This window comes from Candoia aspera, chromosome 15, assembly GCF_035149785.1.
Source record: "Candoia aspera isolate rCanAsp1 chromosome 15, rCanAsp1.hap2, whole genome shotgun sequence".
In the NCBI taxonomy this organism is placed as follows: Eukaryota; Metazoa; Chordata; class Lepidosauria; order Squamata; family Boidae; genus Candoia; species Candoia aspera.
The window spans coordinates 14224652-14452478 of record NC_086167.1 but is presented as its reverse complement, the minus strand read 5'-3'; the positions used below and the strand labels follow the sequence as shown (position 1 = coordinate 14452478).

At 47.6% G+C, this 227827-nt stretch overlaps 2 protein-coding genes across 3 annotated transcripts; one reads left to right on the top strand and one right to left on the bottom strand.

Moving 5' to 3' along the window:
- Positions 1-33578: 33578 nt before the first annotated feature.
- On the top strand, positions 33579-50096 carry RFLNA (refilin A). 2 transcript variants are annotated; one of them, XM_063315667.1, is made up of 4 exons: positions 33579-33662; positions 35264-35634; positions 44712-44821; positions 46093-50096. In XM_063315667.1, the coding sequence occupies exons 2-4, from the start codon at positions 35431-35433 to the stop codon at positions 46418-46420; spliced, it is 642 nt and encodes a 213-aa protein (XP_063171737.1). In that variant the 5' UTR covers positions 33579-33662; positions 35264-35430; the 3' UTR covers positions 46421-50096. The 2 variants fall into 2 exon arrangements, with proteins under 2 accessions (XP_063171737.1, XP_063171735.1); XM_063315665.1 differs by lacking the exon at positions 33579-33662 and adding an exon at positions 34166-34362 and having other exon boundaries at positions 35273-35634.
- An 18516-nt stretch (positions 50097-68612) lies between these two features.
- On the bottom strand, positions 68613-226561 carry NCOR2 (nuclear receptor corepressor 2). The gene is made up of 47 exons (XM_063315670.1): positions 226434-226561; positions 192122-192346; positions 181654-181781; positions 180353-180524; positions 175274-175453; positions 173175-173288; positions 166005-166061; positions 161477-161529; positions 158063-158129; positions 153810-153982; positions 153000-153093; positions 151620-151798; positions 151183-151237; positions 149750-149848; positions 141193-141305; positions 139088-139260; positions 135165-135227; positions 126773-126915; positions 119070-119229; positions 113153-113669; positions 108352-108472; positions 107306-107540; positions 103282-103446; positions 102768-102904; positions 102525-102624; positions 102221-102325; positions 101650-101744; positions 96770-96920; positions 90960-91109; positions 89167-89253; positions 88708-88988; positions 86619-86979; positions 85259-85486; positions 84621-84866; positions 83896-84048; positions 82942-83082; positions 82684-82840; positions 80260-80864; positions 78364-78471; positions 78132-78280; positions 77296-77495; positions 76714-76851; positions 76195-76340; positions 75332-75385; positions 73285-73515; positions 71900-72076; positions 68613-69979 (listed from the first exon to the last, which is right to left on the bottom strand). Exons 2-47 carry the CDS (start codon positions 192224-192226, stop codon positions 69798-69800), a joined length of 7548 nt encoding a protein of 2515 aa, XP_063171740.1. The 5' UTR covers positions 192227-192346; positions 226434-226561; the 3' UTR covers positions 68613-69797.
- Positions 226562-227827: the final 1266 nt, after the last annotated feature.

Genomic DNA, 227827 nt, shown 5'->3' with positions numbered 1-227827 from the left:
GGCACACTAGTTACCATATTTGAGTTGCATAGATCTGTATGACCGCTAGATGGCAGCAAATAGACTTTTCTGTACCTCTTCGCTGCCACCTAGTGGACGTTGTAATGTTTGCAGCCCAGATATGACAGGCCCACTCTAGACCCCTGTATTTTTCCACTAGCTTTTCCCAGCCCCACAACTTCAAAATAGGTTGACCTGCAGCTCCCAGAATGAGCAGCTGGCAGACTCACTGTCGTCAAGCAGATGTGGAGGGCCCCACATTAGCAAAGCCTGCCTCAAGTTACGTACTGCAATTAAAGGTTTCCGCAATCAATTGTGTTCTGTGGTTGAATTAATTGCATGGACGTTTGCCCGTGCAATTTGACTAAAGCCAGATACAGCTTTGTTGATCTGAAAGGTTGTGTGCTAAAAGCTGATTAACTCTGATCTCTGGTCATCTGTCGCTCAGTTTCCAGGGCCAGCAGTCGCACTGATTCATTCACCTGTCTATTCTGAAGCAAGCCTTTTTCGGAATATTGGAAAAGTATTTTTTGGAATAATAGTGCAGGTGAGATAGCTGCCTTAATCTTGGAGAAAGGAACGAGAGTTATTCCCAGATTAAAAAAAAATGGGAAAGAGGTTCCAAAATAGAGAAATGGACATGAATGAACACCTTAATTACATTTTTTAAAGACAGAGTGACAGCCTTGTCACTCTTGGTTTCCAGCAAGCCTGTCTCTTTGACCGTCTTCCATGGGATTAAGAATCCAGGGAGCCACAGAAATCTGAAATCTCCCCCGGTTCCTTTTATTAAGGGGAAATCTGTATCATCATGATCCTCTTTAACCAGCACAGCATTTCAGTTCTCCACTCCACTGCATGTCAACATTTATGCATTATTTATCCCCAGCATTTCGAAGCTGCTCTGCTCCCAAACAGCTCCCCGCTTTTTGTTTAAATCCCTCTCAATTCTTCTACTTCTGAATTCTTTGCATGTTCCCCGGCGAGCACAACATCTAGCTTTTCTATAACATGCTTCGCTAACCCCTCCTTCTCTTAATGCGCTTGTACATCTTTTGCCCAAAACTCGTCAGGCCAAAGGCAGTGGCCTTGAGCACGCCTTCTCGTCATCCGTGATCCTCCCAACCAAACGAGTCCTGGTCCCGAGGCCCAAATCAGCAGGAGATGCTGAGCAGAGTTGGATCTGGTAGGGCTCGGATGGGAGACCACAAGGAGATCCAGAGCCACCACCCGCAAGTCTTGGAAGAAGATTGTGGCTAACCACTTCTCTGCTGTTGCCAAGAGAACCGTCTGTGTGCGCCCATGTCCCCATTAGGGGTCAATCTTGTTTCCAGGGAAACTTTTCCAAAAACCACCCAAAGGTGCTGACAGTGATGTCCGTAGAGAGAGCAAATCATGCCTTCGTTACAAGAGAAAAGAGATCTGGATGGGACATGTGCCGCCGTGCCATTCTGCCTTTCCCCCAATGCCCCCCATATGTTTACCACCAGCTGTTCGCTCAGTTCCCACCAGGCCCTGGGTGTGATTTGGGGCCGTTTCCCCCTCCCTGGAAGAAGAGCAAGTGAAAAGCCGCCGCAGGAGATCCCCGTGTCCAGGGGCCTCGGGTGCCGATAGGAAGCCTGTGGCCTGTGGCCGAGGCCGGCTCCCCTGAAAATGATGGAGCTCTCTGCACAGCAGAGCTGGGAGCCATCTTCCAAGACCCAGCAAATATTTTTCTGTTTGTCAGGCTTCAACTTGAGCGTGCAGCTCCAGAACGCCGGGGCTGCCGTGTTTAGAAAAGAGGCTGTTCAAAAAGGAAACCTGGTCTGCCGCAGGAGACTGCTCTTAATGGTCTGAAAATAAGCCTAATATTTGTCTTGGCCGCCCATTACCTTTCAATGCATGTTTCAGACTGAGCCCAACCAGCCAACCCCGGCTTTTCCCTGGAACTCAGTGGATGCTCTAGTTTGGGGTTGGCTCCCATGTGGCACCTTCTTTTTTCTTCTCCTCCTCCTCCTTGTAGTAAAATAATATTGCTGAGCTGAATCTAGTCACACTTTTAATTTCCACTCCCTGGATGGTGTTCCTTAGTGCTGCTAATAAGGTTCGCCACAGCGTTTCTCATTTTTCTCAATTGTTTTCATCCAGGGATACCAATTGGCTTGTATGTCACCAACCTGTTGAGCACAGCCAGTCTGTATGGGGCAATCTGTAACCACAGTCTGTAATGAGGAAAAATAGGGACTAGAAACTTGGATTTTTAGGAGGGAGGGAGGGAAAAAAGGAGAAAGGGAGAGAGGAAGGAAGGAAGGAAGGAAGGAAGGAAGGAAGGAAGGAAGGAAGGAAGGAAGGAAGGAAGGTAGTTTTCGTTCTCCCTGTTTTCTCAAACATCTGCAGCACCCACCCAGATTTGGTTGATCTAGGGCAATGTTTCTCAACCTTGGCAACTTTCAAACGTGTGGGCTTCAACTCCCAGAATTCCCCAGCCAGACTTCTGGGAGTTGAAGTCCGCACATCTCAAAGTTGTCACGGTTGAGAAACTCTGACCTAGGGAGCTAAGCCCTGGATGCAGGATTACCTGGACATCTCATGGAAGTTGGAAACCTCTTAGAAGCAGCAGAACATCTCAGGAAGCCACTTCCACATCGTTGGCAAGAAAGCTACCGAGATGTGACCAGGAGTTGAGCTTGACTTGACAGAGACTTGACTTCTCCTAGTGTCCCTAAGTACTTTCTACTAAAAACGAATTTGTCTTCTCAACAGACATTTTCCTTCAATTAAAAAAAAAACACCCAACCCTAAAATAGTAGGAATCAGAAGCCTATGGCTGTTTTTGCGTGGAATAATTCAATGACTTTTCTGGGATTCACCATAAGCGGTTGCTCTCCTGCCCCACAGAATCTGCTTCCCGAGGTGGTCACCTCGCCATTTGGTACAGTTTTCATTGTCCACTTTTGGCAGCTAGAAAACTCCCGAGCAACCAAAACTCCCCAGCAAGACTTTCCTTTCTGCAACTGAACAGGGCCACCAAGTTGCAAGTCCCTTTTTTGCAACTTGTCCCTTTTCTCATCTGGTTCTTTCTGAGTTCATCGCAGTGGCCGTGACCGAACGAACGACCTTCAAAATGGGATCAACCTTGGCACCAATTTGATCCTGCACATTTGTGTTTTGGAATGCCTTGCTTTTCAGATGCAAATGAATATTACCCCTTTCTGCTTGCACACCTTCTGTGCCCTCTGATGATAATGCTGGCACGCTTCCCTTGTGCAAACGGGCGTCTCATTCCTGGGAATGAAGGAAATAGGTGTGGGAAAAGGATTGCTGTTTGCTTGGAGAGAGAAGCTTGTTTGAGCCCAGCTGCTTGAGTGGAGAAGGGTTTCTTCCATAAAGAGGTTCTGTAGGATGGGAAGAGCGTTAAAACTGATTTCAGACTTGACGGGACAGCTCCTTTGCTGGAGCTAACGTAGATCCATCTTTCAGCTGAAGCAGCCAATGCACTTTGTCTATCGGTAGGGCCAGTCCTGGAGATGGTCAGCTCCTTCAGACCAAGGATGGAGCTTATTCCAACAACAATTAAACCCAAATGGCTTCGCAACACTGAAATCCCACCCACATCCAGCAGGCCCCAGGATCAGAAGGCCTGCTCCGGACCGCCGCGATAAATTTGATTACTTGCTACATCTGCAATCACTCACTCCATGCATTTACCTTGCCTTTTATTTCCCGCTGCGTTTATGTTTTCTCCTGTTCTGTTCCCGTTCTCAGTTCCTTCTGACTGAAAATCTGGGAGCCGTTCCAAAGAATTTCAAGGGCCTACAGATTAAATCAAGGTGCACTGGGACTTTGGGCCAAATACCCGTCGATCAAGGCATTTCAGCATTCAGATGCTGTGCCAAAATGTTCCCAGGGCACCCCAAATATAGATCGGCTTAGTGGAATGCAGAAATACAACCTCATCCGCAGACACAATATTCGGGTTTCTTGGTACATGCAGAGTTCCAACCTCGTTCTTCTTCAACAATTTTTGTTGGGTGATTTTGATGCCTGGTAGGCCACCCTGGGGGAAAGTGGTAGGAAGGGCGGTGTGCTCATTCTCCAAATAAATACACTAATTAACTAGCTAGCTAATTAACTAGCGGGGTTCTCTGGCCAGAAAGGCAGGAGAGAGAGAGAGGTAGATAGGTAGAGATATGCATTTATCCCACATGATTGCACCAGCTTGCCTAGTTCACACAAACATCAGTGGTGTTTCTTAGCTGGCTTGTCACAGAAAGTGACACTGTTCAGGGGCTGAGACTATCCCAACTCACCCAGACAACTTTCCTGTGTAAGGGACGACTAGAACCGGGATTTCCCTCCTCTTACTTCAGCACCTTAACCACTACACCACCTAGCTTTCTCATGTCATCATGAGAAAAACAGGTAGTCCTCACTTAAGGACTACGATTGGGACTGGAATTTCAGTTGCTAAGTGAAGCAATCATGAAGTGAATCCGACCCGATTTTACAACCTTTTTTGTGGCGGTTGTTAAGCGAACCACATGGTCATCAAACGAATCACATGGTTCCCCACTGATTTTGCTTGCTGGACGCCAGCTGGGAAGGTTGAAAATGGCAGTCATGACTGTGGGATGCTGCGACGGTTGTAAATGCAGATCGGTTGCCAAGTGCCTGAATTGTGATCACATGCCTGGGGGGACGCTGCGACAGCTGTAGGCATGAGGACCAGTCGCAAATGGATTTTTTCAGCGCCGTCGTAAGTCTGAACTGTCACTAAATGAATGGTCATTAAGCAAGGACTACCTTTCTTAAGACCATCTGAATGGAAATGAAAAATGCAGCTGCCATTGTGACAGGTGAGAAGATCCTCTTTGTGTTTATAAAACACCAGAACTGCCATCTGGCGAAGTCAGAGTAGACGTCCCTTGAGCGGAACTCAACTCTTGACGGCTTACGTGCACATGTACTCTTTGCAATGATACGAAAGTGGTTGGTCACTCCTGGCTGCTTTCAGGATACTTCTTCAACTGTTCAGTCTAGCCTACAGCCCTAGATCTTCCTGGCGGTCCCTCATTCAAAGATTCACCAGATCCCACGCCGCTGAGCTTCTGGAAATCAGCCATGGTGGGTCAGGGGAAATCAAGGGCAGCCTATCAATAGCCAGATGTGGTCAGGCTTGCTCCCTCATTTGAAAGCCTGCGAACCTCTCAGGTCTATTCTTTGGCACAGGAGATGGTGAGGAGAAGAAAAATGGCTTGGGGGCCCATCAAGTTTTAAGATCTCCTGCACTTTGCCCCATTACCCACTATGAAAGCGTAATTCTGGAGAATAAGCTAATTGTCATCCAGCCAGGGACCGTTTTCTGAAACCCTGCGCACATTAAAAAGGTTCATTTATGGCATCGTTAATTTTAGGAGGGGAAAAAGCTTGGCACACTCCTTTATCTTGCATTCCTCAGTGCCATCAGCTCTCCAGAAAGCGAGTTCGTTTTATAGCCGATACGCATTACACGCTCTTCCTCAGCCAACCATACGTTGGCCTGTCACCGCTCACGTTGAAGTGCCAAGGGAGGGTTCTGCCACATTTTTTAAAACTGTCCCGCTGCAATAGGAAAGACACACACAAGCACAAAGACACACCCATGCATGCAAAAAATTACTTGGTTGTCTGCAAGTTGCGTGAGAAAGCTCACTTTTGGAAAAAGATTAAATGTGTGCATTGGCCACTGATACAATGCAGCAGGTTGAATGCCTGTCACTCCACACAATCTTCTCCCACCCTCACACACACATACACACACACACACAATTAAAAACTTAACCCTCCAGTGCTTGGGGTTCAAGAATCTCGGTCTTAATGTGAACCAAACAAGATCTGTAGCATCTCGAAACTAAACTTCGTATCCCCTCCCTGTCTCTGTGCAGGAATCCAAACTGAAACCAGTGGTTTGGCCAAGACTCTGCCTTGCTCCTGTGAAGCTCCAGGTATTCTCCAGTTGAACAAGACAAGGAAAGGTGCAAAGGGTTTACTGGCATATTAGTAAGTGGATTCCAGCTTGGATATGGATTCCTGAAGTTCAACACGTCCCTGTCCAAATTCGCACCACACTCAATTCTCTTTGGAAGGAAAACGGTAAATATAAAGGCCCCTGCTCGACTCCTGATGGCGTTAAAGACACCCCCGTGTCCTTTCCTTGGCGGTGACACCGAAGTGGTTTGCCTTTGCGAAGGAAGAGCGGGCAAACAGAATTAAGGGCTGTCCTTTTGCCAAATGACCCCTCTCTGTTTTCGAAATGTCTGTGTTTATTTAATCGGGGTTCCCAGCGCATAGAACTCTTTGTATTTACTCTGGGGTTTCAGCCACCCGTCCCATCAGCTGTTGCTTTAACCATCTGTCCAGATGTGCAGCGGTCACGCACCATCGGCAGCCGCTGAATCGATGCCATTGAGAAGCGAAAAGTTGAGAGGGATGTTCAGCTCCCCAGGCCTGACCACGGTGAGGCCAAACGGCTCTGCATTTCAAGTCACATTTATTTTTCTTCCTTCCAAGGGAGCACCGGGCTCGCCACAGTTCTGGGAAATGGTGGGAATCGCTGGGTGGCCGGGAGGACGCCCACAAACTCTGTGGCTGTTGAAAGAGGACTGGCAAGCTCAGATAAGTTGCTCAAGTCTGCAGACAGGGTGGATGTGCCGGGCGGCATAATGTTGGGGCGCTCCTTAATTGCAACATGTTTGTTTTGTAACTCTAATCCAGTGACAGGTGTGATCTCTCTCTCTCTTTATTTATCTATCTACCTCTCTCTCTCTAATATGTTTATTATAATTTTGCAATGCAATAGGAGTAAAACAATGTAAATATTTAAAAAGATAGGAAATCAGAAAAAAGAAAAGAAGTGGAAAAAAAGAAAGGAAACATAGAAATTTGCCTTCTGCCCTTCCTTCTATCAAGTAATTATCATCTTATTCTTTTCCCCACCCTCTCTGGCCCTTTTAAACCCCCAAATCCATAAATCATCTGTTCAGTCTTTTCTTCTTTCAGCAGAAAGTCCCTATAAGGCTTCCAGTCTTTTAAAACCAGAGACAGGTTATGTGATGACTTCTGGGCATGGCAGATCTACAAATATCTTCCTTGATGCCATGTGCAATTTCATCTTCTTCCCGACAATTGATTGAACTGGGGGGAGGAAAGATCAAAATGGGACGCTGGCTTTTTAGAAAGCCCCAGACACCCACCTACCGTGCATCTTTGCAAAAAGATCTCCTGTTTCCAAAAGGCATTCTTAGAAAATAAAAATGGATGCAACCTGGATTGTTTGGAAGTGCTTCTGCCTGTCAAAAACAGGCAGGAAATGCATAGCCGTTTGAAGCTGGGGTACTAACAGTAATATACATATATATTCAGAAATAAGTTCTCTCTCATTCCATAGGTCTTGCTTCTGGATGAGCGATACAAGGTTGCAGACATAGCGGAACTCACCGAAAATCCTTTTTTAAGAGAGATAAATTTTCATGTTGGAAGTTGAGCCAAAGGCTTCCTCATAATAGGAGCTCTTATTAAGTCACCCAATAATTTATCAACAGGTCTACTTCATAGAAGGGGGCACCATCCACATAGGAAAGTGCCACCATTCCTAAAGTGCAAGAAAGCAAAGATGGTTTAAATATTCCTCAACGTATAATGTTGCAGGTTTTCAACAAGGCACCCCAGGAATTTTTTTTTTAAGTCAACGGGGTTTTTAAAAAGATTTGGAACTCTAGAAGCTGAAGTTTCATTTACAAAAAGGAAGAGAAGGAACAGCAGGAATCCTTTACAGAAAATCCGTTCTCCCATCTGACCTGAACTTCACATCGGAGCCCTTCCACGTGTTATTCTTTTGCCCTCCTCAACACTCAAGGAAACCAGATCTTCAAAACATCCACCGTGATCCCCCCCACCCCAAAATCAGAAACAGATGAGAGATGCTATCTTTAAAGGATAAAACAATTTCCCTGGATCTATATCAATATATATTGTTGATAAGAGAGGATGCATCGGCTCATTCAGTTTCCATGTCAGCTGGCCAGTGTTTCAAACTTCTTTTCCCTGGGATGGGGAAAGAAGCTGGAATAAATCTTGAGGAATGTGTGGGGATGGGAGCAGGATCTGCATGGAACAGGGCAGAGGAGCTATCCTGAATGTTAACGATCATCAAATGGGGCAGGAGTGAAATGCTTTGCCCAACTAGGAAACATTTACTGCACAACAGACAGACCACTCAATTATATGCATGCAAACAACACATAGGGAGAGAAAACTTATTTTAATCTGCTGGCAGGCAGGGAGATATATGCCACCTGCTTTCTTTTAGATTCCAAATCCAGCTTGTTGGTGTCCCCAGAAACGGTGGTGTGGGTTACCCACGTGTCTGCTAAACAGGTGTCAAAGCCATTTCCCACCCAGACCATTTCTGTGTTGGATTTGGACTTGAGATCTTCTTGCCCTTTGCCCTCAACAGCCAAATGGCTCAAGCCTGCTGTTGTTTCCCTCATGGACACCCAGAAATGGCCATCTCTCATCCCAAAGGGAGCAGGTTCCCTGATGCATCGTAGGGAGGTGAGAAATCATAGAATTGTGCAATTGAAAGGGGATGTAGACTAGGTCATGTCGGTTAATCCCCTGCTCAGTACAGGATGTTGGGTGCTAAGAGACCCCAGATGTGCTGGTATTTGAGATTTGGCCATTGGCCATCTTCAGAGATGGGGCAACAGCTGACCCAACCCTAGACCCAAAGTCCAAATTCGCATGACGTGCTTTGGGTGGTTACTGAATTAGCATCTCTTCTGGATTTGAAAATATATTGAGCCCTAAATTAACTCAACAGGCCAGGTTCTCTAGGTCACCCCAAATTAACCCGACTTTAAAACTAACCAAGATTAGCAGGTTGTACAAAGACAAATGGATCCGGTTAAGTTTGTTGCACCAACCCAACCGTAGATTCATGAAGTCTCCCTTGCCAAATATGCCACCTCCTTTTGCAGATAAACACAAGTCATTTCGAAGGGTTTGTGTTAACACAATAGAGAAACTCAGGGTGACCTTCCCAGCCCATCATTTGGGTGTGTTGAGCAATTTGCAGGAGAAGTAAAAACAAAGTAAATTCACTGTACCCAAGAAATCTGGTCTTGGTTATTTCCAGACTGAAGGATGTCAAGAATCTTTGCACGTGGTCTCTGTGTGTGTGTGTGTGTGTGTGTGTGTGTGTGTGTGTGTGTGTGCATGTGCTCTGGCTGACACTTATTGGACATATATAGTTGGAAGGTCCATCTCTGAGCAGCGAAGCTTCTAAAAATCTAAAATGGGAATTCTCACATTAGTTAGTTTATGACAGGTAGAGCAGATCCTCCCCACAGGAAAGAAGATAAATCTCCCCTAATATAGATGTTCTTGGCCCTGAGAACTGCAGTTAGGACGGCTTGTCCAGTTAAGATCCCTCAAGTGTGGCTTTTTAGATGGAGCCAGATGGGTTAAGCTTCAACTATAGCTGATATCTCACAGAATCCATTATCAAATTAATGTTGAAAAGCAGTCCCATTTCCAAAAAAAGGAGGAAGAGGCTTCTTATCTAGGGACCCCAATGGTCCTGCTACCCTACTTTTATCTGTACATAAAAAAATCACAATATGGTGGCAAGTTTAGGTATCTGCTCCCAAGGCTTTGGAGAAGATACAAATTGTGCATCCTTGCTCTAGACTATGCTTTGACAATCCAGTTTTGCATTCTCATCTCTCCAGTCAGGACGTATTCTCCAGAACCATTACAAAGCTCTGGGTGTCCCCCCGAAACTGGTTGAGCTGTGGTTCAGATCCTCCTTGCTGAAGGTGTCAACACAAAAACGGTGGCAGATCTTTGAAGCATCTGAGACTTCAAGAATAGACCTTGGATGGGAACTCCAAGAGGTATGGGTGAAAACTGCTCACAATTAGAGTCAGGAAGCATCCAAAGTTTATTTCAAGTTTCAAAGCTGAATTAACTGAGAAAACCAAGTATTGTGGCTTCCCAGTAAAATGTTAGATGAAGGCCCCTTTCTCCTAAGATGCAATATTTTAATTCCTTTCTGATATGGTCATTTAATTCCGATGAAGTGGTTTGTGATGGGCATTGAAACCTCGAAGTCTACATAACAGATTCAAATGTTAATAAATAATAGCAGAGTAAGGAGTAAATCTTAAACGCAGCTATGAGAAAACACCGTCTCTCATTTTATCAGCATGTAATAATAGATAACTTTTAACGGTAACAATCGATGGATCTCAAGTGAGACTGAGAGATATATAAAATCCAAGAATATTTTCAGTCGTCTCCCACTCTTGCATGGTAAAATTGAATAATATTGATCAGTTATTGTTATTTGTTTCCAGTGGCTTCTTGGTGACCCCCAAGATTTGAAGCAAACTAGGGAAAAGGGGAACAATTAAGCAGTTGTTGTAGGTGGGCAGAAATAGACAAAATGTCTGAATTAAATTCTAGTATTTAGTAAAAAAAATTCTTGATCTGCTTGGAGGGATATGTGACCTTGGACCTAAAACTTGCTGGCAAGCTCACAGCTATAAAGATGTTGGTGGCTGTACCAGCAATCCATCTGGAGCAGTTCTGAGGCCATATCGAATGATGTTTTTAAACTTGTGCTGCTGCTTTTTTTTTTAAACGAGCACAATCTGAGTTTCATTACATAAAGCCCCTTTAAGACAAAAGAGCTTTTAAACTCCCATTCCATAAAATATCTGAGCATGTTCTGGTTTTGTTGAGGTAGACATTCCCACTAGGATGCCGATACAAAAGAGACAGTATTTTTGCTTTCTTAAGCATTTTGCAGCTTGAAAAGTCTGTGGGCTGATCCTGCCTTGGACCTTATTAAAAAGAAACATTGCAACCTCACATTCGTAGACCTTAATGCTCCCCCCGCCAATAAAATAGAGTGCCCCAGATGCCACTCAGGAGAATCTTAATATTGGAGGAACATCTGGTAGAAATTGGTGGTAGCTGAATCAAAGGCAGCTTGACAAGGAAATTAAAGGCAGGTTATGTCGTCCATATTTTATGGTCTGAAGATTGCAAGTTTTACTTTCTTAAATCAGGCCTCTCCTCTTTGAAGACCCATTTCTCTCTTATTTCTGAGCAGGATTGCCTAACCTGATCATATAGCTGGCATCATGTAGGTACAAGCTACAATCAGACACATACAGACTAACCAGGAAGGAGATGCCAATGCCCACCTTTCCAGAGCACCAGTAATACTTTTACGGTGCCTTTCCACAGATTGGATTTTGAGTATCTTATTCCCCCATCCTCCAGAAGAAGACATCAGTGTTCAAAGACCTTTGAAATTGATGGCTTTCAGAAACAGGAGACAGGTTGCCCTATTTCCTGCAAGAGGTATTTGCTTCTGCTTCTCTTTACTTCCTTAGATCTGGAGACCACAGGATTAGCTAGAACGCAAGGCCTGGGACCTCCAACATAATGTCTAGCCCTTCCTGAGAATTTCCAAGGCTTCCTTAGCCCACCTGATGTTCCATCAGCCCTCCAAGGTAGACCAGACATGGAAACCAAAGATACACAAGCTAATACTCCTTTTATTATAAGACTATAGTAACAATCTTGAAACTCTGGATGTGCTTCCCTCCTCCCTCCCTTTATCTTCAAGAGAACTAGGGAGGGTCATGTCTGAGACCCTTACTCAGGTTACAGTTCTGCCCTGGACTCAGATGTCTTTTACCTGACCCTTGTCTTGGGTATTCCTTCTGCCCATTACATGTTCAACATCCTCAACTGCAAGACTGGTGTGATGCAAAGTAGCTAATTTCCAAGAAGTGGCAATGCTTATTATGTCCAGTTCAAACGTGGTTTTGCAGCAGGCTTTTGGCCCAGCTGGAAATGAGAAAGAGGATGCTTCAGCCAGCTGGAAACAAAGCAACATACCAACCTTCCCTGCTGGTTGATTGGTGCTTCTGACAACTCCTTGGGCTTCTGGGCCCTAGCTCTGTTTACAGCACAGCTTGGACAAACTTTTAATCTCCCCACTCCGTCATCAGCTGCAAAAAACTGTCAACCCTTAGACAAGGGCACTGAGTTTCTATAGAATAATGACAGCAACGCTTTGAGTTTCCTGCTGATTTCGTGACAATTTGGGAATCCGGGCATGCAACAGTTAGAATAGTGGTGGTGAAGGGATGGATGCATCTCTGAATGCGTTTCTTGCAAACTGCTGGAGCCACGACTAACTGGGGTCTCTAAACAACTGGGCCATGTTGTTTTCCTGCCATTTGGAGTGCGGAAACCATAAAAATACTAATGTACGTTCTAAAAAAGATTGGGCATAATTTTAAAAACAACCCCTCCCTTTCACTGGCTTTCCTTGTTTCATTTAAAAGCCCAGTTCCTGCAAGCAGGTTTCCTAATCCCCATTAGAGAAGCAGGACAGTTCCATTGTCAGCTTGTTCTCTCACCCGTAACCAACTAGCCATTTTGAAAAAACCAACCAACCAACCAACCACCATCCTTTTGTTCTTGTGTGCTGTCTCTTTTAGGCGGTCCCCGAAGCTGGGGGAGAGACCCTGTTTTAGTGCTGGTCTTGTCTCACTTCCCTGGAAGCGTTTCAACTGAGCAAAACACCGAAAGAAAGAAATAATTTGGAAGAGAAACACTGACTTGGTCATCACTTGAACTTCTAGAGGCTGAGTTTTCGGAGCAGGCTCAGAACACTTTCCACAGCTTATCGTGTCATGCTTAACCCAAAAGGAAAAAAATGGGGGAAATACTTCCCGACACCCTCTGAATGTAAACGACCAGAAAATATATACCTGGGACAAATGCCAGATAATCAGGACTGATGAAAAATGTATGTATCATGGGCAAACCCACATGGTGCGAATGGAGCAAAGGCATGCCAGGGGAAAAAAATCCCGTTTAGCCACAGTTTATTGCAACCCTGTGTAACAGCATCAAACCAGATTAAGAGCTGCAGGCGGTACCTCTGGGGAGTGTCGAGATAAGTTAGCCCTTAAATCCTCTGGTATTGTTCTGTAGCACGAAAATGGGAAGAGGCAGACAGGAAAGATGATAGCTCTCGATCTTACCTGGAGCTAATGATCGATGCTGACACTTTGAGCAGAGTTGTGGTTTTGTATATTTCCACTGTTTTCTGCTCCACCGGAGAAGTGCAACCAGGATTAATCCATGCTGTCCAATGAATATAACCAGGATGCGTCTTCCATCTTGCACTGGCATGCCTGAATATTATTGGACCCCGTGTTTTGAGTCATTAAGAGCCCTAACTTAGATTGTTTCTAACCCTCAAAACTCATGAACAGGCTACATTTTCTAAGAAGGAAGCTTCCTTCTGGACATTTTCTAAGTTTGATTTTCTTTTTTCTTGCCTACTTCATCCAATACAAGGATTTCAGTTTGATGGCTCTTTTTGATGGTTCTGCTTCCTTAGGTGCCTGGTGTCCCTAAACCACAAAGCACTGTGAGTTTTGGAAGTTGTCAAAAGGTCCAACCTCTGCTGCTGTGAAAAGCAGCACCTGTCTTTAGATGGTGGGTGGTTGCTACCACCGCATTGTGGGAAGGCTACATCTTGGTCTGTTGAGGTTGAATATCTCAGACAAGGTGGACAAGCTGGGTCTTGGGTGGTGTGTGAAGTCCTCAGGATGCTTCTGCACATCCTTTGTCCAAATTTCAACCATCCTGTGTGAGAAATCAGATCTCTCAGACAAGAGGACAGCCCTCAGAGAAGAACATTTTGAGCGTAAAGGTGTTCTAGCAGGACTCCCCAATTCCTTTAAATGTAATCTTAAGAAATAATCCTAAATGGTTCATGCATAACTTCTCACCCACCTGTTGTCAGCGATGAACATCTAAAGAAGATTTGGTTGCCGAATAGCTGACACCGACACTCAATTTAAGAGACATAATATGAGCATTCAGTGGGGGAAATGCCCTGTACACACCGTCAGAGATATTCCACTATTTATTACAAACATTATACATTTGGGGCATGAATCACGAAATCTCTTCATATCTTTTGTGTATTAAAAGCAATAACGCTACAAGCTGATTAATTGAAACATCATCGAGTTAAACTTTAATTCTTTGCCAACCTATCTAGAAGGCTAAATATTCTTTAAACATACTTTGTGAAAGGCTGTGCTGTAAAATAAACTCAGTAACACACTGCAGGGATTACTCAAGCTTGACATTAATTTCCGATGAAATCTGTACCCGCGTTTTTATCCCACCCTACATCTCAACGATAACGTTTTCCTACTCCAGATGAATGATAAAGCAGGAGACTGGAATGGCATGGGGGGAAAAAATCACAACATTTCCAAATGTCAGCACAATATTCGAACTGCTGAAATATCTCAAATTATGAATGAAATAACATGTTTCTTCATGCCATGTACAGGCAAACTAGTCTGGGCCAAAGAAAGGGAATTATGGAGTCACACCATCAGTGACCACAAGGTGGTGCTGTGCTTTATGAATATTTTGCATCCGTAAAATCAGTGAAATTGGTGATGTTGTTGACGCTAGGATGGGTATTTTTAAGGGTTCACTTTCCGTGTAAAAACTTATTCCTTATTTCAGATGATTGATTTGCAGTCTTGTGGAATGATCAAGAGATGCTAGGGTGCATCTCTTTTGGGAACACCTTTCTGGTGACCATTTTATTTCCCTCCTGCGGTCCTCCTAAAATTCAAAGCTGGAGTATCACTTTCAAGGCATTGAATTGTAAATTTTAATTTTAAACAATACGATTGCTCTGGAAAGCATAGATTCCTTGGCACTGGGAAATACGAGCTGGGTGATACCTATCTACCCATCTAGTTACAAAACCTCCTTCCCTACTGTCACTCAACATTTACTCTTTATTTTATAAAACCCTACTATCTCCCTTTTTTTCCTAAACATAAAAGCCTTAACAGCCTTCAGTTTCTGTTCCTCCAAGGAATTGAATGACTGGATTTGGCCTTTTCTGCATGGGAAGATTTTGTGATGGTTGTTTTAAGGGGAAGTTGGGGTTTTCTTCCTCCTACCTTGTTATGCGTGTAGCTGAAGTTCTGCTGTCATTGGCTCTTTGCTAAAGGAGGCAAGAAGAAGAGAAGCACTTGGGAAATTAAGGGGAAAAAAGAGGAATATGTAGCTGTAGAGGGAATGCCCAGCATCAATTTGTAATGCATCCAATATAACACCTTTGTGGGGTGGGATTATCATGCTGGCAAACCAAAAGTGTTTGGACTCCTTGTTTAATTTTTTAAAGAGATGCCTGAAGAGGAAAAATTGAGTTATGTTTCACTGTCCTTCTGTAATCTGGAGGGGCAAAGAAATTAATTGTCTAGAGGGGTACTGGGGAGAGGGATAGGCAGGACCCCAAAGTATGCTGAGGCAGAAAGCTAAGCTGCTTGGATGTCTTTCTAAGGAGGGAAAAGGAAATAGGGGGGGATAAAATGATAACAAAAGCAGTTTTTGGTACTTATCCTGGCCAGATAACTCTTCAAGAAGAGAGACACAGGAATACAGGCCTGGCATAGCCCCTGCTCCAACTGGGGGATATTCTTCCAATCCCTGGTATTCTTTTGGGCATAGCAAAACTCCATTGCCACCTCCTGTTCCTCCTCTTCCTCTTCCTGTGGGTAAGATTATTCTGCCTCTGAAAGAGACGGGCCCTGGAAATAGGGGTTGAAGTGTAAAACAAGCACAATCTCTTTTATCCTTGCACGCGCACCCCTTCGCATTGCAGACGGACGAAGGAGTGCTTGCAACCACTAACCAGGGTTAGTGTCCAAGGTTAGGACCTTGCATGGGACCACACCCTAAAAGGGGCTTGCTGTTCATTTCTGGAGCCTTTCTCTGGCAGATCGCAGATTGGCTGGTTCCAAGCCTGCAAAGCACGAGGGAGTCTATCTGTTTGGATCCCTCTGCAGTCTGAGCTTGGAGGAAGAAGGCTGGCAAATGGAGAACTTTGCAGGAGTGTTGGAAGGAAACAGTCCACAGCAGGCACCTTGCTTCAGCCTCCCCTCCACCCAGAACTGAACCCAAGCAACTAAATCTGGAAACAGCCAAGTTCGAAATACTTCTGGCTTAGAAGCTGCTGCACTTTCTACCCTCCAGCACATCCCCGCCACCATTTTTGGCCTGCCCAAACAAGGCTAATTTGTTGTTTGTTTAAAACAGGCAGCATTTCGACAAAACTTCTACACAGACCTGGACACGCCTCAAAATCCTCACGACCCCAAAACGGAACGTCTGCGTCTGCACTGGACGCCGTGCCAGGCTCACTTGCTTCCTTTCAAACGGGCTGAGGGTTTCTGCAAGAAATATTCACCCTATTCAGGGCTAGGTTTTATTTTTTTAAAAACAAAGTGGGACAGATTGGCTTACTTAAAAAAAAAAAGGAGGAGGGGAAAAGAAAAAAAGGGGGGGAAAGGGCTAATAATTAACTTTGCGCAGGAGTGGAGCCAGCTGCAAAAGCAGACAGCAAATTAAGGCAAACAACTTCGTTTCTGAAAGAAGTGTGTTCTGCAGCTGGATGAAATGTTCTTTTGTTTTTCACAGCCAGATGCCCAGTGTTCTTCCAGCCAAGCCGGACCGAGCGGGAACAACCCATTCCAGCCGAATGGAATGTCCATAAATCTTCACAATCACACCTTCTGCAATAGGTGTGAACCCAGTTTTCTTTCACAGTCATCAAGGCAAATTTGCCTCCTGGGATCACCATATATAAATTGAATGAATAAAATAAATAAAATAAAATAAATTGCCGTGTCTCTATATAAAATCTCTCGGTACTCGTTCAGACGACCAAAATGTGCTGGCCCAGCGCCCGATGCCTCCCCTTGGCAGTTTCTCTGTTTTAATTTTTGACAGCAAGCAAGATTTGGAAAAGAAACCTTTTTCCCGCAGGGGTGGCTTCCCCGGTGGAGAACCGGGTGGAGAGTGCAGGGTAGGCATTGAGACAGCGGGATTGGTTTTTTTAATTTTTTTTTTTTTTGGCTAACTCCGCAACGAGAGCTTCCGCACCAACTTCGGTGGAATTTCACAGGCTGCTTATTCATCATTTCCTCATTAGAATAGGGTGTTTTTTTAATACTGTAAATAAAGCTCTGTCTCATAAAGACAATAATGAGCCAAAATTAAGGCCTTGGATAGGGGGAGTCCAAACATGTCCGGTTATTTTAGGAGAAATAAGTTTCCAGTTATGGCACTTTCCAGAGATCTTGGACAGCAAGAATTCCCATGATCCCCAGCCAAAATGCTCTTGTAAATCCTTCCAACAGAAGAGAATCTCTGTAGCTCAGGGTTGAATGTGGAGTCCTTGGTGCTCTCTGAGCTCAGTGGCTGGCTTGCAGAGGTTTCGTTGCCCGACTAGGGAACATCATCAGCGCAAGTCACACCATCAGTATGCAATGCAGAGGGTGCAGGGCGCTGGACCAGCACATTTTGGTCGTCTGAATGTGCACTGAGGGATTGGGAAGCTGTTTTATATAGAGACATGGCAATCCCAGAAGATGAATTTGCTTTGATGATCCTGCCTAATGACTGTGAAAGAACACTGGGTTTGTTCCTATTGAAGAAGATGTGAATTTATGGAATTCCATTCCATTCGGCTGGATGGGCTGCTCCCGCTCAGTGCACATCAGGACTTCTTCATTGAAAATGAAGGATCTTCCAAGAGCCTTCAGGCACTGAAAGGGACTACAGGTAGTCCTCGACTTACGACCACAATTGGGACCAGAACTTCTGTCACTAAGTGATGCAGCCATTAAGTGAGTCATGCCAGATTTTACAACCTTTTTTGCCAAGGTTGTTAAGTGAATTGCCACAGCCGTTACATGAATCTGGCTTCCCCCATTGACTTTGCTTGTCGGAAGCCCCCTGGGAGGGTCGCAAATGGCGATCACGTGACTGCGGGACTCTGCAACAGCCGTAAATACATGTGGGTTGCCAAGTGCCCAAATTTTTATCATGTGACTGTGGGGACACAGTGATGGTCGTAGGTGCATGGACTGGTTGCAAGTCACTTTTTTCAGCACCGTCGTCGCCTCGAATGGTCACTAAACGAATGGTTGTAGGACTACACGGGATGAAGTTGGGAAGACTGGCCAGGAGTTAGCCAAGGCCAGCCATGGAAATGGTCCTATCCTGAAGTTGAGGTTTACCAGATGTTTTGGTGGTGGCAGCCAAGGGAAAGGCAAACAGAAGCCAGGCAGTAATGAACAGCAGAAGGGGACATTTTGCAGGCAAAAATAGGGTGAGAGAGGGGCTTCCACCAGCCCAGTTCTCATTCTCGGAGTCCTAATAAAGGAAGTTTTTTTTTTTAGCAATCAGATTCCTTCCTTCAAGGAACATTGGGGTAGGATCTGGATGCCAGCCGGGCCTCCTGTCTGTAAGCCTCCCATGTCTTCCCCAAATTGCTTCCATGCCATTCTCCAAGCACCCCTGCTTCCCCATCCCCAAAAATGGTTAAGGGGAGAAAAGATAGAACAGCTGTGTATCGGCGATGGCTGGTGCTCGAACAGCAAGGGGAGAAAGTAACTAGCCCCCAGAGCTGCTAGCTGGTGGTAGAACTGTAAAAGAGAGAGAAAAGGGGAAGGGGGGAGAACATCCTGGCCTCACCTGCATGGCATGGCCACGCCCACTTGGTACCCCCCACCTGGGGTCCTCACCTTTGCAGCCACTGGAGCATCCTGGCCACACCCACCTGCATGGCATGGCCACACCCACTTGGTACCCCCCACCTGGGGTCCTCACCTTTGCAGCCACTGGAGCATCCTGGCCACACCCACCTGCATGGCATGGCCACGCCCACTTGCTATCCCTGCCCCCCCAACCTTTCCAACCATGGAAAGATTCCACTTTATCCGGAGCAGTTTATTCCATATAATTGAAGCCTTAACCGCTTTTTTTTAAAAGTGCCTCTTCATTTTATAAAACAGGACAGAGACCAGGACAAAACTATACAGGAGTGAAGACAAAGGGGGAAGAAATCAATAGAGCCACCATAAATATGATCCATCAGATTATATTAGGGCTTCTCCTATATGTAGATATGTATATAAAAATCTTTTTACGCAACAGCCCCAATCAAGGAGGGCCATATTTCACAGCAGCCTTCTTTCCGTGATCTACGACTGCAAACAACTTGTACTCAGAAGGAATAAATATCCACTGAGTAATGGGGGCCATGAATTTATCTTTTCAATGTCGAAGGACTTGTCTCTTCATAATAAAAAGGACATTTGTTTTTTGCAAAGCGGGGGGGGGGGGCGTGTTTCTGACTTGGCCCTGGCAGTCCAGCTAACACTCAGTGGCCGGTGACTTGCAACACTGAGAAATTAATTTCAGATTTTGGCGGGCTCGTATGAAACCCTCCACCGCCTTTCGACTCCCCAGCTGCGGTTACCAGGTTTTGTCTGTCTGCAAAAAAAACAAGATTCCTTTCAAAACGAAGACAGGGCGTAGGTCTGGGTTTTTAACATCTGCAAAACAGGGCAATTAAAAAGCCAGCTGACAGGCGGTGTTAATTAGACTTTTCCTTTTTTAGATTCATGGGATGATGACAGGCTACTTCTTTTGAATCCCTGTTTCCAACAGAAATGATTGTTGGGGCGTAGTCGGCATCGGGGCGCAGGAAACGTTTCCCTTCACCGTGTTTCGGAGGCCCAAACCAGTGGATATGGAACAGCTGCAAAAGCAGGTGAGACTCAGCTCCATTCCTGTGTTCAGACAACACGTGTGTGTGTCTGTGTATACACATGACTTGTATTCCACTCTGATTTTGTACAATTCAAGACTGGGTACATAATGCTGTCCCTTCTTTCTTTCCCACCACAATAACCCTGCGAGGTGGGCTGGGCTGAGTGACTGGCCCAAAGTCCCACAACATGTCCAGCTACAAACCATCCAGCCCCTATTTTAGCTGAGTGGTCTAGAACCCAGTCCCTGGGTGGGCTTTGGGCCAGGCATGGTGTCTCGGGGTTGGTGGGTTGTGATGGTGGGGAGAAAATGGGAGGAACGAAGGTCCCACCATCTTGAGCTCTTGGAGAAAAGGTAGGCTGGTCCTCTACCATAGCAGTGATGATGGTCTTGAAGTTGAAGATGATGGTGGTGAGATGGTCTGATCAAATGTTCAGGACCACTCTGTTCAGCCCAGGTTCTGGGGGAGACAGGAATAACGACAAGGGAAGATGTTTTGAGTTGACTTCACCACCAACCAGCACCACACCACCACCACACAACCCTGAACTTAACAAAATCTGGTGGAGTAGCTTAGTAGGAAGACATCTCCGCACCCATCTTTCAGTGACACACTTCGTTTTAAGATGAGACATCCACATTCCCAGATACCTGGGAACCTCTTTTTGAATCTATATTTGAGGTGTGTTCTCTCTCCAAAGTTCATCCTTCAAAGGGCGTTTGACTCAAGGGCACCCACTTTCCACCAGCTCATCGCTCCATTTGCTGGGCCGAGACCGGTGCTGCAGAATTCAGGAGGGTGGGAAATTCCAGCCGGATCCTGCACCCTGCTCTGCGTTTCAGATGCTGGAGCAGTGTTTCCCGGGCCACCGTGGTCTCCAAAAGCTTTGGGCTGGGAACAGAAGGCGAACACATCAGAAAACACCAGCACATCCTCCAAGTCCGTTCAGCTCCAAGTTGGAAGAACATTTCCCAGGACCCTCAAGTGTTTGATCATCAGACTGCGCAGAGTTCCCAGGCGAACCTCACCCAGCTGGAATCTACCCCACGGCCCTACCTCAAAAGAGTTGGGGAAGAGAATAGAAGCTGCGTTCTCTTCTTGCAGGATAGTTCGGCTGGGGCGATGGCTTCTAAGCACAAGAATTGGTTTACGGGGCTGGGGAGTGAGTGGCTTTGAGATCTGGAACTCTCGGCACTGCCAGCTGCGAATTAGGACTTAAAAGCATGCCGCCACTGGCATTCTTTCAAGCGTTTTGGCTCCGATGACAGCCTGAAAGAGAATGGAGCTCAGGCTTTGCATCTCGGAGCATGTGCTGAACGGTGAGCCACAAATGTATGGGAAGGACTTCCTTCTGGGGTTCTGCCTCAGCCCAGGCCCTGCTTAGGGACTGGGAGGAATGCACTGGCTTTGCATTTGGACGCAAATTCAAGTCCCATTTTGTGTTTCCCACCCAGCAAGGGACCCAAAATTTGATTATCCTTCAAAATTCACTCTTCTTGGTGTTTTGCAATGCAGTAGTCTGAGGAAGGAAGGAAGAGGGGAAGGGGAAGGGGAAGGAAGGGGAGGAGGAAGGAGGAAGGAAGGAAGGAAGGAAGGAAGGAAGGAAGGAAGGAAGGAAGGAAGGAAGGAAGGAAGGAAGGAAGGAAGGAAGGGAAAGGGAAAGGGAAAGGGAAAGGGAAAGGGAAAGGGAAAGGGGCAGGGAAGGGAAGGGAAGGGAAGGGAAGGGAAGGACTGTACTGGAAAAGAGTCTGCATAACAATAATGCAACATGATCTGAAAGGGAAGTACAGAGAGCATTAAAAAGGAATTCGAAAGTGCAATATGCTCAAGAGTGTTGTTGGCCAAAAGTGCGCCCATCAGGCAAAACTGCAATCAAATACGCCCCAGAGTGGAGAAATGTGCACAAAAATATATTCAGGGTCAGCAGCGACTGAAGGAACTCACCCTTTGGGGCTGCGTTGGGCCGTTCCCCTCAAGGTAGCCCTGCTGGCCCCTGCCCACTGCTGCTGGCTTTGCGCCGCGTCCACCAAGCCCCGGAGAAGAAGGGCCGCCGCGTTCTGGCCACAAAGGTGACCGTTCGAGGAGCCGTGGAAACAAGGCAACAACCCAGCAGCCAGGGCCGGTCAGCAGCGGCCCCGCTGCAGCTCAGGGGCCGTGGCATGCCTGGTAGGCAATGCCCAATGCCATCCCTGCAGGGAGTTTGGCGGGAGATCTTTTCCATCCCAACAGGCAGCCTGAAGATTTGCCCGCATCACCCTCAACACTTCACACTCTTCTACTGCCAAGGAACAAAGGGCTCTTCAACCAAAGACAGTGGTTGATTGATCCTAAAGGGCACCAGCTAAGAAAATACCAGCTTTTAAAAGCTGCCGAGCCCCTTTGCCCAAACCCGCTGAAGGGAGGGTCCAGAGTCTCTTGACTGGGCCCGGAGCAAAATCCATGTCCTGGGAAAGCTGGCCCTACTTCTTATGGACTTTTTGCCTAAGGAAGAAAATGATTTTGTGATTTATGCTTTTGATGAACAGGTTATAGAAAGAAGAACTATGAAGAAATCTTAGAGAGAGGGGTTTGACTAGAATTGTATGTATAACGGCCAAGAGGAAGATCAGAAGCCATATCTATCTATCTCATCTATCTATCCATCCTATATCTATCGATTTATCATATCCATCCATCCATCCATCCATCCATCCATCCATCCATCTATCTATCTATCTATCTATCTATCACCTTTTTCATGTTTTCTGTTCTTTTCTGTTCTTTTTCTTTTTTCCTATCTTCTTTTCTTCTTTTCTTTTTTTTTCTTTTTCATATTTACTTTACTATATTTTTTCCCTTTCTTTGAACATATTTCTTATTGTCTGTGCAAAATCTTTGGCCGTTCTACTGAATCTTCACTTTGGTGGCCTGGTTGCATCTCACAAAGTATGTCGCTAAAACATTAACCTCTCCTTCGACTTGGACTTGACTCTTGGTGATTCTGCTCACATCGTTTTCTTGGCAAGAATGAGAAGGGGTTTACCATGGCCTCCTTAAACCTGGGATCTGGGAAATCTAGCTTCCATGCTGAGATTCCCTGGTGCTCTCCCACCCAAAGACTAACCAAGATCCCACTGAGTTTCCAAGCTAGTCAATGTTGGCCAGATTCAATGCTAACAACACACCAATAATGGTCATGAACAGTCAAAAGGGAGAGGCCAAAACACTAGTAAGTGGAGAAAAATATTGAAAAGCGGTGGCAAGGTTGAGATAGATAGACAGATGGTCCTGCCTGCTATAAAGTAGTTTAACAAAGTTCTAGCCTGTTGCCAATTCCTAATGTTTGTTAATCCCTAATGTTTGTTAATCCTGAAATCAAATAATTCAAACAGTGTCAGGCTGAACACACATATTCCCTTCCTTTGATGTGGTTAACACATTCCCAGCTCTATCATTATCCAAGTACAGCGTGGGAGGAAAATAAATCCCCACTTGCCACAGATTTGGGTGCGTCAGTCTTGGGCATGGGTGCATACGCTGGGATCCTTCACTCCGGGATGGAACCGAATGACTTCTGGAGGTGTTCGTTTTGTCAAACCCGTCATTCATTTCACAGTTGCTTTGCCAGTTTACAAAATGGCTGCCTTTCTCCCAGATTTCTGCAAGTGACTGGGCTCAGCGAAACTTGCAAAATAAAACATAAAACAAGATGGGTAGGAGGAATTTGGTGGGAAAAGGAAAGCTCTACGCCTATGGGGCGTCCTTCTTCTCCTTTGCCTAGCTGGGCTATAAAAGACGTTGGAATAAATTTAAGAGCCTGTGGGGTATTTGATGAGGTTTCTTTGAATTGGGGGAATCTGGGTACTAAGCACAGAGGGAATATGGTTCTTGGTAGAATCTGCTGAACCAGGGAAGGACTCAAACAGAACATTTCATGCAATGTAGTGGCTTTCAAAATACATGGGGTTTATTTTAATCCAAACCATCTGGCTTCGAAAGGACCAGGGAGAAAGACACGGGCCTTGAAGAGGATGGCAGAATACAAAGTGATGGGTGGGTAGGATGCAGAAATGTCAAGAAGGGCTGCGGTTTGGCAGCCACAGATGTTTTGTGTGCCAACGGTCCGTGGTTCGGTCCACAGCAGGTAGAACTGGAAAGCATGGCTGCTGGAACACTTCAGCAAAACTTTTTCCTCCTTTCCCACCATCGCCAGCCACCGCTGCTCCGATGTTCCTCCGCTGCGGCAGCTCGAAAAGGATGCTAACAATTAACGGAGCTACAAAAATATAAATCCATCGGGTTTTTTTTTAAACAGAATCGGGAAGCAAGGAAATAATTAGAAATCAGGGGCTCAAAGACGTTAAGGCAAAGTGGGGGGAAAAAAGAAGGTTAGGAAGACAGATTGGAAAGGAGGGGGAACAGAGTCTATTGTTATGAGTTGGGAGGGTCTTCAAAGGTTTTGAGCATGGGCTTAGTGCTTTCGCTGATCTTGTACTCTTCTGTTTTTTATTTCAGTTGCTCTAGTCCAGTGTTTTTCAACCTTGGCGACTTTAAGATGGGTGGACTTCGACTTCCAGAATTCCCCAGTCAGCAAGCTGACTGGGGAATTCTGGGAGTCGAAGTCCACCCATCTTAAAGTCGCCAAGGTTGAAAAACACTGCTCTAGTCAGTTTGAATACCTGAGGTGGCTAACAATTGTCGGAGTGCCACATGGGTAAGAAGGACTTGGAAACCACAAAACAAGCTGTTGGCAAGATGGTGATTATAAACATAATCTAGAGATACGGGCAAACTCATCTGCAAAGTTTGGGTGTCTCTTCGTGAGATTTCCTATGCGGTTGCACAAAATCCCTCGGGCCGGGACCACATCGGTCTCTGGTGGGCCAGGAACTGGGCTCCGGAAGGAACTTGGCACCTGGATGAAATCTGCTTCCATCTCCACGTGATTAAACTTGAATATGGCCCAAATCATCACACTCAAGGCAGGTCCTTATTGTTTTATTATGTATTGTTTATTAGTGTTTTTCCCTTCTGTCACATTAAAAGTTGCAGTCGGGTAGACCTTTGGACCTCTCTGGAGCTTCAGGAACCATCCTAGTCCAGACTAGGCTTTTTTTAGCAGAGCGGGAGAAGCAATAGCATGGAAAGTGACTCCAGCGGACTGTGAAACCCCAAGAAGGCAACCAGATTGATCCTCCTCCTCCTCCTCCATCTCCCCCTCCTCCTCCCTCTCCCTCTCCTCTCCTCCCCTTCCCCCTCCCCTTCCCCCTCCTCCTCCTCCACATTTTCCCCGCAGGTACCGGGTCTGCTTTTTGGACCAACAAGCGCCATTTCACACAATTAAACTTGATTAAGCCAACCGGGGGCCCTGAAAGAGAAAGCGAAAAATGACTTGTGGTGGCATGGAATCGAGAACGATCCAAGGTTTGTATTCCAGATGTGAAGCAGCAGGGCAGCAGGGCTGAAACCAGAAGCCAAGCCCTGTTCCACTTTCCTCCAGCAGAAGGATGGAGCAGAAGAGGCCTGACCCTGCCCTCCGGCCTCTCAGGGAAGGGAGGGGGAGAAGGGCGAGCGCCACGATCCCGGGAAGAAATTGCTCCAGGCAGGCACTGAAGCCGGTTCAGCACAGTGATAACCTTGGCCAAGGATTCAGTTTTACCGACGAAGGCTCCACTTGAGGAACCAGCCAGAGGCTTGCTCTTTCTCTCTCTCTCTGGAAATGCCATGTTTTGGAAATAATTTTTTTAAAGGCTTCTAGCCACATGAGCATGAATAGAAATAAACAGTCCTGTTCTTGGGGAGGGCAGCAAACAGCCAGCAGGGTTGACAGCAGCTGACATGGGAAATGTTTCTGCTTGTGCCACCCTCCAGCTCTGACAGAGCAGCATTATTAAACTGAGGGCGTCTTAGAAAGATGCTTTTTGGAGACCCACGCCTTTCTCGATAGCCCATCTCCTCCCCGGTTCCTCTGCTCCACTTGTCCCACTTCCTTCTGGACCTGGTTGCCTGTTAGGAAAAACATCCTAGTGGTACAAACAATTTAGTAAGGGAACCAACAACTTGAGAATGGGTTCAAGCAAGACTAGGTGCCTATTTTTGTTGCGGATGCTTGATTTTGCAAGATTTCTGTGCTGAGCAGGGGGGTTGGGCTGATGCCCTCAATAGCCTCTTCCAATTCTAGGGTTTTGTGGTTAACTTGGGGCCTTCTAACTTGTGGGCTTTATAATTCAGCCTTAGCAGAAACCTCACAAAATCAAATGCAGAGATATGAGCTCCAGGTTTCAGCTCCAACACACCCGGGTCACTTCAGAGCCCATCCTGTTACTCCTGATGCGATTTTTAGTGTTTGTATCCTGGTTTGTTGGCCACTCGGTGGCTGGGTTCTCCGGGCAAGCTTAACCAACTTAGTTACAGGCTTAGCAGCTGTGTTCATGCCGCAGCCTAAGCTTGGTCAGCATTAACCTTGCTTTGGAATTTTACAGCGGAGCATTTCATGCGAACTCATCCTGTTCGGAGAGCTTAAGATTCAGGGCAGCAGAAAGGCCTGGAAAATGGGTTGATTCAGGAGTGAAGTGTGTGATGAATTACAAAGAAATCCAGCGAGGAATCAAAGATACTGCACAGTGAATTATTTATTTGTGGTTGGAAGGAGAATGCCTGCAACGTGGCACTCTGCCCTCTGGACTTTGCCTACAACAATTCCCCTTTGTTATTCTCTGGCAGCAGAATTTACTGGGAAGGGTGACCAAAAGCCAAGATTTGGATGCAAAACGGGGATTTGGAAAAAGGTAGAACAGAGATGACGGGGCAAGTTCACTTTCCGGGTGCAATCTTGGCCAACAATAACTATCTTAGCCATCCCGCAAAAGTTCCCAGCTTTCCTGCTCTCCTCCTTCCTTTCCTTAGCAAAAGGGACCGTGTTAAAACCGGCGCAAAAAGATCACCCTTGCAAGGACGGATTGAAAAGAAAACAACAGGGACTGTTCTCTTGTCCCTTTTCCAAACCCAGGGCCAGAAATGGAGCTTGAAGGAGGGCCCATTTTGATGCTCAGGCATTCTGGAAATTTGGCAGGATGTAGATGGGTGGTCAGCCCAGTTTTATGCCTCTTTCCTTGATTATAGAACTTGTTTTCTCTGTGCCTCGGCGCCCATATTTTTTCTTTATTTCTTTATTTATTCAATTTGTCCCTGCTCATCTCCTCCCATCAGGGGACTCAGATCATGACAGAAACGAACCCAAAGCATGTTACGTTTTTGGCATAATGTCGGATAAACGCAGGCAATGCACGCAACATGCTTGAGAAATTGCTAAAATGTACCCAAATTAAGAAAGAAAGGTAGGTATTCTCGAGGAGAAGTGATAGAATCTACTTAGAACTGTTAAAAGTTGCTCTAATCCAGTGTTTTTCAACCTTGGGAACTTTAAGATGGGTGGACTTCAACTCCCAGAATTCCCCAGCCAGGGCTGGCTGGGGAATTCTGGGAGTTGAAGTCCACCCATCTTAAAGTTCCCAAGGTTGAGAAACACTGCTCTAATCCTACCTTGTAGTGTGAACACATAACATCCTTCACTCTTAAGGCCACATTCCCACAACACACTTGCTTATTTATTTACTAATTCATCAGTGCAGATTTCAAAAACAACCAACTCAAGCCAATTCTGGCTGCTGCTTTGCACGATAAAAAGCCAGAACCTTAAAACCAAGTAACAGAGGATATGTGCCCTGAAAAACCATGCCTTAACCTGGGCTTGTACAAGATGCCAAATCACAAACTAGCCAAGCTGAGGCTAATCATGGTTAAAAGCAAGCTGAGTAGGCGGCACAAAGGCAGCTCAAGGTTTATAACTGAGCAAATTAATGTCATGAGAATCCAGTCGAAGGGGCTAAATCTCTGGTAGAAGAAACAGGTACATTAATCAACCACCACTAGATCTTGGGCATTGCAGACCCCAAATACTGTAGGAAAAGATTATAGAGCCATGGCTGGCGAAGCACAGAACATAAATTGGTTGTAAAGTAATGAGATTGATAAACTGCTTTGCATTTATTCTCTCACCTGCACACAGAAGTATTTCTGAGCAACGAAGCAATGTGAAATTCTTCTACATGCTTGGGAATGGGTTGGAAGTGGGGTGCATTCACAGAGACAGGGAAAGGCACTAGACCACAACTCTGTTTGTGAAGAAAACCACTTTCCAGGCCTGTGGGGATCTTGAAAGATGTGAACTCAGGGGTGTCTGCAGGGTAAAGTCAAAAAGTCAAGATGACAGCCCTGGTAGTGCCATTCAAACTCTGCCTGTTTTTGACATGCCTCAGATGTGGCTTTTTAAACCATGCCTTGCAGACAACCCTGGGTGCAGTCATGCTTATTAAAAAGAAGAAGTTGTCAAGGAGCAAGGACGAGGAATTATGGAAGTAGCCTACAGGGTTGTGTAAAGGGCCAATTGAAGTCATTTTTTTCTTTTTCATTGCAACACCCGAGAGCTATTATCAAATCTCTATATTCCTTTACCTGCCACACCTGGAGGTGTTGTTTGGCAACTAGTAAAAACTGGCTTGGAAAAATGAGATGTGTTCAGCACAGCTGTTGTGTCTTTTGATGCTCAGGGAAATTCACCCTCCAGGAAATTGGAGAGAAATTTAACAACGCAAAGGTAAATCAAATGCACCCAACTCATTTGTAATTATTGCAGATGGCTTTTTTCATAATGCAAAAAGCAGTTTGGCGTTTTAAAAACAAGACTCCTGGCTGTTTCGCTGACTCACAGCTCTAACATCTGGCTCACACCCAGCCCTTATTTTGTCCGTAGCAAAGTGGGGTGCAGAAGATGTGACAACTGATTCTTTCATCTGAGTAATGCAATTTTTTTTTTTTACCAGGGAGCAGTCAAACCCTCTCCAACAAGTATGAAACCTGGAGAAGAATCCTTGACTCACAAAGGAGATTCTGTATCTCAGATCCATTGGCTGACATGTCCCTACAAAGGGCATAGACACATCCTTGTGGGAAGGAGATAGCTGAGATTTGTGGAAAGAATGCCTCCCATTTGGGTTTCAAAACACCTCTCAGAGGGGACATTGTATAAAAAAAGGGCCACGTAAATTATTGCAGGGTTTGGGGTGCAGTGAGAACAGGGCTGCACGAAGAGAGGTTTTGTGATGTCCTAGGGATACCTTCTGGGAAAAAATAATTACATACATGAATTGACTTTGAAACAGTCCAGGTCCACATACTTTGAATGACGACTGATCACATGAAAACTGGTGGCGAATGGAAATTCTTATTGCTAAGAGACTGGTCCTTCAACATTTATTTTAATCCGTTCAGTCGTGTCTGATTCTCGGAGACTGCGTGGACCACTCCCTGCAGTTTTGTTGGCAAGGTTCTTCAGAAGTGGTTTGCCCTTGCCTCCTTCCTAGGGCTGAGAGAGAGTGACTGGCCCAGTCACCCAGCTGGCTTCATGCTTAAAGTGGGACTAGAACTCACGGTCTCCCAGTTTCTAGCCTGGTGCCTTATCCACTACACCAAATCAGCTCTGTCCTTCAGCATTGGGGCGATTCATTCATGGCTCCAGTTACTCTGGGGATGGAAGGAAGACTGATGTTCCTTACAACTGATGAACAAATTGCTTACGGATATGGATTATGATGGGCAATTACAGTAAACGTGGCCCTCATTTATTGGAACGGTTGTTAAACTTCTATCGAGGTATATAAAATGTGCACATGCACATTTACACGGAGGAGAAACCCTTGGGTGTGACCCTGAGCACTTGGTTGTTGATTTCCATTTCTCCTTTTTAATTTTTCCTTTCTTCTTTTTCCTTTCTTGTTTTCCCCCTTTAATTATATAAACACCCCCCCCTCCAAAGTTAATAATAAACAATAAACGCATCACCATGGACAAGCTGGGGTGCATACTTGGCTCAGTGGGGGGAAAATGCTGGACCTCAAGATTGGATTTCCATCCTGCTTCTCTCCCCATATATTGTGTATATTGCATGTGGGACACAAGTTATAGAAAAGGGTCAGCAGAGCGTCCTGGCCCCCTCGTTTTCCGCTGAGCAGCCAAAGCACAGAAGTTTCCTTCCCGCTGTGATATTTTCCCTCCGCTTGTAAAAAACTAAGCCAGCTACAAAAACAGGAGTCGGAAACACAGGCTGCGTGTGGGTTGATGAATCAGGCGGGGGTAAACAGCACAGAGAAGGCGCTGTTTCAGAGAGAGAGAGAGAGGGAGAAGGAGAGAGGGAGGGAGAGAAAGAAGCAACTGAGAATCTTGGATCGATCCAGGCTTATTCCCGACAACTGGCCGACTTTGGATGCGGTCCTTCTTGAGCAATACAATCAATAATAATACTTACGTAGAATTATTTTCCATTTAGAATGTGGACCCGGGGCCTGGCTGGGAGATACACCGAAGTACCAACACACTTAGCATCGTGATCCATTCAGCCCACGGTGGGTGTAATTGCAAATTCCCGCCCCCCCCACCCCCAAGTAAATCCATTTCTCTTTTTTTGACAGCCCAGCTCAACCTGCAGAAAGCGATGCAGTTGGGATTAATTCATCTCACTCTTCCTCTTGATCACAACTCCTTGGAAAGGGACAATGCCATTGCTCAAGACCCCCCAGAGCCATATAAGATGTAACCAAATTGATTTATTCCCTTTTTCATGGCAGCATCTGGACAGAGGCTGCTAAATTTGAAATTCCAGTTATTTGTGACAGCAGAGCTGTTTTCCTTGAGCAATTTGTTTTTTCAGGGGATTAATGGCATCCTTGAGACACCAAAAAGGATCATCTGCTGCATGAGGTCTCTGGCAGCTCAAAAAACCCAGAGCTTTGCCCAGTTGCAGTCAAAAGCAAACATGTACTTGAACCTGAATGGCTTTGCCACAGGCTCTGAACCCTCTCTTTGACTCCCACAAAATCTTATTTATTTACTTATCTATTTATTCAATTTGTATAGCTGCCGATCTCAAACAAGTGACTCTGGGTGGTGAACAATCATAAAATTGACGGGGGGGTGGGAGATGGGTGGTGGCAATTAATTTGACAAAACAAATAATTAAATAATTAAATAAAATCGATCAGACCAATTAAAAATGCAACACAGAAGAAAAACCAAATACATATAGCAGTCAAGAAATAGTATAATCTGTAGGTGTTATTTGCCCCGATTTCCTTAATCCTGGTTTATTGAATCAACCACGAAGGGCTGAGTTTACGCAAGATGCAGAACCACCAATCATGGTTCTGTGCCTGAATGGCTGGTTTCACATAGCCACAAACCAGCGAACTATGGAATGCCTGGGTGATGTGTGAATCCCAACCCTGGCATTATAAAAAAGCATTTATTTGAGAAGTTTTTTGTTTTAAAGGATCCACGGTTACATCTAAATCAGTGTTTCTCAATCTCAGCAACTTTAAGATGTGTGGACTTCAACTCCCAGAATTCCCCAGCCAGCAGGGAGTTGAAGTCCATACATCTTAAAGTTGCTGAGATTGAGAAACAATGATCTAGATGATCTGTTGGTTCCTCCTTCTCCTCTGCAACTGTCTTCTTTTTCTTCAAGAGTTCATGGCCATTTGGGACGAATCTCTGCATCCAGAAGGCTATCGTGTCTCAGAAGTTGCAACAGCATGGAGGAAAGCAATGAAATGCAGCCTGTGAAAACTGCAAACAGATCCGTTCCAAACGATGCTTGATTTGTAAGCATGAGCCCCATCAACTACCCAACCATGTCAACTCGGTGCAATGTAGACCAGCCTCCTCCTGGTGCACCCCGGGCAATGTGACTTGTCACGGCTAAATAGTCCACACATCTGGCTGCTGGACCTCACCAGGATTTCCCAGCAAGAAAAAAAAAAGCAGCATGAACACTGAACTGCTATGCCATACGATTAAAAAAAAAAAGTCAACCTAGCTTAGCTTGTTGTGTAAATCAGCCAATAATGGTAAGTTACATTTCCTTTTGTTCATGTGGCATTCCTGTTGCCTTCTGTGACAAGTGAAGACACATCAGCAGGCTTCCCCATTGCCCTGATTGGGGTCAGGAATGATAGTTCACTGAGGTTACTGTGTAGGCTGCCTGCTAGTTCCTTGACATTTATCCATCTTCCAAACCTTTCCAGCCCCATTCCCTGCAAACGAGCCTGCCAAGTTTATCTGTGAGAGGCACTTCTTTGTGACAGAGAGTGGAATGTGCCCCATGGCGCTCAGCTTTGACCCGATCATCCATAAATGTCAGGGGCAACCAATTGTTTTTATCAATGTATGAAATGCTCCCCCCACTCAGTGCCCTCGTGGGTGGCTTAGGGAAATCTGGGCCAGGCCACAAAACAATATGAAAAGGAAGAAAAACCAGGGAGCAGAAAAAGACCCAGGGTCAGGGATGGCTCCCAACCCAGCCCAGTGCAGATGCCATTTTTTCTGAGAAGGCTTTGCCCTTGAAAAAGGTATATATTGAAAATGTGTCAAGCCTGATAAATAACCATTCTTCTTCACTGGTACCTGGGTTGCTGTTCCCCCACTAAAGAATCTGACCTGGAATTTTTTACTCTCTCTCAGTTTTAGCAAAATGTACCTCTTTCTCTATGCCTCCTTATCTTCCCCTTACTTTTCCTCTTTGCATTGCAAACTTTCCAGACTGGGTTTTTTGTGAAGTCCCAGGCAATCCTGTCTCACAAGTCCATTCGTCCGAGTGTCTGCGCATCTAGATAGCCAATAAATGAATAGGAATCAGTAATTATCCTTTTGAAAAGTTTTCAAGTTATCTTTACGTGAGTGGCAACCCTTAGATACATCTGCATTTCTGAATTCATCCATTTTTCTGGGATCAGAGAATGCAAACAGGCTATGCCATGAAAAAGGCAACAAGATTAACTGTAATTAACCTCATGGAACAAGGATAGTCACTAACTCTTTACCTTGATTAAAGTGTGAATTGTTTGAACTGAGTCTACGCGTCAGTAGGACTTGTAAAAAGGAACTTTATTGTAATTTTCATACCCCAGTTTTTCTCAAATACCCTCCAGTTCCCCTAATACCAAGCCAGATTTATGGAAGGTGAAGTCCAAAACATCTGGAGGGCACCAAGTTGGGGAAGGCTTTACAAACGTACACATTACATGAGCTGCCCAGTTAATGTAACTGATCGGTCTGTTTGCAACAATCTATTTCGATACCGCATCACTGCAATTTACCATTTCACTCATTTTTAAATTTAGGAACTCCTTCTCAGCGTTGACATGCTACCCGTTTAGCATTCTGGCCAGTTGGAGGAATTAATACGTCCATGATCGACAATCAGCTCTTTTCTCTAAGGTTTTCGCCTTGCTCCGTTCAGTCTTATCTTTTAGCGATGTCAATGGAAAACTACCCCCATCCCAATTTATATCCAGCAGATTTCCAATATTACTTTCCAAATCACAGTCGATTGACCCCTCCGCCCGCCCCCCAACACTTAAGGAGGGGTTTACGTTAAGATCGCCCACCCTCCCGTCCTGAAGACAGCCGCCAAAGAGAAATCCCTCGCCCCCATCCAAGAAGCGCACGTGTGCACGCGCATCCGCGTTCCCACCCAGAGGGAGGGGGAGAAAGGGGGCATGGGCGCGTCCCCACGACCACCAAGTCCTCGCCTGGGGAGGGGGAGCGAGCGGGGCCTCCTCTGCTCCGAGCGAGGAGGAGGAGGCGGCGGAGGAGGCGGGGAGGGGAAGAGCAGCCAGGCTCGGGTGCGCAGAGAGGCGAGGCGAGGCGAGGCGAGGCGAGGCGGCGAACTCGCCGGAGGAGGAGCAGCGCGGAGGCTCCGCTCGGGGTCCGGGCCGGGCCGGAGCTGGAGCGCAGCCAGGCGGCGGCGGCGGCGGCAGCGGCGGCAGCGGCAGCACCCACCGCCGCGCCGCGTGAAGGTCCCCGCGCTGCGCTCCCCGCCCGCCCGGAGGGCTCGCCGGAGACGCGCCGCTCCCACGTACGGCCCGGGGCTGGCGGGGCGCTTCCCCGCTCGGCAGCGCGCCGCGGGGGGAAGGCGGGCGGGCGGGCTGGCCGGGGCAGCGCTAGCCGAGGGTCGGGAGGGAGCCGCAGCCGCAGCAGCAGCCGGGGAGCCCCGCCGCCCCGCGCCTGCTCCATCCCGCGCGCCGACGAAGCGGGGCGCAGCTTCCCCGCGCCGGGCCGGGGGCCGGGGGCCGCGGAGCCGGATGGCGCCTGGGAAGAGCGAGGAGGCACGGCGGAGCAGCCGAGCCCCGTCCCGGGAGGCCGCTCGCTCCTCCGGAGAGGCGGCGGCCAGCGGGAGGGCGGGCGGCGGCGGTTCGCCCCGGACGCCGTGCGCCCTGCCCCGGTGCCCAGATCCGGCGAGCGTGGCGCGCGGCTTCGGGCGCCGGCGGGCGCAGCGGGGCGCCGAAGTGGGGATGGGGGTGCGCGGGGTCTCCCCTCCCCCAGGCCTGGGCTGGGGGAAAACCGGCGCCGCTTCGGGCCGAAGGGGCTGTGAGTTCCCAGCGAGGGGTTGGCCGGCGTCCCGGGCCGCGCTGACCCGGGAGCCGGGCGAGGGCTCTCCCGCCCTGGCTGTGGACTAACCCTGGGGCGCTGGGGAGGCTCTGCCCCAGCCAGCTTTCCGGGAGATTCAGAAGTAAAGTGACTTGGGAATGAAGCTCAGAGAGATGAAGGCAGGTCAGGTCATTCCTTGGGGGCAGGGGGTGGAATGGAGCGGAAGAAGCGCGTTTAGTGGCGCTCTCAGGTTCCTGGAGGGGAAAAAAAATCGTAATTTCAGGTTGAGATTGTGGGAAGAGAGAGATTAATATTGCCTGCTCCCCCCAGATGCCCCTAACTCCTCCTTCAGGTGTTCAGACACCGGAGAGCCGAGTTCGTCTTTGGTAGGCAAAAATCAGAAGGCTCTGCCAGCGCCTTTTCCGACGAGCCCATTTTGTGAAAAGGCGTCCCATTTGGGGATCTGCAACTTACTGCCTCGGCTGCACGGAGTGGCTGGAGCAAGGCGGGGTTTAAATTCGAGGTTTTTCGAGACTTTGCATCCCAGCTTAAGACCGGCTTGCAAGGCAGAGCCTGACATTCTCACCTGCAGGAAAGCAAGAGAGGTTGAATTGCGGGGGATGAGACCACCCCTAGAAGCAGGGGCCCTCCCGAGGTTGCCAAACTCCAAATCTTGACTTGTGAGGCCTGCTGAAGATAGTCATTCTTTCCTTTTGCTATTGATGGTCTTCACTGTGAGAGCTTGGGATAGCTTCCAGGGGAAGAGCGTTCTGAATTTTCACCCCATAGGTTGAGCTGAGCATGGGAGAAGGCACCCCATGAGCCCTGGGGACTTGGCACAGGGTCCCCTGCCCCCTCTTCCCCGCTTAACCCTTTGCTGCATTGCTTCTGAACCATTGGGAAGGGAAGGCCGTAGGCTCTCTGTCCCAGAGAAGGCTGGAGAAATCGATAGCGTCCTTTTTATTTCTATGTCATATCCCTTCTTTCCTCCAAGGGGCTCCAGAGAAACCAGGCTTAGCCTCACAACAACCCTGAAAGGTAGGCTCAGCTGAAAAGGGTCCCAAGCGCAATCCACAATCTTTCCAACAGGGACCGCAGGCCTTCTGAGGACTGACTGGAGCCCAGCTGGCTGGCTGAGGACCCTTCTGCCCGAATCCTCTTCTCCCTCCCAGGGAGAAGAGGTGGATTTTCTGCAGCTCAGCGGCTTTCATCTTCATTACCCCCTTCTTCCTCCTGCCCCCCTGCCCCCCCCAGTCATGGTGGGTCACCTGCAGTTGCAAGGAATGGAAAACAGCACCAAGGAGAAGAACAAGGAAAGTCTGCTGGACAGTCCTGATTCGGGGCTGCCCCCTAGCCCGAGCCCCCCTTTCTACTCCTTGTCTCCAGGCACAGCTGAGAACAAAGCTGTGATTTCTGAGCAGGATCATGGGCCCACGAGAGATGCCCAGGAAGGGAAACTGGTAAGTTTGTCAAGTTCTCTCTCTCTCTCTCTCTCTCTCTCTGTCTGTGCAATTTGCTGGCCTTGTTCAGAGAAACCTGGATTTTAATTTGGGATTTCTGCGTTCTGTGCAAATACCTCCTTGCTGGTCTGTAGCCTTTCCTGTTACAGAATGTGCTGTAATCATCGAACGCATCTCCCATTTGAGGCCACCAATATTGGCCAAGAGTTGGGGCATTCCTAAAGTGTGATACCAACTCTCTTGACAGAAGTGGGTTTTTTAACTACAGTTATAAATGGATTCCCCCCCACACACAACTTGACTGGACAACTCCTGGCATAGGTGTCTGTGTCATCAATAACTTGACACATTCCTTTTACCTGGTCACCTTGCCCGGATTTTTAATCACCCCTAGCAACCCAGCAGATGATTATAAACTGACCTGAACTGAATGCCAGTTCCGACTGGCATGAAAAGACCTACTAGGGACTCTAGATGCTAAGATAAAATAGAACTTTGTTGTTGCTGTTCTAGGAACAATTGCAACGAGTTAATACCATTTGCTTTTCTGGAACGAATCTGCTTGGAGCTTGATGCTATCAGAAGGAGCGTTTTGCTGGTTGAACCACTAGGGAATAAAGCCGGCCATTTCTCACCCAAGCTGCAGGCATAGTAACGTTCCTAGTTTTTTTTTTTACTTTCCAGATGCCTAGTTGCTTGACCATTGGCTTGTCTTTAAGTTCTGAAATATTCTGTTAATTCTTCCAGAAGTTGGTACTTAAATGTTTAGCGTTAAGACCTTTAGCAGAAGATAATGTCCCCCAACAGCAGGATGCACAGTGCCCAGCAGCAAAGTGCAATTCAGCTCCCAAGGACCTGGATGGGCACCACAATCCTTGCCTTCGCTTGTGTGGACGAGGTGATCATGGCACACCAGGATGTGGTTTCATTAGCTGGGCACGGCGTGCAATGTGAACTCAGCCATGGGGTTGTATGAATTGAGGTTTTAGGCTTCTGCAGGCAGGCTGTTTAATCAGCAGATTGTACGTCCAGGGCATTTTATATATAGGAATCCAGTCTTGTTCTGTTCCCTTATTTGGAAGATGAACCCATTTCACATGACAAGAGTGGGGTGCTGGCCAAGATTCTGCAGGAAACAGGCAGGAGCTAGTATTGGCTGTGCAAGTTTGTGCACTGAGGGGGAAGCTTTCAAGTTTCTAGCCCTTATGGAGCAGAGAGACAGCTGAAAGCGCAAGGAAGCGTCTAGGCTAACAAGAAGCAGAATTGGGTTGTGAAGCGCTGAGGATGAAGGCAGAATGTGAAAGTCTCATCATCCAGTCCAGGTTCTTTTAGAATCTATTTATCTATCTATCTATCTATCTATCTATCTATCTATTTATTTTTCAAACTTTGTTACTGCCCATCTCCCCCAAAAGAGGGACTCTGGGCGGGGGAATATGTGAATATGTGGGGGTCCCAAAGTGGGCAGGAGAAGAAACCCCCTTTTTCTTAAATCCCTCATTTTTTTTCAAATGGATTCGTCTCCCCTTTCTCCTTCATTTTGCCCATCATCTGCTGCCCAAACATTATCACCGGAGATCCTCAATCTAGGACATCTGCATACAAAAGAGAGAATCCAGCTACAATTAGCAAGGAGTGAGGATTTTTTTCTGGAAAGCTAAAATCTTCCTTATTCTTCCATTTCCAGTTGGTTAGGGTGGGATGGCTGTGGATGCTTGTCTATTTGGAGCAGTGTTTCTCAACCTTGGCAACTTTAAGATAGGTGGATTTCAACTCCCAGAATTCCCCATGGCTGGCTGGGGAATTCTGGGAGTTGAAGTCCACCCATCTTCAAGTTGCTCGGGTTGAGAAACACTGGTTTGGAGTATAGCACGGGTAAATCTGCCTGATTATTTGGTGGGCATATTCCAGTTTTTCTGGGCATAAGCATGGATTTTCTCCCTGTGTAAATAGCAAGGCAGAGTAGACTTAACTAACTGTATTTACATAGTATGTTTAAAACCAGGGTGCTGAATTGACCATTTTCTAAGCTTGCACACTGTCTTGTATCCTAAACTAATTAACTAATTAAAGAGCCAACAGGGTGAACTCTAGTCAAGCTTATTACATTGAGCAAATGAATCTCTTAGCTCCTGACCACACCGGTTGCAAGTGTCCCATGAGTTTAGCCATGGGCAGGCCGAACGGTTGTGGGTGAGTGGAAGTTGTTGCATTGTTTTCACACTCCTTGGTCTGTGTGGGAACCAGTTGGCTTCCCTGGAATTAATCAGAGCCAAACAAGGGGAGGAGCTAAATTCAGTGGATTTCTAAATCCAGAAAAAAATCAGCGCTTTCCAAAAATCCACAGCGCAAGCCTTCCTTGTTGCAGCGGTAAGGTTAAAAAACCGAGAGGCCTTGTCGTTTCTTTAATTTGCCTTTATGGCAGGCTTTCCTTGGGAAAAATGAGGTCCTGGCTGTTTTTCATCCCTCTCTTGGCTGGCTGAAACTTGGGAATCTCTCAATCTCTAAACAAACAAAGTAGGAAAAAAACAGGATCTCAGCCTCACTCACTGCATGCACATTCACTTCCTGCCTTTCAAAGGAACCCGGGTTCTAGGTTTGCATCGTCAGCTAGCCCAATGGGCTTGATTTGTATAACCTAGAAGCCACCTGAAAAAGAGCTAGCCAAGATTCACGCTAACCAAGCCAAGAATCTGCTGGATTTTTACCTGACTGGCTTGACATCTTGGGTAAACATCCTCTGCATTTCTATAAAGGCGGGATAGAAAATAAATACATAAAAATAATCCAATAATACTTCTTGGAAACTTCTTAGGGAAGCGACAGACTTAGCAAAGGCCACGCGCACCTCTCTCTCTGCACTGGTTTCAGCTCCTACCATGTGCAGAAGAAAAGCTGCGATTGGGAGAGAGTCATCATCCCCTTCCAAGCGGCTGTCTTTGGGCCGGGGGCCAATAAAACCCGTGCAGGCTGACTCAGACCCGGAGAAAGAAAACCGTTCTGCTGTGCCTGCTTCTGGAGCGGCTGGAAATCAGTGGCCGTGGCCAAGATGCGCGCTTTTCTCAGCTGCCCCAGCTTGCTCTTCCCCAGCACCAGATGATGGCCAAAGACCGCTTAGATTTTTAAAAGCTCTGCGGGCAGTGAGCTGTTGCAAGAAACGGTGGACTTCCCTGGGGGAAGTCACCTCACCAGCACGCATCTTATCTATAAATAAATAACATATTTATTATTCGTTGTCTTGCTTTGATGCCCTTCTTCCCCTTGGAGGAAACCTCCTGCCCCATCAGGGACATGTAACCAAGCCTTGCAGTTACAGAATGTCCCTGTTTCAGATGCCAGCCACCAGCACATGCCCTTTCCTAGGCTGGTCCTAGAATCACAGGGTGGGAAGGAACCTTGAACTTCTTCTAGTCCAACCCTCGTTCTGTCCCTCCATACCTCCTTTGTCCTGTGCAGCAAATTGTGTTTGATGACCACCAGACCCAGCTGCTGGACACTGACGATGAGGTGAAGCCACAAGAAGAGGTCTTAGGACCCCCAGAAGACTGTCTTGAGGCCAGGGAATACCTTCTGAACTTTAAGGAGGAAGTCTCACTGATGGGACAGGTCATCTTTCAAATCTGGGAGATCCCAGTCCAAAGCCTGTTCAGCTCTTGTGTCTTTCATTCCTCAGAGCTTTTGTCTGTGTAAAAAAGAAGGAAGAAATATGGGAAAAGCAGAGGAGGATTCAGGAAGACCGCCCCATCCCACCCCAGTTAAATTTTGGCGAACAAGGCCAAGCGATTGCACCTTCCACCCCTGTCCATCATCTCTTGGGTCCTCAACTCAAGCAGTCCAGTCTCACTCTTCCTGGTTATGTTTGCATCAAGAACGCCGGAAGTAACGTTTTTGAGCCATTTTTCCCCCTCCCCGGTGTGAAGAACGGTTGAATATTAAGGAGGAGCGTTGACCCAACTCCCTCATAGTTGCCTGTGCTAATTGGAAGCTTTCTTGTCCTACTTGGATCGGTTGGCCAAACAGAATCATTGCTATGGAACAACAGCCAAGTAGCCTTGATAACCCAGGGACAGAGAGATTTATAACTGTAGGTGAGATTCCTGCCCCAAATTGGCAGGGCTTTCATTGTGGATATTACCCCCTTTCACCCGAAGCAACGTAAAGTGATTTTTCTCCCATTTTGTTATAACAGGGATACACCCCTTGGGTGCCCTATCCCACGGTGTGTCATAAAATCATCCTGGGGGGTAATACTTCAAGAGCTTCATATGATGCTCCTGAGGTGCAGTCCTGTGCAAAAGTTTTAGGCAGGTGTGAAAAAAGTGCTGTAAAGTACGAATGCTTTCAAAAATATATATTGTAATCGTTTGTTTATCAATGTACAAAATGCAAAGTGAGCGAACAGAAGAGAAATCCAAATCAAATCAGTATTTGGTGTGACCACCCTTTGCCTTCAAAACAGCACCAGTTTGTCTAGGTGCGCCTGCACACAGTTTTTGAAGGAACTTGGCAGGTAGGTTGTTCCAAACATCTTGGAGGACTAACCACAGATCTCCTGTGGATGTAGGCCTGGTCTCAGCATCACTGAGTCTGTCTGGGGTTACATGAAGAGACAGAAGGATTTGAGGCAGCCTACAAGAACTGATGCTGTTTTGAAGGCAAAGGGTGGTCACCCAAATATTGATTTGATTCGGATTTCTCTTCTGTTTGCTCACTTTGCATTTTGTAAATTGATAAACAATTACAATATATACTGTTGAAAGCATTCTTACTTTACAGCATTTTTTCACACCTGCCTGAAACTTTTGCACAGGATTGTATCCCTTGGTGGATGAGCACTTTTACACCCACAGGAGGTGCCAGTACCTCTGGCACGAGAGCAGGGTCACCTACTTGGTGTGTGCCCTGGGTATTAAACCTGCGCAAAGCAGGTGTGAACATGAATGGGGGAACCTGCGTTTGGTTGGCCAACAAATGCCTTCTTTCGGGCACAGTTCTCAGGGGTGAAGCGCAGCTGAGTCAGCTGCAGCTGGGCCTGCTCAAGCAACACTCCAGATGTTCCTTCCAGCATCTGTGTTCTGAGCATGATTAGAAGGCCAGAAGATGCTCCAATGTCCAGAAAAGGGGTTAGGATGTCGCTTGCTTTTTGTGTCTTTTTTTCAAAGGCTCTGCAGTGAACGGATATGGGAAGGGCCGGTTTGCTGAAAGACCAGGCTTTGGCGTTTTTACAGACAAGCCAGGAGTGGGTCAGGGCGGGGTTCCTGGGCCTCCCTCCTGTGTTTATGCTCCTCCGATGGCTCGTTGGACCTTGCCAAAAAAAAGAGTCAAATGCCAAACTTTGGGCGAAAAGGCATTCTGCATTGTCAGGAGCGTGGCGAAACTTCACTTGCCTTCCATAATTTATTTGCAGTACCACATTTCTGCTTCCTTGGCACCGAGCTTAGATTCCTTGGCCTAGGTTTGAGATCTCCCCCCCCACACACCATTTTTGGCCAGGGGTCCATATAGCTCTGGCACCGACGGCTGCTGCATTGCTAGGATTTCAAGCCCTCGTCTGGTTGTGGTTACTGAAATTGCCCGTGGCAGCTTGCTTCAGAAGTGTGTGGTGTGTCTCTGCGTTAACCCAGCTGGCTTAGCTAGATTCCCGTTGTGCAAACCAGAAACCCATGTTGCTTGGACCCCCGATTGGAGGGGATCCCTTCTTTCTTTCTTTCTTTCTTTCTTTCTTTCTTTCTTTCTTTCTTTCTTTCTTTCTTTCTTTCTTTCTTTCCTTCTGGCAGCTGGAAGAGCAGCTGAGAAAGATCCAGGACAGGATTAAAAGTCCTGCTTAACCATCAATTTAATATTTGAGAGGGACAGTTGTACCACTCTTCTGCTTTCCCCCATGAATCCATCTTCTCTCTCCTTGGAGCTGCTGCAGCCTCTTCACATCCTCCCTGAATTCTCTGTATCAGCAGGTACACGTAACAGGAGTGTATTCGAGAGAGAGAGCGAGCGAGAAAAGTGCTGGTGATAAAGAGAAAAGGAATATTAGGAAGAGGGGCTAATTACTAAATCCGTACAGCAAGTGGAACAGAATCCGGAAGACATTTACAGGTAGTCCTCACTTAAAGACCACAACTGGGACTGGAATTTTGATTGCAAAGCAAAGCGGTCATTAAGCAAATCCAACCTGATTTTATGATCTGTTTTGCTGTGGTCATTAAGCGAATCACAGGCGTTAAGCGAACCACGTGGTCGTTAAACAAATCACACAGCTCCCCATTGATTTGCTTGCCAGAAGCTGGCCGAAAATGGTGATCGTGTGACCACGGGATGCTGCGACGGTCATAAATGAGAACCAGTTGCCAAGCGCCCAAATCGTGATCATGTGACCACAGGGGATGCTGTGATGATTGTAAGTGTGAGGATCAGTCTTCAGTCCATTTTTTCAGCACTGTGGTAAGTCCGAACCATCACTAAATGAATGGTTGTTAAGCGAGGACTACCTGTATGTCAGCTTTCAGTGTCACCCAAGGTGCTAGTCCCTAAGAACTTTCCACATCCTGATACCCTCTGTTATTTCAGGGGTCAGCCCACAGGGGCACACACCTTCTAATTCAGTGCAGTGGTCTCTTACCTGCTTGCAGTGAATGGAAATATTTGCAATATTTTGTTTGTCCATACTTCAGGGTTTTATTTCCAGGGACGTATGAATATCTCTCTTGGTTGCCTTAACTCCACCTCTCCCTCTCTCTCCCTCTGTATTGTGCTGGGAAGATTTTTCTCCTCCGTGCAATTAAAGGGGAAAACACCTGCTGTTCTGTGTCCTTTCCTTCCATTTGCAGCAGGAAGATTTAGGATGATTGGCGCTCCTGATTGGAACGTTGAATCAACGCACGCTGCACAGATCCAAAATATGCATTGTTCTCTGTTTTATTTGGATGTTCCCTGGAGTATGTAAACAGTCTTATGCATCTCTGGATACTGATAAAGGCCGCTATCCAGAAAGTTACCATCTGCTACTCCATAAATCTCATAACAAAATATCATGTTGGGTTTTTTTTTTCATGCAGATTGCCCCCTGCAGCTGGGAATATGACAGCCCTTACGCGTAACTGATTAGAGGGCAGGCCTTCCAGATGTTTTAGAACAGTGTTTCTCAACCTCAGCAATTTTAAGATGTGTGGACTTCAACTCCCAGAATTCCCCATCCAACCATGCTGGCTGGAGAATTCTGGGAGTTGAAGTCCACACATTTTAACAGGGGAATTCTGGGAGTTGAAGTCCACACATCTTAACGGGGATTCTGGGAGTTGAAGTCCACACATCTTAAAGTTGCTGAAGTTGAGAAACACTGTTTTAGACTACAGTCCCCTTCAACCCAGCCAAGAGGGCCAGTGGTTAAGGATTATGGGAGTTACTATATACGCAAACAATCAAGAGGATGCTCAGCAAATAGAAGTGTTTTAGACATACTGTGCTGAAACAATAACTAAAGATTTATGCTTCGTCTCAGGAAGGAAGGCTGTAATTTTCTTTTTCGTTGCAGGAAGATGGTTGAAAAGCAAAGTAGCTTTTGAAGAATGAATGTTGGCCTTAAATTCTCAGCATGGTCTTTTAAAATCCTCTGCTATGCACCCCAGATAGCTGGCTGGGATTAAGTTACCAATTAAAGCGGGCAGATTTGTGAATCGCAACCCCAAAAGTATCTTCACTCCTTCTTGCCCGTGCAAGAAAGGGATTGGGTTAAAGGCAGTACCAGAGTTACATCAGAAATGCTGTGTGCCATTTCTGGTGCACACCCCAGCTGTTGTTGATTATGGCAGAGTAGAATACCCTAATTAAGAAGGAGCTGAATGTGCATTTTTGTTTGTTTGTTTCAAAGTTCCTGGGAAAAAAACAAGTGTGGCTAATGGGAAAATGGTGTGGTTCAATCTCGAACTCAGGGCTAGGATCCAGGGGTTCATAACTTTGGAGCAGGAGCTAAGAGTCAGGACTGGGCCCTTGGGTCAGACCTGTGGATGTCCAGCCACCCCCAAGTGGATAAACAGGAAATTTAAAAACATCATACAATTAGGTAAAAATGTTCAATATTTCAGTGATTACTTTTAAGTAACTGAATAAGTTCTCATCTCTCTCATTTATTTCTATCTCTATCATCTGTCATCTATCTATATCTATCTATCATCTATCCATCCATCTATCCATCTATCTACACACACACACACACACACACTATATTCGTAAAAACTACAAATCACTGTTAATATCCTAGTAATATATGAATAACAACAGTAATAGTTAGCCCAGTGAAATGAGATTAAGAAGTACCGTAATTTCTATCTGAACTATTAAAGGCTGTGCTTAAGAATCCACATTTTGGACATGCTGCAAACCCTTATACAGAGCTGCAGTCCAAACGGGGCTTCCAAGCTGAATTCAATCCTGTATCAAGTTTGCTTCTGATTTGGGACCTCGAGGCATGCTCCCAGAGTTTCATTAGCCGTTCTCCTGTGGAAGGAACTGTCCGTATTTTTTCAATAGAAAGCACGGAGCATCCCAGAAGCAGTTCGCATCTGCAAAGCTAATGGCAGTGGATTTGGTGGGAATGTAAGGTTTAATGCAGTGTTTCTCCACCTTAGCAACTTTAAGCTGTCTGGACTTCAGCTCCCAGAATTCCCCAGCCCCATCTACGCCGGTGACAGTCCTCCAGTGGGAGAGTCATGTTTAAAGGATTGACATGCTTAGAAGTTCACTCCATGTCAAATTCACACAAGGCTGGTAGGCTTGCCCGCGTATACATATATATTAGAAGCAGGGTGCAGCTCTGCCAGGTTTTTCAAACATCCAGTCAATATCTAGAACTGTTTCCCTGCTTTCTACTCCTGGCACTTATTTGGAAGGACTTTAATGAAGAACAGATGATCCAGCTGTGCCCTGTGAAATTGGGTGGCTTGATCAGCATCCGCCCTGCGACACAAAGAGTTTTCGGGAACAGTTGGAATTTAGGGTGATTCATCAGGACCAGAATGTTTACTTGAATTAAGTCAGGATCTGCTCCTGTTCTTCTGGTTTATTTTCCTTTTCCCCCCCTATAGATTCCTTATGTTCTTCTGAACGCCTCTGCTTTTGAAATCAGACCTCGAATGTGCCCCATATTTTTTGGGGAAAGCATAGAGGTCAACCCTGATCCGGTGCAGGAAATCAGGTAAAGGACAGCTTGCTCTTTGATGCTATTCCCTCTTGCTCCGTCTTCTGCAAAAATAAATAAATAAATAATCAGCAGCATTTATGAATGACTTAAGGGCTGGTTTAGTTGGGATGGCTGCGGGGGCAAGGCGGGGTGGAAAGTGACGGCTGGACGTAAAAGGTGGGAGAGGGAAGGGACTTACATCTTGCATTGAATTTATCTCTGATTCGAAGCAGAAAATTGGGGCTTGAATTCTGGGCATCTGGATGGGTAGGGAGGTAAATGGGCTTCCAGCTCCTTCCCAGTTTAGCCACATTATCTCCCAGCTGAAACATCCCCAAAAGGGGTCATTGCAAAAAGGTGAAAACATCCCAGCCACATTTCACAGGGCAATTTTGCTCCTCACCAGTTGGGAACTTATTTTAAAGAGAAATCGCCAAAGAGGCTGCCAGCTGCGGGCACATATTTTCCTTTTTTTTTTTTTTTTCCAGTTGCCTTCATTTAGGCTGGTGTTTTCCCCACCAAAGCCTTTGCAAGGCTCTGAACTGAACTGCAAAACTCATTAAGCAGATTGGGTTTCGCCTGCTGCGCCCTGGGCCAAGCCTCATCGTTGAGGGCGTTGGCAAAGGCTGTGCACCACGCCTGGCGTCTAATCTTTTTATACCAGACTCTCAGTTTCTTCAGCTGCTACTGGTTTCTCCCTGAGAGACACAGAAGCAGCAGATTGCAGAGGGCCAGTCCCCTGAAGACAGGGCAGCTTTTCTCAAATGGGAAAAGCTTGCTGCTCCAGGGGGTTCGCCAAAATCTGTCAAAAGAGCCCTTTGCCAATTCTAGAAGCGGAAGGGGTCCTTAAGGCCATCTAGTCCAACCTGCTGGCCTGTGCAGGAACCTCAATGAAAGCATCCCTGACAGAATCCAGATGTCCAGCAGAGCGGAGCCCCGCATCTCCATAGACCGGTGTTTCTCAACCTTGGCCACTTTAAGACATGTGGTGATTTCAACTCCCAGAATCCCCCAACCAGCCAAGCAGAAATCGTGGTCTTTCAGAAAAATAGAGAAGTTTAGTGTTGTGGCCTACCTCAGGGGCAGACACGCAACTGAAGAGATTCTCAGGGGTTGAATTTGGAGCGAACTTGGGGTTGGTGCAGCGGGCAAGGTTCAGCTTGCAACGTTCATTGCCCTAACCAGTGGCGTCCTAGCTCCAGTTTGTTGTGACGGATGCTGGCTTAGAGCCAACCAGGATTCCTCTCCTACTCCTCTTCTACCTCTTTCCTGTTTCCCTTGCACAGATGCAACTCGGAGATCAAGTACGGCTCAGAGAGGCATTACCGAGACGACGTCTTCTACCACCCCGTGCCCACCATCACGACGTACCGAGAGACTGTCGTGGTGGCCCCCAACTGCACTTGGCGCAGCTACAAATCTCAGCTCTTTTTCGAGCCTCGCCAGAAGCCCCTCAGGTTCCAGAGCACCACCATCATTTTCCCGAAACGTGCCAAAAACCTCTACCGGACCACGCTGAACTACAGGCTGGGGTCGGCCAAGAGGTGGTTCGCCTCCAGTGTGCAGCTAGCCTTGTGCGAAGAGAACTTTATGTACCCCGAGAACTTGCCATAGGCCTCCTGGGGGTCATCAACCTACAGTGCAGATCTGCCCTTTTCAGACTTCATCGCCATCTGGCGGAGGCACCTCTGAAACGGCAGCTGGGTTACGATTTTCCCCTGCCGACTTGATTGTGGGCCACTCAAGCGTTTTTCATGTCCCAAGGACCGGCTGGGAGAACCATTCTCATCTGAAGAGGTTAAAACGGCGGCTGGATACTGCTCCTCCCTGGATCCAGCCTGTTTATGTAGCACTTAAATGCAATTTCAATAGCGAGGCCTTGCTTAGTAGTTTGCTATTTAAAATGCCCCAAGCTATTCCTTTCTATTGGGGCTTGAATTCTGGGCGTCTGGATGGGTAGGGAGGTAAATGGGCTTCCAGCTCCTTCCCAGTTAGCCACATTATCTCCCAGCCGAAACATCCCCAAAAGGGGTCATTGCAAAAGGTGAAAACATCCCATCACCTTTCGGGAGATTTCTTTGTTGCTTATAGAATGCTGAGCATTGGAAAAGGGTATTATCCAAGAAGCTCATCGCCAGTTTGAGCAACTGAAGCATTCATCTCCTCCAGGGAATTTTACTAGAAAGCCCAAGATAGCAGTGATGGGGTCAGAGTCAGGATTTACACATAGATGCAACCACCAGAATGTGGAGGAATTTTTCGTAGGAATCATGTGGGCCAAAGAGTTGTAAGGTTAGCTTTTGAGCGGAAAAAACAACAACAGTTGTCTTGGACCAAATGTCTTTTTTTTCCCCAAAAAAAACATTCCCACTAAGGCTTTCTGAATGAAGAGTTTGCCTCTCTAAATGCCTGGGATGGATTTTCATCAAATGCATGGAAACAAGGAGATGCAGCTTAAAATTGCCAGCCATTGTGCAACTGGAGAATTGAAGAAAACTGCGTATGGAGCCACGCAACCGTCTCATTGCTACTGTATTTACTGCTTGGAAAGACTGGGGCTTTGAGCATATCTGGGCTGCAAAAATGCGGACCACCATTCGAAGCAGCACAGAGAGAGACCGACAATTCTAACGGATAGACTAGCACTGTGGGCAGCGCTGATTTGATCTTCGCTGTGCTGCTTTAAAAAACAAAAACAGCCTTTGAAAGGAGGACAAATCCAAATGAATCTTTTGGCACGATCAGAAAGTCAGAATTTTGGAGAAATTCTTACTGTGAATGATCTTAAAAGAGTGCCTTGGTGAAAAAAGCAGTGATAAACTTTTTTTTGTATTTAAGACTAGAGAAATTGAATCAAGGAGAAGAAAGTAGGCAACTTGCTGGAAGTGTTGTTTATGGATGGTAGACTTGTTTAGAAAGGGCTCAATTTTAGGGAAATGGTTAAGGAAGTAAATCATTCTTTAAATATATACATATATGACAGCTTTAATTGTCTATCCAATGTTGAGCGGCTTGCCTGCTTTCTCAAGTTGCACAGATCAACAGGACTACAGCTAGTCCTCACTTAACAACCATTTGTTTAGTGATGGTTCAGACTTACAACAGTGCTGAAAAAAACTGACTTACACTTAGGACCTCACACTTAGGACCATCACAGCATCGTCCCCCAGTCACGTGATCACAATTCAGGTGCTTGGCAACCAGTTTGCATTTATGACCATTGCAGTGTCCTGTGGTCATGTGATTGCCATTTTTGGCCTTCCCATCTGGCTTCTGGCAAGCAAAATCAATGGGGAACCATGTGATTCGCTTAACAACGGCCACAAAATGGTCACAAAATTGGGTCGGATTCACTTGGTGACCACTTCACTTAGCAACCAAAATTCTGGTCCCAGTTGTGGTCATTAAGCGAGGAGTACCTGTAAACCAGGGACGTCCACAGCGATAGTCACTGGCTTCAACGTGGTGGTGGAGACCGGATGATCAAAGGTGTCCCTTTGCTTAAGGTGCATTGTGCACATTGTATGTACACATAAAAGGGGTGGGGCTGGGACTGCCTGGTCCTCCCCTCCATTTTGAAGCCTGTGAGAGTCACTGTGGACTCCCCCAGACTAAATGACAGAATTATGCCTCCAGAAAGACTTAACAGTGTCCAAAACCAGCAAAAGGATTTAAACAAAGCCATGACTATTTGCATTCAAAATCTGCATTGTTTGGAGGGGGGTGGTAGAAAACATGTGAATCTGAATCAGAGGTCTCCCATTGTCGGATTGGAACTTTTTAAAAAATAAAATCATCCTTCAGCTGCAGTGGGTGGTTTTTTTAAAAAAACCAAGCTGACACATGGACAAGACTGGGAAGTCCACGGGTTGAACATCTACACGGCTGGTCGCCAAGGAGCTGAAGTTCTAGCGGACGGCTTGTGCGCCGTCGCATTCCTTCCCTTCCGTTTCCCACATGAAGCCAGCATGCTTAAGCTCTACACCCTTCTCCAGGTGGTTTAGATTAGGGCCCGCAAAAATATCCAGAAGGAAAAGATGCGAACGGCTGCATGGGTTGGGCGGCACAGGCGTTTGACAAAGGGACCTTTTTGGCCAACACAACTTAGCTGGGCTTCCCCCAGATCTCACAACTGAGGACCTCAGAAGGTTGGGTTGGTGTGTATTCAACTGAAGGGACAGTTGTAGCTCTAGGAAGTATGCATGGTTTAATGCTAGAGTCATGGGAGAAACCGCAGGATGTACTACTCAGAGGTAAATCAGGAGGAAGAAGAGAAAAGAAGTTACTACCCCTCTATATTCTTGTTTCAGTGAATGAGCTTTTCTTTCTCTGCTCAGTTAGCTTGGTGTTTAACAAAAGGCCGCACGTACACGGGTGTGCCCCTTTTCCCTCACGTGAATAGCCACACTGGTCATATGTGTACAGTGTCCTTCCTGATATCCATGTATGAAGCAAGGTCACAGCTTTGACGCAACGTGAATGTGTCACATTTAAGATTTTTGTAGGTATTTGAAGCTAAGCTCTTGCAGAGGAAGGATTAATAGCCGGACAGGTTTCAAATAGGGTTGTGTCTGATGCAACAGCCAATTATTGGTTAGACTCCGATCTACTCTAGATTAGACTGCAAACCACAGTTGTGTCTTTCAGGCATACAGCCGAACCGTAGTTGGTTCTTGTTCATCTTCCTTCGGATATTTATCTCAGATGCAGCAAATTACGCTTTGGACTTCCCTGTTGGCTGCAAAACCTTGTTGTTGTAGAAAAGGTGCGTTACGTCTGAATCCGTGATGGCTTTGAATACACTTTTAGGTTCATCGAGCATCATAATAGTGTTAGAAAGGTGAAGTTAAAATGCAAGTGTACGAATGTGGCGGCGGGAGATGATTCAGTGATGGGAAGTGGGGTTTTAGAGAATACCTAATGACTCTTGGGATCTTAGATCCATAATTACGTTTTCATAGCTCTGCTCTTTCTGAACGCTAATGGAAGTATTTTGCTGTTTTATATGTTACAGTAAGGCAGTGTTTTTCAAACTTGGCAGCTCGAAGAGGCCTGCCGGCCGGGGAATTCTGGGAGGTGAAGTCCACACCTTGCAAAGTTGCCAAGTTTGAAAAACACTGCAATAAGGTATTTTGCGGTGCCTTTTTATTTTTATCTCTCTATAAATGTATATATTCCTCCTGTTGCCTCTTCAATAATGCCTTCCTGTTCAACTAACAGAAATAATTTAAGGATTTCCAAAGGTGTTTAAAAACATATCTATCTTAATAAAATGAGGAAAAGATTCCAATTTTTGGTAGGTCTGTTGTGATTTAATGAACACACCCCTATTCATCATATCGAGAGCTGAACTTGGATTAGGGCTGTTGAGTTTCTCTGTTTTTTTTTTCCCATCATCTTATTTATTTATGGTATTTCTACACTGACAACTTCATCCAGACTCCCAGGGGTTTACAACCACATAAAATCATGCAACGGCCTCACATCCACCCTAGCAAACGAATACTGGCATCCATCTTCCATCCCATGTACTTTATTAGATCCTGTCTTTTATAACACAAGCTCAAGGCAGCTTATAGCCCCCTTTTCCTCTTTTTCACTGTAACAACAACCCTGTGAGGTAGGTTAGACTAGGAAGGACTGGCCCAAAATCACTTCTGTGGCTGAGGGGGGAATGGAGTTGGGACCCCCCCCAAGAAACTGGACCAGTACTGATTGCAAACCAGGTTTAATGACTTGGTAGTGTATCTAATCTCTTCTCTCTCCACAAGGTTTGGATGGTCCCCTTTTTGGGAGAGATGGGCGATGATAGAAATTTGAAAAATAAAAAAATAAAATAAATGGTCCTGACTTTGCTAGCCTGTCGTGGGAATGAGCCCATCCAGAAATGAAAGATCTTGGATACAGAATACACGATGGGGGCCCTTGGTTATTCTGTTCTGGGTGTTGGCTGGGTTTTTAAAATTTTGTTTTTCTGCTTCTGGCCAATTATAAGCTGCCCAGGCTTCCTGGGGAGGTGGGGGGCTGGAAAATCAGTAAGTGGATAAGCCAACAAAAAAATCATGCCAAGTGAGCCCATTGGGACTGATTCAAGAAGCTGTGGATCAATTCAGCCAAAGGGCAAGTCTGGTAGGATTATGAGGGTCTTGAATGGGGCGGAACTATCTTTCCCAGCATCCCTCAGCTCAGCCCCTCTGTCATCTGGGAGTTGTAGTTCAGCCAGTCTGTTGGGCTGGGGGCCACTGGGGGCAATAAGAAACATCTGGCCTGCCTCAGAGTTGGGCTCAAGGCAAGGCATCCAGGAAAGAGGGGCAGAAAAGGCAGTGGATGATGGGCAAAAGGAAGACAGGGGCTGTGACTGCAGATGGAAGAGGACTATGGGTAAATTATAAAAAATATTATCTGGGCTGGATTAGGAGCACCCAATAATCTGATCAACAAATGTAGTGCTACATTTGCATCATCTCCTAAGCCTCACTGAATTTCTAACTATTGGGGTATTTTTTCAAGTTTCAAACTGATGCACCCCCAACTTCCTCAATCAATCAAATTCCAAATTTATTAATTTTTCCACCCACTCCCCTGGCTTCCTTCAAATCGAGGTGGGTTGGCCCGGAGTGGGTGATTTAAAACACCAAAGCTGCCCTTTTTGCTAAAAAATTTAGCTTGTGGGCAACAAAGAGCGATTGGGGATTGCAAAGTGAACAAAGTAACAAGAAGCAACATTTTCTAAACAATTGAAATCGCTTTTTATTCCAAGCAAGAGATGTGATGTAACTACATGAAGCAAAATGATGCTTTTGATCTTTGCTTGACTTGTTTTGCTGAAAGTTGCAGCGGTAACTAAGACAGTAGTTTCACACACACACCGCTCCCAAACGTGGAAATAATTTGAGGCTGGAGCTGGGCGTACCTTGTGGTCAGTCCGAAATGGTGGTGGTGCCTTCAACAGCTCATGATGTGGACATTTAGGAAGCTACTACATTTATCTGTATATAATTAAAACCTTATTCTACTCTGTAGCGTGCCAGTCGGTTGCTGGCATAAAATCACCATGGGAGTTAAAATAGGCCGGCTGTTAACTTGGTAAGGACAGCCCTCAGATGTCCCACCGCATTCAGTTAGGGACAAAAGCACAGAGGTGGCATGATATTATCAATAAGGCAAAATAATGCAGTTTTGGGAATGTTTGTAGTGGAGGCTTACGTAAGACCAGTTTGAATCTACTTTTATGGATGCCCTGCTAAACAGCATTTTTTCCCCTGAATTGTATTTTTTATAACACGTATGTTATAAAACATATGGCTGCGAGAGCTGGACCATAAGGAAGGCTGAGCGAAGGAAGATCGATGCTTTTGAACTGTGGTGTTGGAGGAAAATTCTGAGAGTGCCTTGGATTGCAAGAAGATCAAACCGGTCCATCCTCCAGGAAATAAAGCCAGACTGCTCACTTGAGGGAACGATATTAAAGGCCAAACTGAAATCCTTTGGCCACATAATGAGAAGACAGGACACCCTGGAGAAGATGCTGATGCTAGGGAGAGTGGAAGGCAAAAGGAAGAGGGGCCGACCAAGGGCAAGATGGATGGATGATATTCTAGAGGTGACGGACTCGTCCCTGGGGGAGCTGGGGATGTTGACGACCGACAGGAAGCTCTGGCGTGGGCTGGTCCATGAAGTCACGAAGAGTCGGAAGCGACTAAACGAATAAACAACAACAAATGTATGTTTGGGTGAATCCCAAAGTTCTTATAAGGAGAGGCCACTTCTTTCTTTCCCACTTAATCCTGATAGATGATATAGATGATAGATAGATAGATAGATGATAGATAGATAGAGATCTATAATCTACCTATCTATCAATCATCTATCACCTATATCTATCTATCATGTATATCTATCATCTGTATCATCTATCTATCTATATATATATCAATCGATCGATCGATCGATCGATAGATGTATATGATGCCATTTTTCTCTGGAGTGAAGAGAGAATGAAAGTTTCACTTATTTTACTCACCCTCACAACCTTGTGAGGTAGGCTGAGCTGAAAGAGAGGGTTTGACCCCAAGTCACTCGCTGAGCTTCCAGTGCTGGACCTGAAGGATCACCTACAAAACATTCAGTCTTGTTAGATGGAATCCATAAATCGATGAATTAGAATTAGTACATAAAAGCAGCTTGGAGTGGTGTCTTGAGATTCATTCCAGGGAGTAATCCGTGAGCCTTGTAGACAGACCACATTTGACGTGGGTCTTTCCTCCCCCTCCCCAAAGCAATGAAGACGTGGGAGGGAAGAAAAACAGGAGCTTGGAAATGCACGGGGCATGGTTCTGAATCTGCCAAGCAGCATTTGTTGGTTTTGACGGAGGACTTCACAGACGCTCTTCTCCTCCAGATCCATCTTTCTTTCTTTCTTTCTTTGGAGTGAAACGATCCAGTTATCTGGAATCCACAAATCTCTCACTTCACTGTTTGTAAAATAAAACTCTGACAGCCACAGCAGTCAGCTAGAAATGTAATATGGAGACCTGCCCATTTGCCATTTAATAAATAAGCATCTGACCTATTTCTTGGGTCTGAATCTGTGGGATTTGGGTTACAAGGAAAACAAACCCTTGGTATCCTGCAGGAAGCGTAAAAGCAGATTTCCTTCACCCCCTTCTGGTCTGAGCAGCATCAATTTGGAAAGGAAAGCTGAGTTAATAATAGATTTGTCTCCAGAAATCCGTACTGGAAAAATTCAGAGTCATTCCCAACCCACGGCTATGCCTGAACTCTGTTCTGCTATTGCCCTGGATCCTACGGGATAAAATCTGTGCAAATATTTAGGGTGAGACCATTTAAATGTTTTACTGGAAGCTGGGCTAAAGCAGACTGAGTAATGCAAAACTACAGCATCTTTTATGCTGTATAAAGTGGAAAGGTTTTTGTTCAGGCGTTACATCCAGATAAGAACACTTCTGCCTACATGAAGACCTTGAAAATGCACATGTGAAGACATAAATTCATCTGCATCCAAGTGAGCAATGCTTTAAAAAACAATCAAGTCCTGGAAGTTCAATGACAATTTTGCCTCCCTTTCAAAGTTCTTCTGAAGATAAAAATGGGAGGGAGAAGAAAATATGGGCGGCCACCTAGAGCTTTTTGAAGGAAAAAGAAAAATACAGGAAATTTAATCTCAGGTGTTTAACAGTTGGACTTTGCTTTTATAGAATAGAAATGGTTTGGGCAATATTAAAAAAAAAAGCTTTTTTTTTTAAGAACAGTTCTTTTTAAAAAGTTCGGTCTTCTTTTGGGACGTTCAGCTGATCTACCTGGGGCGCTGATCTATCAAGTGGAAGAACTGTGAGCTGAAAAAGGACGACTCTTATGAGCTGCTTTTATTTAACAGGACTGATTAAGGGAGGTGACCTGGACCAAAATATTCAAGAACCATCACACGGGCAAAGAGGGATGAAACAATTTTTAAGTCCAGGGAAGCAAGAACACATTCAGAAGCGAGTCAGGTGGATACCTCCCTCATTCGCTGGACTAAAAGGAGGAGGAGGAGGAGGAACGGGAACAGCACCATCAGACTTTCAAGATTCTGATATTATAGCCCATCTCAATAAAGTGTGGTTCTGAGATTAATTCATGGTCTACCACCTGATGTTAACCGGCTTCCAACATGTCTTTTTTCTTTTTCAGCTTGTGTCAGCCTTCCCAGGCAGACCAGACAGGAGACATGACCAGATGAGCTAATTCTACTTTATTGTAAGGCTACATTGACAGAATCTTGCAAGTCTGAAAGGACAGTTCTCTCCCCACCCTGCCATCTCCTTTACAGCCCAAGAAACTAGGGAGGGTCCCTCCTGAGCCTCTTGCCCTTCCCACTATCCAGCTGCAGGCTAAGCTGTCTCTTATCTGACCATTCCCTAGGCAGTCTCTCTTGGCCCAGTCTACCAAGGTCTTTCCCACACACCATTACATCACCCTTCCCTTCAGATTCACCCCCCCATCTCCTTTACAGCCTGAGAAACTAGGGAGGGTCCCTCCTGAGCCTCTTTTCCCACCCATTATGCAGCTGTGGGCTAAGCTGCCTCTTCTCTGACCGTTCCCTAGGCAGCATCTTGGGGCCCAGTCTACCAAGGTCATTCCCACACACCATTACATCTTGTCAAGAAGTTGCAACTTCCAGGCATGTACTAACTTGTACTCAAAACCCTACTGTGGGCCAGCCAGAGGAGACCGATTGGCTGGTTACAATGCATGCGGCAGTGTTGTGTTTCACGCAATGGGCTAGACTGAGCTTCAGTGGATATTGGTAGTGTGTGGTACAGCAGGTTGTATGGACTCAGCCATGACCTTCATATGTTTTGGGAACCAGACCCTCATTAAGCCATAAGGGGTGAGGGTGTTGAGGGAACCCTTCTAAGTGAACTCCTTCCAAGATTTGTGGGCTGGTCATGTGTTCAGCTTAAAAACAAATGGTTACTGTCTGGCCCCGCGTCCTTATTCTCGGTGGGTTTGCAAAACGTGTGCTGACTGGTTCTTTCCAGAGAAGTAGCCTCCAAACAGCTACAGCAAAGGGTTCAATTTCAGCCTCCAGTGTGTAGGCAGAGGCTTCATTATAAGTAAAAAAAAGTAAAATAACAAAGAACTTTTAATTTTTGCATTGAGCACCTGCCTTATTTGAGAGATACAAAAGAGCCTTGACGCTTTCCACCTGTTCAACCCTTGCCATCACATCTATTGCCAGGGAAAAGTTTTGGCATTTATCCATTTGGGGCCAGATGTTCCAGTCTTGATAAAAATCACAACTCCAAAGCGTCAGGTTTCACCAAGCAACGAGATTTGGTTTGCTGCTGTGGAAGTACCCAAACCATTTGATACTCTGTTAGACGATGTGAGACGGAGGGAGATCAATGCTTCAGAGCAGAGTGTTTTGTTATTCAAGTTTACTGCATGCACCTTATCAACTGAACGTACCTTTCCACCTAGGTTTCAAAGCCATAACCAGAATTTGGCTGTAATTATGCCCCACACAAACGGTATGGCTCTGTTTTTTGGAAGCGTGCAATTGAGACAGACAGCCGCAGAAACAGCACAGCTACATTTGGGAGTCACTCCAGACTCGGGTACAAATCCAGTTCGGAACTAACTCCTCCCTTTGGGCTTCACGGCAAGATCTGAAACATTTTTCTTTAAACTTCATAAACGACACCACATGTTGCTGTATTAAATATCCTGATGGCTGTTCCCTCGTAGCTTGCTGCAGGTTGCGGGATTTTAACCTTGAAAAAGGAAAAGGCGGCCCTTGCGTTGAATTACGGCCTTGCGCTGCGTTGGGGGCTGGGTTGAGCTAAGGGAGCAACCTGCGTTCCAGATCAGAGGGAGATCAAATGAGAAATGACTTGGTGGTCTTCAGCTTGGAGGTTGCAGATGAACAGAATTTGATGTGTTTGCAATTAGAGGAGGAGGAGGGGGAGAGGGAGAGAGAGAAGGGGAAGGGCAGGGAGAAGGAGAAGGAGAAGGCGAAGATCATCTCATTTCAAAAGCAGCCTTAACCAAAAGGAGGAGAAGGAGGAGAAAACGAAAAAGAAAAAGAAAAAGGAAAAAAGGAAAAGGAAAAGGAAAAGGAAAAAAAGAAAAAGAAAAAAAGAAATAATCTCATTTCAAAAGCAGCCTTGTGGGGGACAGGGAGGATGGGCAGGACAGGAGGACAGGAGATGTTGGGAAGGATCAGCTATAGGAAAGAGCCTCTATTTAAAAAGAATCATTCATGCTTGTGGGTTTGTTACTTTGACATCTTTAATTTTTTTTTTAATTATTTTTTTTGCAACCTGGCATTCGCATAATTGAAAACCTTCCTCCCGCACTGCCTGTTGAGAAATTGGACTTTTCTCAGTTGAGGACAGCTCAGACTGTTAATTTTGTCTAAGTTGCTTGGAAGGGAAAAAAAATGCAGCTTTTATCCCCGGAGGTTGGGATGTGTTTTTGCCTTTCGGCCACAAAACTCTAAAAAGTATTTTCATGCAACGGCTGGTCTTTGGCCTCTGATCCCCGTTGACGATTGTGTGAGTCCTGCATAAGCATAAGAGCAGCACCTAGTGACTGAAAACAAGAGTTAGAACAACACACTTACTCAAAAGGAAAAAAAAATAAGATTTTTCCTATACTGGCAAAGATGCCTATGAATGGATCACGTAATCTCATTCTGTTAGAGCAGTATTTCTCAATCTCAGCAACTCTGAGAAGTGGAACTTCAACTCCCAAAATTTCCCAGCCAGTATGGCTGGCTGGGGAATTCTGGGAGTTGAAGTCCACCCATGATGGCTGGGGAATTCTGGGAGTTGAAGTCCACCCCTGCTGGCCAGGGAATTCTGGGAGTTGAAGCCCATACTTCTCAAAGTTGCTGAGGTTAAGAAACACTATGTTAGACTGATCCTGAACAATTGCTTAAAGAGGATACCCAGAAACTCTTCCTATTTAACTTGATAAGCCCCAGGACTTTCCCCATCTTTTCACCACCATTTTTCACCAGTCCCTGAAGAATTAAGGGCCTGCGCGACGTGCTGAAGGTGTTCAAAACATTGAATGCAGCGTCCTTTGCAGATGGTGGCGTTTCTTGATTAGCGTGTTCACTGTTCCTTTTCTCCATTTTTTTTCCCCTAACCAAAAATGAAACCCTTCCCAGCTCGATGTTGTGGTTGTCAGATCTCTTGCTGTGGAAGCAAGCAAGAAGCGATTGTGCTTTATAGGGGAAAGGGGCTGAAAAAACCCAAAATAGCCAAACCGCAAGATCAATCTTCTCTAGCAACAGTTAAGACTTTCCTTTTTTCTCCACACCCCCCTTTTGGGGGGGTAAAAGTACCATTAAATGTTTCTATCTTGGCTTCAAAGAAGAACCAAGAACCTCCAGATGGAGTTTGGCGTTATTAGGAAGACAAAAGGAACTTCATCAAATTACACATTTACATCAAGCAAGGGGTTTGATTGTTCCCAAAAGGCGGAATTTAAACTGGAGGCTCAGCTTCCCAGATCTGACTCGGTACAGAAAAGAAGTCAATCTTTTCAAGACTAAACTTCTGAAAGGCCCAAGGCCCGGCGGTGTTTCTCCATCTTGTGCAGTTCACACCTGCTGGGTGCTCTTTCCTAGGTAGGGGCCAAAGCTCGTCTCCTCCAGAGGTCACACATGGTCAGGGTACGGCCTCAAAGACCAGCTCTGTTTCCTGCCTGGGTTGTGGTGGCTTAAACCTGACGCACGGGGTTGGCTCGGCCAAATATATCCCAAAGGGACAGCGGCCGTGGGAGAAGTTCGGACGTCGGTTGGACAATGGACTCTTTGTGAGTCATGAGATGCAGCTTGGTTCTGCTCTGTGTTGGTACCTCTTGAAGGGGAGGTGACAATTTCAACACCCTGTTCTCTGTGGGTGGAGAGAGACAGTAATTTCCCCCCTTTATCCTTTGATACCTTCTGATCCCACGTCTGAACTATGAAAAGAAGAGCTGTAATCTTCATTTCTTACAGGTCTGATTAAGTCAGAGATTTCATAACGCCTCCCACTTTGGGAGCGGGGCCAAGGCTGCCATACCTTGCATCCCAAAGATGCTCTGAAACGTGGATTTCTGCAAGGGAACTTAACGGACCAAGGCGGCATCTCAACCAAGTTTGCTGGTCCAAACAGGCTTAGGTGGTCCTCTTTCAGGGATTTTGCAACGGATCTTGCACACAGCAGAGGTCATTTCTCCCTCTAGGATTCTAAGCTCAGGAATCCTGTAAGAAACAGCCAGCCAGAGGCACACGTCGCACCAAGCCAAAATAAGCTGGTTTGGTTTTGAGATTCTTCTGTGAGAATTGAAAACCCAAATGGCAAACGGGACCAGGGATTATGGATTTGCTACTGAAACAAATTATCAACACGGCTATCAGTGGAGAACCCGTGAAAGTGTGCACGCCAGTTGTGTGTTAATGCAGGCCTGTGATTCCGTTGTTGGCCTGGGGGGCTATCAAGAGAAGCTTTGGTTAACTATGGGGAGGTGATTTTGGGAATCTGGAAACTCCAGCATTGGGGTCTCTCTTAACATAACCCAGTAACTTTGGAGCACGCCCCTGTCAATCTGTGGAATATAATCTCCCACCGATTTCATTCCTCTAGCAGTTTCTCCCTCTCTGCCTCTGATTAAAACTGACATAAATTCTGGGCTTCTTGAAACCTGAACCATCCAACTTCCAGTCGGTGATTTATCTGTTGGCCAGAGTCCGGAAGGATATTCATTTCAGTCATGACAATAGCTCTCTTTGCCTTTAGAGCGAGAGGAATATATAAATTCAACACTCACATGGCCCAAAGAGGGGGAGAGCGCCATTTTCTTACTACCTCTGCTGTTTTGGGGGCACGGGGGCAGATTCCCACCCTCCAGCTGGGATGCCAAGCACCCCAAAGTCTTTGAATGTTCTGCTAGAACAATAGACGGCATTGCCCAGCTGCTAAAACGGTTCTTCTCCGTTTCTTGCCAACTGCCAAAAGCCTTTTTATGCCCTGCCAAAAACAGCTCTTTGGCCCGATGTATCGTTATTAAGGATCACAGCTAATGTCAGGACAAAGCCCCAGGAACTGCCGAAGGATTTTGTTTTGGATTGCAATTGTCCAGGGAGAAGGAAATACTTCCCGCGGTGAGGAATTTAAGCAATGCTACCTGCTCTTCTTGTGAGCCAAGGACCCAGCTGACAAAATCCAGCCCACCTTCAAAATGTTTCTGGTTCAAATTCCAAGGCTGAAGTGGGGCTTGCTGGAAGTGGTTTCGCAGGCATTCCCCTTGGCAACGTCTATTCCCTCTCTCTTGATACCTTCTGGGACCTGTTTGGAAACCCATCCAGTTCTCCTCCGCTGGATGTTTCACCGAAAAAAGATGAGGGAGCATCGCATGGAAATGCCTCCTCTCCCTTCCCCAATTCCAGATGTCCCCAGCATCCAGCTTGCCATCTGTCTGCAGCTGAAGGCAGATGGGAGATGATATATTTGGGCATATGCAGAAGGCTTGACTATCACCAGATGGAGGGAGGCAGGCAGGCAGGGATAGTGGGAAGATCTCCCCATCCAACAGGGCTTGGGGGGGGGGTTGCAGGATTTTCCCTTGAGAAATAATGCATGCAGAGCCCAGCTGGTGCACCATTCTGAGCTGAGTCCCCTCACTTCTTCAGATGCAACAGAGCAGCCATGAGCTTAAATAGGGCCTTATCCATTTACAAGTGTGTTTGAAACCCCCTTGTGCTGGCTGAGACCTTCTAAGACCTTCGGAGATAACCTGAAACATTTGGCGGCACCTGAGATCAGCTGTCTGTCCCTTCCTTGTGGTGATGAAGTTTCTTCCCCCCACAAAGAGGTCTGTGAAGGACTGTCCTAGAGAGTTGACATGCTCTGATATCCCTTGGTCCTTGTTTTGAGTCCTGATGTCCAACTTGCATCCGTCAATTCTTTTGCCTAAATTCGTCCTACGTAGAATCCAGAACGGCATCATTGGCAGATGATGGCATGCATCACCTCCGAGGAAGAGCATGTGAAGGCACTTCTGATCTTGGGTGTGTTACTTGTTGGGGCCTGTGATAATGCTGTTGGTGTAGACATAGGGGCAAAACAGACACCTGGGTTGGTTATAAGGTCTGGTGCCCATGCTGGCATCATGATCCCGTTGTTTCTCCTGGTGAGAATCTGCTTCAGGTGGATCCTGTATGCCACCCACTCCAGGAGAAAGTGGAGGGTCATTAGAGGTCTGGAAAAAAAAATTGGAGAATCTGCCCTGATGAAACTGTGCTTAGCAATGTCTGGGTCTCAAAAGCAGCCTGTTCTTTTAACTCTGAACCTAGTTCTGCACCTCAAGCAGGGGGAAGTGGGCAGGGTTGGTAAACATAACATGGTTGGACCACCCCAAGCTGGACCAACATAAATCTCAGGTGGCCTCAATGAAGTTTTTGTCTGCATTAGAGTTTCCACCCAGCAGACGTCCCATCACCATCCAGTCCACCTTTTCCCAAGATCAAAAGCAGCTTAGGAGAACTCAATAGCGAGATTTTGGGGAGACAAAGAGGGGTTGCAGTTCACCTTGCAAAGAGAAACCAGTGAAAATGTCTACTTGCACACCACGAAGGGCCCCATCCCATACGGTCTGTGGTCAAGTGTTTCCTGCTATTTGTTATCATTGCCAGTAAAAACTGAGGCTTGTTTTTTTCTTTTTAAAAAAACGAAATTGCGCTGGATGAAAAGGCAGGCTCGGATTTTGAAAAGCTGACATTTGGGGAAGATGTGTATCTCCGTGCCAACAGACCAAAATTAGCTGGAAAAGGTGGGATCTGGTTGCCTTGTCCATTTTTTGTTTCAAGCAAGGAGGAAAAAAAGCTTGCTGTTGGTGCTTTGGGGTGACAAACCGTGTCCTTTGCGTGCCACTTTGGTGACGACAGGAAATTATTAGACTTTTTCTCCCCGTCCCACACAGATGTGTTTGTTTTCTCAGCTTTTGAACTTTACCTGTCTTTACCTGAGGCAGCAGTTCACAGCCAGCTCCGTCATGATAGACCAACACAAGCTGGTTAATCATCTTTCAACATGGCTATGCCGACAGCCTTGACAGTAATGCGGGGTGCATTTTCTTGACACCAGACCACTATGTTCAACCTGGTCCAGATGTGCCTCCATCCAACTGTCAGGCTCAAGTGTTAGAGGCATTTCATTCATCCTTCTCTTGCATTTTAACCAGCCCTGCACCACTAAAAGGTTAAAAGGCATCTTGAACTGCTGGTTTTAACATTGTGGACACACTGAGGTGGGGATTTCAGCAGCAGCACGAAACTGCCGTGCCACTGACTTTTCCCAAGATATCTTTCTGATTTCTGAGATCTCCTTGTGGTCTTCCCTCCAAGTACAAACCAGGCCTGAAACGTCTGGCCCCTGAGGCGTACCACACCCTTTCCATTCTCTCAACACTGCACTGCAGGTGTGGCGTCCCTGCTGAGAATGTGAAAGCTGGCCCCATTTTGTGATCTTTTCCTTAGCCAGATGACAGTATGGCCTTGTTTGGGGAAGTTTTCTAAAGCCCAAAATATCATTATTTTTATTATTAGTTTATTGACAACCCTGGGCTGTATCAGCCCTTGCGAACAAGGTCCACCAGTGGAGGATGCTTGCAATGGGGGCATTTTATTGCCACACTGAAGGGATCCAAGAACAACCCAAGCCATTGAAAGAGCTATTTTGCACCTCCGTGCGATTCCAAAGTAAACCCCAGGCTGGTCTGAGGTGGCTTTAACAAGGTGGAGCTTGCTTACTCAGTCCACCTTTCCTGACTTGGCCGGTCTAAAAATCCTCACGGAGGTGTCCCATTTAAAAAGCCCCATTTATAAAAAGTTAGCCAAACACCTCCGTGTTTCCTCCTGTGTCTCAGGGAATTCAGGAACAGCACAGTCTCTGTCTTGTTCTGAAAACGTGTTTGAAATTGGTTCTCCTGGAAGAATCCCATTTTGTGTGCCTGGAAATGGGGGAATTCTGCCAGGGATCAAGTTGAAGGCCCCCAACTAGATCACAATCTTGGTATGTTGGGTTCTCAGGAGGGGAGGGCAGGCCGGTGGTGGTTCTTGACACATCTGGAAGTGAACATGTGGGGGATCTGTGCGTACCAAACCTGCTTGAAAGGGGCTGTGCAATCATAAATGATAAAGTTGAAACTTGGGTGGGGGTGTCTTGGATGGGTGAAAAGGCTCAAAATTTTGGGCATCAGGGAGAAGGAATTTGGGCAGTTTCTGGTTCTGTCATTGGCCGTTGCAATCTTCTGTCCCATTAAAAACAGGATGAGCTTAGCAACCGACAAGCTTTCCTTGTTTCATTCCCATCACCCACTCCTTGAAAAAAGGGTTTTTCTTGGATCCCCAAAGCCTCATGACTGCAAATGTGTTATCCACCTTTCCAGGAGTCTTTCTGTAATGCTGTTGCTTTAAGTCAAGGTAATTGTGCACGTGGAGAAACAGAACTGGGTCCTCTGGGACCCTCCTCATCATCCCCAAAGCAATCCACAGACCACAGCAGAGTTTCTCAACCATAACAGCTTGAAGATGTTCCCCAGCCATGGGGTATTCTGGGAGTTGAAGTCCACACCGCTCCAAGTTGCCACGGTTGAGAAGCACCGGACCAGAGGAATCTGCAATTTCCTAAAGCCGGTTTGCTTCGTCTTCAATTTGCACCTTTTTCTACCAGATATTTTAGAAGTCGCTTCTTCGGAGACCAGTGTCCAAGTCTGGGGCTAAATGGAGAATGTGGTTCTCGGTCCCCAGTAATAAAATTAACGGTATATTAATTAATGAAATGTACAGTGTCAACCAGCAGGGAAAAAAAAGACCACTCTTTTTGAAACAGAAGGCAAAATCTGGTCTTGTAGAATGCTGCCCCTCGCTGGCCAGACTGGGAACGGCACCAACTTTGCCATGCTTTAAATAAATGCTCACCTTTCCAGCAACTGGCTGTTTTTATGCGACTTTGCAGAAGAGCTTATGGAACACAACTCTGGCCAGAAGGCTGCATTGTGCCTTAAACAAGCCAAGGCAGTGGTGTTAACCAAGCGCAGCCCATCCAGCGCTTGGTGGGGAAAGAAATCTACACTTTTGAAAACTTCTTTGGGGCATACAGGTAGTCCTTGCTTAACAACCATTCTTTTAGTGACAGTTCAGACTTTATGACGATGCTGAAAAAACTGACCTATGACTGTTTCTCTCACCTACAACTGCTGCAGCGTCCCGCAGTCGTGTGACCACAATTTGGGTGCTTGGCAGCCATTCATATTTATGACCATCACAGCATCTTGTGATGGCACAGCAAAATAGCCATTTTTGACCTTCCTGTCCAGCTTCTGGCAATCAAAATCAATGGGGAACTACATGATTCGCTTAATGCCTGTGGTAATTCACTTAACAACTGCTGCAAAAAAGGTCGTAACATTGGGTCAGATTCACTTAATGACCACTTTGCTTAGCAACCAAAATCCTGGTTCCAATTGTGGTCGTTAAGCAAGGACTACCTGTAAACATTCATTTCTGCAGTCTATGGAAGGAAAACATTTAGGGAGGCAAGTTAGACACTGTGCTAGCAGGAACCACTTGGAGCATCTAATGGAGAAAAGGTTCCTCTGATCATCTACAAAGTACTTTTCCCAGTTCATCTCTAATCCTACAGATTACTCCCTCTAGGCCCAAGATTTTTAACAGGTTCAATTCCCCTGACCTGTCTTAAGCCATCAGCAATTTTACTCTGGGGGTGGGGTGGGGAGATACCTAAATCAATTGCAATGTCTGAAAATTAATGCAGAAGAGCAAATTCCTTTTCTGGAGGCCTTGGGAAGATTAAGAGGCAGGGCATGGCCTCGTCTTAGCAAAGAATTGGGTCACATTGAGTGCTGAAAGAAGAGGTGGGTCGATGATAAAGGGATACTAGACAACCCATAACCCGTTGGGTCATTGTTTCAGAGATATTTCCTTACCAGATTCCTCAATACCTTCAACAATGGCAGAGCTTCTAATGTCCTGCCTTCCCTGGAAAATTCTTAAAAATTTAGAGATATTCAGAGATATATCTGCTTAGAAAACAGCCCGTGTCATTCATGTTGAACTGTACAGCACAGTCAAACATCAGGAGCTGACCACAGGAAATGTTTTGTGACATTGTGAATTATGTCATAAAATGTTTTATAAAATTTGCCAAATTTCAGTCCCAAGGGAGTCATGGGTCCTGGACTTTGGACGTAGGCTGTAAGTTAGCCCATTGGAGGTACCTTGATTCAAAAACTGTCGCCCTACGATGCACCATTTTGCCCAGTTGAGGGTTACAGACAGACAGACAGACACAAAAGTTTTAGTAGCATATAGATTGGAAAGCAGAGAGGGTGTCAATAAAGTCAAGAGGGTGGTCACAACCATGCCATTGAATTCTGGCACACATAAAGGAAGGTGGGGCTTCAACAGTGTAGTTGTGGCCACCCTCTTGACATTCTTGACCCCTTCCCTGCAGATGCTCCTCCTGGACAGAGAAGAGTCTGCTGTATTGATTCTTTCAGTGCTTCTGTTGCGCAGGTCATCTCAAGGGATGGCCTATCCTTTCCCATCTTGCTCTCTTACAAAAAGAACGTTACCATCACAGAGAAGAATCTGGAGAACCGCATTGAACTGGAAAAAGCATTTCCCTCTTTTTTTTTTATTCGTTATTTAAACAGGAAGGCAGTGCTTTGCCACTGCAAATCCACAGCACTTGCTTTGTGGCCCCGTTTTGAGCAAAAAAAAAAAAAACCCAAACCCAAACCCAAACAACAATGAACAAAACTTCACTTTCAATAGAAAGGAAAAAAAAAACCTTTTAGAGCAAGCTGCATAAATATTTACAATTTGCAGTTTCTATGTACAGTCTGTTCTATCATACAACTCCCTATGCACAGTTTGGTGGTACAAAAGATAGATTTCTTCTCTCCCCCCACCCCCAACCCGCCCCCCCTTGTACAGTTCAAACAATAACATTGTCCTTTTTTTTTTTCCTTCTTTTTGGGTGTTTGTACAAATTGCAAAGCTGGTAACACTTCAAACTTTAATAGGTTAACATAGCTTCCTTTTTTTTTCCTGGATTGCACAATTAAAAAAAAAAAGTTATAGCAAACAGCACAGTTAAGATCTATATGTCACTGAAACAGACATAAATTATGCAGACAGTGTGCATGAACAATGGCTTTCCTTTGAAGCGAACACACAGTGCTTGGCGCTCACCTTACGTAGAGCTAACAGTCAGCAGAGATGGCGCCTCTGCGTTTGGTTGAACTGAATGACATTGGGTTTTACCAAGGTAGTTTTCGCACACGAGCATGCCCGTGGGTACTCTGCCAGGCCACTGATTCAGGCACTCAAAAAGGTGTGTCTATGTATCCGTATACATGCACACGCAAAAGGAATAGTATGTATATACAGAACTCACAACTGTGTGTTTTTGTGTAGATATGTGCATGCATGCGTACGTATGTACCCACACACACACAGAAATACAACTTTTGGTAATGCAGAAATAACCTTTTGAAAAGGAAGAGGGTGGGTAATAAAATCCCTTCCTGGAATGTACGCATCTCAATTTGCAAACTCGGGCAAGGGAGGTCAAGGGGCTGTGTTCCAACTGTGAGTGTGCACGGTCAAAGGCAGACGAGGGTGGAGCTGCGTGACTTCAGCACGGTTTAATCACCACCGAGTCACCTCCTGGGCTACGAGGCCATCCTGTCTAAGCTGAAGTTAGCTTTGGAGAAGGAGGTGGCGTCACGGATAGGAAATTTACGGAACTGTAGGGGGGTCTATCAGCGTAAAGCAGAACGGTGTGAAGTTTTGTGAAGGTGAGGCGGATGGAAGCAAAGGGCTTAGGGCATTTTCTACCCATCTGCCCCATGTGCTTCTCTGAACATCAAGTATGTTTGGAAATATCTGGGCCGCGGTATATTTGAGAAGTCTGTGTCTTCAGCAACAGCTGGACCTACCTGCGCATGGCCAAAAGCAAAGAATTGTGAGAGTTACACCCTTAGTGACTTGAAGGGCATCAGCTTGCCTGGAAACTGGAGTATTTATGTTGCCATGAGGGTCCAAAAAGCCATAATGCATATGAGCTTCCTGGATCTGTGACCTGGTTGCAAGGCCACTCCCTCTCTGGACACGGTCCTCCAATGAACAGCTTCGTGTTGGCCTAAACATAATAGCAGGCCATGTTTATGGCAGCGCTCAAGAAGGAAATTACAAAGGTGACTTCTTGGGTTGACCATACGGCTGCTCAAATCAACTTGAAAGATCAGGAGATGGATCAACGAAGCAAAAATCAAGGTTTGCTGCTCAAGGGAGACACATTCTACTATTTGAGAATGAGTTAAAGATCTGGCCTTGACTGATGGAAGGAGAGGGACAATTCTGCTGAAGAAAGGATGGGAACTGCAGGATTGCTAATTTGGGGTGAAAACCAAGCCAGCTTGCAGCTCTCCTCAAGATATTTTGACCTTGTCTTTGCCACAGCACAGAGAACAGGTAGCAGGGCAACAAGGTTTGGTTTGAAGATTGCATGGCTCCTAACTAGTTTTTCTGACACAGAACCGGGATTCGGAAGGCAAAAGCCAGATTGTATGCCCGGGTTGAGGGAGCCTCCATTGCCATTACTCTCCCCAACGTTTTCTAGGCACATGTGGCGAATTAGACTTTGATCTAAAACAGATTGAACCCCTCCCTTCCCAGCTACAACGCTCAAAAGCAAGATAGGTAATTGGAGGTTTTCAAAACAAGGCAGGTGCACCAGCAACAGCAGATGCACAAAGTTGCGACAGGGTGTGCAGGTGCTCCCTCTCTCCTACAATTACAGTTTTGTTTCCTTGCCTATGCCTAAGCAATGTGGGCACCCACCAGATACAACGAAGATAATCATCACCTCTCTTCTAAGGAAACATGTTGAGAGCAGCTGACTGGAGTTTGAATCTGTCTAAGGCAGATACATGATCTGTACTATGTAGAAAATTGGGTCTGTGGGATGTATGTGGGGCGTGCTTAATGCTTCCTGTCCAAGAGAGGATCTAGGATCTTCAAGGAAGGAAGTTGGACAGTTTTTAAGACACAGCACGGTGCCATGGCCCTTACAATCTAGAGTGGCTTTTACATGCCTGCCATTGTAAGCTTAATTTCCTTTGTTCCCTGTAACATTGAAATCCGGTCGTATTTACTATCGAAGTACTGAGCAAAATCTGGGCTTGTGGCAAGGGGATTTTTGAATTCCCTTGCTCTGAAGAAACCTCAGACCATTCCTTTTTCAAGAGAAGCTGCCCTGCCACCAGACCATCCTCCTACGTCTGTGCCAAGCATCTCTGTTGCAGGTCCTTCATCGCCAAGGCTCCATGGGTGGGGGGGCATTCCTACGAAACTGTAACACCACTTGGCCGAATCTCAGAAATTCAGAAGTCTTAACAGGATGGTTCCTCTGACTCTTTTCTCCCAGAGCGCTAAATCCCATTTTTTTAGCCCTTACACATGCAAGTTTTGGAAAAGTTTAATAATACGTGCCAGGGTTTAAAATACTGTCACAAGCAGCTGCGTCAGCAGGAGAAAACGAAGAGGATGGGAAGAAGATAGATGGCTGGGGAGGCAAATCTCACTGTAGAAACAAATTTAAACAACGTGGCAACGCCGACAATGGGATAGTGTCCTTTCTCAGCTACGTGAATGTGGCTGTTGTCTGCTCAAGTATACAGTAAGAAAAATATCTGACACTATCTTACAACCATCCTTCTAGGGCAGTGTTTCTCAACCGTGGCAGCTTGAAGGTGGGTGGACTTCAAGTCCCAGAATTCCCATGGCTGGCTGGGGAATTCTGGGACTTGAAGTCCACCCACCTTCAAGCTGCCAAGGTTGAGAAACACCGCTCTAGGGTACAATGGGGGAAAAGGGAAAAGAAACAAAGGGGAAAAATTGTAGCCGTGGTGGTTCGTGTCGGTTAAAAGGGACCTGCTCCCCATGCCTCCTCTCAAATGAAGCAACACGCTGCACGGGGGTCAGAAATCTACTTATTTAAACTTCCCGGCAGGGGTCTTAGTCTCATGATTCTTCTCAACAGAGACAAATTGTTGAGAAGTATCCATGTCTCCCTTGCTGGAGGGTTACTCTACCTGACCAAGATCCTACATGTCTATAAGTGTGTGTGTGTTTCTTTGTCTGTCTGTCTGTCTATATATATATATATATATATATATATATATATATAAAATATATATATATAGACAGACAAATATATATATATTCACATTTCTTCTTTAATAAAAGATCTAAGTTAAAACATTCTACTGAATTACAGAACCATTTTGCTGGAACTTGACATTTCCATACAATGGACAAACAGATCAAAAGTCTTGCACGCAACATAGAAATCCTCTTTGTACAAGAGTAGAGACCGAAAAAAAAAAAAAAGCAGCATATAACACTGTTTTAGAGTCCTTCTTTGCCTCCGAAACTGAGAAACAAAAACACCCCCCCGAAACACCTGGCATAATTTTCCCAACGTAACAAAAATATACCCTGTAGATGATACCAACGGCAGCGTTTTGAGAAAGCGGCACGCTCCAAACAGCTGCCTCCCCAGCTCTCCATCTAGAGTCAACCCCCTAACATACAGAGGAATTATTCCCCATGATTATCCCAACTCAGCTTCTCCTTCCCCCCGCCAAATGGCCTCTTCTGGTTTGGCTCCTCTCTTTGTCGTCAATCTCTGCGCCTGAAGTTCTATCTACCTGCTTCTAACACGTTCCAAGTTCAGCCGGCCAAAGCCCCACCCTTAAATTTCCACAGGGACACAGGACAAGGAGACCACCTGCTCTGAATGACCAAAATCCAGATCTACCTTCCAGTGGGTCGCCCGGGTTCATCTTCCCTAGATGAACAGCACCCAGCTCCACCCAGGAGGTACCCCGTAAAGCTAAAGCGAGGAGATACGGGAAGGGCGGTCGAACGATCTGTGTTTCAAGTACTAGATTAACAGCCCATCTCAAGAAGGTGCTTGGGCCAATCTGAGAAGCTCAAGCAGGGTTGGCCAAGCCAACCCGCTGCCTTCTCCCTCTTTCTCTGCTGAAGGACAAAATTGATGCAGAAGATGAAACCCCCTGAGTATTGGTAGCTGCGATTCAGCCATCTCAAAGGCCCTCCCTCCTGGCCATCAGCCCTCCCCTCAAGTGGGGGAGAAGATGGGGGTGGGTTCCATTTCCTTCTTGTTTTTAAGGCTTTAAACCAAGGAGCTTTTTTTGTTGATGTTTCCTATTTCCTCCTTCCAGATGTAACAAAAACATTAAACGAAAAACGAAAACAGCTGACGGGAACAGTGCTGCTCTGCGAGAGACGGGCTCCCAGAATCCCCCAGCCCTGACCCATTCCACAGCCGCCACATCCATCTGTCCATTGGTCTTCCCCGTCATGGCCTTCTCTCTTCTATTCGCTGTCCGAGAGGGTCTCATACTGTGACACAAGCAGTGGTTTGGCCTCCTCTTCCCAACCATGGTTCTGCCTGTGGGAGTTGCCCTGAAGGACGGTGGCAGGGGGTGGTGGTGGACCGGTCACTACTCCTGTGGAAAGCCTCACTGTCAAGGGGTTGTACGGAAACGGCGTTGAACCTGCAGCGGAACAGGACGACAAAAAGCAGAGGGGAGGAATGGCAGTGGAGTTCTGGTCCAGGAATCCTTCAGAGAGTAGCTTTTGTGCAAGTCACCCAACCCATCTCTTCCTTCACACTTCCTCACTCACAGAAGCTAGTTGGTAGCTCCCCCCTTCTGGGAAGAGCTTCTTGGTTGGGAGAACTAGGATTATCTCATCTGCTCCACAGAATTCAGTCTATGGAGAGGTTTACACCTCTTTGGGGAGAGGGGGGAGAAGAAAAGAACTTCTCATGCACCAAGTCTCTGGTTCCACCTGGAATGTTCTCAGGAGGGAGACATCCCCAATAAAACTAGAGAACAAGCCTGTGCATCCAAGACTGGGCAAGCCAGGTCAAGGGGCAGATTCTTATACACAAGCTCCTATGCCTGATGTTCATCAATCACAGTGTCCCACCTTGGAGGCATCTACCCCTAATGAGATGGCACTGTGCATAAATGGTGCAAGAAAAGTCCAGCGCTATCACATGGGGAAAACGTCATCAAGCTCACGGTACGGCTTGTTGGTCTATTTGATTTCTAGCCCACCTTTCCTCCAGGAGCAAAAGGCACTCCCTCCTCTTTTTCCACATAACAACCACCCTGAGATCTAGGCTGCACTGAGAGACTGGCCCAAAGTCACCTTGTGAACTTCCACAGCTGAGGAAGAAGGAAAATCTGGGTCTCCTTGGTGCCAGCCCAACATCTTCACCAACTCATCCCGAGGTCATTAGCCTTCCTGCTTATACCTATATAAGTATACCTATATAAGAGGTGCCTATATTGAAAGAGGTTTCCACATCACATCTTCCAAAGTCTGTAGGTTGAGTCTTGGCAACTGGATTTCTTTCTTTTTGGTAGAAACATTTCACTGCTTGTCCAAGTCTGGGCAAAGGTCGGTGAGGGGACCCCATATATGTCTTCCAGGTGGCTGCACTGTCCCTCCACCTGAATGGCTGTTAACTGGGCCGTGGAGGTGTGGATTGCCTTTGGGATGCCTTACTCCTAGATCCTTTGTTCGTCCCCCAGTGGATCGTTAAGAGTGGCCTTCCTGGTGGTCTCGATCTTCCTGGGGACCGATGAAAGAGCAGCACGAAAAATGGGGGACAGGTTGTATCTGGGGCCTCCGCCTCTATCGAGGGAAGGATTTTCCACTTTGGCATGAATGGATTCCTGAACCCCTCTCTCAGACCACCTATCTTCTCTGTCCAAAATGTGAACATTGTTGTCCTCAAATGAGCGTCCTTTTTCTTTTAGATGAAGGTAAACTGCTGATTCTGGTCCTGCGGTGTTGCTCCTCCTGTGCTGGGCCATCCTCTTGTGTAACGGCTGTTTGGTTTCCCCAGTGTAGTGCTCAGAACACCCCTCACTGCACAAAGACAATCCACACCTCCGTGGCACAATCAACAGCCATTCAGGTGCAGGGACAACGCAGCCACCCTGGAAGACATATATGGGGTCCCCTCACCAACCTTTGCCCAGACTGAAGAAGCTGCTTGGACAAGCAGCAAAGCGTTTCTGCCAAAAAGAAAGAAACCCAGCTGCCATGACTCAACCTACAGGCAATTCCACCTGGATGACTGAGAATCTTCATCGACATACATCTTCCAAAGCTTTCCCACAATAGCCCTGCGTAGGAGTTGGTTGGGCCATGATGGGCAACCCAAAGTCGCCTGGTGACTCCTGTGGCTATAGGGAATTGAACCTGGGTCTCCTCACTCCAGGTCCAACCCTTCAACCACTCCACCTCCATGGCTCTCGAAACTCTGGGCCACGCTCCGCTGGTTGCTCTTACAGATAATGCATTTCCCAGGTAAACTGCTGCCTGGCTGCATGCTCAGCACATCTATCAACCCCACCTCCTGGGAACTGCAAAGCTGGAGCAGGGAAACGTGCTAGTACCTGCGGATGATGGCCTGTCCTCCCAAACCCGGTTGGTGAGAGGCGTCCTCCTGTTACAGTCCCCCTCTGAGTGAACGGACGAAACGGATGGCGGTCTCTCGGTGGAGGACAGGCCTGGTGCTGGAGATCTGGCCTTACGACTGCTAGCTCGGGCGGCGGCCTTCGGCTTCCCCCCACCTGCGAAAAGAAGCATTTTTCAGGCCCCCAGTGGTGGACACATTATGTAAAACGGCACTGGCAGAAGGGAGCTGGGTGGCCCGCCAACGCGTCTCCCAAGGGACTTTATAACAACAGGAGAAGAAGGCTCAGCGGACAGCAGGAAAGAGAGAGGGCTGAGAAAAAAAGGTATACCTCCCCCACTCCACCCCAGCCCTTAGCCCCAAACTCTGCTATGAGCAAAAGGCTGTTGCTGTGGCAGGCCTGGGTTGCCCCCTTGCAAAACGTAAGGTGTGCCAGAGAGTAACTGTTCCCAAAAGGGGACCTGAAGGCCAAGCTCTCATGAAAATGGAGTTTTCTTCCCAAACCTCTACCCAGAGAAAATGTGCATGCGGGGCACTGCTATTTGGAAGAGGCGAGGGCAAAACGCACTGCCGTCTCTCTGCCTTGCTTCCAACGGGTCGGGTGCCCAGATGCCCACCCGATCCACGTGTCCGTAGACGCCCAGGGCACAATTGACCTATGCCAGCACAGAGCCCAAGTCCTGGATTTGCACATCCATCCGTGCTGCTTCTGACCTAGCCATGACTTTCACATAAGGGGCTCTGCTTCACTGGATGCGTAAGGAAAGGGGGTAAACAGCACAAAGGGGAAGATTCCTCTTCTTTTTCTTCAAGTGTGGGGCGTAACAAAGGAGCCAAATGGAAATCCTTCAAAGGCCGACCCTTGAAAGAAAGAATGCCCATATATCCCAGTGCCACCTAAATGTTCTGTACACCCTCTCCCTAAATGCAGAGTTTTCCCTTGGCTTCCACCACCATGCTCATGCTTTTATTTTGCACCATCCTGTCCCCCCAAGGGGCACCATTAGCTACCCCCAGGCCCAGGCCGCCCGGAGCGTGAATCCCGGATGCGTCTCCCCAACCTCCCAACGTTTTTAACTACCAAGTCTACCGTGGGGAGCGAACGATCAATTAAAAACGAGGATGACAGAAGGGACAGCCCGATCGTCAGTGGTTTACGGGAAGCCAGAGGAGGTTTGCAGCGTATTTGCTAAGGGCTTATATAGATAGATAGGTAAATAAATAAACAAAACCCAGAGATTAATTGGTATAATTAAGCACTCGCACACAAGGGCAGGCTCAAAGCTGAACGGGGGCGGGAAGAGAGGCGGAAAGACAGCAAGGATTAATAACGTCAACGCAACCAAGACAGGAAGAGCTGCCGACCTGGCATGGAAGGGTGAATGTCGTCAATCTGTCCATCAGCAGAGGTTACAGGCAGCGCAGCGGGCAAGCTTGGGCTGGCATTCAGAGGGTTAAAAGCATTGGCACTGAGAGGAGCGGGCTTGTCCCACCGATGGTCATATTTACCCATGAGAGCCTTCCTGATAATTGCCTCCAGCCCCATGTTGGAACTGGAGTTTTCCTGGACCGCCTGGCTCCTACAACTGATTAACCCTGGGGGTACGGAAGGAAGAAAGGGGAGGGGTGGGGGCAGAGAAATGGGGAGCCAAGTAAGGAATTGGGGAGGTGGGAGGGAGAGGCAACAAAGGAATGGGGAGGGGGGAAGAAACAAAACCGTCAGCACATCCTCGCGAAACGACAAAACGCTGTCGCGGCTGTTGCGTTCCCCCAAACCCACGCTGGGTGCGTGAGTCTACCACCCAGTTCCTTCCTCAAGGCTAAAGGCAAGGAGGTGGGAAGGATGCTGGTTTCTCTTCACCCCCAGCCTGGTTTCATCTTGGTGTTCAGTGGCTTGGTGAGGGTGCGCTGACCTTGAGGGTTCAGATATTAAAAATGCTTCTACTGTGGTGCCTCGGACAATGGGTGGCTTCCGACCGCAATTTATGTTGACTGGGGGGCAAGACAGCAAGGGGAAAGGTTCACCCAGATCCTCCCCACCAGGAAGCCACTCCATTGCAGCCATGTGTGGGTCATCATCATCAGACATGACTTGTTCTGAAGTCTTTCTGATGTCCTTGTTCCAGATAGAAGCCGTTGTATTTCAACAAAGCACGCTGTCGCCGAAAGAACGGCGGCATTAATTGTAATGCGTCTTCGTCGTCTTCTACGGAACAAGTGACAGGCACACTCTGGGAGGGAAGCGCAACCTATCTGCAGCAGCATGATTTCATGGCTCAGAACTTCCTGGGTGTGGCCCTGAATATGCCTGTTGGTAAAAAAATGGCCCCCTAGTGCCAGCGGTCGCGAGAGCACTCCAATGGGCTTGATGGGACCCCTCAATGTTCCTTGAGATATGTCAGTATTTATGGACAATACCGGTTGATACCTCGGCTGACTGAGTGTCTTCACCACAAATATGAGTTCGATATAACATGAAGACAGAAAGGAAATGCAAAAGAAGGAATATATGAGGGTTCCTTTCATGCGAGCGAAGTGTCTCCCGCTTCTAGTTTCTCACTTATTTTTTTAATAACTGCCCAGGCTGATGTTTTTAAACTCAAGCCCATCCTATTTCTCCAGCTTGACCTTATACAGCCTTGATGCAAACAGGAGTATGGCTGCCTCCCTTATGGAGAAGATTCAAAATGGAGGAACTCCCAATGCCTCATGGGACCAGCTGCCGCCATGAAGTCCGAGGGCAAGTTTTGGTGCACCCAAGGGAGTCGTTCCATCCACCAGCTGTGCAATTTTCCCCAAATCCTTCCCCAACTTCCCTCCAGCCTATTTCCCCATTTTAGGGTGGAGGCGAAGAGGACATCAGCTAAGCGAGTGGTACTTGGTGTGCATGTGTATATTGGGATAAATGTCGGGGCGGTGTCGTGATGGTGGTTGTATCGCAATTGTGAGTCATCAGAAGCCATGCAGTTAAGGTGCGGCAGTGCAAAAAGACCAAAGAAGGCACTCAGGGGCAGCTATTTGCCCAACGTTCCCAGGGAAAGAGGGAATGATAAAATATAATAAAATAAGGCTAAGAGATAGAGGTTGAGCAATAAGGAAGGGGTGATCTTTATAAAAAAAATCATGACAATCCAACCTATCTTCCTCCCCGTCCAACCCTTTCTGGACATCTGCCTTGTAGGGAAACTTGGCCCTTCCCAAATGTTATAATAAAGACTTTTCACTCTTCTGTTGTACTGTGTGCGTTGCAGGACAGCTGAACCGGAGGTGATGTTCAGCTTTATCAGCGGTCGATAAATCGTGGTGGCCTGCAAAAGTCATCCCCAACTTCATGAGCCATGTGGCCCCAGAAGATGGCAATATCCCAGGTTGGGAGAACCAAATGCAGGGCCTAAAAGATGGTAGCTGTTACCTGCTCCTGTCATCGCTGGCATGTAAAAAATCTCTGTTCCGGGTTGTCCAACATCTGGAAGGAAGAACGAAGAGAAGAACTTAGAGGAGGCCACGTCTTCACAAGAAGTCCTACCATAATTTCAGGACCTCCTTTTTGGAAAAAACCCTGGTGTCACCAGGGGAGAAAATTGAGATGAACTGTCTTCAAAGCCCACTACCTCATCCTTGAGCAAAAACACTGGAATTGGACTTCATGACCTTGAGATTACTGGGCATGGTCAATTTCTCATGTGGAAGAAAGAAGGAAAGCAAGTAGGTGCTGCTGGATTCAGCCCTTGAAAAAGGTGGTAACAATTAAAAACATCCTTTACAGGCAGTTTTGTCTGAACGCAACTGTTCTGAAGGCGTCCCAGACTGGATTAAGGGCAACTGCTGGAAGTGGATTCAGCTGGAAAGTGGAGCTGGATTTGTGATGTTCTTAGCAACCGTAACTAGGGATTTCATCCACTTAGATTTACATAAATCTCCACATAAGACATCTTCCAATCTTCCTTCCTTCCTTCTTCTCCTCTTCTTTTTAGCAAGTGCCCCTCCTTCCCTCCTTCCCATCCTTTCTTTGATGCAGGTGCTGTGCTAAAAGAGGCATTCCCTCTTGACTATTTCATACAAGAAGGAATGCCTCTTCTAACACAAGTGCTTGTCTGCAGCAGTTCTCGGGCGTATTTGAAAAAAATGCCATCATAAAATTAAGATACGCTGAAGAATAATCAGGGCCACCCTTTCAGTCAATTAACTGCAGCCCTCTTTGCTCACATCCCCCCTCTTCCCCACACACACACAAAAAAAAAACAACAGAAAAAAAGAGCCAAGTTAAATTCTCACTGTATTCTGCCTCGTTCCTGTTGCTCGTGCTGAGTTTCTTGATGATCTCTTGCTTCTTCGACTTCACCATGGCGGAATTGCTCTCCGTCAGTTTGCTGAAGAAAGCTGGCGGATGGACGCTGTTTCCAGGGGATCTGGACCCGGGTCTGCGTGATTGAGAAGTCGTCAAGTTGGCAGCACAGAGCCTTCTCTCTAACTCTCTCTGTTCGCAAGCTCTTATCCCGGGATTAATTTCCAAAATAATGCCCAGCCAAGCACAGGTCACTCGGGGATCAATGCTAAATGCGACGTGAGAGAGGGTCGCACTTTGAGGTTGCTAACTTACTGAATAAATTTCAGCATCTGCTTTCCTGACAAATGAAATGCTGATTTTCAGGACAGGTAAGTTAGAAGCAACAATGCCAGGTCACCCGGGGAAGATTTAAAAGGTGGGAGAACAGTGAAGTGCGGACGCACCAAGCAAGGTCATCACGCGCTCCTGATAACTCGGCGGGCTGCGTCGTCCAGCCCCCTCCTTACCTCAGCTCCAGCTGATCCCCTTCACGATACAGAACGGGGTAGGCATTCCGGATGCGTTCGGGCTCCCCGTTTCCCTCGGGCGGAGAGATCGGCTCTATGCAGTTGTCCGAAGCAGAAATCTTAATTTCCTCAGGCGACCTGCGGAAGTTAAGAGGGTGAACGTGAGGCTCGGGCGAGGACCAGCTCGTGCAACCAAGGGAGGACTGGTTGGGGGGCGCATCTTATGCCGAGCACTGTCACTTCTCCCTTGTTTGCAGGTGAGACGGAAAAAAGAGGGGACTTTTGACGGATGAAGATCCGTCAGGCCGAACGGCAGAGAACAAGAGCTTCAACGGGCTTTGGGCAGGAGAAGGTGAGAGAGTTAAAATATGTAGGCCAGGTATGGAAGGCCAGGTGTCACTTAAAGCGTCGGCTTTCAGACGCTTTGGCTTTGACGCTCTCTGACCCTTGAACGTGGCCTCCTGGGAGCTAATCTCCCATTGCAGGGGGTTCTCCCCTCCCACCGTGACTTGGGCCCCCCTTTCTGCTCCTCCACATTCAGGGACCCCTTTCACAGCCCGAGGGAAAGAAGATGGGCCTCACCTTTGGTTGGCTTCGCTTTCGGGAGAGATTCTAGAAGCAGGAACATGCTCCACTGGTTGGTGCTGGAGGTAAGATTCCGGAGGAGCTCGGCGGAGGTCCAGCACGGGACCGGCAGCCCCCGAGTAGGAGAACACGGGGGACTGGATATGGGGGTTGAGCTGCTGAGGATGATGGCGCGTGTAGTCCTGAGTGATGACTTCCTGTAAGAAGGAGATATCCCTCTGTTTTCCTTTGGGGTCAGGTCTCAAAAGAGTTCTCTGTCACTTTGGGGCACCACAGAAGCATTAATTCTGTTTACATTCTGATCCCACCACCATCCGGAGACAACCTCTGCACATCTTCCCCCATTCCTTCCCTCGGCAGAATTTCACAGAAGTAGCTTGTCTACACCAGGTGGTACTCAAAATCTCTTATTTGGAAAAGAACGGATTTTCTCCCTTGCGGCCAGCCTTTCCTTCACACTGCAGGAGAAATCCTGCCTGCGTGGCACAAAAGAATGCCCGGCTGCTCTGGACTGCCCTCACCCTGACCCTGCTGAACCCCCTCAGATGGACCGCAGACTACCCCAAGCCCACACTGTCACTTCAATGCTGCACACATCTTCATTAGCCGCAGCAAACAGACTGCCTTTCAGTGAAACCTGCCTCCTGTTATTATGAATCTCTCGTTAATGTCCGAAGAGATACACAATGGGCAATCTGAGAACTGCCAAAGTAGTGAGCATCTGGCAATACATTTCCACATCCTGACACAAGAATTTACTTCCCGTTTAGTGAGAGAAGCCAGCCTGATGATTCCTGTCCGAGGGGAGGGGAGGGGAGAGAAGCCCAACTTACATTGATGTGCTGAGCCAGGGTGACAACGCGCTGGTGGCCTTTGGCATTCGGGGGTCCCTGCAACGGCTGGCTCGGGGACTGACGGCCTTCACTGAGCTGGTGGAGCTGCCTCATGTGTGAGACTTCTGCCCCAGAAGGTTTGAGGGAACCTACGTAAGACAAGAGAACGGCCGTAATGAAAGACGCCATCACCCAAGGGAGGAGGGTTCCTGTTGTCGAAAGAGAATCTGACCTTTCTCCTTTTCTTGACTAAGCTTCATCCCTTTCTCATGGAGGACAGAGGGGGAGTTCACGGGGCTTATGGCCTCAATGCCATCAGGACTGTAGCTTCCATGGAACACTGAGGAGCACAAAGACAGTCTTAAGTGTTGGTGGTGGCCCTTCCTTCTAAGCACTGGGACAGCGGCTGGGAGAACAGGAAGCATGAGAGACACCCTCAAAGGCCACTTGTTGCACCTCTACATCCCTACAAGATGTAGAGAAGATGCCTGAGAACGTGGCCCTTTACAGCCAAGTCCAGTCCCTGCTGGGCTGCTCCGTGGGCCCTTGATGGGGGATGTCTTTGAGAGGCACGCAGTGGCTTCCAATGCGGCCTTTGGAATATAGCACCGTGGGAAATGGTATCGTCACCCACCCCAAGCTATCCAACAGCAAAGCTTCAAGAATGTAATTAGAACAGCTTCGGTTCTGGACAAGCAATGTCATGGTTAAAACACACCCATTGGCAGAGCCAAGTTGATCAGAGCTCCATGTCACTGAGAGTTTGGGGATTCCTCCGAGTGTCACTTCCATTCAAACAACAACAACACAACCCATGGTTCTAGTTTTGGAATGACCTTCCCCAGCCTGGCTGGCAATCCCAACCTATTCCCCCAGGGAATGGGGAAGGCACTGAGGAACAATTTAGCAACCTCATTCTCTCCCCCCATCGTTGGTCTCGCCCAACGCCAGATATACCACTCATGTTGCCATCCATGTATCTTGGTCAACTTTAGTAATTATATGAGATTTCTGGTCAAACCGTAACATCAGTGGTTGTTGCAGGTGTATTTCAGGTGGGAGATACAGCCCGCCTGGAATTGAAAGCAAGCACGGTGCCATAATTTGGGACCTTACTCATTCCTGTATATTTCATACATTTTGCAGATATCCACGGGGATGGGGGTGGGGGGGTGTCAAAAAAGTGAAGATGGCAGTCAGGATGTAATGGAATGTGGGAATGACCTTGGGAGATGAAGGGAAGAAACGCCACCTAGGGAACAGTCAGATAAGAGGGGGCATAGCCCACAGCCAGATAGTGGGTGGGGCAAGAGGCTCAGAAGGGACCTTGCCTAGTTTCTCGGGCTGTAAAGGAGACGGGGGAAGAATTGTACTTTCAGACTCGCAAGGTTTTGTTAATGTAGCTTCACAATAAAGTAGAATCAGCTCATATGGTCGTGTTTCCTGTCTGGTCCACCTGGGAAGGCTGACATCAATCTTGCAAGTCTGAAAGTACAATTCTTCCCCCATCTCCTTTACAGCCTGGGAAGTTAGGGAGGTTCCATTCTGAGTTTTTTTCTCTGCCCATTATGCAGCTGCGGGCTATGCTCCCTCTTATCTGACCATTCCCTAGGCAGCGTCTCTTTGCCCCATCTCCCAAGGTCATTCCCACGTATCATTACACGCGACCATGCCCCCCCGCCCCTTTGTCTGCCTGTTGACAACGCAGGCACAGCCCAGTGGGGGACTTCGACTGTGCAGCGGCAACCCCATCTTGACTTCTTTGACCCACGTCCCCAGCAAGCGGCCCCCGTTTCCATGCCTGCTCCTCGGCACTCATGCTTTGGCATCAGAACTACATGCTCAGAAGGAAATCAAAGGCATTGCGATGGAGAGGAAAAAAGCAAATGTTAAAAACCTAGGCCCAAGAAGAAAAAAAAGAAAAAAGGAAGCAGCATGAAGATGGGGGGACGTGAGCTTTTAGCAGACGATGCTGAAAACATAAACGGGCTGTCGCCACAAACGTGAAAATTAAAATGCTGGAAAAAAAATGATTCAGGGAGGGAGGGGTCTTTGGTAACGCCTCTGGGCGCGGGTGGCAAGGCCGCCAACTCGGAGCGCTTCCCCGCTGCCCCCTCCAATGTCTTACCATCGCCATTGGCGTCGTTATTTAACGAGCTTCTCTCTCGCTTCCCCTTATCGCAAGAAATTTGGCGCATGATAATGACATCTATGAAGCTGGCCGCTGTCATGGTGGTCTTACCGAGTACTCGCAGCTCCTGTTCCTGTACTGAAAAGGATTTACTCTTTTCTCTACTTGGCTGCTGCTCAGTGGCCGAAACGGCGTGCAGCGACGGGTCCAGGGGCGCCTGATGCGGAGGGTGGACCTTCCCCTGTCCTCTGCTAAACGGGTGGGCTGCGCCTGACCCAGAAGAGGGCACAGACTTGGGCTCCATGGCTTTTAGCGGTGAAGGTGTCTGTTCTGGGCCTGGCCCTGCGGGCAGCTTTGAGGCAAACAGGTGGTTGGTCTCAGGCTGAGCCCGCTCGCCTTTGACATCCTGGGTCCTGGAGGAGGAGGAGGAGGAGGAGGAGGAGGAGGCCTCCTTCTGCATGTGGGCCGACTCCACCACCGAGGCGTAGCTGTCCAGGCCACTTACGGAGCTGCGCAACGCCGATGCCGGACAGAAGCCGGAGGAGCAGGCCGGGGACGTGGTGGCAGTGGACGAGGAAGAGGAAGAGGAGGAAGAAGAGGATCTGCAAAGCAGAAAACCACGTTAAGGGATCGCCCGGGGGAAGAAGGAAACCGCTCCTATTTTGCAAGGGGTCTCAAGCAGAACGTTGTTATGGGATTTTCAAGCTGCTTTATTTCTGCAGTGGCGCGCTCAGGAGATCTTCCAAGTCGCAAGATGGTAGCTGAACTACAGATAGGCTGAACTATGGACAGTGACAGCTGGTCTATGGACTGTCACAACAGTTACAGGTAGTCCTTGACTTACGACCATTTCTTTAGTGACTGTTCCAAGTTACAACAGGGCTGAAAAAAGTGGCTTTCCACTGGTCCTCGCACTCACGACTGTCGCAGCCTCCTTGCAGTCAAGTGATCAAAACTCAGGCGTTTGGCACCTGACATGCATTTACAATGGTTGCAGCGTCCTGGGGTCACACGATTGCCATTTGCAACCTTCCCAACCGGCTTCCGACAAGCAAAGTCAATGGGGGAAGCTGGATCCGCTGAACAACCACATGATTCACTTAACAACCACGGCAAAAGGTCGTAAAATTGGGTGTGACTTGCTTAACGACCACCTTGCTTAGTGACGGAAGTCCCAGACCCAAGTGTGGTTGTAAGTTGAGGACTACTGTAGTCTAGACCTGCATATCCAACAGAGGAGGATCCTGCCAGACCAGACCATTGAACATCTAGTTCAATGTGGTGTGGCCCCCAAAACACCTCCAGAAACCTCCCAGCCAGATGGAGACCGGGATACCCTAATCTGCTTCTCCTTGGCAAATCATATTCAGAGGAAACTGAGTTTATGAACATTTAATTTAGCACAACTCTGAGAGGGATCCTCCACACATCTGTCTAGTCTCATAAGCAAAGGCAGAGGGGCAAGCAGCCAGCAGGAGAGCTGAATTTAAAGAACGGAAATGCATTAGGAAAAGAAGTGCGTGCTTCGGGCTGCGCCGATCTTCCTTCCCGAGCAGATTTTCCTGACTTGTTTCTATAACTAGCAAGGGAGGAGGGCTATGAAATGCATTTCCTTCAGGGGGCCTCTGAGTCAGCTGACAGCAACAATTAAAGTACAAAATCTGATATATATTGAGAAACGGAAGTATGGCACTCAAATAAAGCTTTCTCCACTCACACAGATGGAAGGGACAGGCAGCTAAACTGGGGGCTGCGACTGATAAAACGTCTATGGGAGAACGGGGAAAAACGGTCTTCGTTTCTTACAGATTCCCCTCCCCACAGAAACACAGGGTTTACATACAGGCAGTCCTCGCTTAACGACAATTGAGGCCGGAATTCTAGTTGCTTAGTGAAGTGGTCATTAAGCAAATCTGACCCGATTCTATGACTTTTTTTGTGGTGGTCAGTAAGTGAATCACTGCAGTCATTAAGTGCACCACATGGTCATTAAGCTAATCACGCAGTTCCCCACTGATATTGCTTGCCAGAAGCCAGCTGGGAAGGTCGAAAATGGCGATCACACGACCCCGGGATGCTGCAACGGTAATAAATGCGAATCAGTTGCGAACCGATTGCCAAGCACCCAAATCGTGATCACGTGATAGTGGGGATGCTGCGACGGTCCAAAGCGTGCGCACCGGTTGTCAGTCAGTTTTTTCAGCACCATAGTAAGTCTGAACCATCACTAAACAAGTGGTCATTAAGTGAGGACTACCCGTATTAAGCATCCCAAGATTTTGCTGGCAAGTTGGCTAACCATCTTCAACCTTTGCAGGAAAGGCAGGATGTAAAGCTATACAATTAATAACAATAATGAAACAACCAGCCCAGGATGCCGTGTGCGGAGTGACCCACTTCTGCCTTCCTGGAACGACATACCGCAAAACGGAGGAAGCGAGGCCTTCCGGGGGGATCATCTTCATGTTGGTGTTATGCAGCACACTGGGGCGCTGCTGAATGTTCTCCTGTCTGCGGGGGGAAACGGGGGAGTGCTTGTGAGCGTGTGCAGACAAACGGCCGCTGCTCTGCTCGGTGCCTGTTGTAAAAGACGGAGGGGAGGCAAAATGAGATGTTGCACGGTGGGCTGCTGGCCCCCCTTCCCTCCCGCCCAAGGCAGCAAATCTGGGCTCAGCTCACCTGGCCTCCAGATGGGCGCATGCTCCACCGGGGCTGTAGTGGTCACCACCAGTTTTTTGCGTTCCTTTTCACGCTCCCGTTCGCGGTCTTGCTCCCGTTCGGAAACCGAGGGTCCCGTCTTGGGTAAGTGCGTGGGGGCACCTGCAAAGCACAGGCTGGTTTTTTTCCCCACACTAATGCCTATGGATGAGGCACTCTGGACGTGCTCAGGCAGCAGGATTTGTCCTCCTTGAGGATGACACCGCTGCTCTGCTCTTTCATCCACCAGCCTCCCTCCGCCCCCCAAAGCATGAAACAACTTTGGCAAAACCCAGACCAGAGAACATTGGTAGGGCTCTCAAAAACCCTGAAGCCTTCAGGCCCAAATAAAGCTTTGGTAGTCTACCTCACGGTCCCCTGTCTGTTTTCCCTTGTTCTTTTATAGTGACCTATTTCTCTTTGTCTTCTCCTTCCTTCTTTCCTTCTCTAAATTCATTTTCAAAGCCAAGGAACGTTGCAACGCACAAGTTCCTAACATGATCTCCCAGGATTATGGGGTTCTTGAACATGAGAACGTGGAGTCAGACACAACCATCCTTAACTCTGGGCTGAACCAAAGCCTGTGGTTTTCTCCACTTGGGCCTTGGCAAGAGGGCCAGGGGGTGATTCTGCACATCTCAGGATCACAAAACTGGGTTGAGCAACCAACAAATCAGTGCTTCAATACTTGGTTTGGACCTCACAGCTTCCTCCTCTGTTTCGCTTCTCCAACCATGCTCCAGCTACTTCCTTGGGCTGATCTAGAACAGCCTCCTTCCCTCCAGCATATATTTCCTTGTTCTTGTTTTCCTCTGCTCTCTCTCTCTTGAACCTTTCACCTGTCTATGACGGGGACCTCCTTGCCAGGCTGTTCCCAAAGAAAGAAATTTGGAGGCATCTAACATACCTTAGGTTCTTTGATACCTCCCGACTCACCTGGAGACAGTGGCGAGCTACTGTGTCGGCTGCTGAAAGGCTGGGCGGTGCTGTGGATGTAGGTGATCCGGTCCATGGAGGCTGTGGAGGTGCCAGGGGTGGGGGGTACGAGCACAGGCAGGTGCGGCACTTGAGACAGGTCAATTATCCCTGCTGTGAAAAGCAGGAGATGCAGAAGGTGGTTAGGGGTGGAAGGGGAGGCCCCTGAACCAACTGGGCACTGCCCTCTTATGGTGGGCCATCGCACTCAAATTTGGGGTCCCCTGCTCTGAATTCTCTGGGTTTCTGTTTCCTTCAGGCAGCTTCTTCTCTTTAAGGGCCAAGTCATGCCATGGTGCCTCACTTCAAGGAGAATCCTTATGGCCAAACAAGCCAACAGCTTTGCTCAGAATGAACAACGGGCCAAGAAAGAAGGGTGTGCTTTTAAGATTACTCAAGACTTTTGTTTTAGGGAAAAGCTGGGACCATCAAGGTCCATCAAGCCAGCACTGTCCTCTGCAGCCGGCAGAAGTTCTCTGCCCGAAGTCTGCTCCATTCTCATGACCCAACAACCCCATCGCAAAGCAAAAACAATTCATGGACGTCACTCTCCTAAGCCATTTGGTCTCGTCTCTGACCCAACATGGCCCACCATCTCACCCATGTCCATGGGTGCTAGTGCAAACGAGTCTCCAGCCTTGCTTCCCCTCCCACCTGGGCCTGCCAGCACCCCATGGATTTCAGACCTGCTGCATAGTTGAGGGCCAGGGAGGGCTCTCGTGGAGACAGGCCCCGCAGGAGGTCTACCCTCTGGGCCATGGTGGTAGCAGTGGCGGCGTTGTGGTGCATCTGTTGGGAGGTGATGTAATCGTTGATGATGGTCTGTCTGTTCTCCATGGCAGCAGTGTCCGGATAACCACGGATGAGGTAGGGTGGGTAGAGATGGGGGTATGTAGGGCCAGGAGCAAGGTGCCTTGGCAGGTAGTAGGCAGCTGTTGAATCAAGCAGAGATGAAGAGGGGAGGGTGCATTTCCACATGTTCCAGATCTAGTATTAGAACAATTACAGCCAACCCTGCTAGATCCTAACTCCTATCTTCTACATCTCTCCATAAGCTCCTCCTAACCTGAATGCCGTCCTGCCTCTTTCACAGTGCCAACCCCTAGGTCTTGATGCAACCATACCACACTGGGGGACCCACTTTCAAAAGCTGCTGCTAACCTCTCCATCAGCCTTCAAGATCTGCTAACATTTTGGCCCAGTCCAAGTCCCATACAAAGGTCCATAGTCTTAAAAACTGGTCCAACCTGCACCGGGATTCAACTACACAATGCCCAGGTTCCAGCGATGGTTTGATGGACTTTTCATTCTCAGAGGTTCATACCTGCTTCCAAGGGAATCCCCCGGGGAATGGCAGCAGGGTCAAAGGTCAGTGGAATGTGGCCTCTATATAGGTCCATGCCGCTGGCTCCCCGGAACAGTTGCTCATATGGCGACATTGGATGATGGTGGTCTGCAAGTGGGGTATGAGGAGATTTGGAGCTGGCGAGTTCTCTGGAGGTTGGCGTGACCTTCCTATCTTGAGACACTGGTTTTCCAGCCGTGATGCTCCCTGTTAAAGGAGAGAACAACTTCGGCTCTGTGGCTAGCAAGCAGATCAGCCCAAGGGATTTTAATCTCTTGCAAAGAGAATACAGGAAAAAATCATCCCTAAAATGGCTATGGGAGGAAAGGAACTTTCTTGATCAATTGTACTCTGTATTCTTCTTCTTTTTAAATCCAGCTAGTTGTGTCTGGGACTGCAATAATCACTAACAATAACAATAACAAACTGCCAAATTTGCAATAACAGGTTTTCAACCATTTCTGCATCTTCTCACACATAGGCCCTGTTCCCGTAACATTCTTGAGCTGGGGAACTGAAGCATTCCTTTCATCCCTGGGACTTTATTTAATGTAGCCTGTTACGGACCCAGCGGTCTGCAGGTTAAACTAGTGGCAGCGAGTTGGGGAAAGGGCTAAACTCAGTGAATTAATTGGTTGGCCTGCTTAAAGCTGGGGAGAAAGAAAGGCTAAGCATCAGCCTGAGATAAACCAATCTCACCATCACAAAACCCATGCCAATCCCTAATCGTACTGCTAAATGACCCCTCTGGCCTGGAATTTAAACAATGTTTAAGAAGAGAAGGAGAAGGATCATCATCAACAACACCATCGTTATCATCACCATCATCATCTCTGGCCTTTTGTCTAGAATTTATCCTATTATCTCAGTCAAAGAATATTAGCTGCATGTGTACATCACTCAAATGCCAACCAAGCAAATCCTCTGCTCTTTGAAATGGAAGACATTGGCACATGTTGAGGCTCTTGGAATGGAGGAAAGCCTGTCAACCCATGGACACGAAGACCATGATGGTGGGAAGATCATGGGCAATTTTTTTCAAGCTGGATCAGTCCTGGCCTGAAAGATGAAGCAGGCATTTACTTCCTTGAAGAAACAGCCAACCCAACAGGGATTAGCAGCAAGGTTTCATAATTTCCTGCAAATTGCCATGCTGTGCCTCAAACATCACCAAGAATGGTGGCTGAAGGACATCAACGCCTCAGAATTTCTTCCTGTATAAAGTTGTGCTGAAATACCCTGAGTTCCAAAGCCAGCTAGCCCATCTCAAAGGTGTCAACAGAAAAAGCACAGAGCTGCCCCACAAGTCCCCAGGAACGAGCATGACATGATGGCTGACCTTCAAGCTGCCTGGGGGCTGACTCTCTTGTGGAGACGGGGGACCCTCGATGTAAGTGACTGCCGAAAGCTGCTCCATGGGCTGTCTGGTGGTCCTCGTATGCAAGGGGGCTGTGGCGAGGCTTCCCCGGCTCAGGAATAATCACAGGGGCTCCCCTTGTGATGGAGCCACCAGAGTTTGCCACTGGGCTGGGCCTGCTCTTCAAATTTTCCTCATAAGCTCTTTCCAGCGTCCTTGGGTCCTGCATGGCCTCCATTGGAAGCATGGGATGAAAATTTCTGCCTGGACTCCCAATAATAGACCGGACGTCGTGCTTTTTGGTATTTGTGGAAGTGTTTGTGTCATATTTCAGTGGGGTACCCTGGAGGTGAGAGACAGAAGGAAGGATCAATAAGTTGGCAGATAAAGGACAGGAGCATGCCACGTCAGGTGTAAAGCTGCATGGACTGTTTATTTTAATTCACACTCCCACAGTCTGCTAGGCTGGAACATCATCCAACAGGTACTTCCTTTGGGCATGATAGTCCAGTACAGTGTTTCTCAACCTCAGCAACTTCCAGATGTGTGGACTTCCAACTCCCAGAACTCTGAAAGTTGCTGAGGTTGAGAAACACTGGTCCAGTAGTTTTCGGCTTCTGAGAGGCTCTCCCTGCCAAGGAAACCCATCATGCAATATTCTGGAGCATCTTGCAAGTCCAATCCCAATGAAGAAAGCTCATCTTTGCTTTGGCCTAGGATTTAAATCCACAGACTGGGGTCTGGAATAAGTGGCCAGGGCAGACCCACAAACCAGGCCTTTAAAGATGCCTTCAAACCACTGCTGAGCGTTGTCGTCAGGTCCCACCCGTTGACAAACCACCGGAATCATTTGTTCTGCTCCCAGAACAAACTAAAGCCAACCTCACCAACCTCAACAAGCAACTAAAAAGCCTCAGGAATGCCAGCATTCAAACTCTAGCTTGGATTCTAAAGTAGGGTTTGTGCAAACCAGGGGTTGTAGTCTAGGAGTGAAAGGTGGACCCAGCCAGTTGAAGGGTGTGAATTTAACATAGAACCAATATTTATCATGTCGTTAGAGAGAAAACCAGAGGTGAAGAAGGATGCTGTCATCCAGCCTTGCCAACTTTTCTTTGCTTTTCTTTTGAGAAAACCCAGGTAAGCTTGGAGGAAAACTGCAAAAAAATTCCAAGGGGGAAAAAACTCACATTCTCTCTATAGATAATTCAGTTTAGATAAGCTGCAGTCTGTTAGAGAGATGCTCTTAAGAGGACATACTTCGTTTTGCCTAATACCGAATCCCAGTATGAAGGCCGAGGGTACCCAGGCTGCTCCATTAATTCAGCCATCTGTTACTGCAGGGCCTGGGAACACACGGTGTCCCTGTGACAGCCCCCCACCCCCCGTCCTGCTGCCATGGAAGCAACCCAAAACGTTTACCAGCCTATGAGAGAAGACATGGTCCAGGCACTGATTGATCGTTTTTGTGAACCCGCAACTACTAGGAGACCACTTGCTTGCAAACAGACGTAGAGATTCAAGGTGGAGGAAGCAGAGGAGAGGCCTGGATTCAAGTCCATCTAAGGCGATAGATCACATCTGGCAGTTCTGGAAGTGCCCTGGGTTGCATATAAGGCCAAGCCATAATTTAGCACCGTGTCAATGAACCATGGCAGGCCTCCAAGGAGAGGTCAGAAACAACTGTATGCTCGACACGAGTGCGGTTCATCATCAAATCTCATGTGGGTCAAGCTGGGGTTAATTTAAACGAAGGGCAGCCAACCCCAGGCCCACGGGAATGCACCATTTTGTAGCCCCTTCGATTGTGCTGGGGAACGGGGCACCAGATTGCCAAGGACCTTCCAACTCTTTTTTTAATTAATTAATTTTTAAAATTAATTTTTTTAAAAAGGGAGAACATTTATCAATACGTTTTTGTTTAGCTTAATGCACCGTGACACCCAATCGCATTTCCTCTCTTTCTGTCCGTGGGGCAATTCTTTTATCTCAAACAGGCCGGCCTGTGACCGTCATAAAGATCGGATTTGATTGATTTCAAGGGTTGTGCTTCGCAACAAGCCCCATGAGATACCTGGGTAATCGAGCCTTCCTTAACAGGCCGAGCCATCAGAGAAATATCAGGCGTGTGCCGCAGATCCTCCTTGGGAATTTCATGGATGGATCTCCCGGCTTCTTTCACGGTGGTGACCAGCCCTTCATGGACCGCTTTCAGCTTCAACGGGGTGAGGTTCTCATAGCTCCTGACCTTGTAAGCTTCTGGTAACTCCCTTGGAGGGGTGTTCTCCCTCTTAAGCTGCTTGGCCTCCCTCCGGGGGTAGTCCTCTGGAACTTCCACGTAGGATCTAGGAATTCCTAGAGGAAAAACACAGGGAGAGGGCCCCGTCAACACGTCTTCTCCTTCCCTCTAGAGAAAAAAAAATCAGACACCTTTCCATTTTATTTCTTCCTTGACTTAGCAGAATCGACCAAAGCTAAGCCTGGGCAGAAAATGGACACTGAGAAAGCTCCCCCAACTTCCTGGCATGATTACCTTGCGTGATGGAGCCCCGGATGTGATGTGGTTCCTTTAAGTTGAGCGGACTGTGTCTGTCCGGAGGGATGGCTCGGCCCATTAGACCTAAAATGAGCCCCCCCACCAAGGGAAAAGAAAAGCAATGAAATCTCCAGGCAGGTAGATCTTTATTTTCCACTCTGAAACGGAAGGATTTGAGGTTTTGAATACCCTGAAAAACAGATGGTGGAAAAGAATCCAAAGATCTGGTGTTTTTTTTTAAAACACTTTTGGTGCATCGAGATCTCCAAATTCTGTCGTCCCAAATAACTGCATATATACGAAACTTCTTAAAAAATCCCGGCAGCGCCCTAGCTTTCCTTTTATAAGGGTCACCACTCCCAATAGAAAGAAAACAGCTTTTGTGCCCGTTTTACATTTTTTAGTGAACTGAAGTACAGAAAGTACAGCCTTTTATTTTTAAATTGAATCACAAAATTGCTTTTCCAGTGATGCTTATAATTACATGTCATTCTTAGCACATGAAAGCACTGCGAACTGAGTCTGGAGGAGCTGCACGCAGGCACCTAATAGCTTGGCTGCTAAGAAGCTTGAGGTCCTTCTTCCACAAGAAGGGAGCATACATGCATACAAGGGAGCATGTGTGAGCATTGCAGCCATGTGAGCTGATTGTGTAAGCTTTAGACCTTCCAAAGGCATCTTTCCTTCTTGTGGCCTTAAGCTGGCAAGGACAGGGCACTGGGAAGGCCCCTTCTGGTTTGTTCTAGAAGAGGACTCTAAACAATGGTGGCATCTTCTTCCTGTCCAGGAAATGCAAGCATTCTGTGACCCACATTTTAATACTGACCCTATGCCTTCAGATTCCAGCACACTTTGTCTCTATTGCAAATATGTAGAAACGGAGGAGGATCTGGAAAGTTTTCAGCCAGCCAAAGGAAAAAATATACACAGCACAGATTGCCAACTTCCCAGCTTGGCCTCGTCCAAGCTGGAAAAGCTGCTAATAGCCCAACACTTACAACAATGTGGAGATCTAGAGTAATCTGCCACAAGTGAGGTCCTACTCACAGATATGAGTATCAGTTGAAAGGTGTCCAGTATATAAGAGATCCAGATATGGAGGGTATTATTTTTATCTGCTTTCCCAACACATATATAGAGGGACTGAGTCCTGGTAATTATCTTTTACCACCACCAGGAGACGGGGATTCAGATGCAGGGTCTTATTTGGTTGGGAAATTTAAATGGCAGCCAATCCTACAGAAATGACTGCGCACCTAACAGTACAACTATAATCCTGCTACAGTCCTTGACTATAGTTGAGATGAACTATAGATCCATCTTCCAGACACACTGGGACTTCAAATCCCAGAATTCTTAGCCAGCAAGAGGGATTCTGGGAACAGCAGCCCCAACACACCTCTCTTGGAAGGTCCATCATTGGGAAAAAAACCCTGAATAGTTTGGGGCTAACTGCAAACTTGGCTAGTTCACTCATTATCCCAAAGACAAGATCAGCCTCATAATCAGCCCCTCCAGATCTGGGCTGCAATAATCTGGATGACTTGTAGATGACACCAAAGTGTTACAGGACTTACCACCATCTGGTGGTTGTATGGATTCTTACCATCCAGACTTGGTAGTTTCCTTGTTAAAGACAGACATGAATTTCCTTCTAACCAGAAAGGAAATCTCTATGTTCTCCCTCTTTCTATGCACTAGAGGCAACCAACCAAAGGTCTAAGAAAGCCAAAGCAATTAAATATTTTTATCAATTTATGACTGCTTCCAAGATGTTTACCAAACCCCACCTTCTATATTAGCAGAGGAAAGTTCACGTCCAGGTAACACCCTAGAAGTCCTCCCTTCCATCATGTCGTATGTTCTCTTGGTGCCGGTCATCTCCTGTGTCCCTCCTGTGCTCCTACTGTTCTCTTTAGGGCCCTGGGTAGCAACACCACCTGGAAGAGGAGAAGGCAAGGAAAAAGAGGAAATGCATCAAAGTGAAATGGAAGTCCTACAAGGCTGTCAATCCCTTCTCAACACACTTCCTTAAGGTTGTAACCCACCCTAACTCATCAAGGAGAAGCCAAAATATGTTTTTTTCCCCAGCTGGCCATTTCTAATTTGATGGTCTCATGATTCAATCTCCTCCAACTTCTTCTACCACTCAATCATGATCAAGGAAGGCCTGGCAAAGGAGCCGCTTTCAAGGTCTCCTGACTTTGACCTGGTCTCCAGAACCTCCTGCCCTGAAATATAATGGCCTTCCTTGCTTTCCTGGGTTCTTTTAAGAATCAGGAATCAAACTGGTTGGTTGATGCAAGAAACATGCATTTCTCCTCTTATTTTGAATCAACAGATGGCTAAAAACATCCTCCAAGTTTGTAAAAGTGGAAAGATGAACTTAAGGAACAAAAAAACCAGAGAAAGCCTTTTCCTCTACAAAGTTAGGGGCCAGGAAAGGGACTAGGAATTGATTCCATTTCATCTCTGATTCTTTAATCAGCTGCATCTCCCGTCCCAACCCAAAGTGAATTTCCATCTTTTATCTCTGGGCAAGCTCTGAACTCTTTGCTTCCCGACCTTGAGGGTGGTTCATGCGACTGTTTTTGTTTACCGAGGCTGAGATTTGGCACAAAGTCGTCGTCTGTCTCTTTCGTAATCTGAAGAAATGAATGGCGGCAACCCAACCAAACCTTGAAAGGCATTTGGAAAATTCCTCCTGGGCCGTTTTTTTAAAGTGTTTGTTAGGAGGACTAGAATGCCCAGCAAGAACCTGCAAGCTTATTCTACGGTTCCCCAAAGCGGGAAAGATGCAAGAAGGCAGTGAAGATCTTGAATCTAGAAGATGGTTGGTCACATGAAACTTCCACATCTCTCCATCTTTATCTGCTGCTCTGTGCTCCATCATGGAACAACTCCCTTCAGGAGAGCCTACTCCTGGTGGTTTCCACCCTGCCTGTCCTTGAAGATTAGGAAGAAAAGGCCCCCTCCTGGTCCTTCCCTTACAGAAGTCATCTTCTGGGACCACTACGTAGGGCCATGTCAGTCACCGCCCCACATCCCTGGAACACAACCCCCCCCCCCGAGATTAAATTAGCCCCAAACTCCCAAGTGTTGGACAAGCTATAAAGACCTGGCCTTTTCAGCATGCTTTTGACATGCAATAGGTTGTTCTACGTTTGGACACATGAGGAGAAGACCCAGCTCTCTGGAGAAGGCCCTGATGCTGGGAAAGGTGGAGGGAAAGAGAAGAAGAGGACAACCAGCAGCAAGGGGGATGGACTTGGTTACAGTGGCGATGGGGGCACCATTGGAAGACTTGAAGGACCAGGTTGGGGACAGATCCTCCAGGAGAAAATCTATCTACATGGTTGCTGAGTCAACACTAACTTGATGGCACCTAATCACTCCATGCTGTTTTATGATTTGTCGTCAACCGTGCCTGGGGTGTTTTGGATGCCGCCTCTTTTTATATACCTGTTTTCTAATCCGATGACTGTTCTGAGTATGCATGCGGATCAGAGCTTATTATGACTGAAGGGGCAGGTACTCCCAAGTAGATAAAACCAATGAGAAATAAACTCTCCTGGGGCAGCCCGTCGGTCCCTCCCTTTCGTTTCGCTCCAGCCACCTTGAGAGCATCCCCGGGGACACAAAAGCTGTATTCCTCCTCCCTCGCCTGCCCCCATTTTCAAATCACCCAGCCCCTATTCAGAAAGGAGCCCAAAGTCTTGAGACGCAGGATGTATGTGCGTCTGTGCGCGCCAGAACGTTACCGCTGCATCCTGTCATCAAGGAACATCTGCTCCCAGTGCAAGAAGAGGCGATGCCCACCCCCCACCCCCTGCCAACTCCAGTTCAATCATGGCAAGGGGGTACAGAAGAAAGAAAATGCTTCTGTAAACATTTCCCTTCTTTGCAGACGAGTCATTAGCAGCAAGAATAACCAATCTTCTGCAATTCAGCTTTGAGACGCTGCAAAATTTTGCCTCATTAGAGACCTTTTATTGGAAAGCATCATCACAGCATCCATGCACCAGCAGGGTGGTGTCCCCCCACCCCTGTCCCCCCAAATCTCCTCCTTCCTGCCCATCTGAGCACACAGCCACAGATGCCTTTATAGTGGCTGATACTCCAAAGAGAACCTTAAATCCCTACCTCGTTTTTGAAAAACGTGACTCCTCTTCCTTGGCACAGCACTACTTCAGGTCAACAAAACCCCAGCCCTCCCTGTTTGTCTGGGTCCTTTTTTGTGATTTCCCCCGACGTCTGGGCTGACTCTGCCAAGGGTCTCCTGGAGATCCCTTGGCTGAACCTCCTCGTTCAACACTTGGCCTCTGGGACAAAAGTTACGCAGAAGCGCGAGAGAGGAAGATTTATCTGTCTTGTCTGATCCCTGAGGACTTTATTCAGAGAGAGCGAGCGCGCAGGACAGGCAGCTTCTGTTGTGTCTAAGGCACACTTGGAGATCTGGTTGAAAAACCCCAAGGGTAGCCTATGAATTTTCAGCTCTGTTCCATCTCCACAGCTCTTAAAAATTCAACCAGTGGCAGTCCAGCCGCAGGCAGTTCCTCACCAGTTCAGAAAACACGGGGGTGTGATCTCCCTGCCAGCACATCTCTTGATCAATGTATACCCCTCCAGCAATACTCCAGTTGTTTACATATCTCCCATCTTTCATTCAGGAACTCAAGGTGGCGTACATGCCTTCCTCTGCTTATATTTCTATCGCTCCTTGCGATAACCATCTTGGGATTCTTAGGTAGGTTGAGGTGAGGGACATGGACAGGTCCAAAGTCACACAGGAAGCTTCTACAGCTGAAGATGAACTAGAACCTGGTTTCTCTACTTCTAGTCCAACCCCTTCACCATTACACCACCCCAGCCAGCTCTCTGATTGCAGGGTTTCTCCACCAGGGTTCCGTGGCACCCTAAGGATTCCACAAGAGGCCTCTCGGGGTTCCCTGGGAGATCGCAATTTATTTAAAAAATCATTTCCAATTCAGGCAACTTCACATGAAAGAGGTAAGTTTCATTCGTTATTTTTAGTTTAAAGACACTGTCCATGCACACAGACAGGCCTGCACATGAAACGAATGTAATAATGTTGTAACTCCTGGCCTCTATTTGAGCCTGAATGTGCAGGCGTTCCCCAAGGCCTGAAAAATTATTTCAAGGGTTCCTCCAGGGTCAGAAGGTTGAGAAAGGTTGGTTTAGAAGCACCCTACCGATGGCACTCAGAACTGAGTGGAGCCAGAGAGGACCATGCGTCAACATTTCTTTTTCAGAGCACATGGGCTGAGACCTCTTGTGCCTGGTTTAAATGTTCAGGATACATAAACACAACAAGGTGGCTGCTTTGCTGGCGTGCCACACAAACATCTTTTGGAGTCCTCGAAGAGAACTGAGGAGACGCAGTGAAAAAAAAAGGAAACGAAGATGGAGCTTCATGGTCAGAGGTCTTTAGCAATCTTCTCATCTAGCTCAGCTTACATCTAAAAGCTGCCCTTTGTCTGAAAAACAGCCGTTACGGGACTGCCTTTCTAATGGCCTGGCTTTGGCCCCATGGCAAAGATAAGCTGCAAGGGATGGAAAAAATGCTAATCTGGGGAAACAGCGTCCTTCCAGAGGGACGCTCAACCCACAGCAGCAATGATTTGCAAGAGTGCAAAAGAGGGCACCACAGATTAAGATCTAGCCCTCGTTCACCCCTCCACTGTACTCAGAGCCCAAATGACGCAGTCTGATAAAACAGATACACACAAAATCAACTCTGCAAACTTGCAGCTAATCCTGATAGGTCACGGGGGCAGAGAAGACATCCACGCTAAACTTAAACTCTCATTTGCCTTGTCTGTAAACCAGCCTTCCTTTCTAGACTAGCAGCTGCAGGCCTCCAGTTCGTATCGGAGGGCCAGAAGTACAGAGGGAAATTTCTGGTAAGCCGAAGGGTGGGGGAGTCTCTGCATCTACGTCCCTTTGGGAAATCAGTCTACGCTGGCCAGGGTGATGGGAGTTGTGTTCCAAATATCTGAAGGGCTCCAGGTTGAAGAAGCCTGGATTAAACCACATTCTATTTTTAGGAAGTATTAAGAACCATGGCTTGATCTTGACTTGTTTAAATAAACCACGCGTTGTCCTAGACTGATGTAAAAATAAACCACAATGAATGTAAACCTAGATGCAGATGCTTCTCATGTCATCCTTTAGGGCAACTCCCAGAATTCAACTCCCAGAAAAGCTCTGCTGGCTAGGGAATTCTGGGAGTTGAAGTCCACACATCTTCAAGGCACCAAGGTTGAGAAATACTGATTTAGGGTGTGCTAGAAGACAAGGGTTGAGTTGAGAGGAGCTCGTAAATGCTGCTCAGAGTCCTAGACCGCCAAGCAATGGCTCAACGGGCATCTGAAGAAGTTCTCCATCACTCCACCATTTATGGTGGACTTGTAATAAAGCAAAGAAATATTGGGAACGAATATATATGATTATTCAAAAAAATCTGAAGGTAAATATACTAAAAAAACCAGAATTATTTTTATTAGGAATAACGGAGGAAGAACTAAGAAAAAAAATATGGAGATCTGTTGTCATATATGATTACTGCGGCAAGAATTTGATCTGCTCAACATTGGAAGAGAGATTATATACCAACAATAGAAGAAGGGATGATGAAATTGTTAGATGTAGCACCAACGGCAAAACTGACATTTCTGACGAAAGATAAAAATACTCTGAGATTTAAGGAATTATGGCCACCCCTTCTTGATTACCTGCTTATAACCGAACAAAATGCAGCTATGACTACGGGTTTTTTATATTAATGAAAGAGTTAGATAGAAATAATGGTAATACAAGGGTAAATAGAGAAAAGAGATTGCAAAAGGCGAATGTAAGTATATCTATAGCTATGATAGTCGGAAACTTTCCCCCTTTTCCTTTCCTTTTTTTTCCTTGATACTTTGTTCTGTTATTTTGTCCTTCTATATTTGTTGTACCGTGACTTTTTGTACACAGACTGTACTATAACTGTAAATGTATTTTAATAAATAAAGGATTTTTAAAAAAAAAATCTCCCTCACTCCTGAAACCTGGCATTGCCTCTCAACTGCTTTGTTTGTTTATATATTTAATTTTTATCCCGCCTTTACTATTTTTATAAATAACTCAAGGCGGCGAACATGCCTAAGACTCCTTCCTCCTCCTCTTTTCCCCACAACAACAACCCTGGGAGGTGGGTTGGGCTGAGAGAGAGGGACTGGCCCAAGGCCGCCCAGCCGGCTTTCGTGCCTGAGGTGGGACTAGAACTCTCATACCACGCCTGATTGGCTCTTGGGCTGAGAGGGAGGGACTGGCCAAGGTCACCCAGCCGGCCTTCATGCCTAAGGCGGGACTAGAACTCTCATACCACGCCTGATTGGCTCTTGGGCTGAGAGAGGGACCAGCCCAAGGCCGCCCAGCCGGCTTTCGTGCCTGAGGTGGGACTAGAACTCCCAGGCTCCTGGTTTCTAGCCTAGCACCTTACCCACTAGACCAAGGCATGGACCCACCAATGGGAGATTCCCCACCCATGGGGCACCAGGCAGCAGGGTTCCCATCCAAGCGAGCTTCAACTCACCATCGTAGGTCAGGATGTGTCCTTTCTTCCCCTCATAAATGACGTGTCCCTTGGGCAAGGCCTCCTCTCTTGCTTTCTCCACTCTGCTGGGGCTGTCTTCTCCAACGAGCTTGGTAATGGTTCCTTTGTACAGCACTTCAGCTGGCGTGCCCTTGGAAAGAGACCAACCAAGAGCCTTACTTGACAGTGTCACACGCAATTCAGGCAGAAACAGCAAAGCAGGACTGCACACATGCGCGTCGCAGGCCCAGGCAGACGAGTGCCGGGTGTCCAAGAAACAGGCTGAAGAATGGAGAGCAGCATCGAGCAGATACTAGCTTGGAACCCTGCTTCCTGTCACGCGCAACAGCCATAAAACTACAGCGTAATTATCGGAAGTACCAGGATGGTGAGTTCAGTTTTGGGGTGCAAGTTAGGTTTTGTTTAACATCAGGAGGCGACAGGAGGAGCAGAAGAGGCAAATACTGGATTCCGCAGAGCTAGGGGCTAGTCAAGGACCCAGAAGTGGAGACCTTCTGAGAAGTAGAGGGTGAAGCCGAAATGAAGGCAGGTGTGTTCACACACACACATACGAACACATCCTGCATCTTCCTTTCAACCCCCTCCAGGATCCCTGCTTATTCCTCTCTACAAATGTTCCAGCTTGCGCACGGTCTTTTCCTTTACTCTGGCCCTTGTGGAATGAAATTCCTGTGCTTTAAGACGGGCTTCTCCTTCGTTTGAAAAATCCGCTCGAGAGTACTTCTCAGAAGCCAAAACAAACACCCGGTCACAGGAAAGAGTGTATTTCCTTCTGACTTAGACCACTGCACTAGCCAAACCCACAGCCAAGCCTGGGTCACAAAATCCATCCCCCAAGAATCAGAGGGTATTTGCTGATGTTTGGATTTGCTGGGAATCAGATCTGGATCATTTTGCACACCAAGCACACGCCTTGCCACTGGGCAACATCTCGTTCCCCCAGAATGACTGGGTGGGGCCGGAAGGCTTTAGATTGCATCCATCTGCAGGACCAGACTTGACAAACACATGACAAGCCCTCTGTTTTCCTGGCACCCCTGCCAGAGATAAGGACTAATCTGCTTAAAGATAAAGATATCCAACATCTAAAGGTTCGTAAGCATGCTCGGTGCACTAAATACCCTGTCTTGAAGTTGACTCCCAAATCAGGGATATTGAAGAGGATGCTGTTTTTTGCGACCCTAACTCTCAGTGCACACTTTAGGATGAAACTACAGCTGTAATTGGGTAAAAAAGGAGGCGACGGCTTACTTCTTAAAGTGGGATGTGGCCATGCAACTATCCAAGAGGCTGAAACGAGTAAGAACTGAGCAATGCCTGCAGAAAAATCGGGGGTAAGATTAGCGGCCCTTTGTTGGCTTCTGGCAAGTGATGCCCTAGGTGAGCCGTGCCACCAATACACCTATCAGTCCAGAATTTAAATGTGTTCAAAGCAGGTTGGGATTATGTCTGTGGCCTCACCATGTCTACACACGTGTTCCGTAGCAGCAGCCGAGCTGCACAAGTTTCACCATCACATCCTGCTGTGGATCTCTCAAGGACGCTGGCTGAACTAGTACTGCTAATGGGACTGGGGCGCTAGACGGGTAATTGCTGGGATGCAATGCAAATGTTCTTACGAGGAACTGAGGTTCAGAGGGATGGCTGAACGAAGCCAATCCAGCCAGAGAGTAAGATACAGGCATTCCTCGTTTAACGACTGCCTCATTTAGCAACCATTCGCAGTTACGAGGGTGATGAAAAAAGTAACTTTGCAACCAATCCTCGCATTTATGACCTTTGCGGGTTTGTAAAGCAAAGGAAAGCTGAAATAGGATCATAAGCACAGTGGCGGTTTCCCTTGGCAACTGCTTCACTTAATGACCAAGTGGCCGGTCCCAACTGTGGTCACTAAACGAGGACTACCTGTACAAAGAGGTGAACAGTACTAAAATGCCAGAATCTTCGGATCCAACAGGCCAGCTCGGAGTTCTCCCCACAACATAAAACAGAGACACCACATTACAAACACGGCGCTTTGAGATTCCTCCATTTCAGTGTCTGGGCTGGGCAACAGACACAAAACAGAGAGGGCTGGCTTTGGATCGGCTTCAGTGAATGTGCTCACAGGAGAACTGGGAAGAGAATGCTCTAGGGAAGCATTCTTCTCGAACATCTGTCTTCTGCAGCCTGGGCTTGCAAGTGGGTACTGCCAGCCACGAACGGCCTTAAGGCAGCGTGGGGTGTGTGCTTTTTGCGAGAGAGACCTTTGGTGGTTGCAGTTCAAAAGCCCCGTGCCCTGGATGCAAATCACAGCTGGATCACCATGGGTGGTAACGGCACATGCATAGATTTCAGGCAAGTCTATACCCAGAAAGGAATGCAAGTAAAAGCTTGATTTAATGAACCGTTCCAAGGGAGGGGGCACGCATTCTTCCCAATTGCCCATGCCCCCTCCATAAATCCTTGGCCTTGATTTGACGCCCGGGCTTAAATGGATGCAAACGATGTAATTGGTGCCGGCGACATCACGATGCGAAACGTTGCAAATGGATACAAAGGTGGGAATCCGCACTATGATGCAAATGAAGCAGTTGAACGCCAACGATGCCTTCTGCACCCTGACACAAATGACGTAAGCCGCCGTGAATGAGATTAAAATCCCAGAGGGGAAGGGTTGACTTGTCAAAACGCCTCGCCTGGACTCTTCTGGATGCAACAGACCGGTTTGCTATTTTGCAGGGATGTCTACAGAGCTCAAGATAATTTCTGAATGCCGACTAAAGGCAGGAAACGAGCTATCCTATCTGATGCTACCTAAACTGGTAATTGGGGAAGTGATACTAAAGATTCTGGGACAGCATCTTTGATCCCTCCCACATTTTTTCAGCAACGGCAGAGGAAGGCCGCAGAGTTCTGCCCCTTCTGCCAGTTTAACACTTCAATCTCCGGGAGCTTACTTATTAAATTTATATAGCCGCCCGTCTCACGTAGTAGGTGACTCTGGGAGGCGCACACCATTCAAGCAAAGCAACGAAAACCAAACCATTAAAACTATTTAAAAAACAGAACACAGAAACGACCGCGCTTGGAAACAGGATCCTGAGAAACAGGGACATTTGTTTCCAAGTCAAATCTCTGGAACACGGTGCGAGGATAGATGTCTTCAAGAACCAGCAAACATGCATATTTAGGTGGTAGCAAAGTACCTTAACCACCATCCCTGGAGCTGACATCATTTTAAACTGTTTGAAAAAGCTAGCTGCATAGATGGAAACATAAAACTAACTTAACTAAGATGACTCTCCCAGTAACGCAGTGTAAGATCCCTCAGAAATGTCTCACGGCAGCTGAACCTGACATTTATCCTTCTGAGAAAAGTGGCTGAGAAATCCAGCGTTCTCATACGTATCTTTAAAGATCTGACTGTCAGCCAGGGGGAAAAACCCAAAGGGAAATGCGTTCTCTCTGCTCCGTTTCCAGAGAAAGCAATAATTCGACAGTAGAAAGCGTGATCACCCATTTGGCAGACCTTCTGTCTCCAGGGCTGATTGATGGGAACCATGAATTCTTTGCTCTGCGTGTGTGTGTGCGTGCGCCTGTGGATGTACACACCACAGGGAAGTGTCTTGAAAAAGCTCTTGGAGACTCAAAACACAGTTCACACTCCTTAAGGAAGAGAAACAGCTCGCCTTTCCACCCACTGGTAGTATCAGGCTGAAACAAGACCACGTTCAGAACATCAGTTGACGTCCTCCTGGGCCATTCCTTGACTAAGACAATATGGCTGGCTTCCTGAACAGCCCAAGATCTTTCTTAAGTATCAGCTTAATACTTCTTCACCTTTTTGTGCGCTCGCCAATCTCTGGCGACACCTCTTGGTACATCAGGAGGAACATCAGGGTCAAGCGACAAGCAAGTTCCCTGTTACTTGCACCGCTCAATTTGCATCACTTTAGAACGTGGATAAATCTCTGTCGAGATTTGGGGTCTGCCACTGCAACACAGGCCGAAAGGGGCTTTTGCCAGATTACTGTGTTGCCAATTAGATAAATCAAAATCTTGCCCTACCTAGGATGATCCATAACAGACGGGTCTACCATAACCTAGAGATAAAACACTATGTTCTAGAGGATTGGTAGGGAAAAATGCCTGAAAGGACAAAACCAAGGAAAGTCTCGCCCAACCAGAGGTGTTGACTTTGGCCATTGGTTATGAAAGTTGACCGCCATCCTGTTGGAAAGGCATCATGTTTGGAAGGCTGGTTGAGGACAGCAGGGTGACCAGAATGAGTTCAACTAGGAGAGAAATGTTTTTGCTACCATGTTTCATGGTAAGTCTATTCCAAAGCATTCTGGGATGTGTATGAAATGGACCATCCTCTGTCTTCTACTTCCCAGGAGACAACTGTTAGAGCAATGGCTTTCAAACTTCGTAATTCAAGGGTCTCTTCTCACACCTGAGTCCATCATGCTCAGCTTCCTTGGGCAACAAGCTTTCCATGTGCATTGAGAAGGCTTCCTCACCATAGGTTCTTCTCTTCACAAGACACCTCCAATCCATTCCTGGTGCACTCCTGGAAAAGCCTGTCAGCCTTCCCAGGTAGACCAGACAGGAAACACAACCAGATGAGCTAATTCTACTTTATGGTAAGGCTATCCTGACAGAATCTGGCAAGTTTGAAAGTACCAATCTCCTGCCATCTCCTTTACAGTCTGGGAAGCTAGGGAGGGTCCCTTCTGAGCCTCTTTCTCCACCCATTATGCAGCTGCGGGCTAGGCTGACTCTTATCTGACCATTCCCTTGGCAGCGTCTCTCTGCCCCGTCTCTCAAAGTCTTTCTCACGTACCATTCCAAAGCCCCACAAAGAGAAGACTTACATGTGTGATGGAACCCCGATATGTGATGGTGGATTCTGAGGGTGGCCTTGTGCTGGGAATGCCTTTAATGATGCTTCCTCCTGACAAGGAGGTACCTGCAGGATACAACAAACAAGAAGAGCTGATAGTTTCCAAAATCATTTAGTCATTGTGAACAACTTGCCTATTCCAAGGCACCTGGAGAGTAAAGGTAGCATTTCAGAAGCCAAACAGATTTATGGGCCAATGTAGCATTGCTTCTGTGGGCTGGAGAGCTGCTGCCAAGGACTTAAATAAAAGGACTCTCCCATCACCTGTGACCTTCCTAAAACGAGAGATTCATGCAAATTATGAGTTCCACCACTGAAGGTTCTTGCTCCTGACATCTTTTGATGTTTCGAGAGGTCTGGTGAGGCTTATAAACACCTGTACACCCAACTTCCCAGTACTTTTTGTTTGAAGAGGTTAAGGAGTGCAGAAAGTGACTTTGCACAGTGCCTTCAAAGATACCTGTACAGTGCTTAGCTAGAGGTTAAGTTAAAGGAGAACCTTCTAGAGGAAATTCTCAGCTTCTGCAGTTCAAGGGACTTACCTCGAAGAACAGAGCTCTCCTGCGAAGCCTGTGCCACCAAGCTTTCAGATTGACCAGCCTGGCTTCTAGGAGACAGCTGCTCCTGTTTCACTCCAGGAAATGGCACTGGAAAATAAGAGTGCACCACCTTTACTTTACTGTACCAGGAGCAGAGGAAATTACTTGCTTGATTAGGGTGGTTGGTTAGTTTCAGCGTGGCTGCTGTCCAGCTGGGTCCCTCCCCTTCTTTGGCCAGCTGTGGCTGTGAGGATAACATCTTCACGGCCATCCACCACGTCAGAACGAAGATTGGCTTCTCTCTTACCCAACTTCTTGGGATCCATAGTCAAAGGCACAGTGATGGAACCGATGGAGACTTTGGCGTGTTCTGAACTGAATGGACCATGGAGCTGTAGAGGCACCCCCTGAAAGTCCCACCAAAGAGCTTTTGTTATGGGGGAACACAACAACCACAGCATGGTTGCAACCATGCTCTTGAGTGTGTTCCCTTGTTCCCTTTGATCTGTTGGTAGCGGGCCAGACTCAGGAAGTTGGATTATACTTGTACCTGGGAGATACAGCCAGGCGTTCGTTCAAGGACAGAGGGGTGCTTGTTGGAGATCAGAGGAGGAGGATTGGAGATGGCTGACAGTCTCGGTGGGCCGGTCCGAGAATTTTCATGAGCGTTTAAGGAGATGGGGTGACCTGTTGTACAGAGAAAGAGAGAGAGATTCAAGGAATACAAGAGATACTTGAAATCAGTTCTTCTACAAAAGATCTGCCTACTTTATTATGAGAAACTTGGATTTGGATCTTAACAGCCCCAAATAACTCGTGACTGTCTGCATGACTTGGTGTCCCGCCGAGCCAAAATTCTGAACACCCACATGGGATTTCTCTTACAATCCTTCTGCTTCTGTCTCTGCTGTTCTCTGCTTCTGTCCTGGATTTGGAATTTGGCCACCCCATGGAGCAACCTCTCAACCCACCATCTCCAAGAACTACGATCTGCCCAAACCCACCGGCATTGTCAACACTGGACGTTTCAGACCACCAGCCTGGGAGCAAAGAGCTGGACTCACCGGAGGGGTTATACTGAAATGCGTGAGACTCGATGTGTGGAGACGTTCGGATCACATCCCTTGATGACCCTTGGTAGGGAAGGACTGGCGGCCAACAGGTTGTAATGGCAGATTCCCCACCCTGCTTCTGTCCATCTGGAAGCGGGGTGAAAAGCACCGGTTTTTCTACCAGGGGAAAGAAACAGCAGGACATCAGAATGGCCAGCTTAGGAAGACTGTATTTTTCATGAGTAAATCGTTGGATTTGGAGATATATAATGCGTCTGAGGCAGTCTTGACTCCTGGAGACCACATGGATGAGCCCATGCAGTTTTCTTGGCAACATTTTCAGAGCTAGCTGCCTATCACCGCCTTCTGAGGGCTGAGAGAGACGGACTCTCACCCAGCTGGCTTCGTGCCTAAGGGCAGGTCTGGAAGTCACCATCTCCTGGCTTCTCGTCCAGCGCTTTTCACCACTCCCCCAACCTGGAGGTGCGACATCCAGACTGAAATCCCAACGGGCTAATTCAACTGAATTGCCACCAGATCAACCTCCCGGAGTGAATGGGCCGCCACAGATCTAACAGGCCACCGTAGACAGAACTTTTCTGCTGAGCTTGAGATGTATCGCTTTACACCTGGACCTGCAAGGAGATCCCCGCTGAGTCATATTTTGAAATTGTAATTGCAACTGAGTCCACCCCATTCTGTTTTTCAGCCTGTTGTTGCTGTTGTTTTTTAAAGTGGGTTGCTGGAACACAATTTTCTAAAGAGCAGAACTTTTTCCAAAGTTACTGCAGTAAGTCCCATTACCCCTGTTTTTCAGCCTGTTGGTGTTCCTGTGTGTCTTATTTTGGAGTTGTCCTTCATCTGTTTCCACAGTCAGCTGCCCTAATAATATTTCATTCGTAAGGAAGGGTTAAAAGCCTTTCAGTCCTGAATTCAGTTTCTTCAGCTTGGAATCAGACAGCGAAGGGGGCAGTACGACATGCCTTCTATGACCTTCACCCAAGGAAGGAAGGTACACTGGTGCTGCTTTTATTCCTGCGAATGCAGGTTTACGGCGTGTCCCTAAGCTAAGAAAAGAAATCAAGTCCTCCCACTTGCAGCTAACAGCAAGTCACGAGGCATGGCTTCAAGCGCTTGGCTCACTTTGCCATGGCAGAAGATCAGCGTTCTGAGGACTTCAGTGTGCGGTGCTCCATCAAGGCAGGTCTCTGGAAGGACCCAGCAGCCCACGTTTCAGAGAGAGACAGGCAGTAGCTTTCCTGTTGTGCTTTCTGTGGGCAGAAAGTGGCTGGCTGGCCCTGGGACTCCCACTGCAGATGCGAGACAGTGATGATGGGAGAAGACGTCAAGAACATCTGCACCTTCCAGAGCAGCTCCTTGGGAAGGCTGCCTTGCGCTCTGGAGAGAGGACGACTCTAAATTACATCCATGCTCTTTAGCTTTCATGATTTACAGTCTGAACTGTGGTTTTTACGCTGCTTCCCAAGGACAGCAGGAGAGCAGACAGGGTGGTAAGCCGCATAGCGTGGAGGCGGACATCTGCAGGGGGGACGTGTCTCTTGCCGATACTCGTTTTTCTCGGTAAATCCCTGCCTGCCATGCCGCAGATGGGACAGGGGCCTCCCCGTCTCTTCCACGGAGACGGTTACGGCCAGGCCCAGGCCGGGATGTGGAAACTGTGGCCTTTCACAACCTTTTGGCAACGGAGAGCTCCTGAATCAGGGGAGCTGGCAGTCAAAGCCTTGATGAGACGGAGAAGGTTCGTTCACAAGGAAGTTCTTATTAAAAGTGAAGAGACTGACTTTCTGGCTTATTAGATGAAGGGGGAACATTTCTTTAGTGCGTCTCTCAAAGAAAAGGAACAAGCTGAACCAAACAAGGCACTGCTCTGCCTCCGTACAAAAATCTTGGAAGAGTTCTTTGGTACAGTAAAAGACTTTACGGCCTTCATATGCATCTGCAAAAGGCCAGGATAACAGAGAGCCTTTGGTGGTGCTCCAAGGCCAGAGTTGGTTTGCTTTGCATGCCACGTGACTGCAATACAGGTAGTCCTCGCTTAATGACCACAATTGGGGCAGGCATTTTGGTTGCTAAGTGAAGCGGCCACTAAGCGAATCCAACCCACTTTTACGACCTTTTTGCAGCTGTCATTAAGTGAATCACCACGGTCGTTAGGTGAACCATGTGGTTGTTCAGCAAATCACGCAGTTCCCCACTGCTTTTGCTTGGCAGAAGCTGGCTGGGAAGGTCGAAAATGGCGATCATGTGACCATGGGATGCTGCGATGGTCATAAACGTGAGGACCCTTCATAAGTCATTTTTTAGCACTGTCATAAACCTGAACCGTCCCTACGAATGGACATTAAGTGAGGACTAGCTGTAGCTAAGGTTCAGAACAATAGATCCTTGAGTGCTGTGAGCACCCAAAACCGCCATTTCGAAAAAGTCCAACCGTTGAGTCCAGCAGGCCCCGTCTTCTCCACTCTCACCACCTGAATTGCAGAACCGTAAGCTGGAAAGTCCCCAAGGGTCATCTAAACCGATCCTCTGCAGTGTGCCAGAGAACCAACTAAACCATCCATGGGAGCCCAGCTTCTTCTTAAAAGCCTCCAGAGATGGAAGACTCCCAGACGGAGAACACACGGTTAACCACAGACAAGTGGGTGGGTCGAGGAGCATTAAAGCCGGTGTGTTGGAAAGCCTGCACTGGCCCCACCACATGTGGTTTTATTGCTCTCACTGCTTGACCCAGCCGGGGTTATCTAATGGGAGACAAGAAAGATCTGGATCAGATCTAATTCGTGGCATGGGCACACCAGCTACTTCCACCGTGGTCTATCATCCTATCTACCGTCTGTGGTGGACCTCCAGGCCTCCCAGGTCAAGCAAGGGACGCTCTTCATGTATTTACAAGGCCCTTCCAGCCCCAACCAGGGAAGAAAACACTCTGACGTTTAAACCATGGCTGATTTTATCCTGGTTTTCCACTCCCCCCCCCTTACGATGTACATTAAAGACGAGTCATAACTCAAGCCCTCCTTGATAAAATAGCACTTATCCCCAGAAAGAAGGTTACTGCTGTCATTTATCAAGGCCCTGGAACTGCAGCAAGGGAGATGTCGTTTATACGATCTGTCATCCAAACGAATATTCTTGGCCGGGCAGCCGTCCTCAAAAGGCCAAGTGAAAAAGGGGTGGCTAAATCAATAGGAAACGCACAGCTTGCGCTGAGGCTGCGTGGCCTGAAAGGGAAGAAAGGCCAGCCCTCCCAAATCTGCCCGCTCCTCTTCCTGTCTACAATGCGGCTTTGCCGCTGTGCACAGAAAAGGAAGAGAAAAAAAGGCTGGTTGCAGAGGAGAAGGGAACGATCCACATGCTAATGGGTTCCCAAACCATCCAAAGCCTTTTGTGGAAGGGAAGGGAAGGTCTGCCTGAAATAGGCTTTGGCTGGAAGTCCAGTTCAGGAACAACATGGTTGGCAGATGGGTCTGTGCGTGGGTCTGTGCGTGCGTACGCTCAAGGTCACAGTTGCAATGCGGGCTTGTGTGACTCGCTTGCAAAGTCTTTCTAGCCCAGGGCTTCTCCACCAGGGTTCCATGGCACCCCCAGGTTCCACAAGAGGTCACGAGGGGTTCCCTGGGAGATCATGATTTATTTAAAAAATTATTTCACATTCGGGTCACTTCACATTCAAGAGGTAAGTTTCATTCTTGATTTTCAGTTTAAGAACACTGTTAACACATATATACAGGCCTACCCATGAAACGAATAATTTTGTAACTCCTGGTCTATATTTGAGCCTGGATGTGCAGGGGTTCCCCCAGGCCTGAAAAACATTTTAAGGGTTCCTCCAGGGTCAAAAGGTTGAGAAAGGCTGGTCCAGATTATCTGGGGTGCAAAAGAGCAAAACATGCTTTTTCTAACGCTGGAATTCCCATCTCCAGCAGCTCTGCTTTGTTCAAAAGGTGGAGACGGGGCAAAGAGGGCATTTAGGATCAGAAAGAGGCTGTTTGGGATCCCGAGGCACAGCGCTCACCATCTTTGTCGGCCTCGGCAGGGCTCCGGTGCTGAGCCCCCCGGGGGCTGCTGCTGAGCTGGGACTCCTTCTCCGGCGGGTGGGGCAGCTCAAGGGGCTGGCTCTGTGCAGCGTCCTCCTGGGCACCCTCATGGGCCATGGCAATCTGCTGCTGGTAGAGGGCCAGGGCATGAGGGGGCACCAGGGGTTTGGTGGCCCCGCTCTGCAACGCCCCCTCCAGCATGCCTTCCGAAATCTGCGGGGAAAGGAGGAAAGGAGAAGCTGGGGGGTGGAGGGTCACGTCCTTTGCAGGGTCCCCCCAGCCCCCAGGCCACTTCAGGACCTCTGCGGAGAAATTTCTAGCACCGCCCAATCTCTTCTCTCCTTTTTTCCATCCCAAGAGAGGCTGAAGGTGAACCACATGCAAAGCTTGAGTTTGCAGTGCTGTTCCTAGAGCACGCCTGGGGCCCTCCTTGCTTGGGACCCCCACCGAAACCTTCCCACCCCACCCAGTCTGTGCCCAATTCTTCAGAGAGCCAATGCTGGTCAGGCCTGTTTCTTCGAAACCACAGGCTGCCAGCACAGCCAGGGGCTGAGAGCGCCTCTTGAGCCTCCGGTCATAGCTCTGCCCTGTGGGACGCCATCACACCTGAAATGCGCCTGGCCCCCACCCCGGCCATGTTCGAAAGAGCCCCGAAAAGCTGGCTCTTTCCCCAGGCCCTGGGTCGGAACGGGCGGTGGATCCCACGTGTCTGATTGCCTTTTAAGGGCTGGTGCTTTCTGTGCGCGTGTGCGTGTGAATTGTATTGTATGATTGCTTTAACCATATACTGTCCAAAAGGAGAGAGAAGGAAGGAGGGAGGGAGGGAGGGAGGGAGGGAGGGACATAGGAAGGAAGGGGAAAGAGAGAAAGAGAAGGGAGGAAGGGGGAGTGATGAAGGGAAGGAGGGAGGGAGGGAGGGAGGGAGGAAAAAAGAAGGAAGGAAGGAAGGAAGGAAGGAAGGAAGGAAGGAAGGAAGGAAGGAGGGAAAAAAGAGAAGGGAGGGAGGGAGGGAAGGGTGACTCACAATGGGAGGGATGGCAGCTGCCCTCTGCTTCAGCTGCTTCAGGTCCAGAGGCTTCTGAGGTGAGGAGCTGAGCCGGGCATCGTTGGGGGCACCGAGGAGACTCAAGCGGGCAGCCGGCAACCTGCAAGGAGAGCCAAGAATCCAGCTTGAGAACCAGGTTCCAAACACCACTTTTGCCCAGAAATCCAGCCTGCTTTGGGATCAGGAAATCAGGGGACTTGTTCAAACCACACACCCAGAAGGCCTTGAAAGGGGAGCTCAAGGTAGGATTTTCTACCCCAACCCTAACAAGCCAGCCGGGAGAGGGAACAGTATCTGATGTTCAAGAAAGGGCATTTTTTAAATCCCTCCCTCCCTGCTCACAAAAACCCTGTGAGGTGGGCTAGGCAAGCAACAACACCGAGGAAAGCCACTGAGACGCAGGGCGAACGGAGGCCCTCTTCTTTACTCTTAGTTTACTCATAAAGCAATGTGAAGGAGGAAGGATGCATCGCTCAAGCGGACGAGATTTCTGATATCGCTTTTCTCTCTGCCAAGGAAGTGGGGGGCACTCTTGGTCACTCGCAGCCCTGATATAAGCACATGTACCATTAGGATCGCTCTGGCTCATCACCTCATCCATTCAGGCCTGAATCCCAAGCCCACGTCTCTGGTGAGAGAAGAATCCAGGCCACCCAAGCCTAAGTTGGCCAAAAAAAATCCAATCAAAGTAAAAAACGGTTTTCCAGGTCAGGTGCCCAGCACCACCAAAGTCAAACCCAGAACACACCTTGTTTGCAAACTTCGTTTGCTCTGGAAGCTATAAACGGGCTGAAGGAAATCTATTATTAGCCAACAAGACTGCAGTTTGTCTGTCTGCATGAACATAGCGTTGTTCCAGTGGATCGGTAAACCTCTTAACTGGGAAGCTCAACCCCAGTTTCCAGGGCATAGCCTGGTCTTTCTCCCCTGAACGTCAGTCACTGATCTGGCCGTTGCTACTTGGTTCCACCACAGAGCAGTAACTCTGACCTTGCTGGGAGTTAAACGCGAGGCCATCTCATCAAGTTCTTAGACAACTCTTTGGTCAGGCTCCACCAGGTTTCACTTTTGGCTAAAAGATGAGGAAATCCAGCTTCTTCTTGCCCATCAGGGACCCCATCAGATTTGGGGTCTTTCGGGCTGCTTCCACCAGGACACAAGCTTTTGGGACACGGCTAACAGCCTCACGCTCAGACCCATCCCCTCGATATGGCTGCCAGAGGAGAATGGCATGAACCCTAAGCTTTGGAGATTTATAGCAGAAGATGATGATCAACCATGTTGGAATGTCACGGTCATGTAACCGGCTGAAAGAGGAACAGATTCAACCATCCAAGTTATCCCAGGGGGCTTTAAACTACCAGGAAAATGGGATTAGATTTCTGCTTGGCATGCTCTCGCTCATTTTTACCCCCTGAACATCTTTGGCTCTGCTCTTAGCAATCAACTAACAACAGTTAATGCATGACTGTACAGGCCTTCTGCATTCATTTATATTTAGCATGACCGACGGTTGAACTTTCATTCCTAGCACTGCCGGCAGCCTTTATAAAATATATATGTAACGATAATTATCTTTGGAGACCTTTTACCTTGGATTTGGCTTGGGAGTAGCCAGGTAGAACCTACAAAACAGCTGACTGCTGTTAAAACCTTCCCGGGAAGGCCGTGAAGACAGGGCATTCCCACCAGGCATTGGGGCCCGGATGTTAATGGAACCTGGCGTGTCGTATGGGGTAAGTTGTTAAGGTGTTTTCTATCAATCTGTTAAATAAAATAAAACAATAAATATAAAACCTGCACAGCATTGACCGTGCGACCCAGATTGTGTAGGCAGGGCGAATCTCCTTCTTCTTGCTGAACGTCATGGTGGAATCTCCCACACTTAGCTCTGGACCACCTGATTTTGGAGCTGCAAACAAGGAAGGGCTTTCCCTGGCTTGCAACTCTGTTTCAAAACCTACATCCAGCCAGGGGGATCCAGGAGAGACTCCTGAGCCTTAAAAAGATTCTTATCTTTTGAGGAAAGCAATGCAAGATAGATTCCTTAGAGAATGCTCAGGAGAAAATGCAGACCAGGAAGTCTGTGGCCAACATGTGGGGAACCACCAGGTATCTCCTGGGGCAAAAACGATTTGGAAGCGGTTGGTGAGGTGCTCAAGCTAAGCTGGATGGTCTGAACAGGGATGAAATGATTTGATCTAGAAACAGCAGAGCAGAAGAAGCCTTTTCTAGAAGGGCTGGGTGTCCTTTCGTTCATCGAGAGGCACGTTCTGGAGGGAATCATCTGCTGGAGGCCATATTACATTCCAGTAGTAGGAGGAGCCAGTCAAAAGTGGGCGGAGCCTCCAGCATCTTCCCCACTAACATGTTTTTTCCTTCCTTCCATCTTGGCACCCTCTTTTCCTGCCCACAAGAAGAGCAAGCTTTTGGCAACGGTAGCAAGTATGTGTAACTCAGTTGCATTGCTGGGATGGTCCAACTTGGTTTTGGGGTTTTGTTACCATACCAGGCAATGGTGTTGAGTCACCCTCAGTGCAAGATTGGTTTTTGTTCTCTATTTTTATGGTTGTGTGGTTTTATTGTTGAGGTGAGCCACCCAGAATTGCGCTTCAAGATGGGCAGCCGTACAAATCTTTTAAATAAATAAAAATAAAGATGAGGTTACCAAGCAGGGCAACGAAACATCTGCATCCCCAAAACTGTGTTTGAAGAATGGCAACGATGCACCACGACAGCTTCTTGTCGAGGATTTCAGTAAACAGTGGGCAAGAGCTCTGGAAATGAGGCTGAGGGCCACAGCTTTTTAAGCTCCTTTCCGGACTGACCAAGAAACAACACTGGGTTTGTTAAAAAATAGACAAAAGCCCCCAATCCGGAGGGGCAAAGATCTCCTGAATGCTTGCAGAAGTCCAGGTTAAAAAAAAATGTACAGGTATCTCTCTTCCAAGTTGCTTTTGGCCTTCGCTCTTTCATTCGTTTCAGAAATTATCTGTAGCATTTCCCCTACATCGCTGGTTCCAAAAATTTGCCATCACGCTTCTTAATTTAAAGCCAAAGCATTCGAGTCAGAAATTGAGCAGATGCTTACCAGGGAGACAGCAGTTAATCTTCCCAGATGTTCAACAATATGGCTGTGTCTTTACTGTTTGGATTTTGGGGTGAGGTGTTGGGGGAGCATCTGGCCAGCTTCCACCAAAATGAAATAATTTGTACTCCCAAAGCTCTTGTTTTCCCTGCCCTGGTCGGTCAACGCTTGATGAATGTCTGCCTGAGAATATGGATCCAAGAGGCATTTAAGGAAATTGACTGAAGCTCGGCACTAAATCACCGGTCTGCCACGAGAGGCTGGCGGTTGGTCGTCCCCAGAGAGAACCGGCCAGCGGCATGGGAAGTCACCGTCTCGCGGCGCCTGACCTCCTTTAACCCCGGATGGTGGGCATCGATCCCAAACAGGACCGTAGAGCCGCCCTTTCAATTACCGTCACAAGGTGTCACAAATCATTAGCCGAGTGCAAAATTCTCGGAGACGATCGGGGTAATAAATCAGCCTTTCTGAAGTCGCCAGTCTCTGGACAGAGGCCCTGCTCAGGCAGCTTCCAGCTGTTCCCGGGAAATCAATGGCCCCTTCTTCTGATCCGGAGGAAGCCCTGGTTTTCCAGCGCAATGCAAAGCTTGCCCGCCCGCCCGGCGCATGGGAATCTGCAAGCAATGGCTCTCCCGGTGGTTGGAAAAGAACAAAACAATAGACTTTCCTATTTGCCTCTCCCCGCCTCTCATTTAGCCTCCCACCCAATTTATTTGGAAAAATGAATCATTCAAAATGAAGCACCAGAAACTCAACAGAAGCATGCATAATTGAGCTCTTTGGCTAAAAGCAGTCTTTCTCAACCTTGGCAACGTCCAGCTGTGTGGACTTCGAGGCCTGGCTGGGGAATTCTGGGAGTTGAAGTCCACACAGCTGGACGTTGCCCAGGTGGAGAAACACAGGGCTAAGGTGAGCTTTGGGAAGGGCACAAGTCCCTTCCATAATGACTTCCAGACTGTCACCCACAGAATCCCTCGCCTTCATGGGGCCCAGCAGACCTATCACTGATGAAAAAGCAGCTCGCTCTGGGATCTCTCCCACTGGTGGCCTCAGCTTCACCCCATCAGCCCCAGACCCAGGACTCAACCCGGGCCCTGCTGCCCAAAATCGGACAACTCATCCATGGAGAGGACTCGACTCACCCATGCAGGAAAAAGGAAGCTAGCGAACTTGCAGGCGCCAGCGTTAAACATTCAGGGGCACCAAACCGCCTGCACCCCGTTACGGGGCAGTAGCTTTTCAACGGAGGTACAGGTAGTCCTCGCTTAACAACCATTCGTTTAGTGATGGTTTGGACTTACAACGGTGCTGAAAAAGGAGCAGTCCTCACACTTATAACTGTTGCAGCGTCCCTGCGGTCATGTGATCACAATTTGGGCGCTTGGCAACCAGTTCCCATTTATGACTGTCGCAGAATCCCATGGTCATGTGATCGCCATTTTCAACCTTCCTGGCTGGCTTCTGGCAAGCAAAATCAATGGGGAAACTGGGTGATTCGCTTAATGACCACATGGTTTGCTTAACGCCCACAGTGATTCACTTAATGACTGACGCAAAAAGGGTCGTAAAATTGGGTCGGATTCACTAATGACCGCTTCACTTAGCAACTGAAATCCCAGTCCCAATTGTGGTCGTTAAGCAAGGACTACCTGTATCTGCACCTTTCCACGTGCCCTCCATCTTATTGCTTACTTGGCTTTGTCGGCCGGATCCTGTTCATCCATCTCGTCCGCACTACATGTCGCGCTCGAATCACTGTCAGGGTGCGCGCTCACGGCTTTGCTGGCTTTCTGGCACTCCTTCTTCTCCGACTTGGGGGCCTCCTCCAACCCCGTGCCATTACCGCTGTCACTCTTCTGGTTGTCGGCCTTGTTCCCTTCTTGCCTGTCGGCCCCCTCCTCCATTTTTATCTCAGCCTGGTCAGGCTCTGCATCCTTAGAGTCTTCTTCTGCATCTTCGGTTTTCACCGCATCAACCTTGGACTCCTCCTGCAGCTTTTCATTGCAAGCTGGACCAGGGTCGGTCCCCTCTGGGGTCTGGCCGGCAGAGTCTATGGCGTCCCCTTCTGGGGGCGTGGTGGCTTTCTCCGCGTCGACCGCCGTTTCTTCTTCGGCGTCCGGATTTGGTTTGGACCCGTTTTCCGGGGGCTTCTTGGCGTCAAGTCTCGGAGAAGGCAGGCTTTCCGTGTCTGAGCTGTTATTAACGGCAACTGGAATTAAACAGAAAGACACACTGTTCATTTGGATGCCCAGCTTCCATTTGCAACGCACAAGCAGCAATAAAGCAGGGAGGCCCCTCCCAGGGGAACCCTAAAAATATGTTTTATTGCTGAGAGCAAGTGAGCTGCAATGCATTATTTAACTCTGAATAGTTGCAGCCAGAGAAGGGGCCACGACTGTTGATTTCGGAGGGGAGAGGCTTCCTACAGTTTTTGCAAGCAGAATGAGAGATGGTGACCTCGCTACCTGGGTGCCAAGGAATCACATCGGATAGGTCCGGAGCAAAACACTGCTTAGACGACTGCTTTAAACTACCATTATGGGCTTGTCCACCAAAGACCATCTTCTTTTCTCTAGCCCCGTTTGTTATTATCACATTAACAGTTTTTAGGAGGGAAACCTTTTGCTGCAAATACATTTAAAGTCTATTGCAACGCCACCACCATCTGCGGGGGGTCTTAATTGCAGTTATTCTTCTTGATCGGCGAACAGATTTTTATCAGAACAAAACCTCACAGAGCCATTTACTAGATAAAAACAAGAGAGAAATTGCTAAAAGTGACCCTAAAACTCGACACATTCCAATCCATCGGAATCAAAACCCATCACAAGGACCCCCCAGGCCCGAGGTGTCTGATCAGCAATTGACCAGCAGCTGTTTCTAGATGCTCTGGCTTAGAATGTTAAACCAGGATTTTCTTTCTCAATCAAGCCATGGATTGTGATCATTCATGGCCTTACCCATCCATCTCCATTTACCCCCCTACCTGGGCTATGAAGATCCTTCCATCTTCAAAAACACCCACCGCCAACTTCCCAAATCCCCTTGAGCAATTCAGAATGGAGGTTAACGGTGGATACCACTAACACCAAGGGCACAGAAAATCAAAAAGGCGAGCCTGGAAATTAAGAATGAGTCTGCTAGGCATCCAATAAAGGTTCCAGAGAATCGCTTCCTCTTCTTTTAAATGTAATTCGGCCTGTTCTGAAGCATCTTGGTAGATGGCCTCTGCATCAAGGTCACTCTCTCCAACGTGGAAAGAGGAAAGCAACATAATTCTGCCTGCCCTTGTGAGGGGCTGCCAACCCACCCAACTAAAAAAAATTAACAGCCTCCCATCTGCCCATCTGCGAAGAAGTCCTACAGCCTTCCAATTTGATTTTATGTTTTTTACAGCTGCAACCCCAGTGAAGTGAAATGCAGGTCAAGGTCGGCCCGGAATGAATGGCCGCAGCCTTAAAACCCACTCCAGGAATCCTAGCAGAGCTTCAGGATCAAGTTAATAATTACAACATTGGAATGCTCCCCCAGCCCTTCTGTCCTCCAAGCAGGGCCATGTCTTTAATCATCCATGAAAACAGCGCAAGACGGAGATGGCAGAAATGTGGCCAAGGAACGACAGGCTTCATGCTTGTCTTGGTGTCTGCTTTGAGCTCAGTGTAGGAGTAAAACTGTGCACAATGCTCAGTGTGAACAAGGAAGGGCCATGAGTTGCTGCCAGGGTTGAGGTCCCCTTTTTTGGGTCATAAACAACAGGGATCACTTGCCACATTTGAACCAGCTCCATGTTGTCCTCAGGAGTCAAGCTTGACGCAAGGGGGACAGGGGGACATCACCCTAGATTTTGGGGGAAAGGATTCTTGATGAGAAGTTCCTGGGCGGGTCAAGTCAACACACCTTATCAAGTCAGCGCATTTGACTTGATAAGGAGGTGCACAACTATACAGCAAGCTCATCCTCATCCTTATTAAAAAGTTGCCTGGTTGCATCATGACAATTTCCCCAGGTTCATTGCACAATGCTCCACACACATGTGAAACCAACATTCATCTAGGTAGGAACCTTCCCCCAATTTAATTAAAACCGCCTTGCTTCTTTGGAGTGCAGAAATGAGTCTCGGCTTGGCGCGGAACCTGGAATTTCTGGCACGGCGGAAGAAAAGCTGTATCTTTATATACCCTTTTTGGCTCGCCCCAAAAGATTTTTAAATACTGGTGGAGCAAAGGGAACGGAGTTCCATACTCCGCCCCAGCTCCGGGATCAAATCCAAGGAAGGCACCACAAGGACGCAGAGAATTTACGTGTGCAAATGGCCTCTGCCGTCGTCACAACTGGAGGCCAAACGAAGGAAGGAAGGAAGCCAGACCCCTGGTCTTGGGAGCGGTGGTGGAGGGGGAGGAAAGGAAATTACCTCGTCACTTCCTGAAACTTATTTGGAAATTTTCAGGGGCTAAAAGATTCCCCAAAAGAACAAGGCGTGTGAGAGTCTGTTGGAACCTGGTTCAAAATAAATGGGTGGGAGAGAGACGAACATGTCTTAAAAAGGAGGGCTCCAATTGAGTCCGAGTGTTTCTCAAACTTGTGCACTTTAAGACATGTGGACTTCAACTCCCAGAATTTCCCAGCCAACATGGCTGGCTGGGGAATTCTGGGAGTTGAAGTCCACATGTCTTAAAGTGGACAAGTTTGAGAAACACTGGTTGGATCAACTCAAAAGAGAACGGTATCCACCCAGTCTGGGGAGGTCTCTGTCCGTTTGGCTTCTCCAACCAAATTCCAAGCGAATTCCAGGCATTGCTGATGTTTATTTCCTCATCAAGAGTAGCTGAAAAGCAGTCCCCCCCTTTCCTTCCCCAGAACAAATTGGGGAGGAAACTGTCTCAGGCTGCGAGAATTTTAGCCAACGATCTGTTAGAGAGAGAGAGAGAGAAAAAAAAAATGTTGCTCTCCCCATTTCAGTTGGGAAAGCTTGCAGGATCTTGAGTCTGCTCCAATTTTGCTGCTGCTGCTGCTGCTGCTGCTGCTGCTGCTGTTGTTGTTATTATTATTATTATTATTATTATTTTGCCCTTTTCAATCTGGGGAAATTCCAGGAAGGGCTGAGGGGGTTGCTGGGAAAAGCCTCCGGTATGTTGAATCAGCTGCAAGAGGCCGAACAATGCCAACGGGAACGCGGAATTTCAGAACCAGTGCGGCCCAGGGCAAGCAATGCTCGCCTGCGTGTTCTTGCAGGACTGACACACTGCCCAAACCGAAGCAGCTGTCACTCGGCAGGAAGCTTGCAAAACACACCACGCATGTGTCCTCCGAACCAGCCGTCGCATCCCCATCTGAAGGAGATCCCCCCCCCACGTCTCTGACTCATGCCTGCTTCTCTGACACGGAATATTTGCCTGAAAACGGCTTTGTAATGAGTTCCTTTAAGCACTGCCTGGAAGAGATTTCCGACTGCCTGTACGCACCACCGGTCCTTCTCTTCAGAACTTGGGGAGCGGGGTGCTGTTAAGTTATTCAATCACTCCCACGGAAGTTAAATGGGCTGACTGCAATAAATTACAAGCATTGTCTCCAAGTTGCTGGCTCCGTTCCCAAGGAAGAACAGTGACGGCCGACAGTTTCCATTTTGTGTTCTTATACCACTCTCCCCATCTCTCTTTCTGATGCCAACTAGCCAATGAAACTGGCTTGCCTGGAACCAACACTTTATACCACATACATAGACCACTGACATAGACCAGGGGCTAGCAAAGATTAAAGCAAGGAGCTATCCTAAGTAACAATCAGGAAGTTTAATCTCTGGCTCCTTCTCCAGAAAACCAGGTAGTCCTCGACTTATGACCACAACAGGGACCTGAACTTCTGTCGCTAAGTGAGGCAGTTGTTAAGTGAGTCACGACCGATTTTACCACCTTTTTGCTGTGGTCGTTAATTGAATCACTGGGGTTGTTAAGTGAATCAGGCTTCCCCCATTGACTTTGCTTGTTGGAAGTTGGCTGGGAAGGTGGCAAATGGCAAGCACATGACGCCGGGACACTGCAACCATTGTAAATACATGCTGGTCGTCAAGCCCCTGAATTTTGATCACATGACTGCAAGGATGCTGTGACAGTCTTCAGTGCAAGGACCAGTCATAAGTCAAGGACTACCTGTAGTACTTAATATATATCAGCATCTTGTGGCATTACCATGCTCTGGTTTTTTTCCCATGGCCGCCACATACTATTTACTGGAAGCCACTAAGAGCGGCGGAGAGAACCTGGGTGGGCTTCAAAGCATAAATGTCAACCCTTAGGGGCAGGCCAGCTGAGGAAACAGAAATATTAAGGATTACAGGAATGCTATATAGGGTGTAACAACAGAATCTTGGAAACCTGTCAGAGCTTTCCTTTGCCTCCTCTTGTACCAAACAGAATCAAGGTGGGGTTTCCGTGTATTTCTTTCTCACTCTTCCCCCTTCCCCAGGACCAAAACGACATTTTCTCTCTCCTAATGGCTCCTGCGTGCCTTCCTTAAGGTCATCCCCACATTCCTCTGCAATAGGAATGAAGTCCTAACAAGGTACTGGGGAGAGAGATAGGAAGTCTTGGGTATTTAACGCACAAGGCAACCAGGAAGGGAGAAAACTAACCATCAGAAAAGAGCGAGGCAATGTTTGCAATATGCCACTCAACCAGAGCAAGTCAGAAAACAAGCCAGGGAGCTCAACCATGGCACAACATCTGCTGAACAGCAAAATACATAAATAGGGGGTTGCCCTTGCGGTAAACAACAGCACATCTGCATTAAATAGGCAGTTTTCCCTTCAGATGCCCTGTTTCCTAAGAAAATACCCAGCGAGGTAGCTGAGTCCATGCACCAGTTTTCAACCACAAACGGCGCAGTCCGTTGCCAGAACAAGGCGGAACACGTCTCTCAGACTCAAAAGTCACAAGGATTTGAACCTAGATGCTGGTATAAACTGGACTCGCGTCTGATAGACAGGAGTCACCAGAATTCCTTCACAATGGCTTCACTGGCTCCCCTATAATAAATCTACTTCTCAGAGCTTCTGAGCTCTTGCCATTTTTCGTCTGGCCAAGCGAGAGACGTCTGACACAGAGAGTCAGCCTTCCCAGGTGGACCAGATAGGAAGCACGACCAGATGAGCTAATTCTACTTTACTGTGAGGCTGCATTAACAGAACCTTGCAAGTCTGAAAGTACAATTCTCCCTCCCCCATCTCCTTTACAGCCTGAGAAGCAAGGGAGGGTCCCTTCTGAGCCTCTTTCTCCTTCCATTATGCAGCTGCGGGCTATGCCCTCTCTTATCTGACCATGCCCTCGGCAGCATCTCTTCGCCCCATCTCCCAAGGTCTTTCTCATGTACTATGACACTGAAGCTTGTTCTCGGGAGGTCGTGCACAACCGAAGACCTCCGCTACTCTGCCACGCATCTCTGGCGTGGTGTCTCTCTGCCCCTTACTCATCTTGCAGGTGGTGACATTTCCCAGGTTATACAGGACGCTACCCAACCTCTTGCCTTCAACGCAAGAAAGATGCTGTATATTCACTTATTTATCTAAACAAAACTGGACCAAGAGATTCAACTTCATTCTGTGGAAACACCTTACCTTCTGCCTCGACCTCCTCAGCCATTTCCTCCTCGTTCCCACTGGTGCCCGACCCATCTTGCCCCATCTCCTCGTCCTCGGCCACCGGGGGGAAAGCTCTTTCCTCACTTTGGATCACAGGGGCCTTTTTCTTCTTTCTCCGAGCGTTCCTCTCTTTCTCCTGAGCGAGCAGACAGAAGCAAACGGAAAAGGAGGGTATGAATCTTAGTAGAACACCATCTTGTTGTCAATCACTGCACCGACAAAGAGGTTGCTCCGTTTAAGGATGGGGCAGTGGGGGGCCAAAACTGGGCAGAGAAAAGGGCCTTTTTCCTAAAAAAAAAAAAAATCCTGGAAGGTTGAAACACTCATCCTTGAAATTAGCAGGGGCTGAAATGAGTGTGAACTGCTTCCAGGGAATCTGGACTGCAGAAAATGTTGCGCACAAGCGCAGGTGTGTTAAGGGGGATCCTAAAGAAAGAAGAGGTTGTGAGAATTGGCTTAATTTGTACATGTTCAGAAGCGCTTTCTCTATGCTCGGTCTACTTCCCCACCATCTCTAGGTCTTATGGCATCAACTGCAGCGCAGTAGGAAGGAGAAGAGTTACACAACCACACACACTTAATGCACAACCACTGTTATTATTTTGGTCTACAGGTAGTCCTTGCTTAACAACCGTTTATTTAGTGACGGTTTGGACATACAAAGGTGCTGGGAAAAACCCGGCTTATGACCAGTCCTCACACTTATGACCGTCACAGCGTCCTCACAGCCACGTGATCACAATCTGGGCGCTTGGCGACCAGCTCGCATTTATGACCATTGCAGCATCCCGAGGTCATATAATTGCCATTTTCGACCTTCCCAGCCAGCTTCTGGCAAGCAAAATCAATGGGGGACCATGTGATTCACTTAACAACCACGTAGTCTGCTTAACACCCACAGTGATTCGTTTAACAGCCACCACAAAAAAGGTCATAAAATCAAGTCGGATTTGCTTAATGACCACTTCACTTAGCAACTGAAACTCCGGCCCCAATTGTGGTTGTTAAACTAAGGACTACCTATAGCTATATTGCATTAAGAACACCCTTGGACCTTTTTGTACAGAGAATGCTTTGAGATATCTACACCAGCTTTACAAAGACCTGGAGTTGAGTGGAAAGATTCTGGAAAGCAACAATCACCAAGGAGACAATACAGTGCTAAATAGGCCAAAAAGCCATTGTGTGTCACTTAACATTGTTATCTCTGGCGTTAGATATCAGAAGTCCTATATTATGAAAGAGAGACATGCGTGTTCCAACCTGTTCTAAAGCAATCTACCCATTTTACAGACAGGTACCCACAGTTTACCCAGGGACCTTCCCAAAGGTTATTTTGCAATGGGGAAATCAAGTCATTTTAAGAGGCATCTGTACAGAAAGCCGATTTCTTATTTCAGCAGAGAACGAAATTCCCAAAGCATCAAGCTCACCATGGTATTTTTCTGATTTCATCCTGGAAAGTTGCATGGCTGCTGATAAAATAGGAAGAGGTGCCCCTGAAATGCTTAAGGAGTCACCTGCTTTCATGGAACGTAAGAGATGAAGGGGTCTTAGAGATCATCCGGTCCAACCCCCATGGGAAAACAGAACGAATGGGTTGGAAAGGGTCGTATATGACCTGAACCCCTTCCCTCCCCGCGGCCAATTTAAGATCAGGTGCACTCCCACCACAGCAGGATTTTAGCAAGTACAAAGACCAAAAGAAAAAGCTAATCTTGTCCATAACTTTATTTCCCACTGTGGCCCAACTCCTGGGGTTTCTGTCCTTCGACAGACCCCTTTCCTCTTATTCTTCCCTGGCCCCTGACTGGCCAGGGAAAGAATTTCTTTGCTTGTTTACCTTGCTGATTTCTTTTTCTTTTTTAATAGTAATTTTACTAAAAATTACAGTAAAAAAATGCAAACTAAAAAAATAATAAAAAGAAAAAATAGAAAGTGCAGAAAAGGAAAAAAGAAAAGAAAGGAAAACAGAAAGAAAGAAATAATAAGAATATAAGAAAATAAAAAGAAAATAAATATATAACGAAATGACTTCCCCCTTCATCATTTACTTTGCTGACTTCTGATGGGTTATTTTTTGGGCCTCCAACTTTTTAAAAGGACAAATACAGAGATGAAATGATTCTTGTCGGGTCAGAAAACCTGCACCTCAATCCAGCAGGACTGTCTGCACAGGAGAGGTCGGGAAAACACGCCGCTTTGTAAGAAAACCAAGGCTGGGCTTCCTTCATGGCGTCACGCAGTGGAACATAGTTTTAAGGCTCTGTGTTTTGGACGGCCAACGGCCTCTGGAGAATGGTTTCCAAACCGGTGTTAAGGGAGGGGAAAAGCGATTTATTTGGCCTCTGTTCCCCAGCTGCACAAGGGCAATGCCTGCTGCCCCACTCTGCAGACTTGTGGCAGGGGGACACAAACTGACAACCAGCACAACCGGCAGCCGGGAAGTCTTTGGCACGTCGAACAGGCGGCTTCCCTTCGTGGAGGAGAGCCTTGGCTGGGTTTGAACGCCTGCCAGCAACACCGTTTGCATAAGTGCTCATTACAGGGGGGGGACAGCCTGCCCGTCACTGGGGCGCTCGATGATGTGAATACAAGCCGGCAACGCTCCTGTTACTATGGCGAAGTGGCGCTGGCCACGCCACCTCTTACTGGCGTCCTGGGTGACTCATGCAAACTGACGGAGCAAAAGAATAACCTGGGGTAGGCAGCTGGAAAACCAGCCTTTGGAAGTGCGCTGCCTCCCGCAGACAGATGTTCTCCCCAAGAGCCTTCCGTTTGGAGAATGGGATCAAGGCAAAAGAGGGGGAGAAACAGGAGCGCCCCGACATTAAACCTCACGGCACTACGGACGTGCCATGGGACCTCTGAATGCGTACCTCGAAGATTACGGAGGAGGCAGATCTTTGGCACCATCGGGGCGGGTGGGACACCATCTCACCAGCTAAGTGATCATCACCAGATGGCACGACCTCTGGAGACCAGGGAAATAATTGGCAAAATCTGGAGGACGAGGGCCGGCCCAACACAAGTTCACTGAAAGGAACGTTGGTAACCCTTGGCTGGTGGTTTCACCATTACACCAGACTGCTGGCCCTGGGGAAGTCAAGATCAAGTTGAGCTTGACTCCTGATGACCCCATCGATGGAGCAGGCAGCTGTTCCCAGCAGGAGCGTGGAAGTGCTTTGTAGCTGCCTCACTCTAGGATACCTTTTTGACTTTCTGGTCCTGCCTACGGGGTAGGGCAGTGTTTCTCAACCTTGGCGACTTCAAGGCGTGTGGACTTCAACCCATGGCTGGCTGGGGAATTCTGGGAGTTGCAGTCCACACGTCTTGAAGTCACCAAGGTTGAGAAACACTGGGGTAGAAGTGTTCTGTTGTGGTCTCCCATCCAGGTACCAACCAGGTCTGACTTGCCTTGGCTTTCAGAGATCAGCCAAGGTCAGCCAAAGGATGACAGCAGGAGATGTTTTCGTCAACTCCAGGCCAATGACACTTTCAAGGACAGAAGGACATTCCTGTCCTTCAGCATTAGCAACAACTGTCAAATCCAAAGAACAGATGTGGGCTCCCCCCAACATTTGAGAACATCAGCACAAGAGACCCGAGGCCATAAACTCACCTGGGATGATCTGTCAGCCGCTGCGGATGTTCTCACATCCTTGGTGGCATTTACAAAGGTTCTAAGCATCATTTTAGTGTTTTTCCCCCCCTCACTGGCCTTCAAGCTTCTTTTTTTAAATATTGGGGCTGTTTTTGGTGCTTTTTAATCAGTTTGGGCTATTTGGAGCTGTTAAATTTGCTTGGGGTTCTGTTTGTAAATAGCCCAGAGAGGCAGAGGACAGGCGACACAAAAATGCAACAAGGAGCAAATTTAGTCAATAAATAAGGTGACTTTCTGGGACTAAAAACTCTGAAAAGAATCCAGTTGGAGGATGGCTGAAACCGAGCAGATAGGTTTGCCTGTAGCCCTAAGCCATGATCTGTTAAATAGTTTGTTTGACAGTTGCGTTCGAGCATCGTAAATCAAAGCCAAGCACATCAAATTAAGGCTTTGTTTACTGCACAAACCGGGCCCAAATTTTATTTTTCTCTCGTTCCCTCCCAAGCTTGTCAGCCTCCTAACTTTCCCAACCACCTTCCTGATGAGCTTTGAAGAGCCCAACATCAAAATGTCTCTGAATTCTTCTATTCGACGCATCCCCGCCCCTCCCCACGACCCCACCATCCCGCCTGCTGTGTGCACGCAAAGTAGCAAATGTTTAGGAAAACGGGATGTTAGATTAACCGCAGCTTTTGTTCCCTCCTCTCTATATTCAGATTTATGACATCTGTTGTTGCTGGCAAACAATAGCGGGTGTTTTCTTTTTTTTAAGGAAAAGAAAAAAGAGAGAAGAATGGGAAAGCAAACCAGCTGAGTGTCCATTGTTCTTTTGCCAAAAAAATAAGAAAGTCCAAAAAACTGCTGCTCCAAAGAAAATTATGAAGTCAGGCTAATGACATCAACCAGGGAGACGCAGAGGCTAAAGAGGGATGATCAAGGAACGTAGATCCTGCATCGGAAAACAGAAAATGGGGGGAATGAATTGGCACTGGGAAAGGGGCTAGATGCCCAAGACTTTTGAAATGCCAAAAAGGCTGAAAAGGGGGCTAGCAAATGCACACCTAGCTAGTGCTTCCTGATGCTACTGCCAGGGAGAAAATAAAGGTGGAAGAGCATGCCTGTGTTGTAATTTGTGGAGTTTGTCGCCCTGGAAGGGGATTGGCTGAGCTGCCCTTACATCACAGAAAGGCAGAAGAGATGGCTGCGGGCTTCTCTCCGACGGACTTATTGAAATCACAGAGGAAGACCGGACTGAGGCTCAGGGGAGCAAAAGAGATCTGTATCTTTCTGTCTCTTACACACTCACACACACGCTTAACGTTGAAACACCGCCACCAATATTCAACTGATGTTCGATTGGTATTCAAGGCTCTCGTTTTTTTTTTAAAGTTTTGCCTGACGTGGCGCTTGGCTGCCGTCCTGACTGGTTTTCTCGCGCCATTTTCAATTCATCGGCGGATGGTGGGCTGCTCAGCAGTGATGAGGCAATCCATCCACCAACGAAGAGAAACGCGGGCGCGCGGGGCAACCGGGGTGACGGCTGGCGGAGGATTAAGGTGGAGGACGGGGTGCCCAGTTGGGCCCCGGGAAGGCAGGGCTGAGGAGGATTTGCTGCGATCCAGCAGGATCATTCTTAGGGAGAGAAAGCCGTCGAAAGGGAAAGAACCGAGGAATGGGAACGAGAGGCACAAGGTGCAGAGCTGAAACCCAACCACCGCCCTGTTTGTTAAAACTGGCCCATTCTGCCTGCTTCCATTCAACCCCCTTCCCAGGGGCACTAGCAGGCAAGCTGCTCATATCAGCACACCCACCGGCATGATCCCGGCATTCAGCGGTGCTTTGTGATGACTGCAGAGGCCCCCCTGGGCAAAGCCGAAGAATTCGATTAAGCGCAGGACCCGGGGATGCCCGCGAAGTTTTCCAAATGAAGGAATAATCACCGCGCCACTCAGTCGTTCCAAAGCAGCCTGCTGAGTCTGCCAAAGGACCGGTGGGAACATTAGCGAGCTTGGTAACATCTGCACAACCGAGGCCGCATCTTCCTCTGCGCGTGTGCGCGTCAGTTCTCCTCGGTGCAAAAGGGACAGAAGAGACGCTGGGACGACACGTCGCAACTGATGTGCCTGCAGGGCCCAAGACTGCCACATCGACGTTTCTTCCACTTTGCCGTTAAGTGAGGAGGTGGAGGACACCCACCCTCACCACGACTGCTGAAAACTGGTGGAAGGACGAGCTTTAAAATAAGTTTGGCTTAAGGATCAAAGAAGATCCTCCCCCGCAAATTCAGGAATAAAAAGGGAGGCACAACTGATACGTATGACGTATTTTACAGGCAGCCCTTACCTACCCACACCCTGACTGAGCGGAGAGCCGTCAGCGGCCAGAATGCTGGCTTTGGAATGGCCAAAGAGACTGAATCAAGACTGTGAGAAGGACCACCATCCAAGAAAGAAAAAGAAAAGGGGAACAGCAGAAGGCCAGGAGCCCCTTTCCCTTTTTTGCCCCAGTAGGTCCACCAAATTAGGAGTTGGCCTGGGCGACCAACGGTGAGACCTACCTCAGCATAGTTCAGTCTGCTTCACGCCAGTCTCTGCCATCTGCTGCCTCTTCCTCTGCTAATCTCTACGATTGCTACTTTTCTCTTTTTCTGTCTCTGCAAATTCCATCCTTATTGCTAAAGTTTCTCTTTTTATCCCGCTAAATTACTTTTCCTCTGCCTTGCCCTGTTTGATCCTTTCGATAAGATGAGGCCCAGGGGAGAAAAAAAAAAAGAACAGCAGCAGCTGCTGTTCTTCTCTGCTGTACAACTTTTTAAAACAATGGATAGGTGCATGCACATGCGCACACGCACAGAGAGGGCCTAGGCCATACCACTCATCTCCATGCCACAAAGAATTTTATTGGCGTAATTTCTGGGTTTTTGCAAAGGTTGCTCGAGATACCCAGGCAGGCCTGGAAAGGAGAGAAATTAAGAAAAAGTGGAAGGGAAGGAAAAGCACAAAAAAGCAGAAAAGAAAGAGGCATTTTTTTTGTGTGTGTGTGTATCAAACTCAGCTGGAGCAGGTCACGATATGGCTTAATGTCATGCGCTGTTTGGCTTAGCTGAGGTCAACCCCCCTGCCTCCCATCTATTCCAGCCTGACCCCCAGAGCCCCTGATCGGAGTGTCCTCACAGTGGGATTCAAGGTGGGGAGTGGGTTTTTTCCCCCAAGACTAGCCCCTACCCTCTTCTGGAATATTTCCCCGGCGCCTACTTCATTCTCTTTTGGGGGTTCAGTCCTCTTAAGCTTTTCCAACGTCTCCCACTTCTGCTTCTACCCTAATACTTTAAAGAACTTTCATCCCACAACGTCCAAGGCCTTCAGCCTCTGCTGCCTTGGGACTGAACACCGCTTTTATTTGCTTTTTTTTTTAACCAGTGGTTTTATTTGTGCTGTTTTAGACGTGATTTACATGGCTTCATGTTTTTATCGAACGCTGCCTTGCTGCAGCCCCTTAGCTGGAAGGCAAGAAATAAATCTTTGGGATAATAATTATGAAAAAGGGGAAGATTTGGCAGCAGCAAAGCAAGCGTGGCAGTGTGGCTTGAGCCGACATTCATCCGAAGAGCAGGGTGCCCTGAAACACCCGCATCAACAGGGCTTGGGGCACTTAAAAATAACCACATCTGTCATCACAAGCTCACTTTTCCATCTGAGCAAAACTAGGGCTAAGAATTCCAGCTTTCTAAATGGCAGTCCAAGATCGCGGTTCCCCCTCTGCTGCTTTCACACCACACACTTACACACTTAAACACTCACAGGTAGCAAGAAACACCTCCACTCGGGTCAGAAAAACTCACCTGCTGCATACCCGAATGTGCACATTGCCCGCAACGACCAGCTGCCCGCTTTGCAAATGCAAATATTTTTCTCTGGACTAAAAACATTTGGATACAAAGCTGGGCCCCCAAGGCTGTTACACACCCAGACACACCGTTTTAGCACTTTCGGCGAAAGGTAAGAACCACAGCTACGGAGGACAAGCTCACATCGGGGGACGTGGCAATGTTCTGAAGACAACCCGCCAGGCTTACCATTTTCAGTTTGTGCTGCTGCAGAATCTCATCCAAGTTTTGTCTTTTTTTGTAGTTGAAGTAGAAGTTTTTGCACTGTGAGATGCTCTTGGACCCCACCATCCGGGCAATTGCTGACCAGTTGCGTCCATGTTCAAGAAGACCTGTGGGTCGGATGGGGATAATGGAACCAGTCAGAAGGGTGAAAACAGTATCAATGATGATTTGGACAGGGCAGACTGGTTTGAAAAATAAGCAACTCTAAAATGTTCGTTTACATCAGTAAACCAACAGCTATCCAGACAACTGCAGTGGAGTGTAAGATCATAATATATTGTTTTATTCTTATTTTTAAACTATATCGTTCTTTGTACTGTGTTTGTCTTCTATAGCCTGGAGGCTCTGGAATAAGGTGGTTTATAGATCTTATAAATACATTATTTTTTTAAATAAGTCAGAAGAGTTAAAACCAGATAAGGTATCAGAACGCTTTTCTTTTTCTTTTCTTTTTTTAAAGCCTCTAGCCTTGATGGCCAGCTTTCATGGCTTCAAAAAGGTGTTTGCCAGCATGTTCTGAGCACTGAGGCTTAACATCTGGAGATAAAAACGGAAGACCTGTTTAAAAAGACAAGCTGAGTGGGCTCAAATTCCCCCCTGCCCTTTTCTGCTTAATAGAAAGTCAGCAAGAGCTACACAGTCACAGAATGGGGCCGTGCATCCTTTCTACACCTATCTCATTTAAAAAAAATTTAAAAACCCAAACCTTAAGTGTAACACGAGACAAATCACTGGGGAAAGAATAATAATAATAATAAAGTCACGGCTGGCCACCGATGTTGTCCTAAAGCAAGCTTTCTGAAATAGGGCCAAGCCAACTTCAATTCTCAACAGTCCAAGTTAGAAAGTGACAACCAGCTTCTGCTTCCTGCGTGCTTGAGGGAGTGAGCTCAGCAGGCCTTCCTTGGGAGGGATTTGATGGCAAATGATGAGGGATGCTGGCTGGGAATGGTGGTTCAGCATCTAAAGGACAACTTTGGAGCTGAACCCATCAACTGCTAAGAAATATAATACCCAGAACAATGACCGTGAGAACTCCAAGTCCGCCCCCGTAGATATCTGGCCAGCTCGCCAACCGGTGTGCCATTTGTGATAGCATTGTATTTATCCATTTGATTTGTGTTCTGCTTTCCTGCTCTAGCAAGCCATCTATCTTCCCCCAGACAGACAGAATCGGTTGATTTCAGGCCTCGCCTATTTAGAAGAGTCCCATTGATTTCCACGGGCTTAAAAATAAAGGCTGGATCCAGTCCATCGTTTTGACCGTTGCTCTTAGCTGGGAAGGTGTTTGCTGCCAGGACATCCTCCAAGATTTAGCCATCCGTTCTCCCCCACCCCAAAAGTGACCCCAAAAGTGTCAAAGCAACTAAGGCCAAAGCAACTAAGGTGTATCTAAAGACCTCCACCACGCTGAAGCCCCAACTGGACACGATAAAAGACGAAACACTAGCCAGCAAGGAAAGCAGCAAAAACAGCTGGAATCTCAGGGAGACCTCGCAGAGAACCTTTCCCCCCGTAAAACCCAAAACGCAGCCAAACCGAGTCGCTCGTGCGGTGATGCCGTTTAAATGGAACAACGCTAACTCTGCCAAAGGAGGAACAACTCTCTTTAGAGCCGTAAAAACGGTTAATCTTCTCCAGATTAAAAATAAAATAAAATAAAATAAAGGCGGGGGATAAAAATAGAAGTTATGAGGTTGGGAAAACTGCCTGAGAACTTTGCCTTCGACAGGCTCCGTTTGAGGATCGGGTGCAAACTGAATTGCTTCATCTGTTTGTCATCTGACTTGGGGATAGGGAAGGTAATTCTTTGCGACACTGTTTTCCTTGGCATCCGTTAAGGACTAGAAACTTGTTTGTTTTTCCCTCCAGCCCGCTGGGCTTGCACCAACACCAACGTTCCTATGAAACTTCTAAGAGTTTGCAAACACTCCCTGGGACATGCCTGCCGTTTTCGCCTTCGTTTCGAAGAGAGGAGGCTAGCAGCCTGGAATGGATTGCCCCAAATTCTTTCTATCATTCCCAAAAGCACTAATCTTTTGGGACGTCACGTCTCTGTTCCCTTTCGCTTCCTCTCTGGAATGAGGGATCCTGCATGGCCTGCTTCACAGGGCTGTTGTAAGGCCATCTGTCTGTGAGCAGACTAGACTGCAAGCTAGCAAGCGACTGGCTCCATGCCATCAGCTCTGTGGTCAGGGGTAAGATCTGAACTCGTGTCCGGTCCTAATCTATATTCTCGCTGCTGGGGTGTTGGGCTAAAGCGACATCTCACCTAAGTCTACCTTTTAGGGCTGTGAGGGTCAATATGGAGGGGAGAGAGATGCTCTTCCTGAACTCTGCAAAGATCTCATAAGCTACCTTGAAATGTGGCAAAAGAGAGGCAATCAGATCAAATCTTGCATGCTGGGAAGCCCCATCGGAACACTGACAGGCAGGGAGGAGTCACTGGCAAAACCACGGGGCTCTATGCCTCAGTCCCTGTGCCCGGCAGAAAAATGCCCTGGTGACTGTGCCCAGCAGAAAAATGCCCAGGCTCTGGAGCCTCAGATAGCCTTCAGCCCCGGCTGGCATCACGCCTGCTGGACCTGGTTCCCAGTGCTCGCCCCATACCCACCGCTCGTCTTCCCCTGCAGCTGCCGACTGGCACACACAGCTGCCCTTATCTTTACAGCGCCTCCAATAAAGACACCAACACCTGCTTTCCAAAACTATAATTACACACACACACACAGATATGGGCACACACACACACACACACACACACATGCACGCCTGGGGAAAGAAATGTCAGCAGCTCTGTGCCAGTAGGAAACACCCAGTGCGTCCCAGAGCTGAGACAGGCCCCCCACCGAGAGCCCCCCCCACCCCCCCATATCTGCCCGCCTGCCTCCAGGTCACCGCTGCCCGGGAAGGGAGTCCCGGCTGCGAAGTTTCAAACTGCCTTTTCAGGAGGAAGAACGGGGAAACCCCTTCCGTCGGTCCTGCCCCATCTGTGCCTTGGGAGGTCCGGAGCAGAGGGCACGGCAGTTGGGCATCACCCACCTGGCCCTCTCGGCCAGCCGGCAGGGCGCTCCCTCTCTTCCCCCGCTTCCGCACCTCGCACACTCCAGACGGCTCCGATTTTCCACGGCCCCCCAACCCTGCCCGTCCCCACTTACAGCCTCTGCCCGAGTCACCTGCTGGCCGCTCGGCCGGAACCAGGCGGCGGGGCGGGGGGCGCGGCGGACCCGCGGGCGTCGCAGGGAGGGGAGGCCGGACCCGACGAAGCCAGCGCCCCCGGGTCGAGGAGGAGGGGGACTCCACAGGAGAGCCGCGCGGGCGGGCGGGCGGGGGGCTCCGTCGCCCCCTGCGCCGGCCCGTCCCTCGCGCCCTCGCCAGCCGCGGGCAGCCCCAGCGGACCGACGGGCACGCTGCGCCCAGCCTCCGCGCCGCTCCGGGCAGGGCTCCCCGCTGCCCGGGTCCAAACCGGGGCAGAGGCCGGCCGATCCTCCCCCGGGCAGGTTTCCCGGCCGATCCCCCTCCTGGATTCCCACCTGCTCGCGCCCCGGCGCTCGCAAAGGCGGCCGCGCACGGCGGCTCCGCTCCGCTCCGCTCCCAGCCTCGCCAACTCGCTCGCTCGCTCGCCCGCCTCCTCCCGCCGCCTCTCCGAGCGCGGCTCCTCCGGGTGCCCGGGCGGGGGAGGAGGAAGGAGGAGGAGGCGGCGGCGGCGGCGGCGGCGGCGGCCCAAAGAGGCAGGTTTGGGAGATGCTCCCGGCCGGGGCCGCAAAGGCGCAGGCGGCGCAGCCTGCTTCCCCGGCGGGGAGGAGGGGGCGGCTTACGAGGGAGGAGGCAGAAAGCGCCGCGGGGAGCCGGCCCCCCTCCCCGCCTCGCCGCCGCCCCCGGGTGACCCAGAAGTTCGCTCCGTCTGAATGTGACCTCTAGACAGCGTCCACCAGCGGCGTGGCACCGGCCCAAGACGACAAGGGCGCGGCCGACTTGGCAGCGCTTCCCCCCGGCTCCCTCTCATCTGAATGTCAACAGCCGGGGAAAGGGATCCAGGAAAAAAACAAAGCGTTTCTTAATAGCTTCCTTCTCTCTGAAGTGAATCAAAGGGGTTGTTCTTGGCCGCGGCTCCGCTGCCCGCCCCCCCGCGCCTGTTGTTCCCCCGTTTCTCCCCAGAGGCTGGATTTGGACCCAGACCTCTTGGCTCCCTCGCGGGGCTAGATCAGGACTCCGGAAGCGCGGGGAGGGGGGGTGGAAAGGGGGCCCGCTTACTGGGGGGAGTCACAGCCCCCCCAACTGCAAAATTTGAGAGAGGCATGCTCCCCCCCCCGTGCAAGAAGCTGCATCTTTCCTGCCACCCCAAATGCAGCGCGCTTTGGGGTGTGAAATCACCCCTCCCAATCTCAGCTGAGTGCCCAAGCAGGGGCCCCTAGGCTGAACTTCCTCGAGGAAAACGTCCCCCCCCCCACCTTCTCCTCGACCCACAGCTCCTGCCCGGCCAGCCCAGGGGTCGGGGGGGAGGTGGGGGCAAACTTCAAAGGGTGGGCAGGACCCGATGTTCTGGATTAGGCTGTGCCACCAAGTTGCAGAAAGCCTGCCAGCCAAAAAAATCAGAGGGCCAAGAAGAAAAGAAGAGGAGGAGGGGGAGGGGGAAAAAAAAGCTGAATTCTGCAGCTGGTATAAATTATGCAAATTCAACTCATTTGCATACATGTATGAGCCTCGATTAGACACTTTCAGTCAGCTACTGGAGATTGAGGGGCTGGGAGAGGGGGCTAAAAGACCTTCTTTTAGGGGCATCTTTGTCTAAAGGGCCTCTTAATTCAAGCAAGACCGGCTAGTTAGTCCAGCCTAAAGTCTTACAAACAGGATCCCCTTACCCGTTCTTCAAAAGGTCATTAAGGAGCAGAAACATGGACTCGCCTTATTTCCAAAAAGCCCAGTTGAGTAAGTCTGGGAATAATCAAGTCCTCAGTTAACAGGTTTCTCAATTCCAGCAAGCCAAGATCTGGATACAAATGGAAGCTCATCAGAGGCCAAGCTTCGTGTTCCAAACAAGGTTTCCAACTGCAAACTCCATTCCATTCAGTTTATTTATTGGCTAACTCCAATAATTGATTAATCAGGCATGGGGGTCCTCCAAGCTTTTAAAAGAATCCTCTTCTGCAAGGCATCCCCGTTCTCTGGGAAGGTCGGGGTGGGTGTTGGCAATGGGGGTGGTAGGGAAATGTTATCAGATGGGGCCCCGTCTCCAAGAACACCCCTCACTAAACACGCTGACCCGGGATTAAAAGCCAATAAAGCGGAAGAAGTCGACACAGACGCTGCCATTCCTACTGACTTGCGTGCTGTTTAAAACAACCCATTTCCTTACTTCGAGAAAATGCACAGAACTTAGAAGGATTTACTCAACTGCCATGCACTGACTGCACACCAAACCAATTCTTTTTTTCCCCCAAAGCAGCATTCTTAGCAAAAAAAAAAAAAAAAAGTGAAGAAAACACAGATTCATCGAAAACAATTTTCACCTTCTAGCCTGCCATCAGAGGATACCAACAACAGCTAACAGTAACCACAGATCAAAATAAAACAGCCTGCAGGAAAAAGGAAACGAGGCGCACACTGTACTGTAATAAAAACACCCCAAGGGAGTTCCTTCGAATGCCCGCAAGGTCAAGTATTATCCCAAAGAGCCGTATTTTAAATCCAGAACCTGAAGGCAGAAACAGAGACGCAAAGGAGTTTTCAAGGTTCCTTAGAAAGGAAAATGTCCGTACCAAAATTTCCCAGAATTTGCACTCCACAACAAGTCTGCGGAAGGGGATCTGGAGAAAAATGAGTCCAGAGAACCATAGTGATTCCAAAACTGGATCCGTTTCTCCTCCAAACTTCAGATCACTTAGGTGTCCTGGCCAAAGAAAGGGTCAACGGTCCACCAATCAAAACCCAGATTTCCAGATTCCTGCCCCCCCACCCCCACCCCGGAATCCATCCCCAGGACATTCTGTTCAACTGAGAGAGAACCTTGAGTTTTGCAGAGCACTTGGAAAATGATTTGAATCTCAAAAGGGGAAGAGGATGATGCTTGAGGAGATGACCCCCACCACACCAGGGGACCTCCCCTGAATTGAGAGGTCTTCTTTCCGAGAGGAGCCGGGTCTAAAAAAAAAGGCAATGTTCTGGAGCTTTCGAGAATGTTCTGGAGCTTTCGGAGCAACTGATTTGCAGCATGCAAACGTCCCATTGACCGTAGGGGAATGCAGATGAGGCCCGGGGCTTACAGCTCAGTTCTGCAGCAATGAATCTGTTAGTTTTCTCTGTTTGTGGGAAGGTGGAAATGTATAGATAAGAAACATTCCATTGGATAAGCCCATCTCCCCTATTTCATTCCTTCCAGATTTGAGGGACTTCAACTCCCACAAACATCTGGTTGATGTGAGTCCTTATTTATAATCTGAAGCACTATAGCCTGGCTCAGGTTTCTCCCTGGCATTCTGCCAATGCAAAGAGGAGACACCATGTTACAGCTCAGCATCCTCCTCCCTGCACCATCCAAAATATGACAGCAAGTGGCATGATGAACTGGGACGGAGAAAATAAAACTGTACTCATTACGAACCACTAGGCCTTCTTGTTCCTGGTTCCAGTACTTAGTCAGCACTTGAGTTTTCTCCAGCGGAATGTAAACAGCCCAGCTCAGTTCCATAAAGCTCGTCATGTCAGACAGCCAAGTGTGCAGGTGGCAAAGCAACACGGTAGGTGAGGCACTGAGAGCGGCGCTCAACGCTTGCTCTCACACCTCCAAGGCATTACTCAGCTTGCTGCAGAAATGCCTTCCAAACGGCAAGGGTGAGAAGAATGCTGGGTGGGAGGGTAGAGTGCCAATCCCATCAAGTCGCAAGCCAAGTCATCCCTGCATCTCCAACGTGGAGAACAGCCATGCTGTCACTTCTACATATTGCTGGTACGGTGCTGTCATTTTAGCAACAGCTGGATGGCCCTCAACAAAGACCCACGGGACCCCTGAGGAGGTCTGAAGTTCCAGATGCCACCCACGGTGTGGGAGATGACCCTCCTCTCTGGACATCCTCCAGATCTGTCGAGCGCAACTCCCAGAACTCCAAGCAGCCGGGTGCATGCTGGGAGATGAAGTTCCTCCCCCTCCATTGGAGAGTGCCCAGATTACAGAAGACTGCCTTAAATCGCTGCCAGGATATGCCAGCTCTCCAATGAATCCCATTCTCCTTCTGGGCCAGGGATTTATTTGGCTTCTGGCAAGTGGGCGGCTGCTTTGAAAAAAACGAGACACAAGATCTCCCAGCAGAGGACCCCAGCCCACAATTACAGCCGCTGCTGAATGTTTGGACAGCCTGTTGGATCAAGGGTCTATTTCACAATAAAAGTGCCACCCAGCAAGAACTTCCTTGCGCCTGTCATCGTCTCTCCTTGCTTCGGTGTTAATTACAGGGCGCGTTCTTCTTTTGTCTCCCCCAGCGACACATAATCTCTCCTCCTTTGCTTAAGACTCCTGCTCGCCACCAGGGACTCCACATCAACTCACTTCTCACAAGGAGCTACACACCGATGCTGCCTGCCCCGGGCCACGCAATTTCTGGGCCATCTGCAGCGTCACCCTGAGCCGCCCACCACAAAACACTGCGCGGGGGGTAGACCAAAACCCTACTCCAGGGCTTCTCAGCCAGGGTTCCGTGGCACCCTCGGGTTCCGCGAGAGGTCCCTAGGGGTTCCCTGGGAGATCACGATTTATTTAAAAAGTTATCTCAAGTTCGGGCAACTTCACATGAAAGAGGTAAGTTTCATTCTTCATTTTCAGTTTAAGAACACTGTTGGTGCATCTATACAGGCCTACCCGTGAAACGAATATCACAATTTTGTAACCTCTGGCCTATATTTGAGCCTGAATGGGCAGGGGTCCCCCAAAGCCTGGACAATATTTCAAGGGTTCCTCCAGAGTCAAAAGGTTGAGAAAGGCTGCCCTACTCAGACCCACCCACCCCCACCCCTGGGCACTGTTTCTTCCCCGGCTTGGCCTGACATGCATGACAGAGGACACCGGACCTTTCCTAAGCTGGGCCAGATCCTCACCCACAACTGTAGCTCTTCACACTGTCTCCTTGCAGGATTAGCAACTTCCTGTCTTTGTGCGGCACAAAATGCACTATTTGGCCTTGCAGCTGACTGCTCACAACTGGAGGCTGCGCAAGCTGAGGTGGCATGCTTCCATCAGCTGTGCCAAGCCCCTTCGATCCCACAATGGCCCTCGATGCACAAGGGACAGGGTCACCCCACCGAGCACCAAACACCGTTCACTCAAAATGGGCGACGTGAAAAGAAAAACAAATCGGCACCTCACCTTTCTTAGCCGTTTCCATCTCCTCCTCCGTCCAGCGAGAACTTTCGTTCATCTCCAAAGCAGCTGTGGAGAAAAGAAAATATTACTAGAGGAAAAACAGGGTTCTCAGGGTGTGTGCGTGCACGCACAACGTAGCAATGCGCAATTTGCAACAGCCTTCCTAAATCTTAGCAGGTTGCAGGCTTCGCTTCTCAATCTTCAGCCCTGTTTCTCGTCCCCTCCTTTCCACGGGGGGGTGGGGTGTCTCCTGCTAAGATTGCCACCATCTGTGTTACCCAGGGTGGCCTTGACACCCATCTCCAGCAAAAAGGATTTCAGATGCAAAAGAAAAGGGGTCAAAACAGAGGGGCTGCTGCTGGACGGAGACGGACGTAAGGAAATATATCCCGGGTCCGGTTTGCAGGTTCTACCACCTGTCCCCATCGTCTTCCCAGCTCCCCTCCTTTTTGCATTGGGGGGGAATGCAGCCATGGGAAGAGGCTTGGAAGGGAGATCTAGCCGGAGGTTCTGGGTTAGGCACTCCTTCTGGAAAGCAAGCAAGTTCCTGCTAAGCAGGAGTGGGGCCAGGAGAGCGCGCAAGTCCCTACGCTGCTGGGAAACAACAAACTGCCAATCTCCTGGCCAAGTATTTACAGATCCAGCATCAGAATAAAAAGTGGAAGGGTGACAAATTGCCCTTCCTATCAAACGTGGCTTTCTCCAAACCAGGAACGAACAACGGGAGTCAGGATGTCTGAAGAATCGGCTCAGCCTGAAGCTAAGTTTGGATGGAGGATGGAAAAGAGAAGGTGGTTGGTCCGTGTTTGGCATGAATTCCTTTATTCGGCTCCTGTCCCAGTTCTTGGAGGGCCATGGCTGTGCGTGTGTGTCTTTGGGCAGCTGTGTTCTCATGACACACAACCAGAAACCACCTTAGACCAGCGTGTTGTGCGACCCAGCCTGAGGGGTTTCTTTTATCATTAGGCCACCGCCCAAACTGGGGTTCACTGGCTTAAATTGGGTTCCCTTTCAAAAACATTTTATTTCACCCTTTTTACTTCTCAGCTCAACCTTCCAGCCTGCCCAGCCAGGGGCGTTTTGGCAGGGGACAATGGGAGCTGGGATCAGCACACCCAGAAGGCTGTGTTTCTCCCTTCCACACGTGCTTGCCATTTGCACAATTTTTTGTTTGGGGCTAACCCAAGTCCTGGGCTTGGGCAGGTGCTGAAAACTGGATGGGGAACACAAAGAGAGCAGAGAATCTCCTGCCAGGATGTAAATTCAAAACTCTGAACCTCAAACTGCTCCTGCGTGTCCCTGTTTGCCAACCACGTGTTCCTACGAGAGAAAAAACAACCTGGGTCCAGCAAACATGCTCATGCGCACACAGGCAGCCAGACATGCACATCACCTGGTCAGGAAGGAGATTTCTATTCCATGGCTGATAGCCAGTGTTTGTTTCTCAACCTTGGCCAATTTAAGATGCGTGGATTTCAACTCCCAGAATTCCCCAGCCAGTATGCTGGCTGGGGAATTCTGGGAGTTGAAGTCCACGCATCTTAAAGCTGCCAAGGTTGAGAAACACTGGAATAGAGAGCATTGTAGAAGCTAGCTAGCCTCCTTAATCCCTAGAAAGGAGGTTCTGTCAGCCTTGCGAGGTAGTCCGGACAACAAGCACACCCAGAAGCACCAGCTCTAACTTTACCATAAGGTTACATTAACAAAATCTTGCAAGTCTGAAAGTGCCTCTCTCCCTCCTCTCTCTTACAGTCCAAGAAACGAGGGAGGGTCCCTCCTGAGAAGCTTGCCATGGTCCCCTTCCTTCTGCAGACTTGGCTGCCACTTCTCTGACTGCTGCCTAGTCTGCAGCTCTTCCTCCTGTCTCCCAAGGCCATTCCCACATACCGTTACAGGTCCACCACACTATTTCAGTGCTATTTTGGAAACAGCAGGGAAACCAATGTATTGAGCTTCGTGCGCCCAACACAGAAGCCAACGGAGCTGAGAGACAAAGCATTTCCAGATCTAGCAGAGAAATGCAGATTCCCTGGGTCTTGTCTGTCCACCTACGGTTGGCTGGTGACAACTTCAGCAGGCTGCAAACACCTGGGAAGCCCCTTTCCATAGTCCCAGCCCAAAAGCTTCTGCAAAAGACCATGGGGTGTTATCAGGACCTCAAACTGGGACGACACAAGCAGAAAGCACAACTGGTATCCCCAGAGACCCACTGGAAAGGACATGTTCTCTCCCTTCTGCACTAACGCATGGAACTGTCTTCAAGGGACACCCCTTGTAGAGTGCACTGTAGTAACCAAGCCTAAAAAACCATACAAGGGCAAATATTAAAATGAATAGTTAATTATTCAAGTGGAGGAAGGCCCGAGTCCAGTAGAGGATTTAGATCCAAAATGGGCAACGTTGCTTTGGATACGGCATAAGTACCCTCCCCACACCTCTACTAATACACGTAAATCTGGAGTTGGGAAACAATCCAGTTTCCCATCTCGGGCCTTGATTCACTCATTCAGCTGGAGACCTGGAAGCAGTCTGCAGAAAGGATGTTTCTATAAAGTGCAGCATTTCCAAGAAATTTAAAAAAACAACAGCACAGAAGCTGCACGGATAAACTTCCTTGCAGCCGCATTTTCATTACCTTCATGTCAACACAAAGAATGCTCTCCAGCTGACTTTTATAGCTCTAGAAGCCCTCTGCTACCACATCACCATCATCCCCACCCCCACGTTTTGATTCCTAAAGACTTAAAAAAAAATAGAGGGGTTTAATTCTAATCTTGCAGCAGAGGTACCGGATCAAGCAGGCAAGATCCAAAGGACCACAAACTCAATTTAATTTCCCTGGACTCAGAACACCACCGAGTCACCCCAACATGCAAAACCATCTTGAGCTCTTTAACCAGACAAGATGCTGCTACCCTTACCCATCTACCTTAAGATTCTGATTTCTGTATCTTCAGGAATAAAAGAGGACCCCAAAGGAGATGAACAGAATCAATCCACCAACACCAAGCATGCAGCTAAAATCCCACCCCATGTAAGCGCAGCTCTCCGCCCATTCATCACCTGAAGCCGGAGTGGATTCATCTCCCAGGTCTTCCCATTCAAGCTAAGCCTAACTGAGTCCAGAACCCAGGTGAACTACATGCCACCCCTTTCCAGAGGAGGTTTCTCAGTTCTCCAAGGCCCTCAAGTGGCCATGCGAGGCAATTTCCCCAGATCTACCAAGAAGCCTGCAAGCCTGCAGAGAAGGAAGTGGCTTTCTAAAGGATTTTAATCCAGAATTTGTCATCTCCTGTCCTACTTCTTCACGCTGGCTCCACCCGTGTTTTGGAACGAGTCTCCTAGCACGTCCTTCAAGGTTGGCCTAGAAAACCAGCGCCATGCAGGGCAGTTCTGACGTCCCCACCTATATTGTCTGTCGGTTAAAAACTCCCAAATAAAAAAGAGAGTGAAGTTGGGAAAGCAAGGCTTCATTCTACGTTTAAATTAATTTTAAAAAGTCCCTCCTTTGGGGGTGGGGGAGATGGGCAGTAATAAAATTTGATAGATAGATAATTCAACCACGCCACTCATTCATTCATTCTCATTTATTCTTCTCCCTAGTTTAGGTGAAAGATTAACATAACGACCTCTGTTTAGAAAGCCAGTCGCTCGTTAGAATAAAGTTAGAAGCGATCATACGGTATTTGCTAATGGCTTCCGTTCTTTCCCTGTTCATGCGCCCACTTGGAAAATTTGGCATGTTGGGTTTGGGGTGTGTGTGTGTGTCTCCTTTTCCAGCACTATGTAATTAAAAAATAAATTTGAGCTACCCACCACACCCCCGCCCACCTTGTTCTTTCAGCCCTCGCTCTGACAGGTTCCCACCTTCGCTCCCCCCACGCAAATCCCCGAATCCATCCACCGACGCAGCAACGGGGACGTACCTAGCTCAGAATTCAGCTGGGGCGCTGCCACCTCCTCGTGGTTGGCCTCGTTGGCCATGGACCGCGTGATGCGCCCTTTGCGCCAGCCCTGGCTGTTGGCTGTTTTGCGCCCTTTGGACGCGGCGGCCTCCTTCTCGTCGTTGTCCTCGCCTGACGTATCCTCGTTCTTCTCCCTGATCGAACCGGAACGAGAGAAACAGACAGGCACGATCTCAGCTGGGGGTTCCTGCAGGCCGCTGAGGTTTCTTGGCTGCGGCTGCGGAGAGGCCCAGCGGAGACAGGTGGAGCATCGTGGCAGCCAAATTGCATTGGCTTCCCTTTTTCTCGTTTCCCAAAAGTGGAAGGGGGAGAGAACTGGCTGAGAAATGCACATGCAACCATGCCAAGCGCTCCTTCCAGCCAAGGCTCAGGCTTTAAGCTTTAGAGGGAGATGGCCAACTCTTCCATCAAAGTCTAGAAATGCTCATTTCCCCTCCCTGTAAACTCAAAGGCACAGTGCTGCTTCCAAGGGATTTTTGCAACCCTTGACGGCCATCGTTAACTTTGCTACTCTAGTTGGAAACTACTTGGTAACTACTCAGCGCACTGCAGGAAGACCTCTAGATTCAGCACCGTTGCAACCACTCGGAGCAATGCGATGTATCCTGGAGCGAATTTGCGCCGAGGGCCGGCAGATCTGCCCCTGGTTCTACAGAATCGAACTCGGGCCATTGATGGAGCCCAGTGGGTCTCCGCTGAACATCCAGCCAGATGCAGACGTGGCCTGCAAGAGATCTTGGAGGACAAATTGGCCCCTTTTAATTAAAAAAGGTAAAGCTATTTCCCTGGATGGTGCCCCTGAAGTGTCTCCCCCAAGGAATGTTGGGTGAAGTCCCCAGGTAGGATGTTCACATGGAGGTTCCATCAATCTTGTCCTCCATTTGGCCATCCTCACCACCTTCCAGATCTGCTGACTTCCTTTCCCAGAATTCCCCAGCCAGCATGATCATGACTGACAACTCTGGGAACCAAAATCCCCACCCCCCGCAGAGCTGCGAGGCAGTGAAGGCTGTTGATAATCTCCCTTGCAGGAAGGCAAATTCAAGCCTATCTGCCAGATTTCCATATATTCAAGGCCCACTCTCGTCTGTTGCGATATGCCTGAAGTGTAAAATGGCCAAGGTTGGGAAGAAAAATGTTTTCCAGGCAGGAGACCCACAGCATAAAACTGCAGCAAGCCACACACTTGGTGGCTGAGAAATGCTCTTTTCAACCCATGCTTCCTTGAGTTTAAGAGGAGGAAAAAAAAATCACCTACATCCTCTTTCATCCCTGTCAGAAAGGAGAATGAGGAACACATGCAGCAAATGCAGCGTTTTAGGGTTCTATTTAGGTAGGCTGACCATATGTCCCGTTTTGAATGGGACAGTCCCGTTTTTTTAACATTTCCAGACCATCCCGTCGTCTTAATATAAAAGTCCATTTTGTCCCATTTTCTTAAAAACCTTACTTAAAAATTTCAAAGTTCCCGCCAGCCTGTCAGAAGGCAGTCTGACTTTGGGTGGAAGGAGGGGGAGCTCGGCAGAAGCGGTGGGAAAAAAGCCACAGAGCTCAACCCGGCGGGAAACCTAAAAAGAAAAAAACAGGATCGGCTGATAGGCGGTGGTCAAAGGGCGAGCCAATTGGCTCCTGCCTTGAAAGGGCGGGAAGAAAAGAACGTAAAAGCACAGCCAGAGGAGGAACGGCTTGTCGGGGACAATCGTTCACTCGACTCTCCAGCCCAGCCTTGCCTCTCGCAAACGAAGGAATCCGAAGATTCCCAGCCCGAGAAAACCGGAGACATTCCTGCCGCCGATTCAGCCCGTCGCCCAGCCCTGCCCCGTTTTGCCATCCCAACATCCTGTTTTTGTCTCAAGGAAATATGGTCAGCCTATATTTAGGAGATCCATCTCCTCCCCAATTGTATCAAGGGATGCACGAAGGCAGCGTGGAGACCGAGCTGCGTTCTGCAGCAAGCTTTTGGAGAAGAAAACGCATCGCCGGCCGAGTCACAAAGACCAAAGCAAGAAACAGACGCAGTGTTAGGTCCACCTTTGTTCTTGGAAAGCAAACACCCTCCAACTTACTTTGCTAGTTCCTCTTTGTCATTTTCAGATTCTAGTTTCTCCTCTTCCTTCTCCCCATCCTTCTCTTTTTCCTCTTTTTCTTCTTGGTTATTTCGGGGCATCTGTTGCTGCTGCTGCTCCGAGTGGGAAGGAGAATCAAAAGTAAGTAAGTTGAGCACCTGGATGAGACTAAAACTTCAGAACCGTGACTTTCAAACCAAGCCAGCATGCTGTTTCCTACCCCCACGCACACACCCGGAGGAAAAAAAATTAGACATTTTTCAAGAAAAGCATCTGCGCACCTTCATGTTCTGATTTCATCGGATCGCCCCGTTTTATCTGTCATCAGAGCAATGATAATGCCTTTCAGCTTGGTTTCCAGTATTTGCATCCTGCCTATCACTACGTGGACTTCCAGGGTAGCTCACAAACAAAAAGAATATAATTCAGGGCGTGATTCACTACCAGGCCCTCAGGAGGGGAAAGGAGGACAATTTGCAGAGAAAAAAAGTGTGTCCCTTTTTAAAACCCCAATTCCCTGGAGTTGAAAAACAAACCAGTCTCCTTTCAGGCTAAAAAAAATCTGGGAAGTGGGTAAGAAGGAATAAGGAGTGAGAGAAACTGGCAATTCAAAAGCCTCGGGGCACAGAAAAGTAATCGTGGGAGTAAATTTGCCCCTCTTCTGAATTTTACCTATTAAATTTATAGTCCTCCAGTTCTTCCTCCTTTTTATCCCCACAGAATTTTAGCCAGCTGAGTTTTGACAGTTTTATTACAGGCCCAAGACTTTTTCTACACTTTCTACTTTCTCATATCCCCATGCACGTTCGAACAAGCACCACAGAGGCTTTGCCACTGACTGTCCTCTCTTTTGCGGGTTTATTAGAAGGAAATTTCATACTGCATGGTTCTATTATGACACGCTCCTGTACACAGGTCCGAAGCATGTGAGGATGCACGCAACCACGCCTGATGGAATTCCAGTCCCAACTGCAGCAGAACAGAGCCCAGCAAAGAAAAAAATCTTGAACGGAAAATCTCCGCGAAAAGGAGCGAGCTGCTGTCACCCCGCTACAGCCGTGCCTTTTCCGAAAACGGGCAAACACACTGGCAGGTTTTCAGTCCAGATGACTAAGCTGGGTGGCCCAAGTTACACAGAGGCCAGGAGATGCCCCGAACAAACAGGCGCGGCTTTGGTTGCACCGCCCCGGCCATCTTGACTTTTTTGACCACACCCTGCGGCCACCCCTGAGTAAAGCCGTGCCGACAACTCTCAGGAGTGGACCGTTTGTATCGCTTCTGAATCCGCTTCAATTCACTTCAACAAAAACAGCACTCTGCATGAGAAACCATCACTTAGTTGGTTTCTTAGAGAGTCAGGCTGGCCGGGCGGCTAATGTGCTGGACTTGAAACCAGGGCACCACGAAGTGTAGCCCTGCCTTTGGCGCACAAGCCAGCCAGCTGGATGACTTTGGACCAGCCTCTCTCTCGGCCCAACTGAACTTGCACGGTTGTTGTTTTGGGAAAAATAGGAGGGCGCATTGCGCGCACACACACACAGCCCAGTGTTGTGCCAATAAAGGCAGGACCTCGATCCGACCATCCAATCAATCACCAAATCAATGCAGATCCCGCCCCGTATCAATGCTGCTGGTGTAACGAATGAAGAGTTAACGCACTTTGATTTCAACCTCAGTTTGGTGATTGTAGCAGGCAAAGGGCACCATCCAAATTATTATCTGGACATATAAGGCCAGGTGGCGACTATTAATTGGATTTATGCCCTTTCTTCCAGGAGTCCGGAACATGCCTTCCTGGGGTATTGTTTATTTATTAAAGATATTTATATGGCCGCCCAACTCACAGTGGCTCCAGGCAGCTTACAAAAATAAAACCCCAAATACAAAACTGTTGCACCCACAACCCCGTATTTTTATCCCCACAACATATTATTACCATAACACCCCTGTGAGGTAGGCCATTGAGCTGCCAAGGCACAAGGTGGACTACACGCCTGCTCTCATTGGTCCTACTCCAACTTTGTAACCACGAGACCCAGCAAGGAATCAAACGAGCACCAGCTTTCTGTTTCTCTAACGCCCCGAGCATTCAGGGGGTTGAGCTTGGCAGGCTGGGAGCAGGCTGTTCCAAGCTCGCTGTGACACATCTCTCTGACAAACACGAGCCTGGTGAACTTCTGCCTAAATGAGTCAGGCCTCCTGCGGATGGCCCTCCTCCAAATCGGCATGGAGCGTCTGCAAGCTTTTCCGCCTCAGAAGAGACACCCAAGTCAAGAATGTTCCAATTTGGATTCCTGCACCCAGCAGGGGGTTGGGCTGGATGGCCTCCAGGGCCCCTTCCAAGCCGGGAAGAGCACAGTTGTAGCCTTGCTGTTGATCTCTTGCAGAAAACCATCTGCTTTCACCACCCCCACCCCCAAGCTCAGAATGGAATGCATTCCTCTCCAGCACTATCTTGTCACGCCTCTCCCTCCTGCCTGAAATCATTTTGCAGGGTTGCAAAAACCCTGCTTGCGAATTCCCCCCCCCCCCGCCCCATTCTTGCGTCGCTGCCTGGGAGCCATGGGCCCCGCCAGCCTGAAAATCCTCCCAAAGCATTGAATGCCTGGCGGCTGCTGGCACCATCCCTCTCCTCCACACATTAATTATAAACAGCGCCCGACCTTTGCTCCGATTTCCAGTTGCATCCTGTAGGGCCCGGCTCCTCCGCTCCCCCCACCCCACAAGGAAACCCAGCGTGCCAGAAGGGTCCCCCCCACACACCATTGTGCAAGCCCACACCAGGGCACCGCACGCCCACCGATCACCAGGGAAACACCAGCCCGGCACGATAGCTTATCTTCCCCACGGCACACGGGCTGCTGTAAACAGCGTGCGGCCGTTGCAACGTTGGCCAGCGCTCCCGGGCTGTGCCTCCAAAGGGCCGATTGTGTTTCCCCTTCTCGGGACCTGTTCTTGGCATCCCTTCCCGGCACACTTTAAGCGTACCAGGAACAACCTCTTCTGCTCCCTGTGTGCCCTCCAAGAGTGGGGGTGGTTTTGCGTTTACAGCCCCCCCTCTTCTGTTTAGCTCAGCTTTTAGTGGGAAACTACTGATGAATTGGGCACGAGAGAGGACTTTTCGTGTTGTTCGTCTCCCGCACGTTCGGAGATGTTCCTGTGCGCATCCCGAAAAGCTCCCACCCTCCCCAATGTGGGGGTCAACCTGTCCTTTTAAGAAGCCCCCTTCCTCGGGGCAGAGAAGGACAGAAGAGAGGTGCCGTTGGCTGTAGGGAAAAGCAGGTGGGGTGGGGGGCGTTTCCCGGCCTAACGTTCGCCTAGCAGCACCCTGCTTTCGCCCTTGGGACCCGCTCACCTCCCAGGCCTGCTCTCCTAGCGAGCTCAGCACTACCAGCATCCCTTCGGCCTGCTGTCCCCGAGGCCTCTTCATCGCTCGGCCATCCCCGTGCAGCGTGCTTCACGCACTCCAGCTCAAATGGCTTCCTGGGGATTTGCATAGTTGAGCCGTAGACTCGCCACGACATTCCTGTTATGATTTTGCAATCTCCTGGAATAACACGGCCGCTCTCCGTCGACGAGCCGAGATGAGTCATGAGCTATAAAACCACCACTCTCGTCACCGGGAACCTTCTGCGTTGGCCGCAGCCTTGGCGTGATTCATCTCGACAGATGCCAACGTTAACCCTGTAGCACAATTCTCTCCCGCTGCCGACCATCGGCTTTTGAGGCCTCGGGAGGGGTGATGGAGTCCTCCCGGGGGCATGCACACACACACGTGCACACACACACATACACACACACACACGCGTGCTTGTGTGGACACCCAGTTCCCAATGGCAGAGCAACAAAGCCCTCTTAGATGCTGCTGAGGTTTGTGCCTGCGGTGTTTTAAACCTTCTGGGCCAAAAGGAAACACACAAACACATTTTTGTCCTGGGTCAACACAGCCTTCTGTTCAAACCACAAAGGCAGATTTTCTTCCACCCTAAAATGAGTTGAACACTGGTTGGGAAGGGGAGCGTGCTCCTCTCCTGCTCTCCCTATTTGTCAGTTTGTTGAAGTGAGCAGAGGGGACATTTGTTTACCTTGGTCTGCAAGCACATATTTCCCTAGAGGGATACCCCACTTGCGTTCACATAACACATTCAATCCTAAACCAACATCGTTTGTGATCCACAAACCAACCATCCTACCTTCCTTATCCTGGCTTAAGGAACAGGCCCAGATCACACAGTCTGCTAAGATAACAGCTGGCTTTTAACAAAGCTAAGCTACAAACAGCCCCCCAAGTAGATTTCGGACCCCCACTGCAACCTTCCCAAGCGTGTTGCATGAACCAAAGCTTTATTAAAGCTAACTTAACCCCAACTTAACTATTTACTGAAATAGTTTATATACCACTGCCTTCCGAGAAGATTCCCAACTTGTTGTCCTCCAGATCTCCTTTCCTTTTTAATTCATTTCACTTTTTAAAGATAGATATTGCTGGCCCCCAGAAGGTCTGCCAGCCATTCACAGCACAATCAGGCAAAATCAATAGAGCACCTACCTAACAAAGGTAACCCTAATGAAATCTTCAGGGCTCCAATGTCCACCCCACTGGAGATAAATGGCTCCATGAAAAAACTCTGCCTTCTTAGACCCCAGCTGGGAGGGATGCCCCAAATCTCTAGTGTCAGGCAGTTCCCAAGGAACGGCACAATGAGAGAAAAACATTGTCTCCTGGGCTCCTCTCCCACTCCACAGCTGGAAGGACCCTCAACTTCACACTTGAGTAGTTCTGTTCTCTTTGAAGGAGATGGTCCTCCACCTTTTACCAACAACAGCTTCTACTACCACTTGCTGTTGGCCAGAGCAGGAAGGAAGTCAGGGTCTAAACCCAAAAGAATGCTCCTGTTTCCAGCATTGCATTAGTCACCATATTGTATTTGTTGGTTGACCCAGTGCACATAGCAACATGTGGTTATCCACCCATAATTTTTCACTGGCCTCTTTTTCTCTCCTGTCTTCTTGGCACAGCCCGAGTTTGCTAGTAGAAGAGCTGTTTCCAACTCATCCAGAAAAGGCTTCACAGAAGTTACCCTTCCTTTAATTTTTTTTTTTTAAACCACAAAGTTAAGGGACAGAGGACAGCTGGCTGGCGCATGGATTCCCCCTGCACCTCAACCCCAGGCTACTCTCATACTTAAGGTGAAGCCCATGTGCAAAAATGGTCTAGCTGATTCAGGACGTCTGGCGATTTCTGCGAAATGTTTGGGATGAACCTCTAGGGAGCAGGAAGAGTTTTCATAACTATGGGCCAACTCACCAAGGAATGCGCATGACCAAAGAAAGAATCTTGCGGATCAAATAATAAAGGGCAATCTAGAGATATGAAAACACAGAGGAAAAAAAAATCTTCCCCAAAACTCAGGGGGGGGGGAACCCTAAGGATTCTGTTTTTCTTCTCCATACACATCTCTTGGCCCAATTATTAATAGGAGGTTAGCTGTCCTGATTTCTACAAGTCAATCAGATACCAAAATGCAAGGTATATAAGGCAGCAGCTGTGCCTATTGCATCCAACTTCTCCAGTTATTGTTATTCCATAGCCAACTATCATGGAAAGCAGGGACCTTCCAACCAGCTTGGCTGCAGACTCACATTCCCATCTGCTTTGAAAGTGGTCACTACTGCATCCGTTCCAATGAACCCCACCAAGTGGGCTTGCTGGGCATGGGGGAAAATGCCTCTTGTTGCCTTCTCACTGCAAGGACCACACACAGATGGAACAGCCAAAAGGACAGATCTTCCCAATCACAGCATGAGAAGGAAAAACAATCTGGCATCAGGCAAGTGGAGACCCCAAGTCATCTTATTTTAAAACCAGCATTGTATGTAAGAGACAGCGGAAACCTGGGTTGGGCCTCAAAATGGTATCTGCAGGAATTTGAGCCAGCTCTGATGTTAAGTACTTGTACAAGAATTTGCCTTTAAGAATACGTATGTGCAATTTCAGGCCCTTCTAGCATCCATATTTGCCTTGGCCCATCTAGGTGTCTCACACTACTTTCACCAACTGGAATAACCAATTGTCTGATCACAGAAAAGTCTGTAACAGGAATTCAAGTTTCCAGTAGCTCCATAGGTCAGTTCCCAATCTTGGTTAGGGACAAACAAGCTGTTACAAAGTGAAATGTGATTCATCTAGTGTCAGCCCTTTGAAGTAGACCAGACTAGGAAACCAAAATTATGAATACTAAAACTACTTTTATTATAGGGTTACAGTAACAGAATGTTGCAAGATTGAAAGTGCCCCCCCCCCGCCTTTATCTACAAGAGGACTAGGGAGGGTCAAGTCTGAGACACTTCCTCAAATTACATTTCTGCCCCAGACTCAGATTTCTCTTATCTGACTGTTGTCCTAGGTTGCGGTTCTTCTTCCTGTTCGTCAAGATTATTCTCACAGCCCATTGTATCTAGGTCAGCACTGCTGCTATGGATAGTTTATGTGTTGGGTTCAGCCATGGTTTCCTTAACCACAGTTAGTCAATTAATCCACAACGGCTGAATTCACACAAGACACGCACTATGTCTTCACGTGACCGCTTAGTTTGGTTAACCCGTTTTCTGAATGATACCACATTGCAGGCTTCACTGAGTTTCGAATTAACCCATTTAATCAACCACTCCACTTCCAAACAGCGCCAAACGTGCCATCACAAAAGATTCCCACGTCGAAACGGGCTGTTCTAGCTTGAAAGAAGTTCAGAAGTGATCCATCCGTGCACAACTATCTTGTTCTAGGATGGGCCATTTCACTCCCCTCCCACAAACGTCAACAGCCTTTGCTCAACCTATGAAATTCACCCAAACAAATCGAAGGGAAGACTAGACAACTTTGGCATTTGTACAAATGCAGTCACTACGGCTGAAACTCAGTCAAGGAAGTGTGTTTTTCTGAACACGGCTGCTAAGCTAAAAGCAAACCGAACGATAGCTTAGCCACCGCTGATGGTGGCTCTCTGGGTTTCCAGCCAAAGGATGAAGACAGCCTTCTACATGTCAAGCAGGTGCCTCTTACTTTTGGGTCCCACCCTATATAGACTATGGGTACAGAGACCGTATTTACTTGGAAAAAATTAAGAATGAACCAAAAAGGGGGCAAATCTGAAAGAGGTTCATAAGGATTAAAAAAAACGTTTATAACTTTGCTTTACAAAGGAAAATTCAAGAGCAAAACCGTACGTAAATTAAATAAATCTTAAAGGACGGCTTTCTGAAATAAAGGACTGTCCTTTATCATGAAGGGCGTGGGGTCACCGTCACTATGGGTCACACACTAACCACAGCATCTTATTTACAGCCCCTTTGAACTCAAACACATCCCTATAATAGATGAAATGCCTTTCCCCCCCAGTATTGAAGGACACAACACAAGGTACCTTGGAACAACAGAGTTTTATGGCGCAGCAGCAGACACCCAGGGAGGGGAGGGGAGGGGAGGGGAGGGGAAAAACACCTAAACAACAATCTTTGCTTTTAAACCGTCCACCCACACAGACCACAAATGAGAATGAAAAGGTCCTTTAAAAGCAACCTCTGCTCCTTAACAGGTAAAAGCAGAAACTGTAAAGAGAGTGAGACATTTCATCACCCCTTGAACATGCTCCAAGTCTCACCACGCGGTGAAATTTTACAATATTGTTGCCCACAGCTCCGGCCTTCCTAGCACAAGTTTTGCGAATACGTGGGGCATCTCTCCCTCATTAACTCCCAGATTTCCTTTTTTGTTCTCCAAAGCAATGCTACGATGTAATGCTTCGTCTCCTGCCTGTCTTAGATCAAAACTCCTAAAAGCTAGCAAGCAAACTCTGGCATCCTAATAAGCAGACTAAATAAACCAGCTCTGGAGGCAAAAAATAAAAAGACAGTTCCAGGAATAAACAGGAGGAATCACAAAGCTGGATTCCCCAGCTGTTTCTGCACTACACAGGGGCAAAAACACACACACACACACAAACAAAACCCACAACAACTAGGGGTTTCCCATTACTGTTGGTTTTTTAACGCCCAGCAACCTCATCTTCGGCTATGCTGAACAGAAGCACCAGAAGTTATCATTTAGCCATATCTAGAACAGGATTTTCCCCATTTTTTTCAGGCTGCAGGACCCTGGATCAAGAGGCAAAGCCAGAGCTATCTTTTTTGTGGTTGTTAAAAACCTTAAAAAAAAAAGCTAGAGCTTTGACAGAAAATTAGCCATGTTCCTGTGAATATTTTCTCCTCCACTCAGTCTCTCCAGGAATCATGGAAGTTTAGAATGCTGCAGAGCACAGATTGGAAAATCCAGAGGCTCTGCACCCCTGCTCTCTGGAGAAAACACAGCGGATCAGCGGCAAAGCATTTGTTTTGGATTCTCAGAGATGGGCTCAGAAAGGTCTGGGGTACCTCTGATGAAAGGATCCCACGGACCAGGCTGGAGAAAGCCAAGAACCAGAACCAAGGCCTGCAAAATGTCGGCGTCCAATCCCAAACAGTCCCCAGGCACTTCCTGCTTCCAGTTGGGTTCCCTTACCTGGTTCTTTCCTCGCCTGCGGTAATTCCTTCTCACCAAGTTCTTATAGTTCTCATTCTTCTTGGTCAAATAGTAGTAGAGAACACAATCCGCCACCGTCTAGGGAAAAAAAAGAAAAACACACCGGTTGGTGATTCTTGATAACAGGGGCGTGGGAGGGAAGCACACTTTGGATAACGCAGTGTGGAACTTCAGCTGCAGTTGGGGATGGGGGGCTCCTTTTCAAAGCAACACAACCCACAAGAGGTTTGGCAACCAGGATGTCCAGCTCTTCACACAGGGGTGGGCCAGTTCCCCAGGGTTTCCTTGGACAACGGCTGCCCCAGGCAAGGTTTCTGGTTTTATAGGGGACGTTGGGAAGAAATACATCCAAATTTGAGGATGAGTTCTTAAAGAGTCTGAACACAGGGAAAAATGCCCCTGTAAAAGAATAAAAGAGCAAAACCCCAACCAAGCTTACATACTTAGTGAGAAATTTCCCACTTTGCAATCATCACTCACTGGGGTCTTTGGTCTGTCCCCCTCCTTAAATTTACGTGTAACCTCTGGGCCCTAATAATGTCGTGTTCCCAATGAGAGACATCTGGGGTTTCAATTTTTTGTGATCAAAGATCGGCCAGCTACCGTACGAGAAACACTCTTTCCAGGGCTCCAGGCAGAGGGGTGCACCTGTTTATTGAACCTGTTTGTTATTAAACCTAGTTTACTGAATTGTACAAAACTCCAAGTCGCAATTTGTGGAGTTTTGTACAATTCATTAAACTAGGTTTAAGCAAACCACAGTTTGGTGTGGCGTCTGAACTAGGCCACTGGGCCATCTTGCTGTCCCAGATTTATGGCTTCATAGCCTTGTCAAACAGTGGCACCCTTTGGCCTGTCCTTGCTGTAGCTGACAAATTACCCAACTGTGTTTATTAACGTAATTTAATTTAGAGGCCAAACGTTTCTGTACAGCTTTCAACTCAAAACCAACTTACTGCAAGAAAGGAAAAATATAATGGATCAGAGGAGCAGAGTACTAAAAACAAATTCAAAGCAAAACAAAACAAAACAAAATAAAATAAAACAAAGCGAAACACAATCCAAAAAGGGGCTCCAGAAACACTCTGTCACCAAGGCCTGGGAGAACAATCCAGTCTTCGACTACTTCCTGAACAACGTTATCTAGGAGACAGACCATTTTTGGAAACTGGAAGCCCTGATCTCAGAACACAAGTGTCTTGTGTAGAAACCACTTCACAACTTGATCCCAGTCTTCTGTTCTTTCAGGCCTTGAGTTTGCAGGCTGAGTTATTCTTTCAGTAAGCAGAATTTGGGGAGCCAACAAAGAACATCCAGCAGCTTCTTCACGTTAGGGAAGGAAGGAATCAAGTGGTACGAGCATTCTTTGATAAAAGACAATCATGGGAAAGGGTTAAAACAAATCCACTTACTTTCCTGTCCAGAAAGGATGCAATAAGACCAAAATTCTTTGGATGTTGCATGAACCTGGAAGCAGAGGGACCAAAGAAGCAATTAAGAAAACGACAATGAAGACGTTGGGTTGGAGCAACCAACCAACATTTCTATCTAAATAACCATCAGAAGCAAGAGCTGGGCTGAATGGTGCACAGCAGAGGGTGTCCTACAGGTACTAAAGATACCCTGTATACTACAGATACTCTGCAGACAGATACTCTGAGCTATGCTTTCCCAAATCCCTCGTCTCAGGCCACGCAAGTTGGGGATGATGAGAGTTAGATGTCCAAACCAACAAGGGACATCAGGTTGTCTACAGATGGAGTGAAGAACTTCTTGGAGTGAAGAACTTCCCATCTTAGCCTGCACTCAACAGTTCTCAATGACAACAGAAGCACCACTCTCCACTCACTTCTCCCGGAAGATCTCCTTCTCCTGCTCGCTCCACGTGTTCATCACCTGCCGGTCCTTGTACACCTTCATGGGGTCGTCCATAAGGCCGTTCATGTTGATGAACTTGATGCGCTGCTGCTCTGCATCATACAGCATTGGCGGAATGACAGCAAGCTGGCGCATCTGCTTCTCCAGATTCTGTTGGGAAGGAGAAAAGGTGACAGAGAGACCTTGGGAGGAAGCAAAGCATGGGGGAAAAACAGCCCGAGACTTAGACAGAGGACAAGCCAGGAAAAGAGGCCTTTGGGATTGCAGGAAGATGAACTTCCATTCATTATTCATCCATCTGCTGTTAAGCCTTATCTCACTTTCCAAGTAATTATTGTCTTGTGTTTCATTGGAACCCCAAAACACAGCTCAAGTGGTACCAGCTTAAAAAATTGTGCTTCCTTTCATAAACCTACAGGGTCTTTTGGGATGGATGGAGGATGGAGAATGATCAAGGGTTAACTAATGGTTAACGGTGAATTTGTGTTGAGGTTGGTTTCACCAAGGAATTGGGGACGAGAGAGAGACACTGTAAAGCAAGTAAGTAACTCCCATGACATCTATGTGGAGACCTCAATGGTCAGAGGTAACCTATCCCTGAATATGATTTTCTGGAGGGGACAAACAACTGGAGAACAGCTGCAGCCTTCAGGCCTAGCTTGTGAAGTTCCCAGAGGGTCATTTTGGGAACTCCAATGTTGGGTCAGATGTTTCTTGGGCATGACCCAGCTTCTTCTTTTATGTTAGCTATGTAAGAGTGATGGAATCTCCAAATCCTCCTCAGAGTACTGAGGACTATGGAAAAGGAGAAGACCACAGACCTTACTTCCTGCTTGTGGACTCCTTGGAAACATCTGGCTGGCCATGAAAGAAAAAGGTGTGTTGGATTTGACAGGCCTTTGGCTTGATCCAGCAAAGTGTTTATTGTGCTGACAATCAGTACTGAAACAGTGACCTTTGGAGAACATAGCTCCATCTGACTTTTGTACCTTGGGGGAATCAAGCTGGGCTCATCTTACAAAAGGCCATCTGGGAAATGGATGGGCAGGCCTCCCAAATGGGTAAATAACAGGGCTGATCCCCATCAAGATGGCACTGCAGATGCTCATGGTTGGTCTTTGCTAATAAGGCCCCAAAAACAGGAGACAAGGGAGGCCAACGTGTAAGACAGGAGAAGCTCCTGGGCCAATGCATCCAGAGATCACCTCCCCCAGCACCAGGCAGGATTTGCTGGGCCAAAGTTAATGCAAGTGCCCAGGACGGCTGCGGCTGCATCGCTTCCCCAGAGGAAGAGACGAGAGCTGAGAAGGAGAAGATGCGAAGCCTGGAGAAACTGGTGACCCAGCCTCACCTCTTGTTCCGAGAGCCCATCAATAACCTCTGACACCTCGTGTTCGCTGCGTGCTGCCGACATGGACAGTCCGCTGCTCCTTTGTCCTCCCCTGCTGAGAAACGGCAGAGAAAAATGCTGAAAAATAGACGTTCTGTTCCTCTCTCACCATGGCCTCCTCTGACAACACTGGCCTCCGGGAGTGCCAAGGAAGAGGAAGAGAGATCAATGCTGGGAAAGACAAAGGGGGTGGAAAAGTAGACCAGGAGGAGGGGTGGATTTACGGGAGCAAGACCCCATGAGCAGAATGCAGGCCTTCCCAAGGATTCAGCCGATCGTACAAAGAGTGGCTTAGCGGAGCAGGACTTTTCCCAAGCGTTTTGATCATTTTTGGCCCCGTGCGCGTGTTTTGTGGCCGCTCTGGCCCTCCTGAGAAGCTACACACGCCAAAAAACGTTATTGGGGAGGGGGCACCCAGATAAAGAAACAGGCGAGCAAGGATGAGCCCTTGACCTGATTTGACTTCAACTCAACTGAAGTTTAATTCCAACTAAAACAAATCAACAACCCGCAGTTCATAGGGCTATTCCCCTGTGATTATACATATACATATATACATATACATATACATATACATATATGGCAGAAGAGAGGATGCCACTGGGTTGAGGTGGATGGCTAGATTTGGGTCCCAGGGAAGGACCAAAAAGTTTCCTGTAGGAAAGGAGGAAATGATCTCTGCAACATAAATCTTCTTTTTGGCCACAACTTGTCATACCCTCAAAGACCACAAATGGAGCAGCAGATCCCCTTCAAACAATGCCAGCTGACCTCTGAATTCGCTCCTGAAGTTCCCTCTGCTTTCTGATCTCGGGGAACTGCTTCTCATAATATTCACGCACTCTGCTCTCCTTGGCTCGGCGCCGGGGGTTATTTTCAATGCGTTCCACCTTCTTCTCCCAAGCTTCCATCAGCTGGTCATACCGCTGGCAAAACTTCTGCTCCTGAAGAGACAGGGCAAGCGGTTGCAAGGGAAAGGGGAGCGGAGAGAAGTGACGAAGCACGTTCCCCCTCTCCCCAAATCCAATTTCAAGCCATATCCAGTCGGGGAAAATTAATAGGGATTTTCAGGACCAATTTACACCTTCCAAAACTCATCCAGAAAAACATCTGGATGAGAACCAAAAACCCCTGAGTTTGTTCAACATGCAATCTGACACTTCGATCTTGGCGAAGGGTATTGTGTGAAAGCGGCTACTGTATTTTGTCAGCCATGGGGTGTGGCTTGGCACGAACCTAGCCCGCTAATCAATAAAACATGGTTTTATGGTGGATTTTGCTCCGCAAGGATCAGAATTCTGCATGAACCAAGATATATTCTAGGATGCTTCTCACACCCTTTTGCAACAAGCAAGATTTCCCAGGAAGACTTGGGGAAATGGTGACGCTATCATTTTTCCTGTCTGAAAAGGCCACTGAAATTCACACAACACAACACAACACAACACAGCACGCGCGCACACACACACACACACACACACACAAAGCAAAGGAGAAAGATCAATCCATGGAGGACTGCCATTCCCGTACGATTCCTCAGCTCACGTCCCCAAAATAAATAAAGATCTGCTACCTGAAGGGTCAGGAAGAGAAATCTTTCTATAAATGTATGTCCAAAAACTGAGCTGGAACCCAAGAGGAAGACGTGTGTAAAAAGCAGTGTTAATGACGAAGGGCACCCCTGCCCTGAAGAAAAAAGACTTAGGAGGACAAGAAGGAAGGTCCCGAGAACATCAAGAACATCCCTGTGGGAACCACCTTGGGCCTTTCATAAAGGAAGTGTGCTTGTGTAGCTACACTCATTTTGGGCCTACAACTCTAATGTTTCCATAGCATCATAATCCCACAGCACCGAAACTTTAATTCTGCTCTTTGCTATATATGGGCCACTTCTCAAAGGCAACAGTCGTGTTTTGCCCTGGTTTTCCACCCAAAATCCATTTGTCTGAATGACCTTTTTTACTCTTCCTAATTTCTGTTCTAGGTTCTTCTTCCCCTGTTCTAGAATCCTCTTCCCCTCCACCCCCCCTTTTTTTAATATAAAGGACTACTGAGACCATAAATTCCTGAAAAAAAAATTCCCCTTGCAATTTTTATATCAGAAGGGGATTTTTTAAATTAAAAAAAAAAGGATTAGATAGACCTTGGTCTCCATTCTTAGTAACTGCCCTATTTATTCTGTTGTTTATTTATTAGGTGTACCAGGAAAAGGCAACTGGAAACATTACAGATACAATTAAACACAACAACTGTTAAGTACAACGTAAAAAGATGCCTGCTGTTGATACTGCTCATTTTTGCCAACTTCAGAGCTGCAGACATGAATACAGTAGCCTGTGGATTTGACTGAATGCATAAATTCAGTTGCTGTATTTCTCAATTTCTGCTTCCACCTCTCTGTATACGCGCGGGGAACTTATTTATTTATCTGCCATAAATTTTTGGCCATCAACGTAAGAGCATGCATAATAAAGCATTCCTTTTAAAAGCTGCAACATTTTAGAAGTTAAACATCAAGGCACAACGACAGAAACACCCCAGATGAAACAGCAGCTGATGCCAGAAGCAACCTAGATTCAGAAGGAACTCCAACTGACCTGAGCAATAAAGGGTGTTAATAATTAATGTTTTGTTATTGTTCCTATTACAAATTATGCCACCTTTCCAGGCAAAGTCTCTTTATAATTGGCACAGGCAGCATTCAGAGCTATTTCTGATTCTTCAGATAAAGACTCCAGAACCAGGTGTGGGTAGAAACCAACATTGCTAACTACTGTTAGGACCCTACACAGGGCAAGTAAGAAGCTTTTAGGAGTGAAGTAATGCCTGGGGGGGCAGGTGGGGGGGAGATCTATTCCAAAAAACACACACCCCACACCCCTTGGTAGCAATTTCATTGCAAAGTCATGCTGGGAAGGAGAAGAGCCCATTTGCTTGCAGAAGAGAAGGGATTCCTTGTGTGCTCTGCCAGATGTGTCTTCTCTCCTCCCAGGTAAAACCCATACATTTTCTAAGGGCCATTTTGATGCAGCCAGGAATAAAACATCTCTCCGTTCCAGCCACACTGGATGCTAAGCCAGAGGGGAAACAAAATGACCGTTCAGGATCAAATTCATGCTGTTATGGATTTGGCTTGCTTTATTTTCGGTTTGGCTTCGTGGTTTGAACTGACGGGCACCTCTCTGGCACGGAAGTCCCGGTAGCGTCTCTGCTTTATTAATTCACCCGCCTCTGACTTGGGTCCCTTTCGGGGGACGGTTTCAAAACCACCCCTTAAAGGCTTCTTAGCAATAGGGTGACAATGGCTCCAGACATTCTTGCAACAGACGACTCCGTAAGTTCCCTATGGTTGGGTAACGTCTTAAGCCATTCCCTTGTCTAAGCATCACACAATTCAACGCCCTGCACCCAAGGCCACATCAGGTGTGCGAAGCCTCCAGGACACGCCGGAGATGGACGGCTCTGAATTGTGCTGCTGAATTTTGGTGGAAAAGCCCCGTAAATCTATCTCAGGAGCTTTTGGTACAGTTTTACAGAGGAATTATTGAGTCTGTTATCTGTTCTTCTATAACTGTCTGGTTTGGTTCCGCAACCAAGCAGGACAAATACAGACTTCAACGGATAGCTAAGTCTGCAGAAAGAATTATTGCAATCCTCCTGCCTTCTATAGAAGACCTGCATATTGCAAGGGTCGAAAGGAGGGCGGAGGAGATATCTGCAGACCCTTCGCATCCTGGACATAAACTGTTTCAACTTCTATCATCAGGACGGCGCTGCAGAGTACCACAATGTCAAAACTTCTAGACATTGAGACAGTTTTTTCCCTCGTGCCATTGCTCTGTTGAACTCCTAATCAATGCAGCATGAGATAATGATCGACAATGTATGGTAAGGCACGACTGCTCAGATGCGACCGGTAATGCTCTGTTAAATGTGAACGCATGTTAGACAACAGATGCAGTACATTGTCCCTTAATTCTCCCTTTAAATATGAGTGTGTGCTAGCTAATAGCTGTAGCATTATTTCCTTCCATTTTTTTTTCCTTCTTGATTGTATAGTTTTAGTAAATAACCTTATTACTTTACTATTGTTTATTTTTGACGTTATGTACATATATTGACAGCAATTCTACCAAAGTCAAATTCCTTCTATGTCTAACCATACTTGGCCAATAAAGTATTCTATCCATCTATCTAAACCAAGGAACACGCATCAGCCCTACCCACCACACGTTGTTCTGCTCGTTGGGGGCCTCGGATAATTCGTCCCCAAATAGGGAAGTGCAAAAATGTTTCAAAGCTGAACGGTTTTGAATTTAAAACATCCTTCACCCCCTTTCCAAAAGTGGTTTCATAGATCTTGGCACTCAAAACACCTCTGTTTTGAGCCAAAAAAAACCTTCCCAAATGCTCTGCATGTCTTGGTCTGTGCCTGAAACCACTCTTGCCTGCGTAAAACCAGGTGTTTTGAGCTGAAAACCACCAGCGATCCTTGTGATAGTCTGTGTTCAAAACCGATTTCAAAATGTTTCGCACAACCCAATCACAAAATAATTTTAAAAAGAGGTGTCCAAGCCACTGAAAAATTGCCTGCTTGCAACAGACAGGTAGTCCCCTACTTACGACCATTTGTTTAGCGACCATTCAAAGTTACATCGGCGCTGAAAATAGCGACTTGCAACCAGTCCTCGCACTTATGGCTGTCGCAGCATCCCTGCAGTCACATGATCAAAATTCAGGTGCTTGGCAACCGGCTTGCATTTACGATGGTTGCAGTGTTCTGGGGTCACATGATCACCATTTGCAACCTTCCCAGCCAACCTCTGACAAGTAAAGTCAATGGGGGAAGCTGGATTCGCGTAATGACCACAGCAAAAAAGTCGGGGGTGACTCATTTAACAACGGCCTTGCTTAGCAACAGAAGTTCCAATTGTGGTCATAAGTCGAGGACTACCTGTACATCCCTAAGGAAGACTAGAATACTGAGCCTGTTTGGGGTTTCAAAAGGAAGCAAGATTTCTTACCCACTGCTTACGAGCATGATTTCTCCTTTTGAAGTATAAAATCAACTTCTTCCGCATTGCCTGATTTCTGCAAAGGAGATGAAAAATTCAGTTTGGCCCAAGGGCAAATCACATTTTCTCTGCACCCTGCCTTGCCAGCTGCAATGAAATGATGTCAGCAGTGGCACACCGCCATGCCATAAACCCTGTGCCTTTCGTGCATGCATTGTGATGTTGCACAGGTGTGCAAAAGGGGTGGAGCTTGCACAACAAAATATCATCCTTTCGACAAAAGCATCAGCGCCTTCAGACGCCGCCATTCAGAAGTGCGGTGCCTTCCAAAGAGAGAGGGCCATTTCTGTCTGGGGCCATCAGGGTCGCTGAGTGCCCATTCACAAGGCAACGTGTTTTCCCAGCAAATGGTCCCCGACATGCCACAATCTTCTTTGGGCACTACATGCTAACTCAACCGCTGTGGGCAGAAAATATTCCACAGATGCAGTTTGGGGTCCAGGAATTTAAACAGCTGCAAAAACTTAATCTGGCATTGGCTTGGCATAACTGCACAACGTAACTGCCATATTTAAATGAGGAACAAGGAAGACATTGAGGCTTTTTGGAAGTCCCAGCATTTGGGCGGGGGGGGGGGGAGTCTATGTAGGACTTTGAACCCAGGTAGAGAACGAAACCAAAGATTTGTGAAGCCCTTTCCTTCTCTCTTCTAGTCACAGACAGCTATTCTGAGAAAATCCACAGCAGACTTAGATTAGTTTAACAGACATTCCTGGCATTTGAGAGAAGCTTTTCCAAGGAAATGCAAGAGCAATAGCTCAACACCCAGAAACCTCTAAGGAAAATTAAGTAACAGAATTGAAAACCAACAGCAACATTTGCAGGACAGATATTCCTAGAACGAGGATGGGAGGAAAGCTTTCTTCGCAATCACGTGCAGCTGAAGGTAGAACCTTTTCTTCCCACCCCACTCAGCCCTGTGGATAAACAGATGGCTCATACAAGCAGGCCATGTTACAGATTGCCCTGGCTTTTAAAATTCCCAATAAACAAGCTCCATGGGGATGCTTCTGGACCCCCAGCTTCTCCTGGGCTTTACAAACGCCGCTCTCACTAAGCCTGAGTCTGCTCCAAGGTTTTGGGGATCCCCGATAAACTCTGATTTGGTTCACGATACGCTAGGCTGGATTCACATGACCGGTTTAGCCCAGCCAATTCCAACCTTTGCAGTTTCATTCACACGACACACAAAGCTTCTTTTGCTGTTTTTTTCATAGATAGTGTGTTTAGTTTACGGTTCTGCATAATGCATGAAAATGGTGAATTCAGGAACTAAGTCAAGGGGGATGCGTGCAAACCCAGTTTTACTATCGTTCCCCTTGGCAGGAGAGCAACATCTGTTTGTTATAGAAGAAACCAACCTGGTATTTTGGCCTCTTGGGTTTAAACATCTGCATAAAACAGGAGCAACTGCCCCGCAGCATTCTCATTTGTTCTTTTCCAAAGTAAATAAATCAAAAATCAGCTTCTTGAATGGATAGGCAAATCCTAATGAGTTCTCAAAAGAAAATGGGCAAGCTGTATTCTGTTTTGCCTGGGGAAAGGGCTCAGCTGCAAACCCCCCCCCCCCAATTTGATTTCTAAGGTAGCTCTGGCAGGTGGTAGCCACTGCCATTTTTCAGTAGAAAATAGCAGTTAATTTGAAACACAAGCCGCCAACCTTATAAATAAATAAAGGTAAAAGGCTGAAAACCCCTCTGTTGTGCTAAGATGCAGAACAATAATGGAATAAAGCTCACGCTGAAATTAATAAGCCGAATTACTGAACGCTTTCAAAACAGACCTGCTTCGTAGTTGGTAGATTTTTAAAAAATCCCTCCAGTGGAGCTTAGAATTAAATCTGACTTTGTAGCTGAATCCCATTCCTATAAAAGTCAACTTCCATTGTTTCTGGCCCTTATCATGAGACCAAACCACCATCTCCTAAGGCTTAAACCCCTGGAAGAGTTTTTGGTGCCCTTTCAAATCTACAACAACAAAGGATCACAGATCCACCTTTTGGGGATGTGGGCAACTGGGGGGGGGGGAACCACCCTCATCTGAAAACAAAGAAAGGAACAGCTGGGTGAATTTAAGAGCAACAGAAAGTGTCTGGAAGCTGCCAAGCATCTCTTAAGCTCATTGAAAAGCCTTTAGGAGTTGGAAGGAAAAACAAGGCAGTTGAAGGTGAGGCCGCAAATGTCTGCAATTTTCAGAAGAGGAACTCCGAAGGGGCCAGATTACTCCTTCTGCACTGGGAAAGTCAGCAAAGCATTCTGGGAGGGACGCTGGGGGCTGGGGCCACCACTGTCCCCCCATCATTCCCTCCTTTCAAATCTGGCAGCTCCCTCTGCAATCAGCCGGGAATGGTCCGTGAGAATCTCCAGCGCGCGCCAGCCTGTTTTTGCTGTTTTGTCTTTGCAACCTGCAGCTAGGCTAATGCATAGAAAACCGTTTGCAGAAAGGTTAAACCGGGCCAGGTCCTGGAGGCATCACACGTCTCGTTCCCACGGGCAGAGCTGAGGCGAGCACAGGTTGGCTGCTGCAGCTGGGAAAGTAGAGAAACCACTCACTCACACACACACACACACACAAGGAGGAGGCACACCGTGTTTGCAAGCAGCCCTTGGGGAAAATCAGAGAGAGAACTGGCCCAGTTTCCTGGCAGCAAACATCCAACAGTGAATGCAATGCCAGGAGAAGGAAAATGTAAAGCTTAAAAGCCACCAGGTTGTACGTCAAAAATCTTGTGCTCATGCACACGGAAGAATACATGCTTTCTGCCCTAACAAGCTCTTTTTTAAAAACAAAACAAAACCAGACACAGACACAGACAGAGAGAGCTATAGGGGCAGCCATCAAAAAACATTTCCGTTTTTCCAGTTGCCGTCATCAATCGAAAGTCTGTCGGCCCCTTTCCTTGTGGCTGCGTTTGTAGATCTCACCCGAGAACAGATTTTAGGCCTTCTCTTATTAGGTTGTGTCAGCATCGCAAATTGGAGCTCAAATGGGACCAAAGTATACCAGAGGCCAACACATCCTTAGATGCAGGTCCAGGGGATGGGCTGTATCTCTATTTTTCCCCCTCTTAAACCTTTCCTTTCCCTGCCCACTATGTGATTCCCCCACTGATTTTGCTTGCCAGACACCGGCCAGGAAGGTCAAAAATGGCAATCACGTGACCATGGGAAAACCCACTGCAGTGGTCATAAGTGTGAGGACTGGTCATAACTCAGTTGTTTCAGCACCACTGTAAGTCCAAACCATCACTCCATGAATGGTTGTTAAGTGAGGACTACTTGTAATCGCCTCCCCGGGTGGACCTTTGAAAGACAGGAGTAACGAAGGGCAGAGACAGGGGATATTTCGCTGCGGCCTACTTACATTTTAATGTTTTCATGGTATTGCCTTGTGTCCGAAGGCTGGTTGTACAGTGGCTGAAAGAGAAAAGAACATCTGAAGTGTGAAAGCGACCAAAGACCGTTCTTTCGAAATGGGGGCATGCTTGACGGCTTGGAAGCATCCAGTTCTAGAGAACCAGGTGTGATGCCCCTGAAGCTCCAAATTTTGTCAAACACCCAGCTGACACCACTACCTTGTTGGCACCCTTCTGCCTCTCTCATTCATGTTTCTCCTCTCTGGATTCCCTTCCTCTTCCATTCTTGGTCCTACTTGACCAAAACAGGGCTGAGCTAAGAACGTTTCTTTCAAAAGGGAGAGACTGCGCTGAAAAAAAGGATGGCAACACGGTGCCTCTGCAAAAGCAGAACATTATTAATTTGACGTGAGAGGAGAAATGGAAATTGTGCGCCCAGGAATGAGGGCCATCCAGCAGCAGACCAGAAGCTTCCTCCTCCGGAGATCCCAAAATCAACTCTAAGCTGAAAATGGAATGAAGGCGCCAAGCTGGGAGAACCCGTTTTCAATCTTTGATGGAATATAACTGAGATCAGAGTGCAGGAACAAATCTTTTCTCAAGAGAACTGTAGAGTGGGAAGGGACCACAAAGATCATCTCCTCCAGCCTTCTGCAATCTTCAGGAAAACCAATTAAACCATCTTCCAGAGGGGGCTGTCCAGCCTCCAGAGATGGAGGAGCCACAACCTCAATAAGTAGACCTTTCCAGTGTCGGACAGATCATCAGGATGTTCTCCCTCATTTTTAAATGAAATCTAGGAAGCAACAGAGGAGAATATATGTCGCTCAGGGTTGAACCATGGAGTCCCTGGTGCTCTCTGAGCTTGGTTGTTGGCTTGCAGACGCTTCATGACCCGACTAGGCAACATCTGATTTTAGGCCTTCTCTTATTAGGTTGATGATGTTCCCTAGTCAGGTCATGAAACGTCTGCAAGCCAACAACCAAGCTCAGAGAGCAAATCTAGGAAGCTTACACCCGTTATTTCTGGTCCCAGTTTCTGTGGCTATGGAAAATAGTTTCTGTCCATCTTTCCTGGAGCTTTCCCCCATCTTCCCTTTAGGTACCTGAAATTGGCTATCCTGTTTCCTAAACGTCTGCTTTTCTTCAGACTGAATATCCCAAGTTCCTGCCCAGCCAAGTTGGCTTTTCTCCTATGACCGTAAGACGAATTTCCACAGCCTCCTTAACCATTACTAACATTTAGGCCGATTAATCATTCATTACAGTTATGACTCCTTGGGTTCTTTCCAGATGAGTCATGCAGCCAAGGCTTTCAAAGCTGAACATAACTCATGAGTTGGGAAGCTTCACAATGGCTCCAATTTTACAGGGTCAGCATGATCATCCCTCCCTGCCGGCTGTTCATGTGAGGACAAGCAAAAGATGAGGATGTAGCTCTCCATAAGTTCAAGGTGGAAAGGAGAGGGAGCTGTGCAGAAGGAAGCCACAGAGTTGACTTCTACTGGACTACATCACTTAGGCCAACCATTCCATACTAAGTATGGATCCATCCATGGATCCATCCCTGCCTGTAGAAGGCCAGCAAGGTAGAGGAAGGATTTGAATGCTACCTTTTTCTCACGCCACGGTTTTTTTTATTGTAAGGGAGCTTTTTAGGGAAAAAACTGAGGGGAGAGATTTGAATAATAGGAAATGGCATCTCGCTTTGGCCAGAAATTCTCCCTAGAAGAGGAAAGGGCAGGCAATGTCTACCCTACCAGCTCCAACTGTTATGAAAAGTGGGCCACAGCTGCCTAAGCACGTTTCTGCAGACTTGAGGCCCATTCTTGAGGACTCAAAGGCCTTATCCCTTTGTGGATGAGGCCACTAAGATGGAATTAAAATTAAATACCATGAATAGATTGCTGCCCACTGGGTGCAACACCTGGAGGAGACTTGGGGCTGCAAAGAAGATGATCAGAAGCTACAAGCAACCACGGGACTCTGAATGAAGACTTTTGGCATGGAAGATCAAAGAGTCCTCCAAGCATCAAGAGAGGAACAAGCTCTCAGATTCAACCCCAGGCAACCAAAGGATCTCTCAGAAGAGATCTTGAGGATCTGCTTGTGGATCAGAGGTGAAAGCTTTCCCCAACTAGCATGCTGTAGATATGATGACATGTGGACGGTCAGACGCCGGAGCTATAATCCAATATATTTGGTGGGTATGAAGTGATGGTAGATAACTGTGCAGCAGATCAACCAAGCCATGGCAGCCTTCTCTGCCACAGTTGTCTGCCAAGAGAGTTTCCCCTAGTTATTTTTTTTTTTCTTTCTCGCTCCACACTTGGTCACCCTAGCACTTACCCAACCGGAAGTGTCATATGGAAATTAATCACAGCTGCCACTGCAGTGAACTTCTCCATGTGCAGAAACTTCTTGAAAAATAACAAACAAAAGTGATCTAGGCCTTGCTCTCAAAATGGATCTCGCTTTTTTTTTCCCCACGCAAGGGTCAAAAGGTTTTCGAAGAGAGGGGGGCTGGGGAACCCTCAAGGTCGTCTTAAGGACCCTGGACTGTCAACACACTCGTTCAACATCTGCGCTACTATTAGACGGCTCCAACAGTGACCGGCCATGTGCATGGACTGGAGGTTGTTTTTCACTTTGAGGAGAAACTCTGCTCTTCATGCAAGCTTTCTGACCAGGACTAGCAGTCGTTTTAGCAGCTTCAAATCATTTCTGTTTATATTTTATTTTAGACTGCTTAACAGCCCAGGCCTAAAGATGCAGGTGATAAAGTGATTTTTTTTTTTAATCCGTTCAATCGTGTCTGATTCTCGGAGGCTGCCTGGACGAGTCCCTGCAGTTCTCTTGGCAAGGTTTTTCAGAAGTGGTTTGCCCTTGCCTCCTTCCTAGGGCTGAGAGGGAGTGGCTGGCCCAAGGTAACCCAGTTGGCTTCATGCCCAAGGCAGAACTAGAACTCACGGCCTCCTGGTTTCTAGCCCGGTGCCTTCGCCACACCAAATGGGCTCTAGTAAAGTGAACAAGTAAGAGCAGAGCTCCCGTTCCAGAAGCAGAAGATGCCAGGTTTAACTTCGAACATCTCAAATTCAATGGTCCTTGATGCGACTTGCCAACCTAATGGTTAATTAAAGGGGTTTAACCCCCCTCCCCACTTTCACATGGCTGTTTTTAGTCACAGATAAAAATACCTGCCTCATTGCCTAACAGTAGGCCCTGCCCACCCAACCCAACATCTTGCTTTATTTATTTATTTACTAACCAAATTTATATAGCTTTATTTCTATACTTCCAGGACAGGGCCAACTCTGCCATTAGGAAAAGAAATTGCCTGGGAATGGAGGTAATTCTTTTTGAACCCTGATCCATTTTCCTTCTTAAAATAACTGGGCCTGCCAACCACAGTCTCTCCCCCACCTCTTGAACTTACAGGTGCAATGGAGAACACTGTCCGGTTGTCCCTGTGGACAGAAGTCCACAGCTCAACCTGTGTGCTTCTGGATCAGGGTTTCTCCACCAGGGTTCCATGGCACCCTAGGGTTCCCAAAGAGGTCCCTAGGGGTTCCCTGGGAGATCACGATTTATTTCAAAAACATTTCAAATTCCAGCAACTTCGCGTGAAAGAGATAAGTTCCATTCTTTACTTTCAGATGAAGAACATGGTTCATGCATCTAGACAGGCCTACCCATGAAACGAATATACTAATTTTGCAACTTCTGGACCATATTTGAGCCCGAATGTGCAGGGGTTGCCTGGAAAATATTTCAAGGGTTCCTCCAGGGTCAGGAGGTTGAGAAGGGCCGTCCCAGACCGTGCGATTCCTTACACTTGTTGTAGCTCAGAACTTCCAAGAGTCCAATCTGAGGCGGGCAGGCCCAATGCCTTGGCCAACACAACCAGAGGCCTCTCAATGACCCTGGCACCTCGCTCCACCAACCTGTGAGCCTTGCACACACTGAGGACCGAAGGACATCCCTCCTGGGTATGCTGCACCAACAATGCCCTCTAGGCTGCAATGCCCACGGGCACTTCCCGGGCACTCGCCCACACTGCCACTTCACCGCTCTCCCTGCTGCAACCAGGCGTGGAAGATTCAAAACATCACTTACTTTAGGTTATTTATCTGAAAGGGCATCAAGCCAGCCTTGAAAAACAAGGGCCATCTTACCGTTCTGCTCGGCCCCCAGTTTGCAATTCAAGTCAGGAAGGGCAAAAACAGGTGCCCGGCAGGCTGGCAAACCACCTTCCCAAGAAAGGTGTTCTTAGGTGACCTCGGGAACTGTACCGTCAGCTCGGCTTCCTGCCTTGGCCACTGGCCAGCGAGATGTCGAGCCAAAGCTTGCGGGGGGGGGGGGGCTTCCTGGCTGCTCCCCTCTGTCCCAGTTTGCAATTGCTCTCTCACTAAGACCTTCAGAGACCACCAAGGCTAGATAAGGATGGAGGCTTCAAATTCCAGCACAGGCAAGCCCTCTTCACTCCCAAAGGGGGGTGGAGGGGTGGAATAAGGACAAAACACAAACTCCACTTACCAACTCCACTTGGGGCCCCAATCCTTCCAGTATCCTGTGAGCAGCTTCTGCTTTTTTCTGCAAAAGAAGGGAGGCGGGGGCCAGCGAGCACAGGAGGGAATTGGGGTTGTGAGTGGCGGGTTGCGGTTTGGGGGGGGGGGGAGAAAGAAAATGCACAGAAAATGAGGACTTCCCACTGCAGGCGAAGCGGCTTGTCCACTTCCCCTCCCAGCCTCCAGAATCCCGGCTCCAATTTCTCCTTGCGGAGATGACAAATTAAAGCACACTTCCTTCTCCGCCCTTCCCCAGGGCAGGAGAAAAGTTGAGACGGGGAGGGAGGAGGAGAGGATGCGTGCGCACATGCTCTGAAGCCTTCTCCCCCCAATGCACCGCCTCTGGCCGAGACGCCAGCGTGAAAGGCTGCCGAGCCAGAAAGCTTTTCACAAACAGCAAAGATGCTGAACACCACCCCGCGGTGGGCATCTGAGGGCGAGGGGAAAGAGAATGGCTTGGACCTCTTCTCCCCGTGGGTGCAAATGGGGCATGTGCAGAGTTCTTTTTCTCTTTCTGGGCCACAAATAAAAGCTTTTTTTTTTCCTTTCTGCCCAGGATGCCCTCTGATGGCTCAGGAGATGGGAGAAGAGGGTGAGAAAAAGGGTAAAAGGAGGCTTAACCATTCCTTCTTTTTCAGGAAGAGATCCTTTTCTTGCACACGCACAAGAGTGTGCTCTGGGGCCCTTCCCCAAGTCTTCCTCTCCCTCTACCACCCTGCTTTACCTGCCTGGGAGTCCACCCTGTCCCGGGAAAGACCACCTCGTGCTCCTAAGAAAGATCCAGAATGGCAAAACTGCCCCCCCGCCAAGCCCAACTCAGGACAGTGTGACAAAAAGTTAGCAGGACGAATGCAAAGATGTCTTTTGCTGGAAAAAAAGGGAGATTTTGCCAATGGCTCTCATTACAAGCCTGCTGATTAATCTATTATTTCAATTTGCAGAGCCGTCCCGCTCAGCTTCGTGACTCTGGGCAGCTGCTTGGGTTACAAGAACACAGAAAAGCATAAAAAGACTCCTTTTGGGGTGCTAACATCTGCAGGACAGATCTTCTCTGGTGTCCGAGGTGCGTCTCTCCAGCACAGTAGAGAAAGCCAGGTCTTGGCTCCCATTTGCTGGGATCTCCACTTGGTCTCCCTCCTTTCAAAAGAGCAGCCAAGCCAGAGACCCTGCTGTTCCCAAGCATTTAACAAGTCATCGATGTTTATGCTGCTTTTGATTTTTATCTCTGCTTTTTTCCCCTCCTACTTTGCATTTGACTGAAAGTTAGCTTTTGGGACGCGCCCACCGATTCCGAGGTGATGATCTCAGTGTTTCTCAAACTTGGCAACTTTAAGCATGCTGGCTGGGGAATTCTGGGAGGTGAAGTCCACACGTCTTAAAGTTGCCATGCTGGCTGGGGAATGGACAACCTGGAGGGCCCACCGAAGGGGATGCAGCACCCCCTTTCTTGAAAAAAAGGGGCATGCTTTCCAAGGGTGCCTGAAATATCCAGGGGTGAACCAGGCTATTTCAAAATATCCCCAAAATATCCAGCTGGGAACCAGAAGAATGGCTAGTATGCTCTTGAACACGGCATCCTTTCTCCCCCATGTGCAAAAAGGCATTCACACAACAAGGAATGCACCGGAAAAAAAGCTTTGCTCTGCAAGGGTGTTGTAACCACAGCAGCTTATGACTGGAGGCTGCAGGACAGGAATTTGGAGCGGGCAAGAAAGAAAACGGTGCATCCCACAAATTTCCTGCCCGCTGCTTCCAGACACGGGTCAACCTGGAGTGGAAGCAATCCGCGCGGACCTGCTTTTGCCCCCGGGTTCTGGATGCACGAAGCCTCTACAGTGGCTGAACCGCCAGGGAGGAAAACCGCATTACAGTCAGCCAGCAGCACCAGCCTCATCATGTGCAGCCTGGAATTGCAGCGGAAAAGAAACTGCAGAAACCAACGCTCGGCCCCACTCTGAACTTGATGAACCAGCCCTTGATGCAACACTGCCGAGCCCCAAAGGAGAAGCTTTTTCTGGGGGATATTGATGCGCACGGCCAGGGAACCACCCAGTGGCCAGATCTCGCATTACCAGGCTGTGCCTGCCGGCTGCCTTTCTGACACAACACCGGGCGAGAAAGGAAAGCGAAAACCGGAAGCCTCTTGCCAGCATCCCAGAGCCGTGTTCGACCCACCCACGGGGCATCTAGCTTAAAGAGGCACAGCTCTCCAGGGCAGCCCCACCTAGCTGGAAGGGGTGGCAAAGGAGGATTTGCCCCAGCTGTCCTGTGCCAAGCACCCCGTGTCCCCACCGATGGGACATGGGGGTGCCAAACGCTCTACATTCTCTCGGTGCAAAGTAGCAAGTCTTTTCTCCTGAGGGTGTCCAAAAAGCAAGCCGGATTTTTAATGCATCTGGGCAGATGTTCGGTGGCTGGGCAGCCTGAGGCGGATTTGATCCCCAGCGGGATTGTCACCTCCAATCTGCAGGTAATTCATCCTGTTTGGGGGCAGCCTCATTTCCAGAAAAGCTTATGAGGCTTTTTGGGGCTGCTGGGACTGATTTGGGGAACAGCCGTCCCTCCAAAGGCAAGATTGTTCGACGACCAGAATGGCGGGGCTCAAAGCGGCCTCACTCGATCCCTGCTAGGTGCCCCTCCAGAAATCCACCCATTCAACGCTGCTTAGCTTCGACAAAGGGGCCGCTGCCAGGCCCTTCAGCTGCGTCCCGAGATGGCAGCGCCATTTACTTCCGGACACGCAAAAGGACGTATTTCTGTTGCGGTTTGCTTTATCCCCAGATGCCGGGGCCGGAATGTAAACAGGCCACTCCTTTGCAAATGAAGCCAATATTTTGAGCCTCTGCTACTGTAAAGGACATCTGCTTTGCACAACACAAGATTGCACAGTTGGGGGGGGGGAATCCAGCCTCTTTGCCTGGATTCCTGACAGGCCCCACCCAAGATTATTCACCTCTTTGGAGTCCTCTGAAAGAAGTGGAAAATGCGCACCTCAGTCCTCCCGAACGTAACAGTACAAAAGGTCCATTTAAGGTGGGGGGAAAAATAAAGGGCATTTGGAAGTGAAATGACTCAATCAGCAAACAGTTTAGCAAGAATTAGGCTCCTTATTCTTATTATTACAGGTAGTCCTTGCTTAACAACCACAGTCGGGACAGGAATTTCAGTTGCTAAGCGAAGTGGTCATTAAGCAAATCCGACCTGATTTTAGACCCTTTTTGCAGTGATCGTTAAGTGAATCACTGTGGGCGTTAAATAAGCCACGTGGTTGTTAAGTGAATCACGTGTTTCCCCACTGATTTTGCTTGCCAGAAGCTGGCCGGGAAGGTCAAAAACCGCAATCATGTGACCCTGGGACTCTGCAACAGCCATAAATGCGGATTGGTTGCCAAGCACCCAAATTGTGATCACATGACCATGGGGACACTGCAATGGTCATAAGTGTGAGGACCGGTTGTAAGTCAGTTTTTCCAGCACCGCTGTAAGTCCAAACCATCACTAAACGAACGGTTGTCAAGCGAGGACTACCTGTAGTTCTGTCCCATGTCTGCTGAAACATCTTTTAGCAGCTCAAGGCTCTACACAAACCGCTCTGTTAACCCAAAGCCTGTATTTTTTAATCACCTTGAGTATGAGTACCCTCTGGGCAGAAACGCAGGCAAAGAATCCTTTGCGCAAGGAAAAAGGAGAGTTGTGGGATCCACTCTGCGGATCCGGTTTCTGAAAAGATGAGGCTGCTGCAGATCAGCTAGATCAGCAAACACCTATCTGAGGAGGAAATGGGTTTCCTCCAAAAAAACCATTGCCACAATTCTTGTGCAGAGAGACAAGAAAATAGCTTTCGTTTCCTCTCGGGCCGCGGTTTTCAAGCTGCCGTATTAAAAGTTCCTCCTCGGGTTTTCGAGAGCGGTATCTCCATTTCAGCAATAAAACGAAGAAGGGCCCCAAAACCAAAAACCAAACCTTCCTTGCCTCTTCTTCCTCCTCCTCCTCTCCTTCCGTCCTGTGTTGACTAACACAAACAATTAGAACCATATTTAAAATGTCTGCTTGATCCAAGCCACCAATGTCTCCTGCTTTCAGAAACGCTGCTTCAGAACGCTCACATTTCCTCTGAAAAGACCAGTTCTCCTGTCTTGAATTTTCACCTTGAACTGGGATTTCAAAAGCTCCGTCCTTTCTGCTTTCTTCACATTTAACGTTATATTACTTTCAGGCCAATCGCTTCCCGCTTTGCCTCTGCAGGTGGCCCATCAAGATTTTTAAAACCACTGAGAAAAATGCATCCTGTTGAAGAAGAGGCATTCCTTATACTGCTGGCTCACCGAGAATGCCTCTTCTTCACACAGAAGGAGCAGGGGATCGAAAACGCTCTCAGGCGTGCATGGCGGACTTGTAAAAAAGCCAGAAAATTCTGGGTACAAATACAGTGATGCAAAGAATTTCAAAGATTAATATACAGCTGAAAGCAGTTTTTTTTCCTTGTTGGGACTTATGGATAGTCAACTGGAAAAGACTTGTGGGAGACGGTTTTTGTACATGGCAACTGCAGCGAGATTATTACATGCACAAAAATTGGACGATTCCGAAATACCCACACTGGAGAAATGGCTGGTGAAGATGACAGAATTTGCAGAAATGGCAAAATTGACTTGTTTGATTAGGGATTAGTGACTGGAAACCCTTCATGGACTTTTGGCTCAAAACGGGAAAAAAGGAACTGGTGGTTTACGGATTTGATGATTACGAAGGGAACAGTACAGGTAGTCCTCGACTTACGACCATTCATTTAATGACGGGCTGAAGTTAGCCTTGGAATGGGTGCTTTATGGCCTGTAAAGCACTCATGTGCTTTGCAAAATGTTAAGTTGAGGACTACCTGTATGGGAAGAAGGGAATTATGACATAACTTAAAGAGGGAGGATAGACGATGAATTTATTTGTAACCGCTGTAAAAAAGGTCGGCAGCCGATCCTTCATATATTTTCTTTTTTATTCTTTCCTCCATTTTATTGTAAGCCGCCCAGAATCCCCCCGTAGGGGAGAGATGGGCAGTGAATAAATTTATAAAATAAATAAATAAATAAAATTTATTTATTTTTTACTTATCCACTTCTTTTCTTTTCCATTCATTCGTTCATTCATATTGTATGTTTGCTTTTTTTACTGTATAAAATCTCTTAACAAAAATGATTTTTTTAAAAATGGTCCCAGGCCAACTTTGCCCTGCGGTCTGTCTAGTTTGAGGACGTTTCCAAAAAATAATCAGCCAGGATTGAGTGCTAGTTATCCTTGGCACCCTCTGGGCAGGCTGTGGCAGACCTGGGACTTTTTAGACATAAATCTTCTCCTGCCTCCTCCAAGCTACAACCCATCCAGTTCATTACTCCCCTGACTCCAAGCTTGGTACACTGCCTCCAGAGCTGGAGGTTCTACTGACCTATCTCGGATCTTTGTCGATGAACTGATGAACTCCCGGTGCCCGTGGAAAAAAAAAGGCGCATGAGCATCTGCACGATTCAGTAAGATTTATCGACCGGCCAATACAAACTGTGCTCGGCTGAAATTAATTTCCTTTTTTTAAAATGAGGCAGGGGGACCGCTCAGCTTTCCATTTCTCAGTCTGCAGCTGTGTATTTATAGACAGTCAGCAATGTCCTTTTGGAGGTACAAGCCCAGAGACAGAAAACAAATTAAAATTCAGCCTTATTGATTGCTATAGATGCAGTCCCAAGAGCCCAACAGGCACGACGGCCTCTTTTCTCTGCCTGAGCTGCATCACGCTGAGTTTCATTTTTTTTTTTCAAAAAGGGAATAAAGCAGGCAACTGAGCAGGAAATGAGCAGTTCTCTGTAACCCCCCTGCCCTGTTCTCCCCCATCCCAGTTCCCTTCATCTGAAAACCAAGGGGAAGAGAGGGGATGACGCTGCGCATCCCCAAACCGGGAACCTGCCCTTTAATTGCCTGTTTCATCCAAGCTTTTAGCAGAAGCGCAGAAGGGTGGGGGGGAGACGATGGGGGGGAGACGATGCTGCAGTGGCTGTCCTCGTATGAACTCGGCAGCCAGCGAGTGAGCAAGCATGCGCGAGCACCAAAGAGGAAAAACTGGGAGGGAGAGTGCAAGGGGGGGGGAACGATGAGGTCAACGCTCAGAAAGGAAGCTGAGAGGCGTTTGCTCACAGGCAAGGCAAGCCGCATCGGAGGAGCAACTGCAGGGCTCGGGGACAGAGGAAAAACAGGCCGCTGGCCAGGAGGCGAGATGCACTTTGCAACGCCCTGCCGAACTCACGAAGGCCAGCGCCACCATTCAGCAAGGCTCGATCAGTGGCGCTTCCAGGGGATGAGGGTCTGAGGACCCCACAGAGGTCTGCTGGTCAGAACAGCCAATCCCACACTGGATGGGGTGCGAGGGCCATACTCACACCACCACGGCTGACCCACAGAACTGTCCCCCCCTGGGGAAGGGACCTAGATCCATGCACCATCAGCACACGATCTACCGCAACCCAGTCAACAGGGGAATGGCTGTCTCTTAAGTCCCCCTGCTGTCCCCGGGTGGAGGGGGGCTCTCGTGTCCCCTCCATCAGGGGAACCAAGCCACCTTGGTGAAGAATCCATAATACCCCAAATAGAGTCAGCATGGGGGAAAGGGTATTTTCCTCTCCATCCCCCTCTCCATCCCTCTCCTAGCCCTTCATCACCCCACTGTTTGGGGGGTGAAAACCCCAACAGTGAGAAGGAAGGAGAGCCTGGAAGTTTGTGGCTCTCTCAAATGAGGGACCTTTGGTCCCTACAAAATTGTTTGAACAACACCAAAGGAAGGGAAGTTGTTTTAGCCCCCCCTCCATCACCACAGCTCTTTGGGGTTAAAATTGTCCCTCTCCGGATCATTGCCGTATTCGCACCCCAGCTCCCCTCTGATCGGCCACTCCGGCGTGTCGTGCGCACGGAGCCATCATTTTGACGGAACTGATTTAGCGAAACTGAACTCCAAACCACGATACCGCCGATCGAAAAGCAGAAGCTGGCTTATTAATAGCTCGGCACCCGCTGTGCCCTTGAGCTTTAACCAGGGAACGGGGCCCCGGTTTCAAAACTGTAAACCCGGTTGAAAAGAGGATTCGCAAGGGTAGCTCACCCGATTCTCATCGTAGATGATTTGGACCAGGCTGCGGTGCTTCGATTCCAGCGGCGGGGGGGAGATGGACTTCTCGGGCTCCAGAGGCTTGGCGGCTTCTTCCTCCAGCTGTTGCTGTAGAAGAAGAACAGAAATGGAAAGTACGAAGGGCGCTCTTTGGAAGACCCGCTGATAGAGACAACTCCCTGGAATGCCCTAGTTAACTATGAGTTGCCATACACGCGTATCACAGCATGTAACCAAGGTCTAATGCAACCACTGACTGCAAAGGGTTGAAACAGTGTTCTTCAACCCGGCGACTTTAAGACGGGTGGAGTTCAACTCCCAGAATTCCCCAGACAGCATACATTCATGTTTGTCAACTTTGGCGACTTTAAGCCAGACAACTCAATTCCTGGTGATTTTACGGATATGTCAATATCATTATCTTGGCAACAGCTCGGAACTGATTTGCCTTCCTCCTGGATATTTTTCAATTTCTCGTTCCAGCCTACAGCCCTGGATTTCTTAGTGGTCTCCCATCCAAGGAGTCATCAGACCTGGCTGTGCTTAGCTGTTTTCCAGTTAGCTAAGGTCGGCTAAGTGCCGCCCCTTATTTGGACCCTTAGAAAAATCTCTCGTCTTCCTAAAAAATGGAAATTTAAAGAGTTCTGCCGGTCTGATTGAACTGACGAGCCCTGCTGGTTGTCGCAGAAATGTGGAGAAAACAGAAGTAGTGAGGTCAGATGACAGTGGATTTTATTATAGTGGTCCACCAGAAGGAGGGAGGGAGGGAGGGAGGGAGGGGAGAGAAAGGGAAGGGAGGGAGGAAAATAAACAAAGTGTAGCATTTGAATCCAGCCAAATTTGGCTTATTCATCTAACCATGACTAAATAAACCACCGCCCAGAATTACCCACACCAGGCTCAGAATCCAGATGCCCGTGACCTCTGATCTATGCCAAGCACAGCTTTCTAGGCAAGAAAGGGGGTGCCCCAAAGCAAAGGTCCTGGATGGCAGGGACGGGGATGGCAGCATCCCCAAACCAGGGATGTTTTGCAATAACCGAGCTGCAAAAGGTTTGGGCCGCATCCCTCCATGCTGCCAGAGACTTTCACTTCCCCCTTCTCCTTTCCTTTCCCATTTTTGGAAGTCCGGAGGATGCTTGCTTCGCCCAGCCAGGCTAAAGAGTAATTCATTATCTTCTGGAGCCCTTCCAGAGGGAGAGGGAGAGAGAGAAGGAAATGCATTGAACGCAGGATGCCCGGGGGAGTTCCACAAGGCCTGGGATGTGCTTCATATCCATTACTGGCATTTTCCCCCCCTCTCTTTTTCTCTCCAACCACCCGTGATCGTTTAGTGCTTTCGGATGCCAACTCCCCTATTCTTCAAACATTTCCCCCCCGGTGGCTAATGAAGACAATCTTGTCTTCAAGGGGTGGGCAGAGAGAAAGAGAAGGCCAAAAAACCAACGTTCTACCCTAAATCTTGGACCGCATTCAGATCCACGCTGAGCCACCAGGAAGCTGGGCAAGGCGCATACTTTCTCTTTGCCTGTCCTACTTAGCAGGGCTGGTCTGAATCAGTGGGGAGAAAGGAGGTGCACAAAATCTGGAGCAGCGCCGGGCAAGCTTCTCACTGTTTTCTTGGCAATCGAGGTGGCAGCTAGGCCAGTTTAAGGGGCTGGGGATTTTCATTCATTTTTTTTTAAAGCATACCTCATTTTGCCCCATTTCCATTGGCTAAACGGTGAGAAATCACCCTGCCGACATTCAGCACAATGGGGCAAGGGAAGGTTTTGCTGATGTCCCTGCCTGACCCCCGTGAGTCTCCAAAACCCCCTTTGTCTCCCTGCCACTGCCTGAGAAATCCTCCCTGGCAGCCACAGCAGTTCAGTTCCTATTATGGTTGCCACCAAAGGCTGGCTGCCGACACCCTCCATCATGCTACGCTTGTCCCCATGTTCTACCTGGCACAACGAAGTTGTCTAATGCAGCCGGAACCCGGTAAAAATGGATTCACATCTCCGACGGACTCCTTTTTAGACCTCCTCGAGTAGAAATCTGGAGGAAAAGACCTCCGCCGATTTCTGTACCGTCCGTTTTGGGAGCGGCCTTACCTGCTTTTTCCTCAGCTTGGAAATCTGCTGTTCCACCATGGTGATTTCTCGGTCAACACGGTCCATGTTCTGGATCAGCTCCTCCTTCGAGAGCCGGGATGGCAGAAGATCCAGTTCGGAGTCAGGGTGGGCAGAGGTGATGGGAGAAACGGGCTCCAGTTTACCGGTTAGGCCTCGATCCTGCAAAGGGGATGGAAGTTCATGAGAAGAAAGCTCCTTCTACCTGTCTAGGGAGCCTCTAGGAAAATGCACGGGATGCACTTCTTGAACACCCCAAGCTTCCGTTGTCTGAATGCAGCCAAGGCATCTCATTTGGGCCCACTGAATTGGCAACTATCCTTAACCCCTCACGCAGATCCTCCTCTCTTTCCCCAGATGGCTCCATCTGTAACCTTAAACCAGGGAGAAACTGCCTGGCTGGCCCTCAAAACAGCTGCTTCACACCAGGAGACCTCATCCAAGCCAGCTATCTCAATTTCCAACTAGCGGGAAGGGAGACAAGACCTTCATTGTTCCACAATACCAACTGTCACTCCCTCTGGGTCCTCCAGAAGGTTCCCCACCTTTATCCTCGCCCCACAACCCAACTTCCTGTCTTTAGACAGCTGGCTGGGGGGTGGGGGGGGTTGCCTTCTTTGAAGCCACCAGGAGCCAAGTCCCTCCATCATCCTGGCAGGCTCATGACTTTCTTTGGACAGAATGTCTTGGCTACCCTATTCAGCCCCAACTGCAAAAGACTGAGCTATCTCAGCTTCTTCCCAGGCTGAAGCATAACCAGCTTTATCATACCCAAAGCCTGGAGCCCCCACGGTGCACCTTCTGCCTTCCAGCTCAAACAGAGCCCCCCTTCTGTGGCTCCAAAAACAAGGCCCCTTCATCTCCCAGCAGGGAAAGGTTAAAGGTGGCCAGAATGCAGCATTGCAGGATCAGGTATGCCTACTAGGCCTGCATATCTAAGCAGCTTCAAGTACCCCAAGTGGATGATTCCAGCTGAGATGCACCACAAACGCCCCAAAGCACAACACACAATCAAGATGAGAGCAGGCCTGCTATTTTTATGCCTGGAAAATGAGGTGGATAAATCCCTCATCTCCTGAATTTCAACTCCTCTGGCTGCTATGTCTTCCCTGAGCTTTTGCACAACCCAGGAAGAGGGGAGAGAGGCCAAAATTTAGGATAAACGAAGAAACAGAAATGAAGGCCTCAGAGCCATAACAGAGCTGAAACTCCCTTTACTGCTGTCTTTCAGGGTTAGCAAACACTAAGGCTAACCTAAGCCCCATCCATCTCGGGTACATTTCAATTCCCAGAATTCTTAGCAAAGATTACACAGGCTGGGGAATTCTGGGAGCTGAAGTCTTAGGAAGGCAAATGAGGTCAGGAAGGCCACCTTACTATTTGCCAACAGCTAAGAGAAGAAAGAGAGACCCATTCAGGTTCAGGCAACCCCATGGCTGAGCATCTGGTCTGCTTGCAGGAAGACCTGGGTTCAAAACTTGAGATCTCCAGGCAGGACTTGAAAAGATGCAGCCACCTGTTTAGATGATCTCTGGTCCATGCAACAGGTTTCGCAAATTGCAAGACGCCACAGCAGTTTCATCAACTGTTGGCATATTATCAAGCCTTGCGAGGGTAAGGAAACATCCCGTGTCCACCAGAGATTTATCCCAACCAAGCCAATATTCCCCCTCATTCCTCATCAAATTCTATTTCCCCAAGGGAAAAAAAACCAACAACTGCGGGTGCACGTGAGAAAAATCAAACAGTCTCTGTTTGTGCAATACGTCAACTGCTGTGGCTCGGCTCGGCTCTCGTCGCCGGCCCCGAGAGCTGGAAAAAAATCAGCCAAGGAAAATAAACTTTGCTGGAATCCTGTTTATGGGAAGAAAGAAAAGGTTGTTTTTTGTTTCGGGGGTGGGGGGGAGAGAATGGAGGACACAGACATCCCAGTGTGATCAGAGGAAGGAAATGAGATTTCTATAGCCCCCCCCACCCCCGAAGCTGAAGAAGGGACAAAACGAATGTCCACTTGAGACGGGCACTTGAGAAAGGCCAGTCTTTGGAAACGCTCAGATTTCAGAAGGGGGTTGGAAGAGAAGGGGGAGGAAACAACTCTTTGTTGCAGGGAGTCTTTCAAATGCTGCCTCCTGGGTGACCTTTTGGGGAGGGGAGGCAAAGAAGGGAGGGGAGAGAAAGAGATTTATCCAGCTATTAATCCACAGCAGAGGATAATCTTGGAGGAACAGGCTGGGGGGATGGCGGTTCCTGGGAGAAGCAATCGCTTTTATTCCCTAATTTTGGCAAACAGGACCCCCTCCCCCTCCAAATTCCATAACTGCGGACATCAAGGTCCCAAACGTAGGAAGGATTTGGCTCAAGGAGAGCACCTTCTCTCAACGGGCAGGAGAACAGCTCGGGATGCTTTGCAACGACCACTCTGACCATTTTGTGTGGGTCCCCAAGGCTGAGACCTGCTTGAACCATGTTTTGCTGGGCTCACACATCACGCTAAGCCAGCGGTTCTCAAGCCTTTTGGCCTCGGGACCTCTTTGCATTCTTAAAAACGATGGAGCTTGGGTTGATGTGGGCTATATCAATCGATATTTACTGTCTGAGGTATTAAAACTGAGGAATTTGAAAGTATTTATTTATTCGACTTGACGGATCCCCAAAAGGGTCTTGGGGACCCCGAGGGGCTCCCAGACCACCCTTTGAGAACAGCTGCTCTAAGCTATGATTTATTCCTGGGGAAAAACACGATTACTTGGGTTCACACTCAAGACACAGCTTGCCTCGAGGGAAGTTCCATTCGTGCTAATGAAGAAACATCCGTGCATTTTTCTCGACCACAATAGAGAAGTGGGTTGCTACTTTATTCTTTGGGGATATTGCAAGCCTGGGATCGTCCAGTGGCCTCCCATCCAAGGGCACCTAACACCTGACCTTGGTTAGCTTTTTGAGGTCAGCCAGGGTTAGTTAAACGCCACAAAGACAAATCAGGAATGAAAGTAGGATTCACATATACAGGAACAACCTATGGCAGTGTTTCTCCACCTCAGCAAGATTAAGATGGGTGAACTTCAACTCCTGGCATGCTGGCTGGGGAATTCTGGGAGTTGAAGTCCACCCCGTGCTGGCTGGGGAATTCTGGGAGTTGAAGTCCACCCCGTGCTGGCTGGGGAATTCTGGGAGTTGAAGTCCACCCCGTGCTGGCTGGGGAATTCTGGGAGTTGAAGTCCACCCCGTGCTGGCTGGGGAATTCTGGGAGTTGAAGTCCACCCCGTGCTGGCTGGGGAATTCTGGGAGTTGAAATCCACCCCGTGCTGGCTGGGGAATTCTGGGAGTTGAAATCCACCCCGTGCTGGCTGGGGAATTCTAGGAGTTGAAATCCACCCATCTTAAACTTACTGAGGTGGAGAAACACTGCCCTATAGCTAAAACAAGATTCCCAAACCAACAATAAATGCCTCTAAAATCATGGTTTATTGCCCTAAAATAAGGGTATGGTTTATTTCCTGGAAATAAACCATACATTATACCATACACATACCATACATCATACATTATTCAAACCCAAAACCAAGGAAATCACCTTAAGGCTTAGCATGATGCGATCTCAGTCAGCATTCCACGCCATGTGTAGATCCTACCTTTTCGCCCCAAATCCCCGCAAGGTTAGCTCACAAAACACGAGAGCTGAGGCTACCAGAGAGCCAGTCAAGCTATCAGTGCTGTTTTCTTCTCTGCATTTTGGAGATTTAGGCACTGCGGCTCTCTCCCTCTTGACGCCCGGAGGCATAAAGCGTGCTTCGTTTTTCAGCCGACATCTCAGCAGACCAGCTCACCGAGGAGTCTTCATCAAGAACAAGGAAGCTGAGGATGTGGCAACGTTTTTTTTTTTTCTTTTCCAATTACAGAGGTGGAAACCCCTGAAGGAAACGGTTTCTCTTTCGCCCGAAGCGGACGGGGTGAGGTGTCACCTTGTAAAATTGATGGAACAGAACGGAAGGGCCTAATTATGCAGATGACCAGTCGGCCTCGCTTGGCAGAGAGAGGCAGCCGTAGCGGGGAAGACTGGGACGGAGGAAGCATCTTTCGAGGGTGCTTTAAACCCCAGCCACGGTGAGCCATCAGAAGCTCCGAGCATGGGATGTGCGCAGCTGTTTTTAAACCCCCTGCAGAAATGTCAGGGGAAGAGGGAGAAGGGATTTTCCAAAATGCTAGTCGGGAAATTTGCACCCTGCAAGTCACAGCGGGTGGCGGATGGGCAAGTTAAGAAGGGCAAGAATTGAGCTAAAGGCAGGGCTGAATTTGTGCATCGAAGGGGCCACCTTTGGCTGCCTTCACGCCCTTTTCCGAGCCTGCGATGCGCATTTGCGAGCAGCTGGATCTCTCCAGACTCAGCCGATCTGCACTCAAGAATCCCACCCAGTTAAATTGTGCTTAAATATAATGGGCTGCAAATGAAAGGAAATGGAAATCAGTTTTCATTGACGCCCTACGCACTATTTTCTAGCCCTGGCCAGATGTAGATGAACTTGTGCACCCTGATCCTAAAGGATCAGTGTAAGCTCTGGGGCTGGAAGAATTGAGGACAAAGGTTGGGTTATTCCTCGTTTTAAAGATAGCTAACTGAAGGAGACACCGTGGCATAATTCCCAAAGAAGAGCAAGAAATAAAAGATGGAGCGCAATGGCCACCAAGCCAGTGTCACTAGGGATTAAGGTGATGGATTGGGGAAAACAGGATTCAAGTCCCCACTTGGCCAAGGAGATCACATTAGTTGACTTTGGATCTGTTGCTCCCTCGCACCCTGCCTACCTCACAGGGTGGTCATTGTGAGAGAAGAAGCGAATGCAGAGAAAACGGTGCACAAGGGACCCTCCCTTGCTTCCCAGGCTGTAAAGGAGATAGTGGGAGATTGGTACTTTAGTCTTGCAAGGTTCTATCAATGTAGCTTTGCAATAAAATAGAATCAGCTCGTCTGGCTACATTTCCTGTCTGATCTACCTGGTAAGGCTGACATCCACTGAGAATTACCTTCCTGCCAAGTCAATACCCCTTCTCTGTCCGGCTTACCCTGGAGAGACTCTCTGCGCCTCCCTGGCTGAGCAGAGTTGGGGGCCTCAGCAGCGGCTCCTGTGACAGGTCCATCCGAGGCCGTTTGGTCTCAATGAATTCAATTTCCGACTGTTTACCCAGGTCAGAGAGATAGGGATGGGACTCGGACCGGGCGTGTGTCTCCTGGGACCTGCAAAGGGGAGAAAAGAAACTGGGTCAAGGAGATCTGAGCAGAACGGGCTCTGTTTTCAATTTCTTTTAGCCCGTTTCTACAAGCCCAATGCGTCAGACCCTCTTGACTCTTAAAGAAAATTCTAAAAGTCCAGGGGCAAACTAAAAATGCAAACGAAGAAAGCAGAAAGAAAAAAAAGAAGCCCACTTTATATTTTATACTTATCGATAGTGGCTGGTTCCCTAAGGAATTCACTACAAGGAGCAATACAAAATATTCTTGTACGATGCCACAGCGTCTCTGCCGTAGGAACAGAGGTGCGTAATCCGTATTGCTGCATATTCTGCTGAGCAGAAAATATTGCCTTTCCTTTATTTTCTCATTTTTACTGAAAAAAATTTTACGTGAATAAAAGGAACATGAAATAAAACAGAGCTTAAAAAAAGATGAAAGAAAAAGTGCAGAAAAGAAAAAAAGAAAAAGGTGATAGAAAAAAGAAGCGACTTCCATCTTCTTTACAGCAGTTAGAAATTTATTTTCTCTCCTCCCCCTTTAAAATTTCTTACACAGTTCCCCTCTCCCCATATTCAACCCTTCAAATATTGTCTTTTTCAAAACAGATAAATCAGACATGGTTCCCCGTTTACAGGACCCCACTTCCCCCCCAAGCCGTCACACTTACAGGTAGTCCTCAACTTATGACAATTGGGACAGGAACTTCCTCGTCTAAGTGAGGCAGTTGTTAAGTGAGTCATGCTCAATCTTACGTCATTTTTGCACCGGTCGTTAAGCAATCACTGCAACTGTTAAGTGAATCATGTGGTCGTTAAGCGAATCCGGCTTCCCCCATTGACTTTGCTTGTCAGAAGCCGGCTGAGAAGGTCCCAGATGGTGATCATGTGACCCCAGGATGCTGCAACCTTTGTGAATACATGCTGGTTGCCAAGCCCCTGAATTTTGATCACGTGACTGCAGGGAAGCTGCAATAGTTGTAAGTGTGAGAACTGGTCGTAAGTCACTTTTTTCAGCACCGTTGTAACTTCTAACGGTTGCTAAATGAATGGTTGTAAGTTGAGGGCTATCTGTACTTGATTCACAAAGGACTCCAATCCAGGATTACAGACATGTCCCATCTCTTTAGCCTTACCTTTCATTCCCCGGCTGGAATTCAGATAACAAGGAGGGTCTCCGGCGTTGCGGGTGCCAGAGAGATCCTGGGGGCAGGTGGGAAGGGTAATCTCTGGGATGGTGCTGATATTCCAACAGACCCACATCCTGGAACAGACAGAATGAAACCAAGTTTAGAGCTTAGGATCGAAACCATTACCATATCGCCAATACTCTGACGTGAATTGCAGTGATTCTTTTTTAATACTATATTTCACTTCGGATGAAACAGCCAAATAATTCTCTGCTCATCACACTGACATCCTAAATGGTAATTAATGTCGATAGATGCTTTTTCTTTCCTTTCCTTTCTCTCTTTTCAATACTCTGGCTAAATAATAGAACGTTAATCGTCTCCCATCACATCATATAAACCTCACTGCACTGAAACAACAGCATGTATCGAGATAAAGAACAATACAATAAAAGGGGAAAATAAATTTTAAAAAAGAAACTGAGTTTAGAGAAGGTTAGGAAGTCCCTGTTTTAAGCTCTTGTGTCGCCTGGAGCAAAGACAAGGAGGACCAAACTTTCCTACACAATTTGAAAACCCAAAACCTCTTCCCGTGATCTTTTCGGCTACCATGCAGTTATTTATTTATTTTTCAAATTTTGCTACCTCCCATCTCCCCCCAGAAGAGGGCTTTACCCTGGGAAACTTCTTAAACCAACAAGGGTCATCAACACCCTTTTCTGCAAGTCTGGATTTGCAAGGATTGATGGCCATCCAAGCTTTGGGGTCCTTCACAAGGACCAGAAGCTTGTCTCCCTAGGGCCAGCCCACCATAAAAGAGGGAAGGAGCTGATGTCAGTTCTTCCATTCCCTTCAAGCATATCAACCCCACCTTTCCAACAAAAGGTTTGCTCAGCACAAACAAGGATCCTTGAACAAAAAAAATGATTTTTTTTTCCTCCTGTCCCCAGCCTACCAACGTCTAGAACAAAAACCTGTTCTGCACACTGCTGGTACACATAATAAAATGCCAGGATGTTTTCCTGGCTGTGAAGCCTGCCCAAGACTAAGAAACCCACGCCATATAGGTCCAATACTACTTTAATTGTAAAGTTAGAGTAAGAGAATCTTGCAAGCCTGAATGTGCTTCCCCTTCCCTCCCTTTATCTTTGTGTGAACCAGGGAGGAGCTTGTCTGAGATGTTTTCTTGTCTGAGACAAGGGCAAGTCCCCCTTCCTCTTCGCACTGAAGATGTTGCCCAGTCTGGCAATGAAATGTCTGCAAAAAAACAACCAGGCTCAGAGAGCACCAAGGACGCCACAGTTCAACCCTGAGCTGCAAATATTCGCTTCGATGTTTTCTCAAGTTACTTTCTTGGCCCGGGCTCAAGCGCCTCTTGACAGTTGCCTTGCTGTTGGTTCTTCCTCCTCTTCTTCAAGGCCATTCCCTGTGCCCTCTACATCACCTAGCCTTGTCCAACCACACTGGCTTCTGGGGTCTTCCAGGAAAGCAAGGCAAATGAGAAATTTTAATGGCCAGCCCTCTTATTCCCCAAACTCTTTTCCTTTCTCAGTGCCAGAAGTGGAAACAAAGGGGTTGTGGTTTCTGCAAGCTACCTCTCTGATGCAACAAGAAAGGAAACCCCCAATTTGAGGAAGCATCTTTGCCCTTGTGTATGGGAGAGTCTGGAGAAATTTGAGGCATGTGCAAGGCTCCGAAACCTACACATATAGGTCAAAACTACTTAGAAAAAAAAAGGAGAACTAAGGAAAACCCCAAGTCAACCACCATTTGGTCAAAAGAGAAACTTCCTCAAAATTAACTGCCATCTTTAGAGTGAAAACCGCATCAACTGCACCAGAATATCCTCCAGATGCCAACATCTTGGTTGGGATTTCCTTCCTGCTCTTCTTCCACTGCTTGGTCATCCCTGTTCCTGCCTTCCTTTCAAGGCACTGCAACCTGTGTCAGGACCACCACCACCCCACACTCCATCTCTACTCTCCCACTCCCACTGGGCCTGACCCTGACCCTGTGTCCGGATGTGCACTTCAGACCCAGCCACAGCTTGCTTCAGCCACGCTTCCTTGAATAAGCTACAACTGGCTGGCTTTGCAAAACACCTGAAGCCCCAAGTCATGGTTGACCAACCCAGTAATGGCTGGATTCACCCAACATGCTAACCAAATCAAGATGCAAGTGGAATGAGGCCTACTCTACTGCCCAATTAAGCCATTCCTTAATTCATACACTCTCTGGTGTTCTAAATGCCTGGAGATGCAGCCCCATTCATCTCAAAAGCTTCCATGGAGTGCCTTTTGAGGTAGGCAGAACCACACACCGTGTCGTGTGAAGAGGGGAAGAGGCAAGTCAACCAATGACCTACTGCATGACTTCCTATGCTCAGTTGATACTCTGAACTCATCCCCATGAGGCAAGCCTCCTCCTCCAACAGACAGCACCCTCTCTGTTTGACAAGCCAACCTTTTTGATAAATCACGTTAACCACACAGTGATCCTAAAGTTGATCCCCAAGCAGCCTACAGCCCATCCAGGCACCTACCAACTGCACTTGGTGACCAATGGGGCTCCAAAAGATGTTAAAGGTGTTTGGAGGTTGAAGAAAACACTCCATCAACCATGTAAAGCCACCCAACTGGGCTGGCTGGCTTCCCACAGCTGTGAAGTCCTTGGCTTCCAGCTCTGAAGGAGCCCATTTTTAAAATTTCATGTCTCCCTTCCTCTAGTTAATTAAGGGCTTCCCCTCTCATTGGACTTTGACAGCTCGGAAAGACGGCCGGCCACTAGCTTTTCAAGGGCTGCCAACCGGCCAGGGAAATTCCAAGCAATGTCAAGGAAGTGGAGGGCCGACAAACGCTGGCAATAAATAAATAAAATCAACAGCTAAATTCCCAGAAAAAATGGTAACTGCGAAGCCATGAATGTTTGGAAAGGGCCAAGAGCTTCCCTGGCTTTTCAAGGGTGTAACTAAGAACCATGTTCCAAAGGAATGAGCTGAGCCACAGCAGACTCTCCACTCATTCATTTATATTCGACTGCAATTAAGTTAAACTAACTACAGACGTTTACCTAAGATTGCACCCTTTCTGTTCATTCATTTTCGCCTTTCACTACACCCAGTGCTATAGCCGAGCAATAAGCTGAACAGCCCCAAAGCTTTGGGATATGAGTTTTTGGTATAAAGCTTGAAGTTACAATTAATATTAAGCCAGTATTAGACCAACTTCTGCAGAGGTTAGGAAGGGACATGGAACCTGGATGGGCCATGGTCAACATTTGGGGGACTCTTGGGGAGTGGGTGGGTGGGTGGGATGTAGGAGAGCTCTACCTCCCCACCTTTAGGCCTCTCCAACCCAAAATTGCCAGGAATCTCCTTTCCCTTCTTCTTCTTGTCATTTTCCCACCCCACCCTACCCACAGTCGGAAAGAAGAATAAATCAGATCTTAATTTCAGCTTTCACTTGGTGCTATCTGCAAATGAAGCTGGGGTGGGAAAAAAGGAACTTAATCTTGATTCAGGATTTGCTCTCTTCTGGAAGTGAATGGTGTGTGTGTTTATTTAATTTGACTTAGGTGCCACCCAACTCCAATCAACTCATTGGTTTTTCTGTTTTCACATTAAGCTGCCCAGATTCTTACGAACCTCAAAATTGCCCAAAGAAACAAGCAAACAAATAAATGAATGTAAATAAAATGGATGGATAGATAAATGGATGGATGAATCACTCAATTGAATTGTGCAAACCATGGGAAGGAATCCAGATCAGGTGGTTTATGTAGCAGCTACCGCCTTTTCTCATCCATTAACGGGATGAAAGGATCACACCTTCCCAGGCCGAATGATGGAGCTCTGTTGTTGATTGTGTTGGGAACAGACACACAAAACTCAGCACCTGCAAGACCAAACTGCCATGCGCCAAGGCCAGAAGGCTGCAGGTTGCACCTAATAACCACACAACCTTCCATTAAGTCTTTTGGTGCAATCAAGTGTGATGCCATTTGAAACAAGGCCAACGTCTGATCCCAGCCCAGCGCCTTTTCGATGCCCTGTGTGTACAACTAGGTATATTTGGCTTAATTTTGGAGGTTACGTGCTCTCTTTCTGTTACTAAAGTCACAAGTGGATTTCTCAAAAAATTCTGATTGCTATTTTAGGATCGGTCAGCTGCCCAGAGTCCAGAAAGATTCAGGCAGCAGATAAACAGCATAAATAAAAATTAAAAAATAAAATACCCCACTCCTAAAATTAGCCTACAGCCTTCCAGAAACAAGCAAAGGCTGAATTCTTCCACCAAGCTTTGAGGATGTGATTGTTCCCCATCACTATTACATTTGTGTTATCCCTGTTTTCAGTTTTACGAGCTGCCTTGGAGTTTGAGGTGTGCTTAAGACATGACTCCATGCTTGCACAGGGGACCTTTCGCCTCTCTCCTTTTTTTAAGGTTGTGGGTTAGCTTTATTTCCTTGTTACTTTTTTCTCACTGTGGACAGTTTTATTGAATTTTCTCTTGTAAGCCATCAGGAGTTAGAATTATTCAAATCATATCATCTCTCACGGTTCCCTGCCTCCAAGATCCTTAAGTTCCTGTGATAGATTTGTTGTTGTTGTTGTTATTCAGCTCAGGGGTTATTCTCGGCAAGTCTGACATTACAATGGGCTTGTTTTGATGTTTCTTCCTCTGCTTAGGTTGGAGGAGGACCTGCTTCGCTTGAGATCTAAAAGGCAAAGCAGAAAAACAAATATTTTGGTGGAATTCGCCCACCCCAGGCACTAAGCTTGCAAGAGCGAAGTCTTTCAGCCCCAAGTTGCGGGTGATGACGACAGCGCAGAACCAAGGTGAAAGTACGCCCCAGACAGATGAGCATCAGTAATTATGGTTATTTCATGCAGACCTCCCGCCTGCAAGGAGCCAGCGTCTTCGGCATTCCACCCCCAGGGGGTTTTAAACACAGCTCTGACCTCTGAATGCATTTCCGTTTCCAGAGCTTTATCTCTAGCTGGCCTGAAAGACATCTGAAATCAGACATCTGAAATCAGCTGAGCTGGACTTTCCTTGCAAATGCGGGGCTGCAGACCTTGGACTTGGTCAAGACTTTGTAGAGTAATTTGTAACAGCCACCTGTGCAACAGAGGACCTTCTTGGCCAAGGACTTGGTCCTGGTCCTCCAATCTTCGTAGTTTCCAGATGGATCTGCAAATATCAACCTCACGGCTTACCGAACAGGCTATCCAAGCTTCTGAGAACTGCAAAAGGACGCTTGCCATGGTGAACAGTCGACTCAATCCGGAGATCTCAGATCTCTGGATGGATAGGTCCCACGAGGTTTTGCTATCTTTTGACCGAGTGATTTTGATAGCACTCAGTGCCACACAGACTGTCCCAAACTGTTGAATTCAAAGCCATCATTAGAAGAACAACCCATTTGGGCGATTCTGGATATCATGCCAAGTTGGGGGACGCTAGACCCATATTAGCCATTTAGACCAAGAGAGACTGATCAGAATTTTTCTAAAGGTGTACACTTGCAGATCCATTCTTCTGAGAGAAATCCTAAGGACTGAATCTCATGTCCTTCATCCACGGGGCTCCAGCACCTCTCATTTTACAGCAAACAAACACATCTTCAACGTAGATGAGGTTCTACATCTCTTCCACCTCTCCCTCCCCATTTTAGCAAGCGGATTTGCAAATGGAAAAAAACCTGCTGTGTTGCATCAAAGCCATGAGGTCCAAAACAAACGAAGAAATAGGAATAAAGTCATTATTGCTCCCTCTGAATCATTTACGGCATCCCCAAAGACACCAGCACTGTGGCAAGGATAGTAAAGGTAAAGGTTTCCCTTGAGATGAAGTCCAGTCGTGTCCGACTCTAGGGGGCGGTGCTCATCTCCGTTGCAAAGCCGAAGAGCTGGCGTTTGTCCGTAGACACTTCCTCCGTGGTCATGTGGCCGGCACGACTAAACAGAACGCCATTAAGTGGTACCTATTGATCGACTCACATGTGCATGTTTTCGAACGGCTAGGTTGGCAGGAGCTGGGACTAGCAACGGGAGCTCACCCCGTCACGCGGATTCGAACCGCTGACCTTCCGATCGGCAAGCTCAGCAGCTCAGCGGTTTAAACCGCAGCGCCACTGCGTCCCTTGTGGCAAGGATGTTCTTCATCAAAGCTCTGAAGATGTTGGCCTCTTAAGGGACACCGTGGTGGATGAGTTAGTCTTCAAGGTGCTCTATTAGATGCATCCTTAGTTGCCTTGGGAAAACAGAAGCTCCCTGGGAACAAGGTAACTTGGTAGTTTACAAGGAAGGGGCAGAGTTTTATACCCCACCTTAATGATGACATAGTCTATAAAAATACCCAGTTGAGGGTCACCTACAAGGGCTGCCAGAGGGGGCAAAAACTCAGCCATGTCCTCCGGGTCCTGGCTGAAATCTCTGTGTTGTTGATCTTTTTTTTAAGTGGGACCCCAATCAAGAGAAAGTTGCACACCTCTGCTAGAGCCAGAAATGCTGGGAGTTCTAATGACACAAAATGACGAGGGGAGGGGGCACAGCCTCCAGTTCAGTGGGGTAAACTCTGCTCTAACACAAACCGCCTGTTCAAGGTACATGCCTTAGACGGCTGGAGGACCTCCAGACCACCAGGCAAGATTAGAGATGCTGAATTTCAATCCAAATAAAATATTCTCTATGGTTCCAAAAGCATTCCGGGATTTTGCTGAGCCTCAAGAGAAAATGAATTCCAGAAACCAGCCCAGCCAGCAAGAATCACTCTCTGGGCACCCCAAAGGTTCTTCAGCACACGGGGACTCTTGCCAAGATGGATCTGGGCATCTCTCTCTTCATTTCAGGTTGCATCTTCTGCTTCCCAACTTTGCAGATCCTGATGTGCAAATTGTTGGCTCAGTTTCTCTGATTCTGCGTAATTACTCAGCTCTGGCAGGCTAATTCTTTCCTGGATGTTTTGTGGAATGGGATGCAGCTTAAAAGCTTCTGGGACTTCAGAAAATGTAGAACACTCCTAAAAAGAATCTAGATTTGTCGCTATAAGGCCTCTTCACTAGCTTGGGAACGTGGCTTCGTTCACATGGTACATCTGAGAGATGATTAACCCTTTGTGGTTTCACCTGTTTTTCCCCAAATGCGAGGAATATTTGGTTACCTTCCGAAGAACCCAGGGATTGATGCCTTCGGTCTGCAAACTCCACCTTGAAACCAGTTCTAAAACTGAACACCTCTGGACTAAGTCTCCAAGCTGAAATCTTTAATCTCTCAGCCGATGCGGCCGGATTTCAAAACTCCCTCACTTCTGGGGCCTTTTTGTTGGTTCTGATGAAGGTACTGCCCAACTCCAAATTACAGAGAGAAACCACAACGGCTTCTAAAAAAGAGACGCACATCGCAGGTTGAAATCAAGGGAATCTGTCGGACATTCAGCACATATGGGTGGTTTCAGATAAGGGATCAGCAGTGTAAACACCCAGCCTGGGAGAAAAAAGTCCTTTTATTCTCCGTGACCAAGTCCTTGCTGCCAAGATCCAAACATGCATAGCTGAAGGCTTTTTTTTTTTAATTATTATTTTATTTTCCAGGTAGTAACTAAAGCCTGAGTGACCTCGTTTATCTTGGCAGACTGCAGAGATTTCCTGGAGCTAATCATGTTTTCTGTATCTGCTCGGGTAGGTGAGGGACCCCGGGCTGATGCAACTGGAGGAAAAAAGTCATGCAAGAGGAAAATAATTATTTTGCTTTCTGGAAGGGGAAAAAAAAACCTGATGTTTTTGCTCATGCTGTACAATTCTCCGGATGCCAGGGGCGAACAATAATAATGCTTTCCGACTTTTTGGCGGGGAGGCCATCCAAAGGGCCTGCAGGAGGGAATCAGATGAAGAAAGCGATGTTGCACCATCACGATGTGAGCTCTGCCCTTTTTTGCACACACATCGTGATGTCGTAGGTCTGGGCAAAAGGGGCGGGGCTTGCACATGGTTCTGAGACTCATGCTTAGGAACAAGGTCGTGAGAACCGAGGTGTGCAACACAATCTGATTTCCCCTTTAAATTATGTGCTCCCAAGAGTGGAAGGGACCAAGAGAAAACCTAAAGCTAATTTAAAAGTAATCTCATAATTCATGCAATTAACCAAGCACAGATAATAACATCTGCACACGTAAGCCTTTATCAATATCAGGTAGTCCTGGACTTACAACCACAAATGGGACCAGAACTTCCATCGCTAAGCAAGGCAGTTGTTAAGTGAGTCACGCCTGATGTTACAATCTTTTTGCTATAGTCGTTAAGTGAATCACATGGTTGTTAAACAAATCCAGCTTCACCCATTGACTTTGCTTGTCGGAAGTTGGCTGGGAAGGTCACAAATGGCAATCATGTGACCCCAGGATGCTGCAACCATTATAAATACATGCTGGTTGACAAGTGCCTAAATTTTGACCATATGATTGTGGGGATACTACGACAGTCGTAATTGCAAGGAGTGGTTGTAAGTCACTTTTTTCAGCATTGTTGTAACTTCAAATGGTCGCTAAATGAATGGTCATAAGTCGAGGACTACCTGTAATGCTTTGTTGTTTTTAGGCACTTCTCTTCTGTTTTGTTTTGCTCTACCTTGGCTTTCGTTTGTGAAATAAATAAAGGCCCTTTTTAAAAACAAACAAGCAGGGTTGCTATTTCTCCTTGACAGTTTATAAGTTCCCCCTTTCATGCATTGTTCCAGAAGGTGACATCACCGTGGCTTCCTTGGCGGATCTCAATAGCTAAGGGGGGCGGGGCTGGTTGGGATGGGGTTGGGATGGGAGACCAAGAAATTGGAGAAATATCTCAAAAGATGCCAAACCACGTCTGAGCCGCTGCCAATTAAATTATTTGGACATGGAATCACCAGGAGTCCAACACAATCGAAGGGGACTATTAAAAATAATAATTTGCGGCAACTTTGGAAAGGGCCGGAGTGGGGATGCTGGCCCTGGACATACAGGTTGGACACTCTACAGCAGTGTTTCTCAACCCTGGCCCCTTTAAGATGTGTGGACTTCAACTCCCAGTATCAATCAATCAATCAATCAATCGATTGAACTCCGAGAATTCCCCAGCCAGCCATGCTAAGGTTGTCTCTAGGTATCAGTCTATTCAGTTTCAACATCGTGAGACATTCTGGATCCTTATTTCGCCACCTCTTTTTGCAACTGGCCCCAGGGATGCTCTTCCTTCCAGGAACTTCCCTGTCTGCTTTTTAAATTATTCCCCTCGTAATAACTTTTGTGTAGTACAACTGAACCATTTTCCCCATTTTATTTCTACCACCCCCGCTTCTATCACTTATGTGCATCTTAACTCTTTCCTATTTTTGACTGCCACCAGCTCTCTTGGGCAAAACCTCCTTTGGGAAGGCAGGCCAGAAATAACCAAGAATCATCACACTGGCAGAGGGCCCAGGTCTTCGCGCAAAGGGGACCCTGCCCACGGATAGGGCAGAGAGCGTGAGGGAGCCCCATTCCAGATCCTCCCTTTTTGCTCCACAAGAAATCACAAAACTTCTGAGAAAGAATGAATGAAAGAGAGGAAAAAGAATGAAGGAGAGAGAACAAGTAAGAGAAAGAGAATGAAAGGGACAGAATGAATGAAAGCGAGAGAGAAAGGACAAGAAAGAGAAAGGAAAAAGAATGAGAAAGAATGAAAGTGAGAAAAAGAGAAAGAATGAGAGAATGAATGAAAAAGAATGAAAGTGAGAAAAAGAGAAAGAAAGAATGAGAGAGAATGAAAGAGAAAGAATGAATGAAAGCGAGAAAGAGAAAAAAGAATGACAGCAAGAGAGAGAAAAATGAAAGTGAAAGAACAAGAAAGAAAGAAAGAAAAGAAAGAAAGAATGACAGCGAGAGAGAGAGAGAAAGAAGAATGAAAATGAATGAGAGAGAGAAAGAGAGAGCCAGCCAGCCAGCCAAGATGTGGCCTGCCTCGCCAAGCCAGGGAACTCCGTCTTGCTGCCCTGATTCAGCAGGCACTAAAAACGGAGCGCCAGAGACACAAAGGGAAGGCCCTTTAATCCGACAGTGGTAGTTAACCGCACTTCCCCTCCTCTCCTAACACTCACGCGGTCCCTTCCAACTGGCCCCTGCACAAGACGCAAATCACACCGTTTGCCAGACGACGGCAATGGCAAGCCCCCCCCCCCCGCTGCCTGCCAAGAAAACAGCGCGGACCCCGTGGCACCTCTGCCTTAGAGAAGGGCACCAGCCGTTGAGCCGAGCAGGTTGTGCGCCGAGCGATGCCTCAAGGGAGCCGGTTCACAGACTCTTTCCCAGCAACCTCCTTTGAAAGGCCACCCCGAGGTTCTAGTCCTCGTGACCCCGAGGCCCGCTCTGCACCGTTTGCACGCCCGCAGAAGACAGCCAGCCCAAGGTGATGAGGCTCAATTTTTGGATAAAGCCAGACAGGAAGAGAAGGACAAGAAACTCACTACGTGAGGCTGGCTTAGCGCCATGGGGTAGGACATGGCGGGAGACGGGTAGTGGGCCTCTGCCCCTCGCCAGGTCTGGGCTGCGGGTTGCGTCGATCCAGCCATCGCCAAAGGAAGCGGGGGCCGTCTTCTCTGGGGGTCGCTCCTGCAAATCAGAGATGCGACGCACTACGGAATCCCGGAGCTCGGCCCCGCGATTCCCGTCCTGGCCATGTCACGTCGCACCTGCAAGGGAGACAAAGGCAGCCCGGGTTAGAGTCCGGTCGAAGAAATGGGGGGGGAGTCTGAGAGAGATAAATGGGGGTGCATCTCCCTCCCTCACCAAAAGTCCCAGCTTTAATTCTCGGTCCAGAAAAAAGGGGACCACAGTCTGGCAGGAGCCTCTGCGGGCCACCTTTCCCAGAGATGCGTCCCCAGGTCCTTGAAAGCCCGTGGGGCTGTGTGCACAAAACAGGGTTTGCTTCAATTTTCTTTTGCACACGCCTGCATTGGCCAGAGGGGCAAACGCGAGCATTTGGCTGGTTTAGTGCACACCCCCAAATTAACATAGCCTAGAGACTGCATGGGTTGGGGTCAAATAATAGTTACCCGTGATTGTAGGCAAACCCGAGTTGGCCAGTGGACTTGGACTAGGGTGACTCTGTGCACTAAACAATGGTTTGCTTAGCCCTGTAAAATGCAGGTCGCCGAGGATGCACAGCACCCTAAACCAGAACTTGGGGTTGATCAACTGCAGGTGGTCAGTTCATGAATCCCACTAAGCCAGTGTTTCTCAGCCTCCGCCACTTTAAAAGGGGTGGATTTCAACTCCCAGAATTCCCCAGCCAGCCATGCTGTTTTGGAATACAGGTTGCACAAACTGAGCATCTGGTTAACTCCAAGTTTTGAAAGCCATCTGGCAAGGGGAAAATTCACATCTTCTTCTCCAGAGGCACGAAGATACGAACTCTGAAGCCTTCCACAGATGTCACCTTGGGGTCAAATCAGTCGTTGTCTAAAAATTCACAAAAGGGCCAGATAAAAGGCGATAAAACCAAGCTTCTGGTTTCTTCCAGTAATTTGGAAAGATAACGCTAGGAAGCTGTAGCATGCATACACTTCCATCAGCGGCTGCTATTCAGCAGCAGGTACACTGCCACTACACCTGGAGGTTCCACTTCATTCATTCATTCATTCATTCATTCGTCAGATTTTTATCACCACCCATCTCCCACACACAGGGGACCCTGGGCGGTTCACAATAAAAACCTTGGTGTCCTGACTAATAGCTGTTTACCAGGATTCCCTTTTACTTCCTCCTCCCCTGTCCGTTTGCCAAACACCGTGTGAGTCTCAGGGAAGCAACTCCTTAAATTAATTATTTCTCTTTCCCAGCTGGGCAATAACCCAGTCCGTTTAATCGCTTGAGTAACCTTGATTAACCTTGGCGCCAGCTGTTATTTTCTCAATCCCTCCCCTGTGCCCCACTCAGCCTCCCCTTAGCCGGCTGCCAAGGATGATGGACGCTGGAGTCCAAAACATCCAAAATGCGCTAGATGACATTTCCGTTTTACAAATCCAAACAAACAAACACCTGCTTTGGCCTGTGATCCCAAACCTCAAGTGGAAAGGGTTTTTCCAACCTTACCGCAGGATTATTTCTGCAGAAATGGAAAGATGGGGGAATGGTACAATAACATCCGTTCTGAGAGGTGCAAAAATAAAGCTTTTATAACCTGCTATTTTTCACGGACCCTTAAACCACTTTGCTTGCAGACGACGGCACGCTGGGCTTTGTCAGGATTTCTATGAAAAGTCACCCAGCTCTCCGGGTGCCCCCTTTGACCACCAGCTGCTTAAATAAGCATGAAACTCAGATCCCAAATTAACTCTTAATTATACAGTGCATCAATTGGCCAAAGGGAGATAGCAAGGCAGACCCACACTCTGTTCTTCTCAAAAGCGCTCCTTTTTAAAATTTTCCCTTCAAGGCCATCACGTTGCAGCGTTGAAATACTATTTTTTTTGTCATGGTTTTCAAAAGGGAAGCACGACAGGAAGTTGAACCCACCACAAACAGAACTCTGCTTCCTCTGAATTTTTTCCCCCTATTATTGCATAACAAAAGGACTGAGCCACATTCTGCACACTGTCCCCAAATCCATTCATGAATATCCCAGGGTGGGGTAGCTGGAAGAAGTTCCCTCACCGGTTGAACTTACGCCTGTTTAAAGATCTTTCTCTCCAGTCCTTTCAAATCCCACCCCCCCCGAAAATCATTTACCGAGTTTGGCAAAGCAGCAGCAGCAGCAACCACCCATTTTCCACCCAAGCCCCCCAGTGAAATTCAATTTTTTTTCAAAGGCTGAACTCACAAGACATCTCACAAGAGGAAGCAATCAGGCATTGTTTTAATCACTTTAAAAACCGAAGGAATTGTTTTTGGCCACCCAACCATGGTGAGTTGAACCATGGTGAGTTGAACCATGGTGAGTTGAACCATGGTGAGTTGAACCATGGTGAGTTGTGTGAACAGAGACATTCTTGTTCCAAGAAGATTCAGGAAAGGTCAGCTTAGCATGATGGGTGAATCCCACCGCGTTACTTATTTGCCCCCTTTAAGCCTCTGAATAAAGGCTTGAGGACGTACAATTTCACAAGACATTTGCAGTGCATTTATTTCCAGTATTTATACCCTGCTCCAACTGTTATGCTCTCTGGAAGATTAAACTACAGAAGATCATTATTTCTATGCAATGGAGTAAAATTCATGCAAAAGGAGGAAAGAAAGGAGCCGAGTGGGAGAGACAATAGCAGCATATCCAGGCACTGGTTCTTCGCAAAATTATATTTATACCAACCATGCTGGGTTTTTAAAAAAATATCAGACTTTCTCTCCTTAAAAAATGGTGGGTAAAGGCTCAGTTAAAAAGGAAACAGTTAACATCCTCTGAACACCAACTTCCATAAATGAGAAACAAACAAACAAAAAAGGGACGGTGAAAATAGAGTGGCTACCTTACCAAACTGGAAAAAAGAATAATCTAAAAGACGTTTACCAATTGAACTGCAGTCCTTATATACTTGAAAGAGCACCATAATCGCCTTCCATGCTCAGCAACTCTCCTGCCCCCACAGATTAGGAAGTTCAGTATTTTGCTATTTCCTTTCCATTTCAAGAAACTTAAAGGAGACTTCTTTACAGAACTGCAATGTTTATTTTTGCATTCCCCCACCCTGCTGTATATTTCCAGGAGAACACAAATTTTATCAGTGGCACCGGCAGCCTCTGATACCCCCAGAATGTCATGAAAACTGCCTGGTAGAGATTCTTTTGTCAAATCTAATTGCCTGGATCACAAAACACAATTTTCGTTGATTGAATATGCCGAATAAAAGCAGCAAAATAGTGTGATGGATCACTCTGAACTCACTCTGCCTCTCTAAACAGCTTTTCTGATTTCCCATGCCAAATAACTTCGGCTAAAAAAACATAAGAACCTCATGCCTGTTTTAAATTCAGGATATCCTTTCTCCTGCTACTACTCCATTTCCATTTCATCCTGCACTTCATAACACATCGGACCCACCTGTAGTTCTTAAAAAGCCAGAGAAAACTCTTTTTACAAATGCCAAGTTGCCTAAGAGAAAAGCCTACTTGCTCTAGGGAGATCAAGATAAAGGCTGGTTGGCACACCAACCAGGTGCAAGTTGGGCTTACACTGAATTTATAGCATCAGCATCCTGGGCCACAAAGAGAAATCAAACATACTAAGGAAAAAGGAAAAGGAAAAGGAAGAAGAATCAATTGAGCCCAGCATCTTCTGAAAGAATCAAAGAGAAACCAACTGACTTCTGTGGTCAGATATTGTAAATATATCCAGGATTAAGGTATCAATGTCGGCCAAATTGGGTTGCTGCAGCGCACTCTGCCAGAAACCATGGTTTATAAACTGGCCAGTTTTTTTTGCCACCGGCTAGACCCAAGCAAGGCTATGCATATCTTTAAGTTTCATTCGTTCATTCATTCATTCAGCTTGCATGTTCGCCTCTCTCAACAACTGCCTCATATTAATTTAGTGCAAGATTTTATTTTTTATTTATTTATTGTTCAAATTTTGTTACCGCCCATCTCCCCCAACAGAGGGGAATGAACCCATCCAATGATGGTTTATAATCATCATCATCAACATCTATTCAACTTGTGTGCCACCTGACTTCCAAACTCTAGCCGGCTCACAACAATCAAACAAAGAAATGACATTAAAATCAGTAAAAGATAAAAGATGGGAAGGGCGATGAAGCGAGGGATCTCACTTTCCTGGACCAAAGGCCAGGGGGAAGAGTTACTTATGAATGGTAGTTAAAGAGTGGCTTAGCAGACACTGATCAACCACAGGGATGCGGGACGGAAGGAAAAGTGCTTAAAAAGTAGATGGTATCACCCCAACAGATTTCCCCTTCCACATTCCTGACGGGTATCCGAAACGTTATCGTGTCTTACTTCGAGGGATTTCCAGGTGGATCAAAGTGGGGTGCCGCACTGGGGGTACGGATGAATAAACGCCCTGTGGGCACAGCCAAAGAGCAGCTTTGATTGTTAGTAAAAGCAGAGGAAGGGAAAAAAGGATTGTTCCTCTAAGAGGCAGCTGCAAGATGCAACTCCCTGATGGCGGAGGCATTCCAATATTTCAATTTCAGCAGGATGACGGCCCGTGAGAAATCAGAGGGGGCACCTCTTGTGCTCAAAGTGTCTTTTAATTTCTGGATAAAAAGCTGCAAGCAAAGAGCGCAATGCTTTGGATGTATTCAATTGGGTACACAAACATTTCTTTGCGTCTTCCCAGGAGATGGGAGCCTGGCCCTGCAGCTTAAAAGCGAGGAGACGGTTGTTGATGCTCCCAATGAAAATTGCACCAAGACTCACAAATCTAGTGGCTTGCCATTTGGGGGTGTTGCTTATTAATCTAGCGAAGGGGAGCAGCCTTTTAAACCCCACTTGAGTACAGGTAGTCCTCGACTTACGACCACAACAGGGACTGGAAAATTCATCGTTAAGCGGTGTGGTCGTTAAGCGGTGCGGTTGTTAAGCAAGGCATCACGTGACTGCACCCAATTTCATGACATTTTTTGTGGCAGTTGTTAAGCAAATCACATGGTTCCCCATTGATTTTGCTTGTCAGGAGCCAGCTGGGAAGGTCGCAAACATGACCCTGGGATGCTGAAACCGTTGTAAATACGTGCCAGTTACCAAGTGCCTGAATTTTGATCACATGACTGCAGGGACGCCGTGACAGTGGTAACTTCAGGGACCGGCCGTAAGTCACTTTTTTCAGCACCATTGTAACTTTGAACAGCCGCTAAGCAAATGGTCGTAAGTCGAGGACTACCTGTAGCATACGGCCTTCTCCTCCCTCTTGTGCCCAAGTCGGGTCCCCCCCCATCATCTAAGCCACCATGTGCTTGTGCAAACCCAACCAATTATAGTTTGTTCAACAAACCACGCTGAAGCAAACCACCGTTTAGGGCAGCATGCGGCGTCCACCCAGGAACAGCTGAGGAATCCGTCAAGGGCCTGGAGCTGGACTCTGAGTAACGGTCCCCCATCTTTACGACTTCCACGAAGGGACTACCAGAAGCCTGCATCCGCCCCCTTCAAACCTGGATGGGTTCAGCTGCTGGCTGAGGACGATGGGAGGTGAAGTCCAGCCTGTTTTTTCCCAGCCTGTTTCAGCCTTCCAAGTGCTTAAAAAACTGCATCAGAGCAGTAAAGGTAAAGGTTTCCCTTGACGTAAAGTCCAGTCGAATCCGACTCTAGGGGGCGGTGCTCATCTCCGTTTCTAAGCCTTGGAGCCGGCGTTGTCCCTAGGGACACTTCCGGGTCATGTGGCCAGCATGACGACTCGGAACGCCGTTACCTTCCCGCCGAAGCGGTACCAATTCATCTATTCACATTTGCATGTTTTCGAACTGCTTGGTGTGCAGAAGCTGGGACGAGCAACGGGAGCTCACCCCGCCGCGCGGTTTCGAACCGCCGACCTTCCGATCGGCAGCTCAGCGGTTTAACCCGCAGCGCCACCGCGTCCCTTGCATCAGAGCAGAGGGGGGCAAAAAAATCAAAAAGATCAATTCACCCGCTTTGCTTCCCAAAACGCTTCTGGCTGCCAGCAATTATTCGTTGTAGCTATGGAAACTCTAGCTCCAGTTCAAGGCAACTGTGGGCGAACCTTTGCAGCCCCTTTTTCACTGCTGTTGGGTTTAAAAAAAAAAAATCCCGCAGTCTTTTATAATTAAATCAGCCCGACATCCCCTCTCTCTCCCTTTTGCAGTACGGAACACCAGTTTAGCAGGGAAAGGGGAATTTACTATTTAAGGAAATGATTACAAGTAGTCCTTGCTTAACAACCATTCATTCAGTGATGATTCAGACTTACGACAGTGCTGGAAAAACCAACTTACAACCGGTCCTCACACTTATGACCATTGCAGCGACCCTGCAGTCCCACGATTGCAATTTGGGTGCATGGCAACCAGTTTGCATATATTACCATTGGAGAGTCCTGTAGTCACGTGATTGCCATTTTCAGCCTTCCTGGCCGGTTTCTGGCAAGCAAAATCAACAGGGACCCCTGTGATTCACAGGGTGACATTACATGGCCTGGTGGTTTGCTTAATGTCTGCAGTGATCCACTTAATGACTGCCGCAAAAAAGGTCGTAAAATCGAGTTGGACTCGCTTAATGACCACTTCACTTAGGAACCCAAATTCCAGTCTCAATTGTGGTCATTAAGCGAGGACTACCTGCATACTTCCACATTCCAAAAATGCATGGCTTAATGTTACCGCAGGTGGCTCTTCGCTTGGAGGTTTTCAGTTGGGGGCTGCAGAAGCTTTGCTGAGTTTGAGAAGAGAAAACAAAAATATTTAAGTTTCAGTCTCAGGACATGTCTGTTATTATCCCGTGGTGAAATCTGAATTTGCAAGGTAACAAAAACAGATAAAGCCATAATAACGTGGTTTTGATTTCATTCGGATTTAGTGGTTTATGGCTTAGGATGGCTTGTTAACTTTTCTTCAGTAAACCACAATCAAACCAATCGATGTGTGAGCCAGGCTGCAATGGATGAGCCTGGGGGGATGAGAAAACATAATGCAATTTATTTTGGCATAATGAGATTGCCAAAGGAGGGCTCAGAATGACACGCAAACCAAGCCGCTATGCCTTGCTGATCAAACCATGGTTAAAAAGAGTCCCTTTGGGGAGATGGGCGGTGATAAATTTGATTGATTGATAGATAAATAAATAAAATCCTGCCTAATGTTATGCATGAATGTTGCCATTATTTCTGTCTAATCTACCTTTACAAAATTAGTATGGAAAGGGGGAGTGGGAAATAAATAGGTATGTTATTCATAGTCTCTTGGAAGAGAGATGGGGAAACATTCAAAAAACATGAGCTGGCTTCAAGATATTCCAAACTGCAAGCTGTAATTTTGTACTAAATAGCCACAAAGTCGTTTCTTCCTTTGCTAAATGGTATTTAACCCCAAACAATACAATACAATTGATAGTGCCCATGTGCCAACTTAAACAAAAACAAGCTTTTCAATTCATTGTCTGTGTTTGCTCTCACACAACATGTTTTGGTAAGATCTTGCCCCTGCCCTGGGTAGCCTAAATCTAGTTGACCCCAAACTCCCTCGTGCTATTCTACACAAGCCAGGATCTCTCATCAAGAGACTACCTTACAAGCCAACACACCAATCCTGCATCTCATCAACCAAGCAGTACGTGCCTGGTACTGAGACAATCTCTGAATGTTACAGAAGAAGACGAGATGTGAAGCGGTCTTCGGACATGATGGAAGCAAGAACGGTTAGCAAGGAACGGTACCCAGATACATAGTGAATGAGGCTGGCCTAAGCTTGATTGACTGATTCCTGATTGTGTGCCATCAAGTTGGTGTTGACCCTTGGTGACCATGCAGATGGATCTTCTCTAGGAGGGTCTATCTCCAACCTGGTCGTTCACGTCTTCAAACAATGGAGTCATCACTGCTGAAACCAAGTCCATCTACCTTGCTGGTCTTCCTTTTCTTGTCTTTCCTTCCACCTTTCCCACCATTATGGACTTCTCCAGAAAGCTACTCTGACTTGATTTTCTTTTTCACTCTTCTATTTCCTTGCTTCCAACATCCTACTTTCTTTTCCTGCACTTTGCTTAACGTGACTTACCCTGAAAAGGAGTATCACGATAAGGGAGAGAGATGGAAGATCTGCTGCTGGAGATTATTTATGGAATGAACTCTTCATAGTTAAGAGATTCCATAGGTGAGATCTTCACATTCCCACCGCAGCATGGACACTAGAATCTCACATCCAATCCTGAAGACCAAATCTGGATTCCAAACACTCACCAAATTCTTATTTAGTATTGTTCTAAAAGACATTTGCACTGGAACAAGAAGTGAGAACTTTCTGGATGCAACCCAACCAGCAGGCTTTGGATGAGTTAGAAGTTAAACTCAACCTGGTGGCTTCTTCAACAAATCCTTCCTTCAAAAAGTGATAATTTAGTCAACCAGCAAATGATTCCCCAAGGATAGCTAGAGGTCTTCCTAGCTGAGCAAAATTTGAACCTTGGTCTTTCCTGCCTTGAACAAGTCAACACGTACATCTTGGATACATAAAAGTTTGAAGTCAACTATTTGGTTTTGAGCAGAAAACTGGAGAAGAGGATTCAAAATTGGCTGTCTTTGAGCGCCAGAAGATTCCCAGGATGTGTGTTTGAACCTCCAGCTGGTGTGGTGGCCTCCAAAAGCTTTGCAGCAACAAACAGCATTGTTCAAAGGTTTAAAAATAGTAAGCCAATACAAGAGTTCAACAGCATAAAATGGGTAATTGCTGTTGTCTTTCTTGTTCACATCTTGGAGCCTTTCCAACTGCCACTGTGGAAACAGGGAGAGGAAATTCCACTTCTCGACAATGGCTGGAGGAAGCCCCCAGCTTTTGCATTCGCTCCACCAACATTTGAATTTCCTTTCTGTTTTTTTCTTTGCACCAAACTATCCACCAAGCACTCTCATGCGACCATGTACTTCCACAGCCTGCTTTTTTTTGGGGGGGGGGGAGCTCCTAAGGGCAGATCTGAACAGCCGCAAAGAGTACCATGCCATTTCTAATAGATAAATATGCGCGGAAGAAGCACAAACACCCAGGGTACAAAATTGCTGAGTTATTTTTTTTAAGAAGGAAAATCAAAGTCATGCCCTTCCGGCGCGCAGGCATAGAAAGCTTGCAGATGACCTCTGAGCTGTTCACATCTGTAAAGAAAATCATTTTGGCTGTAGAAATCAAGTTGTTTTAAAAAAACTTTTCCAAGAGAGAGAGAGACAATGCTTTTCCTTATCCTCATTAGCAAAAAGTAATGCTACTAAATATGGTTGGCTTCACACCCCTCACTAAGCCATCATACAGGCAGTCCTCACTTAACAACCACAACTGGGACCAGAATTTCAGTTGCTTAGCAGAGCAGTCATTAGGCAAATCCGACCTGATTTTACCACCTTTTTTGCACTGGTCGTTAAGTGAATCACTGCAGGCATTAAGCAAACCACATGGTCATTAAGCAAATCATGCGGTTCCCCACTGATTTTGCTGCCAGAAGCTGTTTGGAAAGGTTGAAAATGGAGATCATGTGACCATGGGATGCTGCGAAGGTCATAAATGCAAACCGGTTGCCAAGCACCCAAGTTGTGATCATGTGACCACAGAGATGCTGTAATGGTCGTAACTACGAGGACCAGTCAGCTTTTTCAGCAATGTTGTAAGTCCGAACCATCACTAAATGATGGTTGTTAAGTGAGGCTTACCTGTAGTTTCTTTGGGGTTGGCGTGTTGTGTGAACTGCAAAGTTCTTTTTGTCTGCAAAGTCTGCAAAGTTGATAGCTTAGGGTTAAGTGTGAAGGTAGAACAGAGGTTCAACAAACAACAGTTTGTTCAAAGATTCAACAAACCATAGTCCACAAAATTTCAGCTTTGCGCCCAGTGTGAAATCAGCCACTCTTACAAACCATGACTAAAAGCAAATTTTTGAACTGCTAAATAAATTCATTCAGAGGTAAAGCTAAAGGCCATTTAAGACCTGTTGAATTGAGAAGGACCCTTTTCAAAGCTGATGAGCACAGCGGCCTTATTCGTGCGTTATTTCAACTATTATTCTATCACTTGATAGCCACCCCTGTTTGCCACCAAAATACTGGCTCAGAAGAAGAGGAAATGAACGATGACGTCAGTTCAGGGCACCTCCCTTCCTCCCCCCGAAGCCAATAATGGGAAGAAACCAATTTCAATCTTACACATCTGGAGAAGGAGGGGCTGGATGAAAAAGAGGCAGAGAAATTACCCCAGAATTAGGAGGAAATCGCTGTTCCCAATTTCTGAGAACCAACTGCACGACTCGGTTGTGCGTGCCACCCAAGAGAGCGATAAAACAAGTTTTTAAACACGAAAGGGAGAGAGAGAAATTGAAATGATTAGAACACCATGGTTTAAATGGAAGAGTTCTCCCCTGCCCCAGAAGCAAAACCCAAATTGGTCTCCAGCTAAGGGTGTGAGGGCCAATCATCAAAGTCAAGCCGTGGGCGACACCAGCCAAAGGGTGAACCTTTCCAGGGGCAACAGTCACGATGCCACATTTTGCCAAAGCATGACTTTTTTTTAGCGTACACATCCAACTATCCAGAGAGGTTTAGATAAAAGTTGGTTGGGAAACCCTATCCAGACCCAGTCAGGGCCCTAACATCCTGCCCTCGGCTGCAGGATTTCAGAACGACCCTTTACGGCTGGGAAGGCTGGGAATTGTAGTGCAGCCCATCTGAGGGACATCACCCTGGGGAAAGCACCTTTCTGGCACGCCCGTTGAGAGAATTACCTATTTTGACATCCCCTCTCTTTCATCCAGAGGTGGGGGAAGATTAAAACATCCCATGCCGCGATTGGCAGCACATTTTGCCTTCTGTTGAAAACATGAGAACAAGACAAAAAAAAAAAAAATCATCATCATCATGCCAAAGATGGATAAACACGCTTTGCAGAAACAGAAAACTGGCTGGGGACGTCAAAGTCATTTCTCTTGGATATCTTGCTGGCGAGGCCTCCCTGCGCCCAATTTAGCCTCGCTAAAGAGGGCTAAAAATAGGAGCGATGCGTCTGACACGCAGGGCGCCCCAGCCAAGAATGAAGCCCGTCTGCAGTGCGTGTTTTAAAAATGGATGTGATTAAAAACCCAGAAAAATCAACAAATCGAAATTGCTCCTGGCAAGGAGGAACACCACCGCGGCTTTGATTTACGGAAACGCACATCCTGTAGTCTGATTCCCGCAGCCAAAAAGCCAACTAAATTTAAAATGGCAGGAAGCAATTGCAAATATCAGGAGAAAATGATTAAAATAGGAAGGGGCTATTGATTGCCCGTCACATTAAGCCAATGTTGCTTTCGCAGAGTCTGGGAATCAATCGATGAGCGGGTTCGCATCCTGCCCTAATGCGGTTGGTTGGGAGAGGGGGCTGTGCCAAGCTGCCCATTGTGGTTTTTAAATCATGGCTTACCAGCCATCATGGTTTGTAAATCATGGTTTCTAGCCCAGCCATCGTGGTTTGTAGATCATGGTTTATAGCTAAGCAAGAAGAATCAAGCTCACTGTGGTTTATCTACTATGCCGCGGCTAAACAAGTGAGGACATAGCCTTGATTATTCGCTTTGAGTCCTGCGTTTGATTCTACACGTGGATCCAGGTTTCCAGTCTGCACAATGGTTTGGAGAATACCCAGGTTTGGAGAACGTTAGCTTGAATAATAGAGGAAGGGGGGAAAGGCCTTAAGCCACCAGCCGAATTCCCTGTTTTGCAGGGAAGTGAAAGAAAATACAGGAAGCCTGACTCCAAGAACCAGAAGCCCGGAAGAGAGGTGTGAACGTAGCACTCTCCTAGTCACCTATGGGGAGCATTACATCTCTCCAAGCCACCAGTCGCAGAGAAAATACTCGTGAGGACCCCTCCCATCACGCAGCAGAGGAAAGACAGCATTTCTTAAAACAAGACCTCGTGGTACAATCAGACATCCTGCAGTGGAAAGACCAGGGAGACCAGCAAAGTAAATGCTGGCCAGCCACAGCTTCCTTCCTGCATGGATGGCTTTCCAGAACGTCATTCCCCCTTCTGCAGAGGCTGCACCACGCGCCATCCATCCTGCCTTTTAAATTCCGCTCGCCAAAGCCGGGGAAGCGCCGGGGACGAGAGGCGGCCTGCTTTCTTGGTTTGCTGAGCCAAGCTGGAATTTCAAAAGGTCACCCGGTGCTGGATCCCAGACACCCGCGGGCACTGCAAAAAAATGGCTTTTAAGGCAGCGCCAGCCAAGGCGGTTTGCAGAGAGGGAAACTAGGACGGTGAGATGCCTCATACGAGGAGGCTTCCGATAAATCCCTGGCAGGGGGTCCCCACAGCGACACATCAACATCCACGGATAAAAGGCCTGCAAACCTGTCAGGCTGCGGACCGACTCATTGACGAACAAGGTGCAAAAGTGAACAATAAATAATATTATTCTTAATAAATAATAGTAATAATGTACTGCTATTGCCACCCGAAGGGGTATTCCCTTCCTGCAAAGAAGGGGGTGGGAGAGGGGATTTAGGGCCACAAACTTACTTACCGGGTTGGGAATCCATCCAACTTTGCCTTGAAAAAACGGTCAACAAAAGCAAGACGGTGGCTGCAAGGATTTGGCAATACTTGGTACCCGTTATGTACAAGTATCACCAAAAGGGCACCCCAAACTCATCTTGCCTTCCTTGGACAGCACTTCCCAGTCATGCTCACGCAGAAGGCTAAGGCAGGGCTTGGTTTAAACCACTGTTTGTTGAAGAAGCCAAAGTGGCATGGTTCAGAGGTAACGCTAAGCCAGAATTGAACGGGGTCATGTGTCAGATGTCACCGAAACCAGAAAATTTCCTGGTTTAGTGCAACGTAAGAATTTAAGCAAACTATTGTATACAGGTAGTCCTCACTTAACAACCATTCATTTAGTGACAGTTCAGACTTACGACGGTGCTGGAAAAATCAACTTACAACCATCACAGCATCTCCACGGTCACGTGAACACGATTTCGGTGCTTGGCGATTGGTTTGCATTTACGACCATCGCAGCATCCCCTGGTCACATGATCATCATTTTCAACCTTCCCAGCCAGCTTCTGGCAAGCAAAATCAATGGGGAACCATATGATTTGCTTAACAACCACGCAGTTCACTTAACACCTGTGGTGATTCACTTAACGACCAGCACAAAAAAGTCATAAAATTGGGTCAGATTCGTTTAACGACCGCTTAGCTTAGCAACCGAAATTCCAGTCCCAATTGTGGTCGTTAAGCAAGGACAACCTGTATACAGGTGTTTGGCAAAGGTTGTAACAGCTAAGTGGGTCCCCCTGTTTCTGATGGCTCTTCTGCTGATGGAGGTGACCTTTGAACTGTACTTTCCACAAGCATTTTTTTTTTTCAAAAAACAAAATCAAATGCACCCTTCCCTCCTTACTGACAATATCTTTACTTTCAAACCCAACATGTTTCGTTCTATTGCTCAAGGTAGCGATCAATCTCTCATCCCAAATCCCCCTCTGACTGGAACATATGCCAGTTTCCCCTTGACAACAAGCCCAAGGTTACACATCGCGTAGCCAAATTTTGGGTCGCAGCCATGAAATTGCAAAACTAATGTTAGCTACTCTCCCTAGAGTTCCTCTTTTGGGGGAGATGGGCGGTAGCAAAATTTGAAAAACAAACAAACAAACAAACAAACAATGATCGCTGCACTAGGTCTGGGCCAATGAAGATCCCTGCATACCTAGATTTTTATATGCGGTTTTTACCATTTATTAGCTTATTCTGCCAGATTATTGTGCAATTTTCTGGTCCTGTTGTTCTGATGGTTGGTCGAATCAATCCTTCTATTTTCAAAATCGACGAATCCAGTTAATCTTGCACCCTCCCTGTAATTCAACGGAGCCCAGAGGAAAGGGGAGACCATCTTATTTTCAAAGTTGATTGCTTTTCTATGAGTGTAAAGAGATCATCTCTTTCTTTTGGGGGGGGGGTCACTTTGATGCAGAAAATGATACGAGAGGCACTAATTGCAGGAACAATCACAGCATCCAGATCGGCTGCAAGTTGTCCTTCTTATTGGGTTAAGCAAAATTCAGAGCCCTTAATTGACTAGGCAATATTATGGTTTAAAGAGTTTGCAATCTCTTGATGCGGCTGGCATTGCTGATCCCAGAGGCCTCGTCATCCGTGAGAAATGCCAGAAGCTGGGCACTGGCAACATCTGGAAGGCTGCCGGTCCCACGCCTCCGATCCACCGTCAGAGAAGCCAATGGATCAAGTTCTCAGCCTGTATCACCACCAACCAATCTAGATGCTGATAGGAACGCAGCCAGTTTGCAGCAGGAAACATCGCCAGCGAGTTTTATATCATTTTCTTTTATCTCCAGGGTAAGACCTGAGCGTTGCATCAATTTGGCATTTGGTGTGGGCAGGCATGTGTGTCTGTGTGTGTGTGTGTTTTAAGTGGAACCGCCTATTCTGGCTTGGAAGGAAAGTTGGGCCAAAGTCCCTGCAAAAATCTCTGGGAATAAACAGAAATAAAATCGGCCTATTGCACCTGTTCTCCACCTGGTTGGAGAGAAAATCAGAAGTAGTCCAAGCACCCAAATTGTGATCGTGTGACCGTGGGGATGCTGCTGCAGTCGTAAGTATGAGGAGTGGTCACGAGTCGGTTTTTCCACCACTGTCGTAAGTCTGAACCATCATTAAACGAATGGTTGTTAAGTGAGTACTACCTGTACACACAACTGGAAGGCTAGACGACTGGAACAGAAAAAAGATTTTCTTTAAGTTAGTTACCTACTCTCCTTGGAGCAGTGCTTCTCAACCTTGGGAACTTTAAGATGGGTGGACTTCAACTCCCAGAATCCCTGGCTGGAGAATTCTGGGAGTTGAAGTCCACCCATCTTAAAGTTCCCAAGGTTGAGAAACACTGCCTAGAGTGTTAGCATGAGCCTAAAAGAATGTCAGTGGACTTGGATCCAGATTCTGCCCCAATCTGCAAATCCTCAAAGCAGTATTAAAATGCAGCTACTCGCTGATGCAGGGATCATGCAGCGGGGAGGGTGAGCGAGGTTGCTACCCTCCCCCTCATTGCACACGGTTTGCACAACTGCAGCAGCTTACTCCGCCATGTGGAGCAGGAAAGAACGTGCTTCACGCCAGGACACGTTGGACGGGCTGGAATTACAGCAGAAAAGGAACTTCAACCGGCCAAGAGAGACACAACTTTACTTCCAATCCCCCTGTTAATTATTTTTGACAGTTCTACGCTTTCCAGAAATCCTAAACCCAGGAAATCTGCCGTTAAAAGAGGAACACATTTTTACTGGGTCATTTTTCCCCCCTTCAAGGCTGAAAATAAACTTTTCTCAAAATTCCCCTTCCTTCACCCCGCAGGCCTTACCTCTCCTATCATCCTATGGGTCAATTCGACTAGCTAAACTTTTCTCTTTTTTAATATATGATTTTTTAAAAAACTTATATTTTTAAAAAACTTTTAAAAAAGAAGGTAAAAACTAATGTAAGAATAAGGAAGAAAAAAGAGAAAGAAAGAAAGCAAAGAGGAAGCAAGAAGTGCCAGAAAAAAGAAAAGTTGAAGAAAAACAGAAAAAAGATTCGAAGAAGTGGCTTCTGATATTCTACACAGCAGTTATAATATATCAGCTACAGGTAGTCCTCACTTAACAACCATTTGTTTAGTGACAGTGCTGGAAAAAACAATTTACAACCGGTCCTCACACTTAACAAGTGTCGCAGCGTCCTCCTGGCCATGCGATCATGATTTGGGTACTTGGAAACCAGTTCACATTTTGCAGCGTCCACTTAACAACTACTTGGTTCACTTAACACCATGGTGATTCACTTACCAACCACTGCAAAAAAGGTCGTAAAATCAGGTTGGATTCACTTAATGACCACTTCGCTTAGCAACCAAAATTCCGGTCCCAATTGTGTCATTAAGCGAGGACTACCTGTAACTAAAGTTTTCCTAGAAAGACAGAGCCACTCAAGCAGACACAGAATAAAATCAAGCTAAAACAGCAACTCGGTCTTGGCATAAATCCCAGAGTTTAGCAAAAGAATTCCAGTATGTGGCTCAAGCCATTTTTCCTGTTCCCACTCATGGGCCTCTCTGTTTCTTCTGCTTTTAGTCCAATTAACTTGGTTTGTTGCAGAACCAGGTTTCCATTTGCCATCCTCTTTTGCAAATCCAGCCCTGGGTTTGTGGGGGCTGAGAAGCAAGTGCCATCCATCAGAGAAAGCAAATCAACCCTCATTTATTCCACTGTCCACACTTCAACCTCACTTTAGCGACGCGTCACCCGCCACCGCCGGGAGACAGCCGGGGTGAAAGGACAACTTAATTATTGGTGCAGAACGGGCTAAAAATAAAAGCCATCATGGTGCTCTGCAGTTACGTTAGACAAAGCACCCGACGCAGGCGAGCTGGCAACCGAAAAAAGAAATAGATTTGTGCGCCGAGACGCCAAGGGCTCAAGAACATCACTTCCGCCCCCTTGCCTTGCTTGAAAATAAAAACTCGGCTTCCCCTGGGAAGGGAAACAAGAAAAAGAAAATAGAGAGGGAAAAAAATCTGTGAATAAAAAGACAGAAAAAGAACAATTGTTTGTTGGTTAGCAGAGTTTGGAAATGCAGTGATTTCACTCCCATGTCCTGAATTTTTGGAAATGTCCCCCTTTTCCTCTAATTTTCTCCCAATGTTTTGATTTCCCCCCCACCCCCCATTGTTATCTTTTTAAAATTAGCCACTCAATTTTTTAAGTTCTTCTTCCCACACCCATCTCAGGCCTTCACAAGTCCACCCCGAGGGCCCCCATTTAAGAAGGGGCAACTTTTTCCTGGAAATCCTTGGGAAAAAAAAGAGAACCACATAAACTGAACTAAGAAATCTGTTTTTTAAAACATAAACCTAGCACATGAAAGAGGGGGAGGGATGTTTCTCAGCATCCGTCCACTGATTTGCTAGATTTCTACATGAAGGGGCTACGATGCACAGGACATCCCGCTCTTTCAACACAGAAAACTCGCCAAGTTGCATCTGTACCACCTTTCGTTGACTTTTAGTATTCGCAATACTCCACTTTTGTTGCACCGTGCATTTTTTTCCCCTTTAATTTTATTCGCCGCATCAGGGCAGGAAGGCAGGATATAGATCAAATCAATAACGGGAAATTAGCAAGCGGGCAGGCAGAAATATCGAACAGAGGGACGCCCTGGGAAGCCTTCCCTGCGTCGGTGAATTCTGTGCAAGGCAGCCGAGTGTGAGTGTGCGAAGGGCCCCCCGTTTCATGGTTGTGCTGACAACAATGGATTTTAAGATCTCTCGGCTGTATTTATATTTAATTTTCTGGATCGTTTTAATTGTTTGACTGTTTTTTTTTTTTAATTCTTGTTAGCCGCCCAGAGTCACTGGTCCGAGATGGGTGGCTATATAAATAAATAAATGAAATAAATAAATAAGCAAGCAAAGGGTGCAAGGCTGGGTCTACAGCCGTTAAGAGCTTCGTAAGACCCCCTTTTCCAAGTTCCTGTTGCCCTTTTAAAATTAGATTTTCCTTTCCTTCTCTGGTGATGTAGCCTTTGGGTCCCCCCCTTGCAGACCCCCCCACCAAGCCTGCCCTTATCAAAGCCACCTTCCAAGGATCAGATTGCCCTGTCAAGTCAAGGAGCAAATGAATGATGATGATTTATCCCGGCACCAAGTACAAGGGGAGACCGGGGGGGTCCCCCTTGGGTTTTACTGCCCCTCCAGACATCCCCCAGGACGACCTCAATTGCAGAGCGTTGCCGTGCATTTTTCAGTCATTGCAAAACCTCACAACCGCCGCGCTCTCCAAGGGACCGCCAGGCCCGCCCATCCGCAAGACTCAGGCGGAGGAAAAGCAATGCCTTTTCGCTTGAAATCCAACCTTCAGAAAAAGTGTTGGGGAAAAAAGAGAAGCAGCCCACCAGGAATAAATGAAAAAACAACAACAACCCACAGTTGCAGGGATCTTAGCTTATTCCCTTGGTTTTGCAGCTGTGTTTCTCATCCAAGCTCCTGCATGGATTAGGGTGAGCTGGGATTCTTAACCAGGTTTACATCCTGATTGATGTCCCCCAATGGGCAGGACTCGGCTCACAAGGGTGGGCTGTGAGGGATGATGTCACCCAAACTCATTTCATCAGCCCCCCCAGAACCGCAGCCATCATCCTAGAAGTGGGGTGCGCAGCCGGCGAACACCCAGCACCCCATTTGCATCACTCAAGACTGTTAAATGCAACCTAGCCAAAATTTCAACCGTGCCTTTTCAGCCCATTTGTCAAGGTTTGGGGGCGGGGGTTAAAGGATAGGGAAATGGATCATCGGGGGGGGGGGTCCCCATACCCCTTCCAGTTCCGTCTAAAGCTAAAAACCGAATTCAGCCACACACACCCTTCCTATGACAGCGTTGCGCCATCAGAGGGACTTCTGGGCCTCTCCAAAAAGTCAGGAGGGGGGCCTCTGAAGCTGCACATTCCTGCGTTTATCATAATGAATAATTTACTAAACGTATACACTGCCTGGCCCTGGGTAGCAAATAAACAAACACAATACATCACAACGGCAAATAAACCCTACAGCGCTTTGCATGTTCAGATGGCCTTCTGGGTGCCACCACCCTTAGCCCCGTCGGCCAAATTGGAGAAAGCATCTTTTGTCCCCCACTGTATATCTTTTAATCTACTTCCTCTTGTCGAAGTAAACCACGCTATTTGAGTCTTCCCAATTTTATTTTTCCCAACTTGCATGTCCTTTTCTGCACCGGAATGGGCTTTGCGTCATCTTTGATGTCATGGGAAGCTGCTCCCTGACCATGTGAACTTGGTCCCTTGACCAGCTGTAGGTCCAATGCTGATAGAAGCTGCGGCGTCTGCAGGGGGAGGTCAAAAAAAGCAATATGGTAGACACAGCCCAGGGATGTGGGTCTGGCCTCCCAAGACATCATCTCCCATCTTGCCTCTTCTGACCCCCTCCTGAAGACCCCGCTGGATGGAAGATCCCAAGCCAGACAACATCTTGAACACCTCCAATGAAGTGTCCTAAATCACCCAGCATCAGTGAGTTGGCTTCTCAACAGATCCATGATTTCCCCTTTGGAGAGGACAACCTGAAGCATCCCCAAGCCATGAACGGCTCCAAAACCTGAGTACTGTACCGCCCTCCCCTCGCCTCCTTTGGCATCTGAGAGTCCCATTTCCTGCATTTGTCACTTTCCATCAAAAATTACACAACAGCAAACGGGCGCCAAGATCCAGCTCCATCTGCCGGCCCCATTACTCAGACACAGACCGTGCAAGAACAGCTCTTCTCTCACCCCTGAATCGGATGGTGGCTTCACCAACGGCCATCTGCAATTCGTTCGCAGGCGTTTGGATGAAATCGGAAACTCCCAGTCCCCCAGTCCTACAATTCCTCCTGCCTTGTAATTTCTCTCTCTCTGGAAATTGCACACTCCACCAACATACGTTCACCGCCACCTCCAAAAGATGCCACCACCATTCTTCTTCTTTCCAAAAATAATTTTTTTTAAAAAATGCAATGGAGAAGGACTCTTGCCGAGCTGTCAAAACCCACCTTTCCTCTTGCAGAACATTGCACACAATGCTCCTAAACTTCCTGTCAAGAGCAAGTTCTCTTCATACATACATACATACATATATATATATGGCAGTTCCTGACATCAGCTGATGTTAGCAATTACGTCCAGATCAGGGCTACACAGCATATTATTGATCCGTTCCTGGAGAAGAAGACAGACTCTCCAGTTTGTACATACGAAGGCAAGAAAATGAAAATCCAGAGCTGTGTTTTTAGGGCAGAATATAGATATCAAAGAACAAGGCTCATCCCACATACCCCACTTTAGCAAGGAGGCCTTTCCCCCCCCCTGACCCCCCCCTCCATATTACATAATCCCAATCTCCAGACCTACAGCCCAAATTTAAGACGCATCATGATGCAAGCCACCATAATCCGTAAGGGATTCTCTCATGTCCCAGCGGAGCTCAGAGATGCCAACAGTTAAAAAAAAATAGGAAGAAGCAGATCACCCTTGTATTTATAGCCTGGGAAATTAAAAGCATGGGTTCGGGGACTAGGCGGCTGACGTGACAAGACTTGATGACTGTTACCACACACTACGTAGGACAATCACCCCTTCAAGACAACAAAAATCCTTGAAGATAATAGACCTCAAAAGCAAGAAGGTGCTCATGTTTTATTCTTCGTGGACGCGCGTGTATTTGAAGGCCGCCTCGAGAAAAAAAAACTGAATTTCCAGGGAGGCAGACAGGGCTTACGGCTTCCTATGTTGAACCACCCACCCAAACAATGCAGTTTGTTCAACAAGCCCTGGCTTAGCATCATATCTCGGCTGCAGATTCAATGCCGTACTGGAACCAGAGACCCGAGCCATTTTGGGGTTAAAGGGAGGGTTCGTTTAATCAACCGCAACTGGCTGTGTTCACACACCGTCCCACACCAAAACACCCTGGAGGGTTTACACAACAGTCCAAGGTACAAACAAGCAAACCCCTTAAGGTTTAATGCAAAAGACCAACTACTGAACTTGCAAACACTTGAGTGACCAAAGCAACACACAGCTTCTGCCTAGTAGAGAGGAACCCAATTCTCAGTATGTTAAAACTGAAGCTAAGGGGTGCAATGGACTGAAAAGAATGGAGAGCATGCAGAGACACAGGGTCTCCTGCTGAGAATCCATGGGCTAACTCTTCTTTCCCGACATCCTTCTCAATCAGACTACGACTGAAGAAATGCTTCTAAAAAACCACCCACCCACCCCAGATGCATTTGCTTCCCAAGCAGGGTCTTCATTCATTCATTCATTCATTCATTCATTCATTCATTCATTCATTCATTCATTCATTCATTCATTCTATATAGCTGCCCATCCCACCTGCGTGACTCTTGGTAGCTCACAAAGTTGAGCCACAAAAAATAGTATCAAAAATAACCTAAATCACACACATTGGAGATGAGAACTGGAAGTACCAAGAGCATTCCATTTACTTGGCCCCAACTACCAGCCACAAGACAAACGCTTTGGCGTACTTTCAACCGGGCCCGCCCAGACACCCTCTTTCTCTGGGCCAACTCTGCAAATGCACCGAGACAATGCAAAACCTCCAAATTGTGCTCGAGAGACTGGAAAAACCCCAGAACTGGTCGGGTTGGTTAAGGCATTTGCGTAGATCAATTGATCAAAACAGCACGTCCAGGAAGGGAAAAAAAAAATGTTCATGTACCTGAACTTTGCCTCCATCTCCATTCTGCAAATGGGTGAAATATACACATTTTTAAAAAGGATTTATTTTAACTCTTGTGCCAGGTTAATCTCACGGAACAATTAGCAAAACTCTACCCAATATACTGAGCCATCGTTTGTTAAGCCATGGTTGATGGAATAAACCACATTTCTCTGGGGCCATACAAGTTGTAAATTATGGTTTATAAATCACCATGGCTGGGCTCACCCAACATATGGAGCCAAGCCCACATAAACCCCTGTATGGCTCAGCATTTTGTGTAAACACCAGTTCTGTCTCGAAAGACGTCCTTCTCTCTCCTTGATCCTTCTGAGCTCTGCAGGATTTTAGGAAAGGGTCTGGACTCTATCCATTCATCTGGGTCCCTCCGGTGCACAGATTTCAAATCCTACCTCTCCCTTGTTGGCTTGACCATTGCTGAGCATTCTTGGAGTTAAAGTCCAAACATCTGGAGGGGACCAATAGAAGAGAAACATCTGGCATGCAAGCATCTGGGGGATGCAAACACCTGGAGGGGACCCAATTTGGAGAAGTTTTTTGGGAAGGTGTACTCACGAGCTGTGGAAACTGAAGCCACCTCCAAGATCTCCAGATGATTCATCAAGAATGCTCAGTAGTGGCGGACAAGCCGTATTAAGACATTTTGGAAACTGGGTAACTTCTGGAAAGTTTCAAAACCTCTGACCCAGCATGTTGTTATCTAGATAACTTAACGTATTTTTACAGCTGTACCACCTTCAGCAAATTGTTTCTAATCAGATAATTCTCAATGTCAAAATCACACTAAAGCATCATTGGGTTTGTCTTCTTTCCAAATTTGGAAAAAAAATCCAACAAAACCAGAGTGTGGCCATTTTTAGAATAATGTGCTCATGTGAACAGTTTCATCTCTGAAAGCATCCTGCAGAGCTGGGGGGAAAAAAAGGAAGAACCAGTTACAGAACAAGGGAAAAAGGGTATCTTTCTGCAGAACGAACACACAAACACACAGAAAGCTTTTAAGGCATTTCAGCTTAGGGAAGACATGGGAGCGAATGAAAGAGCTTTGCAAAACTACCAACATCAAGGGGAGATGTTTTTCTGCTCCTTGGTAATACCAGCTTTTGGAAACATCCTACTAAGGTGATTTTCCGTCAATTCCCAGCCGAGGAGAGCAGACATTATGTATGCAAGTCATAATTAGTTTGTGGAATGCATGACTACAAAAGAGGGGAATGAGGTCCACTGCTCAGAAGGGCTTCCAAAGAGGAGGACCAACGGGGATTAGAAGAAACCAGAAGATCACAAGAAACCCAAAGGCTTAAACCAAATCCAGATGTTCCTTCCTTTCCCGTTTTGACAGGTTTAATGTTTTGCCTATACATGAAAGGCAGCTGTGCAGCTTGAAGATTGCCCAAGAAAAGAATTTCCACAGCTGGGGTAAGGGCCAGGAAATGCAAGATGGCACCGGACCCTTTCCAAGCCAAGTGCACTGTCATGAACTTGCCCAGACTTAATGGGAATACGGCTGGCGTGCTTCTAAGGAGGCCAATCCTAAGGCATCAGAAACCATCTCTTCTGTGAAATCCTCGCTGCAGGCCCATCTCTTTGCAGAAATGGGTTTCCAAGAGCCAACTCCAAATTGTACAGTGGAGAATTCCTGGCCGAGAAATGGACTTAACCAAATGGATTTAACTTCAATAATAATAAAAAAAAGATAATCCACAATAGAAGATGCGTACTTCAATAATTGGTTCAGAAAAGGAAGGTTTAGTTATTATATTTCTCAGCTACTTTTAGGCCACAAGCACTGTTTCTAACAAATCAATAGCATCAGGAGAAGTGTTGGCCATGCTCCGCCTCAAACCATGGGCTACAAACCACAAGATCGTTTAGTCATGTGGTGGGATCCCAGTTTGTCCACATTTTCCATGAAAACTTTATTTCAAGTTCGCTTAGCCAAACTGGGAACAGACTCCCATCAACGCTGATCCCATCAATGCCAAGATCTACGTCAGGAATGGGCAACAGTTGTTGGAAACCCTTAGTATGGTCAATGATGAAAGATGACGGGAATTTCTCCATCTGTAATGGGTTCCTGCCCAGCTTTCCTCTTGGCTGAGAGCCCTCTATACACTTCCCTGGAACGGTATGCACCAGCAGAGAACCTTCCAGTTGATCTGTATTCACATTTTGCTCACTAGGCCAGTTCTACAACTTGCTACAACAGTGTTTAAGCCTTGTTAAAATAAAACTTAAAAACCCTTATACCTAGTCACTGCCTTTGCAAAGATGAAAGGCCAAGTTCTTAATAACTACACCAACCCTAACTGATCCAAGTTGCTCATCCTACTGGGTCCTTCTAGGTTCTCCAGTCTAGATCCAGAATCCCAGGTAAGCTCTTTCATGCAAACCGGATTCTTTATTTGCTTCCATCCCCGAATTCCAGCAGTAAATTAACGAAGCCCAATGCAGAATTAGAACTCCCAACTCCATCACCATTCCCCTCTCCTCCTGTGGCAACCCATGGAAATCCTCTGTTGTACTCAACGTTCTTCTTTACAGATCAGGAGATGAGCAAAACCCAAGGCCATGCGTGAGCTGAAAATAAGACTCACGAAGGCTGGGGCTGTCTGGAGAAGCCCATGGCCCACCAACACTTCCAAACCAACATGGACTGATCAAGTGCCAGGAAATCCCCCTGTGCTGAAACAAGCACATACAATCGAAACCCGCAAAAACGCAGCTCCGAGAAAGCTAAAACAAGCTTCCTGCAGCCTTAAAGGGGAATTTGCTAAACAAATCAACTTTGCTCATCCACAACTCTTTTTCCAAGCCTTTGAGATTACCAACAGATTGTGCATTTAACAAACAAATGACCTCCACCCATTTAGCTCAAGTATCTCAACCCCAGCCTTGGCCCTTCTATCATCAACTGCACACAACGTTGATCATCAACGCAACACAACACAACAGCCACCATCATCAGCCTCAAACGGGGCAAGCAAATACTGTACACCCCATCCCAACCAGACCAATTAACAGACCTGCAGGAGACTGCTTCTGCAAGGACAATGATGTCCTAGGGGTAGTCAAAAGAGGGGAACAAATCACACAGAATCTTCTGAAGGAAGAGGACATTCTTTGCATTTTGGAATACCCCAGGTCTTTAAAATCCTAAGAAGAAACTGCTGAAGCAGGCGGACAACCCATCAGGTCCAGCATCATGTATAAGGCGGTGACAGCTTGTTGCAACCAGGAACCAAACCAACAGGACACCATCTCTCCTCTAGTCCTGCTCTCAAGAGTTGGGATGCAAGACATGAGGTCTATCACTCTGAAGGGGGCAAACAGGTATCAGAATTATTGGCTGTTGATGGCCTTCTCTTCCATTAAATTTATCCATTCCTCTTTACAGCCACGTAAATTGGGGATCACCACCACAGGGGGAAGTTCCATGGTTCAGCTACAGGCTGTGCAGGGAAATCTGCTTGGATTCGGCTTTTAAAAACAACGCTGAGATCTAATATTACGAGAGACCCCCAAAGGGTCCTCTTATCAACATTTTGCACCGTGCCTGGTAGAGTCTCTGTCACGTTTCCCCTTATGTACTTTCACACCATGCTACAAAATCCCAGGTGGCTATACAGTCCTGTCAAGTTGCTTTTAAATTTTTTTAAAAAGGATAAATACATTGCATCCAATACTTCTGTTTCTGAGTCACACAACCAAGAACAGAGAGAATTATATTACTGCCTGATTCTCCAGCACAGAGGTAAACGGATTTTAACACCCATTGATCCCAACCTCTGAAGAAGCTGAGAGCAGGAAGGCCAGAAGAGGAAGCTATACAGAAAGCCCAAATCAAATTATTGTCCGGTTTGAGTTGATCCTGCCCAATGATTTAAAATTCAAGCACACGAAAGGCCATTTTTAAAAACATTCTGTAAAACCAGACAGGCAGCAGTTTTGGCCATAATGCACCCCAAGATGTATATTCATTATCTATTATGCAACCTCCTTTTCTTAAGTGCTCAAAATGGTTTCTTGTGCAGACCTCTCGGTAGTTACAACACTCCTGTCAGGTAGGATTGCATTATAGGTAGTCCTCGCTTAATGACCATTTGTTTAGCGACAGTTCGGACTTACGATGGTGCTGAGAAAACCAACTTGTGACCGGTCCTCACACTTGCGACTGTCATTGCATTTTTCTCCCCACAGTCATGTGATCAAAATCCAGGCGCTTGGCAACCAGTTTGCATTTATAACCGTTGCAGCATCCCATGGACACACGGTCACCATTTTCAACCTTCCCAGCTGGTTTCCGGCAAGCAAAATCAATGGGGAACTGCGAGATTCGCTTAACGACCACATAGTTCGCTTAACAGCCACAGCGATTCACTTAATGACCGCTGCAAACAAGGTCATAAAATCGGTTTGGATTTGCTTAATGACCGCATTGCTTAGCGACCAAAATTCCAGTCCCAATTGTGGTTGTTAAGCAAGGACTACCTGTATTATTGCCATATTATAAGATGTGGGAAGGACTAGACAGAGGGCTCTTAGCCAAGAGGGCAAGCGAAGGGCAATGCTTTTACACCAAGCTAGCTAATAAATGAAGGAATCACGCAACCTGTGTCATGCATACTGCTATGGCACAGTAAGCCATGATATTCTTGTTTGGTTTTTAGCATGGAACAATGTGTGAATCAGCTTATCCAGGAAACAATGGCTAAAACAAACTAGGCTTAGCATCAGAAAGGAGAGTGGGCTTCTCATTTCCAAGCTCTTTAATTATAGTTTACGAAGCAGCAACAGCATCACGCCAGTCTGTTTAGCTTCCTTTGCAATCAAATTCAAAAAAACAGTCACCAAGAGCCATTTTCTTCAAGCAACATAAAATTCATCTTTCCTCCCCATCTTTTTTTTTTCCTGTCTATCTGCCCAATTTTGACTACAGAGACAGTCGGTGAATGCATTGCTGAAATCCAGTAGACCAAGTCAGCGAAGTTCAACCCGCAGAGCGAAAGGCACTGACCTGGAAACACAGGAAAATCTATGTCAGGGCTTTGGGAAATAAAACGTTCAATTGTTTTCACCCAAAGGAGCCTTCTGGCAAAAAGACAAGATAGAGAAATTGGATCCCAGGCAACGAGAAGCACAGGACAGAATTTTGGCAACTGGGTTTTGAAGGCCTCATGCTGTTTTTTTTCCTCCTCAGATCATCTGGATTTCAGGCACCCACCTTTCTGCTGAAGACTCTCCTCCCCACCCGCGTCCCAGAAGTCATGAAGTCCGCAAAGGATTCCGGGAAGCAGTTTCCGGGACATGGCACCACACCCCCAGATTGAGGTCTCCATGAACGATAACTTGGGAAGTCATGGTTCTCCGGTTCCACCCGTGGAGAACTAAAACTCAGTTTTAGGAGACAACACTGAGGAGCACCTGACCGCCAATGTGATCACAGAACTACAAAGTTGGACGGGATCACGTGGATCATCTAGTCCAATTTTCTGCAACCTGCAAGAAAACCAATTAAACCATCTACAAGAGGTGGTGGTCCAGCTTCTTCTTAAAAGCCTCCAGAGATGGAGAAGCGACAATCTATTCCTTATATTTAAATGAAATCTCAGTAGACGCAACTTACAACTATTTCTGGTCCTAGTTTCCATAGTCATGGAAGGAGTTCCTGACCATTTTCCCTGTAGCTTCCCTTTATGGAATTGAACATGGCTATTATGTCTCCCCTTAGTCTTCTCTTCTTCTGACTGAATATCCCCATTTCTCCAGCCTATGTTCTCAAGGCCATGTATCATCTTCACTGTTCCCATCTGAACCTTCTCTAACCCATCCATCTCCTTCTCCTGCTGGAAATAGGACACACAGGCCACAGGCCACCAAGCAGGATCTCACCATTGATGAGTAGAGTCAAACAATGACTTCATGTGTCTTTGAAATACTTCTAACGCAGCCCAGAAGTGCATTAGACCAGTAGTTCCACACTGCTGGCTCATGTTCAGCTCGTCAACAACCACACCCAAGTCTTTTTCAGATCTAGTGTTCCCCAGCCATGAATTCCCCCATCCTGTGTGTCCTACATATTTTTCCTCGCTAAATATAATAGCTTCTAATGTTCCCTTTCGGCCCAGTCTTCCAACTGGATCCAACCCATTGAGACAAGAGAGGGGCAAAATTTGGCAGGAGGAATGAATCCACTACCAGCTGTCAGTTTCACATGATTTGTGAAAGCCTTCCTTCCAGCTCAGGTCCTGCATGTAGCTTTCAGCGCACAAATCCATACGCTGTCCCATTGAGCTACACACCCTTATACAACATGCCCACCCATAGTTTAATCACGGTTGACTCAATGCACCCAATTTTCTGGATTTGCAAGACACTCAGAAACAGACAGCCCAGGCTGAGCTCAAACTGGGATTAAAAGTAGGTGGTTAATTTATGTGCTTCTGTGTGCAATGTAAACACACTCCAGAGTTGGCCTGCAAGCCAATGTTACAAGGGACTTATGAGTTGTTTTCTCAGGACAGGAAGAAATATGCTTCATACAAGCCATGCGCAAGGGGAGATTGTGGGCTGGCTGGGGGGTGGGGGGAGAACAAACATTTCTCAAGAGTTATGATGTATGCACCCTTCCAAGGTTAATGCCACTAAGCCATCTGAACTATTTTCTCTTAACGAAGAATAGCTCAAAGGCAAACATTCCATGAGATCAGAGACGCAACAAAACAGACAATTAAAGCGGGGTTCTCTAACACACGCAGGCCTTACCCACACCTTACAAACTATGCAGTCGAGTTTGTATGCTTTTTAAAGTACACCAGAAGTAAACTATGCCTCACCGCAGGGAGGGTCTGGATTCCAGAACTAAGAATAATATATTTTTTACCCCAAGAGAACCCTAAGCTCCACGCCTTTTGCTCACTTAGGTTGCATCGTTGATCACGGCTGATTCTAGAAACTAACACACTAATATCTATATCTTATATCTAATATCTTATACATAATCTTGCAACAATGGCTGAAGTTATTAGTCTAATGCAGTGTTTCTCAACCTTGGCGAGTTCTTGCCGAAGTTGAGAAACACTGGTCTAATGTCATGAGGAAGAGGACCAAAAATGGGGCAAGAAGAAAGGGACTGGTAAAGCTGATGCTCGCTGAGTTTAACTAAGCCATAATTTAACCCTTGTTTGTTCAATTTAGAGGGACGCGGTGGCGCTGCGGGTTAAAACGCTAAGCTGCTGAGCTTGCCAATTGGAAGGTTGGCGGTTCGAATCCGTATGTCGGGGTAAGCTCCCGTTGCTAGTCCCAGCTCCTGCCAACCTAGCAGTTAGAAAACATGCCAATGTGAGTAGATGAATAGGTACCGCTTCGGCGGGCAGGTAACGGCGTTCCGTGTAGTCATGCCGGCCACATGACCACGGAGGAAGTGTCTATGGACAAACGCCGGCTCTTTGGCTTCGAAACGGAGATGAGCACCGCCCCCTAGAGTCGGACACGACTGGACTTAACGTCAAGGGAAACCTTTACTTTACCTTTACCTTGTTCAATTTAAACAAAAACCAAATGTAAAGTTTACATATGTGTTCTAGCTTATACAGATGGACCCAGTTTACAAGGGTTTACAACCAAAGCTCGTTGGAGCTGGGCATAATGCAGTGCAGGACTTCTTTTGTCAAGCAAACCAGGACTGGCTTCATTTACGCCTTCCCGAGCCAGCCCCACAGACAAGCCAACGAATTATGGCTTGTTCAATCATTTCCCAGTTGGCTTTGTCTTCCACCCAAGACTCAGCAGAAACAGACGCAGTCTAAACATGAGCCAGAATATACCTGGATTCTGAAGGGCTAGGGTTAAAACAAGCCAGAATGCACAAGCCAACCAAGATATCGAAGAGTGTTGCAAAAGAGAGAGTCATGGTTTTGTTCCTGGGGCAAGTTTTTAGGTCTTGCTGAGTCAAAAGATGGCTTCATACACCGTACCGATGGCCTTGGGCACTTCACTGGCTCCGTCAGTTCTAAGCAGGATGTCTCATTAACTTGGCTCAGGGTTAAACGTTTATTTCAACATTTAAGTAGCTGTTTTGCATTGTTGAGTAAAAAAAGGGAAGTTATTACCTCAATTAGACAGCTTCCAGGTACTACCTCTGTAGGGACCAAAACGGCAATATTTTAGTCTGTTAATGAATCAATTAAAAGCAAGCGTGTTTGAGGCCAAACCCCTATCCATCCATTGAAGGCGCAAGTATTTATATATCCCTGCAGACTCCTCATTTGATATTCTTCGCTTCCCAGTTGTTTTAGATGTTCCAACTGCTTTTAATTGGAACTACCTGACCAGCTGGTAACCGGGGACGATAATTAAAAAAACGGAATAGGGAAAAACGGGATTGACAAACCATTTCCTCATTTACAATAGTGGACTTTTCAGGAAGGAGAATTAAGCGACGAAAAATGCTCGGCAACATTGGGAAGAGACCAGAACAACATGGTGCAATTCATTCTGATCCTCTGTTGTTCCCATGTTCTAGCTTAGCACAGTGTGTGTACCCAGTTAATTGCGGCTTATTCCACAGACTACAACTAAGGACACCACAGTTTACTCCCACGTGTGAACCCAACCACTGATCTGGGGATTAACTTAGAAGAAAGCTGATTCTCACGGTTAACAGAGTAAAACCTGGCATGCAGATCTTCTGGTTTCAGCAGCAATCAAGGTTAGTTTAAACCAGCTTTAAAGTCCTAATTTTGAACAAACCACAGCTGGACGTTTTTTTCCGCAACCTCCCCAAAATTCAAAACCCCAAAATAATAAATCAACCAAGCGTTTGTGCTAAACCGCAAACATGGAGTCGTTTCCCTTCCTAAACTACAGGAAAAGAAAGGGGGGGAAATAGTGTTTTTTATTGCCTAAAGAGTCGGGAGTAAGAGAAAATTCTCAGCAAGGATGGCAAACTTCTGGAAATCGAAACTCAAACCAGCGTTTCAAATTGCCAGGAATTATTCCCAGCCAAGGGAGAGGGTATCACTATCAGTTACATCCAGACTTTCAATAAAACTAATCATGCAATTAAATTTGCAGCACGCTCAGGACCCCACATTCTTCTTTATTAATATTATGTTCTTCTACCTGTCTTGATTTTTAAGGGTTGCAAAATAAACACCGCAAGTCCACAGAGCTGTCTTTTTGTTCACCACTGAGTGGGGTTTGGTAAGTCTGCTCATGTGCTCGCACACAGCTTGGCTTGGAGGAGTAAGTTCAGGGGAGCAGAGGGCTAAGTAAATCCAGAGAGTGGAAAGCTTCTGTAGCTTAGTCAGACACCAGTTCCCACATGGTGTTGAGTCCTTTCAGTAAGCCACATTTAGCTGCACTTGCGCAGTGCATGAAGCCCTAAACTGTGGCTTACAGTGGCTTGGTTTATATGACCCCCTCTCCCCCAAAAAGCCACCAAGACTTGATTGATTACAGCAGGGTTCTTGAAACAAGCCGACTTGAAATTGGCAAAGTCAACGTCTTCTGACAAGCCATTCATGGAACATGATAGTCAACGGTGGTCGGAAGTCAAAACTTTTGAACTCTTCAGCTCATCCGCGTCCCATTCAGTCACAGCTTAGTGGGATGTCCAAGTGTGATTTATACTTGATTGAAAACAGCATCTGCCTTGGCCCCCTAAGGTCCCAAACGCCTCTTGGACGTACGCTGAAACCTTGCCCATCTTCCTTGAAGCCTCCAGTTCTCTACTTCGGGCGCAAAGTTTGACGGTGGTTGGCTAACGAAAAACAAGGCAGTTTTTCAAAGTAGTAATTAACCCAACATCGTTTCAAGAAGGAATCTGACAGATGCAGGTCTTGGCAGGGCGATGGTCAAAAGAACAGCACGTGCATTTTTGCAAAACTGGGATCAGGACAGAAAAGTTGTCCAAAGGAGTGTGAGAGAATTACCAAAAAATTCCTGCCTGAGTCTTCTGAAGAGGGGAGGTGTTTGGGCTTCATGCACTGCGCAAGTGCAGCTAAATGTGGCTTACTGAAAGCATGATTAATCCAGGACTCAACACCATGTGCGAACTGGTGTCTAACTCTAAGCTACAGAAGCTTTCCACTCTCTGGATTTACTTAGCCGTCTGCTCCCCTGAACTTACTCCTCCAAGCCAAGCTGTGTGTGAGCACATGAGCAGACTTACCAAACCCCACTCAGTGGTGAACATGGACCCAAGTCTGTTATTCCAAACAGGGAAGGTCCAGACCAGGGAGAGGGCTCATCAGTCACATCCTGACCCAACCATCAATTTTGGGAGCCCAGAATCAACCATCTGGGCTTCCACCACCAACGCCCTTTGCACAAAATTGCACACTGGAGGCCAGCTCCTTCTGAGCCGCAACATTGGTCAGTCCACTCAGAGGCAATTCTCACCTCTGGCAACCGGTCAACCGAAAGGAGAACAGACGTCAGTTCAAACCCGTAAAAGCAGATGAGGAATTACAAAACGTGATCTGGGTTTGTTTTCCTTTAGCAAAATAGGAAGACTCAACCCAGATATGGGAGAGCCAGCTCCAAACACAGCGGAGATTTTGCGGCCAGACTGTGCCCACCTACCACACCTGGGGAAGAAAACCACCTGTGTTCAGGGTCAAAGGTCAGCCATTTCAAGCCCTGTCCTGATTCAACCTGCACCCCAACTATTCAACCTGGTTGGGCTTGGCATACTCTGCGTGAACCAGCTGTGGTTTAGACACCATTTGCATCCACATGATTGTTGAATGCAGTGTTTTTCAAACTTGGCAACTTTAAGAGGTGTGGACTTCAACTCCCAGAATTCTGGCCACTATATAATTTTAAGGGTTATTTTCACAGATGCAAGGAGGAAAAGGTTGGGAAATGTGTGGTGTTAAAACGCAGAAAGCATTTTGGCATAGGAGTCACAGCTGAATTTTTCATATTGCTTTAACTAGGCATTGCACAAAGGAATGAAGCACTAACAGTAATGCCTTTACTCTACAACTTAAAATCATAACCAAAATAGATGGGTGCACACCCACCCCCTCAGCCAACGTGGAAACCCAGCAAACCTCAGCCATTCGCGTTCCACTTGTCAACTCCAAATGTACTTTTTTGCACAAGATCTTATAGAGAAATGAGGGCAGGCCCAAGAACTGGCTGCCAAGCCACAGGGCAAGCAGGAACTTCAGCTCAGCCCGGTCCTAATGCCAGTTCAAACACAAGCCTCGGACACCCAGCGTTTTCTCACAAACTCCAGTTCCCAGCAGCCTTATCGCAAGTTGGCGATGGGGAGGAAAACGAAGCATTTCCGCAGCTCTCCACCACCCTACGCAAGGAGCGAACAGGGGAGGCACAAACCACCAGCGACAGGGACAAACGTTTCCGAGACCCATGGGCCGGGAAAGACGAAAAAAGGACAAAATTAAATATCATCCAGAACAAGAAAGGCAGGGCAGCTTTGATGGTACAGATCTGACGCTCCCATTGCCAATCCGAACGGTGCCTGGTTTTTGCGCTTTCTAGAGGCCGTGGGTTTCAGCTGGCACACCGGGGTTAAAAGGGGGGGGGGAAAGGTGAAAAGGGGGGGAGTTTCCTGGCTAAGAGTTGTAGCCCACCACCCCCCAACCAGAGGATCCCAAGTAAAAAGTTGTAATTGCCCAATTCTCCGGTGGATCACTTCTGCAGTGAATACCTCCTCTCCCTGAAGAGCAGCATTATGCAGTGTTCATGAAAGATGCTTACCAGGGTTAGCTGATTCATCGTTTGTTCCATAAGCCCCATCTGCAGGTTACACACTGATCTATGAAGTAACCACAGAAGCTGGGTTCTCATGCTAACCCCATGCTTAGCCGTCAAAACGCAAGCCCCCATGGTCTTCAACTCCTTGACCCCAGCCAAGTAGGCCCATTTACACGTAAGTAAACCCTTGGAGCTGCGAGCCACTGGCTCAACCCTACAAGAGGTCCCACTCACATGAACAAACCAGTCAGCCACCCTGAAGCACTGTGCCAACTAGCGTGCATGCACAGTTCATGCCTGGTCGACCCAGAACATGGCTCAGCTAACCACGGTTAAGCTTTCTGGGTCAAATACATCCAGCAAGATTTTCCAGGCGCCGGGTGGCTGCTACCAGGAGGCCCATCCCAGACACACAACTCTCGGCACACTTAACTCCGAGTGCAATGGAGCACAAGCGCTGATTTCACTGCAGCGGGTAAGCCCCGGATTAAGCCTTGCGCCCAACCAGACCCTCCAGAACTTTTCCAAGCCAGGCATTTGCAGAGGATGGGGGAATTGAAAGGAGAAACACGTCTTCTCTTTGCTAACAGGCAGGCATCCGTATGAATTAAAATTACTCAACAATTCAGCCATCCAAACCCAGCCAGAGTCTACACAAAACTTCCTCTTCTCTCGGGCGGGGCGGCCACGGGGGGCGGGGGGCGGGGGGGAGAAACACCTACAAAAAACAAGCGTGTTTTCCCGCTGCGTGCAGACCCCCCAAAACACGTGCGCGCGTACACGCGTGTGGTTTGCACGCCCCGTTTGCCCTCTTCTCCCCTCTCTTCCTTCCGGGGGCGCCTGCTTGCAAATGACGCGCATCCCCCTCCCTTCCCCTCCCCAAAAGCGCTTCAAAGGAGCCACCGCTTTTTGCAAGCAAAAATCATTGATTTTTTTTTCCCCCAGGAGGGCAGAAACCATCGATCTCACACCGCCTTTTCCGGTTTGTTTGCTTATTGTTTTTTAAGCCTCGCTAAATATTATTTTTGGGGAGGGGCAGAGTGAAACAACAAAAACAAAGAGAAAGTGAGCTTGGGAGGGAAGGGGGCCCGCTCGGCTTTCGCCCTTACCTTACTGACCGAGCCGCTCCATGGAGGCCGCTGGGGCTGAGCCCTCTTTTTTTAAATAACAATTTAAGTAGTAGTAATAATAACAACGATAATAATAATTCCGTTTTGGTGCGCATCCAGACGTCTCCAAATCCGAGAAGAGCTCCCGGCGGAGCGGATATATTTTGGTGGGGGGGGGAGATTGCAAAAAAAAATCAAGAAGAGCCAAAAAAGCAGATCCACAGGAACGGCGCGCCGCCCCCCTTCAGGTCCCCGCGAGGAGCAGCGGCGGCGAGCGCGCCCGGCTTCCCATCGGCTCGGCGCGGGGCGCAAATCCGACCGGCGGCCCGGCGCTGGCGGGGAGGCTCCGTCCACTTCGGGGGCCCGGAAATCTCTCCTCCTCCGCCTCTCCTAAGATGTCTGAAGCTCCAGCCGGAGGAGGAGGAGGCGGCGGCGGCGGCGGCGGCGGCGGAGGAGGAGACACGGCGGCCCCGGCCCCAGCAGCAGCAGCAGCAGCAGCAGCAGCCGCCGCCGCCGCCGCGCGCGCCCCGGAGCCTGCGGTGGCTCCGCTTTTTTGCAAACCGGTTTTTGCAAAGCCCCAACTTTGCCGGGCTCCGCAGCGGGAGGAGGAGGAGGAGGGGAGAGGAAGGGGATGCGGGGGGGAGAAGGAGAAGGAGAAGGAGGCGGCGAGCCAGGCGCGCCCCCCCCCCGCTGCAGCCGCAACAGCAGCAGCAGCAGCAGCGCCCGGGCTGGGGCGCACCGACGAACAGCCGCCGGGCTTGCAGCAGCCTGGCTCCGCTCTTAAAGGGGCCGCCGCCGCCGCAGCTGGGGAAGGGGGGAGGAGGGCAGGGGCCCCTGGGTGGGGAAGCAGCCCCCCCCACAAAGGAGGGGAGGTTTGCGCGGCGGGCTTGCGCCCCCCCTGCAGCCAAGGTTCTCCAGAGGGAGCGGAGTCCCGCCTGGATGGAGGGGAGGGGGCTTGGGGGGAAGGGGGCAAAGGCCAAGGGGACTGGTTGGGGGCAGGAGGGGACCCGCTGGGGGGTGTACAAGTTCTGGCTGGCGAGCTGCAGACGGCTGGGCCGGCGGGGCATTCGAGCCAGAGAGGTCGCCCCCTGCTTTAACGTACGTGCACGATCCCCGTGCATCCCCGTGCGTGATCCGAGGGTTCCGCATCAGTTGCCGGAGCTGCGGCTTAACGAGGCAGGCGGGCCTGGATCCCCACTGGACGTTACATGAGAAGCCCTGGATCCCGCTCCGCGATGGATGGCTGGGTTTGCGCCGCAGACTTTTAAGCCCGACGCAAACCGCGCCGCAGCTCGAAGACTCAGCTGGGGTCCATCCGGACTCAGTTCCCCCAGTGCACCCAAACGTGACTACTGTAGTTTAACCAGCCTGTATGGGCAAACCTCAGTTGGTCG

Coding starts and splice junctions, on each gene's coding strand:
- RFLNA (XM_063315667.1), top strand. CDS start 35,431: ATGGTGGGTCACCTGCAGTTGCAAGGAATGGAAAACAGCACCAAGGAG. Junction 35,635..44,711: donor ATGCCCAGGAAGGGAAACTG/GTAAGTTTGTCA, acceptor CCCCCCCTATAG/ATTCCTTATGTTCTTCTGAA. Junction 44,822..46,092: donor GATCCGGTGCAGGAAATCAG/GTAAAGGACAGC, acceptor TCCCTTGCACAG/ATGCAACTCGGAGATCAAGT.
- NCOR2 (XM_063315670.1), bottom strand. CDS start 192,226: ATGGCTGGATCGACGCAACCCGCAGCCCAGACCTGGCGAGGGGCAGAG. Junction 82,841..82,941: donor TGCGCCCATCTGGAGGCCAG/GTGAGCTGAGCC, acceptor CTTTTACAACAG/GCACCGAGCAGAGCAGCGGC. Junction 69,980..71,899: donor GGACAGGCCATCATCCGCAG/GTACTAGCACGT, acceptor GTTCCGCTGCAG/GTTCAACGCCGTTTCCGTAC.